The sequence below is a fragment of the Microcaecilia unicolor genome, chromosome 5, assembly GCF_901765095.1.
Source record: "Microcaecilia unicolor chromosome 5, aMicUni1.1, whole genome shotgun sequence".
Classification (NCBI taxonomy): Eukaryota; Metazoa; Chordata; class Amphibia; order Gymnophiona; family Siphonopidae; genus Microcaecilia; species Microcaecilia unicolor.
Genome location: NC_044035.1, coordinates 113,115,035 through 113,358,827, shown reverse-complemented (window position 1 = coordinate 113,358,827; position 243,793 = coordinate 113,115,035). Strand labels below are relative to the sequence as shown.

The 243,793-nt window shown below is 41.6% G+C and overlaps 1 protein-coding gene across 4 annotated transcripts; it reads right to left on the bottom strand.

Annotated features, from left to right (window-relative positions):
* Positions 1-304: 304 nt before the first annotated feature.
* Positions 305-233,695, bottom strand: VCL (vinculin). Of its 4 annotated transcripts, XM_030203202.1 has the most exons (23): positions 233,323-233,695; positions 143,129-143,199; positions 128,720-128,870; positions 113,273-113,381; positions 105,383-105,505; positions 101,849-102,009; positions 98,827-98,829; positions 81,644-81,734; positions 80,628-80,775; positions 72,309-72,462; positions 67,307-67,482; positions 65,996-66,186; positions 63,984-64,183; positions 56,072-56,200; positions 49,014-49,163; positions 48,409-48,517; positions 47,568-47,870; positions 42,625-42,749; positions 40,835-41,020; positions 25,450-25,659; positions 19,316-19,519; positions 15,481-15,585; positions 305-4,353 (listed from the first exon to the last, which is right to left on the bottom strand). In XM_030203202.1, the coding sequence occupies exons 1-23, from the start codon at positions 233,488-233,490 to the stop codon at positions 4,207-4,209; spliced, it is 3,414 nt and encodes a 1,137-aa protein (XP_030059062.1). In that variant the 5' UTR covers positions 233,491-233,695; the 3' UTR covers positions 305-4,206. The 4 variants fall into 4 exon arrangements, with proteins under 4 accessions (XP_030059062.1, XP_030059065.1, XP_030059064.1 ...); XM_030203205.1 differs by lacking the exon at positions 25,450-25,659; XM_030203204.1 differs by lacking the exon at positions 98,827-98,829.
* Positions 233,696-243,793: the final 10,098 nt, after the last annotated feature.

Sequence of the window (243,793 nt, the reverse complement as noted above, 5' to 3'; positions counted from 1 at the left end):
CATACATGCCAGATTAGAGAAATGAAACATGATAGAATTGTTATCTGGACTTTGGGAGGGTTAGTATTTGTATAGCTTTTTCATTTTTGTTTTGTGTTGTTGTTGTTGTTGTTGTTACTGCACTGGTGAACTTCAGCAGGGGATTCTGAAGAAGGAACTGTGTCTTTCCCATTAAAGTAACTTGCAAGATTTAACCCAATGTCTAATTTGTTGATTGATAATTAAATCAATTATATTTTGTAACATCTCAGAATATATATCATAACAAGACATTAACTGTACAAAATGATGAAAAATAAAGAAGCATTATATGAAGTTGTTTAATCCAAAGCATACAAACTCGTTACTTATATAAGTCAGTCACACAAAGGGAGAGAAATATTTGTACCAAAATGCTCTGGTATACAAGGCACATTTTATTGGCATGAAAACAAATATTTTTTAAAAAATGTATAAGTTACAGTCAACCTAGAAAGGAGGTTAGTATATAAAGGTGACAGCAGATCTACACCCTTTATTATACCATTTCAGTAAACTTTTGTGAACTGACAGCAAATCAGTTCTTTGAGGTTTGTGATTTTCATCTAAATAGCATAGCTTCTTATTTGAATTCCAGGGAACAAAGTGGTATCAAATTTTAACACATAAACACACTGGTTACATCCATTGGCTGTAAAGGAACACAGGGGCCATTCCAGGTGCCAGATCCTAATGACATACTAATGACACTATAGACCAAGGGGGGCGGGGGGAAAGGGGGGAGGGAATGTTCCTTTCTTATTTCTGCTCTGAAACAGTAATGATTTTTTTTTGTAGTTAAGTTGAAGCTCTTGTTTATGTAAGAGCCTTTGTACTAAAAAATAAAGGACCCTTTTACTAAAGTTTAGTACATGCTAATGGACATTAGCATGTACTAAGTACCGCGTGGCCTATAGGCATAAAACAGGTTGCATAAAGCATTCAGCTTAAATAAAATGGCCCCTATGTAAGAAAAGCACAAATATTTGCATCAACTCAAGATTAACAGGTACATTTCCTAATTCTTTGTGTTTGTACAAGCTTAAATATTAATTCTGCTTAGAAAATAGCTTAAATCCAATTTGCCTTTTCACACACAGGTGCCAAAATTTTGAAATGATTGGGCATGCCCAGCAGAATACAAATTTACCCCTTCCTGGGCACAATGAAGGAGCATGCTCAGTATTAAGGGTGCTCATCACCCACCACGCTGGCTCCTGTGTGCTCTCACATCTGTCTTCACAGTTCATAGCTTACAAGAAATAAAGGCTCTTGAAAACATGTTGGAAGGTAATATGAATATATAATGTAGTGTTTTGTTCACCTGAATTCTGTGAGCAGTTCTAAAGATAAGTGGATTGCCTTTACACAAAGGTGTTTTTAAAATTCTCTTAAGAAAAGAAAGGATGAAGACATTAGTGCACAGCAAATATTTAGAGGTACAAAGTTAATATTGTATAGTGGTAAAAATGTTTAAACAGGATTTGATTTTAATACTTCATGTCTACAAATTGAGGACCCTGTTTACTAAGCCATGCTAGAGGCACATTAGTGGTTTTAGCGCACGCTAATTGTGTAGATGCCCATAATTTTTCTACGGGCGGTTAGCGTGCGCTTTTTAGCACGTGCTAAAAATGCTACAGCATCTTAGTAAATAGGGCCCTAAGAGTGTTAAAAAAAAACTTCCCCTAAAAGAAACCTTAATGTACCATGTATCCAACAGCACCTTACCCAGAATTATATCCCTCCCATATAAGCTGAAATTTCTTTTCTTAGTTCCCTCCCCTCCTTCACCCTCTGAAATCCTTATTTTAAAGTGATTTTTTAAACACTCTTCGAAAGCAGAAATGGCAACACACATATTGGTAGCATCTGCTTACACAGCAAATTGAAAATAAGAAAAACTTGCCTTGACAGGAATTATTTTTCTGCCAGAAACAAAATTAGATGCAGTGCATGATATTGCTCGTGACCCTTTTGAGTAAGCCAATCCAAAGAATGTGTGATTAACTCAAACTACACCTCCCTTTGCTGCTGATTTCATAGCATTAGAAGTTATTCTTTGGATTGTGCAAGAACTGAGAAAAGCAAATAATTCTGAAGAGATATCAAAGGTAAATTATGTGATTCATAAAACATTTCCATAAACAATCCTTAATAACAATAATTAAAAAAAAAAAAAACGACGTGATCTTTGGCATAATGTGCTTCAAATTGCAAGTACTAAAGGCATTATTTATATAGCATCAGTAAAAGGAATAGGAGTTTCTCGTATTAACAATCAGAGTCCATTCCTTGGAAATGAAACGCAGAAATATTGCAGTTAAATCTTTTCCCAAGACTATCTTTCCATACATATTCAATGTTACTGTATTTATATTTCCAGACCAAAGCTGGTGGTGCTGGTCAATGTATTTAAAGTCTGGTCAATGGTTAAAAAGCTGCATGCAGCCAATACAGTATAAATAAAACCAATTTGTAGCAACTTGGGAAAATGTGAAAACCCAGCCTGTTTGCAACACTTGCAAATGAAATGAGTTACAATCTAGAACAATGCCTTCATTTAATTACTCTGCTATGTGATTTCATCTACGCTGCTGATAACATATAAAAAAAAAGATGCATGTTTATCATCATTTTGGAACAGCGTGGTAATTTTACTCAGTTACAGCACTGAAAAAGAAACGTACCTTTGTGTGCTGTGTATCATTTCAAAATGTACACATTACAAGTGCAAATTCTTTTTATCTCTGCACCTCTGAATTTCCCCCCAACTTCTTTAAGCAGCCATATTAGTATGAGCCACAAAACTAGCTCAGAGCTGCCAAAGGAGAAACAAATTTTCAAGTAAGCCCCTCCTCCACTACCATTCTACCTTCTGATTGGCCTCCAGCCTCTTCCTGCTTCAAGAGGGGAAGGAAAGCAGCAGGTTCAAACCTTGTTTGCTGGTGCTTTGTACTGCTGATTTTAAGCATCATGAGGATCAGCAGCAGAACACGCTAGCTCAGTGTCTGAACCCGCTTGTTATGCTTGCGCAGAGAGAAAGTGCAGCTTGCCAGCAGCAGGACAGGCTCTCAAGCATTGGATGGGAACTTCCTACTCTTGCACAGGAGATGGACTCCCACCAAACAAATTTGCACACGCTATTTGTGACTGGTTCATTTTAGATACATGCTGTTTGGACCACCGTGAGTAATGTCTGCTTTCATAAGTTTAGCGGTTACTGCAATTGCATACCAATTTAAAAAGCGATGGCAGTGAAGTGTTGCAGTGGGCAAAGATGAGCATTACTACCTGCACTTTTGAAATGCTGCACAGCCCACAATATGTAGCTCTTAATTAGTAGAAAAGATTGCAAAATACACGGTCAGAAATTCAACATGAAATTCTCTCTCTCTTTAATGACTGCACACCGTGCTTGCTTACGAGATTAGCAAGGACTGATTTTGCTATTCTTAGGCCTTTGACCCAAATTAGAATTCCAAATGAGACTTGGTCCTCAACTCATCCACCTCTCAAGCTTACATCTTGTGCTTATTTTCATTCTACAGAAAACAGTTTGGTTTCTAGAATGATTCTTCTTGATGAAGTGAGGTAAACAAAAGCTGCAGGTTTATAAGCTCGGGTGGAAGGAAGAGAAACTAACAGGTCAAAGTAGGAGCAAAAGAGATATTAGCAAAGTGCTTTTTCTATCACATGTACATTTCTGTTAGTAAGAACTTCAAAAATGTAGCTTGATGAAGGCAATTGGGAGGCTGGACTTTTACAGTGATGGCTCTTCCTCAAAAGCAGCAATACTGAAAGCAAAAAAACTTACAATCTCAAAAGTCATATCCTAGCTAACATAAAGGCCATGTGCTTTAGCCATAGACCTACAACTGGAGTATGCAGTGCATTACGAAGTGTTTTTGTATATAGATTTTATAAAAAGAAGTCTTCAGAAGCAAAAGAGAATATACATTTTTTCAAACATTTGGAAGCAGTGCTTAGATTTTTAAATAGAAAAGGCTTTCTGATTTCATTTAAATGCATATACTTTTCATACATAATAACTAATGCCCACAGAATGGGGCATATATAGAGTTTTTAATAGGCTAATTCCTAAATGCATCTAACTTCAGCATTCTCATTTAAATCCTCTTCTGCTTACAAGGCATATTGTGTGTACTTGGAGTAACACTCTTCATTTTATTGGTACCAAGGAGTTTTCCTAACCCAACGGAGAGTGAACCCAGCATCTGTTCGGATTTTAATGGAAGCTGCCTCCGCTTCTCGCACGGTCTCCTTTACTGACTGCATCAGGTTCTGTGCATTATGAACCAACATTTCTGTTGCCTACAAAAAAAAACAGAAAAACAATTATATTTCTAATTCCAATATATAAAATATCTAACAAAAAATGTTTTTAATTAAAATATAATGCTTTTCTTTCAAGAAGTGTAAGAGTCATGCACAAAATTACTCTTCTATACCTAGGAATTTAACAGATCTCAAACATTTCAGGCAATTAACCACAAATAAAATCTTAAGTACATTATTTAGGTACTTGGCCCATATAACTATAGACATAAAATGGGGCCCTGTTTACTAAGCCATGCTAATATTTCTATGGGTGTCTACATGGTTAGCATGCACTAATGCTAATGCTCCTGGTGACTTGTTGACTGGTAGTAATTGTAATAACTCATGAGCTGGTCCTGTGATAAGTGTTAGAAAACTTTGGCACCATTTTCCAGATTTACAGCAATTCTATACCACATTTGTATAAGACTGTAAGAATTTTAAATTAACATTTATTTTATTAAAAGTTTTTTTTACTCTATTATATGGGTCTAAACTTTTTGTTCAATTTCTCTCTTCTCTGGTATTATTTCTTTCCTCTTTTCTGTTTTTACTCCCCCATTAGCCTCTTTTTCTCTTAACTGGCATGGTTCCTCAACAGTTCCTCCCTTCAGGTCACTTCTCTTTCCCCTACAATACTTGAACTCCCATCACACATTTCTTCAGTCTTCTATTTCTCTCTATTCTTTTTTGTTCTCCTGGTGTTGCCTCACACCCTCCAATCTCATTTTCTCATCTTCTTCCTCTTCAACAGCGGCAGCATCTCAACAAAGTAAAGATCACATTGACAGTAGCTGACCTCACTAGTGAATGAAGCTGAAAACAAGTTGCATGTTATGATGACCAACAGAGGATTCCAAACATAGCAGTGGAGTCAGCAACATGTTTTGGGGCAGATATAAGAACTGTGAAAAAACCCACACATTTATTTTAATTAATTAAACAAAACACCTGCAAGTGAAGAGGTATACCATATAGTAAGTGTAATTCTGCTAATGGAGTCATTTTACGTTGGAGAAAATTTGAGAGACTGCCCATATACCACAATCAGAGCATAGAGGCCAATGCAATGTTTATTCTGAGTTTAGAGTTGAACCATAAAGAAATCTCTTGGGGGGGTGGATGTGAGTTTTAGGGCTAAGCAGAATGATCTAAGGGTTAAAGCTGTCACTTTAATGACTTTAATATGTTCTACGAAACAGTATTTATCCACAATTAGAAAAAGAGACAGAGGACGTGGATGGGTAAGTTGTTTCTCAAATGATACCCATCTAGGGGAATCAGGAGTGTTAAGAGTCCTGATACCAATAGATGGCCTCTGACATTTGGAAAGCTAAGTGGTATGTTCAGGGAGATTAATACCACCTTCTAATTTAGACATTTTTAATTTTTGGAGGGCTATGTGTGTTGGTTTATCGCACCATAGACATTTTGTAATTATACTATGTATTTTTTTATATAAGCTAGTGGGGAAGGCAAAAGGAATCATGCTAAAGATATAATTAAGCTTGGGGGCAAGTACCATCTTGATTGCTTCTGCTCTACCCCACCAAGACAAGTATAAGGAGGATCATTTGTCTAGTATAGACATGGTTATGTTGAGCAGACAGTTGGAGTTCAGATGAATACTTTTATCTAGTGAGTTACTATACCAGAAACTAAGATACTTTATTTTTGGGGTTCCCAAGAAAATGGAAACTGGGAAACATGATTTTTATAAACATGTGGGTTAAGAGGCATAATTGCACATTTGTTCCAATTAATTTTAGAACCGGAGATTCCCAAAAAAAGAAGGGAAGGAATAGAGTCTACTGTTGTGTAAAGTAAGATATCATCTGCATAGATGGAGAGTTTAAGTGTCCTTATGAAACTGTAGTCCTCGGATGGATGTATTAGAGCGGATAATCATAGCAAGAGGTTCGTGGGCTAAATTAAAAGAGTAAAGGGGATAGTAGACAACCCTGCTTTGTTCCTCTTTGCAAAAAAAAGGAGAGGAAGTGGATCCATTGATTGAAATAGTAGCTGAGGGGTTATCCTATATAATAATTCTCACCTCCAACGTTCTGTGCTTGGGACCGTGGCTCCTTGGCTGGAGGTGGTCTGTGAGGCAGACACGCACTGACGTCACTGACGTCAAAACAGCTGATTGCAAGGCAAGGGGATGAGTAGGGAAACACGCGCGTGTTTCCCTACTCCTCCTACTGCCTCGGAATCAGCTGTCACCCCCCCCCCCGCGCTATGGCCCCTCGAAACCCACCCCCTCCCGCGAACCTGTCGATCCCCCCCCCCCGCCGGAACGCCGAAAACTGCCGCCACCGTTGTTGTACTACCTTCCCTTCCCGTAGGTTGTTGAATCATCTTACAAAGTTTAACTCCGTGCGTCTCAGACGCACGGAGTTAAACTTTCTAAGATGATTCAACAACCTACGGGAAGGGAAGGTAGTACAACAACGGCGGCGGCAGTTTTCGGCGTTCCGGCGGGGGGGGGGGGATCGACAGGTTCGTGGGAGGGGGTGGAAGAAAAAAAAAAACGCATGTTGGGGGGAGAGAAGAGGGTGGCCAACCACAGCATGGATGCGAGCGGGGGGGGGGGGGGGAAGAGGCCGGCCCAGGCTGGCACATGGGAGAGAGAGGAGCATGGATGCGAGGGGGGGGGTCATGGAAGGGAGAGAGGGGACTTGCTGGAAAAGGATGAATGGAGGCGGCAGGGGACAGAGGAGCATGGATGGCCATGGATTGGGAGGGCAGGCCTCAGGGAGAGAGGGCAATTGCTGGATAGGGAAAATGGAGGGGCCAGGTGACAGATGAGCATGGATGGGCATGGATTGGAAGGGCAGGACTCAGGGAGAGGGGAATTGCTGGATAGGGATGAATGGAGGGGACAGATGGGCATGGATGGATATGGATTGCAGGGCAGGCCTCAGGCAGAGAGGGGAAATGCTGGATAGGGAAAAATGGAGGGGCCAGGTGACAGAGGAGCATGGATGGGCATGGATTGGAAGGGCAGGACTCAGGGAGAGGGGAATTGCTGGATAGGGATGAATGGAGGGGACAGATGGGCATGGATGGATATGGATTGCAGGGCAGGCCTCAGGCAGAGAGGGGAAATGCTGGATAGGGAAAAATGGAGGGGCCAGGTGACAGAGGAGCATGGATGGGCATGGATTGGAAGGGCAGGACTCAGGGAGAGGGGAATTGCTGGATAGGGATGAATGGAGGGGACAGATGGCCATGGATGGATATGGATTGCAGGGCAGGCCTCAGGCAGAGAGGGGAAATGCTGGATAGGGAAAAATGGAGGGGCCAGGTGACAGATGAGCATGGATGGGCATGGATTGGAAGGGCAGGACTCAGGGAGAGGGGAATTGCTGGATAGGGATGAATGGAGGGGACAGATGGGCATGGATGGATATGGATTGCAGGGCAGGCCTCAGGCAGAGAGGGGAATTGCTGGATAGGGATGAATGGAGGGGCCAGGTGACAGAGGAGCATGGATTGGACTCACACTTTCACTCTGACTCTCAAACAGTCACTCTCACATACACTCTCCCAAACATACACACTCCGAGGAAAACCTTGCTAGCGCCCGTTTCATTTGTGTCAGAAACGGGCCTTTTTTACTAGTTGTATAATAATTTCATCATATTTAAAAAAAAACATTCCCCAAATCAAACCATTTTACTCAAACCTTTTTAGTGTATGAAAAAAATAATCCCATTCTATCCTGTTGAATGTTTTCTCGGCAGCTAAAGAGATGGTGACATATTGTTCAGATACTAAGTTAGCATAAGACAGAATGTTCTAAAATAATCTGGAGTTATCATTGGGAAGGTGATTGGGAGTAAGTCCATTTTGGTCTCTGTAAATAAGTTGAGGTAGGGAGTTTCTGTAGTTGAGAAGTGAGAATTTTTGCGTAGATTTTGTTATCAATATTGATTAGGGAAATTGGCCTAAAACTTTCAACTTTATTATGATCCTTATCAGGTTTGGGAATTACCACACTGCTGGATTCTAAAAGAAGCATTTGTAAGGGGGATCTTTTAGAATTAGATTATAAAATTGTAGTAGTCTAGGGAATAAGAGTTCTGAAAAAGCCATACAGAATTTGGCATTAAAGCCGTCATTACCGAGGGCCTTACCAGTGGGGAGAGCTTTGATGGCTGAAAGGATTTCTTTTTCAGTAATTTCACTGTTCAAATGCTCAAAAAGAGAGGCAGAGATTTTGGGTGGGGATATTGGTGTGGTGAACTCTTGAAAAGCAGAGGGTAAAAATATAATCTCAGGACTGTAAAATTTTTAATAGAAATTTTTGAAATTGTTGTGCAATTGCGGTGTCGGTAGTGTGAGAAACACCAATAGATCTATTATTTGAGGGACTCTTGCTCTGTTATTTTTAGTTTTCAAATATTGGGCTAAGAGATGTTTTCTGAATAATATCTTGATTTCTGTGAGTGAATACAAGAAATAGCTTCTTGAGAGTTTAAAGAGTTAAATTCGTTTTTAGTTTTTTGTAATTCAGCATAAACAGATATGTCTTGGTTGAGAAGAAATTGGTTTTCAAGGGATTTGAGACTGCAAATTTTCCAGACTTTTCTTATGAGCTTTATACTTCCCAGCAGAGAAATGTATTATTTCTGCTCTTACTGTGGCATTGAAGGCGTCCCACCAGATGCTTAAGCTAACTTCTACTACTACTACTATTTAGCATTTCTATAGCGCTACAAGGCATACGCAGCGCTGCACAAACATAGAAGAAAGACAGTCCCTGCTCAAAGAGCTTACAATCTAATAGACAAAAAATAAATAAAGTAAGCAAATCAAATCAATTAATGTGAACGGGAAGGGTAGGTGGAGGCGAGTGGTTACAAGTGGTTACGAGTCAAAAGCAATGTTAAAGAGGTGGGTTTTCAGTCTAGATTTAAAGGTGGCCAAGGATGGGGCAAGACGTAGGGGCTCAGGAAGTTTATTCCAGGCGTAGGGTGCAGCGAGACAGAAGGCGCGAAGTCTGGAGTTGGCAGTAGTGGAGAAGGGAACAGATAAGAAGGATTTATCCATGGAGCGGAGTGCACGGGAAGGGGTGTAGGGAAGGACGAGTGTGGAGAGATACTGGGGAGCAGCAGAGTGAATACATTTATAGGTTAGTAGAAGAAGTTTGAACAGGATGCGAAAACGGATAGGGAGCCAGTGAAGGGTCTTGAGGAGAGGGGTAGTATGAGTAAAGCGACCCTGGCGGAAGATGAGACGGGCAGCAGAGTTTTGAACCGACTGGAGAGGGGAGAGGTGACTAAGTGGGAGGCCAGCAAGAAGCAGATTGCAGTAGTCTAAACGAGAGGTGACAAGGGTGTGGATGAGGGTTTTGGTAGAGTGCTCGGAAAGAAAGGGGCGGATTTTACGGATGTTGTAAGGGATTATTGTGACCAAATTAAATAAGTAATTACAGATTATTTTAGTCATGAAAATTAGGACCCTGTTTACTAAGTAGCACTAAGGGTGCGCTAGCATTTTTAGCACGCGCTAAATGCTAAAGACGGCCATAGGAATAAATGCTAAAGACAGCCATAGGACTATATGGGTGTCTCTAGTGTTTAGTGCATGGTAATTTTAGGCACATGCTAAAAACGCTAACCCATCTTAATAAACAGTGCCCTTAGTGTCTTGAAGCAGGGAGGATTGAAATCTCCATGGGGGTTTGAATGTGGTATGTGAATCAGTGATATATTTAATAGAACAGCTGAGTGATCAGATTAGAGAGGTAAGGTAAGAGATGAGAAGATTAAAAAATAAGTCAATGCGGAAGTAACTGACATGTGGAGGAGAGAAAAAAGTGTATTCTCTAGCAGTGGAGTGCAGAATTCTCCAGTGATCTAGTAAGCCAGTAGGCTTTTACAGATTTGTAATAATAACAGCAGATTTTAATTGTCTCATAGGGCATTTAGATTTTCTATCCAAAATGCAGTCTTGGATTAAATTAAAACCACCGCCTATAATGAGATTAGAAAACTTGACAATCAAAAGTAGTATTAAGAAAAACAAACAAACTGGATTGTCCAAATTAAGACCATGTACATTTAGAAATGTAAAAGTAGTATTAGAGATATTTAATTCTGTTTGTATCCACCTTCCTTCTGTATCGGAGATTTGTTTGTTAGTAATAGTAGAGAAACTCTTGTTTGTAAGTATCACATCTTTTTGTCAAGTAATGTGTAATGGCAACAAAAGGGCTTCTAAAATTTATAAGAAATTACAAGATCAACTTTCAAACCCTTGTTCACTTGTGATTCAAATGTGGGAACAAGAATTTGATTTGACTCTGGCTTCAATTGACTGGAAGCTTCTTTAGTCTAAAACTAACAGACCATCTGTATCTGCTGGAATTACACAATCTTCTTATTTTATATTACACAAAGCATATTGGACTCCAAACAAATTAATGAAACTCATATGTAGCAATCTCCCTTCCAAATGCTGGTCCTGCTCAACTCCAGATGGTTCTTTATCACATATGTTATTTTCCTGTCCATATGTTGAAACCTTCTGGTCCAACGTATAAAACAGAGTTTCCAAGGTACTAACTCTGGATACCAATACTAAAATCTCCTACAAGACTGTTATGCTAAGATACTCCAATCCAGATGTAACCCTCCCAGAATGCAGCAAAAAAAAAAAAAAACCTTCTAGACCTTATGCTAGCTCTGACTTCTCATTAGTACTGTCTTTCCAATGAAGAACAATAAACATACATGAATGGTGGGATCATTTATGTGCTATAAGAAAATATGAAGCAGCAGCTGCTGTCAAGAAATCATCAGATTTCTAACTTCAAAAACATATCGACACCCTTTGACTTCTTCTCCCGACCTGAGGGGCCCTTTTACAAAGCGGCGGTAAGCCCAACACAGGCTTACCACATACTAAAATTTAACTACCACAGGGACAAAGCAGCCACTGGCAGTAGTTCCAGGTTGAGCATGTGGTGCGGTTACCACCAAGTTACTGTGGAAGCCCTTACCACCACCTCAATGGGTGGTGGTAAGTGCTCCCAGCCACATGGCCATTTCTTTTTGGGGGCTTTTTACCTGCTGTGGTGAAGAGGCCCCTGATGTGTGGGAAAAATGGCCCCTGCCACTATCGCAGGGCCCTTTTTCCCCGCAGCTTAGTAAAAGGACCCCTGTACCTCTCTCTTTCTCTGGACCCTCCCTGAAGATCTCCTGGGCCTTGCTGGACTCCACACACACCCAAGATAAAACTTTCATCAGGTTCCACTATCATAGAAGACTTCTTTCCCAAGCAAAGGATCCACCATCAAAGCTTACAGAGACAAGATCTTTTTCACCACTCCAACCAGCAGAAGAAAGAATACATCTGAGCCTCAATCAAAGTTACAGCTCTCATCAAGGAATGGAGGAGTGGCCTAGTGGTTAGGGTGGTGGACTTTGGTCCTGAGGAACTGAGTTCGATTCCCACTTCAGGCACAGGTAGCTCCTTGTGACTCTGGGCAAGTCACTTAACCCTCTATTGCCCCAAGTAAGCCACATTGAGCCTGCCATGAGTGGGAAAGCGCGGGGTACAAATGTAACAAAAAAAGAACAGAATAGAAACAAAATCATACAAATCTAGCAAAACACAACCTCATCAAAATTTGCTGCTGCAACGACTCAACCAGCTATCTAATAATACCAATCACATATATAAATACTAGATCAGTGGTAAACAAAAATGAAACTATCAATATATTTAAATTATTATTATTATATTATTTAAGACCCACATACTAAAGGTTTCCTAGATTTTCTTAAAACTTGGCAATTCTCTACTCCCTTTGGAAATTCTTCCCATAACAGAGGCCATCAATTAGACCTATTAATATACTGATTTACTGATCCAACAAACTTCTTTATTTCTAATCCTGTATGGACTCCCGTCCCATGGTCCAATCATAGTAAATTATCTTTAATCCTCCACTGGAAAGAAGACACAAATAAATCAAGAATAAAAGCTCAGGTCTCTTACTTCACATCAAGCGGTAAAATTGATCCCTCTACCTTCTGGTCCAAAATCCTTTTGACCAATTAGGATCCATTTCTCAGTCATGACTGAACACTATATGCTTAGAACTTTTAAATGATAGACCTGCCAAAAAACTGTCTCCATGGTGCAATGATGAACTTATTAGAGGCAAAAAGATCATGCAGGCGCCTAGAAAGAATTTGGTCCAAAGCAAAAACAGACGACAACTTGGAACAACTGGTGAAAATTACTAAAAGAATACAAATATAAACTTTTAAAAAGTCAAAACTAATTATTATGCTAAATATGTAGGTGGGTTCACATTAAATACCAGAAAACTCTATGCTTGGTTAATCTACTTAACATGCAATCCCTGACCGTAACCAATGAATCTACTCCCTCCACAGACCAACTAGCAAATTACTTTGAGAAGAAAATTAACAAAATTAGACAAGAAATGAAAGGCAACACTTGCTAGTTGGCTTAGAAAATTAACTCTCTTGGGGAATTTAGATAGGCAAACGGATCGCAAACTTGGGTGATAAGACTCATCTGCTGAAGAATGAGTATACCTTGACTTATTATTGAATAATAATTAAGATACTGGAGGGGGGTAGTGAGTGAGGGGGAAGGAGTGGGTGCGTAGGGGGGGGGGGGAGGGGGTGGCTTCTATAGGGATGGGCTGAGCACTCTGAAAATATGTCTCAATCATCAGCTATCCAAATGGAAAAGAGCCATTGTGGAATGCCACAAAGGTCTGTGGATGATGCAAAATCAGTGCCGTACCTAGGTTGGCTGCCACCCGGGGTGGGTTGCCACTATGACACCCCCTCCCCCGCACATCCTCCTCCTCCCCCAGAAGCGCATCACCCACTTTCCCTCCCCCCCCCCCCCAGAACAGCATCATCCTCACCACCTGGGGTTGCACGGAGCAGTTATGCGTCTGTCAGCTCTGCCGGTGCCCTGTCCCAGAACAGGAAGTAACGTCAGAGGGGGCAGAGAACCGGCAGAGCTGACAGCTGTGCAACTGTTCTGTGTACCCAGGGTGGACCGCTCCCACTGCCCCGCCTTTGGTACACTACAGTGCAAAGTTGTTCAGATGGTTGAGGATTATGAGGACTTGTGGAAGGATCTTGTGAGATTAGGAGAGCGGGCATCTAAATAGATGATGAAACTTAATGTGAAAAAACGCAAAGTGCTGCACATCAGGAAAATTAAACTGAACTAAAATACAAATTGCTGAGTTAGGAGTCACCACCCAAGAAAAAGTCTTGGAGTCATTGTGAATAAAACCTGGGAATTTTCAGTCCAATGTGTCACAGCTACTTAAAAAAACAAACAAACACCCTGGGGGAGGAGACAAGCTAAATGGGCCACCGATGCCTTGCCCTGTGAACATCTGCTTTCAATTGCATGTAATGTTCTGACACTCCAATAGAGCAATTCTTTACCTACCCATGCTGTAACACTTTTTTGCATCTAATAAAAGTGATTTCTGGTTAAAAAAAACAAACAATCTAACAGAATATTAGGAATTATCTGAAAAAAGGATGGAGAACAAGATGGAGAATATTATGCCTCTATATACGTCCCTAGTTCATCTGCACCTTCAGTACTGTGTGCAGTTCTGGTCACCCCACCCAAAGAGTATTCAGTGCAACTAGAAAAGGTTCAGAGAAGGGCAACCAATGATAAAATGGAAGGAACACCTTCCCAATAAAGGCTAAGCAGATCTGGACTTTTTGGTTTGGAGAAAGAAAAATGACAACTGAGAGGTGATATGATAAGAAGTTTACAAAATTATGAGTGGGAAGGAATGATTAAACAGGTTAAACAACCATTCCCTTTCAAAAAACACGCAACCCTCTGACCTCCAAATCAGTAATGTATCCTACAGGGACTTCCAAAAACTCCCACCTTTTGTGGTATTGGGCAGGTCACTTCTTTATTTCGGATAGATGAAGATTTCAAATGATTTGGGCAGCTTTTGAAAATGTGACTTTTTTCATCAGATTTTAGGTATAGCGTTGGAGAGCTGTTTTACATCTGCAGGCAGGGTGATATAATAGTATAGCTTATATGCTAAAATGTTCAACATTTTTGGAGTTTTATATGCTCCATGTATGAATGCATAGTAATTATAAGATTTTATATGTTAAACAGCTAAGGCTTTCATGTTATCAGTGTAAATTATGTGAACCACCTTGAATAAGCAGAGATGCTAGTATTGGTGGTATATTTATTATCCTATATAATAAAATGCACCTCCAACATTCTGAAGCTGACTGCATGGCTGAGGCATTCCTGCTCTCTGTATCCATCTCCTAAATTGACATCACGTACTTCCGGGTTCGTCACAAGCAGAAGTGACCAACCCACACGAGGTTTCTCGGCTTCAGAATGTTGGAGGTGCATTCTATTAAATAGGACTGGTCAGTTCCTTGAAGCACAGCCAGAGCTCAGCGTCCTGCACAGTAATGCTCAGACACCAGAGAGAGAGGGGGGGGGGGCCTGACACCAGAGAGAGGGGGGAGGTATCTCTGTCACACACTCTCTCTCTCTCTCTCACACAGTCAATGTCTTTCTCTCTCTCACTCTCACACACTCTATGTCTCACACGGTATCACATTCACTCTCTGTGTCACACAGTCACTCACACACTCTCTTGGTCTCATACACTCAGTCTCACAGAGTGTCTGTGTCTCACACACACTCTCTCTCTCGCACACACTGTATCTGTGTGAAACACACTCTCACACTGTCTCTCACATACGCACTTGCACACACTCTCATGCTCACACACACTCGCACTCAGACTCACTCTCTCTCTCACACACAGTCACTCTCACATACACTCTCTCAAACATACATACTCCGAGGAAAACCTTGCTAGCGCCCGTTTCATTTGTGTCAGAAATGGGCCTTTTTTACTAGTATTTTAATAAAGTTAAAGAACAAAGAAGTCTATTAGGGTTCTCTGCCATTCCATGCTAAGCCTTACAGAGTGTTCAATTTACTCAGGTTCATCTATTTGAACACATATCAAGGCCCAAGCTACAGTTTTAACATGACCAAAGATTATTTGATGTGTACTTAGAAATACAAGTGGGTTACCTGCTCCGACTCTTCCTCACTGATGTTAGTCCTTCCCAACATGGTGGCTTTGACAGTGGACAGGATTTTCAGCTGTGTACTTATAGTCGGGATTCGCTCGCAAACCTGAAAAAGAGAAAAAAAAGGATTTAAAACTGATTGCATTACAATATATAACTTTCTGGATTCACTTCATTTGCAATCTTTTCTTACAGATAAAAGTTTGACTTGAAACGTTTCTTTAAATTGGTCTGCCAATATTGTGGACGGAGGTTAATTGTGATATATATGGTAAGCTATAGTTTGTAGATGTTTTTTACCTTTATTTTATATGTCTTGTTTAAATGGAGTCCTCTCTTTTATTAAACAGCTCTTTATTTCCAACATTTCAGGAACATTTCACAACAAAACAGTCACCGTCAACATGAGTGACACGAGTTTGTCACATGTCACTCCATTAACCTGGAAGTAGTGCTCCTTTTAACTTGTGCTCCTTTTAGGACAAACACCAGATTGCTGTAACAACTATTTTACTTCATTTTCAGGAACCCAAAATTGTCCCCTCCTCTCCCCTACCTTCTTCCCCTCTAGAGCAGAAAGCACTCTCACTTCGGGGGATTATCACACATTCTACAACACTGTTATCGCTTGGTAAAGTAGTGAGCTCACAAACAGTTCCTGTACTTCCTGAAAAGCCATCCAACTATGGGTACCTTGCTTGACTGCTGCCAATTTGACCATCATTACCATCTGGAACATCTGCAAGTACCACTTTACCAAGTTTGGAGTCACCTTCTTTTTCCACACATTTGTGGGCAGAGTTATCTTGTGAATAAACAGGATCATCTTTTTATTTTATCTATTTATCTTTTAAAATAAGTTTTATTAATGATACTCAAAAATACAAGCAACTGGTCAATAAACATCTACAATGAAGAATAACCCCCACCCCCACACTCTCCATTGGGGTCTCTCAATATAGTCCAAATTGTCCAGTGCAGCTTTAGGTAAACAAAGAAGGGGATCCAAAATAAGCAGCAGTTTAAAGAAGGTACACTAGATTTCCACGTACAATAACAATCTCAGATTTTATAAAATGTATCAATCTATCCATTTCTAATGGCTGTTAGCTCAGCCATTAAGCAAAAATAATCCATTTTACATAGATACACAGAGCGAGATGGGATCGTAGAGCTCTTCCATGTTGCTGCCACAGCTAGATGAGCAGCTTTGAATAGGTGAATAGCTAGTCTGTGATGATCAGGTGATATTCCCACAGGTCTATGATGCAGCAAGCAATGCTCCACTTTTAGGGAATAATTGATTCCTAATAGCTGTTGCACCAGAGTGGACAGATTGCCAGTACGGTGTGATGTAACAGGATGTAATGTGTTCTCTTTGCTCAATATTTAAACTATAAAAATAAGCTTGATCAGGGAACAGATATTGTGTATCTGGATTTTCAGAAGGCGTTTGACAAAGTACCTCATGAAAGACTCCAGAGGAAATTGGAGAGTCATGGGATAGGAGGTAGTGTTCTATTGGGGATTAAAAACTGGTTAAAAGATAGAAAACAGAGAGTAGGGTTAAATGGTCAGTATTCTCAATGGAGAAGGGTAGTTAGTGGGTTTCCCCAGGGGTCTATGCTGGGACCGCTGCTTTTTAACATATTTATAAATGACCTAGAGATGGGAGTACTAGTTAGGTACTTAAATTTGCTGATGACACAAAGTTATTCAAAGTCGTTAAATCGCAGGAGGATTGTGAAAAATTACAAGAGGACCTTACGAGACTGGGAGACTGGGTGTCAAAATGACAGATTACATTTAATGTGAGCAAGTGCAAAGTGATGCATGTGGGGAAGAGGAACCCAAGTTATAGCTACGTCATGCAAGGTTCCATGTTAGGAGTCACAGATCAAGAAAGGGATCTAGGTGTCGTCGTTGATGATACATTGAAACCTTCTGCTCAGTGTGCTGCTGTGGCTAAGAAAGCAAATAGAATGTTAGGTATTATTAGGAAAGGAATGGAAAACAAAAATGAGGATGTTATAATGCCTTTGTATCGCTCCATGGTGTGACCACACCTCAAATACTGTGTTCAATTCTGGTCGCCACATCTCAAAAAAGATATAGTGGAATTAGAAAAGGTGCAGAGAAGGGCGACGAAAATGATAAAGGGGATGGGACGACTTCTCTATGAGGAAAGGCTAAAGCAGCTAGGGCTCTTCAGCTTGGAGAAAAGGCGGCTGAGGGGAGATATGATAGAGGTCTATAAAATAATGAGTGGAGTTGAACGGGTAGATGAGAAGCATCTGTTTATGCTTTCCAAAAATACTAGGACTAGGGGGCATGCGATGAAGCTACAATGTAGTAAATTTAAAACAAATTGAAGAAAATGTTTCTTCACTCAACATGTAATTAAACTCTGGAATTCGTTGCCAGAGAATGTGGCAAAGGCGGTTAGCTTAGCGAAGTTTAAAAAAGGTTTGGACGGCTTCCTAAAGGAAAAGTCCATAGACCATTATTAAATGGACTTGGGGAAAATCCACTATTTCTGGGATAAGCAGTATAAAATGTTTTGTACTTTTCTGGGATCTTGTCAGGTATTTGTGACCTGGATTGGCCACTGTTGGAAACAGGATGCTGGGCTTCATGGACTTTTGGTCTTTCCCAGTATGGCAATACTTACGTACTTATGTACAGAGTTGCTGATTAAAGAAATATACTTACTATAAACACAGTAGAGTCCTATAGTAAACTCCACGATGAAATTTGGAAAGATCTATGCTTCCTTCGTATTTCACAATAAGTAAGCCTTCATGACTCTTACTATAATTTGTTTTCCAGATGACTGGTACCAAACTTACATTCTAATTCGCGCATCCGAGAGAATAACCAGAAAGAGGAAAATGTGGTCAGAGATTAACTACCTTAGCATAGTTCTATCTAGCCTGTTTTCATACTCACAAAATGAACACACTCTGAGAATGTTGCCTTTTGAGAAAAAGAACAATGAATAAATATAGCTCCCTCGGGAGCTGTTTTTGGCTATAAAAGCAGACATATATATTATCACCTTTTATAAAAAAAAATTCACCAGTCTTTCAAGTCGCATTTCATAACATACAACATAAATACATACTTAACCAACCCAATATTAAAGTTCTTGGCTGTTTATTTAAAGGAATCAGTTCAAATTAACTATTTCTGCCTCTCTCAAGACCTACTGTAAAGAGCATCCCACACTAGTCACAAGCACCCATTATGGTCCAGGTGGTAAGTTAGTATTCAACCCCTCTTGCTGTTGATTCAGTTACTATGTTCACTTTCACCACCCATGAATTTTTATGTTGACTGCATCACCAAAAGGTTGTTTTTTTTTAACAGCATAAAATACATCTCAGCATATCTCCATGCATGTATTCATCGTATGATGTGCTGTTTTGATGTTTGTTTTTTTGATTTATGTATTTTTATGTATGTTTTATTGTATTCCACTTAGTTTTTTTAGGCAGAATGTAAATCAAACAAAATTTCTTCATCTGGTCACTTTTTTCCATGAGAAATATGGTTAAGTAACTGGCACTACCCACATCTCCTTCTCTGTAACTAATCTGATACTTAAATAGGAACAAGAAATGAAGACAAACTAGATCTTTATGTGCACAAAGTTAATCCAGACTCAACAGGTTTACACTTTAATAACTTTTGCATTTTACTGATTTCTGATGGATAATGGAGAAGCTTTTCCATGACTAGCCTGCCAAATTTTCAGGGGCTAGCCTATAGCTTAAGAACAGTGCAGTTTAACATAGGAATTTTTTTTTCCATGCATCATGTTTTCAATGGCTTACCTGGAGAAGATTTGTTCGAATGCGTTTGTCTGTACATTGTTTCGCCACCTCCTTGGCCAGACGTGTCACTTCATCAGAGGCTTTTGCAATGTCCTTTGCACAATGGATTAGGGCACGCTTATTTCCACTCCCACCTCTCACCAGCCGTGACATTTCTGCCATCAACAGGGCCATGCGCTTGGCAGCAGCAATAATATCATTACCCTGAGGATAATTCCACAGCAAGCAGTAAGTATTAATGCCCAGACTTCATTTGACAACCAATTACATGGCACTCACACAAGATACCACTTCTTACAAATGTACACGGCATTAAAATATGTAACTATTCAGATAAAAAACACAAAACCGGACATGAGTTGGAAATATAGAAAATATATTAAGACTAAAGATGAACAAAAAAAATATTGCTCTACAATTGCTATTAATCACAAGAACAAATCACAAGTTTGGATGACTGCTGAATAGCCATCACAGCATGGCTTACTAAGATGAGAGAAAATAAGGGACAGGGGGAACTTAATAGTCCATGCTCAGAACAGGGATGTCTTCATTTAATAATCTGATTAAAGACTTTAATCCAATTACAGGTGGAAATTAAGACGATAGACCATAATATTTAGCCTTGCTATCATTATTATTCCTTTTCCTTTGAGATTAAAACCACTTTTATACTGTGATGATATTTAAGACTATCAGTAAATTGCTCAGCATGTTTCAGTTCTTTTTGCAATAATGAAAATTCACAGAGGGTCAAAATTTTGGAGACAGCAGTAAACTGCTAAGGAATTTTAAAAGCATGCTTAATGTTAAGAATATTTCATTTCCCCATTAATTGGACTTAATTTATGTCTAACTAGTTCTAGTTACACCGTCATGCTTAATATGCAACACGGACAATTCATCATACAGGTCCACCACCTCACAGCTGAATAATAATTTTAGGTCCAATTTAATCAGCTTTCCAACTTTGTTTAATAGCATCAAAACAAATATCAGAACATTTCCATGATCTCTTATCTGGCACTATGTAAAACACACTGACTTCTGCTGCTGGCAGAAAATGGATGCTTCCTTGTGATCTAAACCCTTTTACAACACAGCTCTTGATCTGCTTGGGTCAAGAGCACCAGTGTTCAATCAGAGCTGAACAATCACTCCTCTGGAGCATACAGACGTTACTTAATAGGACTTAAGGTCCACCAATAAAGCTCAAGCTAGAAGACTCCGAGTAGAACATAAGCCAAAAAAATTTGCCATCATTTTTCTTATAGACACTGTACGCAACTCAAATCTTTGATTCAATTTCATAGGCACTGAATAAAGCCAAATGCTTAAACCTTGAGACTAGGAATAGGAACTCTCCACTTGTATAATGATAACAGTAAGATAACATTACTGGGGTCTAGGAAAAACTTCAGATTCCTCATCTGTAAGGGAAAGTGCTTTGATAATTACTATAGGAAAGGGCACTGTTTAGATATCAGGTGTTATGTAACTCAAGCACAAAATTTTGGAAATAAAGGCTCGTTCAGTGTCTAACAAGGCAAAACTATTTTTCTTCCTGCAAGATGGAAAACAGAAAAAAAAATTAGACATAAACCAATAATCTACATTGTCAGAAGGGCTTGAGATCAATGTAATAAAACAGTATTTCCACAATTGTTACACTGCACTTGACTCTAAAAGGCTGTTCATCCACTTCAAGGAATGTGATAAAGTGAGGTGCTGGTATAATATTTATTCTCCTCAAACATGAAAATAGCATTTTAAATGGGGAGGGGTCATATTTTGCTGCAATTCATCAAGAAATTCAGAAAAATTTGCTTTTAAGTTAGGTATATAATTGGCTACCACTGGTACATTTCTGGGGAAAAAAAAAACCTTATATAAAGAAATTTTAATGAAATCTAGTTAGAGCAGCCTTATATTAAAACCTTTTAAAGAGTCCAGTGTTCTTCTGAATATATCCACAATGCTTGTGTTGTAAATGATATAAGCCGACCCAAACTGCATTTTAGCCAAAGACAATCCAAAACACTATGTTGTGTACAGGACAACCATGCAAATTGCTGTGAGAAAGCAAAACAAGATCAGCTTTGATTCTGGTTTGATCAACCAGATGTTAGTAGAAGAGCCAAAATTCAGCCTCACAACATATATTTCATTCCATGCAGCGTATCTACCTTGTGGTTAGTAAAGAAAAAACAAGGAAGAATGTCTGCAGATTAAAGAGACCACAGAAAACATACATAAATAGTTATAAAATTCACTCCAGCAAACATACCCTACCCCCCCCCCCCCTTGGCAAATTCTGGTTCTATGAAAGAATATTTAAAGAGTTTCTGAGAGTTAAACAGAAGATTCTGTCATGCTACACTGTTAGACAATGGAGAACTGCAGCTACAAGCTCCAGCAGATACCACCTCATGGTACAACCCATTACCATTCAAAGTAGACACTATAAGAAGCAACAGTTGCTACTTAGGAATGAAGGAATGCGGCTTTAAAAGGATGCCTTTCAAATTATAAAAGGAATAGTTTACACATAGTTTTCAATACCAATTAACAAATGTATTTCCTGGCATCTACTGCAGTGTTTCCCCAAGTCCAGTCCTGGAGTACTCCTTGCCAGTCAGGTTTTCAGGATATCCACCATGAATATGCATGAACTTGATTTGCACTACTGCCTCCAATTATATGCAAATCTTTCATGCATATTCATTGTGGAAGGGGTACTGTAGGACCAGACTTAGGAAACACTGATCTACTGCACTATACCCTCACTAGTGTACCCAGCTCCTAATTGGGGTGTCACGTCTGACTGCAGATGCAATAGGAGTACCATCCTCTAACTCTCAAGGAAACATGAATTTCATTTTTACCTTCACTCTCTGGTAAAGGTTTGCTCGGGGACCAATGCTGGGAATGCCATTGAGAGGGCATCATGGGTTTTATATTGCTTTTGGAGGAGAACAATTGGCCCTGTTATTGCTTTAATTAATATCCCTTCCCTTTGAGCATTCATAAACAAACATTTCAACACTATTTTTATTATCTGAACATGACCAGTAGCCTTTTCCTCTGCTTTGCATTCAATACCTAATTATCGTGGATAGTCTGCTAATTACCATATCAGTCACTTAAGAACTGATCCACGCAATCTAATGACTTATAGAATGTAATTTTTTTTCTGTCAGTGAAAATAATAAAGAAAATGAAATAAGCCAAAAATAATAGAAAAGTATCAAATATGAGTATTTTTTTTCCCAAAACATTTGTTCTCTCTGACAAGTTCAAGGATGTTGTTTGTTTTAGCTTCATTACTGTTTGCTGTCTTCTTGCATGATGGTGTTTTCTGGCATTTGTTTGGTCTGGAAATTATGTCCTTGCCATTTTGTTCCTGTTTATCTTTTCAATAAAATTTATTTGAAATAAAAGGATCATAAACTTGTTTTAACAAATAGGACTCTTGGAAAGTAAATGGGGGGGGGGGGGGTTATTCTTATTTTTTAAAAAAGAATGTGCTAGAAAAATGCCTACACTCTTCCTTATTTCGTATTATGCTTCTGTTACAAGACAGAACGTGAAACTGCGGGTGGTATAATAGCCCTCTTCATCCCTCTAACTCCAGCAGTCCAGCCAGTTTTGTTTTCAACCCATATTTCACCTGTTCCTTGGGCTTCAAGTTCAAATTGAACTAGCCTCTACTGGACTATTGCATAATGAATCTTTATCTGTACCTACCAGGGGCGTAGCCAGACACCCAATTTTCGGTGGGCCTGGGCCCAAGGTGGGTGGGCAGAAGAACTCTGCCGTGTTCCACAAGTGATTTGGTCTCTCCCTCTCCCACCTGCATGCCATATGGTCTCTCAAACATCCCCCCTCCCTCATATACCTTCTAAATAGCAGATTTTCATCGGCAGTGAGCAGCAGCTAATACACACTGCTCATGTTAGCCCCACAGCCTTCCCTCTGATGCAACTTCCTGTTTCTGCATAGGCGGGACTACATCAGAGGGAAGCAGTATGTATCAGTCGCTGCTCGCTTCAGGCGAAGATCTGCTATTTACAAGGTATGCAGGAGAGACAGTTGTTGGGAGTTTTCGGCTGGTGGGGCTTGGGGATCCCTGCCAGCCACATCATAGGTGTGCTGCTACTGGGTGGGCCTGAGCCTAAAGTGGGTGGCCCTGTGCCCACCCAGGCCCACTCTTGGCTTTTCCCTATTTTATTTTAATTAACTCCTCTTTCCCCCATCTAGATTAGCTAGTGCAGAAGCTGTCCTTGGCTAAAGACTACAGATCCTGCTGAAACACAGAACTTATATAGGGCCTTATTCTATAAAGTTTATGCTCCTAAATTATGAGCATAATCTATGTTCCTACATACATTTAGGAACATAAATTTAGGAGCATAAACTTTGTAGAATAAGGCCATAGTCTGTATCTGTGTGTCATGGTTAAGACTTCCTACCCGAATAGCTGTGAAAACTGCCTCCACAGCATCCTCAGTCATAGACGGGCAAGATGCAGAAGGCAGGTTGGGGTCAAACAAATACTCTGACGTATCTTGGAGGAAAAAAAACTGAACACAGGGTGAAAAGAGGGGATATTTTCTTCTGGAACAAGATGTAGACTCTTCTTATACCTTAAGCTTTATTTTATGCCATGGTACAAGTGGTAAAAATTGTTTGTGTGTTCCAATCACACCAAAAAATTAGAACTGCATCATTACATGGGTAAGTTCAGCTATACCAATGTTAAATCAGAAACAGGATCTTTTAAGTATTTCAAATCTTTTCGGATCACTTGATCAGGTGCTATAATATAAATTTGTTTTCAAGTGCAGTTCAGCTGTACTGTATCACCTGCTGTGAAAGATCTCTTGCCATTACTCAAGTCTTACAGTTTAGACACACTTAAAATGTTTGTTGACATACTGGTTCAGAAAGCACTGGATATTTTGGAGACCAGTATCTTTAATTAGACCAAACCAAATTATTAGACATAAATAAATGTTATTGAATGTTGTCTTTCAAGGCCTTCTGGTCCTTTCCTCTAAGGCACCTGACCCACTGGGGTGGGGATGCAGGAGTTCAGGCCTTGAGTACTGCACACAGGCCAGGATTTCTGCACATCCCTAAAGAATATGCATGAGACAGATTTGTTTAAAATGGATGCAGTATCCATGCAAATCTACAGTACCTCGTGTATATTCATTGGGGATATCTTGCAAACCTGGCTTGTTTGTGGCACCCAAGGCCTGAACGCCTGCATCTCTGCATGAAAGCAGGGTCAAATCCAAGATCTGTGTATTCTTTATGTGCCAAAATAAGATATTGTTTTCTCCAAAGTGATAAATGACATATTACCCGATAACTCAACACGTTAACCAGTCAAATGAATGGCGTGCCTAAATACATTTTATGACAGAACTGCAAATCAAATCTAGCTTATCTAACATATTTGTATCATACCAAGAAGTAATATATCTAGCAGAATGAGAAAAGATGATAGCTGTTTTATCACAGACTATCATAATAATTACTTGATAGTATCCAAATCCTGTTTAGGTTTGTCCCTTCTTTACCACATAACCGGAAAAAAAAAACCCTGCATATGGTCTTCACAATGACCAACATTTGCATCATTTCTAAAAGCAAGTCAGCAGACAGTCTTCCTTTGCAATGAAGTCATTCCAAGCCATTCCACATACATACACACTTTAAAGACATTAATGATGGTAACACAGAAAGCACAAGACAGGTTAAATGAATTCTTCATCCATCTGCATGATCCTAACAATCAGGAAGTCATTCACAAAACGTCATCCATGGCTTCACAGGTGGTCATAACAAAACAGCAAGAGAGACTGCCATTAATCAAAAAAATTAGGCAGATGCAGACAAACAGGAAACTTCTTTAAAGAGTGACCAAAATCAAGCTCAGTCTGGCATTGGCAGAGCTAACAAACTTGTGAAGCCACTCTCCGTTCTCAAAATGAAGTGCAGACAAACTTGGTTGTTTATTCACTCAAGACGGATAGGACCCAGCAAGATCAAGAGTGATGCACGTGTCAGCGTTCCAAATGGCTGGATGCAAACGGATCAGTCACCAGTGGGAAACTGAGGAGTACCTTACTAGACCACTTGGTTGCCTCTCGATGCAATGCCTGAGCCGCGGCCAGAATGGGTTGGTTAACAGGCTGATTTGTTGGCATTAAGAGCAGCTCAGGCTCATAATCATCTTCATTGTCTGAGGGGAGGGTAAATTCAACATCATCTGCATCCTCATTTATCTCTACATCAGCCTCAGAGGCCTCATGAACCACAGGAGTCACATCAGGCTTTGCAGGTAGCAGGCAGGGGGGATGGAGAAACAGGGACAGAGTTAGTATGAGGAGCAGGATTTGGTACAAGAGCAAAAACTGAATAGGCTTAGTAATCAAATATCCCATCTGGTCTGTAAGTCAACAGTTGACTTTTTCTTTTTAACATGTGCTTAGGCAGAGCTGAAGCAACAGAATCAGCAGAGGAAGGACCCCTCCAGAGACACTACCAAGAACTCAAAGGTTTACTCCTAATGTTATATTCAACAGCTCATGTGTGTTCCTGAGAAACTTTTTTTTTACCATGCTTTAATACACATTTCCAAGTTTCTAGCTTCTTTTGAAATACTGCTTTCATTTAGTTTTTAATAATGAATGTCAGTACAGATAAACAAGATGAGACTTCTATAAAGTACCAAGTCATTGACTAAGTGAGCTTCATGCTCATTTTTTCTGGATAGATCATTTTAGCAGGGTAAAACTTACCTGGTACTGCATAATATTAAAAAAAGAAGCCAGAGCAGCTGTTGTTGCACCTTAATTCTGGTATGTGTCACACTAGTAATTATGCGGATCTTTGGCCATGGCTCCTCCCCTTCCAGCTGTGGGGTTTTTATTTCCTCTTATGGAAAATGAAATGTATTATACCGCTCTTCTGCGTCTTTCTGCTTCAGCTTCTGCCGCCACCACTGCGATCCTGGCCAGAAACTGAAGGCTTTAAACCACGCTAGACTAGTACCCCTTCAACTGTGTGTCACCTGCTACATTAAGCCTTTTCTGTCCAGTACACCTAAAACAGGTTCTCCAGTTAGCGACTGAAACTATGCAGTGGAGTCTTTAGTTCTGGACCTTGAACAATTTGAGTCCTGTACACCATCACTATAAAAAAAATAAAACTGGCAAGTTCAGATTTTAAGGAAACTTAAAGAAGAACATGAGCTCTACATTACAGTCAATACGACAGGAAATTTTTTTGCCAGTACAATAAGTGGCTTTGCTATTTCTACAGCTGTGACACAAACATATAGAAGATGTATGAAGTTTAAATTATTGGTCAAACAATATTGAGAAAGAAGACTGTGCCTGACGAACAAAAGTAGCCAGAAGCGATGGTATATTTACGTTACAACAGGGAAAGTAAAAATAAAGGACAGGGTGATGTGACCAAATGGTAAAACATCTTTAAAAGGAAATAAAGCAGAGAGAAAAGGGGCAAAGAAAAGGCAGCTAAAACAAACGTGAGTATGGATATCTTAACTTGAAAATCGAAACACATGGCTATAGGGGAAAAAAGTGTAACTCGGTGAAACAATGAGGAAACATCAGTGAAAATACACAACTGGTAAAGAGAGTCTTTTAAAAATTAAAAAAAAAAAAAAGTTAATGAGAAGCTTAATTAGTGATAACCATTTTCCCATCCATATTATAGGGGATTTTTATTTAATATTTAAATGCCAGGAACAAGTGTGCTATTTCACTTTTTTCCATACCAGTGGCGTTCCTGGACTCGATTGCACCCGGGACGGAGCGCCGATGCGCCCCCCCCCCCCCGCTAGATGACAACCCCCCCCAGGGTGCACGCCACTGGGGGGGGGTGCCACGGCGCGCGCCTGCTCCGAATTCGCTACATTTCGTTTGTTTGCTGCACCTCCCTCTGCCCTGGAACAGGAAGTAACCTGTTCCAGGGCAGAGGGAGCTGCAGCGAATGAACGAAGTTTAGCAAACTCGGAGGAGCAGGCGTGCGCCGCGGCACCCCCCAGCGGCGTGCACCCGGGGCGGACCGCCCCCACCCCCCCCCTTGGTGCGCCACTGTTCCATACTTTGTAAAAGGCTATTAGAACATCTACGTCATAACATTCCTTTGTAATTCAACTTTATTTCCTCATCCTCTATATAGTTCTCTCTGACCTTTCAGCTCACAGGTAACAACCAAATAGTGATCCTCTTCTCACATCTCACCCCCCCCCCCACCACCACCACACATTTGGTGATAGTCCATCAATATTCTTACCTTAAATCAGGGATAGACTAACCATTCAGGCAACCGGCGGTCCTACCTTGAAAGGCCCTGGTGGTCTTGTGGCCTCTGCAGGGGCAGAAAAGAATCCCATTCCTTCTTGCCAGTGCCTGCTGCTACCACTCTGCCTGTGCTAGCACTGCTGTGTTTTAAAAATGGCTGCCGAGACTGCCAAGACTTGTGAGACTACCGCAGGAAGTCTCTGCAGCCATTTTGAAAACACAGCGACGCTGGCCCTGGGCACAGTACTGACAGCGGGCAGGAAAGAGTGGTATTCTTTCCTGCCCCTGAAGAAGCCACTAGACCACCAGGGCCCTTCAAAGGTAAGACCCACTTGCAGGGGTCTGTAGTGTGTGAGAGGGGTGCAGCAACTGCGGGAGTCTGTGATATGCAGGAGGAGGGTGGTAGGGCAGCGAGCAGTGGCAGGGGTGGCCCCAAAGACCCTTACTGCCCTGGGGCCCTCACCACTGTCAGTCCGCCCCTGATTTAAATCCACCCATAAACCACATAGTTTAAGTCTTCTCAATTAAGGCCTTGCTCTCTTAATTCATGGTAACATAGTAGATGATGGCAAAGAAAGACCTGCACGGTCCATCCAGTCTGCCCAACAAAGAAACTCATATGTGCTACTTTATGTGTATACCTGACCTTGATTTGTATCTGCCATTTTCAGGGCACAGACCGTAGAAGTCTGCCCAGCACTAGCCCCGCCTCCCACCACTGGTGATGCTGCCCAATCTCCGCTAAGCTTCTGCCAGTGGTGTACTTCAAGTAGAGAAGCATCATCTATATGAAAATAATGTATGGCTTTCATAGTATGATTATGGCTTTAAATTCCAGGCAGCAAAACCATAGAAACCAAATCAATTAGTCAATAACCCTTTCATTTCCTTTCTTGAACTGAGCCACAACTTCATATTTTTTTTGCTTGCTTCTGTTAAATTAAAAATGTATTCAGTCAAAAATATTCATGAGAGAAACACCTGCAAAAAAACATTTTGCATTTAAGCCATTCCAAAAATACTACTATATATAAATAGCTTATGGAAACCAGAGTTCATATAGATCAGGGCAACTGACTAAAAGTGCTACTCTGATGAACACATCTCCTACTGGGTTTTCATTTAAGCAAAAACTCCTCACAGACATGTGCTGGCATTTAATGCATGAAGTGCTGACTAGAAACATTCTTTCCAAGTGACTGCTGCTATTATAAATTAACACCTAGTTAGTTTTCTATTTTCATGTTCATGCTATCTCAAAATTAAGCCATTTATATGCCTAGAATGAACTTTTGAAGCAACAAAACACCATTTGTACAGGATTAATATTCCATGCTCCAATCAGACTGCATCAAATTTAACACTAAATTACTCTTACATAACATATTTGTATTTATAGATGTCTGTACATCTCAGAGGCTGCTTCCATCCGCTCACGCACACATTCTTAATGCCGCTTGTTCTTGGCATGATTTATCTAACAAGAAAATGTCTGAAAACAAAGTTTCAAAATCTATGAATACATTTATTAAGTATTAGCTAACATTCTAGGCCACATTAAAGAAAGACTTTTCCCTCTTTTATGGAAACAAATGTAGTAAGAAGCCATTTTCTAATGCAGACATCTAGAGGGCAATTCTTTTAACAGTTTGTCTAAATATAGGTGCCTAAAGGGTGCTTGTTACGAGTCTATTCTATAAAGGAAAGAAGGCCCCAATTTTTCTTTATAGAATACAAACATAATTCTTAAAATATAAGTGTATAACAAGCATTTACTCTAGTCATAGGGCTTGTATAAATGCTTACACCTAGATTATTGGAAAACACATGTAAAATATAAAATACTATAATTTACACCTGTACCCGTACATCAAGACATGCTCCACCCATATGCAAATGTACTGTTGAAATATGCACCATCGTATACAGGAACCATTTCATTGAATATTGCAAAACCAGAACATTGGCATTTGTGTGGCATTTCTGTGTGTACTTGGCATCTATATGTTGGCAACTACTTTATGGAAATACTCTACCATTGGCTCCGGGAGCTGAATAATCGTAGCTGCATTCAATGCCATTCAGGAGGCCATTTTCAGTAGCTCATTTAACTTGTATATGCTGTAGAGAGTTTTCCAAAATTATCTAGCACAGTGTACACATATTAAAAGTGCCTAAGTACAACCATTCTCAGTGTGTGTGGACAAGTGCTGATCCACCAACTTTTTGGAGTTGGCACAATAGACGTCACACTTAACTGCTGTGGGAACGAAATGGAGCCCCATTTTCTAATACACATAAAAAGCTTATTTACATAAGTACATAAGTACATAAGTAGTGCCATACTGGGAAAGACCAAAGGTCCATCTAGCCCAGCATCCTGTCACCGACAGTGGCCAATCCAGGTCAAGGGCACCTGGCACGCTCCCCAAACGTAAAAACATTCCAGACAAGTTATACCTAAAAATGCGGAATTTTTCCAAGTCCATTTAATAGCGGTCTATGGACTTGTCCTTTAGGAATCTATCTAACCCCTTTTTAAACTCCGTCAAGCTAACCGCCCGTACCACGTTCTCCGGCAACGAATTCCAGAGTCTAATTACACGTTGGGTGAAGAAAAATTTTCTCCGATTCGTTTTAAATTTACCACACTGTAGCTTCAACTCATGCCCTCTAGTCCTAGTATTTTTGGATAGCGTGAACAGTCGCTTCACATCCACCCGATCCATTCCACTCATTATTTTATACACTTCTATCATATCTCCCCTCAGCCGTCTCTTCTCCAAGCTAAAAAGCCCTAGCCTTCTCAGCCTCTCTTCATAGGAAAGTCGTCCCATCCCCACTATCATTTTCGTCGCCCTTCGCTGTACCTTTTCCAATTCTACTATATCTTTTTTGAGATACGGAGACCAGTACTGAACACAATACTCCAGGTGCGGTCGCACCATGGAGCGATACAACGGCATTATAACATCCGCACACCTGGACTCCATACCCTTCCTAATAACACCCAACATTCTATTCGCTTTCCTAGCCGCAGCAGCACACTGAGCAGAAGGTTTCAGCGTATCATCGACGACGACACCCAGATCCCTTTCTTGATCCGTAACTCCTAACGCGGAACCTTGCAAGACGTAGCTATAATTCGGGTTCCTCTTACCCACATGCATCACTTTGCACTTGTCAACATTGAACTTCATCTGCCACTTGCACGCCCAATCTCCCAGTCTCGCAAGGTCCTCCTGTAATCGTTCACATTCCTCCTGCGACTTGACGACCCTGAATAATTTTGTGTCATCGGCGAATTTAATTACCTCACTAGTTATTCCCATCTCTAGGTCATTTATAAATACATTAAAAAGCAACGGACCCAGCACAGACCCCTGCGGGACCCCACTAACTACCCTCCTCCACTGAGAATACTGTCCACGCAATCCTACTCTCTGCTTCCTATCTTTCAACCAGTTCTTAATCCATAATAATACCCTACCTCCGATTCCATGACTCTGCAATTTCTTCAGGAGTCTTTCGTGCGGCACTTTGTCAAACGCCTTCTGAAAATCCAGATATACAATATCAACCGGCTCCCCATTGTCCACATGTTTGCTTACCCCCTCAAAAAATGCATTAGATTGGTGAGGCAAGACTTCCCTTCACTAAATCCGTGCTGACTTTGTCTCATCAGTCCATGTTTTTGTATATGCTCTGCAATTTTATTCTTAATAATAGCCTCCACCATCTTGCCCGGCACCGACGTCAGACTCACCGGTCTATAATTTCCCGGATCTCCTCTGGAACCCTTCTTAAAAATCGGAGTAACATTGGCTACCCTCCAGTCTTCCGGTACTACACTCGATTTTAGGGACAGATTGCATATTTCTAACAGTAGCTCCGCAAGTTCATTTTTTAGTTCTATTAATACTCTGGGATGAATACCATCAGGTCCCGGTGATTTACTACTCTTCAGCTTGCTGAACTGACCCATTACATCCTCCAAGGTTACAGAGAATTCGTTTAGTTTCTCCGACTCCCCCGCTTCAAATATTCTTTCCGGCACCGGTGTCCCCCCCAAATCCTCCTCGGTGAAGACCGAAGCAAAGAATTCATTTAATTTCTCCGCTACGGCTTTGTCCTCCCTGATCGCCCCTTTAACACCATTTTCGTCCAGTGGCCCAACCGACTCTTTGGCTGGTTTCCTGCTTTTAATGTATCTAAAAAAATTTTTACTATGTATTTTTGCTTCCAACGCTAATTTCTTCTCAAAGTCCTTTTTTGCCCTCCTTATCTCCGCTTTGCATTTGGCTTGGCATTCCTTATGATCTATCCTGTTACTTTCAGTTGGTTCTCTTCTCCACTTTCTGAAGGATTGTTTTTTGGCTCTAATGACTTCCTTTATCTTACTGTTTAGCCACGCCGGCTGACGTTTAGTCTTTTTTCCCTTTTTTCTAATACGTGGAATATATTTGTCCTGAACCTCCAGGATGGTGTTTTTAAACAGCATCCACGCCTGACGCAAGTTTTTTACTCTGCGAGCTGCTCCTTTCAGTCTTTTTTTCACCATTTTTCTCATTTTGTCGTAATCACCTTTTCTATAGTTAAACGCTAGCGTACTTGATTTCCTAGTTTCACTTCCTTCAATGCCAATATCAAAACCGATCATATTATGATCACTGTTGTCAAGCGGCCCTCGTACCGTTACCCCCTGCACTAGATCATGAGCACCACTAAGGACTAAGTCTAGTATTTTTCCTTCTCTTGTCGGCTCCTGAACTAGCTGTTCCATGAAGCTGTCCTTGATTTCATCAAGAAATCTTATGTCCCTTGCGTGTACAGATGTTACATTAACCCAGTCTATATGCGGGTAATTGAAATCCCCCATTATTATTGTGTTGCCCAGTTTGTTTGCGTCCCTGATTTCCTTTAACATTTCCGCATCCGTCTGTTCGTCCTGGCCAGGCGGACGGTAGTACACTCCTATCACTATCCTTTTCCCCTTTGCACATGGAATTTCAATCCACAGTGATTCCAAGGAGTGTTTTGTTTCCTGCAGAATTTTCAATCTATTTGATTCAAGGCTCTCGTTAATATACAATGCTACCCCTCCACCAATCCGATTCACCCTATCACTACGATATAATTTGTACCCCGGTATGACAGTGTCCCACTGGTTATCCTCCTTCCACCAGGTCTCAGAGATGCCTATTATATCTAATTTTTCATTTAGTGCAATATATTCTAACTCCCCCATCTTATTTCTTAGGCTCCTGGCATTCGCATATAGACATTTCAAACTATGTTTGTTGTTCCTAAGTACATCATGCTTAGTACTTGACAGTATTAATTGGCAATCTTTTGTCTGATTTTTATTGTTATTTAAGGATACCCGATCTACTACAATCTCTTTTGCAACCTCACTATCAGGATACTCTATCTTCCCTGTTATGGTGATATCTTTGAAAGATACCTTATCCCGAACCATGCTCTTTTGAGCGACTGTCGGCCTTCCCCCCATTTCTAGTTTAAAAGCTGCTCTATCTCCTTCTTAAACGCCGATGCCAGCAGCCTGGTCCCACTCTGGTTAAGATGGAGCCCATCCTTTCGGAATAGGCTCCCCCTTCCCCAGAATGTTGCCCAGTTCCTAACAAATCTAAAGCCCTCCTCCCTGCACCATCGTCTCATCCACGCATTGAGACTCTGGAGCTCTGCCTGTCTCTTGGGCCCTGCGCGTGGCACAGGTAGCATTTCAGAAAATGCTACCCTGGAGGATCTGGATTTCAGCTTTCTACCTAAGAGCCTAAATTTTGCTTCCAGAACCTCTCTCCCACATTTTCCTATGTCATTAGTACCCACATGTACCAAGACAGCCGTCTCCTCCCCAGCACTATATAAAATCCTATCTAGGTGACGCGTGAGGTCCGCCACCTTCGCACCAGGCAGGCAAGTCACCAGGCGATCCTCACGTCCACCAGCCACCCAGCTATCTATATGCCTAATGATCGAATCACCAAGTACAACAGCTGTCCTAACCTTTCCCTCCCGGGCAATATTTGGAGATATATCCTCAGTGCGAAAGGATAGTACATCCCCTGGTGGGCAGGTCCTGGCTACAGGAGTACTTCCTACTTCACCAGGGTGATGCTCTCCTTCTAGGAGACCTCCCTCCTCCAAGGTAGCACAGGGGCTACCTGACTGGAGGTGGGACTTCTCTACAACATCCCTGTAGGTCTCCTCTATGTACCTCTCTGTCTCCCTCAGCTCCATCAAGTCTGCTACTCTAGCCTCAAGAGAACGGACACGTTCTCTGAGAGCTAGGAGCTCTTTGCATCGGGCACACACATATGACACCTCACCAATTGGGAGATAATCATACATGTGACACTCAATGCAAAAGACTGGATAGCACCCCTCTCGCTGCTGGACTGCTGACTCCATCTTAGTGTTTTTTGAGTTTTTCCGTAATTTAAAACTTGCTAAAGTATTAAGGATATCAGCCTATCACTAACTTACAGTTCCTCCTTTAAACCCCAATCTTCAAGTTCCGAAAGCACAAGCAAAATTTGTTCACTTACCAGAGAAATATCCTCTTCTCCCAGAGGCCCCGAGTGGATCGGAACGGACCTGGGAGTCACTCCGGTGAAGGCTCCGAGGATATGCAGATGAGCTGCAAGTCCTCCACGGCACCTGAAAAGGCAACCGGTGGGACAGCTGGGCACCTCTCAACCAAGAAAAGGCTTACCAGGGGTTAGGCCGAAGCCAGCATTCCTCCCCCTGAGGGTCACCTGATCTTGGCTAAGAAGTACCTGGTAGCTCTGGGTAGGTGGAGCGAAAGCCCTGGGTAACTGTGGCGAAGGCCCTGGGAAGGTCGGGGTGGATTTGGGAGTCACCCCGGATGCAGCTGTGAGGATATGCAGAACGCTGCAAGTCCTCCACAGCACCTGGTAGGAGCACTGTGCACCTTGAGCAGAGGCCCCGAGTGGATCGGAACGGACCTGGGAGTCACTCCGGTGAAGGCTCCGAGGATATGCAGATGAGCTGCAAGTCCTCCACGGCACCTGAAAAGGCAACCGGTGGGACAGCTGGGCACCTCTCAACCAAGAAAAGGCTTACCAGGGGTTAGGCCGAAGCCAGCATTCCTCCCCCTGAGGGTCACCTGATCTTGGCTAAGAAGTACTTGAGATACATAGCTAGGTTGGAAGTTTGGTACTTAATTCACTTTGACGATAAGGAAAGGGGTCCTTTAATTTCTAAATAGAATTCAGCAAGGTTTTTATTATTATTATTTTAGGGAACTGGGGGGGGGGGGGGGGGGTAGAAAAATTAACAGTTCAGGCCAAGAAGCTGTTGGAATTATCAGCCGTGATTTGCCTGTATGGGGAGTGTGACAAGGTAGTAGCTAGGGTTCGTCATAAGAGTGCGAGAAAAGCCTACTACACATCCCACAAGGCATTTTTTTTTGTTACATTTGTACCCTGCGCTTTCCCACTCATGGCAGACTCGAGGCGGCTTACATGGGGCAATGGAGGGTTAAGTGACTTGCCCAGAGTCACAAGGAGCTGCCTGTGCCTGAAGTGGGAATTGAACTCAGTTCTCCAGGACCAAAGTCCACCACCCTAACCACTAGGCCACTTCTCCACCAGCTCAAAACCCGTAGTGCTGCCTTAATGGAATAGGAGCCTGCACTTCAAAAGGCTTCCTCTAGAGGGTAGGGATCTAATAGAACAGCCCTTAGGAATAAGACTCCCCACCAAGGAGAAAGTAGTTGGGGGGGGGGAGAGCTACCCATTTTAGCAGCCAGGGGAGTTCTAGGGACATATGAAGAGGGTGGGGCGTGTCCATTTCCTGCCAAATGAAAGCATGCTGAGCTGAGTGAACAGCCCTAGTCCAGAGAAGGGGAGAGCACCCCAAAGAGAGAAGCCCTCACACAGAGAGAAAAGACCAGCCAGGAGTAGACAGGCTACCCAATCCGGGGCAAGAAGGGACCCCAAAGTAAGGAGCTGTGCCACGATCTTGTGTTTTGGGATATTGCCAGGAACTTGTAACCTGGATTGACCAGGTCTGTCCCAGTATGGCTATACTTATGAGACTCTGAAAAGGAAAGTGATTTGAGCACATGGAACCAGCAGAGGCCGGTGAGCCGGAGTGTAGAGGAAAGTCTCTTTTTTATACTAACCCTGAAAGGCACTGAGATAAGTCCCTAAATAATATTAGATTGTTTCGGGGTGGCAGCGCTTAAGGCTAGCCACAGTGTACTATTTTTCTCCTGTGGTAGCTATGGGTGGGCACTGTCCGTGGAACACTGCAAGGGAGGTGGCTGTCCCCAGCTCTGAAGGCAGAGATAGAAAAGGCCCAGAACCGGATATTTTTCTGTTGCTAATTTTTTTTGTTTGCAAAGAGTGGAAAGGTAAGGGGGGGGGGGACTTTAATAGCGCTAAGACATGTTTGTGCTAGATGCTGTTGGACTGTATAAACCCTTAAGAAGTCATGTAGGAGACATTTCAAGACTTGAGTACTGCCAGGTGAATCTGCTCCAGAATGATGTACCTGTGTTTTGTTGGAACATTAATGCACTGCCGGGGCAGTGAGAGGCTACAGGACTGTGTTGGTGGAAGGTATAGCTGGGAAAGGGGTCCATGTGGGTGACGTGTTGGAAGCCTCAGGTAGGATACTGCAGAACTAACCTAGTGGTTCATGAGAAGAATGTATTTTGTTATGGGAAACGGCAATAAAATGTATTTTAAGCACTGAGAAAAGTGACTTCTTCAAACTTGTGCTGGGGGAAATTAGGTGGAGTGGGACATTGGCCCAAGGGGCTCATCACAGGAGATAACAGTAGTCTCCTCAGATTAGGTAATCACATTAGCAGTGGATCGAAAAAGGCAGGCTATAATGTTGGTTGAGGGTAGAAATAGAGAGTGGCAATGTTATATGATGACTGGATAACTTGTTATCTTCACGTCCAGTGAGGAGATGGGTACTGACATGACTAAAGTGTACTGAGCAAGTCTTATTGTAAAACCTATTCTAATTTGCTTGTTCATGTTTGATGTATACTTTATATCTTTTATACATTTGTATATTAGAAATGTAAATAACATAAATGTCATAAAAGTAGGTATACAGCTTGCATTAATTTGTATAATCAACTGATGAGGGATAAAGTAGCACAGTGCTTTTGAATAGGGAATGCACCCATGTTGTTTTAGTTCTATTACCTAAATAACCCTCCTCAAAGAATGTCTTGTAACGGGACAGGATGATAGTTTTCAATCACACCAATTGACCTGGGTAAATCACTTTGGGGTCCTTTTATAAAGAGTGGCCTTAGGGTGTCCTCATGCAGGTCTTTCCTGTGCGCTAAGACCATTATCATCACAGCTGTAAAAATGGATTGTCTATTTTTCGTATTAATGGCCATATGCTAATGTTGCCATTAGCTCGTGGCCATTTTTAAAAATTAACATATGAGCACTTTCTGCCACCCAGTTTTTAGGCGGCAACGGCTCACATAGCTTTCTCACTAACTGGTTAGTATAGAATATCTACTCTCTGCTCCTGACACACCCCCACAAAGAAAAAAAATTTTTGAAATATTTTTTTGCACAGTTAGGGCTCCTTTTACTAAGCGGTGGTAAGCCCAATGCGAGCTTACCGCTTGCTATACAGGAAGTACCGCCGGGCTACCGCAGCAGCCTGGCAATACTTCTCACCCCTATAGTGCCATTATTTCAGGTGCTACAAAAATGTATTAATTTTTGTAGTGCCGGAGTGTACCAGGGGTAATCGGGCAGTAATGCACACTGCCTGGTTACCGCTGGGTTAACACGGGAGCCCTTACTGCCACCTCAATGGGTGATGGTGAGGGCTCCCCCCAGAAATGGCCGCGCTTGGTAAAAGGGGCCCTTAAGTGCATGCACATTTTAAAAGTTACTACAGGAAATTTGAGCACTTCCCACATTTTTAACTGAATTACATACCCATTATCACCTAACGCAGCTTAGAGAAGGACTCCCTTGAAAACCATCTTCATAAATCATAAGCATAAGGCTATACCACACTATAGCAGTGTGCCTAGCTGATAATGTTATCAGCTAAAAACTTTTCTAAAGCTACTCACTGAGAAATATAATACCAGGAAGAAGGGAGAGTATGTTTGTTTATTACAGAACTTGGTATACTGCCATAACGATTTACAAAATAAAAATGAACACCAATAGAAAGGAATGCCATATTAAAACAAGGGAGGAACCATTCACCTAAGAACAGGTCAAGGAGCCATGATTTTAGTTATCAGCTTCACCTTGTTATCTAGCTCTGTGAATAGGTCACAAAGTATATGGTTGATTTACAGGAAATATTTGTATAATTAAATATAAATGGTGGAGGATTTTTAAAAATTTTGTTTTAACTGAGTTTTGGGCAACTTGGCTAGCAGAGCTAAGACTACCAGCTTCAAATGTGCATTGAACACAACTCTCCAATTAGGTCCTCACTGGGGCATTATTGGAAATGCTTAAATAAATAAGATAATTTAACAGATAATAAAACAGTATATAAGGACCATTAGCCCATCTAAACTACCCAATGTCATTCCTGCACCAATGCCATAGACAATGGTCAATCTCGGGTTGCCCTCCCCCCAACTTCTTTACTGTCAACTGAAACAAGGTAAGAACACGTCTATGCTTATCAAAAATACTAAGAACAGATTTGTACTGCTTTTTATTATTTATACTTATGGCCCTATTTACTAAGGCGCACTAGCATTTTTAACGCACATACAATTAGCATGCGTGCTGACCATGTAGGTGCCTATAGGGATATTGCAGGTGTGTACATGGTTAACACACGTTAAAATGCTAGCATGCCTATAACGCAGCTTAGTAAACAGGCCTTTAGATTGTATTCTCTTTTGTATTTTTTACAATTACATATTTTACTTTTTGTTTGAACTTTTGTAAGCTGCCTCGGGCTGTTTGAAAAGGCAGAATGTCAAGTATGATAGATAAATACAAATTCAGCTTTCTGCTGTTCTTCATCCTTTCTGAAAAGTAGAAAGGCAAAGTGAATGCAATTTAACTACATCATTTAAGGTAGAAAAATTTCCATAAATGGCAACCTTTTCACAAGCCATAGCTGAAGATTAAATCATCTCCAGAATTAAACGTATATAACAAAAAGCCAAAAACAGCAGCTGGCAAAGCTGTGTTTTCTTAATGAAATGGAATGGATGAGGGCTGAAAAGGCAGGCACCCTTCCAAAGTAAGATAAAATATCGGGAACCTTCGTAAGAAGGACTCGCTAGAACCCTTGGGAGTGTGATAAGGCATGACCATATCAGTAATCTCTTCTGACTGATTGTAAACTGAAAGGAATACCATAGGGAGGTGTGGAGGTGGGATTGCATGGGTACTTGTTTCACTTACACTTGTATGAGGACTAGGGGGGGGAGGGAGTTCTAAAAACTTTTCTTTAAAAAAAATGGAAATCATATTGACACTGTATTACAAGCTCTTGTTGGTATAATGTACTGTTGAGACTCTTATGAGACAGTATTTGCCGTTATTCTTGTTCAGTGTTGCAATAAAAGAGTTCTAAAAATTTAAAAATAAAGCAAAAAAAAAAAAAAAATCACCATACACACACAACTTATGATACTCGGAACTAAAGAAAAACAAAACAATCACAATGAGCAACAAACCCTACCTATAACCTCAATTTCCTGCAGAAGATATTTCAAGAATCTGCAGCAACTGTATGGCATGTTTCAACAATTTGCATATGCTATTAAAAAGTATATATATAAAACATGTCATTTTCTGGTATTTATATTCCAAGTTTATTTGATTTTGTTTTTTTTAGGAGAAATAGATCTTAGTGATTGGTACTGGGGAAAGGGAGGATAATGAATAAGAGAAAAGATGTGGGGTATGACAAGGGATAGGAGGGATTTCAGAAAATAGAAATGGAGAAGCAGCTCAGGCAAAATGGGCAAAAGGATAGAGGATGGAATAATGGAGGGAGAGAGGAAAAGGAGATTCATGGAGTAGATGAAGAACAAAGGAAGGGAGGGTGATCAATCACAGAAGGGTAAAGGAGAGAGGGGGGATCCTATCAAAATGTACCATATAGAACCTCCCATCCTCTTGTTCAAACTCCAGAGCTCCTGTGATGGCTCCACCCTCCTCCCCCCAAGCAATTCACCGCCTCTACAATTTTCTTACTCACTCCTCACAGCTCCTCCAATCCCCTCACTCTTTTTTTTAGGCCTTTTCTCCCTTCATACTTTGTGTAATCTCCTCCCTCATCTCCCGTGGTCCTCTCATTCACCCTCTGCTTCCCAGGAACTAAGTCCTCTGTGTTAAGAAGCTCTTCCAGCCTCTTTGCTCAAGTCCTTTCTGCTTTTGGACCATAGCTGGGAGTGGAATCCATGTTCTCTGTGCTCAAAAGCCTCTCTAGCCTCTGAAAAGCAGAGGCCAGAGCTGGATAATGAGATCCAATCTCCTGTTTATATTCTGGAATGCCAATGATTGATTGTCAGTTTGCCAATCCTCCTGGCACCATCTCTAACCCCCCCCCCCCACACACACACTCAATTTATTTCCTCCCACTGCCACCTACCATCACAACTCCTTCCCAATTCCATCTTCATCTCAGCCCACACACTCTATCATGATGATTCCATGGGAAACAGCCAATTTTGTGGCAAGGGCCAAGATCTGAGGCCTCATTCATGACTATCACTATTACAATATGTTCTCAAAACTGGAGAACATTTTTCACCAAATTTATTAAATTTATATTATCCCATTTGAGGACTGCAATCCAATCATCAAATTGCCTATCAAATCCATGATTGTGATTGCCAGTCGTGACTATTTGCTACTATATCACAAAGCAATGACTGATGCAAGGACTTGGAATCATAACCAGAAAATCCTAAAAATCCAACACTATAAATCAAATTTCTCTCTTGTGTCCCATCTAAGTAAGGAAGGGAGGAAACAACGGTCTCAGTCTACCAGACATAATTCCTGATCCACTGCTTCAGAATTTAGTTATCAGCACACGTGAATCATGACTAACCCAAATAAATCTATCTATATTAGTAGGTTAAAGGGTTTCAAGCAGTAGACCAAGCTATGTATATGTATATTTGACAGTTTGTTCTTTTTACCTTGCTGGACCATTTTCGGGCTTCATCATGTAGCTGCCTTGCGGCTACCATCATAGGTTGGTTAACCATTTCTCCTGCCTTTTGTTCAGGGAACTCCTCATCTTTTTCCTCAGGGGGTGGGGGTCTGGGTGGAGGAACCTCACCCTCAGGCAGTGGCGGTTTAGGTGGTGCAGGTTCATCAGCTAGCTGAAAAACCACAAGGAACGAAACACACTTTATTCCAACTTGTTCTGAGAAATTTTACTTTGAGAATTACGACTTAGGAAAGGCTCTTTCTACTAATAGCTAAAGCATTACCAGTCAGGAATCACTAGCCTGGAGCATATTTGAAATTTGTCTACTGGAATTTTGTAGCTGCAGCATTAAAATTTATATTTACTAAAAGCATAAGAATGTTTTCAAAATCAAAGTAGAAAAAAGAAGGGGTTCACACCTTCCACAAATCCAACAAGGAAAACAAATGCAGAGTGGAAGAAAATCCAATCCAAGAAACCAGTCAGAACTCACAGAATGAGAACTCCAAATAAAGTTCTGACTGGTTTCTTGGATTGGATTTTCTTCCACTCTGCATTTGTTTTCAAAATCAAAGTGCCTAAAGCTAGCACTGCCCTCTGTATACATAAGTTGCCCTCAACTTTGGCTCAGGATGGCTATAATGTGTTCCATAAAAAAGTACAAAATTCTACCTGTATGTTCAGGTCATGGCCGGCAAGCAAGTATATTTTATGCCTGATTACTTCATTTGTCACATTCTCACATAGAAAAACAAGTTTATTGGTTCCATACACACTTTAAAAAAATGTAGGATAAAGGTCCGGCACTTTTTTCCCATCAGTACAAGTTCAACAGGAATTTTAAAATTAAAGGCATGAAGGGGGTGGATCCAGTGGTTCAACAATAGCATTATATACTGTTGAATAGGAGATATTAAACTAAGCCCCACATTAGGGTCTCAGTTGTCGGGGTTATAGTGAGCTGCGAGTACTGGTCCTCAAACTCTCAGGATATAAAAAGTTGGTTCTGTGGTAACCGGCATCTATGGGCCTGGATGGAGAGTGGGTTGGAGAGCCATCTCAGTGGAGGCTCCCTCTAAACTCCCTTAATCTCAGTAAATTAACATAGTAGCTGGTGTGCAGCGGGAAGCAAAAGTGAGCTCATGGATATCAATAATGATGGCTTACAATCCACCAGCTCATGGAATCAAAAAGATTAAATACTCAAAACAGGTCACAGATTTAGAGAGAATTACAAGTTCCAACCGGTTGCTGCTTGGCTCAAAAAAGTATCAGGTTTTTAATCACTTAAATTCTCTCCCCCCTAAACTTTTGTCCATTACTTTGTGCTCTCCCCCCCCCCCCCTCCGAAATCTCCCACTCATGTCCATTTTCTTCCTTCAGTAACTTAAGTGGAATTTCTTGGGGTTAGGATGCAGTCCTGGTCTCCAGCAGTATATCATTTTAGTGGACAGGGGAAATGGTAGCCATGACAGAATCTTGAGGATTAAGGCAACTGGATTTCCAGCAGTTGCCAATAAGTTCTCTTGGGAACCAGGATGGGCATTTGTTACCCAGCAGTCTGCTAAATTTGAAACGTTCATTAAACGTTTTCAACTTGAACTGTATTCAGGAAAAACTGCTTAGTCAGTACACACTTCAGATATAGCAACTTTAAAGGAGGATTGAGAGTTAACTGGTGTGAAAGAGTAGCACTGAATTAAAAATTCTGGAACCAAAACTACATAACATTTTTAGGCGACATCTATAAGGTAACACCAGCTACATCTCACTTACGTGAAGCTGATCAAGATCAGGTGGTGGTGGTGGGAAATCAGGCTCTTGAGGCTGGAAGGCTTCCCTGACTTTTGCCACAGCTCCCAGGATCCTGTATCCAGAATCCAAAAACCCTTTCTGAAGACCTAAATACAACACAACCATTCTTTATTTACAGAAAGGCAGAATAGACAAGTTTCTTTTTATGAGAAAGCTGACCCCTCTTCGTTACATATTTTGAACACGTTCATGCTTTTCTAATTGTTATGTAAGCCACATTGAACCTGAGTTTTACTCGGGCTAATACTGCTATTACACACACAGGATCATTTCTACTTGTCTCACATGACAGTTTATCAACATTTTTACAATGTTTTTAACAAAAATATCTTTTAACCAGGCTGAGATAATGAACAGTGCAATGATGAAGTCACAAACTAATAGAAAAATTTAGGCACTTACTAAGGTAGGCATAGAAAAGAGAAAAAACAAATGATCAGACTCGGAGGATCTTTAATTATTAATGCTATCTGCATCAGTCTATACGAGATAACATCAAATATACCAGGTCTGAACAATGCCCAAATTCATTTACCACCAAGATTGCTCAACTATAGCTGAATAGATTAAGGAATAGAAGATAACAGATTTATTCCTGCCCATACTGGAAAGACTAGTACAGTCTCATTTGCTATCACTAGAATTACATAACCTTCCGTAGTACTACTCACTATTTCTATAGCACTTCTAGATATGTGCAGTACTGTATTCACATACATAAAGAGTCCCTACTCTGTAGAGCTCATAAGCTATTCAAGACCAACAAACAGGACAAAGAAGAGAGTTAGGCAGTTCCATTTATAGTGAAAAAATAGTTCCATTTATCGTGAAAAAATAGTTATGGGTAGCAACAGGAGAAAAAGGGGGGGGGAGGTTAAGGTTCAAAAGCATCCTCAAGAAGATGGGCTTTTGGGTTGCAGTTGAAAAAGGTCATGAATCACCATCTCTGGAAGTCTATTCCAGGCATATGATGCAGCTAAGAAAGGACAGTCTGGCATTACACAGCAGAAGGGCACAAATAAGCTTGACTTAACCAATGAGTAAGGTTCCCAAGGAGAGTACAGAGTGATGAGAGGTAATATGGAACTGCTGGACGAATGCACTTGTAAGAAAAGTCTGAACCGTATGTGAAAACAAATAGGGAGCCAATAAAGTGAATTGATAAGATGGGTTATATGAGTGTAGCGACACTGGTAGAAAGTGTCTTGTGCAGCTGCATTCTGGACAGACTGACAGAGAAATACTTCAGCAGGAGATTTATGAGGAGCAGTTCACAATAGTCTTAAATAGGAGGTGGAGGGTTTTGGTAGAATATTCAGAAAGGAAAGGCTAGATTTTGGTGAAGTTCCTGAGAAAGAAACAGCAGGGTGAATATTCAAAGGAAGTTATATTTTTATCTAGGCCTGCACATTTAATACATTAATAATGCAATTAAGGAGGAAGTGATGTCATCCAGCAGATAGCAGCTTAGCCGACGAGCTCCTCCAAGCCCTGAGCAATAAGCTATCTTAGGTTAGTATGGAGCAGTGAGAATAGCTTTAGATGTCTGCAAGCAGTCAATGTCCGGGCACAAGGTGCGGATGGACTTGAAAGCCTTCGCTTATCAAGCACAGCGTGCATCGGAGCAGCGGCTGGTAAATATAGCTCCCCTATCTGTGTTATTTTAAGGGCAAAACACAGGTAAAGCAGAAATGGGCCCTTATAATAGTAGGTTATGCTTAAGAGTCTGTATGATGCAAAATGGCATATACTTTTATAGCAGGCATCCTCAGGGGAGGAGTCAGGGAGGAGTTTAGGCAGAGTTATGATTTAGGCGCTGTGGGCTAGATTCTATATATCACGTCTCAATTTCCACAAGGAAATCAAAGCATATTCTATAAAGTATGCTTTAATTTAGGTGTACTTTATAGAATACACTGAGTGCTGCTCCGCACGACTAAATTTAGTCGCAGTCAATTACACCAACTAAAACCTGGTGGAAATCCTGATGTGTAACTTAGGTGTGGAGCAGGTGTATGATATAACAATAGGCAGAGATTTTAGAAACGCCCATATCCCGCCCATTCCACTTGCATAACCACACCCGATTTTCAACTACATGACTTAGAATTTACGTGTACCACGTTACAGGATACACTTTGCGAGTTGTGCGCATAAATCTTAATGCCAGTTAGTGTTGATAATTGCTTGTTGATGTCGAATTAACAGCGCCAATTAGCTAGATAACCAATTAAGGGGCCCTTTTACTAAGCCACTGCAAAAAGTGGCCTGTGGCAGTGCGAGCGCCGGGCCAGTTTTTACCGTGTCCGGGAAAAAGGGGCCTTTTTTAAGGGGTTGTAAACAGACGTGCGACAAAATAAAAACCAGAGCGCATCCATTTTTGGCCTGAGATCTTACCCATAGATTTAGCAATAAGGTTTAGTGCTCTAACAAGGCTGTAGGCATGCAGCACACATCCACTGCCGTTTACAGTCAGGTAAGCGCCACACATTAGAAAATATTTTCTACCTCGTGTTTTCGGAACGTGCCAAATTCAGAATTACTGCCCGGGGCATGCGGTAGCCGGCCAGTAATGCCGATTTGATCATGCTGGATGCGCGTAGGTCCTTACATGCCTTTGTAAATGGGTCCCTAAGTTACACATATTGTTATAGAATACGCTTCAATTTCTGCGCAGAAATTAGGGTGCCATATAAGCATCCTCCTGCCCTATTACAAAAGTACTCTTGGCGTTGGTCTGAAAATCCCTTTAACCAACCCAACACTATCTGTATGATGGAGGGGTGGAGGGAGGGCAGAGCAGGGATATCAGGATGGCAGTGAGTTTCAGTAGCTATCTAGTTAATCTAGACAATTTAACCCTGCTGAGGAGCAGTAGCAGTTGACAACAGCCAATACATACTGTATATTGGTGCTGAACATACGTATTGAGCAATACTGTTGGTGTTTAAATTAAGCTTGTTTGCTGCTGCCACCACCATGGATAATGACCCCTCCTTACATGCCTTTGTAAATGGGTCCCTAAATTACACACATTGTTATAGAATACGCTTCAATTTCTGCGCAGAAATTAGGGTGCCATATAAGCATCCTCCTGCCCTATTACAAAAGTACTCTTGGCGTTGGTCTGAAAATCCCTTTAACCAACCCAACACTATCTGTATGATGGAGGGGTGGAGGGAGGGCAGAGCAGGGATATCAGGATGGCAGTGAGTTTCAGTAGCTATCTAGTTAATCTAGACAATTTAACCCTGCTGAGGAGCAGTAGCAGTTGACAACAGCCAATACATACTGTATATTGGTGCTGAACATACGTATTGAACAATACTGTTGGTGTTTAAATTAAGCTTGTTTGCTGCTGCCACCACCATGGATAATGAATGACCCCTCCAAACAGATTTTAACAGGGTGTTGGATTAAGTGTAGAGAAAGAGGTGATTACTAAAAATATCCTAAGCACGGAACAAGAGCAAAGCAAAATAGAGTGCTAGAGACAAGCAAAACTAAACCAAAACTTAAAAACAAGCACAAAAAAAAGGAAATCAATTTCAAACCCCAATTTACTTAACATTCTAGTATACAATCAGAACCAAACCTAAAACTTTTCAAATTCCAAAATAGGAAAGCCTAAACAGAGGCATCACCACTAATCTATGCAAGCCCAAATCATCCTGAACTTCCACAATAACCTGAGGGAACTTGTTTCAGATACTATTTATGAATACGTCCCTTGGGCTGAACCTGTATCTGAACTCAGACCACCAAAGTGAAATGCTAAACTGCTAATTTCACCTTCCTAAAGTGACTCTACCCTACAAGCCTCACCCTTTCTGTTTGAAAAAAAAAAAGGAATAGGGAACCCTAAGGAAGAGGTTCCCAGCATTGATGTCCTTCAACATTATTTCATCCTGAGCATACTGATTGCACCCACAGTGGACTCCATCAAGATTGTACAAGTGGAAAAGTGCAGGGCTCCAATGTAAAGCTGCCCTGTGATACTGTTAACAGCAGTTTACAAATACTTCAAAGTAAAGGAGAAATCGGCACACAGACAATACCTTTAAGGACAAAAAATTGGTCAGGACAAACCAGAATGATAGTACAATTGAAATAATACCTCACATTAACAAATATGGAGAATACAAGGAAGGTGGGAATTGAGACGGGAGGGAAGATTCATTATGTGCACTTACTCCAGCAAATATGCAAAGCTAGTGAACCAGATGGGAAAGGCTGTCAACAGGTTAACTTGTTGCTATCCGGTCATTTTCAGCAAAGATAACTGGTTAAGTGCCGCTGCAAATGACCAGTCAGCGTCGAAGTGCAAGCCAGTTATGTCGGGGGCGTTCTGGGGGTGGAGTTCAGTTAGCTCCCGATATTCAGAGCTAACCTGCTAGTGCTGGTGCATATAGAGGGTGGTCATGTCTTTATGAACTAACAAATGGCCGATTAGCTCCGAATATAGAGTTAACCAGGCATGTGCTAACCGTCTTTCAAAAAAAAAAAAAATAAAAAGATATATTAAATGTTGGCAACCGGATATGGCCTGACAATGAATGTCCGGGTTCAATGCTGGCAGCAGACATTAACAGTACTGCCCACAAAATATCGTTGGGGGGGGGGGGGACTGTACATTTGTCCTTTAGATTGTAAGCTCTCTGAGCAGGGACTGTCCTTCTATGTTAAATTGTACAGCGCTGCTTAACCCTAGTAGTGCTTTAGATATGTTAAATAGTAGTAAATAGTAATAGTAGTAGGGGGGACTGTGTCTCCAGCAGTTCAGTCTGCAAATTACTGTAAAGAGTAAACTATTTTGCAAGTAGCAGTTGGGAGGTGGTCACAGAGACTCTCCTTTCCGTCATCTTTTTCCTAGCTAAAGAGACTACACAGCTTATGATTCTCACCTGGGTCAGAGATGTTTCCTGCCACAGCTTTAGCATCCATCACCATGGGGGAGATAGTTTTGCTCAGTTCATCAGACGCAACCTTAACAGCCTCACGGAATTTAGGATCCTCAGAATTTTCTACCTCTTTTTTGGCTACTAACAGAATCCTGTTTGCACGTCGAGCAATACTTGTGGCACCAGCTACGAGCATCTGAGGCTGCATGTTGGCCATGGCGACTTTACACTTATCGATGTCTTTTTTAATGGCCTCCTCTGAAGCATCCAGCAGAGATTTGGTATCGATTGCTTCATCCACCAGTCCTAGGATAAGAAAACAGCGAGGAAGATACGTACCTAGGTTTAAGATGGCTCTGTGACGCACAGCAGACCTGATGTTATGTCTAGACTAGGTATTGACTTTCATACCTTTAAAAAGGGAAGATGTTTTCATCCACATTTGTTCATATCGTTACAGAAAATAAGTCATGAAAGATCATCCAAACTGATGAGATTATATCTAAATTTTCTATTCCTAGCTGTTTCTAAATTGTTAATTGAGGAGTTTATTTTCCAGCTAATTATGGAGTATTTTAATAATCAAGACAGCTCCACATTAGCACTTTCAGAGCTATGTTGATATTAGTAGTATTTTTTGAAAGCCCCATGTAGATGTATCCTAAATTTCAACATTACAGTCAATTGTCTGAATCACTAAAAATGTGAAAGTTTTCTTCAAATCCAAGATGATTGGGAATCTTGTGTAGCTGTCTGTAAGACCTCTTCTGTATTGAACCACATTCTCCCTGTTCATATGAGCTCTTCTTCAAAGCAAGGTATCTCAGTTTAAAAATTCTTATACCTGTCATTTTTTCTACATTATCGATCCATTGATTTTTCATTGTCTCAAAGTGCTCATAGGCAGCCTGGTTTCCTGGATTTCTCAGCAGAATTCGAGCAGCTGACACCACCTATCAATTTTAAAGGTACACATAAATATTACAAACTGATAACACTTGGGGACAAGTCATAGCTTCTGGTTTCCAGCAACAGACAGTGACTGGCTGAAGGACATGTTTGAACTGGACTCTAGTGGATCATAGTTCAGGTGCATCAGCCTCACACCTGCTACACAATGCTGCACACTGTAAAAGCAAAGGGGAAGGGTTTCAAGCTGTTAAATATTCATTAACCAGAAATACGTGGATCTTCTGGTTCAGTATTCATTAACATGGTAGAAAGCAACGACCAGGGCAGGGTCGGTCTGTTGGAAACCAGAAGGCTAAACATTGAACTAAGAAATTAGTAAAAAAATAAAGTGGCAGTCCTAGGCAGTGCTTTGCTATTACAAGTATGCTCTTTCAGAAAAAAAAAGCATAAGAAAAACAAAATAACCTTAGCAAGAGTTTGCTGGAGAAACATTCCTTTTGCCTTCATTATCCAAAGAGAAAGTGAAAGATTACGGACCTGTGGTGTAAGTTCTCTGGCAGTCTTCACAGTCGCTTGGATGCCCTCAACAGTGGTCTTGTTCGCTGTTCCAACAGCCGCTGCCTTCTCCGCAGTAGCACCCAGTCTAGCTGCATGATTTTCAAAGTTAGCAGCCCTTTCATCAAACACCTAAAGCAGGGTGTGAAAACAAACATTTAGCTCCTTCTGAAAGCAGGTATACAACAGCAGCCAGGTCGACCCTGTTCTAACATCTTCATGCCTCATAAATACAATCATTCTGTACTTCAAATTTGATATTTGTACTACACTTGGGGAGGGTTTTTGTAACATGAGCCAAACCTGAAATCATCATAGTAGATGACAGAGAAAGAGAATCTGATCCAACCAGTCTGCCCTGTTAGTCTATCCACACAGCGAAGGATATATTCCAGGTGCCAACTGAAGAGTTTGACTGTGTGTAAGATCTCTTTATTCAGGATAATCTTGTCTTGCTCATTTCACCATCTTGGTTAAAAGAGCACACACAATACCCACTTTGTTTCCTACAGCATCCACCTTTTCCATACCTGAACACAATAACGCTACAGATCTAAATTGTCAGAATACTAAGACGGCTGTTGTTTAAACATCCAGCCTCCTAAGTCCTTAGTGTAGCCTATCAGATAGGCACAACCATGAATACCTGCCTGCATTTATTTTAGAAATTCATATCCCGTACTACCCTAGAATATTAGGCAGGTTACAAACAAATATAAACAAATCAAAACAAAATATACAGCACACAAATTCAAGTAGCCAAACAAAAAGAGTTCTAGTTACTTGGAAAAGTGGAAATCTGGCAAAGAGGCCTAGATGCTAGGTTGGTTCTACCATCATGGTAATATCTAAATAGCTACTATTACTAGTGAGCTTAAGTTTTTGTTTTTTGTTTTTTGTTTTTTTTTTTTAAATTAGTCGAGTCTACGAGGCCTTCTAGTTATTACAGGACAAGCAGCCCACAAGTTTATCAATTTGATATACCACCTCTTTCGAAGCACGAATTGAGGCGGTTTACTTGCACTGTCCCTAATGGGCTCACAATCTAAGTATATTGTACCTGGGGCAATGCAGGGCTAAGTGACTTGCCTAGGGTCACACAGAGCTGCAGAGGGAACTGAACCTGGTTCTCCAGGATCTTAACCCTCTGCCGACCGTTAGGCAGTAGGGAATCAAACTTGGTTCTTCCGGTCTGCAACCCGCTGCACTAACCATTAGGCCACTCCTCCACACCATCCATGTCAGGCAAACTAACATTTTATATTAACCTCTTTGCTCTGTATCCTGGCAACCTCAGCATCTATCACTGAATTCCCAACATCACTTTTGGAGATGTGCAGCAGTGAGCTTTTTAATCATTTTTTTCCACTCAAATCTAGACCATTTCTATCATAAGCAGATTCTTCAGGCAAAGAGGAAATACTGTGTCACCCTGGTAAACAGTGTGGCCAACCACCCACAGAAACTGTTTTCTATTCTATCAGAACCTTCCACTACAAAGTTCCAAAATGCTCCCTTTTCCTGCCTTACTGCTAAAGATTTATCAACCTATTTTACCACGGTACAATCGCTACAGCAAACAACTGAGTCATTCACCTCCCTTTTATACCACTTGCAGTCATCCACTTCCTCTACAACCTCTATCTCCCCATCCTTATCCAGACTCCACCTTTGGTCTAATTTCACCGTCCCATCCCTCACCACCATTAACAAGATTCTTCCCACTATGAATGTTACCATTTGCTCTTTAGATGCAGTCCCTTCAAAATGATTTAATATTCCTCATCATGGTCTCACTGCCCTGTTTCTTATGATTCAAAACGGCTTGCAATCTGGCATTTTCCCTACCACCTGGAAATCTGCCACTGATCGACCGATTATTAAAGGACTTAAATCCGATCCATCTATTCCTTCCAACTACCGTCTCGTTTCAAACCTGTGTGTTTTTTCTCTAAAACTGTTGAAAATGTTGTTTTTTTAACAATTTTAACATATTGATCATTTTAACATACTTCACCCCTACCAGTCGGGTTTTCATCTAGGTTATAGCATAGAAACTGTTCTGACATTGTTGGTTAGTGATCTACATAATGTAATTGATCATTGCTCTTCTAATCTCAATGAACTTATCTGCAGCATTCAATCTTGTTGATCATTCCATTCTTATTACTCAACTTTCATAAAACGTTATCCACTGGTATCCCTCCATATCTATCCACTGCAATAGCCCCATTTGCTCCTCCTAGACTTCTCAGATCACTGAATGACCAGTGACTACATATTCCCTCACCATCCACTGCCAGATTAGAATTTACAAGGCAATCAGCCTTCTACTGTGTGGCCCCAACCTTATGGAGCTCTCTATCAGCAATGCTTCATCTGAAACTTTCATTTCCTGAATTCAGTTGCCTTTAAGGCCCATTAATTCAAACTAGCGTTTACAGAAACACAACAGATTACTGTTTGATGCTGAGCTGCTGCGTCCTGTTCTGTGTGTGTTTAATGTTAATTCTCTCCTGTCTTAGTTTTAATTTATGTTCTTTGGAATGATTGATACTGTTCAAATTTTTTCTCTATCCTGCTCACCATTGGAGTTCTTTTCTATTTCAATGATTTGTTTTATATTGTAAACCACTACGCTGTATATTATAAATAGTGGTATATCAAATAAACTTAATCCATAAACAAGTCTCTCCATTCGCAATAGATAATGCATCTGATTTCTCTATAATATCGGGGTGGGCGGATCTTCTTTTATCCAATACAGCATTTTGCCATTAAACAAGCTTTCCTAACAGACAATATTAATCCCATTCTAAGCATTTTTAATACTTTTTGAGCAACTTGATGAAATCAAGGACAGCTTTATGGAGCAGCTGGTATAGGAGCCGATGAGAGAAGGAAAAATTCTGGACCTAGTCCTTAGTGGAGCGCATGATCTGGTGCGAGAAGTAATGATGCTGGGGCTGCTTGATAACAGTGATCATAATATGATCGGATTTGATATTAGCTTTGAAGTAAGTATACATAGGAAATCAAATACGTTAGTGTTTAACTTTAAAAAAGGAGACTATGATAAAATGAGAAGAACCGTGAAAAAAAAACTTAGGAGCAGCTGCGAGGGTCAAAAATTTACATCAGGCGTTGATGCTGTTCAAAAACACCATCCTGGAAGCCCAGGCCAAATATATTCCGCGTATTAATAAAGGAGGACGGAAGACCAAATGACAGCCAGCATGGTTAAAAAGTGAGGTGAAGGACTCTATTAGAGCTAAAAGAAAATCCTTCAGAAAATGGAAGAAGGAACCGACTGAAAATAAGAAACAGCGTAAGGAATGTCAAGTCAAATGCAAAGCGCTGATAAGGAAGGGTAAGAGGAACTTCGAAAAAAAGATTGCGTTGTAGGCAAAACCACATAGTAAAATTTTTTGGGGGTATATTAAAAGAAGGAAGCTGGCAAAAGAATCGGTTGGACCGCTAGATGACCGAGGAGTAAAAGGGGTGATCAAGGAAGACAAAGCCATAGTGGAGAGATTAAATGAATTCTTTGCTTCGGTCTTCACCGAGGAAGATTTGGGTGGGATACCGGTGCCAGAAATGGTATTCGAAGCTGTCGGAGAAACTTAATGAATTCTCTGTAAACCTGGAGGATGTAATGGGGCTGTTCTACAAACTGAAGAGTAGCAAATCTCCTGGACCGGATGGAATTCATCCCATATCCCATAGTACTGATAGAATTGAAAAATGAACATGCAGAGCTATTGTTAGTAATATGTAATTTACCCTTAAAATCGAGCGTGGTACTGGAAGATTGGAGGGTGGCCAAAGTAACGCCGATGTTTAAAAAAGGTTCCAGAGGAGATCCGGGAAATTATAGACCGGTGAGTCTGACGTCGGTGCCGGGCAAAGTGGTAGAGACTATTATTAAGAGCATATTCAATATACAAAGCATATTCAAAAGCATGGATTAATGAGAGAAAGTCAACATGGATTTAGTGAAGGGAAATCTTGCCTCACCAATCTACTACATTTCTTTGAAGGGGGTGAACAAACATGTGGATAAAGGTGAGCTGGTTGATATTGTGTATCTGGAATTTCAGAAGGCGTTTGACAAAGTACCTCATGAAAGACTCCAGAGGAAATTGGAGAGTCATGGGATAGGAGGTAGTGTTCTATTGGGGATTAAAAACTGGTTAAAAGATAGAAAACAGAGAATAGGGATAAATGGTTAGTATTCTCAATGGAGAAGAGTGGGGTTCCCCAGGGGTCTGTGGTGGGACCGCTGCTTTTTAACATATTTATAAATGACCTAGAGATGGGAGTAACTAGTGAGGTAATTAAATTTGCTGATGACACAAAGTTATTCAAAGTCGTTAAATTGCGGGAGGATTGTGAAAATTTACAAGAGGACCTTACGAGACTGGGCGTCTAAATGGCAGATTACGTTTAATGTAAGTGCAAAGTGATGCATGTGGGAAAGAGGAACACGAATTATAGCTACGTCATGCAAGGTTCCACGTTAGGAGTCACAGACCAAGAAAGGGATCTGGTGTCGTTGTTGATGATACGTTGAAACCTTCTGCTCAGTGTGCTGCTGCGGCTAAGAAAGCAAATAGAAAGGTATTATTAGGAAAGGAATGGAAAACAAAAATGAGAATGCTATAATGCCTTTGTATTGCTCCATGGTGCGACCGCATCTTGAATATTGTGTTCAATTCTGGTCACCGCATCTTAAAAAAGATATAGTGGAATTAGAAAAGGTGCAGAGAAGGGCGACGAAAATGATAAAGGGGACTGGACGGCTAAAGCAGCTAGGGCTCTTCAGCTTGGAGAAAAGGCGGCTGAGGGGAGTTATGATAGAGCTCTATAAAATAATGAGTGGCATTGAACGGGTAGATGTGACGCGTCTGTTTACGCTTTCCAAAAATACTAGGACTAGGGGGCATGCGATGAAGCTACAATGTAGTAAATTTAATCAGTTCTTTTGGGTAATTTTATTTTTTATTAATACATTTTTTAAAGATTTTAATCATCAAACAGCAGCACTATTTTTGTCCCCATTGAGGTATGTGCCCTTTTCAATGTTTGGTCTGCTGTATTTCTGTGTATTTGACCCATGTCACATAATAATTATAAGCTGAGGAGAGGGTTTCACTTTATTCCAGTTCCATTATTGCTGCCTGTGACAGCAATTTTTTGCCTGAAAAAATATTTGTCTGAGATAAGTAGTTTAGACCACTTGTCGGAGTGTCACTATAGATGCTTCTTTGATTTTTGTACATGATGCATCACATATCTGCGTATGATATGTAAATCACACATCTTTAGTACACAAATATATACATATCTCCCCACCCCTTTTTTTTTTGCATGTTTGTCACACTGATTTCATATTGAACATGGTTATTTCACGTGCACTCGTGCCTATTCACACTGGTTTTGTATATACCTTTACCTTACTGCTACATCTTTTTTGTTTCCATATAGGTTCTCCATCACAGTTTGCAAGCTACATATTATCTTGTGCATTTGACATATACACTCTCAAGTATGTCTTGGTTTTTTTTCCTGCCTTTTTCCCTTTCTTTTCCTTTATTTATTTTGCATTGTCTATTTCAATCACATATTACTTAGCACGCATAAACTTATATTCTAGCTTGGTTCTTGCTTTTAATTATTTCTATAGCTTACATTATAATTAATTTAATTATATTAATTCATTTTAATAGCTCACATATTTGTAAGTGTCATCTATAAAGATATTTATATAGGTTTCCACTTTTATTCTTATTTTTATGATCCATGCTTATATTTATATTCATGTACATGTCAATTCACAATGTTTTCACTTTTGTCTTTGTTTAGACCCATGAATTGTGGAATCCTGATGCAGCACTTCAGCTCAAACACAGCCTGTGTTGGGTCCTTTTTATGGTTGTGTACTTCGTCGCGTGGTTTTATATTTGTTTATTCAACATTTTAGAGAAAAACTTTGGTTACACCCTGGTCCTTGGTCATCTCCACTGTCTGGTTGCTGATGTGTGAAATGACACACACATTAAACACTGGGACTGGATCGTCTTACATATCTGGATTTTGCTGATAGCCTTAATGGGGGGAGTTAACAGAAACTTTACAAACCTTAACAACTAGATTAGAAGAGACTACTGGAAAAGTAGGATTGGTAATAAATATAGAAAAACCAAGATTATGATGTTTGGAACTTGTTGTCACAGACAATTACTGGGCAGAAACAAGCAGGATGCAGAACAATTTTCCTATCCTGGCAGTATATTGTCAAACAATGCTGACATCAAGGCAGATGTGAATTCTAGAATTGGAAAGGCAGCTGCAGTTCGTCAATTGTAATCAACATGGTCAGCAAAGTGGACCCATGACAAAACAAAATTGCACCTATACCACTCCATTATCTTACCAACTACATTGTATGCCAGTGAAATCTGGAAGATATCAACCAAGATTAAAAAAAAAAAAAAAAGTGGATGCATTTCACTAGCTATGCCTGAGAACAATCTTAGGAGTGACTTACCTAGATTACACCACAAATGATGAGATATTTAGGAAAAGCAACTCTGGAAAATTACAGGATCTTGTTACCAAAACACAGAGTCCAGTTGACATGACACATTTTATAATTTGGCATCCCAAAGTGGCGCTAAAATGGAGACCAGCTGGTGGATCAAGAAGACTGAAACTGACCTTGAGAAGCACACGCAAGAGGGATCTATGCAATGGAGGTACTACCTTGGAGGACTGATTAAGAGAGATGGAGAAAACTTGCTTCCTGATGTGCAGAGATGCATGAAAAGAACTAAGCGAACACTGACCTGTATTTCAGGTTACCCTGCTCACCTGAGATATTCCCATTTTCTACCAGTGAACCAAAATTTTGTGACTTTATGCCTTCTTCTAAAGAGTGATTTTTCCCCCAGAGGGAATAACAAAGATAGAGACCCCTTTTGCATACATTTTTCAACAATTCATATGCTAGCAATTATAAAAAAAGGAGAAACGTGTACCTCTTCTCTATTGGGTACATCTGGAGGTGATGTAGCCGCCACTGCTAACAATTTGATTGGTGTAGTAGTATCACTAAAAACATCAGATACTTCTTGTGTCATCGCTTCTTGCATCTTTGCTTTTAAGTCCTTTAAAAAAATAAAAATTTTAGAAGTTGAATCTTTATGTTCAAACATTTGTTTATTGGAAAACAAAACGGTCAAACATACATACCATATCCAATATTCAAATAACACGTCAACAATGACCATTAAAGAAAAACAAGTAAATTACTCAGTTTTAACCCTCAGACTGAAATTACACCCCCCCCCCCCCAACACACACTTAAATAGCCTGGTTATTTAGCATGGGCACAATAGTCTATATCAAATTCTTATACAAGCCACCTCAGTTAATGTGTTCCTAAAAAGCTCCCAAATTTGGTGAAAGGTCTGTCCCTTCAAGGAAGTAAGATCCTTTATAGAATAGCTCTCCATAGTCAATAGATGGATCATATGTGCCTCTGGGCATATCCAGTTAAGCACTATTGATTTCTTAACCATCAAAAGTTTGTTTCAAGAACCCGTTGAAGCTGAATCTAACATCAGATAATGTCCCTGCAGAATTACATGATATGTTCTAATTCAGTCTGAATCTTAATCTCACTACATATTAATCTAATTTTTATACTATTGCTAGTGAGAAAATTATAGCTATTTTCCAAATGTGTCTTTAGCTTGCAGTCATTAATTTTTGGTGATTTTAACTCTTGTTTCTCAAATGCTTTAGCTTAAAACAAAACGCACAAAAAACAACACTGGCAATAAAGGGTAGAGATTTGTAGAATCCAATATACTAGAATATAGATATTTTATTTCTTATTATAACAAATGTTTCCGATAAAACCTGTAGCATTTCTCTATTATCTCAAAGGAAAATAATATTTTTAACTACATTCCTTTTCTTGTACGTAAAAGATACAAAACTCAGACAGATCAATTAAGCACTGTTGAGTGCCATTTGGTTCTCATCATAGGATATATAATATTTTTCATCTCAGTCTCTTCTAAGTATCTCTGCTTTAAGTTCAGGTCTGACATACTGCATTTTAAATAAATATATTTCTCTCTGTATCTATATGTTTTTTGGGGTTTTTTTTAATAAAAAAGGATGATTGTTTCAAATTTACAAGTATGATCTTTTTTTCTTCCCACCTTCTTTCTAGCAGTTCACTATTGGGCTCATTTTTGAAAGAGAAGGAAGTCCATCTTTTGACATAAATCGGAAGATGGATGTCCTCCTCTCAGAGACATCCAAATCGGTATAATCAAAACCCAATTTTGGACGTCTCCAACTGCACTTCGTCGCAAGGACGTCCAAATTTCAAGGGGGCGTATAGGAGGCGTAGCGAAGGTGGGACTTGGGCGTGCCTAACACTTGAACATCTTTGACCTATAATCAAAAAAAACAAGGACGTCGCTGATGAACACTTGGACGTTTTCACCCGGACGTGTTTTTTTATTATGAATAAGTCACAAAAAGGTGCCTGAAATGACCAGATTACCACCAGAGGGAATCGGGGTTGACCTCCCGTTACTCCCCCAGTGGTATTTCGTGCCAGCCTCAGATGTCATACTCAGGTCCATGACAGCGCATGCAGGTCCCAGGAGCAGTGTTAGTGGGTAATGCAGTGCACTTCAGACAGGCGGACCCAGGCCCATACCCCCCCCCCCCCACCTGTTACATTTATGGAGGAAACAGCGAGCCCTCCAAAACTGTACCCACATCTAGGTGCCCCCTTCACCCGTAAGGGCTATGGTAGTGGTGTACAGTTGGGGGTAGTGGGTTTTGGGGGGGGGGGTTGGGGGGCTCAGCACACAAAGTAAGGGAGCTAAGTTCCTGGGAGCATTTTATGAAGTCCACTGCAGTGCCCCCTAGGGTGCCCGGTTGGTGTCTTGGTATGTCAGGAGGACCAGTGAACTACAAATGACGACTCCTCCCACATCCAAATGGCTTGCATTAGGAGTATTTGACATGGACGTCTTTGGTTTCAAAAATTGCCGAAAGTCAGAAACGTCCATGTCTAGGGACGTCCAAATTTAAGGATTTGGACGTATCTGACGGTATTTTCGAAATGAAAGATGGACGTCCATCTTTTTTTGAAAATACGGGTTCCCCCTCCCCTTGATTTTGCTGTTTCGCAAGGACGTCCAAATCACAACTTGGACGTTTCTTTCAAAAATGCCCCTCCACATCTCTCTCCTCAGTTTATCACCAAATTTATTCCTATTGTATTTAATGTGAACATGGAAGAATTTTCAATAAACAGAATGGTTAAAACTGCCCAAAACTGAGAAGGAGCAACCTAGGAGGAGTATTGAACTGAGATTCAGGAAAAATTCTGGGACATGACTTCAACTCTTTCCCCCTGAATTTCACTGGAAAAGTCACCATCTCAAGGACCAAGCTGAAGAGAAGACTTTTGTTTCAAAGTGGTCCTCCAGCTCAACAAATTAAAAAAAAAACCAAAACAAAAAAAGCAGTTAATACTTGAAATGATGCAATGTGCAAAGAAAATCATACCGATGCTTAATTTTCATTATTCACTGCACTTCAGTATTAAAGACACACGGAGGCATATTTTCAAAGAAACTGAGACAAAGTTACATGCAAGGCATATTTTCAAAGCACTTAGACTACTAGCTTACTATGGAACTTTGTAAGTCTTTGAAAATAAGCCCCATAGAGGGGCATAATCGAATGTCGCCGGTGATCTATTTTGGCGGTGGTGCAACAGCTGGCCGGAACCGTATTTTCGAAAAAGATGGCTGGCCATATTTTTTTTCGATAATACGGTTTAGCCTGGCCAAATGCCAGAGTTCACCGGGTTTGAGATGGCCGGTTTTGTTTTTCAGTGATAATGGAAAAAAATGCTGGCCATCTCAAACCCGGCGAAATCCAAGGCATTTGGTCATGGGAGGCGCCAGCATTTGTAGTGCACTGGTCCCCCTGACATGCCAGGACACCAACCGGGCACCTTAGGGGGCACTTCTAAAAATGTTTAAAAATACACAAATAGCTCCCAGGTGCTGAGGTACCAGGTACCTTATGTGCTGAGCCCCCCAAATCCCCTCCCCACAACTCTACACCATTACCATAGCCCTTATGGGTGAAGGGGGGCACCTACATGTGGGTACAGTGGGTCACACCACTCCTTAAAAAAACCTTCATTGGACCCTAACTGTTCTTCCAACTATCGCCCCATCTCCCTCCTCCCTTTCCTATCCAAGATACTTGAATGTGCTATTCACCGCCGTTGCCTTGACTTTCTTTCATCTCAAGCTATTCTTGATCCACTTCAATCTGGCTTTCGCCCCCTTCATTCAACTGAAACAACGCTTGCTAAAGTCTCCAATGATCTGTTCCTAGCCAGATCCAAATGTCTCTATTCTATCCTCATCCTTCTCGATCTATCTGCTGCTTTTGACACTGTTGATCACAGCCTACTCCTTGATTCGCTGTCCTCATTTGGATTTCAGGGCTCTGTTCTTTCCTGGTTTTCTTCTTATCTCTACTACTACTACTTGACATTTCTAAAGCGCTACTATCTCTCCCAGCGTACCTTTAGTGTATACTCTAGTGGATCCTCTTCTACTTCTATACCACTGTCAGTTGGTGTACCTCAGGGATCTGTCATGGGACCTCTTCTCTTCTCCATCTATACTTCTTCCCTTGGTACCCTGATCTCATCCCATGGTTTTCAGTATCATCTTTACGCTGATGACTCCCAGATCTACCTCTCCACACCAGAAATCTCAGCCGAAACCCAGGCCAAAGTATCAGCCTGCCTGTCTGACATTGCTGCCTGGATGTCTCAACGCCATCTGAAACTAAACATGACCAAGACTGAGCTTCTTATCTTTCCCCCTAAACCAACCTCTCCTCCTCCCCCATTCTCTATTTCTGTGGATAACACTCTCATCCTTCCTGTCTCATCAGCTCGTAACCTTGGGGTCATCTTCGACTCCTCCCTCTCCTTCTCTGCACATATTCAACAGACTGCTAAAACCTGTCGTTTCTTTCTCTATAATATCAGCAAAATTCGCCCTTTCCTTTCTGAGCACACTACCAGAACCCTCATCCACGCTCTTATCACCTCTTGCTTAGACTATTGCAACTTGCTTCTCACAGGTCTCCCACTTAGCCATCTCTCTCCTCTTCAATCTGTTCAAAATTCGGCTGCATGACTAATATTCCGCCAGGGTCGTTATGCTCATATTAGCCCTCTCCTCAAGTCACTTCACTGGCTTCCTATCTGTTTCTGCATACAGTTCTAACTCCTCTTATTGACCTATAAATGCATTCACTCTGCAGCTCCTAGGTACCTCTCCTCTCTCATCTCTCCCTACATTCCTCCCCGGGAACTCCGTTCACTGGATAAATCTCTCTTATCTGCACCCTTCTCCTCCACTGCTAACTCCAGACTCCGTTCCTTTTATCTTGCTGCACCATATGCCTGGAATAGACTTCCTGAGCCGGTACGTCAAGCTCCATCTCTGGCCGTCTTCAAATCTAAGCTAAAAGCTCACCTTTTTGATGCTACTTTTAACTCCTAACCCTTATTCACTTGTTCAGAGCCCTTATATTATCATCTTCACCTTAATATTCCCTTATCTCGTTTGTCCTGTTTGTCTATCCTAATTAGATTGTAAGCTCTGTCGAGCAGGGACTGTGTCTTCATGTTCAAGTGTACAGCGCTGTGTACGTCTAGTAGCGTTATAGAAATGATAAGTAGTAGTAGTAGGTTTGGGGGGCTCAGCACTTACCACCACAAGTGTAACAGGTAGGGGGGGATGGACCTGGGTCTGCCTGCCTGAAGTGCACTGCACCCATTAAAAACTGCTCCAGGGACTTGCATACTGCTGTCAGGGAGCTGGGTATGACATTTGAGGCTGGCATACAGGCTGGTAAAAAAGGTTTTTATTTTTATTTTTTTTAGTGTGGGAGGGGGTTGGTGACCACTGGGGGAGTACGGGGAGGTCACCCCCCATTCCCTCCGGTGGTCATCTGGTGAGTTGGGGCACCTTTTTGAGGCTTGGTTGTGAAAATAAAAGGACCAAGTAAACCCGGCGTAATACTGCTTAACACCACTTTTTTTTCCATTATCCGCGAAAGCCACACCCATGCCCGCCCTCGCTACGCCATCAACACACCCCCTTGAACTTTCGCCGGCGCGGCAACAGGAAAGCAGCGATGGTGTCAAAAAAGCCGCTTTCGATTATACGGATTTCGCAGGCTTTTGAGAGATCGCCGGCCATCTCCCGATTTATGTCAGAAGATGGCTGGCGATCACTTTCGAAAATAAGCATGATAGTCATTTAAAGAATCATTCCTTATTTATAGTGATGCGACTAGTTTATATATCTTATCTGGGGACTATTTGGGTGGGGATGGGGTGGGGGGGATCTCATCAGGCACTAGTAAAGAGAAGGATTAGCACATCTTTACCAACAAGACTTATAATCAACTACTGTTCATGTACATCAGTAAAAGAAAACAAGCAGTTGTGTTATGACAATCAGCCTATTACTTATTCTTAAACAAAAAGATCTCTTCATCATAGCACAATTTCTCTAAAGAAGACCATAAAAGGCTTTATGATATAAGGTCAATACATTTGTAGAAAGTTTAGTCAATTGATCAAACTTCCACTGTTTAGTTTAGTCTCTGGCACTATAATGTGGACTTATTGGCAACATGTCTACTACTTGTACCAGTTATGTTTAGCGGTCATCCTCTTTCATGTAGATCAAGGAAGAAGGCCACATTTAGGAAAACATGGGACTAGATGAAACTCTATTATCTTTAAGTGTGATTTAGAAATTAAAGGCTTAATTTTAAAACAGGGTGCCTATGAGGCTCATTTTCAAAGCACTTAGCCTCCCAAAGTTCCATAGAAACCTATGGAACTTAGCCTCCCAAAGTGCTTTGAAAATATGCCTCTATGTGTGTTGATAAAATGGGCTTCCAGAACCAACCCCAACAACGTGCAAATGCCAATGCACACATTTACACCTGTTCCAAAAAAAAAAAAAGGTGTCAATTTGTGAATGTCCTCTACACTTTTTATAAGATACATGCATGCATCACAACTCTGCCTCCATTTCACTCCATCGCTGCCCTAGGAATGCTTATGAGTAGATCATAAAAGTTGGCGCACACTCTCTATTTCCACCACAATCTTTTGGTGCAGAAAAGTGTTATAACAGAAGCAAGGTGTCAAAATGGCCCAAAACCGGCAGATCAGAACAGAACTACACTTACGCACCCCCAGGGCCGTGCCGATGCGGTAAGCGGGGTAAGCGCCGCAGGGGGGCGCTATCCATGTGGGGCGCCGCCGCTGCGTGCTTACCCTGCCCTCCCGCTCCCATGTAGGAACTGCCCGCCCTCTTCTCCCCCCCCAAGATCCTGTTCCTTTTTTTTTTCTTTTAAATTTACCTTCCTCCGGCAGCGCAGCATCAGTGAAGGAGGCGGCGCTCCCAGTCCCGACGTCTCTAGCCTTCCCTTGTTCGCTGCTCACTGCCCCGCCTTCTTCTGACATCACGTCAGAAGAAGGCGGGGCAGTGAGCAGCGAACAAGGGAAGGCTAGAGACGTCGGGACTGGGAGCGCCGCCTCCTTCACTGACGCTGCGCTGCCGGAGGAAGGTAAATTTAAAAGAAAAAAGGAACGGGATCTTGGGGGGGAGAAGAGAGCGGGCAGTTCCTACATGGGAGCGGGAGGGCAGGGGAGAGAGGGGAATCGCTGCCTTGGAGCCAGGCAGGTGCGGGAGGGGGGGCGCCGCTAACTGGTAGTCTGCAGGGGGGCGCCAGAGACCCTTGGCACGGCCCTGCGCACCCCAGTTATAGAATAGCGTCTAATTGTTTCTGCATTGATCTGAAAAGGGGAATAACGATGGAAGGGACATGGCCAGGTCAGGGGTTTTCCCTTAAATGCTCGCTGTGTTGTAAAATTCGGGGGATCTGAGCCCACCTTGTAAGCAGGGATTTACACTTGGTTTCAGTTGGTGTAAATGCTCACTCCCAAAGTTAGGCGTAGATTCCGGCGCTACACACTATACTATAAAGGGCACCCATTCTGGAGCGCCCTTTTTAAAATAGCTTTCAGTGCTGATTTTTTTTCTGCACCATATACTGAATCCAGCCCTCTCTATGCATACTTTTTATGGTCACACAATTTTAAGAATAGGCATGATGTGTTCTATTAGAAGGGATGGTGAGAGCCATTACTAAAAAATATTGGGCATGCTGTAGAGGACATACAGCAATAGGAATAGGGGCAACAGGTCAGGGAAAAAAATATGGGCAAACCACCTGATGTTGGGTCGCATGTAAAAACTCATATGAACAACTCTGCAAGTGCACAAATCAGTGACAGACTGGATGGGTCATTTTGGTCTTTATATTCCATCATTCATAATAGTACTATGGATTTCCACAGCTAAGTTGGAATTTACCTGCTTGGTAGGGAGGGTAATATTCAAAAGGAGGGTTTCCACTGGTAAAACATTCACCTTGTGAACAGCACACAGTTTCACTCACATACAAAATAGGGCAGGGATGGGATGAATGGAGGTCAGGTGAGAAACAAGTAGACCTGGGGCTTTCATTCTGAAATCTTCATACATATTTTCAATGTATACAGCAGGCATAAATGCATTTCCAAAAAGGAAGTTCCATGTAGGCTTTTTCTCTGTAAAAATGGGTTTGCAGAACCCTGGGCACAATGTCCCCACAGGCACACAAACCCTGCAACAATTAGATAATTGCCATGTTTTGGAGATTTGCTCCCTTAATAGGAAGAGATTCCAAACAGCGGATCTAGGTTTACCTCAACAGGATCAAAAGAATGAACATTGAGTTATGAAATTATACCTTTAAAGATTCTTGCAATTGAGCAGCAACAACTCTAGCTTGAGGGGTGTCTCCTTCTCCTCTAGCTGCCATGTCTGCTAGCTGTGCAGCTAACTGATCCACCCGGTCACATTTAGCCAGCATATCTTGGCGATAAGGTCCCATCATGACATTTGCTAGTCGACGGCCTTCAGCCACAAGTCCTCGGATTGCAGCTTGACCTGAAATGACAGCACATACTTCAGTATTCCACAGATACAAAGATTAAAATATAATGTACTTATTTCCATGTTAGAAACCAAAGTTTTACAGTTTCAACTTGCTGCATTTTCAAACCACTGGAGTAGATGGTTGTCCTACAGCAAACAGTATTTTTATAACTGCTCAGTGCCATGGGCTGAATTAGACCTAGATAGTCAGTGCTGAGTCATATCTGGCCACCGGTACTGAATATCTGGGATTTCGATGGCCGTCAGAGATATCTGGGCCAGTCAATATTCACTGCTGGCACCTGGAAAATTATCCAGCCAAAGGTAGGACAGCTATTCACGCAGTTCTACATGTCTAGATAATTATCCGAGCACCAGCTCTGAATATCGGCAGTGCTTGGATAACTTCTGGGTCTGCCCCAACTCCACCCCAGCACAAACATATCTTTCTTTATTTCCCAGAACAGCCATTTCCCATATAGCTGCTTAGGCTGCTGTTATCAGACCTTCACTTAAAATTGGCCATCTAAATGTTAGATCTTTGTGCTCCAAAATACAGTTCAAACCAACTGAAATCTTCTTACTGATATTTTCTATAATGCAGAAACCTGGTTTTCTGACTCTGATTTGGTTTCTCTCAAACAGTCTTGTCCTTTGGGCTACCAATTTCTGTGGTCTGATCACTTCCTGATTTCCTTCACCTTCTTTCCACTCCCGCCTCTATGATGCCCCTGTTTTTCTCCAATGCTGAGTTTCCAGGAACCTAGGCACTATCAATCCTGCTGTTTTCCTGGACAATCTGGAAGCTTTTCCCCAAATTTTTCCTCCTTACCTCTCAAAGAACAGGTCCAGTCTTGGAACACCACCCTTCTCACTGCTGCAGATAGGATCATTCGAGTGCATCTTTATGTCACTAAACTCAAGTCATCTTATCCTTGGTATCATACCAGTCAAACTGCTCAAGAGGCTTTTATCGTGTAGTTGTATTTCTACAGTTCAAAACTTAATTTAGCTCATAAGTGGCATCTTACGAACCTTCTCCACCATGACATTTTATGACTTTTTGGCATAATCAAACATCTAAATACTGCAATTGGGACTCTACCAGCTCAACTCACAGTCAATAATATTGCCCATAATGTTTCTGATAAGGTAGCCAAATTTACAAATTTTTGGCTTATGGCCTCTGTCTCTAATACCTCCAGTCTCAAAAACTACTCCTAATCATTTGCTTACTGGCTTGCTTTCTTACTTTGAGATCCTTTCCATCCAACAGATCTCCAAAACTGCTGCAAACTTGAAGAACCTCATTCCTTTACACTGACCCCAATCCCCGCTGCTTTAATGAAACACATCCTTGACTCCCTTCTCCCTAGTCTGCATTCTATAATCTCTACCAGTCTGTTATCCAGTTTTGTTCCTGACAAATGGAAACTGGCCATAGTTTGTCCTCACCTCAAGGATCCTAAGACTGACCATCTTTCATCTCTAATTATCACCCTATTTCTAACCTTCCATTTGTGTTCAGGGTTGTATAAAAGCTTATCACTGCCCAACTGGTTGATGTCCTTGATTGGCTTATAAATCTTTATAAAATTATCCTCTTAAAATTTACATATAGGTTGCAAATGCAATTCTGAAATGCCCCTTAAAATATCTATTTTCCTATGCAATCGAAATATATGTATTTTGAACACATGAGTACTTTCAGGCACTTAAAAACCCATGTGCTCCAATACGGCTAACATAGGCAGGGTAACTATTTTTAAAAAAGGCAAGTATAAGTCTTTGCAAAATGTACCCTTAAACGTGCCCATAGCTCACCTACACCGCGATCATCAACAGTTGGGTTGTCTATCCACCGCTGGGCCTGCTCAATCTTGCCCTCTAAGTTAACTGCTGCCTTAACTGGTCTGCTGTTTGCTACAGCTCGATTGGTTTTGGTCTGCAAGTTCTGTAGTGATGTAGCCAACTGCTTGGCCAAAGCACGAGCCTCTGGGGAGTCTCCTTTACCCCTAAGAGAGAAGAAAGGTAAATCTAACAATCCGATTAGTGCAGTGTTGCAAAGAGCACCCTATATTTCTTCAGTAAACATCTTTCAAAATTTGCAGATACACCACTTCAATTCTGTGTTATATGAACTCTAAATTGTGAAAAGTTATTTAACAGCATCTTTACTCCCATAATTTCTCTTTGAATATGAAAAAAAGTCATGAGGTTAGAAGGTTAAGAGCTGTAAAAAGTGTTCAGGTCAATATTCATTGATGGCTTCTGGCTCAATGCATAGTGGTAATATTGAGCTTCCATCTGCATAAGCTAAGTGGTTTAAGTTAGGACAGCCTTTCACTGGCCTAAATTATTCTACACAAATATGCAGACTGTGGCTGAATATCGCTACATATAGTGCTAAGCAGAACACCCACACTATGCCTGGCACTATCTGGATAATGCAGGAACAGTCTAAGATGTTTCAGCAACACCATCCGCCAACTTTTAGTGGAATTTTAGCTAAAGTATTCATCCGTATAGCGATATAGATGTAAGTGCTTTTCAATACTGGGCAGGTTATGTTTATTAAAAAATTAGTATATAATTATCACCAATCTATAAAAATATCAAAGATAAAGGCAGTGTCTGTTAAAAATGTTTTTTTTTAATGCAAAACATATGTTTATGCAATTAATATATGCAGACACAGATACACTGATTGACATGTTTACAGCCAAGTGTAGAACAAAATATATACAAGTTTGCAGGCATTCTGCAGCCTAGCTATCCTGTTTTATTGATTTTAATAGTGGGAGCTGTGAATATACATCAAGAAGCAAAGCCATAGGTTGACCACTAGTGGTCGGTCAGCGTGAGACCTGGACTAGCCACTGCTGGAAGCAGGAAACTGGGCTAGATGGAGCACTGGTCTGACCCAGTATGGCTATTCTTATGTTTTTAACCAGATACTCTTGCCTTGAGTATAGTTCTAGGGAATATACTCTTTGCTGTGCTTAATAGACTGTCTGAAATGAGACTGGGAATTTTATTAAACCTTATTTCAGAGATTGCATGTTTTACTTTAAATTCTCTCTGTGTAGAATTAGAGCCATCTTATCCAATCCCTCACTGTTAATTGGTACATACTGCCGCCTTAAATCAGATAGCTTGGCTGTTAATGCAGCAATTTCTCCCAGAGAACGCAGAATATCATCTCTCTCTTTGGGGTCCTCACAGAGGTCAGCAATTTTCTTAGCTTCAGCCAAAATTCCTCGGATGTGCTCTTCTCCCTCAGGCCCGCCATTAGGATCTGCCAGCCAATTCTTTAGAGAGATACAAGGATAAAAATACAAACTAGTAACTAACCTGCAACTATTTACACGTTCATAAAAATATTAGAAGCCATATTCATGATTTAGACTTTCATATTGCATACATGTCCAAATTGTGAAAACATGCATACTATAAAGGCGAGACGAGTCAGGCTAAGTGCCTTCAACACCACTGGGAGAGAAAGATTCCTCTACCATACAACTACTACTGAGAGGCAGGGTGTGATTTTGGTTGCAGCAGCATGACAGAGTCTCAGACAGAGAAAGAACAAAGAAATTGGAGATTATAATAAAACTGGGTTGTTGTTTTTTTTCTATTTTCTTCCCACTGCATTTTTATGTTCACAGATAGAGTTCTCAACCAAATGTTGTAACCTTGATTTAGTTTGGGAAGAGTTGTTAAGTGGGTGGGATTACCTGAGAATGTAAAAGTCCAGCTTTAACAAACAGAAAAAGGGTTGTGGGCAAGGGAAAGACTGTATATTGATTACTTTTTTTTTGTGCTATACATTTTTTTTAACCGTATACTTATTTAATGTCAAAAGGCAATCTATCTGGCACATTAAACTAAAGTATTTGAAAATTACCCAAAGGTACTTCCTGCAATGGATCTCAGTTTCTCCTCAGTTTCTCATGACACAGTTTTAGAATTTAAAATAGTATCCTTTAAATGAGAAAGCAATCTCCTCCCCGACAAAAGCAATTTTAATTCTGAAATCTATGAGATAATAGAAAACAAATAGTACTATAGCAGGAGAGACACCTGAAAGCAAAGGAGCACAAACTGAACTACCTAACCTTTGTTCAGTTTAATATGTGCTCCTTTGCTTGCAGGGTAAGATATGCACCCTAATTAACCAGTCCCTCCTTACAAAGATAAAAAATGTAGTAACAGATCAGGATGGATCACAGCTTAATCTGTCAACAAGGAAGTGAAACAGTGGATTGGGGGGGGGGGGGAGGTGGAGGGGGGAGCTGGATTAGAGAGAAAAGTCTGGAAAGAATGGAGCTGGAGGCTGCTCTGGAGTCTGAAAAGCAGCACAACTATATTCCAGGATGTTCCCCTAAAAATAAAGTGCTGCAGACATGCATGATCCTTGACTAGCAAACATATAAACGGCGAGTGACCGACTCACTCGCAAATGCGCAGTAGAGACTTCCCTCTCTGTCCCGCCCCCGCGTCAATACGTGATGACGGGGGGGGGGGGGGGGGGGGTGTGACAGAGAGGGAAACTGCGCCGCCGAGGTTGCTACCGCTCCCACCACCCCCACTCGCAGTCGCCGCCGCCGCCACCCCTCCACCCAGCCCGGGCCCTCTCTTCCCTTCTGAACTTACACATCCATTCGCCGAACGCAGCAACGCACATCAGCTGAGCTGCCCCTTCCTTCTCTGCCTGTGTCCCGCCCTCGCTGACGTTACATCACAGGAGGGCGGGGCCATAGGCAGAGAAGGAAGGGCCCACGGCAGCTGAGCTGATGTGCGTTGCTGCGTTCGGCAAATGGATGTGTAGGTTCAGAAGCGAAGAGAGGGCCTTGGCCGGGTGGAGGTGGCGACTCCGAGGGGGGGGGGGGGGGAGCGGTGGCGACCTCGCGGGGGGGGGGGGGGAGGGGAAGGAAAACCCTGATACCAGCCCGTTTTTACGGGCTCAACGGCTAGTATATTATATCCTATATAGCCCAAATCAGTGGCACAGTTTTGTTTAGTTTTTTTTTTTTTTTTTGCTATTTTACTGCAATGTATTAGAATATTTGCAACTAGCCCAATACTACTAGTCTGGTTAAGTTCTCAGCTGCAAGTGTGCCTTTACCTGTTTTCTACCTTAACTTAGCCAACACTCATATAGCCAGACTAACCTGTTAGTGTATGTTATTTACACAAGTAGGCACATTGTCATTCTACTCCCCCTTATTTTAAAGCCTGAAAGACTACCATATACTTGTAGCTCTGTTAATATATGGGGTAATGATTAACAAGGTTCCTTGGCAGTAAGGAGTATGTCATCAGCAAACAAAGATATTTTAAAAATTTCTCACCTCCCACACGTACTCCCTTAATGTGCTGATGACATTTAATAGTCAATGCAAGGGGTTCAATCACTAAAGCACAATTAAAAGGAGAAAGGGGGCATCCCTGCCATGCTCCTCTATTAAGGCTAAAACTAGCAGAATAGCCACCATTAACTCTGACCAGGGCAGTTGTAGGTGAATAAAAGGTGGAAATCCACTTTTTAAAATGTGCTTCAAACCCAAAAGAAGTCAAAACTTGCTGCATAAATTGCCACTCAATTCTTATCAAACGCTTTTCGTGCATTGATAGTAAGAAGAGTTAGTGGTATGTCTTGACTTTTTAGCCCAGGATAAAGCCTGATTGATCCTCTCCCACCAAAGTGGCAATGACCTTATTTAATCTTATGGCCAGTATCTTAGCTATAATTTAACATCTAAGTTAAGGAGAGAGATAGGACAATAAGATTGTTATTGCTGCTTCCATCATGGATACAGGGAGTTTCAACTCATGTAGTACTGAATTAAAATTTTCTGTCAGGATTGGAACTAGGTACCCTGAAAACTTTTTATAAAATTTTGAAGTGAGGCCATCCAATCCCGATGATATCCATGGTTTGAGAACAGATATGGCATTAACTTCCTGAGACTATTTTATGGTCAAGCATTTGAACAAAGTCTACACCCAACCATGCTTATTAATTTTGGTATTTGTAGGTTGTACCTCAGAAGTGTACAGACACCTATAAAAACACCATCTCATCTGTTCTGGTTGTCTGACAAGCATGCCATGATCTTCCTTAATGTCTGTGACTATGGAAAGCAATTTTTTTAGCCTTAAACTGATGAGCTAATCTGCTAGCTCTATTACCTTCTTCAAAATATAAGCTAGTTATTTGCATCTCATGATTAATTTTGTCAGCCCACAAAGTTCTTAGTTGCTTTTGTAGATGTTAGAGCTGCTGCAGATTATCAGGAGTAGGCTGAGTAAAATTACCTCTGCTCACATTAATCAATATCCCTCTGTAACTGGTTTATCCTACTGATGATGCTTATGCTTTAGCCTAAATGCCCATTTAATGAAGTGACACCCAGATAAAAGCCTTAAACCTGTCCCAATAGCATCCCAAAGTGGAATCCTGTGGGGTGTTATTAGAAAAAGGTCAAATCAGTCACCACCTCATCATCCAAGAGACTTTCATTTAATCTCCAGAACTGTAGTTTCTGATCAACAGGGCACAGTGATTCATCTGCCCATTCAGGTGCACAATCAGATTACACAATTACATCTATATCAGTATTTGACATCCGAAAGAGTAAAATGTTATCTAAAAACAATCAATCCTGGAGTGCAATTTATGACTGTGGGAATAGAAAGAAAAGTTAGTAAAGTTTGGATATACCAACGTAGAATTATCTGCCATCCCCATGTGTTAGAGGTAAGAATGGAGGATTAATTTTCACAAAAACGGAATTTAGTGACATGGGGTTCCACAAGGTTCATCTCTCTCCCCCTGGTACTGTTTAATATTTATTTGATTCTGCTCTGTTGTTTGATGAGCTCCCTTAATATTCACTACAGAGTTTACGCGGATGATATCCAGTTTTTTATTCCTTTTTGATACATCAATTGAAGAGGCAGGGGTTAGATTACAATTCATCTTTAATACAAAGTGGCTAAAAGAGAACAAATTGGTTTTAAATGTTGATAAAACTGAAGTGATGTTTTTTTTTGTAATTGTGATGAAGAGCAGGTTCCTGAGTTGATTAAACTGTGTGAAAACAAGGTGCGCTTGATATCAGAGGTTTGTAATTTAGGAGTCATCATAGAAGTCTCCTTGAATTTTAAACCACATTTAAGAAAGTTGGTGCAGAGTTATTTTTTTAAGCTTAGGGTGCTATCCAGTGGAAGATTCTAGGTTGACTGTCCAGAGTTTGGTGATAAAGTGGTCTAGACTACTGCAATGCCCTATACTTGGGTCTAGCAAAGTCTAGTATTAGGGCATTGTAGGTGGTCCAGAATACAGAGGAAAGGTTGGTATCAGATCAGTCATGTTTTCAACATATTTCCCCAATTTTGAGAGACTTCCACAAGTTACTAGTGGAAAAGAGAATCCATTTTAAAGTTTTATTCTTAATTCATAAAGCATTGAAGTTGGAATCTGATTACTAAGAGAACAGTTCTCAAGATTTATCAACCAGCTAGATCTCTGAGATCAATGGATGCTGGTTTACTATCTATTCCAGGACTGCAAAAAATTCATTTTGAAGAAACAAGGCAAAAACAAATTTTCCATTGCTGGTCCATGGTTGTGAAACTCTTTGCTGGGGTAGATTTGGCTGACAACAGACACTAAACAATTTTAAAAACTACTTAAAACACATTCGCCAAAAAGATGTAAAGTGGTATGGGCTGCTCCTGACCTTCTCCGAATACTTTCCTGAATTTTTCAATTTGGAGATACCTAAGAAGAGGGGGAGAGAAAGGGAAACCTTACCTGATGCCCCCACTCCAGTGCAGACTTCAATCTGGCGCTATACTGTGATTCTTCAGCTGGAGATTGGAGGTGTCTTTGCTACTTTGCCGGCGCCTATCAATCACCCTCAGTTTCTATTGCGGACATTTAACTATCAGCGCAAGCAATCTTTTCTTGATAATGTCTGTGCCACAGGCATCCTTGCTGCATAAAGAGCAGCAATACGACAGATGTCCAACTAATTACTAACTGGGGTTAGCCTAATTTTTTTTAACTGGTAAAAGAATAAAATGGAAGTATTGCCTCTTTGGCAATCCATTAGTACACAGCCAGTACCTGGGCAGCATCAAGTTTTTTTGCCATCGCCTGCTTCGAGTTGGTCATTGCCTCCAGCTTGCGAGCAGCATTTTCCACCTTTGCGGTCAGCAAATCCAGTCCCTGGGCCACTTGCTGGGCTTTCTGCATGGCCATTGGTGTGGCACCTTGTCCCCTATACCCCCCCACCAAAAAAAAAAAAGAAAGTGTTAACAAAATGCTATCCTTAGCATTGACAATTGTAGACTGAACTCACCTGAAAACTTTTAAATTCACTCTTATAAGGGGAGGAAAGTGTGTGTCCGAGTACAAATGTACATAAGATGCAAATGCACTTCCCAAACCTACCACTGGTGACCCCCACAACCAGCTAGGTTTCCAAAATATGTACAATAAATATGGATGCGCTAGATATACAAACACTGGTTTCCAAAGTACACACATCTCTCTCATGCATATTTGTTTATGGAATCCTGCTTATAGGTCAATAATATTTTTGCCAGATAATAAAAAGAGCTGAAAACCTTTGGACTGTCATGCAATATAAACAGATAAGCTATGGTGTGTCAGATCACAGGTCCATCAAACTCATCATTTGATCTATCTGGATCACTGAGAAATACAGACAGAACTACATCTCAACAAGATCTCTAAATGTAACACAGGTGTAAATTTAACTGTCTTAATTATGAGGTATTCAGCTAATGGCATATTGCAGTGGTTCCCAAACCTGGTCCTGGAGGCACCCCAGCCAGTCAGGTTTCCAGGATACCCACAATGAATATTCATGAGAGAGATTTGCATGCACAACCTCCACTGCATGCAGATCTCTCTCATGAATATTCATTGTGGGCATCCTGAAAACCTGACTGGCTGGGGTGCCTCCAGGACCACGTTTGGGAACCACTGGCATATTCAATTAACCAGTAGCAGGCTTTATGGATCTGAGAATTTTTTCTACTCAGCAATGGTTTTAATCGGTCATATTAGGTCAAAACCTAATATGCAATGTCCATTTAATTTATTCTGCTCTTTCTGAAAACAAGGTGGCTTGCAAAGACCAGTTCTGCTTCTTTTATAAAGTCAGTGCAGTCATGTACAAATGATCTAGTCCTGAAAAGGTTTCTGCATTGGTTATTCAACATATTAATGCAGAACTGCTAACCTGCAGAATAGCCAGGGCATCAGGACCTGGTAGTAACCCTTTTCTCCCCCAATTATCACCAGAGCATTTCATAGAAAATGCACAATACATAATGAAGATAAATGTTGGCCAATATCTGGAAATCACCAAATTAGGAGAGGGGGGGCATGTAACTTAAGATTGAAAAAATGAGGTCCAGGAAAACCCCTAAGAGTTTTACAAAGGTTACACTGTTAGACTGCTTATAGCATTATTACCGATAAAAATTGGTTTTCAGTCCACCTGCAACACTGCCACTTATTGGCACTGACAAATGCGTTCTTTAGCAGTACTGTCTTTCTAATATACTGAAAATCTATCACATATCATCAGCAAGCTGAACCTCAGAAGATTATTTCATTTAAAGGTCAGCATTCAGAAAGAGAAGGCTTGACATCAAAACATTCAACATCTTGACAGAGTAGGCAGAGTCTCGGGAGGAGATCATCGCACATCTGCCTCATGAATTTTAGCATAAATAAGTGATTTAGATGGAGGGATAAATCACTGCTGAATCCATAGCACCATTTCCCAAAAATAGCTGATGAGACGGGATGGGTAAGGCAGCACATCTGTTAGTCTACAACACAGATTCCCAGTGCTGTTTTCTTCACAGTAGCAGCAGGACATCTGGCTCTATTTCCTACTTGGGAAAAAGTAAGCCAATGTTTTCTTACATCTGTGCAGCTCTGCGCCTGATTGCCTGATACTTTAATTATTATACTGACAGTAAACTAGGCCACCTCATCTGTCTTCCCTCCCTCTTGTCATGCCTATAATTTTATATTGGAAACCGCTTAGATATTTTTATTTGTGGTATATGAAATGTGAAGTGTGATGTTACAAATACTGGGCAAGAAACTTGCAAATTCATCTCACAAGCCAGCTAGTACAGAGATGAGAAAAAAGGCTACACACTGCAGACTGTGCTCATGAAATCTGAACCCATAAAATATGGGACCCCAGTATTAAAACAAGAAAAGCTGAGCACTAATTTTAAGTAAACAAGTCGTATTCCTTATTTACAGCTTAACATAGGAGCCTTGTTTACTAAGCCGCACTGTAGGCACGCAAACCTTTTAGCGTGTGATACAAAATTATCACATGCTAATGCTAGAGACACCCATAGGAATATAATGGGTGTCTCTATCGTTAGCGTAAGCTAAAATGTTAGAAAGCCTACAGCGCGGCTTAATAAACAAGGCCCCAAGTTTTCCAGTTGAAGCTTCAGCTAAAATTTAGGGTCCTAAACATTATCCCCCAGATTCTATATAGCGCACCTAGAGATATGTGCCGAAATCCAAGCATATTCTATAACAATGCGCATAACTTAATTGGCTTAACAAGCCAATCAGCGTTGATAACAGCTCTTAACAAGCAATAATGAGCACTAACTGGCAATAATTACAATTTATGATAAGTCCCAATCGTATTCTGTAACGCAGTGCGCCTAACCTCTAACACGTGCAGGCAAAAAGGGATGTGATTATGGGCAGGGAAATAGGCATTTCGATGGCCCAGTGTGCCTAAATCAATGCAATAGGATTTATGCCAGGTTTTCATTGGCATAAAAGGGTATTCTATATACAGGGCCTAAATCTAGGCTCCGCTTACAGAATCTGTTTAGTTTACCCTGGTTTCCGTGCTGATTTTTTAGGCGCCATATATAGAATCTCCCCCTATGAGCCCAATATTCAGAAAATGCTGAGCTCCTAAATTTGTGCCCTATTTTCAGCCAAACTTAGAAGCATAACTTCTCAGCTGAAAATCAGTGCTAAATGCCTAACTTTTTTTCCCTGCCTTATATCCATCCCGGTTGCCACTATTTATGCTCCTAAATTTAAGAGTTTAGTGAAATTTTTATGCAAATTTAGTGAAAATGTATGCACTTAGCCTTAGTAAACTTTAAGAGGCCAATTTACGAACATAACTTTCAAAGGGCTCCTTTTCTTAAGGTGCGCTAACAGATTTAGCGCGCATAATGATTAGTGCACACTAAATGCTAAGAAGCTCTTAGGAATAAAATGGGCTTCTTAGCATGCTAATCATTAGTGTGTGCTAAATCCATTAGCGTACCTTAGTAAAAATTGCCCAAAGATAGGAGAATGGATCTTACAATTATTAGACCCACTACTATTAAACTTAGGACTGCCATTCATTTGCCTTGATTTAAGTGTCCAATGCTGAAAACAATTGCTAAGCTCTTAAAATTTTTCCCCACCTTAAATCCACTCCCATTGCCACCCACTTTTTAGGATCCTAAATTTAAGAGTCTAATGGAACTTGGAGCATAAATTTAGGCACTCAATCCTTCTAATCTTCAAAGAGGCCAATTCAGGATACTAAATATCAAAATTAGGAGCTTAAACACTATAAATACCGGCATCTCTATATGTGAATCTTCAAATATTCTATTTAAGTGACTCGCATCTATATCAGAACGCATGCCATGCATTACTGAGACTACAAAAAGGGCATCAAACAGGTATTCTACTCTGTTAGAAAGAGAACCACCTCTCTCTCAGTAACTAAAACCTCACATGGGCCTTCACACCATGCATGCTTTCAGCTGGATTAAAGAAGAAAAAAGATTTGTGGGGGTACATTTAGCTCAAGGGAGTAAAACCACCACATGTCCATTTGAGTTTCAAATGTATGCATCAGATGGGGTCATGGGGCTCTAACCACCCATTTCACGTATTACTGGTTAGGAGTGACTGGACCCTCGGGCACTACCCTATTGATCCGCCCCTGATTTACCTTAGATTGATATCCTGTATGAAAGCCAGGTGAAAAATATGAAGGCATTTAATTTTCAACTAGAGTAGTTCTCCTTTCAAAATTAACCAAATTAATACTCAGCCCAAGGCAGTCCATGTTTTCTTTTTGTTTGTTTTTTTAACGCTGGTTGTCTATGTTGGGCCATGCCCAGCTACTGGTTCTGAATATCCAGATTATCAGTGGCTGCTGGAAGTTCTCTGGCCACTACCGATATTCAGGTCTAGTATCCAGACAGATATCTGGACAGATTAAGACTGCTCTTGATGTGGTCCAACCTTCCTGGAGAGTAATCCGGGAACCAGCAGCAGGGGCAGACTGTCCATTCGGGCAGCTGGGCAGTGCCCAAGGACCCAGGGCAGTGGGGGACCCAGTACATCCCTCCCACATGTCCTACATTCCTCTCTCCCCTCCACCTTCAGGTCCAGAACCGGGACACCCCCCTCTCCCTCTTCTCCTCCCACGCTCCATCTCCGAACACCCCCCCCCCAACCTGGAGTGAGAAAAGAGCTTCCAATCCAAGTGGCAAGAAGGAGAAGCCAAGTCCATACTTACTTACTATCCTGAGGCCTGGTCTGCTGACGCCAGAACTTCCTTCTGCCGCCACCGCACACCCTTGCGGAAGGAGGAAATTATGACAGAAGGGGAGTGGACTGCAGCAGAGGGAAGTTCCCGTGTCAGCAGACCAAGGCCTCAGGAAAGTAAGTGCAGAGTTGGCTTCTCCTTCTCCTTCTTATTACCACTTGGATTGGAAGCTCTTTTCTTGCTCCAGGTGGGGGTCACCTGTGCTGTCCTGTGTTAAATAATGATTTGTAGCTGGATGGCGTGAACAGAAAGGGGCTGAAAGAGCACCAGTGATCTGAGTGGGATGGGATGGGGGAAGGGGGCCCAATGATCCTTATCACCCACAGGCCCAGATCACTGTCAGTCCGCCCCTGACCAGAAGTGAATATTGGCAGTGCCCAGATAGCTCCCGCCTCTGTTTTTGCTGCACTCCCGGACCTCTTCAGCACTAACCATATAATGCAGTGATAGTCTGTGCAGATATTCAGTGGCACTCCCTGGTTAAGTGACACTGCTCCTACCCAGTTAACCCCTCCTGAATACTGACTGGTAAGTAATTAGCTATGTATGCACTAAGTGCCCCTTTTACTAACAGGCATTAATCTGTTAACAATGGAATTAGCAACGGTGGCTTGACAGCGAATACTAATTCCCAAGGTAACTGACAAACATGGAATGTGGCACGGAATGGGCTCACTCTAATATGTGATATTTGCAGCAGATAACATAGAGCAGTTAAATGAACTCCACCTACTGAAGTGGCACTCACATATCTGAGTGGTTATCAATCATGTAAGCATAACTTCAGAAATGAATACACAAGATTATAAACACATGAAGCCTTAAAACCTCCAATACAGTTAATGCAAGGTGTAAGTATCTCTGCGGTAACTGTATGAGAAGATGCTGGGCATCCCCCAACAGTTAGTGCAGAGGCTCTGCAGTAACCACACACTCGTTTTGGCCATTAGTATGTGGTAAATGAAAACTTTTAACATACTTTAGGAAAAGGGATCCTAAGTTTGCAGTAATGTGAGCTACTGAAAACTGCCCCCTTATGAGAACATTTCAAGATATTTCTTAGGAGTCAAAATATTTTCAGGGAATTACTTTTATTATAAGTCATATAGGGCATCTAAGGAGTTCTAAAATCTGTCACTTGATGTCCCTTCTGTAAAAAAAACATTGATTGAAATCTGTTTGGGAACATTCTTTTGCCTTCCAAGGTACAAAAATATGGAATAGTCTACCTACAACAGTTCACTTAACTACTCCTTACAGTTCTTTTTGAAAGGTCTTTAAAACTTGTTTGTTTCTTAATGTTATGTTTCATAAAAATGACTTAGATGGATAATTTTTTAAATTATGATTAGATTGATTTTAATGTAATTTTATTCCGTTGGGATATCTCTTTGCTCTGTGATCCACTTTGAATCGCAAGTTAACATCAGAATAGAAATCACATATAGAATCTTAGCTATCTGTTGCTTCTTTGCCCTGTCATTTCAAATGTCCAAATCCAAGTTTTTTTGCATGGCACATGGCACCCAGAGAACGTCCACATCTGAAATGACTGCCTCAATTCACTCATGCCTTTGAGGCATCTGAATATTGTCCAATTGTCTATCATATGCTGAAGAAAAGCCTAGAATTTAATGTGATGACCCAGATAAAAAGCTGGGACTCAACTGCTAGGAGAAGGTCCTGTGGAATCAATTCAAAATAAACTGAAGTTCTTTTCTACCCATTTAAGTGGACTTACAAACCACAATATCATCTTCAGTTCATTTGGAGTAAAAATCTGTTTTTATGAACATGAATTTTAATTTAAAAAATATGCTTGTAAGACTGAGCGAAGTCTACTTTCTCTATTCCCCACTCAGCTAGTATTCTAAAGCTCTAAGCAGGTATATATGGATATATTCACTATCAAGCTGCAGCAAAGCTTCTCCCTTTCCTAACCTTATGATGATTCCTTTAGCTAAGTCCCTATCCAAAGCTGGTCTAAACCCCTTCATATATGCTGATGACGTCACCATATTCATCCCTTTTCAATCCAACCTTGCAGAAATCTCTGAAAAAGTAATCACTGGCATGAACATCCTAGCCTCCTGGGCCAACGCCTTCAAAATGAAACTGAATAAAGAAAAAAACTCAATGCTTAATCCTCTCTTCAAGACACTCCACTCTACTCCCAACCACCCTAATTACCCCCAACATTACAATTCCAATATCTGACAACCTAAAAATCCTAGGAGTAACGTTAGACAACCATCTAACTCTAGAAACTCACGCAAAAGTCATGACGAAGAAGATGTTCAACATGATGTGGGTATTTAAAAGAGTAAAACCATTCCTCCCCCCAAAAACGTTCCGCAATCTGGTACAATCCACAGTAACTCACCCATGCCGACTACTGCAACAGTATCTTCATTGGTTGCAAAGCCCAAATCCTAAAAAAACTCCAAACCACCCAAAACACGGCAGCCAGACTCATTTTTGGTAAATCACGGTTTGAAAGTGCAACACCTCTCCGGAAAAAACTCCACTAGCTACCCATCAAGGAACGAATAAACTTCAAAGTCCACACACTGATCCACAAGATCCTCCACGGAGAATTTCCAAGCTACATGACCAATCTAATCGACCTTCCAGCCAGGAACAGGTCCAAATCTTCTCGAACATATCTCAACCTTCACCTGCCTAATTGCAAAGGTCTCAAATACAAAACCTACTATGCATCCAACTTCTTCGTTATGGGCAGCCAACTTTGGAATGCCATTCCAAGATTCATCCGAACAACAAACGAACATCTATGCTTCCGAAAGCTGCTGAAAACATATCTCTTCAAACAAGCGTATCCAAACGACCCAACTTAATTTGCGACCCTAATCCACACCACTAACATTAAACATGCCTGAACCCTCCCCCCAACATCTCTTCCTCTTGTCCTTCCTTATACAACTGCATTATCTTTGTGATACCTTTTACCCATACATTGTATTACCTTTATGATACTTTGTACCCATACATTGTGTTATCTATGTGATACTTGAACCCATACATTGTAAGCCGCACTGAACCTGCTATCGAGCGGGAAAGAGCAGGGTATAAATGCCATAAATAAATAAATAAATAAATAAATAAATAAATAAAATCCTTCCTCAATGAAAGTAAGAGAAATAAAGCAGGGGTGTAGCCACGGATGGGCCCATATGCTTTTGGTTCAGGTCCACCCAGCAGCGGTGCACCCTTGGTGTAACTAGTGGAGATTCCTTTGCCTTGCCAGCTGAACTCATCATCAAACCCACCATAACTCCTCTCAGCCAACCTTGGCAGTCAGTGGTACTCTGCACATGCTCAGTTCATGTGGGAGAGCTCAGCATGCAGAGTGTCACAAGGCTCAGGAACACTGCCAGTGACTGCGGAGGTTGGAATTATGGAAGGCTTCAGATTACTTCCAGCTGGGAAGGCCTGGGAAATCCCTCCTGCTAAGGTATTTAAATTTTAAGGTCGGGGGGGGGGGGGGGGGGGGGGGACAGAACAAGAAGAGAAAATGCATTGTGCCCACCCATTGAACCCATTGGCCCACCCAAAATTTGCCATCTGGCTATGCCACAGCCATAAAGATACTCCATCGAGCCCCTTCATCACCATCAGCCTGGACCAGAAGGAAGCTAGAAAGAGATGATGATAAAATCCAAGAATCCTTTCAAGTACATATTACCAAGATATTCAGTTTTTCACAAATGATTTACTGCTGCTCTAAGCAGCTCCATCAAGGCATGCTGGCACTCTTTTATCCATGACTTTACCTAGCTCGGAGGTCAGACAATTGATCAGTCAACTGCCCTAGCGTTCGGCAAGTACCCAAAATATCTCGGCGTTCTTTGCCTGCGCACAGTTCTCCAACTTTTCCAGCTTCATCCAAGATCTGCCTTATGGCTTGTTCACCAGCATCTCCTAATATGCAAGAAAAAAAATAACTGCTCTTTAAATATGCAGCCTGCACTCTTTTCACAAAATGGCTAACGCTGCTTTGCAGTGCTGCATTAACAGCTGAATGGTCATCTAAAGAGGAACTGAAAGGGGTGGCGTAGGGGGGGGGGGCTTGTGGACCTGGCCCTCAACCCCTCCCAACTTTGGGCTCAGGCCCACTACAAACCTGCACAATAGCTGGCGAGGATCCCAAAGCCCCACCAACCAAAGACATTCCCTGCCGAGCCACTCCTCTCCTCTTTGCGCTGCTGCAGTACCTGGAAGTCGGCAGGGTGCATCCAACCGCCAGGACTTCTTGTGCATGCTCAGTTCATCCCACCAACTTTCTGGTTACTGCAGCAGTACAAAGAGGAAGGGAGCAGCTCAGTAGGAAATTTCTTTGGATGGTGGGGGCTTCGGCATCCCTGCCAGCAAAGATGTTATTTTTAATGCAGTGGGGAGAAAAGGAGGGACTATGTTACCCTCTCAGTCCACCTCTAGGCCCCCATAAAATCAGAGGGCTGGCTGTACCTCTGGTTGAACAGATGTTTAAAATCTTAGTATAAAATACTTCTGCAAATGTATTGATGACACTTTCAATAAGACATCAGTTAACATGGACCATAAAGAAAGATCATTCTTCTGCAACTTCTAAAGAATAAAGTTTTGCTATTATTTCTGCATAGATCTGTGCTCAAATAAGATTTTATATACAAGCTCAGATTATGTCTTCCAAGCTTATAGGCGGGCTGCAAATGTATAAAGCATCCCAAGACACAATTTTATTTATTTTTTTTCTCCAGTTCATAGTCAATAGGGCTTCAAGTACACAATGTGATAGTCATTTACGTACCTGGGGGAGCATTGGGATCCCTCAGCCAGCCCTTAGCCTGGTTTAGCTTAGACTCAATCAATGCCAAAGCTCGTTTCATAGCTTCAGTGTCCTGTGCCAAGGAGAGAATTGATTTAAACCAAATTACCAAACCACACACTCATATGATAGACTGAAGAAGGAACTATTGTAATAAAAAGGACTTAAAACAGCTGAAACATTTCATAAAGTCTTTTTAAAAATGAACTGCTCAACTTTCCTTTAAAAATGTTTATAGCTTTATCAGGCCCCCACACAGCAGCTCTCTGTCCCCCCCCCCCCCAAAAAAAAAAAGGTTAGGATAAGGAAGCAGCTTTTATCACCCATAGAAAAACAGCAAGGAGAGAAAGCATTCCCAAAATTAGTTTTTGTAAGCATTTTCAAGTGCACATAAAACAACATAACCCAATGCTACAGACACTGAATTGTAATTACATAAAAATTAGTTTGAACTGTAAACAAATGGAAGACAGTTCACAAGATGTTATGATTTGCAAAACCTTTTTTGAAAGACATTAACCACCACACAATATTTCACTACAGCAAACAATTCTAACATGCAGGACTGTAGCTCATAAACACTCCACAACGCAAAACACATCAAGAACTGGAACCTGCATAAGCACTGTGCAGAAGTGTGCCTCCTTAGTGCTTTTGAAACAGCTGTACTTGTAACTATAATCACAGCAAACTACCATACCTCAGGACCTGGTTGCATTAGCATAGTAAATCAGACGGGGGAAGCAAGAAGCGGATTTGTGTTAATTTAGTACGTTCTCCTAAAATGCAGGGGGATCCTTCAATTGTCAGTTAAGGTTTTGGCTCTGGGTCAGAGGCAGCCCACAGGGGATGCAGAGGGACATGAGGCCTTGTGCAGAGACTCACTGAGGGGCCTCATTTGCATAAGTCAGTAGAGGTTGAAAGTGTGAAGCATAGGATAAGGCCAGACCTGGTCCCATATGGACTTTTTTTTTTACTGGAATATCCAAGATTAGATAAGAAACAAAAAAAAGAGGGAACACATTATGCTTACTGAATCTTCTGAACTAGATACATTTATTCAGGGACTTTATAGCCTGACGTACTGTAAACCGTTTGAGATGTTTTCTTCTTCCTTTAGTACTTTCCTCCTGTCCTGGCTATTGGTGTGCTTTGAATTTTTATTATTTTTTTTAATGACTCCTAATACTGAGAGCTTATGAACGTTGCTTAAATGTTTATTTATTTTTTTTAACATTTAGATGTTTTTTAAAATTGTATATATGAATAAATACTTCATTTTCCTTTTGTTAGATGCACACAATTATATTCTTCTTATTTGTCTCTACAATGAATGCACTGAAATAATATATAAAAATTAAAAAAGGAAAAAGGGGAACACATTTTTAGCAGAACAGCACTGGTCTTCAAGAAGCCATTCACAATGCCAATATACAACAGTTCTTTAAGAAAACCGCCCCCCTCCCCCTGCAGTTCTCCAAATGACCACCATTCTTCCGTAGCACTGTATGCTGCCAACAGACTGAGGTTTGTCTTGTGATTCTCCCAGAGCACCCACAGGGGGGTGATCAGAAGCAAACGCTGGCGCTAGAGGCTGTTAGCGCCATACTAGCGCTGGCGTTTGTTAACGTCCCATGATCAGAGCCCTCGAGCGTGTGAAACAGTGCGCTTGAGGGCTCTGAACACAACTAGCATGCAAATACATGCTAAACAGGGCTAAATATATTCATCCCCAATGATCAGCGGCCAGTGCGTCAAAGATTGGCTCTCTGGCTGCGGCAAATCCTACATCAGCTACGAGCTGGCGTTAGGGTTTGCAGATCATTGGGGAGGAATGGTGAGCCCTGTCCAGCATGCATTTGCATGCTGGCAGGCCCCCAATCCCCCCAACAGCAAACCTGCCAGCGACAGAGGGCTGGAGGTCCCCCCCCCCCAGGTTCATGGAGGGCTGGAGATCCGGTGGGGAGACCCCTGGTGGTCCAGTCCCCACTACCTTGTGTGTTGAGGAGGGAGGGTAGCCTGCCTCCCTCCTCTTCCTGCGATGCCACAAAATGGCGGCACCCAGCCCCGCCCAGTGTATCCTGGGATGCGTTGGGTGTGGGTGGGGCTATACTCCTGTCGCTGGGGGGGGGGGGGTTGGCTGGTCACCTCTCTGGGGGAGGGGGTCGTCGGGGGGACCAGAGGTCCGCCGGACCTCCAGCCCCCGTTGCTTGGGGACCTCCAGCCCAGACCTGTCAAACAAGTGCGGGAGGATTGTGCTGAGCGCATGCTCAGGCACAATTCTCCTGCACTTCTACCCCATGATCAGAGATAATTGCGTGCTTAAATTTGCATGCAATTATCTCTGATCATCGGTGCGGTAAAGCCCTGCGCTGTTCCAGCGCTATTTTAGAGTGCTTTTGATCATCTGCTTGCCTTTGCTTCAGTGCAGTCAAGCCTCCTGGCAATGGACCTACAAAGAGGTGAGACTATCTGAGTTGATTAAATTAGGAATTTGAGAGGGAGGGATTGCTGCCACAGCAGGGGTGACATAGCAGCATCTGAATTCCAAGGGTTTGTTCAGTCTGAGACAAAGCTTCCTTTCCACCTCTCCGCATGCAAATTCCCTTTATCCTGGGTAGGCAATGAAAAAATTAAAGCAGTAATTGAAACCTGAGCAGCACTTACAAATTTAAACCCCCCCCCCCCCACAAGGGACCAGAATAAAATGTCAGGGTTTTTAAAAAGAGCTTAGATCATAGCAATACTACCAGCTCACTTACATGCTTGAGTATGTATAAACAACTAAAAAAATAAAAAATAAAAAACAGACAAAGAAACAAAACTATGACTGGTTTCACAAGGACCCTTCACAACTGCCCACCACTTCGAAGAGATCCACATCAAACTGAAAATAACTCTGCAACTGAGGAACAGTCAGGAAAGCAAAAGGGGTGTTTGTCATCCCAGCACACTTATTTATTTATCGCATTTGTATCCCACCTCTTTGCAGGCTCAATGTGGCTTACAATTCATCATACCTATACACTTATTAGCCACAAGAGGGCACCAAGATAGAACTCCAATCCATCAAGCGCTTTTCCTCAAAGAATAGCTGAAGAGCAGCATCTAGAGAATATAGTCCTAGACATAGCTATACAATATAGAAGGGCCAAAATTTAGAGCTCAAAACTAGTGCACCTCATTCTGTTATATATACTCAAAACGCATTAACAAAACTGCAAAAAACACAAGAGGTGGTAAAAAAAGAAACTCATGCAAAACTAATTCTCTAAGGAGAGATTCAAAGAGGAAGCTGACAAAGTTTTTCTAGTTAAGCCTGAGGGAGGATGTGGAGTGATACAGAGACATGTGCAGAGCCTCTCTGCATAATCCAGCAGGGACTTTTTAAAAAGCAAAACCATTTGAGAAAAACAGTCACTCCATGGTACAACCAGCCCTGCTTATGAACTCGCGCTTACAGACACAGAATAACTCACAATTTAGAACATTTTTACCCTAGTGCCTTAAACAGTTTCTCCCACCATACAGGTGAGGGGCCTGCTTATTAGGTCACATGCTTCCTCCATTATTCAAGGGCCAGGAATTCAAGAAGACATTCCTTGTTGCCTTTTGGGCCTTAAACAAAATAAAACCTTTCTAGTCAAAGCGCCAGGGAATGAAACCAAAACTCTACCCAACAGCTGACCAATCAGTCATGGATGACAGGGGAAGTTTTTTTTTTTGTCTTATGAGTTTCTTACATTGGGGTCAAGGTCAGGGTCAGGCAGCGAGTTAGACTTCCAGCCACTATATAATGCAGGAAAACCTTTGAAGAAAAACATGGAACAGAAACAGGAATTCACTGGAGCTCTGTATCAGTGTTCTTGCTTTCTGCACACACGGTCCTGACTCCAGCGGCATGAATGCCAGCTCTATTCTTTAAATCTGTCCCTCTCCCCCCAAAAAACTAAGGGCTACATCATAAGGAAAGTGACTCATATCGGTTATCTCTGCACCCCGTTTTACAAATAGTGAACAAAGCAGTAACATTCTTATTAAAAGAAGAACAGTTATCCTGAGCTCTAGTTCCAAAAACGTTATTAGGGAGGAAAAGCAGCAACAACTTCTACTTTGGCCTACAAGGAATCTAGAAAACAGTAAAGATTAAATTTAAAGAAAATTTAGATTGAGTTATGCTAATATCCAGAAAACTCTACTGCATCCACATACGTTCAACAGGCTGAAGTTCCACATACTGTAATCTACTATAATAAAACTCACCCTCAACGTTCTGAAGACACGGACGTCAGTGAAGCCAAGCCCTGACTTCCTTCAAAAAGGTTCGAAGGTTCGTGGTGGTGAAGCCACCAAGATCGCTCCGGGCCCCGCCCTCGAGGGCGGAGCAATGGCAGAACAACGAACGGGTTGGCAGGGAGAGAGGCAGGGAGGCGGGGTGGGAAATCGCTCCGGGCCCCGCCCTCGCGTCAAACGTCATGACGTTGGGGGCGGAGCAATGGCAGAACAACAAAGGGGTTGGCCAGGGAGGGAGGGAGGGGGGGTGTTGGCGACGAAAACCTTGCTAGCGCCCGTTTCATTTGCTCTGAAATGGGCCTCTTTTACTAGTATCTACATAAAGGGCTTCTCACCTTGCACTAAGGAAATGGGAGTTATTATCAAACTAAATGAAAAGATGGTCAAAAATTTGATGGTATATATAAAATTTTAATTTTAAAATCAAAATCATCAAGATTTTTTTAATGTTTCATCTTCTTACAGTAGGATGGGTTGTTCAACAGCAAAGGTCACACCACAACTACGAAGTAGGGCGACTGCTGCCCCCTCTCATGTCCTTCTCTGGGACAAATACCCGGCCGAGGCTAGTCAGATGTAGCTATGAGCTCTATGGGAGAGCATAAGTGATCTTAGGAGAACATGGGGAGGGAGGAGCAGCGAGGGATTTCAAAAAGGTGGCTTCTGAGTGATCCAACCATGAACTCACAAAAAGGAAGAGCAACTAGTTAGAAACTTCTACAAATCCTGATGATATTTAAGAAATGGGGAGAAATAGCTCAGGGGAAAAAAAAAACTTTGAGGGGAACCTGCATAGTGCCAGCTTCAAGTAGGAGGGGGCAGCATAGGCACATGGAAAGGCTTGGCAAGTGTGATGACTAATTATTGTTCAGGGACATCCCTGGATAAAGATAAACCAGGCTATGAAGAATCGAAGCATATAAGAAGAACTGCCAATTTTAATGCACTCAAATGTTCAGCGAGGACGAATATTAAAATGCTGGTACATTTAAAATAGAGTCTCTCAATACAATGGAAAAAAAAACGCCAGTTCTCTGGGATGGCGCAGTGGCAAATTGTTGAATATTGCAGGAACAATTACTGCAGGAGAGCACCATACCCTCCAGAAGCAGCCAATATTTTCCCAAAAGAAAGCTACTCTATTCTTATCTAATTAAACCATTATGGGGTGGGAGGTGGGGGTGGAGGAGTAACAACATTAAGAGGGAAAACCAAGCATGAATTACTCCTCTGCCACACTACAGAGGACAATTTCACTCTGTTTTTATATATTTTTACTTCACCTACATGAAAGCAATTAAATATTACAAAACTATACAAATGTTTATTTCAGCACCTTTAAAACCAAAATCTTTAGTTATTCTGTATCTTCATGCACAACTTCCAAATAAATGGATTGCTTATTTTGAAGCTGTTAATGTTGAGTCACGTCCCCTCTCCTTGCTACTCCCAACTGAACTGTTTCATGGAATCTGCAGTCCTTTCCTGCTTGCCCTTCTTTGGTAAAGCAAGTTCAAGCTTCTGGCAAGATAGCCAGCTTAGTCACTGCACTTACTGCAGGCTTCATTTCTCACCAAGTAAAGTGGGAAGGCAGGGCATTCTCACTGAGGACTGAGCATCAAGCTTCAAATGCTTAGAGATTACTGTAAAGCATGAACACTTTTTTCAAACAGCCCAAGGCCCATTCTTTTACTAAGGTACGCCTAAAAGTCGCCTTCGTTGGTATAGGCGCATGTTTTGGTCCATTTCCACAGCGTGCCTGGAAAACGGGCATTTTTTTGTGCCAGAAAATGGACTTGCAGCAAAATTAAAACCAGCGCGGGTCCATTTTCATCCTGAGACCTTACCGCCGCCCACTGACTTAGCAGTAAGGTCTCACCTGCTAACCGCACGGTAAGCATTCAATTTGCGTCAACTGACAATTACTGTTGGGTAAGCGCCACAAGGTAAAAAACAGAAATAATATTTTCTACCGCGTGTTTTGGTCATGAGCCAAAAATGGAATTACCGCCTAGGGCACACGGTAGCTGGGTGGTAGTGCCAATTTGACACGTGTTGGATACACATAGGCACCTATGAGCCTCAGTAAAAGGGCCCCTAAGTAATTCAGCGAATTCCTTCATCTGTATGTTTCTCAGAATTAGCTGAAATGCTTATAGTTTTGCGTATCCAATTACAATGTGCATTGGCTCAGTACGCTTTTCAGTTACTTCCAAAGTAACCATGCCTTATCTTCTACACTGAGGAATATGAGCGCCTACTGGGTATACAGTAAGAATATCAGACTAGCTGACCCCTGGTGAAATTAACAGGAGGATACGTTTCACCCCCCCCCCAATTCGAGAGACTTTTCAGTCGCCAGAAGCCAGAACACTGCCTCCTTTGCTCTTTCATCCCTTCTTGAAGCCATGTGGGCTGATGGAGCTATCACAATGGCATCAGCTGGCCCACATAGACTGTTCTATTATAGGGATGATAGCTATAGACACGGAGACCCGGAGTCTTCCGGCAGGCTGGCGACAGACAGACGCCACTGAGCCCAAGGATATTATATATAGATATAGAAGCATGGAGCAGAAACAGGGTAAGAAGAGCAGTCACAGATATCAGTGACACCAACCATGAAGAGAAAAGGCTTGAAATCAGATTAAAAAACAACAACCCTTGAAGACAAAAACAGAAAATAAGTTCTGCATCTGAACAGATCCCATACAATTGCTTGTGCTATTACTATGCTGTCATTTCCATAAGAATCATTTGTCCTGATGGGTTTTCTCCCTTCCTTCCTAAATGGCTGTCAGTAATTTGGATATCCTGCTGGCCCAGCACTGGCAGTGAAGAGCTCATGTGTCACTGGGACCTTATTCCCTCTCTCCAGGCCAAATTCGTCTCTTCTGATAATCTGCCTGCAGAATTACCGATTTATCCATGCATAATTACACAAATATGCTGAAACGAAAAGGAAGCACAGTCCTAGAACTGGCAGAATTATGGTTTTCAAATCATGCTCTCAAAATCAAACTTTTTCTAACTGAACCCTGAAAATGATATTCAATACAAAGTTTTTTTCTTTTTGTTTCTTTGAAGAAATGTATAATTTTGTTGGCCCAACCTCTGATTCTAGAGATAAGCTACTGCCATATCTGGACCCAAGATTTCTGTGAGAACAAGGCCCAGGATGGGAGTCCTAACCAGCAGACCAGCCAGAACAGAAAACCAGATTGTGCCACATAGTTCTCTTGGCCATGCCTCTTGAGTATTCAGGATTAGAAAAGGCTCAGTCAAAAGGCAACAGCTAAGGGGACGGGGAAGCAACCCGTTTGCCACTGAACCTCCTGCATTCAGAGTCCTCACTTCCAAACTTTCCCTTACTTGATGCTGTAAAGTTCCAGTTTCAGGTCTCCTATTGACTGGTTAGTGCTGAATTCCTGCTCCAAGTTTTCTGTTTGCTGCCTGCCTATACCTGTTCACTGCAAGCTTCAGATCCAGAATTTACTGTTCCCCATTACCCTCGAACGCCAGAAGGCCCCACTGCCTGCTAGCCACAGGCTTGTGCAGAGGCCCAATTGCCTGATCCAGCTCTAGCATCCAAACCCTTAGGGAGGTTATTCCCATTCTCTTAAGTACCTCAGAGGACAGCGACATGACATCTATGCACATAAAGTCACTTTTCAAAGCTGATCTTATTGTATGCAGTATGTGGGTATTTAAATATCTTTTAATGTACTTGTTTGACAAAAATAAAAATAACCTTTAACATCTAGCTTTCATAATTCATTTCCTAAAATCCAGTGTTCAGTAAACCCAACTTGGGAAGCCGTAGCAACCAGGATAGAATGATCTACACACAGAGACCTCAGATTTTGACATACAGTGTTGCACGACTGGCATCACACAAAATGAGCACACACAGCACCAGAAAAACTCAGCACCATGCTTTAGTAGAAGCCAGAGAAGAAAGGCTTACCTTCTAAAATGTGAGAAAAGAACAAGAAGGGAATAGAACAAAAACAAAGATGCACAAAGTAGTCATAATGAGGAAATAAAAAAAAAATGGCAGCAAAGTATCTTAAAGCAAAGTAACAGGCTGGGGTGGAATTATTTTGTAGACGGAAACCACTTTTAAATCAGACATTTGTGTGACAGTAAAACCTACACACCTACAACAGTTTGTATCCCATAAATGGCAATAGCACACACTCCATTCTCTCAAAAAAGCTTCAGTATCTTCACTTACAAAAACTGTAGAAAGTTACTTGGAATCATCATATCATCACCTGAAAGCAAGGATCTTGAGCAATTTTTGCATGAAATGAGAGTTTTCATTACATTACTGTCAGATCTTTGTGTATGACAAACTGTTTTGATTTCAGAAAGGCCATATCTCAAGAAAAAAATATTGGTGATTTATAACAAATCACAATAAACGTTTCACTTCTCATTTTCTCTTTTGCATCTCCCATACGTGCAACATTTTTTGCTTTCAGGCAATGATTTACAGTGAAGTTCTGTTCTGTGGCAAAATATGGTCAGTTCAATATTCAAAAACCTATACATGTTTAGCAGAGGCTGCTGAATATATAAACCCTCTATCTGGATAGTGGTGCTAAAAATGCTTATAGACCACTCCAGCACTATCCAGATAGAGGGTTTATACATTCAGATAGTGCTGAGGTGGAATGACTGTGGAGCACAGGCATTCAAACTCTATGGATAGCTCAATATTCACTCACTATCCATACAGTCATGCTGATTAATTTATGACAGCAAAGTGGCTGACATAACAAACTACGGAGCTATACAGATGATAGTGTGATGGTCACCCTGTCCACGTATATTCAGTGCTGCTACCTCTCCAGATAATGGTGATGAATAAATGTAACATGCTGTTCAAACATAAAATATTGACCAGTCTATAAATAGGGCTTCTGTTCTCAAGTGCTTGATCAGCAGTACTTCTAAGCTCACAGAGAATCACACGCACATTAAAAGATATTCAACCAACTTGAAGTACTGATTTGAGGGTGGGGAGGGGATGACAAGGTTTTGGTCTGCTATTAATTGCAGATCAGACTGCTGTTTAGAAACAGCATGTGCAATCTGGACTATTGTAGCACCTGTTCTTTGGGTGGTGGGTAGAGGGTGGTGGGAGGGATGAAACTTGAAAAATCACTACGATGTACTGTTATATTTCTTCTTTTGGTGTCTTTCTTGGTATTGTGTGGTTTTAATAAAGATATTTTTTAAACGCTTTTACAAACCTCTCTCATCATGTTTCGAAGCTTTGGAATGTTAACTGGTGCCCATCACCCACCCAGCTATTTAACATTTTTCACATCTTGGGCCCTACACCACGAGGTCTGAAGGCTTTTCTTAAAAGATCTGATGGCAAAAAAAAAAATGATTCCTCAATTGTGGCTCAACTCCAATGGACCTACAATATCTCACTGGCGTTCTTCTCTGATACATCTTCGCTGTTTAGAACGGTCAGGAACTTCTGAATTAGCCTCCAAGAAAGGAGACCTATTTTGTTCAACCTGGGCTCCTTTTTGGGACTCACTCACTCCAACGGCACGCAGCAAGATTTTGAACTCTTAGCTGGGCAGAGAATCACAGAGGATAAGGGTAGAATAGGGGAGGGGTGGGAAGTTTGGATGTAAAGGGGGAGGGGGTAAGGTTTTTTTTCTCCGGGGTGGGGGGAATACAAAACTTTTATGTCTATAAATAATGTTTGATTTTGTAAGTTTGGATAATATCTATTTGAGATGTACTGTCTACTATATTTACTATGTATCCTGCTGTTTTGCTCAATAGACAAGATTCATAAAAAAAAAAAGCTTTTACAAATGCCTTTAACATGTATGAGTTTCTCTGCAAGCTACTTTAAATGCTGTTGAAATACAACACAAGTTACACTCCCCCGGATTCTATACATGATGCGCAAAGTTGCCCACCCAACTTTGGGGGCACTTCCAACATATATGCACACAAACTCTGAACCATCAATAATTAGGTGCTAACAACCAATTACTGATGTTAATTGGCACTCATTAAAATTTGCGCTCACATCTGGATGCACACTATTCTATAAGGCACAGTGTCTAACCCCCATGGTGTGTATTTCAAAAGGGGGCGTGGCCACGGGCATTCCAAAATATAGCATGCAGAATTACATAATACTGCCTAACTGTGCCTAAAGTGGGCGCCAGCATTTAGTTTTAGAATGCCTAAGTCTGGCACCCAGAAGTTGCCAGTCAACTAAGCTGGAGATGCTATTGTGAATCTGTTCCCCACGCGGACGCTGAAGCAGCTAGAGCTTGTAAGGAGCACAGCGAAATGCTGGCCATTGTTGGTCGGGGGTAACAAAGCTGTGGCAACCATGGACATTAACAGATTGTCTAATATAAGCTAAGTACTTTGCCATTCATCTTGAGCTTCATTCATGTAGATGAAGAGTTGGTTGATACATAGCAGCAACTTATATTAGGAGCAATAGGATCAATGAGGATGTTTCCGAATGACCATTTCTCTTTTGCTGTTCATTTGTGACTCTGGGGTGGTTTTTTGCCCATGATGAGAAGTGGATCCTCCTAAGACCAAGTGATTGGTCAACGGGATCAACAGGTTGCTTGTGGTAGCGTTTTTCACCCAGACACTTTGAGGCTTTTCCCCCCCCCCCATCAGTCACGAGTGACACAGAATTTGCTAACAATGCATCATTCCCTTTTTACAGTGCAGTGGGAGTTGTGATTTACAGTATAAGTGACCCAGAAGTTAGGCACAGGATGCGCACTAAACAGTATTCTATATAAGGTGCACATCCTTTAAAGAATAGCACTGAATTTTTTTGGCGCAGTTTACTGAATTCCCTCCATTGTGTACAATTACCATAAACTGCAGTCTGCCTTTGTATCCTCTGGGTCTTAGAGCTGGTCACGGTGTCTCTACAACAGCCTGGCAAGTTCCAATAATCTATCAGTACTGTATACTTCCATACAAGTTGGCTGTTTTATTTCTGAATTAACCTCCTATCAACAGCAAGTAATGCAGAATATACACAAGTATGAGACCATGAAAGAAAACAAAATTGAGAACCTCTTCCATCAGAGAAGGAGGAGTGGCCTAGTGGCTAGAGCACTAATCTTGCAATCCAGAGGTGGCCGGTTCAAATCCCACTGCTGCTCCTTGTGATCTTGGGCAAGTCACTTAACCCTCCATTGCCTCAGGCACAAACTTAGATTGTGAGCCTTCCTGGGACAGAGAAATATCCAGGGTACTTGAATGTAACTCACCTTGAGCTGCTACTGAAAAAGGTGTGAGTAAAATGGAAATTAAAAAAAAAAGGCAGTGGTTCCCAAACCTGGAGGCACCCCAGTCAATCAGGTTTTCAGGATACCCACAATGAATATTCATGAGAGAGATTTGCAAGCAGTGGAGGCAATGCATGCAAATCTCTCTCATGAATATTCATTGTGGGTATCCTGAAAACCTGACTGGCTGGGGTGCCTCCAGGACCAAGTTTGGGAACCACTGATTTGTTTCTTTTTCTCTAATACAAATATTAGTGTCAATCAGATTACAAAGAATACAAGATGTGAACGGTTGATAGATCAGCTCACATTGCTTGTAATCAGTAATATTCCTCCCCACTTACTCAGGTGGAGAAAGACAAGTAAAATATGATGGGGGTGGGGGGGGGGGCAGAACTCCCTCAATTACTTGCACATCCCTGTGTCTGTAAGAGAGAGGAAGAGGCAGGGACCTAAAAGTGGGGGGGGGGGGGGGGGGGGAAATGAACCCTGGCCAGCCTAGTGGAATCTTTCCTCTGCCTGGATACACTTTTCCATCCCAGAATGAGAAGTGGCCTAGTGGTTAGGGTGGTGGACTTTGGTCCTGGGGAACTGAGGAACTGAGTTCCATTCCCACTTCAGGCACAGGCAGCTCCTTGTGACTCTGGGCAAGTCACTTAACCCTCCATTGCCCCATGTAAGCTGCATTGAGCCTGCCATGAGTGGGAAAGCGCAGGGTACAAATGTAACAAAAAATAAAAAAAAGTGAAGAACATAGGGGTCAGTACAGTGTTCTCCCCACAAAAGGAAAACACCAGGTTATCCAAAAGGTATCTTCCTTATCTGAGGCCTGAAAATGGGTCAATCTCACAATCTGGCAGGGCACATGCCTCTTTCCTGAAGGAAAGGGGGGAGAAATTCCATAAATCTACAGTCTTATGCCCTAGACAAATGAATAAGAACATAAGATAAGCCATGCCAAGTCAGATTAAGGTCCATCAAGCCCAGCATCCCATCTCCAGCCGTGGCCGTCTGGGTCACAAGTATCAGCAGACCCCAAAAAGGTGATCTCTTTTCTCATGGCTTGTTTCTAGAGATAGATTTGAGAAAACATTTGTTTATCTGGCTCAATTATAGACTTTTCCTCCAGTAACTTGCCCAAATCTCTCCCACTACGTTAGTCACTTTAACCATATATACTGGCAACAGTTTCTACAGCTTAATAATGTGCTGCATGAAAAGATGCTTTCTACAATTTGTTTTCACTTTGCTAGTCATTAGGTTCATGGAGTGTCATCTCGTTTTAATGCTGTTTAAACTTTCGAAGAACCATTCCACCCATTCATGATTTTATAAACTGGTATCACATCCCCCCACCCCTCAGTTTTCCTTTCTTTCAGCTGAAGAGACTTAGCCTACTTAGGGTCCCTTTTACTAAGCTGCATAGGCGCCTATGCGCACCCAATGCGCGTGAATTCGAAGTTACTGCCCAGCTACCGTGTGGCCCATGTAGTAATTTCATTTTTGACATACGTTTGCTCCATGCGCCGGAAAATAATTTTTATTTTCTGGCAAACAGCAGAAACCAGGCGGTAATCATCATTCTACGTGCGTAGACGATTACTGCACGGTTAACACGTGAGACCTTACCGCTAAGTCAATGGGTGGCGGTAACGTCTCAGACCCAAAATGGACACGTGGCAATTTTTATTTTGCCACACATCCATTTTCGGCAAAAATTTTAAAAAGGCCTTTTTTACAGGCATGCTGAAAAATGGATCTGCGCGCGCCCAAAACACAAGCCTACACTAGCAATCCCATTTTTCAGCGCACCTTACTAAAAGGGCCCCTTAGTCTCTCTTCATAAAGTTGAGGTTCTATCCCTTTTATCATTTGTCACCCTTCTCCGAACATTTCCTAATTCTGTTATATCCTTTTTGAGATGTGTGTGCGGTTCTGGTTGTAGCAAGGTGTTATCACACCAGAACCTATACGAGACATAATAATAATCTCTGTTTTGTTCTCCATCCCTTTTCAGATATTCTATTTGCTTTTTTTGGCAGCCATGGCACATTGTGCTGAAATTCTCAATGTACTGTCCTCACTAACTAAGATCTTTTTCTTGGGTGGCAATTCCTAGCTCAAAAACCAGCATTTGTACCGCTAGCTGGAATTATTTTTCCCTAGGTACACTGCTTTGTCCCTTGACAAGATTAAATGTCTGCCATTCTGATTCCCAGTTTCCTGGTCTCACAAGATCCTTCTGTGTGATGATAATCAAATTGTTCTAGTAATTATCTAGAGTAGACCAAGAAATGATGCATTCATGATCTGTGGCCTGCAGAAGCTGGATTAAGTCCATCTCCAAATGTAAAACCAAGTTTTGCAAAGTGGCTTTTGCTTTTCACTAAATGTGACTTGATTTTTCTAGTAAGATTTAGTGCTTCTCAAAAGATGCTGAAGTTATAGCACTACAAAAGAAAAGCCCTCTAAAAAAAATAACATAGCAAGTAAAACTCAGGCAGTGTGGAAGTAAATGCTCCCTTCACTGCCCTGCCAATGTACATCAACTTTGCCCTGGTAGGGAAGAGAAGTCAATTTAGTCTTCTTGTCTGTACAATCTCTCTCTGTAAGCATACAATCTGTATAAATTGTATGCTTACTTATAAAACTTACAATTAAAGCCAGGGTTCAGATCCCACTGATATACCTGAGCAAGTCACTTACCTCCAAATTCTCTAAATGGCGCTCAGTTATAGTGCCAGTTTAGCACTAAGTACCAATAATTTGGCCTTAACAAGTGCTAATTGGCAAAAATTTGTAGTTAAGCATGTAACTGACTTACATTTTATAAATGAAACACCTAATTTTTATGGGCTGAGCAGGTCAGGGGTGTGCCAAACAGCTGGGCACGATGTTACAGAATACTGATCATTAACATGCATAGCTGCCAGTACTTAGGCCAGCTCAAAGGCAGGTGCAAATGCTAGTGCTTAAATGATCGTGCCTACAATTAGGCGCAAAAATGAGTACTTACGCTAGTATTCTATTAAGGCAGTTCTGCGCGGAATTGCCATTATAGAACTGCTGCTTAGTGCCAAGACATTTGGTGCCTAACTGTAGCCAACCTTTCTTGAATTTACCCCTTAACTCTTCATTGCCTCAAGTATAAACTTAAGATTGCAAACCTTCTAGGGACAGGAAAATACCTATTGCATCAGAATGCAATTAACCTTGAACTACTTCTACAAACTAAAATAAAAAATAAAATACTGATTTTAATGATATAGACATCAGGCTTTGGTGAGCTGAATTCAGAGTAGCAGTTTACTTTACACAGGCCACCAGATGCTGTGGAGGTCTTGCAGTCCATCTGCATATTCCTCCCAGCGTTCTTCGGGGTGATTCCCAAGTCCACCCTGATCCACTCAGAGCCTCTGCTCCAAGTGCCCAGCACTCCCTCTGGCCGCCTACCAGGTGCTGTGGAAGTCTTGCAGCCCATTTGCACATTCCACTCAGCATTCTTCGGGGTGACTCCCAGGTCCACCCCGATCCACTCAGGGTCTCCACTCCAGGTGCTATGCGCCAAAATATTTTATTAACAGGTTTTTATTTTATTTTCTCCTATTCTCAATGGCTCCAGTACAATTTCTTTTCTTGATACTATCCCTTCTTTCTCCATCTGAAACCAATGCCCACCTTCTGTTTTGTTTTCCCCCTTCTCAGCTTTCAAGCTTCAACATTTTCTTCCTTTCATTCAATAGAGAATCCACAAAACGTGGAGAACTCAAAGAAGACCCACGGATACTTTGTAAAACAAACAGAAAAGTGGGCACAAAACCAGGAGTCCCAGAGACTGGATCACAGTAAAGCTAAAACCAAATTTTATTAATTAGTATATTTGACTTTCATTCAACCATCTCCATTCTGTCTGACTGCATCTCATCTTCATCACTGTTGTCATGCCTCTCCTACCCTTCTGCTTACTCTCTTGCTCTCTTTTGGGAATATCAATCCCAATCCTGGCCCTCCAAATCAGCTCTCACCCTACTTGTGCAGGACACACCACAATGGCTCCAATCTTATTTCTGTTCCTCTCCTTTCCCCATCTTCTCTGACTTTTTCATGTGTCCTGTGGAATGACCGCTCTGTCTCCAACAAGCTTTCCTACATCCATGACCTCTTTACCTCTCATACTCTCCATTTGCTTGCAGTAACCGAGACTTGGCTTTGCCCTGAAGACTCTGCTTCAGTTGCTGCCCTGTGTCATGGAGGTTACCTCTTCTCCCATACAACTCGCCCGGTTGGACACAGAGGTGGTGTCTGGCTACTCTCTCACCCTCTTGTACATTTCAACCTCTTCTTCCACCTCAGTCTCACTGTTTTTCTTCACTCAGTCTATTCACTCCTCTACCTCTCCAAGTAGCAGTCATTTATCGACCCCCTGATAAGTCCCTTTCTTCCTTTCTCACTGACTGACTGACTCCTGGCTTTCTTTCTCGAACCTTCATCTCTTTCCCTCATTCTTGGGGATTTTAATACTCATGCTGATGATCTCTCCAATTCTTATGCCTCTCAGTTTCTCACTTTAACATCCTCTTTCAATCTTCAGCTGTGCTCCACTACCCCTGCTCACCAGAATGGCCACTGTCTTGATCCAGACTTCTTCTCCAACTACTCTCTCCAAATCTGCACCTCAGTTTTCCCCTATCATCTGATAACTTTCACACTTAAACACCACCCCCAGTCCTGTCCAATCTCCACCAATACATTTAGGAATCTTTAGGCTATTAACTATTGCACTCTCTCCACCCTCTTATCAACCCTATGCTATCCAAGTCTGTCAATGAAGCTGTCTCTTCCCATAATACTATTCTTTCCTCTGCTATGGATACTGTCATTCCTCCCATTCCCCATTCTGTAAGACGTACCAAAACATTTGCTACCTACATTCCTGTTCCCGATCTGCTGAACATCTTTGGCTAAAATCATGTGCCCATGCGTACTGCATACATTTCAAATTCTTGCTGACCTCCTTCCAGTCTGCTCTTTCACTTGCCAAACTCCTGGCTCAAAACCTCAACATCTCTTTCCCACACTGAACTCTCTCCTCAAAGTGCCTTCACCTCCAAGGTTCACAAGATTAACACCTCCTCCTCTCTTTCCCCCAGTCCATCTCGTCAACTTTCCTTCAATCCCTGACACTTTTTCTTCCTTTTCTGAAATAACTGAGGAGGAAGCTGCACATTTTCTTTCCTCCTCCAAGCTGACTACCTGTTCCTCTGATCCTATTTCCCACCCATTTAATCAGCACTGTCTCTCCTACTGCCATCCCTTCTGTCATATCCTCAATCATTCACACTTTCCACTGCCACTGTTCCTGATGCTTTCAAACAAGCCGTCGTTAAGCCACTCCTCCAAAAACTTTCATTGGGCCCTACCTGCCCTTCCAACCCTTCCAACTATCACCCCATCTCCCTCCTCCCTTTCTTATCCAAGCTACTTGAACGTGCTGTTCACCACTGTTGTCTTGACTTTCTTTCATCTCAAGCTATTCTCGATCCACTTCAATTTGGCTTTCACCTTCTACATTCAACTGAAACAGCCCTTGCTTACGTCTCCAATGACCTGTTCCTGGCCAGATCCAAAGGTCTCTATTCTATCCTCATCCTTCTCGATCCCATCTGCTGCTTTTGACACTGTTGATCAACACCTACTCCTTGATATGCTGTCCTCACTTGGATTTCAGGGTTCTGTTCTTTCCTGGTTTTCCTCTTATCTTTCCCATCACACTTTTAATATATGCTCTGGTGGATCCTACTCCACTTCTATCCCACTATTAGTTGGGGCACCTCAGGGCTCTGTCTTGGAAACTCTTCTTTTCTCCATCTATACTTATTCCCTTGGTGCTCTGAACTCCTCCCATTGTTTTCAGTATCACCTTTATGCTGATGATTCCCAGATCTACTTCTCCACTCCAGAAATTTCAGCAAGAATCCAGGCCGCAGTTGTGGCCTGCCTGTCTGACATTGCTGCATGGATGTCTCACCACCATCTGAAGCTAAGCATGGCCAAAACTGAGCTTATTATCTTCCCCCTTGCCGCTACCCACATTCTCTCTTTCTGTGGATAATGCTCTCATCTTATCTCATCAGCTCATAACCTTGGAGTCATCCTTGACTCCTCTCTTTGTCTGCACATATCCAACAGACTGCTAAAACCAGTCATTTCTTAATCTATAATATCACCAAAATTCGTCCCTTCCTTACTGAGCACACTACCAAAACCCTTATCACCTCACACTTAGACTACAGTAACTTGCTTCTCACAGGTCTCCCACTAAGCCATCTCTCTCTCCTTCAATCCATTCAAAAATCTGCTGCATGACTTATTTATGCTCACTTCATTAGCTCCCTATCTTTTTTTGCATACAATTCAAACTCCTGTTATCGACTTACAAGTGCATTCACTCTGCAGCTCCTCACTACCTCTCCACTCTTACATCTCCCGACACTCCTCCCCGGGAACTCCACTCATTGGGTAAATATCTCATCTGTACCCTTGTCCTCCACTGTCAACTCCAGACTCCACTCCTATCATGCTGCACCGTACACTTGGAATAGACTTCCTGACTCAGTAGGTCAAGCTCCATCTCTGGCTGTATTCAAATCTAGGCTAAAAGCCTCTAGGCTAAAAGCCCACCTTTTTGAGGCTGTATTTAACTCCTAATCCCTATTCACTTGTTCAGTACCCATGTCTGTAATTCCCTTATCCCTTATTAGTCTTGTTTGTCTGTCTTGATTAAATTGTAAGCTCTGTCAAGCAGGGACCGTCTCTTACATATGTAGTATACAGCGTTGCATACTTCTAGTAGCACTACAGAAAATAAGTAGTAGAAGTAGTAGTTACCTATTCAAATCTAGCTCTGCTCAGTTCCCCTTCTGAATACCTCAATTTTCACAGGAAGGGAGAAGGGCTAGGCCTTTTAAGAAAACAATCTAACAGTGCTTATTTATTTATTTTTATTTATTTATTTATTTATTTGTTGTATTTATATCCCACATTTTCCCACCTCTTTGCAGGCTCAATGTGGCTTACAATACATCATGGATAATGGAAATATGAGGAGAGTAGACATTTGGTAATACAGAAGGAATTGGTTTGTATGGTGACGTAGTACATAGTAGTGGGACTTTAAAAAAAAAAAGCAAAAAAACAGAAGGTAATAGTTTACATTCAGGGTAAATGTGGGAAATTCAGTTGACTTGGTCTTTGTGATATGTCTTGTCAAAGAGATGGGTCTTTAGCAGTTTCCGGAAGTTGGTCAATTCATAGACCACTTTCAGGTTACGTGGCAGTAGGAAAAGGTTGATGCATGCATTAGTTTGTACTTTAGACCTTTACAACTGGAGAAATGGAGATTGAGGAATGTGCGAGAAGATTTTTTAGCATTCCTGGATGGTAGGTCTATCAGGTCTGACATATAGGCTGGAGCATCGCCATGGATGATTTTATGTACTAGGGTGCATATTTTGAACGTGATGCGTTCTTTGAGTGGGAGCCAGTGTAGCTTCTCTCGTAGGGGTGTTGCACTCTCGTATTTTGGTTTTCCAAATATGAGTCTGGCTGCCGTGTTTTGGGCTGTTTGGAGTTTTTTGAGTATTTGCTCTTTGCAGCTGGCATAGAGTGAGTTGCAATAATCTAGATGGCTGAGTACTAATGATTGTACCAGATTACGGAAGACTGTCCTCGGGAAGAATGGTCGTACTCTTTTTAATTTCCACATTGATTGGAACATCTTTTTGGTTGTGTTTTTCGCATGCGTTAGGTGCCGGCCTATGGTAACTCCAAGAATTTTCAAGGTTTCTGAAATGGGTAGGTTTAATTTTGGTGTGTTGATGGTGGTGAATTTGCTTGTATTGTGTTAAGAGGTAAGTACTAGGCATTGGGTTTTTTCTGCGTTGAGTTTTAACTGAAAGGCATCTGCCCAGGAGTGCATGATTTGGAGGCTTTACAATATTTACAATAAATATTACAAATAAAGCCAGTATATAAAGATTAATTTTATTTAAAGCAAACCTCCTCTTATAAAAGGATAAGCAAGATGTCTTGTTGTTAAATGTCTTACTGAATGCTAGAGAGATCCATTTTTAGAACCATTTAAAAAAATCAAGGCTAGAAGTAGGATTAATTTGTGTGGTTTACCTATTTCCTTTGTGTAGGCTGAAATGTAAACCAGGTAAAAGACATAATAAATCAACTACATAAGAAGTACAGAAAGAACTACTAAGGGCCTTGTTTACTAAGGTGCACTAGTGTTTTTAGTGCATGCTAATCATGTAAATGCCCATAGGAATATTATGGCTATCTTTATACGGTTAGCACACGCTAGAAAGGCTAAAGTGCCTGTAGCGTGACTTAGTAAACAGGGCCCTAAATCTAAAAGATGGAGGTGTCCTTAGAATGAAGGACAGAAACCACCCAAAAAATTCTTGGCTACAATGAGCTATTCAATAGCTCTTTATATATATTTCAGTTCATGTTAGGCAGCTTTTCAACCCACAGAAGAGAACTCGTATACCTAGCACAAAAGCAGTTAAGTTACCTTGCTGGCCCATGCATCCTCATCCCAAGATGTGAGCTGGAGGACACGAATTATTTCATTGATCTCTGTGTTCATCTTCCCCACTGTAAAGTTACGGTTCTTCAAGGCTTCCTCCACTCCTTGACTTTTAGAACTCTTAGTAGTTACAAAGATCTTCATAGCTGTAAACAAGACAATATGAGCATAATTTTATAACTGCCTAGGGTGGTGAAAAATAGACGCCAACTTTTCACTCACATGGATTTGGCAGAATTTTCTAAATAAGTACACACTTTCATTTTTGAAAATGACTCCAGGAAAGGTACTCACATACAATTATATTATAGACTGGTCTAGAATTTGGCAGCTAAGATTTAATGCTTAAAAAATGCAGGGCCATGCATGTGGGCTGCAAAAATGCAAGGGAGTAGAACAGTATGTGAGATGAAATTATATTTTATATATAGATAGATATATTTTTTTTAATTTTTATTAAGAACCAACTGGGCACAAGGTCACAAGATTCATGATCTTAAGTTGGCCCAGAAGGTACAAAAAGTGACAGCTTGGGTGCATAGGGAGAGGTCACCAAGAAAAAGGAGGCGACAACCCCTCTGCTTAAGCCTGTGGTGAGATCTCATTTAGAGTAGCATGTATAATTCTGGAGACCACACCTTCAGAAATATATAAACAAGATAGAGTCTGGAGGAAAGGGCAGCTATTAAAATGGTCTATGGTTTTCATCATAAAGCATATGGGGAGAGACTTGCAGATCTCAATCTGTATACTCTGGAAGAAAGGCTGGAGAGAGATGATAGATACATTTAAAAAAACTCTGTGGCATAAATGCACAGGAAGCAAATCTCTTTCAATTGAAATGAAGCTCTGGAATGAGGGGGCATAGGATAAAGATAAAAGGGTATAAATTCAGGAGTAAAAATACTTCTTCACAGAAAGGATAGTGGATGCATAGGACGGCCTGCTCAAGCAGATGGTGGAGACGATGACTTGAATCTGAATTCAAGAAAGCTTGGGGCAAGCACAGAGGATCACTAAGGGAAAGAAGGGATAGTAGATTATATGGACGGGCAGACTGACAGACCACGTGGTCCTTATCTGCCATCATTTTCTATGTTTCCATGTTTAATTCACCTAACAAAATTGTGTAGATACATTTCAGAAGGAAGAATATATTCATACATTTGGAAATGAAGTATATACACAACAGCAAACCCTTTCCTAACCCCACCCCTAGGAAAGCAAAGTTGTTTACCTATAAAGAAGTGTTCTGAGGACAGTAACATAACAGTCCTCGAGTGGAAGCCCAGGGCCAGAGGTTTGTTTATAAAATTTAATGATTTCAATAATGTTCTATAGAAATAAAACAAAATAAAACTTGGAAAAGAAAATAAGATGATACCTTTTTTATTGGACATAACTTAATACATTTCTTGATTAGCTTTCGAAGGTTGCCTTTCTTTGTCAGATTTTTCCGATCTGATGAAGAACGGCAACCTTCGAAAGCTAATCAAGAAATGTATTAAGTTATGCCCAATAAAAAAGGTATCATCTTATTTTCTTTTCCAAGTTTTATTTTATTTCTATTGATTACCTTTAAAAGTGGACTGACACGGCTACCGCACCTCTCTACTCAATAATGTTCTAATAAACATGACTAACGTTCCTGCATCAGCATCATTACATAGGACCACTTCTTTTGAATGCAAAGCTACTACCAGAAGTGGCCAACTCAGAGGTGGATGAGTTTTCTGATATGGGTCTACCTTTAACATGATGGTGATAAGTGCCAGATTCCGGCACAGAAGGTATTCAAGCAGTTTTTGTATGGGACAGAAGGAAGGGTCTAGGACAGTGGTTCCCAGACGGGTCCTGGAGGAACTCCAGCCAGTCAGGTTTTCAGAATGACCACAATGAATAATCATGAGAGAGATTTGCATGCCGTGGAGGCAGAGAACACATCTCTCTCACGAATATTCATTGTGGATATCCTGAAAACCTGACTGGCTGAGGTACCTCTAGGACCATGTTTGGGAACCACTGGTCTAGGGCCTTTTCCCTCACACCAAAAGGCAAAATTCTTTATTTCAAGTTAAGAGACCTTTTGGTGGAGTCTTTCCTAGAAACCAAATTACAAGACATCAGGCAACTGATGGGAGGGTGATAGCCTCTGTGGCCTTCACCATTTCAGACCCACCCTCCTCTTCATGTACAAGGTATTTAAGTGGGATGCCAAGGAAAAAATTTCTATCCCTTTGAAGAGATGTTATCCTCCATCCCTTTGCTCTTTCAACAAAAAACAAATAAAAATATAGCAACTAGTCCAATACAGAGGTCCCCTATAGCACAAGCTTTGATGCCATGTGTCCAGGAATTGTCAAGATTTCCAGGATGGAATTAACCTCCCTTTCAATTGGTGTCAATGCAGCTATCTTTGCAACACAGCCATCTTTGCTTGATGGCAGTTCAGTATCTCCTAGGTCTGCTTATCCAGTTCTTCCTTGAACACTGCCAGTGTTGGGTTGGACTTAGTATTTGAAGAGTCTTTTAAATTGCTCTTGCTCTTGTCATATTTTGGCAAGATGCACAGTTAGGGATATCATGGTTAGGCCCAATATTAAGTGTCATTATCAGACATTGCCTTGCTGTACTGGGTGCAGCTCATTGGGTTTCTTCTGTTTTTTGGGACATCTGAGTGGAATCGGTGAACAGGGAAAAGTTTTTACCCCTTCAAAGAGTACTAAGGTCAAGGGGTATGGCAGGAAGCTAAATGATAGGACTTTGAAAACAAAGCAAAAGGAAGTATTTTTCCCATTTCATGAACAAAAGAAGCTGTCAAATTTGTTATCAGAAGATGTCTATACCCGTTTTAAGCCAGTGATGTTAACTGCTTTTGCCACAAGTTCCTGGAGGAAAGGGCCATAAACTGTCAGGTAGACTTGAGAAAGCTTCTGATTTGAGAAAGCTAGACTTGAGAAAGCTTCTGCTTATCCTTAAGTATACGCAACAAGGAATGTTCTAGTCTTCGGGATCCTGCTGGTTACTTGTGACCTGGATTACTGGAAACAATGATAGGCTTGGACATTTGGTCTGACCCCTTAATACCAAATATGTTCTGATGCTCCTGCAGTTCAAATTACATCCTTAAATCTTGGGCTTGGGTGGGGTTTTAGGAAGGGTTGATATGGTATAATGAGCAGATTAGCAGTAGGTCATAACACAAGCCTTCTGCACGCATGCTGTCTTTGGATGGTCTTAGTTCTAAGGGAAAAAAGGGGGGAATTGGAGGAGAAGGAGAGGAAGGTTCAGGGTGAGGATATAGTTTTAAAAGGTGGGGAGGATTTAGGGTTCCCATCTGATATATACAAAAATTGGAATTAGTTGTTCTACACTGTTCAGTAGTTACCTTTTATGACTGTTTTAGTTTTTTTATGTACTTGTTTGCTTTCATACAGACAAAGGGATTTCACAAATTAACCAATTAGATCCTCAAAATTTTTTCTTTACTTTGATTTAACCTGATAAAGCAACACCTACCTGAGATAAGAACCGGTAGCAGTTCCTTCACAGTGTTCATGGAGTTTACCAGCATGACTCTGTGCTCCTGGTGGGTCAATTCCTGCTGTCGCTCGTCAATCATTTTGGCCATCTTAGTCATTCCTGGTTCATTAAAACAAAAAAAAAAAATAATTTAAAAATCTGTTATAAAACTAATAATAATACAACACAGCAGATGATGGTATCAGAAAATAGAAATGGTCCACGTCCACCTGGTCTGCACTGAAAGATTACTTTCACATCTTCTCAGAAATACACTGTAGTTGTTTCACTGCTGTTTTGGACTAAGCCACCATTTCATGCTGGTTATCCCACTGCTTCGTTTCCATCCTCTTGCCACTAGGGATCCTCTATGCTCATTCTAGGTCTCTTTCAATTCTGTTACCATTTTTTGTCCTCGCCTCCTCCTCTAGGAGGATTTTCCACGTATCTTCCACCTTTTTTCACAAATTGGAATTTGCTCCCAGGGGTACTGGGGGAGACAAAACTGACAGAATTCACAAATCTAAATGATAAACACAGAGGGTCTGTTAATGGCAATAGGAAGGAAAAGAATCACTACAGCAACCTACATGGAGAAGCAGTTATGAGCCTGCGGAATTGTCCTTGCTTATGGACAGAAAATTTGGTTTCAGCAAATAAGTATCAACAGGACATGAAATTTCATGTTCAATAGCACTAGCTCAGTTTTTTTTTTTTTGCATGTTTACACTGAGGGACAGATGCACTAAACTTAACAAGCCATTAACGAGCAAGTAGTAAACCCTGGCATGCACTAAAGGCTTCTCCGAGCCATTTTCCGACGACGGTAATAGCTAACGAAAACGGAATGCAGATGAGCAAATTGTGTAAAAACCCTATTGTAATGAGATGCACTAATGTTTTCCGATTGCCTTAACGCTGGAAAATCTAACGAAAGGTCTGTACCTCACGTTGGGACTGCGCGGGATTGAAAACTTCTATAAATATTACAAAAAAAAAAAAATCGGGGAAAAAAAGTGCTCGTCAGGGACATCCTTTATGGACGTCCTTCACTCTAAACAACGCCCAAGTGCAAGTGCTCAGCAGGGACGTCCTTATGGACGTCCTTCACTCACAAAAAAGAAAAAAAATAGCGCTGTGCTTCAAAAAAGAGACATCCTTTTTGACCGTTATTCACCCCCCCCCCCCCCAATAATAAAAACATCCTTTTTGGACGTGCTTCACTCAGCTGAGAGACCTGGAAGTCTCTGAGCCAATCACAACGCATTTAGCTCAACTAAACGCGTTGTGATTGGCTCAGAGACTTCCAGGTCTCTCAGCTGAGTGAAGCAGGTCCAAAACGGACGTTTTTATAATTGGCTGGCGGGTATCGAAGAAGTGGACGTCTTCAACTGCTCTCCTGCATTTTTCTTGCCTGGGGTGGGCTCTCAGGGGTGGAGGCTGAGCCGGGATCATGGATGGGAGGAACCCGAGCAGGCCGTGGAGGGGGTGAGCGGCGGCATAGCGAAGGAGTTTAACCTTTATTATGAGCGCATGTAAATGAATGATGCACTTATCTGATGGAATTATTGGAGGTTTGTTGCAAGTGTGTGTGGGTGCATTTACCAGCGGTCTCAAAAGATGACTTTTATTATGCTTTCCGTCTCATTCTGAGACCTTTCCTGCCACAGGGGCAAACTTCAGAATCGTTATAAACTTTGCTCTCCTCCGAAACTCCGACTGTATAACGACGGAATACGCTAAGGAATCGGTAAGCAACGGGCATTACCAATTGTTTTAGTGCATCTTGGCCTAACTTGCTTCCCAGATCAATGGATTTCTTGTGAGGGTGGATGGTAAGGTGAGAATGAATTCATTTGCCAATACACAGAATACAGCAGTGGCTCCCAAACCTGTCCTGGGGGAACCCCAGCCAGTCAGGTTTTCAGGATATCTGCAATGAATATTCATGACTCTATGCAAATCTAACTCGTGAATATTCATTGTGGGTATCCTGAAAATCAAATTGGCTGGGGTTCCCCCAGGACAGGTTTGGGAACCACTAGAGTACAGGCTCAGATGTGTCTTTCATGCAGTTAAGTATCTCCAACTAGGGTAAGATGAAAAAAACAAAAGAAAGCCTCCCCCATGATGGGAGGCACCCACCAATCTGTAAGTTAACTCTGGCCCTAAAGCTCTGATTCTCAACCCAGTCCTTGGGACACACCCAGCCAGTCAGGTCTTCATGACACCCACATGAATATGCATGAGTAAATTTTCATGCACTGCCTTCATTGTATGCAAATATCTCTTATACATATTCATTGTGGCTATCCTGAAAACCTAACTGGCTGGGTATGTCCTGAGGGTTGTGGTGAGACCTGTTCTAAAGTAATAACTTCCTGTTCCTTGCTTCCTTAGAATTTTTCACTTTTGTTCGTAACACCATCTCCTTTTGCTCTGTAGCTTTTCTTCCCTACCTTAAACTGTCATGATTTTCCTTTACTTCCTCTAACAGTACTTCAACCCAGTCCTCAGGGCATACCAAGCCAGTCAGGTTTTCAGGATATCCATAATGTAGACACATGAGATAGATCTGTATACTAAAAGGGTAGTTCATACAAAACCCATCTCATGCATATGCATTGTGGATATCCTGAAAACCTGCTTGGCTCAGTGTGCTCTGATGACTGGGTTGAGAAGCGTTGCTCTGTACAGCATTAGTTTTAATGACCCTCCTTCCCAGACCCATCCCTTTTGCTTTCCCTTTCTGACCCTTCACACCAGTGAGAGATATTCAAAACCAAGGGCTCCCAAGAAAATAGCAAAAAAGGGCCCACAGGGCAGGGTGAGCCACCTGAGAAGGTATAGAACAGTTTTAAGAAAGCCTCATCTTTTTCTGCCCCCCCCCCCCCACTACATTGGCATTTGGGTGGAACTTATGCCACTGCTTCATTCTTTTGCTCTTGTTAAATTTTTCCCTTAATTCATTCCCTGCTTCCCTTTCTTCACCTCACTTTTTAACCATGCTGCTGTGGTTTGGTCTTCCATCCTCCTTTATTAATATGTGGAATATATTTGGCCTGGGCTTCCAGGATGGTGTTTTTGAACAGCATCCACCCATGGGTAAATTTTTGACCCTCGCAGCTGCTCCTCTAAGTTTTTTTTTTTCACTGTTCTTCTCATTTTATCATAGTCTCTTTTTAAAGTTAAATGCTAATGTATTGGATTTCCTGTGTATACTTACTTCAAAACTAATACCAAATTTGATCATATTATGATCTCTGTTATTAAGCCCCACCACCATTAACTCCCGCACCAAATCATGCGCTCCACTAAGGACTAGGTCTAGAATTTTTCCTTCTCTCGTCGGCTCCTGTACCAGCTGCTCCATAAAGTACAGTTAGAGCAAGTAGCTCTCTGTTTAAACACACACACAAAAAAAGGAGACTAGATAGGGCAGATGGACTTTTTTTTTTAATCTGCTCTCTCATTATTTGTTCATTCACTATATTCTCCTGTGCTCTCTTCTCCTGCTGAACTTTGTCTTTCACTCTCATCCTTCCCACTTTGTCATTTTGTATTTTCCTTTCCCTTTGTTTTAATTTTCTCCACTCCCTCATTCAACCCCAAACCACTGCTTCTGTGTCCCCTTCCCTTCTGCACTATTTATAGATGCCACCTTGTTAGCATTTGAACACTAAACTGTGGGAGGGAGGGAACTCAGCCCTTTTTTTCTGGCACCAAGGCTCCAGAAACCTCCCTCTGGTGATGGATGTCAGTGCTCCAAATTCAGTAGGCTATGAAAGAAGACGGAAGCAGCTGTACTGAGCAGCAGTTTCCCATCTCCTGCTGAAAAGCCAGTGCAGTACCAGGACCGCTGCCAACTCTGAATTTCTGTTCAACACAGACCAACTGGACATCAAAGCTTGCACCTGCAAATCAATATTTACAGACTACAAAATGAAGTTACTTTGCTTCTTACCAAGTCAAAACGGGCAAAACAATAAATACTGATGAAACGTGCAAGCTGGCTTGTCAAGGAATACCTTAGCTGAAAGATTTTGAACTGATTTAGTTTCTCCGAGTATCTTTAGACTTATATCAGGGTAACCTATGTAAACTTTGTAAGTCTATGTGCTTTGAAAATGAGCCTCACTTTCCTTCCCCAAGTCCTAAGATATACACACCAGTCTAAGCATTCTTATATTTTGGATAGTTAACACATAGCAAAATTAGTTTCCAAGTCTGACATCAACTCTCAAAGGCTCTGTGTTAGGATTTTTCTGTTCATGCTACACAACCCTAACCTTTAATTCCTCATTCCCCCTCCCTCCAAAAAAAAAAAAATCTTTCTGGCCCCAAACAAAAAGAAATACTGGCCCCGCCCAAAATAAAATACACCTTTCTGGCCCTCTCAAAAAACATTAAAACCCAATTTTGCTTAGGTAGTTAGGTTCAAATACAAGAGACAAGATTAGCAGGAGTAGCTTGCCTATCAGGATTGAATTCCAATTCCTTAAAGTGCCAATTGAGACAGAACGCAGAAATTTGAATTGATACTTTCAGGTTGGAATGAGCATAATTCTGGCACTATTTCAGAAAAGGATCTAACTTTCCTAAAATACATGTAAAGTGCATGTCTATGTGCTGGTATGTGCGGTGGGAGCACTCATTTTACAATTATAAATGTGGAAACATCAACGGAGGAAATAAAATGACATGTATAGCACGGTATACTGGCACTTACACATATGTCTATCATTTTCAAAACTTACACAACTGCTCCTAATTAGTAATTAGCTACACAAACCACATCTTTTGTTTTGATTTGGCTGCCAACTGGATCCAGATTTGAAGGACAGGGTCGATCCAGTCCTGGGTTTTACCCCAGTGCATGCTGGGAATTGTAGTCTTGCTTTTCTTAGTGAATGTATTGCAGAAATCAGAACTACAAATCCCTGAATGCAACAGGGTGAACCCGGGACCAGATCAATGTTGTCCTGCGAGTCTGAATCCAATTGGCAGCTTTAGATTTGGTGTGTGGGAGGGGAGCAGATAAACAACAGCAGATTAAGGAAGAACATTTCCCTTAATCCCTCTTAAACAGCCAGCCAAAACTAGTACTTTTCAAAAACCTATACGTGCCAGGGAGCAGCTGTAAATCCCGATGATGATATCCCAAGATGTATATATGCATTCCCTTTATACGGGTGTACATTTTGGTTTTGTCCAAGCCCCAACCAAACCACACCCCCTGGCAACTGTATGTAGTGTAGATTTACATGTGTACATACTGGGTTTCTAAAATTGTGTTTTACAAGCAATTTGCAAACAGAGCTTCTATAAAATAAAGACCCATATACTGAAAGGAATTTTACTAAATCCCAAAGAACATTCTATTTTCAAACTTGCATAAATAGGGAAAGGGAAATGGGACTTGATATACCGCCTTTCTGTGGTATTTTGCAACTACAATCAAAGCGGTTTACATATATACAGTCATAATTCATGGTAGGGAAGTAGACATATGGAGAACCTCCGTTAAACATACTAATAGGCAAAATGTTAACCAACCTTGGGAAAATTAATAAGTTTCATTGTCCAGTTTGTAACAGTTCTCCAGATTTTCAAAATTTAAAGCATTATCCATTACTAGTGCTTTTCAAAGTGACCTGGACAAGTCACTTTCCAGCATTTCAACTTTTTGGGAGACTCCCCCAACCTATACCAACCATTTATTTCCAAATTAAGCAGCGCTTTCTGTACATTCACCATGTGGTTAATTAGTGCAGTTTTCAGCCTCTCCATAACCTTCCGCAGGGACCTCAGAATTATGGGTTGTTATGGCAGCTGGGTCTGCTCCACCAGGGTACCTGAAACCTGCATGGTGGTGAGAATTACAGCCACTTTATGACCTCTGCTGAAACCATCAACAATTCAGGAATTGCTAAAACCTTCTGAGCTACCCTAAGAGATGTTCAAAGCCCCAGAGTCACCACTTCAAGAATAATGCAAGCTTGACTGGTTACTGCACACGGCAGGCTACACCTGTGCTAAGGGCCTAGGTCTATCTTTATTTCCTGGCTCCAGACGGCAGCCTCCATATAACCCCCAGCACAACAAAATTTACTGACCTCTTAATCCTCAGAGGGGTAACATTTAATTTTCTCCATCTACAGCATAATTAGGCTATAAAATTCAAATCTAAACAAGGTACCACTTTTAAAACATGCACATGGCATAACATACCATGACCTTCCTAGTACAGCATAACTGAATTGTCCAAAGGATAGAATTACAAGCATTCACTGTATCAGAAAACTAAGGATTAAGCAGAACTACTTTTATTAATTTAAGACACAATAACACATGTCCACAAAAAGTAGCCTGCTTGGATATCAATGGAATAAAGATTAAGTGCTTGGATTTAAGTTTCTAGCAAAAAGGACAATAAAACTGTTTTCCCCAAAATACTGTAAGGCAATTTGCTTCCACAATCCAGTAGAAAATACATCACTTGACAAAGAAATTTTGTTTTCTGCATCTTCCATAAGGGCAAAAAAAATCCACTGGAAAAAAAATTATACAATTAAATTCTTGTCCAAAGTTCAATAACAAAGCGCTGTATTTTGATAACATGGATTACAGAGGAGCCTGCAGAGGGGGTTTTATAGAGAAACCAAATGCATGAGCTAATGTGTATGGAATGTATGATCCCAAATAATGTAGAGGAGAGGAGAGAAGAACAATGTGTGGAGGTATGGGAACCCTTTTTGAATTCATAATAAAACTAATACAATTTCATGGAAAAAAAGAGAAACACACACACACAAAAAGCTTTAGTAAGCTAAACCCACAGAACAAAGAAAGAATAAAATGAATGGTGAAATAAAAAACGAGTAGTTATGCTTAGGGTCCTGTTTACTAAGGCGCGTTAGTGTTTTTAACATGCCTACAGTTAACACGCGCGCTATCCATGTAGGCACCTATAGGGATATTGTAGGCATGTACACGGTTAACGCGCCTTAAAAACGTCAATGTGCCTATAACATGGCATAGTAAACAGGGCCCTTAATATGTTACATTTATAAAAGGGGGAGGGAACAAAATACCTTCTAGAATCTCCTCATAAAAGGGGGGGGGGGGTTATTGTGTAAAATTTATATAGTTGCTTAGGGTGCTTCATTTGTTAAATGCTGTCAGTGATGAGGGGGCAATGGCTTACAGTAATTGGTTTTTTATAACTTCAATAAAGAAAAACTTTAAAATAAAACCCTTGTGCAAAAATAAAAATGAAATTACAAAAAGCACAATCCACTGTAGAACATTTATCCAATTCTTACATTTAGCCAGGTCAGGCAAAAACCCCACAGCAAATTTTACTAAAAAGTTTATGATTGCATTATTTTTTTCTTTAACTCTTTTCCCCTTCCCAAAGTTGCCGAAACAGGGTACTCTAACCCAGTAGAGCAACTCTTTATGGTTCTATGTTCTTCAGGAGTTCTGCCTTGCAATGGCTAAAAGAAACAAGTGTATCTTTATTCTGAAGGCACAGTTGAATTATTTCATTATGCAAACTGACTTGCAGATTTTTTGTACTCTGCACCCTGCTTTCACCTTAAACTTCATTCTGGTCCACCAGATGTTGTTATCAGGAACTTGGGGTGTTTTTTTTAATATGGAGAGAGGTTTATGATTTTGAACCACAATTTTTCAAGCTAAATATTTATGGTACACAATCAGAACTATATATCCTTATTTCATATATTAATAAATATTTAGTAGTATTTAAAAGAAAGTAAAAAAAAAAATATATATATATATATATATATATATATATATATATATATATATATATATATATATATATATATATATATATATATTGCATAAGGAATCTCTAACCTGGCCCTAGATTCTTAGTGTATGTCACCAAATCCTCCATGGTCTCAACCACTTCTGCAACAGTGAGATACTCCAGGATTCCTTTGCAGACACGGATAATTTTACGAACCTAAAAAAAAAATCCAAAAGGAAGACTTTCAGCAACATGTAGATGATAGAAAATGTTATTATGGCACAACAAAGCTGTAAGTTGGAACTTTGAAGCACCTGGTATGGGTGCTCAATTTCAGAGTGTAGGATGCATTATACAATACTAATTGATACAATCACACTTGTAGACAGAAACCTAATATTTCTGCATATATACTGTTATAGTAACTAGAAATGAAATAATGTACAAACCTAGGCCATTTTAATGCATCAAACAGGAATACCTAACAACATGATTCGCCCAATTTAAAGAAAACAAATGCTCAAAATTCAAGACAAGGGTTGCTAGCTTCGAACTCCCAGGTCTTTCTACTGTTGGAAGAACTTTCCATTTTATGCCATCTGCAGTATCAGATATGCCAGAATTCCCACATCCCAGCATTGGGAGACTCCCAAAATGACCACTCAACTGCTGCTCACACCAGGGGTGTAGCCAGACAACAGATTTTGGGTGGGCCTAGGCAAGAAGTGGGTGGGCACCAAGTGTTCTCCACCCTCCCCCACCACCAAAAAAAATATCTCAGCTGGTGGGCTAACACTTCTTTCCACCTTGGCAGTCTGTAGCAAGCATGCACTAAAAACTGAGAGTGTGCAGGTGCCGGTATCATGGAGAGTAGCGTTTTTGTTACCATCAGGGGGAAGTCTTCAGTAGGTGGAACTTGGGATCCCCACCAGCTACCACTAAACATGTGCTACTGTTGGGTGGGCCTGAGCCCTAAGTGGGTGGCCCAGGCCCACCTGTGGCTACGCCACTGGCTCACACAAAATAGATGCTTCTAGTAACAGTAGAAGGATCAGTTCAGGTTTCAACTAGTTCAAAACCACTTTGGATCTCCAACACACAATACAAGCAGGCGCTGCATTCATGAGGCTGGCCAATAAACTGCTTTGAGACCCCTTTAAATTGGTCCCAGTCTAGAAAATAATTCTTTGACGTTTATAAATCAGATTATATTTTGAAAGAAGAAGTCTCCAAGGTGCTCTAAAGTACTGAGCCGTGCAGCCTATTATTAAGGGGCTGATGTAAAAAGCTGTGCATTACAACTGTGCACTGAGCTTCCGTGTATAGTTTTAATACACACACTGACATTTTTTTATTCCTGATGCAGGAAACTACAAATGGTATGTAAATTAAGAACATAAGAGTTGCCTTACTGACTCAGACCAAAGGCCCAAGTAGCCCAATATCCTGTTTCCAACAGTGGCCAATCTAGGTCACAAGTACCTACAAGAGTCAAGAAAGGTATAAAGATTCTAAGCTACCGATCCCAGGGATAAGCAGTTGCTTTCCCCAGGTCAACCTTAATGATGGTTTATAGACTTTGCCACCAGCAAAGGGAGAAGCAAAGAATGCAAAAGCAGAGAAACAAAGTACTGAAGACAATAGAATCCTAGTATGGAAAAATATGTTTATTGGACAGCAGAAGATCCAATGTTGCCTGCATTAGGGGTATACTTTCTCAAGCAGATGTGCATGTCAGCTTTGCATATAGAGAAACCAATGTCGTAGACTGATGACGAACCAGGCCTCGGTCTTGAAAATGAAATCACTGCACGAGCAGTCTATGTGACTGCTGATTGAGTTGCTTGCTGATTCGCTTTCAAGACTCAGGTCTGGTTGGTCATCAGTCAACGGCCATATGGTCTCCAAACTCAAGAGTCATAACCACCATAGCCCATAAGTGCCAATATATCACACTTTTTTTTTGGGGGGGGGGGGGGGGGCGCCAAACAGAATATAAAATTGCCCTCTCCCTGGACACAATAAAAGAGCTTGCTCAATATTGGGGAAACTCACCACCCGGCTGGCTCCTATGCCATACCCTTGCTCATATGAGAATAATTTTATGTAATGTAATACACTATTTATATTCAACTAACTCCCTTATATGGATCAAATTACATTAAATACTTTAACAGAAATGTCTTTAAACATTTCCAAAAAGAGAAATAAGAGCTCAGAGTTCTCAACTCCTTGGGTAAAGAGCACCAAACTTGAATACTCCTATAAGACCGTTTTCCACAGGTTTCTTTGTAGCAGATTCCCAAGACTGAAGGAAAATAAAGCAGACATGACTCATTTGCTCTCTATGATTTTAGGTTATTTGGAAAAGAAAATAAATCTATTAAATATTCCAGACTAATGCTGGCAAAGATCTTATAAATCATGCATGCTAACTTAAAGTCAATGCAAACCTGTATAGGTAACCAATGCAAGTGCAGGAGTCACTCTGTCAAACTCCTACATATGAAAAATCAATTTGGCCACAGCATTTTGGATTATCAGGAAGCTTAGTGCATGATTCCTAATCACCTTAATCACTGTGGTTGCCCTTCTCTATACCACAACATTAGTTATGCATGGACAGAAATAGGAACACACACTGATACAATATCCAGGCCCTCAACCAGAGAACCTCCAAAGCTGCACTACCTCCTATGGATCAATAATAGTTAACTGTTCTTAGGGAAGCACCAAGTGTCATCCCCCTCATAATGCTGCTATGTAAAAAAAAGAGGTGCCTCATCCCTTGTGATATGTCAGAAAGCACCATGGTGGGGTGGGGTGGGGATCAAGCACTACTGTTTCTCAAGATCCTACAAACAGGAGCAGCAAGTGGACAATGCTCTTTCCTTCTGACCGAAGGCAAGTGAGAAGGGATGAATGGGGCCCATTTGGGCTACTTGGGTCCTCTAAGGTGAACTGTTGTACTTTGCCTCACATGACCCTTTGCTTCTATGTAGAGAACTGCACGGGAATGGAGAATGTGGGATTCCCGCAGGGATGGAAAAAGTTGCCATGGGATTCCTCCAGGAGTGTAGTTAAAACCTCTGGTGGTGCCAGAATGAGGCTTGGAATGCACTGAGAGAGGCAACTGGTATGCCAAGAGGATTGAAACACTCATTGGTTGAATAGCAAATGCCACCCAAAACACTGCAGGAGGTTGTTGAGGTCAGGAGGAAACAGAGGCTGCAAGAGACTAATAAAGTTGCTGGTATGGGTGGAGATGGAGAAGATCAAATTGTGGAGATGGAAAGTATCTTAGCGGGTATGGGTCAGAATGGGTGAAATTTCTATTCCCGCACAACTCTCTACTTCCATGCTATAGTCCCCAGATATGAGCTGGAAGAAAGACTGAGCATTATAAGGAAAGGAAAATCATGCCAAAAATTTTGAATTAACCCCCCCCCCCCAAAAAAAAAAGAAAAAAAACCAAACCCAGTGATCAATACCAGATTCAGCCTCTTTAAATGCCCATCATAGTACCCTTTATTGAAGTAGGTTTTTAAAAATTATTATTATAATTTTATTTATGAACATTTTAAAATACTTCCAAGCAAAGAAAATAATGTCTAATTTAACAAAAGCATCCTAACACAGAAATGCATATTAGGTAAAAATATACAATTAGAACAAAAAAAGTCCTCATTAAAGAGGAAAGCAAGAGATAAATCGAGAAAAGGAAAATTATACTTAACAGTATCTAACAACTAAGAAGAAAAAAAATCCCCTAGAAGTAAGACTTATTACTTAGCGAGAAAGAAAAACTGATACAATCAAGGTTAGACCTTCTGATCAGACAAATGGGAGCTCTGACCAGCAGCGATGACCTTATTACTCAGGAAGACAGTTGAGACGGGTCGAAGAAAATATACGCGCAAGACTGATACCTTCACGACACATTTACAAGGAAACTTCAAGAAAAACAAACCACCCAGAGCCAAAACTCTGGGGTGCACCAACAGAAATTGTTTCCTACATTTTTGAGTTACTTTTGCAACATCAGTAAATACCTGTATTTTCAAATAACAAAAAGTAGAAAAACAATGTTTAAAGTATAAATTCAGGAGCCAGTCTCTATCATATTCCAGAGTCAATTTAACCAAAAGTGTAGAAGGAATAGCTACTCCCTCCTTTGATGATTCCAAAAAGGCAGTTAAATCCAAACTGTCCATAGATATAGGGGATAGCTGGTCAATTCCAAACCACATTCCTTTTTGTTTTTTAAAGGAGGAAAGGTAGAAAATTCTAGAAATTGGTGGTAACGATTGTGAAGACACTTTTAAAATGTCCAACATATATCGCCTAAACATTTCTTCAGGGGAGATACCAGATATTCTTGCAAAATTAATGAGACAGAGATTCCTCCTACGACTAGAATTTTCTAAAAATCCCCAATTTTATATTCCACTAGTAAAAAAGGCCCGTTTCCGAAACCAATGAAACGGGCGCTAGCATGTGGGGTTTTTTTTGTGTATGTGTCACAGAGTTATTTTGTGTGTGTGTGTGTGTGTGTTGCTGGGCCGCAGCTTGTCCTTGTCCCAGATGGTGACGGGCACGTTGTTTTCCAGCTCCTCTGACTCCATGTCAAGCGATCCCAAATATAGTCTGTGCTATAGGCCCTCTGGCACTCTTCAGTACTGGCATTAGGCATTTAAAAATTTCCCTCCCCCCCTCTCCCCTGGTTTATTTTTGCACATACCCACAGCAGGAATATTCTTCTCTCGTTCCAGCGGTGGTTCTGTGCTTTCCGTGCTGCACAGATAATGAGCCATTCTGCTGGGGAATGCTCCTCCCTTATTGTCACGTAGTTTCCTCTGATTGGTCCGTCTTACGTTGCGCCTAGTGTTGCCTGGGAACGGTGTTGTGATGGTCCTTTGTGTTTCAGAATGTTGAGGGTGTTTTTTCTGATTGGTCCGTCATGCGAGGGCGGGGCAGAGAGACATGGTCAGTGTTCTGGCTTCACCACCATGAATCCATGAACCCTTCAGTGAGTGACTGAGTGACTTCAGAATGTTGTCTTCAGAATGTTGAGGGTGAGTTTTATTATAGTAGATATTGATTGCTCCCTTCACCAAAGAGGCTACTGATGAGCTCACAGATTTTAATTCAGTATCCATTACTTTAATAGAATTTTGCACTACTGCTAGTTGTGACTCTTGGGAATCCACATGCTTTTCCAAAGCACCAAGTCTTCCAGCATCTACATTCATCTGGGAAGACAGAGAATGTCCCAACAATACAATAGCTTTCCAAATTTCTTCCAGCGTGAATACTTCAGGTCTAACCAGAGCAAAGGTAGTCCTGCCATGTATAGCAGCCCTCCCTGCATTCACAGAACCTCTCTTCTCCCTTGTTAAAGCAGTTGTTGTAACACATACAGCACCTTTGGTATTGCTTCCTGCTTCACCCGAGCTGCGAGGATGACAAGTCACAGCTACAGCAGGAGCCTTAGCAGCTGGTGAGGAAACTGCCAAGATCAATGCCTCCAAAATCGGAACAGCTCCCCCTATGCAGTTCTCTCTCTCTCTGCTCAGCTGGATCCTTCGGTGGTTCCTGCATCTCAGGGGACAGCAAAACGCTATTATCCAGAGGCAGTGAAACAGACGCTTCTGCACGATGTGCCTGCAGTGGATCCCCAGACGATGACAAGGTGTCGAGGAAACTGCCACTGAAGCCGCTGAAGCAACCTTCCCGCGGTGTTTTTTAGGCATGTTTGCGGTAAATGGAGAAGCGACTTCTGTGTCTTGCCTCTAGGGCACCATCTTGCCCTTCTGACCTGCAACTTCAGGTGTGTTGAAGTAGTTTTAACTTTTACATCTTTACTAGCATAAGAAAATCAGAAGGAAACTGTTGTGCTAATGGATAGCTTATTACATTGGCCCCTAAGTAATAAATAAATAAAAGCTGTACAGATGAAACAATAATGTTATTCTAAGTCTACTAAGAAAAAGCTGTAAACACAAAGAAATTAGCACTGTGGGTGACTTATTTTAAACAGGCCTGATGAAACTGCAAGCATCAGTAACGATTAAAATGGATACATGCCACTAAGTGCATTCAGGCCACTGCACTATACAGTTTCTCTAACCCATAATCTCCAAGAATATTGCCTCCTCCCTCAAAACACCCAGGGAGAATCTGCTACAGTACAAGGAGAAAAAATCCACAGACAGAATCCCCCTTGTAGTGACATACAATCCAGAGCTGGAAAAACTGAGGAAAATCATAAGAGATCTACAACCTATACTCCAGGAGGATGAATTACTGAAAGAGATATTCCCATCCCCACCAGTACTGGCCTTCCGACAGCCACCCAATTTAAAACACAAGCTAATCAGAAGTAAACTTCCATCACAGACTGAAAAGGAACAGAAGGGCACACTTCCTTGTAATTTATCCAGTTGCAAACTATGCCAAAATATTTCACAGGACCCCACAGTCATCCACAAAGGAAAGATATTCAATATAAAGGAATCTTTCACTTGCTCATCTTCCAATGTGGTATATATCGTTCAGTGTAAAAAATGTAACGAAGGATGCTATATTGGAGAAACAGGCCAGATGCTTAAGACAAGATTCAATTTACATAGACATCACATGAACAATACTGGTGCCAGTAGGGCTCCCACCCCTGTTGGTCAGCATTTTACAGGACCAGGACACTGTACCAGTGACTTCACAGTGAGAATCCTGAAAGGTAACTTTAAAACCATACAAGAACGTAAGACCTTTGAAGTCAGAATGATTGAATATTTTAACACCCAACAGAAAGGACTTAACAAGGACCTGGGGTTCCTAGCCCATTATAAACCATAAAAGCTGTATTTCTCTGTTGATCACCCCACCCCTCACCTATCCACACCCATCCTGTTAGAATATCAATGATATGCTTTGATGTCCCCATGCATACCTCCTAACCACCCCCATCCTCCCACCCTGTCAGACTGTCATAGTAATGCTTGAATGTTTTCACTTATATACACTGTCAGCTAGCACATTTGCTTATTTCCGATCTGACGAAGAAGGGCAACCTTCGAAAGCTAATCAAGAAATGTATTAAGTTATGTCCAATAAAAAAAGGTATCATCTTATTTTCTTTTCCATGTTTTAGTTTGTTTGATTTCTATTTCTAACCCATGAAAAACAGCATTTCTCCTGAAGAATTTGGGAAACCTGTGTAGGGGCCGGCAGATGAGTGCTGCATAGAATAAAAGGGAGCCACTTGGTTCTCCCACACTCTATCCCTCTCCCAGATCTGTCCCCACCCCTTCCCCTCCAACCTCAATCCTTTGATTAATGCATGCTACTTGCTCTGATGCACAGAGTTTTTCCAGCACCAGTGCTGTGGCCTTCTGGTTACAGCTTCCGATTCTCAAGGATTTGGGTCTGGTAATCCATGGAGTCTGAGGTGAATTGTTAAACACAAATCGTCTTGCAGTTGCTAGTGGTTAGCACAATTGAAAAAAAAAAAAAAAAGAAGAATACTTAAAAAGGCTTTTAACCCTCTCCTATTTTTAAGGCTACCACTGTGAAAATGTATGTGTTGCAAATATTAGAGAACCACCATATGCAAATCTGTCTCATGCATATTCATTGTAGTAATCCTGAAAACCTGACTTGCTAGGTGTGCCTCCAGCAGAGCATTGAGCAGCTCTGATCTTGTGGCTGTATTCAGGACCCATGGCTGCAAGACTCTGGAAGGAGCCCTGGTGTATGTGTCACTGGCTCACCAAAGCAAGCTAGAAGGGGTATAAAACAGGGAAAAGATTCCTAGGAAGTTGCTAATTAAGGCTTCCGCATCAGATTCTGGCTGAGCACGAAGCCCAGAAGAAAAATATTTCAGCTGCTGTTAGTGTGTATATTTATAACAGTCAGAAGCATCATTCTGAAGGGACCAATCAACAGCCATTCCCAGATGAAAGCCAGTGTTCACGGTGTCACTTCCCTCAGAGGGATGACCCACGATGCTTCCACTTTTGTGTGTTGTCATTTGAGCCACTGCACAGCCTAGGAAATGACAGAGCAGGTGCAGATTCACAGGGTGTCCTAGGACAAGGGGCACACTTCTCTGGACCCCTACCAGAACAGGTCAAATGTTGTTCTAAAAAGGAGCACGTCTTCTATAGTTTCTAGACAGAGAATAAAAATATCTCTGATTTACAGCAGTAGACATTGCTTTGCAAAGACACCACATAGGTTGGAGAGGCTCCTCAAAAGGTAGCCTAGCTTTGTTGCAGTTACAGGCACCAGCAGAGAAAATGTTCTGTCTAACTGGGTTACTGTAGACTTTTAATACAGACTTAACTATTTCCTGTCTCATTCATTTTTATTTTGGAAAGGTCATTCAACTGTCAGATGTCTCAAAACTCTACAAAAACTGTTAAGCTTGAGAAACAAGTTTAAAAATTTGTTTTGTAAATTTGCCTTGTTAAATATGTAAAACAGAGGCAAACAACCTGAGCTAAGCTGGTTACCCATGATAAACAAATACAATATTAGAATTATGTTAATGAAATCAGCTAAACAAATGATCAACAGCCAATAAAAACCTCCATTTCCTTGATAAAGGTCCAATGGATGGAAAAGCATTCAAGTAGTTTAAAAAGCAAGTACACTGAGGAATTGCAGGAGAACCTTGCAAACTTGGAGAACTGGGCACCTAAAAACAAGATGCAATTTACATGTGTGCAAAGTGATGGTCATAGGAAGCACAACATAAAACTCAGCAGGAAAGCCAAGTATCTCCGAGGGGGAGAAAATACATTTTCTCCCAAGTCTTGCTGAGTAACAAATCTCAGCAAGGTGACACTACAGTAAAAATATGGTTGGGGGGGGGAGATATAGACTGGCTGAATATCACCCAGGATTAATAAAAAAAGAAAAAAGTGTGGTAGGGATATCAAAAATTTGCAGGATAAGATAATCTCTTTAGTAGAGCAATAAGCCCTGGTGAACTTGTTCATGGACCCACTGCGGAAGAGGATAACTTCTTTACTAATTTCCGTGGTTTAAGAGGGATAAAACGTGTTAGGTGAACTCCTGAAGATAAAAGGAAATACAGTGCACTCCATTTAAGTGTACGTCGGATAAGCGCATGCTCTGTTTAACTGCATCAGAACCAGAGACTAATTGCCTATAATTGATGTAATTATTTGTGATCCTCTTATTTAAAGAGCACCCTCAGATATTCCTACTAGATTTAACACACAGAATATTCTGTGGCTTAGTGGTGTAGCACTTCATTCATCGGGTTGCTCTAATGCTTTTATTTTATTTAATTGAAAACATTCACTAAAAGTGCTATCAGACTAGTATCATTATTTTTTATGAAAATGTTTTTTCAATAAACAATTTTTTTATATATATACCCAACCAGTCATACATGCATAATCACTGCCTTTTAATTATAACTTATATCTCAATCTGCCTCAATCTGCGCCTAAAGCTTCTTGTCGACTGCATAATTACTCCGTAAGTTGCTCTATGTGATTGCGTGTGCGTGTTCAGGGGAAGGCGAAGGAGTGCAAGCGATTTTCAATCACATGGAGCAACTTACGGAGTAATTATGCAGTCAAGACAAGAAGCTTTAGGCGCACGCTTCAGATAAGTGATTCTTAATGCTTTAATGGTAGCTGCCTAATATCATTATATACTGATTGAGATATAAGTTATAATTAAAAGGCAGTGATTATGCATGTATGACTGGTTGGGTATATATATAAAAAAATTTGTTTATTGAAAAAACATTTTCATAAAAAATAATTATACCAGTCTGATAGCACTTTTAGTGAACGTTTTCAATTAAATAAAATAAAAGCATTAGAGCAACCCAATGAATGAAGTGCTACACCACTAAGCCACAGAATATTCTGTGTGTTAAATCTAGTGGGAATATCTGAGGGTGCTCTTTAAATAAGAGGATCACAAATAATTACATCAATTATAGGCGATTAGTCTCTGGTTCTGATGAGTTATTTTGGATAATTTTACCAGAAGCATATGGATATATTGTGATTATAAGATTCTGTTTAACTGCATGCCATACTTCGGTCCCATTTTTGGCGCCATCAATTTCTAGGGGGACAAACTTCGGTTTAGCGCACCACTGATAAGTGCAAGATTTGATTATATGCATGGTTTAAGACTGCTCCTCTGCAGGAAAGACTCCGCATAAGTGCATGCACGGAATATGGAAGCCGATTGGCACATGACAAAGGGGCGGTAAATTTGAAATCTCGTTGGTTAACTGCCACAGGCAGAATAAGCAAAAGAAAGTTGTTAAGAGTGTACACTGGAGTCGTCGTCGTCGCGCAACTTGAAAACTTTAACACTGGTTGAACGAATAGAAGTTCTTAAAAAATTAGAAAACAAACAAAGTCAAGCATCTATTGCTAAAGAATATGGTGTCAATCCCAGTCAAATTTCATGTATCTTGAAGCAAAAAGATCAGCTTCTGGAAGACTGGCAAAACAATACAAATCCACACAGGAAACGAAAACGGGCGGGAAAAGCTGAGGAAGTAGAAGATGCTCTTCTTTGGTGGTTTTCTCAAGTCAGGAGCAGACAGTTTCCTGTCAGTGGTCCACTACTTATGAAGAAAGCTAATCAGCTAGCTGAAAGTCTAGGACTAACTGAATTCAAAGCCACTGTTGGATGGTTGGAAAGATGGAAGGAGAGGAACAAGAAACAGCATGGTGAAAAACAAGACGCTGATGACTTTCAGGCTGAAAATTGAGTTGTTTCAGTTCTTCCTACCATCTTGAACAAGTTTGCACCTCGTGACATTTTCAATGCTGACGAAAACAGTCTCTACTGGCGAGCGATTCCTGATGGAACACTTGCCTTCAGACAAGCTGAAACTACAGAAAGTAAAACACTGAAGGACCGACTGACAATTCTCCTTTGCTGAATATGGATGGGAGTGAGAAGTTGGAACCTCTCATCACTGGAAAGAGCAAACAGCCCAGTTGCTTCAAGAATGTTAAGCGACTTCCCGTGTCATATGACGCTAACGCAAATTCATGGATGACTGGGGAATTTGGAAGCAGTGGCTAAAAAAGTTAGACACTAGAATGCGGGCACAAAAGCGTCAGATTTTGTTGCTTTGTGATAATTGTGCTGCACACAGGGATGATGTCAGGCTGCATAACATCAAGATGGTCTTCCTGCCACCAAACACTACCTCTCTGATCCAACCTATGGATCAGGGCATAATAGCCAATTTCAAACATTATCGGGCTCTTGTGCTACGTTGTCTGATGAGCATTATGGATGACCAGACTGGCAAAGATAAACATGCTGTTGAATTGGCTTGTAACCTATCACTGTTGGATTCCCTACATATGCAGAAAGAAGCCTGGAATCATGTTACACAGGCAACCATTGTGAACTGCTACAAGCGGGCAAGCTTTGTTAAGGATGTGGAGAGGGACGAAACAGGTGCAACTGTTGCAAACGTGTCAGATGAACAGGCTATTGACATCCCAGCCTTTGTTACTGAAAAGGAGTTTCATCACTATGTAGCTGTTGATTACGATCTACAAACAGCTGATGACAGCACTGATGTCCAGATATGTGCCTACACACAGGCAACAACGGCTGATGATGAAACAGATGATGAAATGAGTAGTGAGGCACATGCTGACTAAATTCAACAACCTCCCGTCACTTTTGCAAGAGCGCTGGACAGTCTCAACACCATGCGGGCCTATCTGGAGGCCACTGGATGTCGCGGGCCTATCTGGAGGCCACTGGATATCAGGGATATGACAGTTTTTACCATCTGGCAGACGTAGTCTATGGAATTCACAGACACAATAGTGTACAGAGGACTATCACTGATTACTTCAAGTAAGCCTAACGTCAATTAACGGAGACTGTATAATGTAAGTTAACGGAGACTGTATACTGTACATATAATAAACAGTACTGTACATATGTTTATCAGATGTCAAGCTTCTTTGGGTCACAACAGTTAAATGCACGCTCCGGTTAACTGCATGTATTTCTTTGGTCAAAGGCCCTTGCACTTAAGCGGATTGCACTGTATATTGCTACTGTTATGCTACAAACCCTTTATTTGATTACAAGAGAGTATGCACAGAGCACATCAAAAATGGAAGAAATAGGAAAAACATCAAGTGAAAAGCTGCAAAAAGGCAAAAAGTGAGTACATTTTTAAAGCGGCTGAACAATACTGCAGAAAGAGAAGAGAGATTATGAGAGTGGGGGGGGGGGGGGGGGGCAGGAAATGCCACAAAAACTACAGCAATTAGATGTGGTAACAAGGATATGCCTTTGGTAGATGAAAATATAGAGCAGGAAGGCGAAAGGTGTGGGATAGAGCAGTACAGGACTGACCCTAACACTAGGGGTCTGCATCCTCATTTTCCCTTCCCTCACTTTGGTCCTTTAGCCAGCATCTCTTCCCCTCTCAATATTGTTACCGAACATCTTCCCAGACCACTCTAAATGGTGCTCAGTGATGGCACAGGCCTTCCAATAGAGGTCTTCAGTTAAGTACTGCCACATCCCTCCGACGGACAATACATTGAGGGGCGGGTGGAACGTAGCAATGCATGAGCCTGAACCTCTAAAGACTCCACACCAGTGCTAAGTACTTGTGGGACAGCCAGGGAGAAGTTGAAGCAACAGCAGGAGGGGGAAGAGAAGAGGGAGAGATACTGGGGCACAGGACTACGGGAGAGAAGGGGAGATGAGATGCTGGACCTGGGGGCGAGGGAAGTAGGAGTAGGAGGAAAAAGGGAAGGAAGGATACTGACCACCTTGGTTGGGGGGGGGGGGGGGAGAGCTACATACCTATGGTGGGAAGTGGAGAGGGAGAAGAGGAGATGGACTATAAGGGCAACTTTGCCTAGCATTTCAGATACCCTTAAGCTGGCCTTCAGAAGACAAGAAGAAATGCAAGTTGAGCTAGTAAGTGGAGGGGGAACTGTTTAGACCATGAGGGAGAGAGAAGAGGAAGAGGACAGGTAGGAGAGATCGAGCAGCTGGCAGTGGATCTCCTGGCCTACATAGAGTGACAGGCGTGCTGGGGTCCAGGAAAGGGAAAGAATGCCCAAGTAAAACCTCACAGCTAAAGTAAAAAGCATTGGTAAAACCAACAAGGCCATGTTCTGCATAAAGAAACAATCTATTGATATTACTGGGATGAATTCAATATAATACTGTGAAGCCAAAATTAATACTGAGAGGATCCTGCTCACAATGGCACAGGGCCAGATGGAAAAGGAGAAAGATAATAGCTTTTGCATGGAAAAACCATATTGAAGGAAACTTCTAGCCATTGCTTGCAGAGATGTCCTTGATAGATGAATATATAAAAAGGAGCAAGATCACCACAGATTAGAAAGATCTAAAACATCAAGCTGAAATGCTGCATCAACAGAAGACGACCTTAAAATTCATATGCTCCAATGGTAAACTGAAAAGCAGCAGAATCACAAAACTTTCACAGGTAAAAAAGAAAAACAGAAAAGATATTAAAATGAATATTTAGAGCACCCAAAACAGTTCTACAGTCGAAACAGAAACCTTCTGGATAACTTTATATGAAGATCTTGTAAAATACAACCAAGAAGCAAAATGGCTTAGCCAGTATATGGAAGAATTTGGAAAAGGCAAACTTCAATGCCAGGGCTGGTTCAAGAAGATCTGATGCCACAAGTGAACCTTCAGCCATGTGCCCCCTCTCCCCAGGAGCAGCTCTACTCCCTTCCACTCACCCAGATGTCCAATATATCCCCTTCTCTTCCATAGCACCATGTCTAGCATCTCACACTGATCACATGGTGTTGGGGCCTTCAGCACATGCCAGCATCCTGCCCCCTCTGATGACAAGGCCCTGCAATGCACGCTGTCACCCCCCTCCATTACAATTGTGCTACCCTAGGCAGATTCCTAGTCTGGCTGGTGGTTGGGCTCTGGGTCCATACTGGACTCCAATTTCCTGTAATCTTGCTTTTTGATCTTTCTTCAAGTGCTAATACTTCTTTTCTGTCTTTTCTTTGCTCCTTTAGGAGTTTCCTTTCTGTGTCCTCTGCATCTCTGGCTAATTCTTCCACACTGATGGATGTTTCTAGCTGAACAGAGCTCACACTTTGTCACATTTATAAATCGCTGCTTGGCCCCATCTATAAGCCAGTACAGTACAGTCTCAATTATCTGACCTTTTCTAATTCAACCATCCGACAAATTCAACAGACCCCCCCTGGTGACGTCATCTTATTGCTGTTAAGAAGCGCATGACTTCTCTTTCCATTTTCCAGAATAGCACTGAGGGAAGTTTCACACCTGAGACATTCAGTTTCAACCCTGGGACCCTGCTTGAACCACAAAACAGCACCACTGTGAGCCAGGATCCTGCTTTTAATGCGCAGTGTGTTTTAACTCTTTTTCTGCAAAATTTCTAATAAAGTAGGTAGATAATACTACTTACTGTACTACAGTACTGTATTTTTATTCTTCCCCTTTAGATCTGTAGATTACCACTTCTGAAATGGCCAGTCAAAAAAGGAAAAACTTGATGAATGAAAGAGAATTGACAAGGGTGACTCCATCCAAAAAAACTGCAACAGAACTAGGAGTAGGGAGAGCAACAGTTCTTAACTGGAAAAAGCAACGTAGTAAGCTGGAGAAATGGGCTTCAAATCATGCCTCTCTTTTGATTGGATACTAGAAAAACTATGAAAAAATGTGAATACAAGAAGGTGAGCAAAGCCTTATTCCTATGGTTCACACTGCAAACAGACAAGGGCATATTTACATCAGGGAATATATTGCAAGAGAATGCCCTGTTTTCTTTCAAAAGTAATTCAATGAAGGTGACCCTAATTTCATGGCTATTATTGGATGGCTTGATCGTTGGAAGAAAAGATACGGAATAATGCAGTTCTACATTGTGCAGAAAACCTGTCAGCGAATTCTGAGGAATTTGTCACATTCACAACAAAACTTCAGCATCTCCTTAAAAAGGAAGGCACATCAAGGGACCAGATATACAACTGTGATAAAACCGGGTTACATTTTAAAATGCTGCTGTCAAGACCTTGGCTCCATGTTATATCCTACATCAGATAATCGAGACTACCATATTTATGAAGAGTATGCAAAAAGAATTTTTATTTAAATTCTAAACTGTTCATTTTGATTACTAAATCTAAATTTAGCCCTCCTCCTGCCCATAAAACTCCTCTTAAAATCTTACCTGAAAAATCTTTGGTAATAACGTATTACAAGTTTTTTTTAAACCTGTGGGATCCAACTCAGATTACAGTTCCCTTATTGCAGGGGTCCTCAAATCTAGCCTGGTTTCCAGGATTTCCACAACAAATACATACGAGATCTATCTGAAATGGAAGCAGTAAATGCAAAAAGATCTCATACATATTTATTGTGGAAATCCTGAAAATAGGCTGGGTTGTGGACTTCGAGGACCCCCTGCCTTAATGAATGATTTACGAGTTCACAAACCAATGTATTTGATCACCTACCTCAGCCTCATCAAATGTCAGAAGCAAGTCGGATGTTCCTGAGAGAATTCCTCTTGATCCATCAATAAGGTAATCGCGAGCAGGTACAGAATATGGATCTGCTTGCAACATCTGGGCAGCCTGGACAAGTTTGGTGCAAGCATTCTCCACCCTGTAAATCAAAGGTGATATAACATTTAGTCCTGGTATCTAGAAACCTAGAAATGGATTGCTTATGTGCATTAATATAAAATGTCCATCGCCCTCCATTTTGCAAGTTCCAGACTGTATTTGACAATTACACTGCAAATGTGACAACTTCAGACACCCCAGGAAAGCCAAACAAAACTCAGATTGAATTTAAATCACTGCTTGGAAAAAAAAAGTTTGTAGGAAAATATTTATATTATATTCTGTTTTAATTCTAATATACGGTAATCATTTATGATTGGTAGTTTATTAAACATTGCACAGGTTTGGAAGCAAAACTTCAAATTTACTGATAGTTAGCCTGATGAATATCTGAAACTCAGTTCAATACTCAGATAATGAGGCACCTTCATCCTTGCTCTCCCCTTGAGCGGTAGAATTTGAGAGCTACTTTTTGATCATCTCCACCAGGATAATGAGTTGTTTGTTTGTTTTTTTGAGAGAATAAAAGTCTCCACACCCCTAATATACTGTAGAATGGGACAAATCATTTATTATGTAATCAACTTTATTAAAAATGTAAATTTGAGACAGCAAATGTGAAAATGGTTAACTCTTATCCTATGATCTGCTTTACTGGGCACCCCGTTATAATAGACTGTACCAAAAAAAAAACCCCGACAAAACTGACTACAAACAAAACAGACCATGACAAAGAAAAAAAACCCACAACAAAAGGAACCCAAGACAAAATAGACTGGATTATGTTTTCAAGCAGATTTATGATTCTCACTAGATACCAAGTGTGGATAGTGAAGTCAAGCCGTAGGCAGGTGCCAGGACTTTCAAGTGACAAGCCGTGGACTTTCTCAGTAATTTACCCTTGAAATTCATACCATTGAAAAATAAATCTATTTCAACAAGTCCTTTTATCAGGAGTCTATTTTGTCTGGGACTTTTATGTCGGGAACTTTTTTGGTTTGAAACTTTTGTCTGGTTTCTTTTGACCAGTTCCTTTTGACCGGGTACCGCTTTACTGCTACTGTGCGTTCTTGTATCTCAGTTACTGAGAGCTATGGCTGCTTCCTAATGCCCTAGGAAGCATATCAAGGACTTCCAGAGGAAACAAACAGCATTTCCACAGCTCAGAACATTCACGAAAAGAGAGCGACAGCAATCCAAATCAGGAGACTCTGCAATAGACCTATTTCTCCTTAAGAAGAGTCAAATATACTAACATATTTTCCTGCTGCTTTATTTCTATAGGGAGGGAAGGGGAGTTATCTGGTCATAATTTTATACTTTTATACTTCTTGGTAGCATTTCAGACTCAAGGAACCTGCGAGACTGAAGTCTGTTTATGGAAAATACCTAGTAACCTATGAATATTTACAATTACACAAGTGCAACAAATTCTAGAAACACAAAAAAATTCACAATATCATTTGTGAATGATGCTTCCTAAATTGCAATCATATACCTCAGACCTCAGTGGTACACTTCATCGATCATTGGTGAGTCTTACGCCCTCAGCTTCTCATAGGTTACCGTATTTTTCGGACTATAAGACGCACTTTTTTCCCCCCAAATTTGGGAGGAAAATGGGGGGGGGTGCGTCTTATAGTCCGAAGGTAGAGATTTCCCTCCCTCCCTCCGAGTTCGGGATCGCGCTCCCTCCCCCCCTCCGAGTTCGGGATCGCCCTCCCCCCCGGCCCTGTCACCACTTCTCCCTACTCACGCGATCTTCCCTGGTGATCTAGTGACGTCGGGGCAGGAAGAGCCCCCTCTTTCCTGCCCAGCGCGCTGCTCTCCATCCTCCTGTATGCAGCCTGACGGTCTTGGCGAGATTCAAAATGGCCGCCGAGACTTCAATTCTTGGCGGCCATTTTGAATCTCGCCGAGACCATCAGGCAGCAATGCATACAGGAAGATGGAGAGCAGTGCGCTGGGCAGGAAAGAGGGGGCTCTTTCCTGCCCCGACGTCACTAGACCACCAGAGAAGATCGCGTGAGTAGGGATAAGTGGTGACAGGGCCGGGGGGAGGGCGATCCCGAACTCGGAGGGAGGGATTCAGACAAGACGCACCGGAGCACCTAGGTTTTAGAGGAGGGAAAAAGCACATTTTTTTTTCTTATTTCCCTCCTCTAAAACCTAGGTGCGTCTTATGGTCCGGTGCGTCTTATAGTCCGAAAAATACGGTACATAGGTGTAAAATATCTAATCGCTGAATTGGTAATATCTTAAATGATCACTCAAATGTGTGTTTATCTCATTAACATTTCTATCATCTTAAAGCAAACATTTCTATGGAAAAAGAAGTTTGTACTCTTCTATTAGATGTGGGTTCAATGCTTGGCCAGGCTATAGGCAGAGGACTCAACTTCAAGCAACTGTTTGGGGCCCACTGAAAAATTTTCCATCCATTCATCAACCAAACTCCAAGGTGAACCAGGTAAACTCCACACTTACAAGTGGCAAAGCTGATTTGTTCCAGCTGCAAGATGCTCAGCCACTGAACACTATAGTAAACAAGCTACAGTTATGCAATACCTCATCTGTATACTTGTCTGTGGAGATTTATTAAATATATATTTGTATTACACTACCAGGTGTGCACAGCAATTTACAGACACACACATATCATATATCCTGATTACACAATGATCACAGCAATCCAAGTTGTCTTTCTTCCAAATTTGTCAAAATTTCACATATAGGAACTAATAAATTATAGAAGCTTATTAAATATAGCAGCTGTTCCTAGCACAAAACCTTTGTAAATATCTGAGATGTCGGTAACCTAGTAGATGATGGCAGATAAAGACCTGTACAGTCCATCCAAACTGCCCAACAAGATGAACTCATAGTATAAGGTATAATGTGATACTACACATACACACATATATATAAATATATATACATAAACACTTTAACTTGATTTGCTCTTGCCATTTTCAGGGCACAGACCGTAGAAATCTGTGCGACACTGGCCTTCTTTGCAAACTACTAAACATGTCATCAAAGCCCCACTGCAGCCCATCCAAGTCTGTCCAGCCATGATCAGGGCACAGACCACAGAAGTCTGCCTGCACTAGTTTTGCTTCCCAATTACTGAAGTTGCCATCTAAGAACTGCTAAGTTTGTTCAGTTCCATTCTTTCCTTTGTGTTTGTCCCATGCATTTTTGAATTGCGCTGTTTTCATCTCCCCCACCTCACGCAGGAGGGCACATGTGTGGATGATGACAACAAACAAAATTTAGTCCGAAAAACATGCAGCTCATAGGGGCCTTCTCATAAAGGAGATCACTGAATAAAACTCAGCTATCACAAAGGTATGCTTCTTCAAAGACTAACTGGGCATATGTGCTTCTTGAAATGTACAGCAATTGCCTGATTAGTCATGAACAGAAACAAGGCCATGACAGTCATTCAACTATTTGTTCTGTACTCAGTATGTGACATATCAAGCCAGCACAAAGAATTTTGGTTCTGATTTTACAGGTCGCCATTGCATCCCTACTTACTTAAAACAGTTTTCATAAATGTAAACATATACCACCCCATAAGAATGACACACACATTAATAAGGTAAATCTATATAGTTCAACTACCAGACTACTTATATTTTGCTAGCAACATCCTCAATACAGTAATGAATGCTGCCATGGCCTAGATTTTCAATTAAATTAATTTGAGAAAAAAAACAGATAAAAGTGATGAACTATAATAAGAATATGGTACCCTTAACTTTGTAAGGAAATGTGAGATCAATGACTGCATATAAATATTGTATATATAATCAGATAAAACCATGTAATCAAGAAAAAAAATTATTAGGATTAATCGCCTTTATGAAGTGATTCACCCAAGGCACAGTTTAACATAAAACTTACAATTTTGTTAACAGCAGAACAAAAGTAAAATGACCAAATATAAACAAATACAATAAATGAGAACTTGGAAATGGCAAATTGAAACCTAATAATTGGACTAACATGAAACAGAATCAGAAATATACACATTTAAAAGCACTGCAGAACAATCATATAACAGAAATATGATAAATGTCGGTACAATACAAACAGTAACACAATAGACAGCATGGAAACATATTTAAATAACAGATATAATACTGAAAAAGGAAATAAAGGAATGTATTTGATTTGGGGTAACTGCATTAACCTGCACCATATAAGATTTAAGGACATGTGCTCAGAACATAAGGACCAGATTTTTACCAATAATGTTTATTGACAATACAGTCAAACCAACAAAAAGAAGAAGGTCCAAGTCTCCCACAGAAAGCACATAGAAAACAAAAAGAGCGGAAGAGAACCAAAACATCCCCGAGCTAGCATATATGATGTTTGTTAGCTTATGCATATTTATGTATTTTCATTTTGATCTTTTGGCCAATGGTTAACATATGTCAATGTCACTTCTGAGTTAGCATATTTTTAGAATACTTCTGTTTATATGATGTCAGTCACATTTTCACATTTGATTTATTATGCAATTTTATGCACTTTTGTTTCATAGTTAACACTCTTTTTGTTTTTGTTTTTATATAGCTTTCATTTTTATTTTTGAATATTTTTGAGCATTTTTTCTGCCCCCACGTTGTCTTTCTTTTTAATTTTTAATTCCTGTTTTTTGTGTAGTTTATGTCTTTCACTCCAAGAGAATTTTGGAGGCACATCTGTATACGTTAATTTGAAAGTAGGTCGCACTGTATAATGCCTTTGTCCTTATGGTGGTCAAGCTATTAATCTTCAGCCTGTAATTTTCATTTCTTCATTTTTTCCATTATTCATTAACCATATAATTTAAATATGTAACTATAAAATTTTATATTACATTATTATATCAGTATATATGCTTCCATTTTTTTATACTGTTTGCACAAGTGTCTGTATGTTTGCTATAGTATTATGGCATTTATAGGGTTGTTTTTATAAGCCTCTGTTATATAATTTTTCTTCCATTTTATTCTTCACTGCCATTTTGTTGTTAGAATATCTTGAATGTTACATTTTCATTTACCTTTCAAAATATTTTGTGATTACTTTTCAATATATCTGATTTGTTTTTAGATGTCTGTTTTTAACCATGTTTTTTGTGTTACTAATATATTTGATTTGTATGGTTTTATTTTTATATTTGGTTTTATTTGTATTTATATATGCATAAGTCTGTATATATTTTGATCTGTTATTTTGTTTGATTTTAGACCCCTGAAGAAGGCCGGTTGGCCGAAACACGGACCGTGTAGGGTCCTAATAAACCTTTTGGTGCTCTTACTCTTTTGTGGTGTGGACCTGGTCTATTTTGGTTCTCTTCCGCTCTTTTTGTTTTCTATTGACAATACAGGCAATGCAATAATGTTAGAAGGCGTTTTTTTTAGGGATTTTACACAAGGGAAATGTGCCACAAGAAAATATTGTTAGTCTAAATTATTAATTAGACTGGATTAATAGTAACTCACTTTGATTGAGGGTCAGATGGATTCTTTCTGCTGCTGGCTGGAGTGGTGAAGGAGCTCTTTTGGCTGAATTGGTGAAGGAGCTTTTTTCTCTGTATTTGGATGGTCTTTGATTGAGGTACAGATGAAATTCTTTCTGCTGCTGGTTGGAGTAGTGAAGGAGGTCCTTGCTGGAAAAGAAGTCTTTTTGACAGATTTGTTGAGAATGGAACCTGGCTTGTCCCAGACAGATTCAGTGAAGGTCCAGAACGTTCAGCACGTAGGGTCCAGGAAGAAAAGAAGAGAAGAGACGGGGCGGATTGTGTTCCAGGTTTTATAATTTCTTGTTGGGCCAATAGGCTGAAGTCAGGTGGGGTGTATTGATCCAATGAAAACTCAGGGATAGCTGAAAACTAGTTCTATCTAGTTTCTGAGATGGAGCATGCTAGCTGGTCACATGTTTAAATTACATCACCCAGAGATACTTGACAAGATTAGGTGGGTCATTGTCTGTGAGTTTCAGGCAGATGGGCTTGTCTTTTGTTATCCAATCTTTTTGATTGTTGTCAATATACAGACTCTTGTTCTTTGGAGATGTGATGATTGACTTTTAGTATCCACTTGGCTAGTTCTACTGTTACAAGCTATCAGTGGCCTTCAGGGGGATAGGGCCAGTTTCTGATTTCTGCTCAAGTTGCCATATATATTAACTCATAATCATGGTACAATGTGATACCAATGAAACACCTAATAAGCATCCATTAGAGCATTCTATTAATGTAGATATGATGCTAATGCCTTTCCAACAATACAGCTTACTATGCAGCTGAGGGGTCAAGTGCAAATATATAGATGGGGACAAGATGGGTAGTAAAGAGTTAATTGGGAAAATTAGATGGATGCCTAAACTCAAGTCAAGTTCTATGTACAGTTAAAACAAGATATGAGGAACTGGTCTGAGTTACAGGGTGTGCAGTAAGCTGGTCCAGGTGCAGAGTGAGTATACAGTCAGTCACATGTGTATTAAAGCCTGGGGAGAAGAGCCAGGCTTTCACCTGCTTTCTGAAGTAGAGATAGTCTTGAGTTAGATGTAGCCGCTGTGGGAGTAAATTCCAGAGTGTGGGAGCTACTCCTGAGAAGGCTTGCTGGTAGGTACCGCATCAATTTATTTTGATGAGCATACAGACAGCGATGCTCCTTGAGAGGACCTTAGAGGTCTCAAAGGTGTGTAGAGGGCTTACATGATTGAAGACTAGTAAAACCTCCAAACACTGACCATAAAATATTAAAAGAACATCTTTTTGCATACTATTCACTACAAAAAAAGAAGACAATTCTCACAGGGACACTATGATATTAGCTGTACTTTTAAGACAGTGTTCCCACAAAGGCCTCCCTATTCTGATCTTTGCTTGCAAAATGAGAAAGCCCAAGTGACTTAATTGAAGGAAAGATGAAAACACAGAAATAACTCTTCAGAAAAGATGCGTAATATCATTTCATTCTTTTCCTACTGTTATCATATCCTGAAGGAATAGTCTTGGCCTCTATAACAGTTTCCATGATCCCATCACAGTTCAACTTACAGTGGAACCATTCAAGTAGCAAACATTTTGGAAGAAGAATGTGCTGGCTCAACTAGTAAAGGATATCATTAAATGCTTTCCATCTGTTTCTCCTTTCTGTGACAACAAAGAATCCAAGAAAATATTAAATATTGTAGTAAACTAGCCTCAGAAGGCAGAATACATCTGAAAGATACAGTGCTGAGAAACAGCTTTTAAACCAGCTAGAATACTCTCCACTTGATACTCAGCTGGACAGTGTTTTTACAAATGCTGACCGTCACCAGTTTTATTAGCCCCAGATATTCAGAGCAGGGCCATGTGCAAACATGGGCATTGAATATACAGGGCTAATGTGGAGTAGAGGAGTGGCATAATGGTTAAAGCACCAATCTTGACATCCAGAGGTGGCCGGTTCAAATCCCACTGCTGTGCCCTGTGATTTTGGGCAAGTCCCTTAACCCTCTATTGTCTCAGGTACAAAATTAGATTGTGAGCCCTCCAGGGACAAAGAAATACCCAGTATACCTGAATGTAACTCACCTTGACCTACTACTGAAAAAGGTGTGAACAAAATTCCAGACTAAAAAAAAAAATCTACCCGCTGCTAACTGCTAAGTTTATGCAGGTCTCAACCTATATTCAGCCAGGGTGAACATATTTTTCTTTCTATTTTCCCCCTCCCCCTCCGGTGACAATGACAACCCCCTCCTCCCCCCAGAATGTCCCTCTAACTCCCCCTCCCCTCTGGGCTTAAATCCTACCCACGGTGGCCCAATGGGGCCAGGGGCAGGAGCAAACGCCACTCACAGCATCTTCAAAATGAGCCTCACGGTACTATGGCAGTACTGTAAGGCTAAAATATAGAACAGGAAAAGTTCTCTACGATGACGAATCACAGAAGGCAAAAGTAGAGACTAATAGACGATTCACCACTGGAGACGTGAGTCCAACAGTCTTTATTATATCAGAGATAACGACCCGACACAGGCTGTGTTTCGACGCTAAAAAGCGTCTGCATCAGGGGTCAATAAATACACTACAAATCAAAACATATAACATATAAATAATGCCAATAAAAACATATATGCACATCCATATAGAGATATGAAAATTCAATAGACACTAATTTTCTGATCAGAGGTCAATATGCTCAAATATGCTTAATAACCATTAAAACAGCATACATATATTCAAATTTTCATATCTCTATATAGTACTGTAAGGCTGCCACAAGAGGTCACAGCAGCCATTTTGAAGATGATGACACTAGGGGCAGGAGCGAGTGGGTTCGGGAGTCTTTGACTACCCGCTTTCTACACGGGAAGTCAAACGACATTCAGCGGCACTACCTGGGGTTTAGTGTTGTTGAATATTGGAGGATGGGCAGCTCCAAGCGATTCAAGCGGGCAGGAACTCCTCCTCATACTAAAAAACAATTAGTTCCTAATCTAATACATGACAAGAAACAAAAGGTCAATGAATAAACAACGCTCTATTTGTAGTCCCTGATACCACCACTGAAATCAGCACTTCAGGACCTATAATGTACCAGGATAGGGTTGCAGAAACCCAGGACTGGCTCAAAATTTCCCTCCTGGAACTGGGTAACGGCAGCTCTTCAGCTCTAACCATTAAGAATGTGCTTGCATAGTCCCCATGCTCACTCTCAAACTATAATGCTATCATACCCACAGCTAGGCTGTGTACTTTTTTGCTGCTGCTTCTGTACAGGGCCGCCAAGGGCAGGGAAAAGATCCCCCCAGGCCCGACCTCCGAGTGGGGAGGGGTCCGGCACCTGGGTCTGACTCTCTCTTGCTCCTGATGGGACCCAGGTGATCATGTTAAGACAATCACCCAGGTCCCGACAGGAGCAGGAGAGAGATAAGACTCCGGCGCTGGGCCCCCCCCCCCCCATTAGAGGCTGGGGAGGAGCAGACAAAGGATTCCAAATTGATTTTGGCTTCAGAGCCTCTGGTTTGGCTGGGGGGGGGGGGGGCCCAAGCCTCGCCAGCAGAAGCCTTCCTCCAGTGCTGTTCTCCGCCACATTGCCTGCCCTGCGGCAGCTTCCCCTCAAATCGCACATGCTCGGTTTTGATGAAATTGTGCAAGCGAAATGTGAGGGGAAGCAGCCGCAAGGCAGGAAATGCGGCAGAGAACAGTGCTGGAGGAAGGCTTCTGCTAGCAGGGCTTGGGGACCCCCGCCAGTAGTGGAGCTGCAGCGGGAGGAAGGCAGAATGTGCCCTCCCACTTTGGGTTCTGGCCCCCCCTCCAATTTTTGAAGTCTGGCTACACAGCATCCTGGGGGGGGGGGGGGCAGTGGCGGTGGTCTTGCCTCCGGCCTGACTCAGTGTCGCGGCGGCCCTGCTTCTGGAGAGGTGAAATGATGGTGGGGGATAGGGTCCCTAGTAAGGGGGCCCACAAATATATGTTTGCCTAGGGAGCCGAACCGAGAAAACACACAGTTTGTGAGACTATCAGGCTTATTTTCGAAAGAGAAGGGCGCTCATCTTCCGAAACAAATCGGGAGATGGGCATCCTTCTCTCAGAGGTGCCCAAATCGGCATAATCGAAAGCCGATTTTAGGCGCCCTCAACTGCTTTCCGTCGCGGGGATGACCAAAGTTCACGGGGGCGTGTTGGCAGCGTAGTGAAGGCGGGACTGGGACATGCCTAACACATGGGCGTCCTTGGCCGATAATGGAAAAAAGAAGGGCGTCCCTGACGAGCACTTGGCTGACTTTACTTGGTCCATTTTTTCTTGCGACCAAGCCTCAAAAAAGTGCCCGAACTGACCAGATGACCACCGGAGGGAATCGGGGATGACCTCCCCTTACTCCCCCAGTGGTCACCAACACCCTCCCACCCTTAAAAAAAAAAAACCCCAATTTTTTTTTTTTTTTTTTGCTAGCCTCAAATGTTATACCCAGCTCCATGACAGCAGTATGCAGGTCCCTGGAGCAGTTTTAGTGGGTGCAATGCACTTCACGCAGGTGGGCCTAGGCCTTCAAAACCCACCAGAAACCCACTGTACCCACATGTAGGTGGACCCCCTTCACTCATAAGGGCTACGGTAGTGGTGTACAGTTTGGGGAGTGGGTTTTGGAGGGGGGGGGGGGTTGGGGGGCTCAGCACACAAGGAAAGGGAGCCATGCACTTGGGAGCAATTTGTGAAGTCCACTGCAGTGCCCCCTAGGGTGCCCAGTTGGTGTCCTGGCATATGAGGGGGAATAGTGCATTTCGAATGCTGGCTCCTCCCACGACCAAATGGCTTGGATTTGGTCGTTTCTGAGATGGGCATCCTCGGTTTCCATTATCGCCGAAAATCGTGGACGACCATCTCTAAGGTCTCCCTAAATGTGGAGATTTGTCGTCCCCGACCGTATTATCGAAACAAAAGATGGCTGCCCATCTTGTTTCGATAATACAAGTTTTCCCGCCCCTTCGCAGGGACGTCCTGCGACGATGGCCCCAGGAAAACTTGGGCACCCCATTCGATTATGCCCCTCTATATGTCCCTTCTCCCCACTCCCTCCAAGGTTGTCAATGTTCTCCTGCCATCTCTTCCTCCTGCTGCTGTGCTACTTCTTTAGGCTCATATAGCCCAGTGCCCCCCACCATTTCTACCTCTTGTGGGATATAATGGGTTAATAATATTTTTAATTTTTGAGAGGAATGGGAACAGTGCTACTCATCAGTCTGTGTATAACTCTGAAAGGTAGTAACATAGTAGATGATGGCAGATAAAGACCTGTACGGTGCATCCAGTCTGCCCATCAAGATAAACTCGTATGTGCTACTTTATATGTATACCTGACCTTGATTTATCCTTGCTATTTTCAGGGCGCAGACCATAGAAGTCTGTCCAGCAATTGCCCTGCCTCCCAACCACGGATGCTGCCACCCAATCTCCGCTAAGCTTCTGAGGATCCATTCCTTCTGAACAGGATTCCTTTATGTTTATCCCACACATTTTTGAATTCTGTTAAAGTTTTCATCTCCACCACCTCACGCAGGAGGGCATTCCAAGTATCCACCACTCTCGCCGTGAAAAAATACTTCCTGGCATTTTTCTTGAGTCTACCCCCCTTCAACCTCATTTCACGTCCTCTAGTTCTACCGCCTTCCCGTCTCTGGAAAAGATTTGTTTACAGATTAGTATCTTTCAAATATTTGAACGTCTGTATCACATCACCCCTGTTTCTCCTTTCTTCTAGGGTATACATGTTCAGGTCAGCAAGTCTCTCCTTATATGTCTTGTAATGCAAATCCCATACCATTTTTGTAGCTTTTCTTTGCACCACCTCAATTCTTTTTACATCCTTAGCAAGGTAAAGCCTCCAAAACTGAACACAATACATCAAGTGCAGCCTCACCAACGACTTGTACAGGGGCATCAATACCTCCTTTCTTCTGCTGCTTACACCTCTCTCTATACAGCCTAGCATCCTTCTGGCTATGGCCACCGCCTTGTCACACTGTTGATGGAGATACAGAACTTACGTTTCTTCAAATCAACACAGAAGTCAAAGTGAGAAGAGGCAAATGTTATTGACTCTCAGAAAGAGACCAAGATGTGACATTGTTCAGCACAAACAGCGAGTACATTAACCTTAGTTAAGGTTAGGAATTGCACAAATGTTTAGCACATCTACTGAATCCCCTGCTACAAATGTCACTGCACGCCACTGGGCTTTTGGAACGTCCTCATTAGTCTGCTTGACAGAGCATAAAAACTGCTTAAGATAGACAGATAACAGGAAAATAAGGGATTAGGGAATGGGCCTAGTCAATATCCTGACTCGAACCCAATAGAGATGTTGACAGGACCTGAAACGAGCAGTTTATACATGAAAACCTAAGAATGTGTGTGAATTAAAGCAGTTCTGCAAATATGTGAAAAATCGGTATCAAATTATAGGAAGCACTTGGTTGCAATTATTGCTGCTAAAGTTGGTGCAGATATTACATTTAGAGGGACAGCTACTTTTTCACATGCCCCCCCTCCCCCCCACCATAATCTATTCAGTGTATCACAGTCTTTAGATTATTTCCATCTTCAATGCTGACTTTGTGTTGTCAGACTGCACTGTACATGAAAGACTTCTGCTTGCTTTGCAACTGTGAAGGACTGTTGGCCATGACCCCGACAATGATTATCCAGTGACATGCAGTAATCTTGGACAAAGGAATTTTGCTTATTCAGCCCAGATTGCTTGGAGCCTCAGTAATTGGGGGGGGGGGGGGGGGATATCCAGATGATGCCAAAAGATATAGTTGTGTTTCCCATATCTCTAACAATGGGGAACAAACCACTCACATATCAAGATGCTATCATGATTTGTAGTAGAGAATGACGGTTACCGTTACTGAGGAAAACCGAAGTAATGGTTAACACTGCAATCAGAATTTCTAGAGATGTAGAAACAAAATTTTTTACCACCCTGGTAAAAAGTCTTGTTCCCGCGGTAAAAAAAAAAAATGTTGCTCCTGTCCCATCTTACATACAGTGTGGCAGCTGGGGAAGAGTCCAGTATGACAATTGCCTGGCAAGGGAGCAGACAAGCTGCAGAGATAGCTTGTCCTGCCGGGCTAGAGAGTGTTGATGTCTGAGAACACCAGTGTGATATGCAGTGCGACCTGTACAAGGAAGGAGGGGATAGATATTGCGAGTCAAGTGTGGCAAACTGCATGGAATTCCAGCGGAGAGAGCGCGAGCGGCTGGTGCTACCCAGAGCTAACACTGGGGAAGCAAGCATTAACTCGCACAGCGGAACTGGCCCTGAGCTGACAGTACAGGATGGGTGCTTTGTACCAGATTATAGATTGGAGTTACTGTGGGATTGCTGTTTGAGGTGATGAATATGTTATGGGAAACTAAGTTATTCTGTTAAAATGTTATGATTGATGTTGCTGAACAATGTGTTCCTGGTAGAAAGTGGACCCCTTGAAAACGAGGAGAAAAATAATTTCTCAGGATGGTACAAGAGAAATAATTTTTTCTTCTTGATTTGGGGTGGGGGGTGGGAAGAGTGTAACCCCTGGGGAGAACCGGTAATGGAGTGAGGTCTGGGTAAGTTCGCCCAGGGGATTACTGAATCATATCTGGTTATGGGCTGAAGTGTACACCCAGCCAATTGAAATGTAGTGATGTGCCAAGGTACAGTTCTTGTACTGTAATGGGCGAGGGGAAAAATTGATACTGTAATGACTGACAGTGAGATGTAATCCACAGAGAGGGGGGTGGGGAAAGTGTGAAAAGAAATAAAAGTGTCTTCCATTTTGTGCATGAGGTCTTTGGTTGCCTGAACTCCCACCAAAACCTGTACAGTGAGGGGGTATCCCGCTCAGCGGAAGAAGCAGGGGCTGCAAGTGGCAATCGGCTTTTGCTGAAAAGCAGAGGTCACAGTGAAGAGGCTCCAGGAAAGGGAGAGAGAGATACCTCCCCAAGAGTAGTACAGGGAAGAGGCCTGTTCAGGCCAGAGGTGGGCGAGAGAAACCACATCCCTGGGGAAAGCCCAGTGGGATGCTTGCTGGCAAGGGAGCAGACAAGCTGCAGCCCTGGGTTGTCCTGCCCAGTGGGATGGGCTGGAGAGCTAAGAGCCAAGTGGACACTGAATGAGACTGAATGGGAGGGATTACCATCTGTTTATTTCCATGGGGTTGCTCCTGAGGGAATGAGAGTTAATGACGTTTAAATGATACCTGTTGCTGAAAATTTGTTGGGTTTGCTATTAGTAAAGTTCACAGTTTATTAAAAGCAACCTGAAGGGAAAGAGTGGATACTTTTTTTCCTGGGACAATGTGTCACCCCCACCCCCACCCCTACCCCACCTACCAGGATTTAGCCTGGCCCCAGCTTGCACCCCGCTCACAAAAACTGTTTTTTGTACATCCTGGTACAGGTGTCTGACCCAAAGAGCTTAGCCGGCATCCAGTAACATCTAGAGAGGACCTGGGTTACACAAGCATTTGCAGATGAGCTTTGCATTATATAACCTTGTTTTGTCTGAATTCTATCAACCGAAAACTGAAGGTTGGTATCCACAGTTACATCCAAATGGGCCTAGAAAGTAACAGCTGAATCCTTATGTAACAGTCATTTCCACAAAGTTGCTTTGTCTACCTCCTCCCACAGATCACTTTTACCTAGCGAGAAAAAAACTACGGCAGAAAAGTTATATTTATAGGAGATTCACAATCTGGAAACTAAAAACATGTCAATAAAAGTTATTTTCTTATAAGTTAACTTACTTAATAAATGCTGGCGGCATATCCCTCTTCAGAATCTGATCTTCTGTGGTTTGGACAGTCTCTTTTCCAACCTAAATAAAGAGATAAACCAGTAATGATTAAACCCACTTTATGATTTAAGGCATAAGGTTTAAAGAAAAAGAGATCACTATAGAAGTGATAAGTAGTAGTAGTAGATCCATTCCTAACAAAAGTAGGCCACAATATGCGTTAATGTGTATTTTTTTTTAAATAGTGGATCCGTGTACTAATTCTAACCAAATCTTACTGTCAAATGTAATCATGTACAGAAATGGCAATGCACCACAATTTTCACTGCTACAAACAAGCCAAAAGGTGACTGGTTTCAAATGTTACCTTTGTCTATAATCATTTCCAAAAAAAGGACTGTCACCTATTCTTTTTTTTTTTTGCTTTCCCTTCAGTTAAGGTCGCGGCAGCCATTTTGAGAGTAGAGCTGGCATGGGCAAGAGCGACTGGGGATCACTCCTGCCCTGCAACACCACTAGGACATGTGTAATTTGATTGCAAGTAATACAGTTATGATCTTGCATTGTAGTACTAGACTGGATGACTGCTAAGATAAGTCAAACTATTTGAATATCACACTTAACTCTGGATTTAACACATGATAGAATTAAGAAAAATAAACATACTGGAGGTTTTTATGCCAATGATGCTAGTGAGTACTCCATAAGTGTATGACAGTATAACTGCAAATCCCGGAGTCACATCACGATATGTGAGGTTTTTCCTCCAAGTAAAAAGACAATACGCTGTAGAACATACTTAGGATTAGATTTGATTGACATGGTTTAATGAGTGTCATGAACAGGATATCGCCATACCCGACTATGATCTAATTCAAGAGGGATAGAGATGGCAAAAGAGGAGGAGAAGTAAATCTGTGTAAAAGACAATATTAAAGCAGCTGAAATGCAGGGAGTGTGGGAGAAAAGGAAGCCTTGTGAACTGTGCTGGAAAGAGGAGATGGCACTGTCACCCACACTGGTGTAGTCTACAGACCTCCGACTCTAATGGAAGAACTGGACAGAGACTTGACTGATGATATTGTAAACATGGGAATGAAAGGGAGGCATTTATTCTACCAGATGCAGACTGGAGTATCCCTCTGTAAATTTGGAAAAGAGGAGAAAGAATGGATGCCTTACAAGGGGCTTTTCATAGACAAATGATAAGGGAACCAACTAGGCAAGGGTTGTTGATGGATTTAATATTATAAGACATACTCTCTCCATTTGTGAGTAATGTTTGGGTGGGTGCCCACCAGGGCAGCAATGATCACAATATGGTATGTTTTGATTTAACAGCTAAAGTAGTGTCCAGTCATACCAAACTCAAAGTCCTGGATTTCAAAACATCAGATTTCAGCAAAATGGAGGAGTGGCAAGGTGGAAGAGGAGACTAAACTGAAAGGGGCTTAAAATGGGCAACAGATAGGAACATAAGCGTTGCCATACTAGGACAGACCGAAGGCCCAACAAGCCCAGCATCCTGTTTCCACAGTGGCCAATCCAGGTCACAAGTACCTGGCAAGATCCCAAAGAGTAAAATAGATTTTATACTACTTATCTTAGAAATAAGCAGTGAATTTTCTTAAGTCCATCATAATGGCTTAAGGACTCTTCTTTTGGGAAATTAGTCAAACCTTTTTTTTAAACCCTGCTACACTAACTGCTTTTACCACATTCTCTGGCAAGAGTTTAATTACACGTTGTGTGAAGAAATGTTCTCTCTGGTTTGTTTAAATTTATTACTTAGTAGCTTCACTGAGTGCCCCCTAGTCCTAGTATTTTTGGCAAGAGTGAATAAGCAATTTACCTCTACCCATTCCACTCCATTCAGTATGTTGTAGACCTCTATCATATCTCCCCTCACCTGTATATTTTTGTAGGGAATGTAAATTAAAGCAATATGAAAATTAAACACATGGTTCTCCAAAGAGATGGCTGAAAAAAGGAAAGGAGAGTCAACGGGGCTCATTTTCAAAGCACTTAGACTTACAAAGTTCCATAGGTAACTATGAAACTTTGTAAGTCTAAGTGCTTTGAATATACACCTACACGTGTATATAGAGATGAAAGAAGTAGAACTGCTCAACAATTTTCTTCCATGAATACCAAACAGAAGTAAACCCAGCAAAATTCCATGGAGGACTGACCATAATATATATAAGGGTGGATTAGATGCAGCACTATTCACAGAAGTTTAGCAAAAACATGCAAAACTAATCATGAGCAAAGTCGTGCGACCAATTGAGATACAGCCCAGGATACTGAGAGAGGTTTTGGCAGGCCCTCAAAAGGATATGTTTAATAGATTCTTGAAGATGTAGAAGTGCTTTAGGACTGAAGAAAGGCTGATGTGATCCCTCTTCACAAAGTTGGTAAAAAGAGAACAGGAGGGAAACCACAGACTAGTGAGCCTTACTTCGATGGTGGGAAAGATAACAGATGCTGCTAAAGGAAAGAATTAGTCAACTTTCTACAATCAAATGAAATACAAGATCAGAGCAACACGGCTTTACCAAAGGCAAATCAATCAAAATGAGTGATTTCTTTTACAGGACGACAAAAAAACTGGTTTTAAGAACAAGACATGGAGGGGCATAATGGAACAGAAACGCCTATCTCCATGGGCGTTAATCTCCGAGAACGGGTCCGTGAAGGGGCGGACCGAACCGTATTATCGATAAAAAATAGACGCCCATGTTTTATTCGCCAATGTGTGAGCTGGGCGTTTTTGCTTTTCAGCGATAATGGAAAAGGAAAGTGCCCAGCTCAAAAACGAATAAATCCAAGGCATTTGTTCGTGGGAGGGGCCAGGATTCGTAGTGCACTGGTCCCCCTCACATGCCAGGACACCAACCGGGCACCCTAGGGGGCACTTTTACAAAAACAAAAAAACAGGTAAAAGAGCTCCCAGGTGCATAGCACCCTTCCATTGTGTGTTGAGCCCCCCAAATCCCCCTCAAAACCCACAAGTCTACACCATTACTATAGCCCTAAGGGGTGAAGAGGGGCACCTACATGTGGGTACAGTGGGTTTGGGGGGGTTGGACGACTAATAAGCATTAAGCAGCACAATTGTAACAGGTAGGGGGGATGGGCCTGGGTCCACCTGCCTGACGTCCACTGCACCCCCTAACAACTGCTCCAGGGACCTGCATACTGCTGCCTGGGAGGAGGGTATGACATTTGAGGGTGAAAATAAAAAGTTGTGAAACATCATTTTTTTGTGGTGGGAGGGGGTTAGTGACCACTGGGGGAGTCAGGGGAGGTCATCCCCGATTCCCTCTGGGGGTAATCTGGTCATTTAGGGCACTTTTTGGGGCCTTATTCGTGAAACAACAGGGTCCAGGAAAAGTGCCCTAAATTCTAGCTACAAACGCATCCATTATCGGCGAAGGGCGCCCATCTCTGTTCGGGTGATAACCACGCCCCAGTTCCGCCTTTGACACGCCTTCGACATGCCCCCGTCCACTTTGTCCGCATCCGCGACGGAGTGCAGTTGAAAGCGTCCCAAATTCGGCTTTTGATTATACCGCGTTATTCGTTTTTGTGAGATAAACGCCCATCTCCCGATTTAGGTCGGAACTTGGGCGTTTTTCTCGTTCGATTATAAGCTGGATAGTCTACTTAGAGTTCAGCAAAGCCTTCAATACTGTTCCTCACAGGAGGCTCATAAATTGTGTGGCTTGAGGATAAGACTCAAATTGCTGACTGAAGTGGCAGAGGGTAGTGTTAAAAGGAATTCACTCAAGAAAAATGTGTGTAGTGGAGTGCCTTAGGGATCTGTTTTGGGGATGATCTTGTTCAATGTATTTGTAAGCGATATTACTGAAAAGTTAGAAGGAAAAGTATGCCTTTCTGCAGATGACATGAAGACTGGCAACAGGGAGGGAGGGAGAAGAATGCATGAGAAATTATCTACAAATATTAGCAACATGGGCTAATACTTGGTAGTAAGCTTTAAATGTGAAGAAATATAGGGAGATACATTTAAGGTGCAGAAAGCTAAGGAGCCATATGTAACAGGAGATAAGAGGTTGATATACATCGACCAGAAAAGAGAACTCAGGGAGATAAGAGTCTGAGGATCTCAAAGTGGTGAAATAATGTACCAAGGCGGTAGCTAAGGCCAGAAGGATGCTTGGCTGTATTGAGAGAGGCTTAGCCAGCAGAAAAATAAAGGATTTAATGCCCCTGTGTGCCAAATACATGACTCCACATGTACTGTGTTCAGTTTTGGAAACTATCTTGCCAAGGACATAAAAAGATGAAGGTGTTCGGAGGAAAGCGACCAAAATGGTATGGGGTCTATGCCAGAAGACATATGAGGAGAGACTTGAATATCCTGCAGGAGAGGATAAACAGTAGTAAATTTAAGTAGTAAATTCACAACAAAATAAGAGAAAAATATATCTTCACTCAATGTGTAATTAAACTCTGGACTTCATTGCCAGAGAATATGGTAAAAGCAGTTAGCTTAGCAGAGTTTTAAAAAAGGTTTGGACGAGTTTGGACTAGATGGACCGTTCAGGTCTTTATCTGCCATCATTTACTATGTTACTAAGGACCCTGTTTACTAAGCAGCGTTACAGGCATGTTAACATTTTTAACGAGCATTAGCCATATACGTGCCTATAATATCCTTATAGGTGCCTACGTGGTTAGCACATGCGCTAAGTGTAGGCACCCTGAAAACACTAACGCACCTTAGTAAACAGGACCCTAAGTTTCTAAAAGAAAAGTCCATAAGCCAATATTAAGCTGAACGTGGGAAAATCCACTGCTCGTTCCTGGGATAAGTAGCATAAAATCTGTTTTACTCTTTTGGGATTTTGCCAAGTACTTGTGACCTGGATTGGCCACTGTAGGAAACAGGATACTGGGCATTGGCGCTGAATGGTATTCTAATAAAGGGCATCGGGAAGGGCACCCTTTATAGAATAGCGCTGGAATCCGCACCCAAGAGCATTTACATCAACTGAAACCAGGTATTGATCCTGGCGTGCAAGTTAGGCACAGATCCCCCCAAATTCTTTAACAATGCATGCATGTAATGGAACACCTCTGACCCCGCCCATGTCCTTCCTATCATTACGCCCCCTTTTTCAGATCTGCGCAAAAACACTTATTCTATAACAGGGTGCGCGAGTGTAGTTCCACGCAGGGATCTGCCATTTTTGGGCTGTTTCAGTGCCTTGCTTCTGTTATAACGCCTTTCTGTGCTGAAAAATCAGCATAGAAATAGCACATAATACTAGGCGCTCTAGTCAAAGTCTTGAACGATATTAAGGAACAAAACAACCTTTTCTAAAAATAGAGGTAATGGAACTCAAGGACATGAAATTAAGTTGCAAGAAGGAAAAATTAAAAGCATGAAATACTTTTTCACAGAGAGGGTAGTGGATGCCTGGAATGTTCTTCACAGGATGTGGTGAGGTCAAAAACAGTGACAAAATTCTAAAAGGCATGGGATAGACACAGAGGTTCCCTATATAGAATAACAATGGAAATTAAAAAAAAAAAAAGAAAGAAAAATGAAAGAGAGAGAGAGAGAGGCAAAGAGGGGGGTAGACTGAACCACATGTCAGTTACAACCCTAAAGACAAGGAGGGGGCAGAGACAACTCTGACAGTCTTTCTGAGCAGACTGGATGGATCATGCTGGTCTCTCTCTGCTGACACCTATGTTACTATGTTTTAAAAGAACATAGTGCTACCGAAGCAGCATGTATATTTGACTCCACTTGATAGAAAAAGCCATTTTATAAATGAAGCCATTACAAAAAGTGAAATATCAAGCAGTTTCTATGTGTAAGCTAGGGATGTATCTCCTTTGCTCTTAATGGCCTCAGTCCCATTAGGTCTATTCATTATAAACCTAAGACGATTTATATGCACTGTCACCAATTGCATGAATTAGGTCTCATGCCTATTCATTGTGGAAATCTTGAAAATCTAAACGGGTTGTGGCCCTCAAAAATCAAGGTTGTGCACCCCTAGTTTAATCAGTACTAAATAAGACTTAACTTTGCTACTCAGACTTGTTAAATTGTGGATTTCGTAAACCTGCACATTCACAAGATGCTGATTAAGGAGCTATCTTCTAAAACTAACATTTTACACAGGAAGGAGATTTTGACTACCACTGACGTAAGCACAATTCCCCTCTCAAGCACTCCTCTGAACCCCAGAGGTCCAAAGAAGATGATAGCTAAGGATTATATGATTCAAATCAATAACCTCCTAAGAAACACATGAATTGCCATTCCAAAATACACAGATACAGGTACATTTTCAAGGACTGCCCACACCAAACCTCCAAATCTCTACATACCACAAAACTCTAAGCAGCTTAGAGTGAAATAAGTGAAATAAAACATTACAATAAATCAAAAAATACAGACAAAACACTTTCACAGCAGCATCAAATTCAACAAGATACAAATGCATGCTCAAAAAACAATGCTTCAATCTATTTCCTAAACTTGAAATTAGACTCAAGATGAAGAGAGAGGCAAGAAATTCCATAATATAGGGGTCACATAAGAAAAAGACCTGGCTTGCATTGCCTGGACCTGTATTGCCTTCAACCTGTTCTGATCCTCAGATCAAAAGATCATTAAAGATTTTTGCACAACATCACTGAAATAGCCAAGTACAAGATCAGGCAATGCCTTAAAAACGAGTCAAAATTACACACACACACACTTTTGTGCATTGAAAGACAGCTAATGAAACTAAAACACAAGGCAGTTAGGTAGAAGTTGAGGTCTACGTTAAATCAAATTTTTTTGTACTGTCAGTTTACTAGTCTAGCATGACACACAAAACACCACAACGATTTTTTTCTTTACTTTATTTTTATTAAACTTTGAAAAAAAGATACAAAAGGAAACAAAATACATTGCAACTGAAATATACCATCATTAACAACAATAAAAGGAAAACAACAAACTAAAAACTACAAAAAAAGTTTTAGATATTCACAAAGGGGTCCTTTTACCAAGCCACACTAAAAAGTGACTAGCACCGATGTCAACATGGGGGTTTTCCACATCCTGTGGCCACTTTTAGCGCTGTGGTAAAATGTCCGCCCTGCCATATTTTTTTTGTAATAGCCACGTGCTAATTTCCCTATTAGTGCATGGCATTTACCGTGGAAGCTTATACCGCTACCTACTTAGGAGGTGGTAAGGACTCCTGTGCTAATTAGGTAGTGCACAGTAATGTGCTTTTGCTACCCAATTAGCGCAAGCATGCCCTACTCTCCACCCAAAGGCACGCCTCCCTTGCTGAAAAATAAAAAAAAATTCTCCAGTCAGGATTACTGCGCATCAAGTGGAAAACTACAGTGGGATGCCTCTGTTTGTCCCACAGTAGTGCTCTTTTAGCACATGCTAGGTCTGCATTAGGCCTACCACGCCTAAGTAAAAGGGCCCTAAAGTGAAGTATAATAATCTCTTAAAATTTATTCAGATGATATGACAGATCTTGGCAAATAATTAAATTCCAAACTGAGTTGTAATCTCTTAGCTCTTTTTTTCATTTTTAACCAACCCTTTGGTGTCCAATGTTCCCATACGTTGGAACAAATATGGGAACATTGGACACTAAAGGGTTAAATTTAAAAACAAAGGAATGCATGCAATTTAACTATAGTCACTGAGCCTTCTGTAGGGCAGACATAGCTCATCCTCATATTTATTCAAATCCAAGATCATTCTTGCCCCTTCTCCAATTAATAGGGGGGAAAAAAAGGAAAAGTAGAGGAAGCGTCACCACTTTCACACACAAAAGGACTTTTGTAATACAAGGCCTTTCATGTCAACAGCCGGTCCTTGAGAGCCTCTTGTATCCCAGAACAAAACAGAATATTTCCAGCTGTAATTACATTTTCCAGATGAATCAAGCATTCAGATATGGGCAATGACATTTGGCTAAAATGCAATAGCTAACTGCTGTTCATTAGTCCAAAGGATTTCTGTTCATAAAATTTAGTAGTGAGATACTTAAGACACACGGAGCCCAAATTGAGTGGTGGCATAATATACATTTATATTGCTTTGGTAACATACAAGATTTAGGTACTTTATGTAACCTCTTTCAAATGTCCAGCAATGCATCATGCTTAAAACACACAAACATACTAGATAACGTGACCAGAAAATGAGTTGGTTACATGTGGCTCTGTCCATTCAGAGAGTATTAAACAAGCTTTATAATAAAAAAAATTTTCAGAAAATTGCACAACCATTCTGGTATATATAATGTTTGATCTTATCTAGCATTTTCCAGCCCTGTCCTGAAGGCCACACATAACTTATCTGGTTTTCTGGCTAAGCATAATGAATGAGATTTGCATCTATGCATATTTAATATGATCATCCTGACAAGACCAGTTTAATATAATTCCAGAACAGAACTGGAAATTACTGATCCATTCTATTGAATACTTTCACGCACACACAAGATTTCATTGCATCATGGAACTTGGCAGCACAGGAAAAATTAAAAGTGCCCCCCATCCCATATTCTTAATTTATCCAGCCTGATAATGACCACTGCACCTTTTTAGCTACAAACAGACCTGGGAAAATCAGATCTAGACCTAATTGCCGCCTTCAAAATTCAGGCATAAGGCTGGACTATTTCAGCCACCTGCTCCAGGATCTTCCAAAAAAAAAAAAAAATAAAGATTGCACACTACCCCAAACACCCCATTGGTTAGTTAGAAAAAAATACTGCAACCTGGATAATTAAATATGGGTGTCTCTAGCATTAGCATGCACTAAAAATGTTAGTGCAACTTAGTAAACAGGGCCCTGTGTTCATGTTTCTTCTATGTGGTGGAACTTCATTGGTCAGGGTCACCCACTAATTTTCATTTATAATTTTTTTCTGGTTTTTAAGACAGTTCAAGGTCTGGGTAATCTAGAGTTGCTTTCTGCATATTTGCCAGAAAAAAGGATAAAACTTTTTTTCTCAATTTTTTTTTTTTAACTACCCAAGTAAATTAGATTTTCTACAACCAGGCAGGAGGAATTTGTTTACTTCTGCCCAAATATTTAGAGGAGTGACAGGAAGACCGTTTCAGAATGAAGTCAAAGTATGGCTGTTCAGGCAACAATTTTCTAAAAATTTCTAATGCAAGCTAATTTGCTGCTTTTCTTTTTTATTATTTTAGTTTATATATCTGAATTTTCCTTAGATTTTAGAGCATTTTTACAGTCATCATAGAATGGTTGTTATTGCTTTTTTTTATGGTTATTTGTAACAGGGGATTGGGGGACATTTTTTGTGAAACTAATTTTAGATATATTATCCATTATTCTAATGTTTATACTAGATCTAATTGCTATACTACATGCAATAGATATTTGATAGATTGTGCTAACATTGTAATTTATACTATTGAGGTCCAATTAGGTTGATGTCCTCTAAATCGCAATAGATGGCATTCTTCTTTTAATTTCAAAATTTCCTCTAATTTAAGATATTTACCTAGACAGATGCAATTATCTTCTTACTTTCCAGTTCCCTGCTCCCATGTTAATATAAGGTCTGTGTGAAATAAATCTCGCGTCATTAAGGACTAGATAGTGCAGAGTCAGTTAGGTTGTTTCATGCTGACTGAAACTTGTTGAACATCCATAGGACATCCTTTAATCAAAAAAATTTGTCCACCTGGATATAAAATTAAGCTAACTTGTAGAGAGAAAAAAGAAGTGGGGGGTAGCTCTTTTATATGCAAAACTTTTCTAGAGATTGGCAAATTAGATCTAGAAATTGCAGCATATCAGATTAAGGATACTTCCCTTGTGAATTCTCTTACCTGTATGCTGTTTTATATAGTACCAGAGAAATGGACTACCGTCCAAGAGTTCTTCTATGATTTTGCATTTCATAATTCTTTAAATTCTAAATATAACATACTGTTGGGAGATGTTAATCTTCAATTAGAAATGGCCAATTCTCAAGTGAAAGTATCAGAACTTCTCTCATATTTAAACGCTCTTAGTTATCAATTCTATCTCCAAGAATTACTCACATTAAAGATCATCATCTGGATTTAATAGACTCTACTAAATCAGAGGTGGGTTCAGACATATTTTTTCCAGAGTGTGATTGGCTGGAGGTTCCATGCTCTGATCACTTTTTATACCAATTTAATATAGATTGGAGACAGGGAAGATAATAAAAAAACACCTCAGAAATCAACTTATTTATCTAGAGGTGCAATAGATGTATTCTGGTCCCAATTTGATAAGAAGAGTGATTCCTTAGAGCCTTTAAACTCTGCTGAGGACTGGTTCCATTTGAATAAAAAGATTTTAGATGATTTGGCCCCATATAAATTTAAAACTAAAATCACTAGACCAGACGTCAAATGGTTTGACTCAGAGTTAATTGAATTAAAACGGAAATGTGCAGCCCTAGAAAGATTATAGCGTGAACAACCATCTTCTGAGAATAAAATGAACTGGAGGTCTGTGAATAAGGGGAATATAAAATATTGTTGAAAACAAAAAGGAAGGCTTACTTTTCTAAATTAGTCAATAGTAATCCACTGGATTCAAAGTGGCTTTTTAAAATACTCACCAACCTTACTAATACAGAATCATGTATTAATTCAGAAAACATTAAAAGAACTTCTGTTTCTCAACTGGCTGAATATTTCAGCTCTAAACTTGTCACCATTAGGGAATCACTTAAGAACAATGATCAAGAGTGGGACCTCTCCACTGCGACTTTTGACTTTATCCCAGTTGAGGAGAAATTCAGACAGTATATTTCTGGACATTTAAACTAGAGGGTGGGGGTGACAAAAGGAAACAAGGGAATTCAGAAAGTCACCCCCAGAAAAAACATGATGGCAGAGAGAAAGGTCATATAAATAACGAAAACCATCCTAATTCTATTCGCACATGGAAAGCAATTAGCACAAATGTTCATAGTTTAAGTAGAAAGGTTCAAGATCAAGCCAATATTTGAGGAAAACTTGGATACTGTTGCCATTACAGAGACATGGTTAAATGATTCCCATGAATAAGATATGGCCATACCTGGCTATAATCTTTTTAGAAAGGAAAGGGATGGCTGAAGAGGTGGAGGAGCAGCGTTGTATGTGAAAAACAATATCAGACTGGCTGAAATGCAAGGTACCTGGGGAAAGGAAGAAGCTATATGGATCGTCCTGGAAAGAGAAAATGGAACTTGTATCCACACAGGTGTTATCTACAAACCTCCAGCACAAATGGAGAAGCTGAATAGGGCCTGACAGAAGATATTCATATGTTTGGTATGAAAGGGAAAGGTACTATTGGCAGAAGAGATCATGGATGCCTGCAAAGTGCCTTACTCAGACAACTGGTGATGGAACCCATGAGGGAAGAGTCAACGTTGGATCTAGTGCTCACAAATAGATCAAGTGTTTCCGTTGTCCTTGTGGGTGCCCACCTGGGTAATAGTGATCACCACACGATATGGTTTGATGTAAGAGCAAAAGTACTGGATTTCAAATGCACTGATTTTGGTAAAACTGGGGAATACTTGAAGGAGCTGATGGCAGGGGTAGAAACTGGAGAAGTGGAAGTGCAGTGGTCCAAGCTGAAAACTGTTATAAATATGGCAACTGATCTTTACGCAAGGAAAGTAAACAAAAACAAGAGAAACAGGAAGCCTATATGGTTCTCCAAACAAGTGGCTGAAAAATATAAGGGCAAAAGAGGCTTCGTTCAAGAAATACAGAAGAATGCAACAAGAGGATAACGAAAAAGATTACTGGATTAAACTCAAAGAAGCAAACAGGGAAATATGGCTAGCGAAAGTGCGGGCAGAAGAAAAAATGGCTAAAGATGTAAAGAGAAGTGGCAAAACCTTTTTTTAGATATATTGGGGAAAGGAGAAAAAATAGGAATAGAATTGCAAGACTGAAAGATACTGAGAATAGATATGTGGAGAGCGAACAGGATAAAGTGAATGTGCTCGATAAATACTTCAGCATTCACGGAAGACAATCCTGGAGAAGGACCCCCGGTTGGCTGCCGAAGATGTATCTGTGAATGAAGTGGATATAGTGCCGTTTGTGAATGGAGTGGATATAGTGCCGTTCACAGAAGAAAGCGTTTATAAACGGCTTGAAAATCTGAAAGTGGATAAAGCTATGGGGCCAGATGGGATACATCCCAGGATACTGAGGAAGCTCAGAGAAGTCCTGGCAGGACCTCTTAAGGATTTAATAGATCTTTAGAGATGGGAGAGGTTCCGCAGGATTGGAAACAGGCTGATGTGGTCCTTCTTCACAAAAGCAGAGACAGGGGAGAAGTGGGAAACTACAGGACAGTAAACCTCACATCGGTGGTAGGAAAAATAATGGATTTGCTGCTGAAGGAAAGGATAGTTGACTTTTTAGAAGCCAACAGGTTACAGGATCCGAGGCAATGTGGATTTACCAAAGGAAAATCCTGCCAAACGAATCTGATTGACTTCTTCAACTGGGTGACCAAAGAACTGGATGAAGGACGTGCGATAGATGTGATCTACTTGGATTTCAGCAAAGCCTTTTATAAGGTCCCTCACAGATGACTCATGAATAAGCTGAGAGGGCTGAACTTAGGACCCAAACTGGTGAACTGGATTAGAAACTGGTTGACCGAGAGGTGGCAGAGGGTGGTGGTAAATGGAATCAGCTCAGAGGAAAGGAAGGTGAGTAGTGGAGTGCCTCAGGGATCGGTGCTGGGGTCGATTCTGTTTAATATATTTGTGAGAGACATCACTGAAGTGTTAGAAGGAAACGTTTGCCTTTTTGTAGATGACACGAAGATAGCCAATAGAGTGGATACCCTGGAAGGAGTAGAAACCATGAAAAGGGATCTCCAAATGTTAGAAGAATCGTCAAGGGTCTGGCAGTTAACATTTTAATATCTCTCTTGTATTTTATACCAGTTTATCCAATCATATTTTGTTATTATTTTTTTTTTTAATTGCAGTGCTCAGTGTGTTGAAGTGCCAAACTATTATGTTCCACAGAACCAGCATATAGCACTACATGTTCATTCCCATCATTACACTGGACCCTGCCTGCCTTCCTTTGTTCTGACACTTGTGTCAGTTTCTAAGATGGTAAAGTCCAGTACTTAAAGTTGCTAATCTATAATTTAAACCACATTTCACTTCTTGGTAAAGGCATTAAGGTACTTACCTTGTTGCTGGTCCTTGTGTGTTTGAATTCTTTACCTGTGCTGCTTTGCTGCTGGTGTTTTTTGTGCGTTAGTGCTGTCGGTGCATTAAAATGTCTTCTGATGAGTTCTCAATATCAGCTGTTCTCTACGTGGTGCCATGTTTCGCGGTACAAAGAAGTGCAGAGTGATGCACTTGGGGGTGCAGAAATACAAAAGAGATGTACCATATAGGAGGGGATGATTGGTAAGCTCGGCTCAGGAGAGGGACCTTGGAGTGATGGTTTCTGAAGATCTCAAGGTGACTAAACAGTGCGACAAGGCGGTGGCCGCAGCCAGAAGGATACTAAGCTGCATAGAGAGGGGATAACCAGCAGAAGAAAGGAGGTGTTGATGCCCCTGTACAAGTTGTTTTGTGAAGCCCCACTTACTGTGTTCAGTCTTGGAGGCCTTATCTTGCTAAGGATGTACAAAGTCTTGAAACGGTTCAGAGAAAAGCGACTAAAATGGTAGGAGGTTTAAGTAGCAAGACACAGGTGGAGAGACTTATTGATCTAAACATGTATACCCTGGAGAAAAAGGAGAAAAAGGGGTGATATGATACAGATGTTGAAATATCTGAAAGGTATTAATCTGCAAACAAACCTTTTCCAGAGACAGGAAGGTAGTAGAACCAAAGGGAATGAATTGAGGTTGAAAGGGGCCCAACTCAGGAATAATGTCAGGAAGTATTTTTCACCAAGAGGGTGGTAGATACCTGGACTGCCCTCCCGCAAGAGATGGTAGAGATGAAAACGGTAACAATTCAAAAATGCGTGGGATAAACACAAAGGAATCCTGTATAGGTCGGATCCAAAGAAGCTCAGCAGAGATTAGGTAGGAAAGCCGATGCTGGGCAGACTTCTACGGTCTGTGCCCTGATCAAGGCTGAATAGATTTGGGATGGGCTGGAGTGCTCAGGGGCTTTTTGACAACAACTTCAGAAATTTTGGAATGGGACCAGGGCCGGGAAGACTTCTACGGTCTGTGCCCTAAAAATGGCAAGGATAAATCAAGATCAGGTATAAATATGATGTATCACTTCATACCATATGTAATGAGTTTATCTTATTGGGCAGACTGGATGGACCATATAGGTCTTTATCTGCCGTCGTCTACTATGTTACTATGATAAAATATGGAGAGAATTCAGGTCCATTTCGGGGTCTATGGCATAAGTTTTATACACCTATCAAAAGGAGTTTACTTATTAAATCATATATAGAGATGGTGTGAAGGTGTCCCTTTGGATTGATAAATAATATTAACAAAATGAACCTCAAACCTCCTAACAGGGAATCATACAAAATTATTGCTAAACCCCTGCTTCAATAGGAGTAGAGTACTATCATGGGTTCTATTTAAGAGAGTCAAGAGAGAAAAAAACCCCAACGTAAAAACTCATAAAACATGAGAAAACTGATGGGATAAAAAACTCAATTCCTCTCTCAAAAATTCAATATCAATCTTACAAATGGACACCAATCATCTAGCCACCCTAAAAGACTGACAATAGCCAGTAAAGGACTGTCTAAAGAGAACCCTCAAAACAAGGATACACCCTGAGATATGCTAAGGTACTATTTGCTGTGTAGTAAAGCAAAACAACGGTAAGTATAAAAAACTTTTTAACATTTTAAACCATCTTGAAACTTTACTTATACATTTTGCAACAATTAGAAACCCACTCAGGCTTAACCCCAGATATAACAAGTGTGGAATACTTAGCTTCAACCAGGTGTAACACCCTCAGGAAGAAGACTATGACCAAATATCCCACCCTAAGGGACTCCGGAGTCCTATAAAGTTGCTGCAGCGGCGAAAAAACGCCAGCCCCTCGACAAAAGCGCCTTGTTTCGCCAACCTCGTGGCTGCCTCAGGAAGAGCGCTACAAAACCATCTAAATAAACCAAATTAACACTGAAAACTAAATCGTCAGCTATATGGAACCTCAAAGATGGTGCAGGAACGAGAACTCTGAGGAGAATGAAGCTTTTAATACACCCCACGAATAAAAACGGGGTGACGTCACAGTGTGACGTATCAAAACGTAATGACGTCCCAGCGTACATACAGTGGGGGAAATAAGTATTTGATCCCTTGCTGATTTTGTAAGTTTGCCCACTGACAAAGACATGAGCAGCCCATAATTGAAGGGTAGGTTATTGGTAACAGTGAGAGATAGCACATCACAAATTAAATCCGGAAAATCACATTGTGGAAAGTATATGAATTTATTTGCATTCTGCAGAGGGAAATAAGTATTTAATCCCTCTGGCAAACAAGACCTAATACTTGGTGGCAAAACCCTTGTTGGCGAGCACAGCGGTCAGACGTCTTCTGTAGTTGATGATGAGGTTTGCACACATGTCAGGAGGAATTTTGGTCCACTCCTCTTTGCAGATCATCTCTAAATCATTAAGAGTTCTGGGCTGTCGCTTGGCAACTCGCAGCTTCAGCTCCCTCCATAAGTTTTCAATGGGATTAAGGTCTGGTGACTGGCTAGGCCACTCCATGACCCTAATGTGCTTCTTCCTGAGCCACTCCTTTGTTGCCTTGGCTGTATGTTTTGGGTCATTGTCGTGCTGGAAGACCCAGCCACGACCCATTTTTAAGGCCCTGGCGGAGGGAAGGAGGTTGTCACTCAGAATTGTACGGTACATGGCCCCATCCATTCTCCCATTGATGCGGTGAAGTAGTCCTGTGCCCTTAGCAGAGAAACACCCCCAAAACATAACATTTCCACCTCCATGCTTGACAGTGGGGACGGTGTTCTTTGGGTCATAGGCAGCATTTCTCTTCCTCCAAACACGGCGAGTTGAGTTCATGCCAAAGAGCTCAATTTTTGTCTCATCTGACCACAGCACCTTCTCCCAATCACTCTCGGCATCATCCAGGTGTTCACTGGCAAACTTCAGACGGGCCGTCACATGTGCCTTGCGGAGCAGGGGGACCTTGCGGGCACTGCAGGATTGCAATCCGTTATGTCGTAATGTGTTACCAATGGTTTTCGTGGTGACAGTGGTCCCAGCTGCCTTGAGATCATTGACAAGTTCCCCCCTTGTAGTTGTAGGCTGATTTCTAACCTTCCTCATGATCAAGGATACCCCACGAGGTGAGATTTTGCGTGGAGCCCCAGATCTTTGTCGATTGACAGTCATTTTGTACTTCTTCCATTTTCTTACTATGGCACCAACAGTTGTCTCCTTCTCGCCCAGCGTCTTACTGATGGTTTTGTAGCCCATTCCAGCCTTGTGCAGGTGTATGATCTTGTCCCTGACATCCTTAGACAGCTCCTTGCTCTTGGCCATTTTGTAGAGGTTAGAGTCTGACTGATTCACTGAGTCTGTGGACAGGTGTCTTTCATACAGGTGACCATTGCCGACAGCTGTCTGTCATGCAGGTAACGAGTTGATTTGGAGCATCTACCTGGTCTGTAGGGGCCAGATCTCTTACTGGTTGGTGGGGGATCAAATACTTATTTCCCTCTGCAGAATGCAAATAAATTCATATACTTTCCACAATGTGATTTTCCGGATTTAATTTGTGATGTGCTATCTCTCACTGTTACCAATAACCTACCCTTCAATTATGGGCTGCTCATGTCTTTGTCAGTGGGCAAACTTACAAAATCAGCAAGGGATCAAATACTTATTTCCCCCACTGTACATAGAAAACGTCATGACGTCACGACGTATCCAGTCATAATACTCAAATAACGAAGAGAATCACACCCCCCCTAAAGATACACTCGATATCAATAAAAGGCATTCCATTCAATATTTCTATTTAACCCACGAGGGGCTACTGTATCAAGTGTATAGATCCAGTGTTGTTCTCTACGCCATAGAATTGTTTTTAAATCCCCCCCCCTCTCTTACCCATATATATTTGATCAATGATCATGCATTGAAGCTGATTAAACTGATGTTGAGCTTGCTCACAGTGTCTAGTCATAGGAGCTTCCATTTTGAAGTTGGTAATACAATGTCTATGCTCAATAACCCTGGTTTTAAATTGACGAGTAGTATGTCCCACATAAAGCAGGTTACATGGGCATCTAAAAAGATACACCACATTTTTAGATTCACACGAAGTTGTATGTCTTAACTTGAAAGACTTTCCATTTGTAGATTTAAATTCTGAACATTCACATGTAATGGAACAGATAGAACAGTGCCCACATTTTTTGTGTTGACCCTCCATTGGTCTGGTATCAGACCATACATCTGCAAAACTCAGTTAATCTTGTAGATTTTGATTGCGAACATAAGTGAGTCTAAGATGATGATCCTGCAACGCTTCCTGGGTAAGCATAACATTCCAATGTTTCCTAAGTATGGCTGAAATTTGAGAAGATCTGTTTGTGAATTTCAAAACACACGACATGATCTTATCATTGTTCTTAGATCCACCTGGCTGGTCATCTTGAATTAAGAGATCCCTATGCTGACATAGTGCTCTTTTATATGATTGTTTAACAAGTTTATTTGGGTATCCTCTATCTTGAAACCTGCCACGAAGTTTCTCTGCTGATTCTCTAAATGTTTGTGTAGTGTCACAAATTCTGCGATACCGCAAAAACTGCGAATAAGGTAAACTGCGTTTTAAATGGTAGGGGTGCATACTATCAAATCTTAATAGAGAGTTCCTGTCTGTTGGTTTTACAAAGACATCTGTCTTCAACATGCCACCATCTTTCCTGACTAGAACATCCAAGAAATTAATGCTTTTAACATGAAAATTACTTTCAAACTTGATGGTAGCGTGGCATGTGTTGAGATTAGTAACAAAATATTGCAATTGTTGTTCAGAGCCCTGCCATATTAAAAACACATCATCTATGTATCGCCCCCAGTATTGTACCAAAGCAAATCCTGGGTTAGAATATATATATTGGTCTTCAAACTGCCCCATAAAGATGTTAGCAACAGAGGGGGCAAACGACGCTCCCATGGCTATCCCAGATGTTTGTAGATACATCTCATTTTCAAAAATAAAATGGTTATTATAAAGAGCCAGTTGAGTGAGATGGATAAGAAAATCCGTGGGAACCACATGCGGATGAGAGCGTTCTTCAAGTGCTTTCCTTACTGCCTCAAGGGCTTCCCTTTGTGGTATAGAAGTATACAAAGAGCATACGTCAAGAGTCACCAACAGACTATCATGGTTGATGTTCAATCCACTCACCACTTGTAGAAAATGAGAGGTATCTCTGATATATGCCGGTATGTTTTGCACAAGGGGCCGCAAAAAATAGTCCACATACTTGCAGGCACGTTCAAGTAAAGAATTTCTAGAGGATACAATGGGTCTTCCAGGAGGAGCCTGCAACCTTTTATGGATCTTTGGAACTGTGTAGAAAATAGGAATAACCGGATGAACAGGACACAAAAATAGACTTTCCCTCTTAGTAAGGAACCCTTGTTGTACAGCTTCCTTAGTTATTGTCTGTATGTTCTTTATTAAACAATAAGTAGGGTCCTCCATAAGCTTACTATAGATATTGCCATCCGATAGTTGTTGCCGAATTTCTACCAAATAGTCCATTTTATCTTGAACTACTATCGCACCCCCTTTGTCTGCTTTACGTATCACAATTGATTGTTCACTCTTCAGTTTGTGCAGAGCACAAAATTCTTGGCGTGACATATTACCTCTACCATAAAACTGAGTGTCTTCAAGTTTTTGTATATCCTGCAAAACCAATTGTTTAAATATCACCAAAGCAGAATTCAGTGGACCAGGAGGAATCCAAGTGCTTCTTGCTAAACAATCTGAATATGATCCCTTAGAATCTTGACTATTATGGAAAAATAATTTCAACTGTAATGCTCTTAAAAATTTTTCAAAATCCACTCTAAATTGAAATGGAACATGTCGATTAGTAGGGACAAAAGATAACCCACGAGCTAAGACATTCTCTTCTATTGGAGTCAAAGAATAACTTGAAAGATTGATTATAGCGAGTCGTCTCTCCGTCGGGATCTCGTTCCTCTGTAACTCAATTCTCCTCGATTGCGGGCTCTCCAACTGTTCCGTCCTCGTTGGTTTCCACGTCTGGTGGAGATTCCCCGATGTGGTTCCCCATCCGTTTTTTCTTCTCTATCTTCCTCACCGCTAGAGGTATTTGATGACAATTGGAATCCTACATGTTTACCTTTCTCAAGAGTCTTATTAATATTTGTTGGTTTCTGCCAGCTGTAAACATATCCCTCGCTATAATCTTTCTGGTCCCTTTGTATTTTTTTGATTTTAACAGATTTAATTTCTTTTTTGAATTTGTCAAGTTTAATATCAAAGTCCTCTTTAAATCTATCATAGTCCGCAAGGGATTTGAGATGTTCCATCTTTTCCTCCAAATTAGGTTTATTTTGTGATACTTTAACCTGAATAGTCTGAATAAGCAATAACATCAGATCTAGTGAGCACTGGTTCAAAATACTGTTCCACTGTGTGACAAAGTCCAGATCGTCTGGAAACAATTTCGGGGCTTTTGTCATTCTCAAGCCCCTAGGATTAATCTCTTTTTTACAATAATCGACCAGGGTAGCACTATGAAGTTCCAATCTAACTAGATCCTTAAACTCTGATAATATCTGTGACCACTCTGTTTCAAACCCCACATCAGACCCCATCTGGGAGAGGGTGGGAGCTTGTAAAATAGCTGATCTTTCGTCCTCAGAAAATCTTTTCCCACTTTGCCAACTTTGTGCCATTTCCCCACTTATTAATAGATAAATCTCTAAATTATATAGGAGAAAATAAACTCAAAAATAAAATATCAACCTATCAAAAGGAGTTTACTTATTAAATCATATATAGAGATGGTGTGAAGGTGTCCCTTTGGATTGATAAATAATATTAACAAAATGAACCTCAAACCTCCTAACAGGGAATCATACAAAATTATTGCTAAACCCCTGCTTCAATAGGAGTAGAGTACTATCATGGGTTCTATTTAAGAGAGTCAAGAGAGAAAAAATCCCAACGTAAAAACTCATAAAACATGAGAAAACCGATGGGATAAAAAACTCAATTCCTCTCTCAAAAATTCAATATCAATCTTACAAATGGACACCAATCATCTAGCCACCCTAAAAGACTGACAATAGCCAGTAAAGGACTGTCTAAAGAGAACCCTCAAAACAAGGATACACCCTGAGATATGCTAAGGTACTATTTGCTGTGTAGTAAAGCAAAACAACGGTAAGTATAAAAAACTTTTTAACATTTTAAACCATCTTGAAACTTTACTTATACATTTTGCAACAATTAGAAACCCACTCAGGCTTAACCCCAGATATAACAAGTGTGGAATACTTAGTTTTATACAGAAAGTATTCAATTTCTTATTGTATTCTAGAAACTTGACCTCCATATGTTATGAAAAATGTCTCATGTCATTTCAAGATCATATTGTTAAACTGGTTACAATCCATTTTGGATCTAGGGGACTTTCCTTTGAATCTGGGAGAAACTGTCACCCTCATCTTGAAGGAACTTTACCATCTTACTTCAAATTATAGACTGGTGGCCTCTAAACCTATCTTTTGTAAGCTCATGGAAGGAGTTGAAGTCCTTCAATTGACATAATACCTTGATATGTATAATGTTTTGCATCCCTCACAATCATGATTTTGGTCAAATTTTAGCACTGAGACAGCAATTGGGTCACTTACTGATAACATCCACAAACTTTTTTGTAAAGGGAACCCCTGAGTTCACCACCCTAGAAGCTGGAGAAGAAAAGACCTTTATCTCCTAACCTCTCAACAAGATTTCCCAGGTACAGAAGGGAACAATCCCCCCTTTTTTTTTCAAGTAAAGAAAGAGAGAGAGACTAATGGGCTCACCTCCTGCTTGCTGGAGACTGAGAAAATACTGAGGCTAGGGTCACATGGCCAGGGCTCTTATTGGCTCTCTAGAGTCAGAAGTTTCTCAGTCTCCACCTGCTGGAAGGTGTGCACAACCCATCAGTCCAATCCTGGGCTGGTCCAGAGGGAGACTAAGGAATGAGATTCTATCTTCTCTACTTTCCACTACAAGTTACTTATCTTTTTGAAAACAAGTTAAAACCTGTTTATTCAGGAAGCATGTCTTGAATTCTTTTGATTAAGATAAAAAAATGTATAGGTTTATGCCACTATATGATGTATTTCCTGGAAATATCCAGTTTCATTACATTGTGATTCACATTGAACCGCAAGATATAATGGCGGAATACAAGTAGTGTTGTTAATGTTAATTACCTTGGAGATCTGGATAGGCTTTTTGACTACTGGAATGAGACAGAAGGGTCATTTTTTTTTAATTTCTGCATTTGTACCCCACATTTTCCAATCAAGTTCTTGAGTTTCATGGTGTGTTGGCTAGTTTGCCTGTACGGGATCACTGAAGAAAAACTGTGAAGAAGTGGGCTTTCGGGTGTTTTCGAAAAGTTAAGTAGTCATTTGTATATTTTAGGACTTCTGGTAATGTGTTCCATAACTTGGGACAAATGTATGAGAATCTAGTTGAGTATGAAGATTTGTATTTCAGGCCTTGACATCTGGGAAAGTGTAGGGTGAGGTAGGTTCTTGTGCCTTCTGACTGCATTGCACATAGGTTGAGCTAGTTGCTGAGTTTAAAATGCAAAATTATATAAATGATCTGGGGGGTGGGGGGGGGGGGGGTGTTGACTATATGCTATGAGAGGGATTAATATTAGCTTTTCATTCACAGACTTCACATACAAGCAAATTACCCTATACCCAACGCCTCTACTCCCAATGTACTCACCCCTATTACAACCAAACAAATTCATGCTCACCACCTCCACTCTGTGTGCTCACTCACCTAACCTTTCTCCCCAGACCTCAACCCACCCCAGTGTACTCACCTTTCATGATTCTCTTTTCATCAATTTCAAACCCAGCCCTCACCTTCCATATACTTAGCCACTGTCCCATCCAAATCCCAAAGCATTCCAGGAGAAAAGCCAACAACCTACCTCCTGTTAGCAATCATCTACCACTATGGTCAGCTTTCAGAAGCTATGGCCTATCCAGTCCACCCAATTTCTCCCTTACCTAACTCAAAAATTAATCTTTAAAAAGTAATCCACATACACTTGACCGGCTACATTATTCTAGTTATGGCTACCACCTTTTAATATCCTTATCCTACCTACTACACTAAAGTTATCTCCAAGTCAGTCAAAGACTCAACTGCCTAATGGTGACTGTTGCTTCTCTTTTTAGCCAGCCATTCTTCCCAATTACTCAATGAACGGATGTACCAAAGCTGTACTGATGCTTAGTAGTTGATCTTGCCAACTCTTCTTGTGAGTTTAATACAGTCATTCTATTATTCTGCTTGTCTGCTTTGTCTTCTCTTTTTAACTCTCTACTACACGTGATCAAGCATATAAATCTTTAACTAGACCAATACCCAGGATTATTAGCCCCTTTCCCACCATGTTTTTTGGTTACTCTCCCCCAACTCCCACCTTTCCTTGCCTATTTCCCTCTGTATGTGTCCCAAAATGTACTTTACATGCTGACACAATTTTAGTTAATACTGCTTCAACTTGTAAGGTATTCCAGGCATCTATCACTCTCTCAATACATTGAATTAGACTCTACTTAATGCTTCCTGGGCCCATTATAGTTAATGGCCTAGAAAATTCTGGTCCAAATCTAGATATTTCCTTTTAAAATTAGGTACCAGGATGGACTATTTCAGCCACCTGCTCGAAGGTCTTCCCTAAAAGAAAACACACAACCCCAAACTCCTCCATAGATTAATATTAGCAAGAAACACTGAAAACATGGAATGTTCTCATGTTGTGCTGGCTGGCACATGCACTCAATGTCCCTCTGAACAAGGTTGCATGTTAAGATGGGCTGGAAAAGGCTTTCATTACCTCCATTTTGAAAAAAGAGAGAGCCTGATTAGTTGTTAGGCAGTGGTAACTGTCTTCTTTAACCTCCCCTTCTTTGCAAGAATCATTGAGAAGGCGGAAGGGTCTCCAGTTGGAGAGTATATTTAACCTTTTCATGTCCATAAGTGCTTAACTTATTTCAGTTGCCATATTAACAAGGGACATGAAAGGGTTAGACATAATAATGTTTTTTTTTAACATTGATCAAGCTAGGTTTCATTAGATTTGAGCATAGAAACAGTTCTAATTGCTGTGATGGAACGAGTTTATTACTGCCTTGAAAAGAGTCCTTCAGATTTAATAATAAAGTTAGACCTGCCCTGCATGTTCAATTTAGCTAATCTGATCTTTTGCTGGGATTAAGAGATGGGTGACTAATGGCTTACAACATTTTTTCCCAGAAGAAAGGTGAGGTATGAATGTGAACAATAAGATATTCTTTATTTATGAGATAGCTGGTTGTATTCCATAAGGCTCTTCACTCTCTGCTCACCTGTTCAACATCTTTCTACAGCCAAAAGATATCTTCTCATTTGCTTTCATTGTACAACCTATCTGCATGCTTATGGCATTCAGGTGATTTTCCCCATGGATGTGAACAGAACCCAGGCTTTGGGTTCAGTTCTTAGCTATGATGTTGGGTGGTGATAAAAAAACAAAAATTGTGGATGAGGACGTGGATAAGCAATCCATTCTGTAAAGACACATGAATGAGGGTATGAATCTTTTTCCTAGCACTGTTCCCTCTAAGCTGAGTGGGACTCCTCCACCTATAGCCCTGCCTGTGGAGGGTGCTATTTCACTATCACATTTTAACTAGTGAGAGACAGGCAAGCTCTGTAGGATTCCATGGAACCTGCCTGCCCCTAGTTATGTTAGGCACACCATTGAAGCAGCATCTCCCACTGGCAGCAATGTAGTTGAGAGGACTCCCACTCGGCTTAGGCGGAACAGTGTTCACCAGTGAGGTTAAACAATTTGCAGCAGGAACTGAATGGAGGCATTGCTCTGGATGCTTGGATCATGTCTGTTTTTCATGGCACCTACTATCATTTGAGGCTAGTTAATCAGCTGTGAGCTTTTTTGAACCAGTCAATTATTTTGCTCTGTGATATATTCGATGGTACTCTGTTCCCTTGACTACCGTAATGCCCTTCAAAGTCATCTTCTAGGGAGGATGCTCAAGGGGTTAAAGAAATAATGCAGAATAATTGCTGAATACATGGGAGTGGAAAAATGGTGGCCCACTGTTAATACCATATTGGCTGCCTGTGATAGAATATACAAAATTTAATCTTCTGCAGTTAATTTTTGGGGTCTTGTGCTTCAACTTATTGACTAAACAGAGTGGCTGTTTTAATGGTACTCCAGATGCCCACAGCAACGGTTATGCAGCTGGCATTTCAGAGCGAAGCTTTTTGATAATTGAACTAGACTTTTGAAATACTCTTCACCTGAATGCTCATCAGGAAATTAGCATCTTGCTATGTAGAAAAGTGGTCAAGATCTTTTCCGTACCGAGTTCTGAATTTTTGTAAGGATCGAGGCATTTACACCTCTAAGATTTCTGATTAGTCAATTTTGCTTGGTTTCTAAGTTGAGCCTTTAAATTGGTTTTTATTGATGGTATACACTGCCTTGGATGTTCACAAGTTTGGTGCAACGGATTATCAGCAGACTATAAAACAAATCATTTCATCCAAGTCTTCCTGTTTCTACTCATATCATGACCCCTTTGTTTGTGAATCACTGCAGAAGAATGAACTGTACTACAACATACAGTAAACCTGACCATGTCACTCAGCATACTTGCAAAATCATTTAGAGATATTTTTGTATGCTCTATTTTCATAAGGCTTCAGTATCACATGGCATTCTCAAAGCGCAAACTGATACATTTTAACAGACTAAGAGCTTATTGTACTGAGCTGAACAAAAAAAAAAGTTTGCACACAATTTCACACATTGAAAAAGGAAATAGAAAGTAAAGCCTTCTTTACAAAGACATACTCATTTACAAATAGTGAGATATCTGGCTAGTTGTTCCTGCCCAAACTATTTTAATCGATGGTTACTTGCATGACTCTGTGTTACAGCTGCTCATTAACTATTACCGTACAAAACAATGTACAAAATTAACTTTGTAGCCACAAATATGCCAAAAAACGACCACCACCTTACTAAGGTGTAGTTTTTGTTTGCAAAATATCTCATAGCTGAGTTTCACATGTTATTTTATTAACCAACACATTTGTAGGTGTAGAAAAATAGGGCACGACCATCTGTGTATGAATCCTGATTTTGCACTGGGTTTAAGAAAAAGAAAAAAAGACATCTGACTTGGACAATCACATTTTCCTGTGATAACAGGGACAAAAGCGGTAATGGAATTCATGAAGGTAGAAAAGATTTCTGTTTAGCAAGAGGCTGAAATCCAAAGTACATAACATTTCCACTCAAAGCAAAACAAATGAGACTTCAAAAAAAGCACAGAGGGGAGTAACCCGCATAAAGTAGCAATTATAACCTTCACTGGGCAGACTAGATGGGCAATGCTGGTCTTTATCTTTTTTGTAAAACATAGGCATGCACAGGAATACACAACTGAAGTGCCAACACATCCAGCAGAACAGTGCTCCAAGTTTCCAAGTTTAATCCATACTTTTTACCTCGCTCTACGACAGTTCCATCTAGGTGGTTTACATTCTAAAATAGATAACAAAAAGGAAGTGCATAGTTAAGACATCACTGTGGGGAGAAAAGGGTAGAACTACAATAACTGATAGGTAGCGGGGGAGGGGAAGGATACACATAAGGGAATACACTTGCTTCTGCAGGACCCGCATAGGTCAACGCCCTATTTATAACCATCTAGAAAAAGATGGGTTTTCAAGTCTATTTTGAATTGAGTTATAGATGTCTGGAGATGCAAATGAGACTGGAGTGAGTTCCTCAAAAGTGGGCCTTGTACTGAAAAGATACATTCTCTGATATGGTCATGGAGTATTTCTTTATGACTAGGCAAGTACAGATGATTTTGATTGATCGATGAGCATAGCAAATTAAATGGCAATTAAGGGGGTTCTTCTGTTTGTAAAGTTTTAAAAAAACAAAAGAAGAAGTTTGTAAATGATTGGTTTCTGTGCAGGCAGCCAATGAGCTGTTTTTATATAAAGTGTAATATGATCAAATATACCTATCCTGTATATCAGTTGTAAAGTAGTATTTTGAAGTAATTGAAAACGTTTGAGGTCCTTTACTCTAATCCCTTTACAAAGAGGATTACAATAGTCTAACTTGGAGATCACAAAGAGTGGACCAGTATATTGAGAGCTGAAGCTTCAAGCAATGATCATATGGATCTAATTAGCTGTAATGTAAAAAAAAATGTTTGATGAACCACCTAGCTAATTTGATATCTAAAGGAAAGTGTCATCTATAATCATCCCAAGAATGCATATGAAAGATAGAATAACAGGTGAACATAGAGTTTTAATTGAGTGATTACTGAAAAGTAGGTTTAGTATCAATTTATTAGTTTGGAACCAGAGATAGATTATTATGATTAAGAGCAACAATTTTTATAGGATCATGATGGTTAAGGGTACAAAGCAACTTAATGTAGTCGGCATAAACAAAAGTAGAAAAATCAAGAGATTGCAAAAGGGAACAGAAAGGGGCCAGGTGAACACAGAGTTTTAATTGAGTGATTAGTGAAAAGTAGCTCTAGAATTAGTGGGTTTAGTATCAATTTATTAGTTTGGAACCAATAGTTTATTATTAAGAACAGCAATTTTTATATTTTATCCACAATGCAGTCACAAAATATTCTATTTCAACTACAATAAAAGACTTTGTGGCTGCCACCTCTCTTGCATAGTTAAAAAAAAAGAGGTTAGATCTTGACATATGGTCATGGTCTTCCATCAAATCTTGATCAACCTGCCTTCAACCACAAGATTGGACTGGCCAAAGGCACATGGATTCCCTAGAATATTCGCTAACTATATGAGGACAAAGGAACAGGCACGTAGCATTGTATACTGCCAAGCAGAGTCCTTCGTTCAATTCCCTGGGGCTGAGGAATCTATGACAGCAGAATTCATAGCCCCTTGGTGTGGGGGGGGGGGGGGGGGGAGTCGTCATGGCCCTCAATAATCACAACTAGGATTTAAAGACAAAGGTTCTCAAAGGCACCCTGCTACATGGCTAAGAATGAAAATCATTGTTGAAGAGGACAGCTTAGGAATGGAGGATGAGTTCATTAAAAATAGGGAAGGGGAGATCCCTGGGTACTTGTGAAAGAAGGCTAATAGTACCACAAAACCATAACCAGTTCTGACTGAGCTGGAAAAAGAACACACAAAAAAAAAACGAAAATTCAGGCTAAATTAAATGTCTAATCCAGACGAATGAGTTGGCTGAAGCCAATAACTGTGGAAACTTTTTCCCCCATAATCTGTTTTTCAGCACTTTGTATAATGATGCAGATAAATAAATGAAATTTGTAACACAAATTAATATGCAGATTGGGTTCTGCAAAGCACAAAATGCAAGCAGCAGCACATATAGCTATACCTTCAAAACGATCATTTCTTTCCATGAAGAACAAAAACTAGTAGATTTTCTCATGCATTCAATGTTGGCATTTCTGGTCTAATAGATATGCTGCAGGTCCTGGGTTGTCAAGAAAAAAGGAGGAGGAAACTCAGACAAGAGAAGGTAATTTCAAATTTTTAACTTTCCTCTTGTAGTTATAATCAGGTTGGTCTATTTTACTGTTTTAGTTTGCTCTCTTTATACTGGTCTGGCCTCTGCAAACCAGCATCCTTTCTGCTTTCTGGGATCACCTCTACCAGGCACCTCAGCCTAGAAATACTATGTTAGTATGCAGAATAAAGGATACGGTGTATATAGTCGCAGAGTGCTTATAGGCATGAGATGTACGAAACCAAACCCCACCTCCATTATGGAATGATTTCTGTTGAGAAAATCTAAGGAGTAGGGTAAATTGACTCTTCCAAAAGACCAAGGGAGACGCTCATTCAAAAAGGTGATCTTTATTGATATAGTTCAAATGACTCGACACAGCTGATGTTTCAGCATAAGAACGCCTGCTTTAGAAGTCTATAAAAGCATAACGCTAGTATAAACATATAAATCATAAATACATAAGTGCAAATTAAAATAAGGAAAACAAAAATGATAAACAAATCAATAAATCAATATGTAAAAATAATTAAACATTTTTATGCAAAGAAGGTGGTTGCATAATATAAAAAGCATACAGATTAAGAAGAAGGAGAAACTAAAGAATGTAATAAATCAACAATAATAACAATAGATTGTGGCTGATCTCACAATGTTTGTTGAGCAGAAGTAGGTACTATATGTAAACTTAGGTGAATAAGGTCTTTCCTATTTATACAAGAGAGCAAAAACATGTATGAAAGTGACTATAATGCGAATACAGGCTTCATTCAAACAAAAACGGCATTCAAAAAAATGAAGGACACAGAATGAAATAATATGTTCCATTTACACAATGTGGTAAACAGAAAACATACAGGAAGAGGAGTCCTAACCAAAACACTAAACCTATGAATGAATAGATGGAATGTGGAAAAAAGATAAGATAATTGTTTTATGTGTATGGATGCTTGTGCATGGTGCATAATCCGCTAGACTATTCAGAAGTATATCATTGATAAGAAGGTTTATTTTCGAAAGAGAAGGATGCCCATCTTTGAAAACAAATCGGAAGATGGGCGTCCTTCTCACAGGGTCGCTCAAATCGGCATAATCAAAAGATGATTTTGGGCGTCCCCAACTGCTTTCCGTCGTGGGGACAACCAAAGTTCCCGGGGGCGTGTCGGAGGCATAGCCAAGGCGGGACTTGGGCGTGCCTAACACAAGGGCGTCCTCGACCCATAATTGAAAAAAGAAGGGTGTCCCTGACAAGCACTTGGACGACTTTACTTGGTCCTTTTTTTGTTACGACCAAGCCATGAAAAAGTGCCCGAACTGACCAGATGACCACCAGAGAGAAACGGGGATGACCTCCCCCAATGGTCACCAACCCCCTCCCACCCTTAAAAAAATTCTTTCAAAATATTTTTTGCCAGCCTCAAATGTCATACTCAGGTCCATCGCAGCAGTATGCAAGTCCCTGGAGCAGTTTTAGTGGGTGCAGTGCACTTCAGGCAGGCGGACCCAGGCCTACCCCCTCCCCCCATTACACTTGTGGTGGTAAATGTGAGCCCTCCAAAACCCAACACAAACCCACTGTACCCACATCTAGGTGCCCCCCTTCACCCATAAGGGCTATGGTAGTGGTGTACAGTTGAGGGGAGTGGGTTTGGGGGGGGGGGTTCAGCACACACAGTAAGGGAGTTACGCACATGGGAGCAATTTGTGAAGTCCACTGCAGTGCCCGGTTGGTGTCCTGGCATGTGAGGGGGACCAGTGCACTACGATTGTTGGCTCCTCCCACGACCAAAGGGCTTGGATTTGGTCGTTTTTGAGATGGGCGTCCTAAGTTTCCATTATCTCTGAAAATCAGAAACGACCAAGTCTAAGGACAACCATCTCTAAAGTCGACCTAAGTTTCCATATTTGGGCGACCCCGACCGTATTATCGAAACAAAAGATGGATGTCCATCTTGTTTCGATAATACGGGTTTCCCTGCCCCTTCACAGGGACGTCCTGCGAGGACGTCCTCAGAAAAACTTGGGCGTCCCATTCGATTAAGCCCCTCAAGATGTAGCAGGAAAGTTAGTTGTATGTGGGTATTTCGAGGCATGTAAACGAAAAGGCTGAAAAATGAATATGGTTTGTGTGTGTGTGTGTGTGTGTGTGTATACATACATATACATACATATATATACTAGTAAAAAAAAAAGCCCGCTTCTCGTTGAAATGAAACAGGCGCTAGCAAGGTTTTCCTCGGAGTGTGTATGATTGAGAGAGTGTGTGTGAGAGTGACTGTGCGAGAGAGAGTGAATGTACGAGTGTGTGTGTGTGTGACAGAGAGAGAGTGAGATTGGGTGCGAGTGTGTCTGTGAGAGAGAAAGTGTGTGTGTGAGAATGAGACTGTATGCCAGGGGCCCCCCTCCCTCCCTCCCAGTTCCAGGGTCGTCCCCCCTCCCTCACTCCCTCCGAGTTCCAGGGTCGTCCTCCCTCCCTTCCTTCCAGTTCCAGACCCCCTCCCTCCGAATTTTAAAAGTCATCTTAACTTACCCAGTCAGGGTTACGGCGGCTGGCAGCAGCGGTAAAAGGCGTGCAGGCTCGGCCCTTCTCTCTCTCTGAGCTCTGGTCCCACCCTTGCGGAAACAAGAAATGAGGGCGGGACCAGAGACCAGGGAGAGAGAAGGTCCGAGCCTGCACGCCTTTTATCGCTGCTGCTGGCCGCCGTAACCCCGACTGGGTAAGTCAAGGTCAGCACTGTTGGGCTGTTGAACTCGAAGGGGACTGCCGAACTGAGAGGGGGTGGCGGGGGGCTAGGAGGGGGGGGTCACCGTTGCAACTGGGAGTGGGTGGCGGAGGGCTTAGAGGGGGGTCAACATTGCTGGGCTGCTGAACTCGGAGGGGATGGCGGAGGGCTTGGAGGGGGGTCAGCATTGCTGGGGGTGGTGTGGCAGGCGCTGTGTGAGAGAGAGAGAGTGAGTGAGTATGTGTGAAAGAGTGAGTGAGTATGCAGCCTTCCCTTCCTTCCAAGGGTGGGGCAGTGAGAGCGAGTGCGATTACGAACCCAGGAACACTACACAGCTTCACTGCCACGCTGCCACGGAGTCAGCTTCAGAACGCTGGAGGTGCGAATTATATATATAGGGGGGGCTGTGGCAACGGCTCATAGAGGAGACAATTGAGAGAAAAAATAAGGGAATGTTAAGGAAGGTAAAAAAGTATTCTACTGGTTGTGTTGTGTAAACGGAATCTATCTGGATCAAAAGGAAACAAATTCAAATAGGTGGAAGGAAAAACAAAAACAAACACAAAAACAAAATAGCCAATACCGTTATGTGACTGTCTTAACCAGAATAAAGGATTTTAAAAAATCTTATATAAAAACGATATGCATGGGTACATGTCAATGCAAGGTCTCCAGGGAATACTGAGGAGGTCCCTAATTTGTTAAGATTTAAAATGGGTGTGATAAGGTGGATTGCTTTAACAACTCCCTAGTAGTTGAGAATACCAGAGGACCTTGATTTGGCCAATTAACTGCCAGCTAAATTGTTTTGCTTGGTAATGGGAACCTATCCATCTTACACATGAAAACAAATACAGTGCTGAAGTGCCACAATGTAATACCGTTTATAAAACTAATTTTACATCAAAGATTAAATACCTAATGCAAATTTTAACAAGAAATAACCATTGGAAACCACAGAAAAATGCATAATGCTTTCAAAGAGCATTAGCTGTAAGAATACAGGAAGAACCCCACTATCACTGAAACTCGCAGAGCTGCAATGCACTAATAGCATTTTTCTGTAGACAAAGTAATTAACGTCAGCCTGCAGTCTCTTTCAAGTAGCAGGGATAAAAGGCTATTCAGTGCCATATTTTTTATACTCTTCTTTATTACAACCACACAGCGGCAAGAACAGTAACATGGTACAAAGAAATCATCAACAATACAGTGTAGTCAATTCTCAAGTTTGATTCCCCCCACCACCACCACCACCTTATTCACTGCTATTTAAGTGTGCACTGTTGACAGTTCATTTGGCTCCTCTCCAGTCCTTATTTGTCATCTTGACAAAAGGATATATACGCATCTTAGTTTCTTCCCCCCCCCCCCCCCCCCACCTCCCCAGTCACCTGCATTTGATAAGGGATTCCAAAGGGAGTCTGCAGTTTGTATATTTATTTGGATTTTGCTCATACCTTTTTTAGTAGTAGCTTAAGGTGAGTTGTATTCAGGTACATTAGGTATTTCCCTGTTCCTGGAGGGCCTACAATCTAATTTTAGATGTTGAGGCAATGTACACCGCCTTGAGTGAATTCCTTCAAAAAGGCGGTAAATAAATCCAAATAAATAAATAAAATGGAGGGTTAAGTGGCTTGCCCAACATCAAAGAGCAGCAGCAGTGGATTTTAAACCAGGCACCCCTGGGTATCAAGCCCGGTGTTCTAACCACTAAGCTACTCCTCTAATGTATGTCTGAAACTACCTCATAACTACTACTCCTTAACATTTCTAGAGCGCTACTAGGGTTACGCAGCGATGTACAATTTAACAAAGAGAGACAATCCCTGCTCAAAGCGCTTCATAAAGGAAGGATTTTCTGGAAAACTTACGGGTGGCTACACTGAATTTTTCTTCTCTTATAAATCATCTCTCTCTCACATGCCCAACACTCCTTTCCTTAACCCCACCCCCAAATCTCTTCCCCACTCCTTGTTCGCTCTTACTGAGTTCCTCTCCCACCCCTCCCCTATCTGGAACAGGTTTTACTTTGAGCACCCGCCCTCTGCAGCCATGCATCTCCTTTTCCCCACTCTTTTCTGCTGTCTCTCCTCTTCAGCTGACTTGCACATGAATCAGCCCTTAATGATTTTATTAGCTAGAGGTTTGTGGCAGTGATTAAAAAACAATGTGTTGTGGCCATATCTGAGAAATTCAAAGGAACACCAAGGGCTTTATTCTGTGTGCAATGGTTACCAAGAAGTCTGGTTTTCTGGATAATTAAGCTCTGCAAATTAACTAGGCTTTCAGAACCAATGTATTCAAACATGTCTTAAGCACATTCACGATAGATAACCTGAAAACCAGACCACTTTGTAGCTTCAGGAACCTGCACCTGCTAATTGGGGAACGAATGATTATTTAACACTTTAGCAGGCTTCAGGCAGAGTGCTGCATGTGTATATGAGAGAATTTCACATTTAAAATTGGAAATTAACTAGTATCTAGACAAACCAGATCAAGTATAAAATTATGCATCTGTTTCCTGCTACAGTTGGAAACCAATTCTATGCTAATACCACACACACACTGCCTTTAGTACTTTAGTGGTTAAGAAAATTGACATCTGGCAGGCTTGGCCTTTCTGCTACTCCAAGGATCAGGCTAAGCTAAATAGCAAATGACCTTTTCACTAGCACTCTGCAGCTTTACTTCACATTGATGACATCCATCTGTATGTCAAAACTCACTGCACACTAATGCTAAGATGGCATCACCTAGAATTTTATTCAGGCCCAGGCTACTATCCTATCCTAATTCAAACATAGTAACATAGTAAATGACGGCAGAAAAAGACCTGCATGGTCCATCCAGTCTGCCCAACAAGACAAACTCATATGTGCTACTTTTTGTGTATACCCTACTTTGATTTGTACCTGTCCTCTTCAGGGCACAGACCGTATAAGTCTGCCCAGCACTATCCCCGCCTCCCAACCACCAGCCCCGCCTCCCAACCACCAGCTCTGGCACAAACCGTGTACCCAGCACTATCCTCACCTCCCACCACCGGCTGGCTCTGCCACCCAATCTTGGCTAAGCTCCTTAGGATCCATTCCTTCTGAATAGGATTCCTTTATGTTTATCCCACGCGTGTTTGAATTTAAGGCAAAGTCAATTCTTTCCAGAATATTTAGAACTGGTCTGAAACTGGTATAAGTGACGGGGGGAAAGGGTTCCACCAACCCACCCATAAATATAATAAAAGGCCCACTCAAAGATTCTGTGGAAAGAGGATATATCATGTGATCACTTCCTAAGATTACAGGTGTTGGTCTACCCCTCCATTAGATAGCGCAGTGGCCTAAATAGCGCGTATAGGAAACAGCAAATTTTTCTCTCAAACTACTCTAATCTCTTGTGCCCACAGAAAAAAAATTAACACACTGACATCATAACCAGTTTCACTACAGTCATTTATTCCCCCCCCCTTTTTTTTTTTTTTACAAAGCCACACTATTACCTGACGTTGCAGTAATGCCGACACAGCCCATTCAAAGTGAATGGGCTGTGTCAGCATTGCTGCACAGCTTGGTAAAAGGGGGTTAATAACTAATTTACTTTTTGAGTCTAAAGATGCTACTTGATAATCCACCAAACTAATGTCAGACTCTAGGGAGTGCTGTAACTTAAAACCAACAAAAGGAATTTCCGTAGAGTAACAATGTTCAAACATACAAAAAGCAGTTGCTTCCAGGACAAAAAAAAAAAAGAAAAGAAAAAGACAGCCATGAGAACTTCAATTGTATATGTTCACTGAATTGAATATTAAACAGTAAAATTTGGAGATATTCCTCTCTCCATGGAAACCAGCATACTACTCTGCAAAAGATACAACCATTTCTATCAAAATGGTATTCCATCTCACATACAGTGGGGGAAATAAGTATTTGATCCCTTGCTGATTTTGTAAGTTTGCCCACTGACAAAGACATGAGCAGCCCATAATTGAAGGGTAGGTTATTGGTAACAGTGAGAGATAGCACATCACAAATTAAATCCGGAAAATCACATTGTGGAAAGTATATGAATTTATTTGCATTCTGCAGAGGGAAATAAGTATTTGATCCCCCACCAACCAGTAAGAGATCTGGCCCCTACAGACCAGGTAGATGCTCCAAATCAACTCGTTACCTGCATGACAGACAGCTGTCGGCAATGGTCACCTGTATGAAAGACACCTGTCCACAGACTCAGTGAATCAGTCAGACTCTAACCTCTACAAAATGGCCAAGAGCAAGGAGCTGTCTAAGGATGTCAGGGACAAGATCATACACCTGCACAAGGCTGGAATGGGCTACAAAACCATCAGTAAGACGCTGGGCGAGAAGGAGACAACTGTTGGTGCCATAGTAAGAAAATGGAAGAAGTACAAAATGACTGTCAATCGACAAAGATCTGGGGCTCCATGCAAAATCTCACCTCGTGGGGTATCCTTGATCATGAGGAAGGTTAGAAATCAGCCTACAACTACAAGGGGGGAACTTGTCAATGATCTCAAGGCAGCTGGGACCACTGTCACCACGAAAACCATTGGTAACACATTACGACATAACGGATTGCAATCCTGCAGTGCCCGCAAGGTCCCCTTGCTCCGGAAGGCACATGTGACGGCCCGTCTGAAGTTTGCCAGTGAACACCTGGATGATGCCGAGAGTGATTGGGAGAAGGTGCTGTGGTCAGATGAGACAAAAATTGAGCTCTTTGGCATGAACTCAACTCGCCGTGTTTGGAGGAAGAGAAATGCTGCCTATGACCCAAAGAACACCGTCCCCACTGTCAAGCATGGAGGTGGAAATGTTATGTTTTGGGGGTGTTTCTCTGCTAAGGGCACAGGACTACTTCACCGCATCAATGGGAGAATGGATGGGGCCATGTACCGTACAATTCTGAGTGACAACCTCCTTCCCTCCGCCAGGGCCTTAAAAATGGGTCGTGGCTGGGTCTTCCAGCACGACAATGACCCAAAACATACAGCCAAGGCAACAAAGGAGTGGCTCAGGAAGAAGCACATTAGGGTCATGGAGTGGCCTAGCCAGTCACCAGACCTTAATCCCATTGAAAACTTATGGAGGGAGCTGAAGCTGCGAGTTGCCAAGCGACAGCCCAGAACTCTTAATGATTTAGAGATGATCTGCAAAGAGGAGTGGACCAAAATTCCTCCTGACATGTGTGCAAACCTCATCATCAACTACAGAAGACGTCTGACCGCTGTGCTTGCCAACAAGGGTTTTGCCACCAAGTATTAGGTCTTGTTTGCCAGAGGGATCAAATACTTATTTCCCTCTGCAGAATGCAAATAAATTCATATACTTTCCACAATGTGATTTTCCGGATTTAATTTGTGATGTGCTATCTCTCACTGTTACCAATAACCTACCCTTCAATTATGGGCTGCTCATGTCTTTGTCAGTGGGCAAACTTACAAAATCAGCAAGGGATCAAATACTTATTTCCCCCACTGTAATAGCAGAACTGGAGTAAAGATCCATGATTTTTTTTTAAGTGAGAACTTTTCATTATATTACAATAAGAACACAACCAGACATAAACTTATCAATAAGCCAAGAAAAAAAAACCCAAAAAGTAGCATACAAGTCCACTTTATGGAGAACCAACAGCTAGTATCAAGCAAATCCAAAATACCCAACCCTGATAAAAAGATGACTGCAAAAATAATACTCAAATGCCCTCATTAACCTGCAGAAAAAGTAAAAGTATAACACACAACCTTACATTTTCTCTTTCTCCAACAAGAAATTTTCCAAGAGCATGGGATCAAAGAAAATATAGGAATTATTCTCCAACGTGACCAGACATTTACAGAGAAATTTCAAAAAGAAGCTCCTACAGCCAAGCTTTCCGATGCAATTGCATTGGTCTGGACACACTGGGGGAAATCAATCTTCTGTCCAAAGAATAAAACATTTTTCTTAGGAAAATACACCTTCAAAATAAGGTAATTATTTCAACTCCCAGTCCAATCCTCTGGGATTTGTAGGTTGTTTTTCATGTTGCACACAAAGTGGGTAATTTCATGACAGCGTAGCAAACATTTTGTTTAAAAAAAAAAAACAAACATCAATTTTATGCCCATTTTATACAAGGCTGAAGTTATAATTGTGCATGTGTATTCTATAAGTATAAACATACTGTATATATTATAAAATGCATAAATAAATCACAACTTAACCCCTGCTCGACACAAACTACTGTACATTCCTGGAAATGCCTTTACACCGTGTTCTCATCGGCATGTATTATCCCCGGGATTCTATATATGGCGCCTCAATTCCCATGTAGAAATCAAAGCGTATTCTATAACAATGCATACAACTTAATTGGTTAACTAGATAATCAGCGCTGTTAGTTGGATGTTAAGCAATTATCAGCACTAATTGGCATTAAGAGTCAAGCATACAATTTGCTAAGGGGGTCTTTTACTAAAATGCGCTCATGTTTTTAGTGCGCGCTAAAATTGGGCACGTGCTAAACATTAGAGACGCCCATAGGAATGTATTGGCATCTCTAACGATTAGCACGCACCTTAGTAAAAGACCATTCTGTACTCTTAAATTCTAAGTTGCATAGTTGGAAGGGGGCATGACTATGGGCAGGGCATGGGAGTTTCTGAAATCTATGTGCATTATAGAATACACCCGCGCTGTACCTAATTTAGGCATCAGGATTCAAACTAAGTAAAATATGGCGTAAATGGCCACAACTACATCTGTTCACATGGAGTGGCACTTGGTGTTATTCTACATACCACACAGAAATTTAAGCCTATTCTATAAAATTTAGGTGCACTTTACAGAATATGCCTAGGCGCATTTTTTGTCTACGTGGAATTTTCAGGCAGAGACGAAATTCATTCATCCAAATAATGTAGCAATGTCCGCTAGACATCCAGCTTAGGCAATCACTGAGCCAAAGCATCAGAGCCCTCCTCAACAAGGAAAACCAACAGACCTCTCAGTTCAAATGGAACGAAGAAACTACTTTGGGAAGAAAGAAAGATGGAACCGGACGAAAACACAGAATCTTCTGAAGGGGATAAGTATGGCCCCCTGCAAAAAGCTTGCAATTACTAGACTCTGAGCCAAAGAAAATGCAACTAGACAAAGTGCCTTGAGAGAAAATCCTTAATAGTAGCAAATTCCTGTAGCTCAAATGGAGCCCGAGAGCATCAATAGAACTAAAGGCAGGTCTCACAATGGCAAGGAAAGGTCAAACTGGAGGACGCAAATGTGCGACCCATTTCAAAAACTGGACCACCTCCCTATATGCAGCCAGGGAGGCTCACAGGATCTTACCCAGAAAACTGAAGAAGGCAGCCACCTACACTTTCAAAGAATTTGGTGCAAGGCCTTGCTCCAAGCCCTGCTGCAGGAAAGCATGGATCTGTGCTTTTCAACAGACAGCACTCACCCAGCACACCAAGGTTTAAACATCTTCCAAACCCTCACATAAACCAAAGATGTGAATGTCTATCAATACTTGAGTGAACACGATCACATCTCTACCTACACTACCCAAGCTGCAAAGGTCTTAAATACAAATCTACTTATGCATCCAGCTTTTCCTACATAAGCACACAACTATGGAACGGGCTACCAAAGGCAGTGAAAACGATATACAAAACCACCTAAACTTTCGGAACATGCTAAAAACCACCCTGTTCAAAAAGGCATACCATCCCGAACCAACCTAAAAGACGACCTTGGCTACACATGAAAACCAAAGCACGTATGTTCAGAACAATACTCTTCCCATCAAGATTATTCTATGGCTTTGCCATATAAACTTCTTCCTACCACTACAGCACAATGTATTTGTCCACACTGGAAACAGCAATTGCCATTCCGGTACTATGTAAGCCACATTGAGCCTGCAAATAGGTGGGAAAATGTAGGATACAAATGCAACAAATAAATAAAATAAATAACCATGGGCTACAACCCACGCCTCTCTAATGGGCCAATGATCAGAAGCAAACGCAGGCGCTAGAGGCTATTAGCGCCATACTAGAGCCTACGTTTTCTACCGCCCCATGATCATGCAAAAGGATTGAAAACAGGGCTCTTAGCGCAAGTAGCATGCAAATGCATGCTAAACCTATTCATCCCCAATGATCAGCGCCAAAGATTAGCCCACTAGCCACAGCAAACCCTACGCCAGCTCGGAGCTGGCATTAGGGTTTGCAGACCATTGGGGAGGAATGGTGAGCCCTGACAGCGCATCCCGTTTTCGAGGCAGCGCCGATGGAAGAGGAGGGAGGCCACGTCCTTCCTCCAATTCAAGGTAGGGGGGTGGGGAGGATTGACCCGCGCGCCCCCCCCCCACCTCATAAAAGTGAATGGGTCCCACAAATATCCGTTTCCCTATTGCCCAATATATAGTGATAATCCAGCCCTGTCCGAGATTTAAAAAAAAAATAAAAACTAAAGTACATAGAGCATCTTTAACCTTCATTCCAGGTCAGAAAGGGTTCTCTCTTTTTTTTACACTACCAATGCCTGTGGCCACTTTTCAGTTCCATTATACATAATTTACTGCCTCCCATTCACTGCAACAGCAAGCAGACCAAAAAAAAAAAAAAAACAATCCTTGGCTCACAGTGAAACCTGAGAAAACAGACAAACAGCAGTGTCTCCAGCTAGTCTAGCCTGACATCCATGAGGAGAAGACACTTTAAGCTGGTCAAGGCTATTTTCAGTAATATAAGCTCATTTTAAACAACTAAGTGCTTCAATAATCAAACAAAAATAATAAACATATTGACAGTAGATTAGAATTTGTTTCTGCAGATCCTATAATACTGTTTATACCCAATTTGGTTTGCAATACACAATGCTTTTAGAGTTATAAAGCTGGTGTCGTTGGTGAGGCCCCACCTGGAGTATTGTGTTCAGTTTTGGAGGCTGTACCTTGCGAAGGATGTTAAAAAAATGGAAGCGGTGCAAAGAAAAGCTACGAGAATGGTATGGGATTTGCGTTCCAAGACGTATGAAGAGAGACTTGCTGACCTGAACATGTATACTCTGGAGGAAAGGAGGAACAGGGGTGATATGATACAGACGTTCAAATATTTGAAAGGTATTAATCCGCAAACGAATCTTTTCCGGAGATGGGAAGGCGGTAGAACGAGAGGACATGAAATGAGATTGAAGGGGGGCAGACTCAGGAAAGATGTCAGGAAGTATTTCTTCACGGAGAGGGTGGTGAACGCTTGGAATGCCCTCCCGCGGGAGGTGGTGGAGATGAAAACGGTAATGGAATTCAAACATGCGTGGGATAGGCATAAAGGAATCCTGTGCAGAAGGAATGGATCCACAGAAGCTTAGCTGAAATTGGGTGGCGGGGGGAAGAGGGGTTGGTGGTTGAGAGGCTAGGATAGGGGAGGGCAGACTTATACGGGGTCTGTGCCGGAGCCGGTGATGGGAGGCGGGACTGGTGGTTGGGAGGCGGGAAATACTGCTGGACAGACTTATACGGTCTGTGCCCTGAAAAAGACAGGTACAAATCAAGGTAAGGTATACACATATGAGTTTATCGTGGGCAGACTAGATGGACAGTGCAGGTCTTTTTCTGCCGTCATCTACTATGTTAATATGGTGTCCAATTTTTTTCTTGATCATTAAAGGGATCCCTTAATATTCTTATCTGCAAGCTCACAAGATGCAGGCAGTTATTTACATTGTGACTACTGTTGTGGCTGCACACACCTCCAATTCTGCCTAGCAGAGAAGTATATGTGTGCTGCTCTGGCAATCAGAGATGGCTAGAAGGCTCTTGTTAAATGCACTAACTCAATCTTGCATCATCAGTTTCAGAGGCTGCCATATTGCCTCCTCTTGTTGATTTTATCTTGCTTAAAAGTAAACTCAAAGGAGAACAAGGCAGTCTTTCAGTCACTATATCAGTCTTTTGTAATCGCCTAGAACCATTACATTGACAAACTTCCCCAATTACTCTAAACTATCTATAGAAAAATAAAGTGGTTACTTTTGAAATTTGCATCTCAACACATGCTATGTCCCATGCTTTCCAATATGATTTATTACAACATGTAGAAATGGAGAAAGGTATGCTATATGCGATACCATCTTAGAGATAAAGTAAAACCCTAACACAATCTAACAAACATTTTAATACTTCTGAAATGCTACTAATCACAGGGGTGGAATAACATTCTGAACTTTCCGCCATCAACCTGTCTTTTTCTCCCAGCACATCACCAATGATGATTCTGAAAAATGAGGCATTCAAGGGAGCCTTTTAAAATTGCATCCTTTGCCTAACTGGTTATGCACTGCAATTTTAATATTTTGCAGGGGGCGGTCTTGCTAGAATATACAGACTTAACCATGAACTAGACCCGAGGCTGACAATGCCAGGTATTCACATCTGAAAGAATCACTCAAAGTCAAAAGGAGTTTTACTTTACAATTACTGTAAGAGCTAACAAGTAACTTAATCAGAAAACTTTGCACAATATTACTGAACCACAAAGTAACCCACCATAGGAACCTGAAAATCTCATTTTTGCTAAGAATCTCTTCTCCGAGCTTCAAGGCATGCTTTACGCATTATCTGATGATTGATCGCGAAGCTGCCTCAGAGAAGCAACGCAGCTTGCAAGCAAAATATTCAAATGAAAGCAATTTGTTCACTAAACATGCTCAGTTCTCTGAAGTTTTTTTTTCCTCCACGAAACTGAAAATTGAATGAGTCTGTGGTTTACCAAGGACAGGCATATATCCCAGTATACAAGGATCATCATCGTAAATTGCTCTGCATGAATTTAAGACATTAGCTTTAACGAGTCTTTCAAAACCGGAACAGAGCAGAGTTTCTCTCCTTTTATTTTATCTAAATCAAAATCTAAGAACTGAATCATTTCCTGCCTGTGGTTTTTCACATTAAGACAAGTGGGTGGCTGGGAGGGAGTGGCTGGTTTAAAGGACTTCTATGATGTTTTATTGATATTTGTAACATGTTTGAATTTTTTGATGAGGCGTGTCATCATGTTTTGCAAAATATCAGAAAAACTTATATCTACCAAACTGCTGCTTCTGTACTTAAGGCAAGTTAAGATTTTTTTCAGTCAATGAAAAATCTGGATCTTCAACCATCCCATTAGATAATACACACAAGCACTGACATCTATGGAGATAAGTAATACAGGGACTGGAAGGGATGACTGTGGAAATGATGTCTGAAAAAAAAATGAAAGGAAAAATATGGTTAAAGGTTCTCCCACCGTATATCAACCAGGACAAGAAAATTCTTCTTTGTGGTAGATCTAAAACTGAACACAAAATGAGAGATTTCCATTAACCTAATATTAATTGGGCGAATTATGAGACCTATGAATAAAAGTTTAATGAGGGAACAACTAGCAGTTCGAGCTACAGGGTTCAAATTCTGCATCTTGCTGATATTTTCTGTTAATTTTTGGTAAGGAACTTATTTTCCGTTGCCTCAGGTACCATTTAAATTGTGAGCTCTTGAGGAAGAAGCTTGCTATACATGACTAAAGTATCACCATTGTACAGTGGTGATTAAATCCAATAGAACTATAAAATAAGAATGTACTAGAATTCTTTGAATATGTAAGCAAACATGTGGGACAAGAGTGAGACAGGGCATCTGGTTTTTCAGAAGACATAAGACCCCTTATGAAGAGGCTCCCATGGAAGTAAAAAAAAAAAAAGGGTCACGGGACAGGAAGCTGTGTCCTATTGTGGATGGTTAATAAATTAAAGATAGAAAACATTAGAATAAAATGGTCAGCTTTCCAAATGGAAAGGGGTGAATGCACCAGGAATCTGTATTGGGACTTGTGTAATATACATTAATGACCTGGAAAAGAGATTAAAGGTTAAATTGACCAAATTTGCAGTGGATACAAAATTATTCAAAAACAGTTAAAATCAATGCAGACTGAAAAATCAATGTGGACATTGATCTGGGGAACCACTATGCTCAAGTTTTGCCAGTTTGTTGCTTGTATCTTGCTCATTTTGATGAGCAAAACAACAAAAAAAAACCAGTCTCTTCAGACTTCAGCTTACCCCAGCGACTAAACAGCTTATTTTGGATGCCTATCGATTTCAGTCAGGGGACACAATGGTGACCGTTACCTCAACTGGATCTGCAGCATCTATCACAGATCACAGCGTAGTTGGGGCATCGCTGAGCCCCGTGGATAGAGCAGCTCCCCAGCAACCTGGAAGTGTTAGCAGAGGGGCTGGAACACAGAGTTTTGCTGGAGAGTTGGAAAAGGTGCTAAACCTTTTGCTGGAGGCTGAGTTTGCCTCTGCTTCTCCTGCTGCCCTGCAGAAGATGGCAGTGAGAGAAGTGTGAACATCTTGCACATCAGCTTAACAGGAATGAAGAATCCAGCTGTAGGGACAATGGAGTCACGCTGGGAGGCTATCCAAGAAGCAAATACTTACCTTTCTACCATGGCCATGTACTTATTTAATTAGGATATTTTAAAATGCATCTAACTCTGGGCCAGATGCACTAAACCTAACGAGCCATTAACGAGCAAGTAGTAAACCCTGGCATGCACTAAAAGCCATTTTACGACGACGGTAGCAGCTAACGAAAATGGAATGCAGATGAGCAAATTGTGTAGAAACCCTATTGTAATGAGATGCACTAAGCTTTTCCGATTGCTTTAACGCTGGAAACTCTGTCATTCCGCCCCCCCCGCCGCAATAATAAAAACAAAAGTGCAGTTGAGGCCAGCCATCGAAAAAAGCCGGCCATTCCGTCCCCCCCCCCCCCGCAATAATAAAGCAGTTGGCTGGCCATCGAAAAAAGCCGTCCGCATAATTCCGCCCCCTCCCCGCCCCCGCAATAATAAAAACAAAAGTGCAGTTGAGGCCAGCCATCGAAAAAAGCCGGCCATTCCGCCCCCCTCCGCAATAATAAAGCAGTTGGCCGGCAATCGAAAAAAGCCGTCCGTTTTCCGTGTCATTCCCCCCCCCCCCCCCCCGCCAAAATAATAAAAACAAAAGTGCAGTTGAGGCCGGCCATCGAAAAAAGCCATCCATTTTCGGCGTCATTCACCTCCGCAATAATAAAAAACGTCTTTTTTGGCCGTGCTTCACTCAGCTGAGAGACCTGAAAGTCTCTGAGCCAATAAACGCGCTGTGATCGGCTCAGAGACTTCCAGGTCTCTCAGCTGAGTGAAGCATGGCCAAAAAAGACGTTATTATTGCGGAGGTGAATGACGCCGAAAACGGACGGCTTTTTTCGATGGCTGGCCTCAACTGCACTTTTGTTTTTATTATTGCGGTGGGAGGGGGGTGAGCGGCGCGGCGTCTTCATGTGCAGAGGAGCCAGTATAACGCTTTGCTGCTCTGTGCATGCTCGACTGGCCGATTGGCTGTTTTACGATGGAATCGAGAATGCAAGTGAGCTACAACGAGTAGCTCATTTGCATTCCCTTTCCTTGATGCATAGCCATTCCCTACCGATTCGCTATGGAATTCAGTAGGGAACGGCTCTAACGATGACTTTAGTGCATCTGGCTCTCTGTCCTGGTTGTGCTGTTCCACAGGGTTCCCCTATTCCCCCATTCTTTTATTTATTCTTTTTTTTAGTTGCCATCATTTACTACGTTACTATGTTTGGGTGCTGTCCTTTCTAATTTAGGGGGTCTTCTACTAAAGATTAGCACAAGTTCTCTGCAGCAGAGCCCACAGGAATAAAATGGGCCCTGCTGCAGATAACTTGAGCTAATCTTTAGTAAAAGATCCCCCACCCTATGTTTGTGCTATTTTATTTATTCAAATGACATGCAAATTTTGTTCCCAGTGTCTCATTCTGTATCTGATACCTTAATTTACATGAATGTGTGTTTTTCGAGGATAACATGTTGGATGACTTCTCATTTGCTTCAGAGAATTGTGAATGATAATGTTTTATCACGCACAGCTGTGCTGTGGGCAGGAATGTGTCTTATGTTGAGTGACACTTTGATTCCTCATCAGTCTAAAATACACAGATTGGGTGTATGGATTGACTGATTTGGAGGGTAGTTCACAGGTTCATCAGGTGGTGCCCTCTGTATTTCATAAATTGCAGAAGCTGGTGCATGCTTTTGTGCTCTCAAAATTGGATTATAAATCCCTTTACTTGGGATGGGGTAATAAGGTGCTTATAACTCAGTTACAGAATACAGACACCAGATTAATTCTGAATAAAAAAGAAACTGGATAATGCAATCCCACTTTTAATAAAGTTGCACTGGCTTCCAGTATGGCTTTCAGTAAAGGGCACATATAGATTTTAAGATTTTGTGCCTCATGTTTAAGCTGCTTTATGGGGAAACCCCATCTTATGTGACGTGTTTGAACTTGGTCAAGTGTCAAAGAGGCTGCTTCATAAAAATAACTGCGTCACGTTGCTTCTGTCACCCACTTTTCTTCTACTCAGAAAAACTGTTTAGAACTGCATTTCCAACTATGGGAATTCACTGCCATTATATCTGAGGTGCAAATGTAACTATTTAGATTTTGGAAATTGTTGAAAACCTGGCTATTTTAGCAGTATTTTACTTGATTATTTTATGAGGATGTTATATTACTACTGTATGAGTGGGGTTTTTTGTTATTTATTTTTTGTGATTTATTAACTGCCTTTATGAAGAGATTCACCCAAGATAGAGTACAGTAGGTACATTATTGTAAACTGTACAGAGCTCGGCCATGAAAGTATATAAGAATCTAGTTTAAATTAAATTGTTGAGTGAATCAATTGGTACTCAGGTTCAAAGAAAAATCGGCTCAAATTTTGAGAAAGCACTCCTCCATAATTGAAACAACGGTGACTAAGCTAGTAACTCTGCAGAAGGATAGTGCTACTTCGATAAAAGATAAATTTTAAAAAAAAAAGTTAACCAGGTGGTCAGTATAATCAGCCAGGTGGTGTGCTCATTTAAAAGGTCTTGGGAAGACCACTGGGAATTATTTGGAAACAAAGAAAAGTAGAATATCCTAAAGCCTCTACCAATCCATGATTTCATTTATTGGGATTTAACAACTGGTTTTATGAAGAGATTCACTCAAAGTGGTGTACATCAGATATATAACTATACTTCAAGTATTGTGAGCAATAACCGTTGCTCAAATCTAAAGATCTAGAAGACCAGGGGGGGGAGGGGGAGGAACTACAGAGAAGGGCAAGGAATATTATCAGAAGGATGAAGTTGTTGAAGCCAGAGAATGACAGACTCAGGATACGTGAAGGGGCATTTTTGATATGACATCTAAATCTTATTTTAGATGTTTTGCTGAAGACATCCAAAAACAAAAGTGGGAAACATAGCAATTTTCAAACCAGAAAAATGTCTTATCTTTTTGTTTCAAAAATGGCCATTTGCTAGATGTTTTACTGCATCTCTCTTTTTAGACCATGGACCCTGTTTACTAAGGAGCGTTAGCATGTTTAAACACGCCTACAATTAGCGCATGTGCTAACCATGTAGGCGCCTATAGGGATATTGTAGGCATGTACATGGTTAACACACATTAAAGACTCTAACACACCTATAACATGGCTTAGTAAACAGGGCTCCATGGTTGAAAAAAAAAAGGCCAAGGGAAAAAACGCACAACAAGGCATTGGGATGTATTGGGGGGAGGGGCAGCATTGTTAGTAGACTGGCCACACAGACATCCCAAAACAGCAGTGGGGCACCTTAGGAAGCACTGCAGTGGCCTTAAGTCCCAGGTACACGTTTCACCATTACCCCCTTATATTGTATAGTGAGCCCTCCAAAACCCAACAAAAACCTACTGTACACCACTACAATAGCCCTTAAAGCTGCAGGTGCCACCTATATGTGTTTACAATAGGTGTTTGGTGAGTTTTTGGACAGCTCACACTTTCCACCACAAGTGTAAGAGTGGGATATGGGCTTGGGTTCCCTTCTCTACAGTGCACTGCATTGACCAATAGGCTACTCCAGAGAACTGCTTGCTGCTCTAATAGGACTGGCCATAACATCTGAAGCTGTCATAGAGGCTGGTATGTGCTGTTTCTGTCACAGCTTTGGGGAGTAGGAGGGGGTCAGTGACCACTTGGGGAGTAAGACAAGGTCATACCTTAATCCCTTCCAGTGATCATTTAGGGCACTTTGTTGTGACTTACGGCCCTGATTACTAAGCAGCGTTTTAGGCAAGTTAACATTTTTAGTGCACGTTAACCATGTACGTGGCTACAATATCCCTTTAGGCGCCTACATGGTTAGTGCGCATGTTACGTGTAGGCGTGCTAAAAACACTAACGCACCTTAGTAAACGGGGCCCTTAGTTGTAATTGAAATAGGTCTAGACCAAAATGTTTAACTTTTAGCCCTGGAAGTTTTTGCTTTGTTCTATTATGGCAGAAAAACATCCAAGATTTATTGGGAATGCTCAAATCCTGCCCCGAGAACCCTCCCCCCCCCCCCCCCCCCCTTGTGATTTGGTTGCACTGCATAAGAACTGCACAGAAAAACATCTTAAAGATGAGTTTCAAAAATAGTAATTTAGATGTTTGAGGGAAAAAAGTCCATCTGCAGTTTTTTGAACATTTTTCTGTTTTGAAAATGAGCTCCATAATGACCTACAGGATTCCCAATAGCCCAGGTGCTATAACCTTTTATGTTTTATCATTAAAATGCTGGACAATATAATAGCAGCATTTTCCCAGACGTCCAGTAAATACACGCAAGTGTCTAATTTATTAGTGATTACCTTTCCTAGGAAAAGTAATCTACTGATTTTAAAATTACATCAGTGCGGAAAATTAAATCTTCCCAAAGTATGGTGAGAAATGCATTGCAAAAAGGGGGTCCTTTACAAAGAAACGCTAGCATTTTTAGTGAGCGTTAATGATTAGCACGTGCTAAAAGCTAGAGACACCCATAAGAATATATGGGCGTCTCTAGCGTTTAGCACACTTATATTTAACGCACACACTAAAAACGCTAGCACACCTTTGGAAAATGACCCCTAAAGTTACTAAAGTCCCACTAGATCTTATTTTGAAAACACTTAGGGGCATAGAGCTGGGAAACACTTTAAAATAAATAGCTAGGCCTAATTAACAGAGTTTTGCAAATAAACTTGTTGGCAAAGTATGACAAAAGTAACTTTCTATTTTACTTAGGGAAACTAATCCAATTTTTTTTAATCCCCTCCCCTATCAATAGTATTTCAAATTCAATTATCTATTGCCCCAAACTGTGCAGGACATTGCTGAGGATCAAAGTTCAAAAAGCTATGTTCCTCTTACAATTTTTTCTGCTACCATGTTCCATTAAGGGCCCTGTTTACTAAGCCATGCTAGCGTTTTTAGCGCATGCTAAAATTAGCATGCATTAAACGCTAGAGTTGCCCATATCTTCCTATGGGCAACTTAGCGTTTAGCGCGTGCTAAAAACACTAATGCACCCTTAGCACTGGGCGCTTAGTAAACAGGGCCCATAAATTGTCGTTGGCGATATCCTGTCTTGTCTATTATCGTTATCCACAAAGAACTATTGTCTTAGTCTTATCATTTAATATAAAAAGAGTTCAGATAACAGAGTTTTAAAAAACGTTATCCAGTAAATCAGTTAATACAATGCCAGAAATTCATTTTAATCAACATTATTCAGTTTAAAGTGATTCTTAATATAAATCAGACTAAAAGAAAATTGGGTTAGACTTAAAGCTTATACAGTTTGCATTAACATTTACAAACTTGACTGTAAATCTGTTTCCAAACCTTCCCTCTCTAAACATTAGTTAACATTCTCCTACATGCAAGCTCTTTAGCTGAAATTTTTGGCATCTTTACTTACAGTCCACAGTTTTAGTACAACTCCCTCTCTGTCTACTTACTAGTTTCCTATGAAAACACTTGACTTTAGAAGCCCTCCCAGCAAGAGGTTAATAAGCAAGAAAATAAGAGGTTCACTCTGGGTCAATGTCTCCAAATGGGCAAGTTTTGCAGTCCAGGGGTATAAAATCACCAAACTGCCTTGGACCACATTCATAAAATACAGAAAAGCACAAATGCTTAAGTGCAGTATTGACAGATTTGCAAGACTTCCCTTGGGAGATGAAATTTTTGATGTTGTTCCAGCACTGTTACAGCTATTTCTGCAGAAACAGAACAGGAAGTAGCATGTTTGCTTTATTTTATTTTCACATTGAGGCAAAGGTATCTGAAAAAAATGTAGCTTCTGGAATTGTAACTCTGAAAACTGCCAGAGTTATCCTCTCCAAAATTAAGGGGCCCTTTTACTAAGCTGCACTTGGGGCCAACGTGCACCTAATGCAACAAAAAATGGAGTGTCAAGAGATGGTGCTCGGGTATCCTGCAGTAACTGAAATCTGTGCATGCTAAAAAGTGGGGGGGGGGGGGGGGGGGGCTTGATGGGGGGCATGTTGGGGGCGGAGAGAGGGTATTCTGTGCTACTAGTTAGTGCATCTACATTACTGCATGGATAACATAGGAGTCCTAACCAAATGGGTGGCAGTAAGTACACATGAATTATTTTTTGAAAATGGCAACATTCATGCATGGCTGTTAATACAAAACAGAAAAAAAAGACATTTTTACAGCTGTGGCAAAAATGATCTTAGCACAAAAAAAAAAGAACCATCTAAGAGCATGCTAAGGCCACCTTTTACCTCAGCTACATAAAAAAGGCCCCTTAAGTTAGCAATGTGGCTTGTTACGCATCAGATGCTTCAGATGGTCTAAAGGTTTATTGTGGAACAAACGAGACTCGACACAGCTGTGTTTTGGCCGACAAGGCCTGCATTAGGAGTCTCTTGGATTGAACTGGATCTTCCACTTGAAATAATATCTGTAGTCAATATGAGAAAGCAACTGACACAGGAAGTTCTAAACTGACCCAGCTGTGTTTTAGCCAACAAGGCCTGTATCAGGAGTCTGTTACAAAAATATATATAAATATGACAAAGAGGGAATAGGCTTAGGAGTAACCTAAGGAAGTATTATTTCACAGAAAGGGTGGTGGTGGTGGAGGCGTGGAATGGCCTCCCGGTGGAGGTGGTGGAGTCGAGGACTGTTCCAGAATTTAAAAAGGCATGGGATAAGCATGTGGGATCGCTTAGGAACAGGAAGAATTAGGGGTTCCAGAGGATGGGCAGAGTGGATGGGTCATATGGCCTTTATCTACCGTCATGTTTCTTTGTTTCTAAAATAATAATGATAAATACACATGAACATAAGATAAAAAATGGTTTAAAAAATGGTAAATCATGATGAACTTTGACAGTAATCCAGATCAATAAACATAATATCTTTCAAAGTATTCCTTACAAATACAAAGAATGTGAACAACATACATGTACCTCTTGGATTGTACTGAATCGTCCACTTGAAATAACTAGCAAAAAGATATATCAAAACAAACTGTGGTCAAAAAACAGTGCAATCCAAGAGACTCCTGATGCAGGACTTGTCGGCCAAAACATAGCTGTGTCGAGTTTCGTTTGTTCCACAATAAACCTTTAGACCATCTGAAGCATCGTCTGCTTATTCTTGAGTCATCTTCACTGTTGTATTGCATATTTTCTATTCTGCGAGGATTTGTTTCTTCTGTGTATATATATCAATTTACTAAGCTTCAGAAACATTTCTATAGCCCCCAGGTTTTATCAACTGGAATAATGGTACAATTTTCCACGGGATGAGGAAATTTCCTTTCACTGGCTGAATCAAATTCCTGCTAAAAGCTCTGAAACTGTTCTTTTTTTTCTCCTCAGTAACTGGATGGTGTTGCATTCCACATTCCTCAATATTTCAACATCAAGGCAGGAAATGGAGAGCATATAAACGTCTAAAAATAAGCAAAACAGCCAATACAATGCTAAATCTTCTGTACTTTGAGTACATCCAAAGCTAATAAACTTCATTGTGAAGGCCTATGGAACAATATTCTCAAATCAAAATGAAAAATCTACATTAAGGGAACCTTTATATAAAAAGTGAAGGGCTATGGGACTCTGATTTGCAGTGTAAGTAGTTTGCTCTTTATAAGCTTCATCCAGCTAGACCCTTCTAAATGTGAAACTGAGAATAAGTGGTCATTCCTTTATACTGGTGCATTTCAAGAAGAAATAGCATCACTCGAACTTGTGATACTCATCCTGATGCAAAAAAAAAATGATCAGAAAGCCAATCAAGTACATTGGATTATATCACATACATATTTAAACATACACAATGAATATGCATATAGTAGTCATAAAACAAAGACAAAAAAAAGTTGATCAAGCACATAAAATTAGCGACACTGTTGCATACCACCAGGACAAACTGCTGTACACAGGAAGAGCTGTGCAAGCCTGGGAAAACATTCTCCTGAGTACCTAAGTTGTTTTTTTTTCCTGCTCCGCTGAATGGATGCCAAAACAAAGCTCTCCCAATTCTTAAGAGGATTAACCTCTTTGCATCTTCTGTTTTTCATCATTCCTGACTAAAAACCAAAGAGTAATTTGAGTTTGTTTTCTTTTTGGTTCTTGTGACAGGCTCTAGCCCAGTGGTTCTCAACCTGTATGTCGGGACACATTGGTACACCACTAAAAAGTTGACACCAGATTTGTGCTTTCCTTAACAACCATGTGCATAACAGGTTGGAGAGAACAGATAACCAATAAATCGGATGCTTGACATCTCCATAATTAGTCCTTTTACCACCAGCCCGAAACAGAATTGTTGCAGGCCTCTGGGTCCATCACTCCTCCTTTTCCTCATAGCCATCATTATTGTGTCAGTATTTCTCTTGTATTATCAATTAGCAGCAATGAAATGATATGGGGAGGGGGGGAGTGGCCTAGTGGTTAGGGTGGTGGACTTTGGTCCTGGGGAACTGAGGAACTGAGTTCAATTCCCACCTCAGGCACAGGCAGCTCCTTGTGACTCTGGGCAAGTCACTTAACCCTTCATTGCCCCATGTAAGCCACATTGAGCCTGCCATGAGTGGGAAAGCACAGGGTACAAATGTAACAAAAAAAATCAGCTGTTTTGAAGCGTTTGTTTAGCTTTCAGTGTGTCACACAAGTGAACAATGTCTGTCAGGTGTGTCACAACTGAAGAAAGGTTGAGAACCACTGCTCTAGCAGAAGCCAGGATTTCACCTCTGCTTGTAGTGCAGAAGTAAGATCAAGAACTTCAATGTCCACTCCAGATGGGTATCCACATTAGCTCAGACCAGAACCAGTCTCACTGTAAGTATTGTCATCAGGCACCTCCATGAGCCTGAAAAGATTGAAAGTGAAGACGGCCAGGCTGATTAATACCTGTATTCTGTGAGGTCATTCTCAGGCCCCAGAAGGCATGCCACTGGGAGTATCTCCGGAGAAGGGAGAACAGGAGTCTCCCCGGGTCCAGGATACTACCCTTAATATCGAGGATATCGTGACCTCCTTGCCCTGCAAAACGTTCTGCAGCGACACTGTTGAAGAAGTTGGAGAGTTCATATAAGAATAGCCATACTGGGTCAGATGACCAGTGGTCCATACAGCCCGTATCCTGTTCCAACAGTGGACAATACTCACAAGTACCTGGCCGAAACCCAAATAGTAGTGACATTTCATGCTACCAATCCCAGGGCAAGCAGTGGCTTCCCCATGTCTGTCTTAATAGAAGACTATAGACTTTTCCTCCAGGAACTTGTCCAAACCTTTTTTAAACCCAGATACGCTAACCACTGTTACTACATCCTTCAGCAAAGAGATGTGAGTGGAGGAGTAGTCTAGTGGTTAGTGCAGTGGACTTTGATCCTGGGGAACTGGGCTCAATTCCCACTGCAGCTCCTTGTGACTCTGGGCAAGTCTCTGAACCCTCCATTGCCCAAGGTACAAACAAGTAACTGTATTTACTATGTAAACCACTTTGAATGTAGTTGCAGAAACCACAGAAAGGCGGTATATCAAGTCCCTTCCCCCTTTCCAGAGCTTAACTATTCATTGAGTGCAAAAATATTTCCTCCTATTTGTTTTAAAAGTATTTCCATGTAACTTCATTGAGTGTCCCCTAGTCTTTGTATATTTTGAAAGAGTAAAATCAATTCACTTCTACTCATTCTATATCACTCAGGATTTTGTAGATCTCAATCATATCTCCCCTCAGCCATCTCTTTTCCAAGTTGAAAAGCCCTAACCTCTTTAGCTTTTCCTCATATGAGAGGAGTTCCATCCCCTTTATCATTTTGGTTGCTCTTCTTTGAGCCTTCAAGGTGAGGTCACACCATGGAACAATACAGAGGCAATCTTATTTACTATCCATTTTCCTAATAATTCCTAGCATCCTGTTTGCTTTTTTGGCCACCACCACACACTGGACAGAAGATTTCAGCGTATTGTCTATGATACCTTAATCTTTCTTAGGTGCAGACCCCCAAGATGGACCCTAGCATCAGGTAACTGATTTGAGTTATTCTTCCCAATGTGCATCACTTTGCATTTGTCCACATTAAATTTTGGATGTCCACTCTTCCACTTTCCTAATGGCCTAGTGGTTAGGGTGGTGGATTTTGGTCCTGGGGAACTGAGGAACTGAGTTTGATTCCCACTTCAGGCACAGGCAGCTCCTTGTGACTCTGAGCAAGTCACTTAATCCTCCATTGCCCCATGTAAGCCGCATTGATCCTGCCACGAGTGGGAAAACGCGGGGTACATATGTAACAACAAAAAAAATTAGTCACAGTCCGCACATGTTTTAACAACTTTGAATAGTGTTGTGTCATCTGCAAATTTAATCGCCTCACTCGTCATTTCAATTTCCAGATCATTTATAAATATGTTAAATAGCACTGGTCCCAGATCCCTGTGGTACTCCACTATTCACCCACCTTCATTGAAAGAAATGGCCATTTAACCCTACCCTCAGTTTTCTGCCCACCTCTTCAATGTCGCCTTCGGCACCTAATCACTACATCTCTTCTCAGGAAATCTCATCTACCCCAACTTGACATTTCATCCTTTAGATTGTAAGCTCTTCTGAGCAGGGACCGTCCTTATTCGTTAATTTGTACAGTGCTGCGTAACCCCAGTAGCGCTCTAGAAATGTTAAGTAGTAGTAGTAGTATAATGAATTACTACTCCACAACAGTACATTGCCTCCCATCCTATGACTAATTTTCTCAGGAGACTCTCATGAGGAACTTTGTCAAAAGCTTTCTGAAAATCTAGATACACTACATCAACTGGCTCATCTTTACCCACGTTTCTTCATGCATTCAAAGAAATGAAGCAAATTGGTAAGACAAGACTTCCCTTGGCTGAAACCAAGCCGACTCTGTCCCATTAAACCATGTTTATTTATGTGTATCGTAACTTTATTTTTTTTTATAATAGTTTCTGCTATTTTACACGGCACTGACATCAGGCTTACCGGTCTGTAAAGTTCCCAGATCACCCTTGGAACTATTTTTAAAAACAGGCATCACATTGGCCACCCTCCAATCTTATGGTACCACGGATGATTTAAACGACACGTTACCGATTACTAACAGTAGATCATCCATTTCATTTTTTAGTTCTTTCAGTACCTTTGGATGCATGCCATCCAGTCCAGGTGATTTACTACTCTTTAATTTGTTGATTTGGCTCAGTACATCTTCCAGGTTCACCAAGGTTTCTTTCAGTTCCTCTGCATCACCCCCCTTGAAAACCATTTCTGGTACAGGCAGATCTCTTACATGCTCTTCCATAAAGACTGAAGCAAAGAATTCATTCAGTTTCTTTGCTATGGCCTTGTCCTCCCTGAGTGCCCCTTTTGCTCCTTCGTTATCTAACGGTCCCATGGATTCCCTCGCAGGCATTTTGCTTCTGACGTACCTGGAAAAAGTTGTTGCTGTGAGTTTTTGCCTCTGCAGAAAGTTTCTCTTCATATTCTCTTTTAGCCTTCTTTATCAATGCTTTGTATCTAACTTGCCAGTGCATATGTCACTTATTTTCTTCATTTGGTCCTTTTTCCATTCTTTGAAGTACATTATTTTGCCTCCAATAGCCTCTTTCACTTCACCTTTTACCCATGCTGGCTATCATTTTTGCTTCTTTCCAACTTTGTAAATACATGGAATGCATCTCTTCTGGGCTTCCAAGATGGTATTTTTGAACAACATCCATGCCTGAATTAATGTCCTAACCTTTGCAACTGATCCTTTTAGCTTCTTTTTAACCATTTTCCTCATTTTATCATGTCACCCTTTCAAAAATTAAATGCCTCTACACTAGATTTCATTTGTGGTTTCATTCCAGATAGTAGCTCAAACTTGATCATGTTATGATCATTGTTTCTCAGCATACCCAACACTTGTTACCTCTTATACTATGCCCTGCACTCCACCAAAAACTACTTCTAAAATGACTCCCTCTCATCAGTTGCTGGACCAGTTGCCCCAAGAAGCAGTCATTTATTACATCTAGGAATTTTATCTCCCTGGCGCTCCCTGATGTAACATTTATCCAGTCAATACTGGGGTAACTGAAATCATCCATTATTATACAGTTGCACTATTTGCCAGCTTTCCTAATTTATGTAAACATTTTTTTCATTTGTCTGTTTGTTCTCTACTGGTGGACGGTAGTACAACCCTACAAGAATACTCCTTCCCTTCACACATGGAATTTCTACCCATAATAATTCCATGCTGCTATCTTTTTCATGTGGAATGTTTATTTTATTTGACTCAATTCCCATATAGCGGAACCCCCTCCAATTTGATCCACTCAATCACTGCAATATAATTTGTACCCTGATAACAAAGTGTCCCATTGACTGTCCTCCTTCCACCAAGTCTCTGAGTTGCCCCCATCATTTAGTGTAATATACTCAACTAGCCCATCTTATTTTTTAGGCTTCTAGCATCTACAAGTTGTTTATTAGTTGACGGTGATAATGTGCATCCCTTTAGTTGATGGTGATAATGTGCATCCCTTTACACTGCTCTCTACTTAAACACACCTGGCTTTCTTTCACCACTCTTGAAACCTCTCTATTGGGATTCCCTGAATGTTTCAATAGTATCCTTCAAGGAAACTCCACATCGAACCATGTGCTCCTGGGAGACTGCTGGCTTCACTCCCCACTCCCCTCATTTTAGTTTAAAAGTTGCTCTTTTTTAAAAGTTAGCGCCAGCAGCCTGGTTCCATCCTGGTTAAGGTGTAGTCCATCCTTTCGGAACAGGCTCACCCTTTTCTGAAATGTTGTCCAGTTCCTAACAAGTCTTCTAAATCCTTCATCCCTGCACCATCGTCTCAACCGGGTCCTGTGCATGGAACAGGCAGCATTTCTGCAAATGTTATCCTGGAGGAAATGGACTTCAGTTTTCTACCTAAGAGCCTAAATTTGTCTTCCAGAACCTCTCTCCCACATTGTCCTATGTCATTGGTACTCACATGTACTAAGACAGCCGGCTCCTCCCTAGCACTATTTAGAATCCTATCTAGGTAACGCATGAGGGTCCACCACCTTTGCACCAGGCAGGCAAGTGACCAGGCAATCCTCACATCCACGAGCCACCCAGTTATCTACATGCCTACCAACTACAAAAGCTGTCCTAACCCCTCCTGCCTTGCAGAAGTTCTTGGAGACATATCCTCAGTTTAATCCTATTAGATTGTAAGCTCTTTGAGCAGGGACTGTCTTTCTTCTATGTTTGTGCAGCGCTGCGTACACCTTGTAGCGCTATAGAAATGCTAAATAGTAGTAGTAGTTTAAGATAGTTCATCCCTTGGTGGGCAGGTCCCGGCTACAGCAATACTTCCTTCTTCTCCAGAGTGATGCTATCCTTTTAGGATACCTCCCTTCTCCAAGGCAGCACAGGGGCTGCCAGACTAGAGGTGGGACTTCTCTACAATGTCCCTGTAGGCCTCCTCTATGTACCTCTCTGTATCCTTCAGCTCCTCCAAGTCTGCCACTGGCCTCAAGAGAACAGACCCATTCTCCGAGAGCTAGGAACTCTTTGCTTCGAGCACACATATATAACCTCTCACTAACTGGGAGACAATCATACATGTGACCCTCAATGCAAAAGACTGGATAGCACACTTCTCACTGCTGGACTGCTGTCTGCATCTTACCGAGTTGTATTATTCAGTTTAATAATTTAACACTTGCTAAGGATGTTAGACTAATATAAAAGAGCCTTCAGATGATATGGTATATTGTGTGATTTAAGTGTTTGCTTCTTAGAAAGTAAAAAAATGTAATTAAAACTCTGTAAGAGGCCTCCTCTCTTGTTATCCTAATTAGAATAATTGACTAGGAATAGAGACTATAAACGAAGAGTTCTGCTAGGGGTGGTCGGGAAGGATGACTGAATTAGGCCCTGCTATGTCTTCTAGAGGCTATCTGTTAATGTTGTAGGCTGTGGCAGAAAGTTCAAGTTTTAAAACTATAGGGAAAAGGGTTTTATCCTATGGGAAAAAAAGCTGTGCTGCAAACTAAAGTTAAAACTCTGAAATGGAGTTTCCTGTGACTATCAGCTCTGCTCTTGACTCTCCCAAAGCAGAGACAGAACACTCCCACGGGCATCTCCTGTTACAGTGCTGAAACAGACTAGCTAAGGGGTGGGGGCTTGGCCAGGCTTAGCAGGACAATGCTGAAGGGGAGCTTTTTGCTATCAGGAAAATTTTAAGTAATAACTATGGAGAATCTGTGGTTAGCTATTAATGACTTAAAAATATATATATATTTGTCTGAGCAGTATTAATTACAAGTGTCTGAAGTAACTAATCTCACAAAACCCTCTGCGCTCATACTTCAGACAGCAAGAAAAGAAAGTACAGGATTTAGACTTCAGACAATTGAAGTTGGAATCTGTTGAAATAGTTATAATGAAAATATTTACTAACAGGAAATTGGAAGCATTAGAAAATATAATAAGATCAAGAAATTTAAAATTAGTTCACTTTCCGAAGTTAAAGAATATAACACCCAAGGATATATCATAGAGATATTCAGGAGAGGTTTTGACAGCATTCTACCTAAAAACTGTTGAATGTTTACTAAGTTCCATCTGTTCAGATTTTGGCTTTAGAAGATAATAAAAAATATTGTTCACTGGAATTTGAAGATATCTGAATGGTACAGGAGACGACAGACTCCATACAAATTTGCTCCGTTGGTATCTACATTTGTTGAAAAGGTTGATTAAGTACAAACGTTTTTGTACCACCAAGTCATAGATTTTCCCAGATGTGGCTAGGGCCACACAAACAGTTCTTTGCTCCTTTGGCCAAAGGTCTAACAGATAGGGGCACATTATTACTTGAAATTTCCTTTTAAATGTGTGATAGCATACAATAATGTTAAATATGTATTTTTTTGAACCATCACAACTATATTGCCCCATATAGAGACTGATGTTCAGGTTATTTCTCCTGATGCTCCTACTTAATTCTACTAAGTTGAAATGATGGGGATACGATTCTGTATATTTAACTGGTCGCCTTTTTCTTTTCAAATTTTACTTCTTTCTCCTAGTAATTTAAGGTTCTACTTTTAAGGTTCTACCCTCTGCTGTGGGCTTTAATCCAAGTTTTGTTTTGATATGCAATCTATTTCATTTCTTCTTTTATGTTACTTATTGTAATTCTACCCAAAATACTCCTGTTTCCTGACAAGTGTTATGCTTGGGTGTTATGCTTACAAAATAAAGTTTACAAAAATTGACAGTTTCATAACCATTTATGAGGTGGAGAAAAAGCTGCTGCTAGCTGGAAAGAATATGCAGAGTGGAAAGAATATGCAGAGGACACTCTGAGATCAGCTGACTTGGCGTTTTTCAATAGATTCTTTTGAGCTGAAGTTCCACTTGCAAAAGTCTAGCCACAAAGGAACAGCATCAGAGTGGTAAAAGTATCAAAAAGGGCCTTGAAGATTGCCAAATCTAAAGGAGAATTTTCAGAACATTCGCACAACTCTGAAAAGGTGGTGTTCTCTGTGACCCTATCAAAAATGCAGAGAAAGGTGTGTCCCCTAAGCAAAAACCTGTACATTCATTTCCTGTGCAATCTAATTCATCTGAAAAGACAGTGCAAGGACTGCACCAACACCATACAGCCTCAATCAGTGCAGTTGTTTTTTGTTTTTAACACATCCAGAGTACAGATTATCCCATACAATGGCTGGCTGACCAGCCTTTGATGTCAACTGCAGTCCTAGTGACAGCAAGATCAATCTCCACCTGTTTTGCATCCCCTTCAGAGGCAGCCTCTTTAATTCCTGCATATTCATTAAAGGCAGTGGTGTGCTGGAGCCGGCTCGCACCGGCTTGCAAGAGCCGGTTGTTAAATTTTCTTCCGACTTGTGAGCCGGTTGTTAAAAAGCACGAGCCGGCTCTTGTCCCTCCCTCCTCCCTCCGGATCCCTCACCGACCTGACTCTGAGGAGTCACCCTTGTCCTTTGAATTCTTCAGGGCAAGCAGTCTTACCTGCCGCTGCCAGCGCTGACTCTCCCCCGCTGCCGGTTCGCGCTTTAAAAATGGCCACCGAGACTTCCAGAGACTTCTGCTGAAGTCTTGGAGGCCGCCCTTGTGGGATAATGTGGGATACAAATGCAATAAATAAAATTAGATTTGTAAGCTCTTTGAGCAGGGACTGTCTTTCTTCTATGTTTGTGCTGCGCTGCGTACGCCTTGTAGCGCTATAGAAATGCTAAATAGTAGTAGTAGTAACCTGGGATCATTTAAATTTTTTTTCATGGAGTAATGCATTGCCCCCCCCAGGCTCTCTCCCCGGCTACAGCCAGCTCTGCAATTTGGGGGGGGGGGGGGGCGCCTGTTGTTAAACATTTACCAGCACACCACTGATTAAAGGTATTTTAAATATGTCAAATACAGTAACATAATTAATGATGGTAGATAAACATGAGCATGGTCCATCCAATCTACCCAGAAAGGTGGCCACGGTTGCACCTGCTGCTCTATGCAGGTTACCCCCTTTGTTGTTAGGTTGTACCTGGTATCTATGCCATCCCTATAAATATATATTTTTGTCAGTTATCCATGGACTTTCTCCATGTTTTTCTTCCATGAATGCTACATAGAATTATTTGCTGCATTTCTGCTTTTCTCTCATCAGCCCTCAGTACTTTTAAGTTTTGTAATTCCACCTATAGCTTTCCTCCTGTCCCCAATATTCCTAACTCAAATTCATTTGTAGCAGCAGGAAAAGACTTCAGAAGCTCAGAGAACCAACATAGAATTGTTGTTTCTTAAGCACAATTCATTGTAGATTGCTTCAATTCCTGAGCAGCCTCGTCAGCAGTCTAAAAAACTTCCGCTTTTTATTTTTAAATTAGATGTCCATTTACTATCTAAATATTGTACTTTCAATCTTCAAATTTCAAAGTTGAACTATAATCATTAAATGACAATCCAATTGTTTCAAATAATTCACAAATTAGGCAACTTAACTTTAAGAAGACGCCAGCTCTACTGAGCGCTTTTTCGCTATTACTTCATCAAGAACTTTGCAATGTTGGCTCTCCGATTGTCTGGGTCCTCAGTATCAGTTCAAACCACTGCATTTCACTGAATTATTTGAAAGAACTGGACTATCATTTAGTAGTAGAATATATAGGTGAAATTGAATATCTTAGGCCCAATATACCTAAGAAATGTCTAGTCACCTCACTTTCTCTTTAGCCATTTTTACTTCTGTACATGCTTTTGTCATCCTGATTTATTTTTCTTTCTTTCTTTGACTCTTTCAGCTTTATGTGGTAATCTTGTTTGGTATTCCTTTTTTTTTTTATATAATCTTTTTGCCCTCATTTTTACAGCCACTCCTTTCAAGAACCATATCACATTTTTCCCCTCTTACTTTGACTTTCCTTTCATAAAGGTCAGTAGCCCTTTTTTTTTAATAGCCCCTCTCAGTTGAGTTCAAGCAGACATATGTACTTGGGCCCAGATACACAAAACCTAAAGAGCCAGAAACGTAGTTTTTTTTATACCAGTTCTAACCGGTTTAGCAAGCAAGGAGTAAAACAAGACATGCACAAAGGGGTTCTCCAAGCTGTATTCCTATCACGGTAGCAGCTAACAAAAACAGAATGCAAAGCTATTATAATGAGCTAATTACTATACAAACGTGCATGCAAGGTGATGCCGTTTTCTGACCTGATGCACAGAAGCAGACCCTAGCTTTACAGTGGAAACGTTTACAGGAGCTCTGGAGCTATTGGTCCTGACAGCTCCAGACCGCCCATTAAATTAGATAAAGACAACACCATCAGAATGATTAGAATTACTGCATCTGTTGCCTTCAATTTGAATTCCAACATCATAACCATCGGGAGTCATGCACATTATCATTTCAGTATAAAGAAGGAACAGATGCAGTGACATTAATACGACCATGTCAAATTCCCTCCCTGATGTTAAGAAGCTCCGTTCAGCTTCTCGTTTCATCCAGTGCTTTCTGCTTACGACCAAAGCAATATGCACAAACTGTCTAAATATTCCATTTCTGGAATGGCGGTCCAGAACTTTGTGTAATAATTGATCATATATTCATTTGCTGGGGTTCACTTTAGAGAAAGTTGCTCTCAGCGGAGTTTGAACATGGTCATAAAAATGAAGAATTCACAGAACAAGCCGATAACACAGTTCCTTCTCATTAAAGGCAAACACAGTTCCTTCTCATTAAAGGCAAGGATCTAGGAAGTAGAATGGTGTTGTTGTTAGGCACAGACTAACTCCAGGTTCCCGGCATCAGCAGCCCCCCCACCCCTGACAAGAGAGTGCAGGCTTCCAGCTTCTTTTTGAAGAAAAAACTAAAAGCTACGCCGGCTCTCATACAACAGTTTGTCACGCAGACGTGTGCTTGGCGTATTCTACAAACACTTAGGCGTATTTCATTTCATTACCAAATTTTTAGGCATGATATATAGAATCTAGTCCTATATGTTTTGTGTTTAAAGCTCAAAAATAAGTAAGCTCTCCCTATAGGCCTGGTAACTAACTCATTACCTTGAGAGCATGCTCCCTGAAAACTAAAGAGGTCAGATGCAGAGGACAAGAAGCATTTAAGCGGCAATTCTTCGACCAGGTGCCCTAAGGAAGCTGCAGAAGCCTACTCTACAATGACATCTGGGTGGTCCAGATTCCATTATAGAATATTAGGTGCCCCAATGCCAAGTTGCACTAACATTTATGAGCCTGCAGTTACACCAGCCATAACTGTGGGTGCTTAAATAGAGCACGGATGTGTGTAGTTCACAGTATTTTGGAAATCACGTGTGAAAGTCAAAGCCCTGCCCATGTAAACACCACCCACTCCCCTGCATTTACATAATGTGTGTACCACGGGGGGGGGGGGGGGGAAGAGGATTACTGCAGGCACTCCATGGTCATTTTTGCATGTGTGCACGCAGGGGGCGGGTCTGAGGACAGAGAGTAGGTGTGTAAGTTATATTGCCATGCGCTAACTGATTAGTGCATGAATTAGCGCATAAACCCTACATAATGGGGGGCAGTAGGGGCTCATGTACTAACAGGACAATTAGTGTGTGATCACTAATTGGAAAAATTGAAAAAAAAAAATCGGCCATTTAATCCCAGTGGTAAAAATGGCCTTAGTGTGTGGGAATGACTCAGGTACAAGACCACTTTTTACCCTCGGTTTTGTAGTTAAGAGCACTTACGCACCTTACTGGCAACATATATAGGTGTGCAAACTTACACGATTTGGTGCTAATGTTCTATACAAGCTGTGTGTGAATGAAGGTACCTAGGTATCCTTCATGTGTATCTGAAAACACTTCCTGGGTACAACCCACAAAATGTGCATTACCACACAGGAAAATTGTCAAACTTGAGCTTACTAATGATCACCTTCAATGTGAAGTGATCTTCTTGATAAACCTTCAAACAACTGAACAGAATCCTCCAGGACAGTGCTTCCCACACCTGTTCCGATAACAACTCAACCACGTTTTGGAGGATATCTACACTGAAGACAAAGGAGATAAATTTGTACTCCTTATAGAAAAACAATTTATCTCATGCATATTCACTGTAAATAGCCTGAAATTTCAATTTGCTGTTGGAAGCCCTGTTCTAAGCCTTTAGCAGTGGGGAAATAGGAAAACCCACTTAATTTCACAGGGAGAATATCAAATGCTACTCATAACCAAAAATTAACTAAATTAGACCCTACTTCATCCCACTGGGTTCATTAGTATTGTAGACCCTATCATATGAAAGAATTAAGAAAAAAAAAGTTCCATATTCCCTGATAAATGGAACTCAGCCACCAGTGTTTAGAAATGGTAAAAAAAATCTGACCAAAAGATAACTTGTCAATCTCTTTGTATCAAGATCACAAAACAAAGTTTAGCATTTTCCATTCTGCCAATGGACCACCGTTGTGAAATCTATCTGCAAGATAAAGATGCTTAAAGACTACCAAATAAGGTCATTCTTTAAACAGCAATTGTTAAAGCAGTCTAATACTTTTATCTTGCTGGAATACTGTTTTGTTATCTGATGTGAGATTTGCTAATTTTATGTTATATACAATATATTAATCCACATCCTAGAATTACTTATTACTAAAATTAGCCAGCTCCCTAAAAATTGAAGTATAAGCCATGATGCGTTTTCCTTTGTGCTGTAAATCTTGCCAAAAGGTATGCAGGGACAGTATGCAGGAAAAGACTGCTCCTGCAAACATTCTCCTCTGCTTCTAATCAATCTTTCTTCAGCTGAGACTAAAAGAGGAAGAAACAATGGGCCTTATTCCAAGGTGAGGTCTTTTCCCCATTCTGTGCCAAATGAGAAACACAATCTTTATTGAATTAGGCCCAAAGTGCTAAAAGACAAAGATCCAAAAATCTGGAAAGTAAGAGCTGTTTAAAGACCTAACATTTCTGAAATTTACGTAACTTCAATGAGATAAAGTACTGGCTTTTTGAATAGATGCTCAAAAATGCACAATACTGAACAACTGTTTTGAAGATCTCGGATTGGATTATATGGAAGTGTCTTACACCTGTGTTTACAAAGTCACGCTATAGGCACGTTAGCATTTTTAGCGCACGTTAAACGCTAACATGCGTCAAACACTAATGTTTCTATAGGAATGTATTGGCGCATTAGCATTTAACGTGCCTTAACTTTATAGGTGTGTTAAAAACGCAAATGTACCTTAGTAAACATACCCCTTAGATTGTCAATTATGTTTTGGATTTTTATAATTGTGGAAACTGATTTTATTTGTTCAGAAACTGATGCCTAATACATTAAAAATGTACCACCACCACCAAGTGCTGCTACATTGAGTTGTAAGCAAAATTTTAGACTATTATCCGTCTCAAATCTTAATTGGTAAGAAGCAGGCTATAAATGCCTTTTAAAAAGGTAACATTTTAATCTGTCCTTTTCCTAAACTTTTTTAAAGTTTTTAAAATGATGAATGTACACTATAAAATGGTTAGGAGTGCACTCATTTTCTCAATCCTGTAGCTATTTCCTTTATTATACAGTGTGAGATCCTATTGATCAACTTAGGTGATGCAAGAGGGTCTACAAATGTAACGTGCACATATAGCAGGATTTCTCACATGGATTAATGTAGACACATTCATTTAGAAGATACTGCGGTTTAAAATATGCTCACATTACATAGCATATAAGAGATTGAGCTGTATGCATTGTTAAATTTTCCAGTTTACTTTATTTATTTATTTATTTATTGTATTTGTATCCCACATTTTCCCCTATTTGCCGTCTCAATGTGGCTTACAATATTACAACATGGCAGGCATCAATCAAGCGTAAGTAAACAAATGAATTACATTATAGTTTCTGTCAACCTTTTAACTCATTAGAGAATCTTATAATGGTCTGAATAATGCTTATTTAGCTTCGGGAAATTAGATATCTAACTACCATATGCTTTTTTTAAATGGTTTATATAAAATACCTCCCTGGATTAATACTCTACTTGTAGCAATATACAACATACTACAGAAAAAATATATCAATTTTTTTCAAATAAATTATATCTTCTTTTCATCCTGCTAGGCCAGGCCAGCCCGGCCCAGATCAATGCATTGTGTCCCCCTGCCAGCAAATGGAGGTAGATAAACTGAAGTCTACCAGCGACATCACCGGTTTAAGGGCTGGAGCAGCCTGAACTCCCCAGTACTTCTCAATCTTCAGCAGACGGTACAACTTGGTCTACTGAAGGATTCTTTTGGCTTGAACTGATTCCCCATAATGAAGTCCACAGCCTGTATCCTTTGTAGTAGAGTTCCTTGGCTGATATTTCTCTTGGGGTTCAGGAAAAGTTTTACATCAGAGGAAGCGAGCCTGGCACAGGAAGAACTAGAGACGCTGGAGAGAGCCAGGTCCTGCTCTTATCCCATGGTAGTTTATTAGCGTGAGCCCAGAAGAGGTGAAACGGGAGGGAGGGAAACTGTGCTGCAAGGCCATGGTGGATGGGAGGGTAGATGGAGCTGTTCTGGGCAGGTATAAAGGGCTTGGACTAGGGTTTCCAAGTGATGTCAGATGCTGGCTTGCATTTGATTGGGCCCAAACTTCCAGTCCCAAAAATCAGCTGTGCTGGGGCTGGAAGCTTGGGTCCAATCAGCTGAAAGTCGCATCTGACATCGCTTGGAAAGCCTGTAGAAGGGGGAGAAGCAGAAGTATAGAAAATACCTTTAACAAAAAAAACAAACAAAAAAAAAACAACTTTCTAAAGTTGTACTTTGTTAATAAGTACAATGCTACAGCTTACTTGTAAACAAACGTAGCAAGTTACAAATAACAGTACTGCCAATTGTACTGAATTATTGCAACAAAGAACAAGTACTTCGTTACTAGCCATCTCTACCTTCAACTTTGCTCTAATGCCTCCACTCACCAGCATGGCTATTGCTTTGACCCATTGTTTTTTTTCTCAATTCCTCTCCCTCAGCTTTCATTAACTCTGCTTTACGCCTTCCCCCCAATATCATTTCAGTTGAGAACTACAGGATCAATAATTTAAAAATAACATTCTTATCAAAGAGGCAGCAATGTCTTAAAATTAGGCCAGCACAAGGAACAGTTTATCTATGAATAGCAGACATTGGTTCCAAAGGGATTAAATTCAGAGACTGAGTGGAAAATCTTCTAGATTGTAAGAAAATGTGGTGAACTGGATAGGACACTTTCCTCTGCTCTGAAGTCAGCCCCATTCCTGCCATGCTTTCTATCAGCATTCCACCATAGGATTTTCTTATCAGTCAATGGACAGATTTGTGCTAGAAAAAGAAGCTATTATGACTGCTAAGGTACTTAAAGATAAGGAAAAGGAGGAGATCTACAAGGCTGAACCCATGATGGCAGATGCTTGCAATTAAGCCACAAGCTTAAGTCTTAATGCATGGTACCATGCCATGCAGAAAGCTAATGACATGCAAAGTTTATGAGTGGAAAACTTGTGGCTTAATGGGAGAGGGGGGAGCATGCTGGACACATTTATGGGAGGGGGCAGAGCATGTTGGGCACACATGCACAAAGGTTTTGCGGTAAGCGTGGCTACTTGTGTGCATGTCCAAACGAAAACGAAGCGTCAGTACACATTCTGCTTGTACATAAAATTTTTGTGAAGTTCATATTTAGGTGCAGTAGAACACAGGCCAATTTCGGTTTTCATCAAACACACGCACATGTTTGATACCGCCTAACCACCTTTGCAGGGGCTTCCTTCTACTTGCAAAAACAAGAGAAAAGAAATTGGCAGTTAAATCTCAAAAACCAGACATGAAATCCTCTCCACAAACCCTTCTATGCTGCCCAGGAGCTGGCAAAAGCTTTCTTGCATTGTGAAAGCGTCAAAATCTCTCTGCTTTGCACAGAATACTTAAAATCAGCTCACTATCGTATATTTTAACATCGCGTACAGCCATGGCTTCTGCACGAGTTAACTCGCATGCTCAAGCCCTCTCTATGTTCCGTGCACAGCAATGTGAATGCACACCCCACAGTAACCACACAATTAGGCTTCTTGGTACTTTCTGCATGGGCCCCAGAGAACCTTAGAAATTATCTAATTTCAAATACAACATATGGCAAGTGATAAAATTGAAGACCTTGAAAATACTGACCCCAATGCAATATTCTCTGATTTGTGGACCTAACAGGGTTGTTTTGCTTGTTGGTTTTAAAGTATTGATATTATGTGAGCTGGGTCTCCCAGAGCATATGGGCCACTTGCTGATAGAGCAGGTCAAATAATAAAAAGGAGCCATAAGAAAGTGAGCAGGCCATAAGCTGTTACAGCAAGTTCATGAACTTTGTCCACAAAACTACAATCACACCCAAAGAAGAAGTGGATCATGCAGCAAGACCATCCTAAATATTCATCCAGATGTACCAATAATGGCTGTATTTTGTATTCCAGGCAACGTAGAAATAAAAACAGACCTCCAAGAGCGGGTCTGCATTCAATCTTTAATAAAAGGACTAGACACAGGCTGTGTTTTGGCAAAACGCCTGTATTAGGGGTTGTCAATATCAGCAATACAACCAGGATTATATCCTCAGATCTTTTCAATATCAGCAAGCAATGCCATTATACCAGGATATATAGTGGTAAAAGCAAAGTTGCCAAATCGCTCTGATAATGCAAAAAACACTGCCAATTCTCTAGACCATCAGATAAGCGTCTTCGACGGCAGTGAAAAACATTGTACATGCCAAAAACTCATGTTGGGTTCTTTATGAAAGTTTGAGTGCAAACCTGCTCTCGAAGGTCCATCGTGCATTTTCTACTGCTTTCCAGAGCTTTGGATTCCCCCTCCTTCTGCTGCTGCATTTTGTATTCACCAGGTCAAAGTCCTAACCTAAACCCTATTGAAACATTATTGCAAGACCAGAAACCAGCTGTACATGCAAGAAAATCCTCAAAGTGTCAGAGATAAAATAATTTTGTACGGAAGAACAAGCTAAAATTCCTCGAGGGCAATGTGAGAAACTGCCTCTCAAGAAGAGACTGACTTGAGTGGTTCACATAATTTTCCACACAAGGATTCTTATTTTGAATTACTTATTGAATTTTTGTTGAAAAATTTATTTTCCATTTGCGTAAATTTTTGTTTCTCTCAGAGCTTAGACTAAGATCTAATCATGTCCCAAGTATAAACTGAGCAGATCAATCAGTGATATGGTTCAAAACTTTATTTTCAGAGATTCGCCCGACACAGACTGTGTTTCGCCCACAAGGGCGTCAGGGGCTCTACAAAAGCAAATAAAATCAAATACAATTAAAAACATATATATTTGTATCTGCTTTGTTTGTCTCCACGTTGGATTTTGCGGATCGCTTGCCATCTTGTTTCTTAGGACCAAGTATAAACTGTACTAAAATATAGACTATCCTTGGGTTGTTGCCAAATTTCTCAGCAAAAAAATGTAAAAATACCAAAACTGGAGAAAACCCACTACAATGTGCAACTGCAAGAGAGAAAGACTGTAGACACAATGGGGGTTCTTTTACAAGGGCACACTGAAAAATGGCCTGCGGTAGTGTAGGCGCGGGTTTTGGGCGCATGTAGAATCATTTTCAGCGCACCTGCAAAAAAAAGGCCTTTTTTTGCCGAGAACGGACGTGCGGCAAAATCAAAATTACCGTGCGTTCATTTTGGGTTTGAGACCTTAACGCCAGCCATAGACCTAGTAGTAAAGAATTTGGGCAGTAATGACTTATGTGTGTCAGATGTCACTTGGCGCGCTTCCGCTACAGGCGCCAGAAAATAAAAAATATTTTCCAGAAGTGCATCACAATTGAAATTACCGCAAGGGAGCTGTGGTAACCGGGCGGTAACTCCAATTTGGCGCGCATTGGGCCCGCGTGGGCACCTACGCAGCTTAGCAAAAGGGGCCCTATGTAAGGAGTCCCTCAGCGCCAGAATTTAATAACTATCTTTCTTTTCCAGACTGTGAAGAATGTTTTGCTTGCAGTTTGGAAGCACTGGCAGGGTGTCAGGTTCCCCTGAAGAAGCCTAGGAGGTGAAACAGGTCCTCGTTGGGATCACTCCTGCTGCTGAAGCTAAGTTTTTCCTGCTTTATGTTTAAGATAAGATACGAGGATATTAAACAAGCATGATAATATATGATATATAATTAAAAAATAAACATTGGGACTGAAATTGATTTGCTACGTATGAATGAGCACTTATGTTGAAGCTTTAAAATATTTCAAAGGAGGTTTTTGACCAATGATTGAGACTGTGAGCTGTGTATGAAGAAACAGCTGTATCCTAATGTAGGATCAGCAATTACATCATCAAGGGACAAAAACAGTCAGCTAAGGTCTTTTTTCCTCCATTTTTTTTTCTCCTCATACATATATATTTATTTATTCAAGGTTTTCTGATCTTAGGTGAGGTATTTTGTTGTTTTGGCACTTTTTCTCAGCACCATACATCTTAGAATACAGCAACTCCCCACAAACTAATAAAAACTTACTGAATTTTTTTAAACTGTGTATTATCAAAGTAGTGCATGTCTGAATCCCTTTTCTGATATCAGCAGGAACCAGCAAAACAAGTAAAACCTCAAGCCAGCAAACTAATTTTAACCAACATGATAAAGAAAGTACCAACGCATTTTCATTTCAGAACAGCAGATTAATTATAATTTACATGTCATAGGGAACCACATCAATATTCTTTGTTTTTCAGTTAATCAGCTTTGGGGAATGCATTAACTTATCTAGTTATTTATATTTCATTTTGCTTTTACAATAGTAGATTCTATACTTATATTTTTGTAATTTGCTCTAAATCATATTAAGCAACATTTGCTCTTTTTAAACACAATTTTTCTGTAATACATTTTTAGTATATGCTTGGATTTTCTTTCCTTTAGTCACAGCAGATGAATCTAAGAACTGATGGGTTGTATCCGCCTACCAGCAGGTGGAAATAGAGAACACTGAAAGAAGGCAGTGACCCTGGTTGTCCAGCCCCTTCTATCCTCAGTATACGAAAATTCCAAAGCATAACGAAGAAGAAACACAACACAACATGAACTTTCCTCAAAGTGAACAAACGCTCCCTGAACCGGAGCAAGAACAAAAGCGAAGGAGGGACCTTCTCAACCTCCTGCTTCATAACGGCATTTATAAAATCTCTGTATGAATCAAAACATCTGTATAAAACAAAGGCAGACAGGGAGGGATCCTGGATTCATCTGCTGTGACTAAAGGAAAGAAAATTATCAGGCAAGTCCTAATTTTCCCTTCCTTATCATCAACAGCAGATGAATCCAAGAACTGATGGGATGTATCAAAGCACTCCCTAAATTGGGTGGGTACATACAGCTCCACGAGAGAGAACCTCAGCCCCAAACAGCGCATCCTGTTGCGCAGCGACATCAAGCCGATAATGCCGAACAAAGGAAAGCTGAGAAACCCAGGTAGCCATACGATAGATCTCTTGAAGAGAAAAGACACCTGTTTATGCCCACAAAGTGGACATCGCCTGCGTGAAATGCACCTTAAATGCCTCCGGCGGAGACCTACCCAACAACAGGTAAGCTGAAAAGATGACTTCCTTAAGCCAGCGAGCTATGGTGGCTTTAGACGCAGGACAACCACACCTCGGTCCCGCCAACAGAATGAAAAGATGGTCAGAAGACCTGAAATCATTTGAGATCTGCAAGTACTGCAACAGAATCCTGCGGGCATCCAAAAGATGCAACTGTCCAAAAGACTCCGGAAAGTCCTCCAGAAAATTGGCTGATTGATATGAAAAGCCGAAACAACCTTAGGCAGGAAAGAAGGCACAGTACGGACTGTAACGCCGGACTCAGAGAACTGCAGAAATGGATCCTGGCAGGAAAGAGCCTAAAGCTCTGAAACTCTCCGTGCTGAAGCCACCAAAATAAACATTTTAAGAGTCAAATCCTTCTCCGAAGCGCACTTGAGAGGCTCAAAAGGAGGTTTCTGGAGCACTTTCAACACAACCCCCAGGTTCCAAGACGGACACGGCGACCGCAAAGGAGGGCGAAGATGTAAAGCCCCCCTCAGAAACCGGACAATATCCGGATGAGCAGCCAGGGAAAAACCGGCCACTCTGCCTCAGAAACAAGCCAATGCCGCTACCTGAACCTGAAGGGAATTGTGAGTGAGTCCCTTTTGTAAACCTTCCTGTAAAAATTCCAATAACCGCGAGACCGAAGCCAGCATCAGCGAAGAAGAACTCACAGCACACCACGCCTCAAAGATGCGCCGCCACGGAAGTGGACTGCTTGCAAGCCTGCAGAAGAGTAGCAATAACATTGTTAGAATAGCCCTTTTTCTTCAACTTGGCCCTCTCAATAGCCAGGCTGTAAGACCAAAGTGGGAGGGATCTTCCATAGCCACTGGACCCTGATGTAACAGGTCCGGTAGGAGAGGCAAACGAAACGGAGCTGCCAACAACATTCACCTGAGATCCGCATACCACAGATGACGCGGCCAATCTGAAGCAACCAGAATCACCAACCCGCAGTGCAGACGAATCCGCAGCAGAACTCGAGGGCCACGGAGGGAACACGTAAAGAAGATCCGAGGGCCAAGGATGAGAAAGGGCATCCATCCCTGCAGAACGAGGATCTCTCCTTCTGCTGAAAAAGTGATTGACCTTGGCGTTTGATCCCGACGCCATGAGATCTAATCGTGGAGTCCCCCATTTGACACAAATCTGATGAAAAACTTCCTCCGCCAGCTCCCATTCTGCCGGGTCGACCCGATGCCTGCTGAGGAAATCGGCCTGCACGTTGCTCTGGCCGACAATATGGGCCACTGACAACAGCACCAGATGGCGCTCAGCCCAGTCGAGAATGTTGACCGATTCCACCGCCAGAGCTCTGCTCTGAGTGCCTCCTTGATGGTTGATGTAGGCCACCGCCGTCGTGTTGTCAGAAAGAACCTGGACCAACTGAACCTCCAGGGTCCTGCTGAAGGCAAGAAGGACTTGGAAAATCCCTCTCAGTTCCAAGCGATTGATGGACCACCCCGCTTCCGTGGTCGTCCACTGACCCTGAGCATAGTGGTCAACGCAATGAGCCCCCCAACCTGTTAAGCTGGCATCTGTAATCACCAGCCACCAAAGAGGGTGTGCCAGCAGCATCCCCCGGCGCATCTTGTCGTTGGAAAGCCACCAAGCCATGCTGTGCATTGCCGCAGGGAGCCACGATAGCCTGCATTGGTACTCCAGAGAGATCGGGGACCATCGACTCAGCAGGGAAAATTGTAGAGGCCGCATATGAACTCTTGCCCAGGGAACCACCTCCAGGGTGGCAGTCATCAACCCTAAAAGCTGGACATAATCCCAAGTCCGCGGTCGAGACACCTGCAAGAGAAGACGAATCTGACTCTGGATCTTGAGTCGCCTGCTGTCGGGAAGAAAGACCAAACCCAATGCCGTGTCGAAACGAACCACCAAATACTCGAGTGATTGCGAGGGGGTCAGATGACTTTTGGAGAAATTGACCACCCACCCCTGAGCCTGAAGAAGAGCTAGGAATACTGGCTTGGCCCTGACTGTACTCGAGATAGCCGGCCATCCGGCGAACCGTCGGGTAAGTCCTCTCTGGCTGCAGAACTCTCCTCCGGGCCCTTGCTTCCCGCAGAGGAGCAGCCTGAGGGAGCAAAGGATGTGACAGAACCATAAGAGATGTGAGGATCTTCAGGTAGCCAAAAAGGTAGAAAAGGAACCAGCAAAAGATAAAAGGCTGCTTGGGTGCATAGGGAGAGGAATAGCCACCAGAAAAAAAAAAGGGAGGTTTATAAGTCTCTGGTGAGACCTCATTTAGAATACTGTATACAATTCTGGAGACCGCACCTTCAAAAAGATAAACCGGATAGAGCCAATCCAGAGGGCAGCTACTAAATGGTCTTCACCATAAAGCATATGGGGACAGACTTAGGGCCCTGTTTACAAAGGCGCACTAGCATTTTTTAGCATGCACTAAAAAGTAGCGTGCACTGTGTAGACGCCCATAGGAATATTATGAGCATCTACACAGATAAGAGCGCGCTAATTTTTATCGCACACTAAAAATGCTAGCACGCCTTTATAATCAGGGACCTTAATGATCTCAATGTGTATACTTCAGAAGAAAGGTGGAAGAGGGCAGATATAACAGATACGTTTAAATACCTTGGTGGCATAAATGCACAGGAAGTGAGTTTCTTTCAAATGAAAGAATGCTCCGAAATGAGGAATCTTAAGTCGAAGGTGAAAGGGGATAGGATTCAGGAGTAATCTAAGGAAATACTTCTTCATAGAAAGGGTGGTGAATTCGTGGAATGGCTGTGGAGACTAAAACTACCAAGAAAGCTTGGGACAAGCACATAGGATCTCTAAGGGAGAAGAAGGGATAGTAGATAGCATGCATGGGCAGAACAGATAGGCCATATGGTCTTTATCTACCTTCATTTTTCCATGTTTCTATGCTTCTGTGTTTATGTGTAAAGCAATCACCAAGTCAGCCAATAGTGTAGCTTTAAGTTACTGAAAGAGCAACAGTCCCCTCATTACCAAGTTATTCAACATCTACTTTAAAAAAAAAAAAAAATAAGGCATGGCAGTAAAAGTGTAATCATATATATTAATGGGGAAAATTTTATCAACATGGGCTACTGCCAAGATGGGTTATTTTACTGTTATTCTAGGTTATTAGTAGTTAGGTCTCGCTGCATAAAATGCAACCTATACTAAGGCCCCCTTTTACCAAGCTGCGGCAAAAGGGAGCCTGTGTTGGCGTCGGTGCATGTTTTACACGCGTGCCGAAACCCCCTTTTACCGCAGCTGGTAAAAGGGCCGGTGTCACTTTCCTTCAGGACATGGCTGGGCGGCAAGTAAAGCACTTGCCGCGTGGCCATTTCGGTGGGGGGGGGGCCCTTACCGCCACCCATTGAGGTGGCAGTAAAGGCTCCTGCGCTAACCTGGCGGTAACCAGGCAGCTCGCGACACTGTCCGATTACCGCCGGGTAGTATCCAGCGCTACAAATTTACAATGCACCGGACATGATGGTGTGGGGGAGGGGGGCAAGTACTGCTGAGCTGCTGTGTTAGCCTGGTGGTACTTCCTAAATAGCGAGTGGTAAGCCCACACTGGGCTTACCGCCGCTTAGTGAAAGGACCCCTAAATTAGCACAAGTTAGTGGTAAACAAAAAACCCTGTCTTAAACTTTCCCCTCAGTTTTATCATGAAGCATTTTTTAACAATAAATTCTGTACATGTGCATACCATTTTTTGGCTATTTGGAAAAAAAATCAGCTTTCTATATTAAATGTAAACACGTGGTGGGTTGCAAAACTTTCAAAGGCAGAAAGTGATCTCTGTTCTCCAGGTCAGGGCCCACAGCATTCCATCTTGGGATATTTTTAATGCTGTTATAGCAAACGGTATGACAATCTACAAAGATTCCAGATTTTTCACTCAACTACTATATCGAGGATAACAAGTTGAGCCAAAAATAAGAACTTCAAAATCAACCCATAAGATAACGTCTGTGCTCTGCTAACCTCAAGTGGTTTCCTAACAGGAGAGCACCAAGCTAGCAATGCAAAGTGGCACTGGTGAAGAAAGCCCTTGGGAAGGCAGCAGCAGTTACAGGAAGGGAAAATAATGTTGACAAGTAAGGTAATTACTAGTGCTCACTTATCACTTGGCTGCAATATGTTGCATAATAGCAGGATTTTGAAAGAGAAAAATACATGTTGCGCAGTGATTCTGGATATAACAGAAAGAGCTAAAAAAAAAACAAACAGCAGGACTATTTAATGATCCCATCACGACCTAATGGAGAACGCATCCCTCACATAACCCTGTGTAAACAGCAGTGACAGACCATAATCATGGCTTCAATTCTGTTCATCTGCAGACTAGGGAAAAGGAGCCATGCAAAAACAACATTATAATTGAGCATAAGCTTAGCAAACAGCACCAAAAGTGCTGTAGAATACATAGCCAACAAGATATACTGCAATGCTGATTCAGATACAATACACGTACCAGGCAGATTTCCTTTCTGGCCGGTCTGTGAGCTGGCAGAATCATTAATGCACATTTTAAAGCTTTACTCTTTATTGAGCAATGCTGACAATATTTTAGCCGCATACCTTCTTACATGTCTGGATAAAAAAATACTAAGCTCACAGTGAGTTGCAATTCAAAGCAAGGGGGAAAAGTGATGTTTACATTCAATATCGATTAGCATGTGTTTTAAGTTATTTATATCACTAGTTCATAAAACAGACAAATTAGTCAGTCAAAGTAATTCTAGCTTTGGAGATTCATCACCAGTGTTCTAAATTAAGCAAAAGTAAGGCAACCTTGAGGTTTATGAGTCATCATCAGCCTCTACTGCTCTGAAACTAAAGACAGCAGAAGAACCAGCTAACTAGATGCCTCAACATATCAGTGTGCCTCTGTTGATGCTTTTTCAAACCAAATACTAAATTTTTCTTTAATTTTATCTATATACTTCTCTCTTATGTCTTAAAGTTTTGATTATATCATTATCAACAATGCACTTGTATATAGCTTTATCCCCTATCGGGTTCAACACAGAATAAAATAATGAGCGGAGTTGAACGGGTAGATGTGAAGCATCTGTTCATGCTTTCCAAAAATACTAGGACTAGGGGCATGCGATGAAGCTACAATGTAGTAAATTTAAAACGAAATCGGAGAAAATATTTCTTCACTCAACGTGTAATTAAACTCTGGAATTCGTTGCCACAGAATGTGGTAAAGGCGGTTAGCTTAGCGGAGTTTAAAAAAGGTTTAGACGGCTTCCTAAAGGAAAAGTCCATAGACCGTTATTAAATGAACTGAAAATCCACTATTTCTGGGATAAGCAGTATAAAATGTTTTGTACATTTTTGGGATCTTGCCAGGTATTTGTGACCTAGATTGGCCACTGTTGGAAACAGGATGTTGGGCTCAATGGACCTTTAGTCTTTCCCAGTATGGCAATACTTATGTAAAAGAGAAAAAAAACACGCAGCAGCAATAGCTTATACAATTAAAATCTCTTAAAAATCGATGATTGTCGAACATGTTTATCCTTTGTTGAATTTTTTTTTTAAGTTTTCAATTTCTTACAAAAATAACAGATAAGTAGTCTCTAAGCGTAGTCAAACATGCAGCAAGTTCCACAAGGAGATTATAGAAAAAGAATATCAAGTGCTAAAAATACGTAAAAATTGAACCCCTTTAGAACAAGGGGCCTGAAAAATTAAGGAAAGGGGCAAATGAGATGAGTTTCCCAACACGGTGCTATTCAATAAACCACATAACCACATAATAGTTCTGAGGTAAATCTATAAAACTACCTGAAAAACAGCAGACAAAAGATTTAAATAAAATTCTCTGAAGTATGGGAAACCAGTGTAATACTTTCAAATTAGGTAATACTATCAAATTTTGTGAGCCTGTAAACACAATAAATTTTTTTCAGTCTGTAAATCAGCAGAGCTGTAGTGTTATGGATAAGTTGCAACTTATTCAACAATTTAGAAGATAGACCTAAATACAACACGTTGCAGTAATCAATATAAGATACTACCAGCATCTGTACCAGTATAGCAAAAGAGGTTCGATCAAAAAAATGGCCTTATCAACCATAGCTGTCTCAATTAAAAAAAAAAGGCTTTTGCCAAAGATGATTAATTTAAAATTCTAATGAATCAAGGATCACCCCCAAAACGCGAGACTTATCCTCAACAGGAAAAGCACTGCCTGATGGAAGGACCACTGTACTAGGAACAACAGTTCTGGGATTCTTAAACTATAAAATTTTTGTTTTTTTGGTATTCCACTTCAGTCTGTTACCCAAAGCCTACTGGATTTTTTCCATACAGGATGCCAATTCATTGATAGTATCAGTTAGCTTGTCATCTGCATAAGTAGCAGCTCATCTGCTTTCAGTTTAATAGAGCCTAATGATGACATAAATTGAACAGCAAGGAGGAAAGTGGTAACCCTTGTGGGACACCACATCCCAGGAACCGGTACAGAGAAAATACATTATTTTTCCTTAGAACACAGTAACACCAGTTGAGAAACCAAACAAAATAAAACATGGAAAAGAAAATAAGATGATACCTTTTTTATTGGACATAACTTAACACATTTCTTGATTAGCTTTCAAAGGTTGCCCTTCTTTGTCAGATCGGAAATAAGCAAATGTGGTAGCAGATAGTATATATAAGAGAAACATCAAAGCATTAATTTGACAGTCTGACAGAGTGGGAGGGTGGGGGTATGCATGGGGACATCAAAGCATTTCATTGATATTCTAACAGGATGGATGTTGGTAGGTGAGAGGAGGGTAATAAACAGAGAAATAAACAGAGAAGTACAACTTTATGGTTTATAATGGGTTAGAAAACCCAGATCCTTTTTAAGTCCTGTCTGTTGGGTGTTAAAATATTCAATCATTCTTATTTCAAAGGTCTTACGTTCCTGTATTGTTTTAAAATTACCTTTCAGTATTCTTACTGTGAAATCACTGGTGCAGTGTTCTGGTCTTGTAAAGTGTTGGCCCACAGGGGTGGGGGCTTGACTGGCACCGGCTATTTTCATGTGATGTCTGTGCAGATTGAATCTTGTCTTAAGCATCTGGCCTGTTTCTCCAATATAGCATCCTTCGTTACATTTTTTACACTGAATGATATATACCACATTGGAAGATGAGCATGTAAAATAGTCCTTTATGTTGAATATTTTTCCCTTGTGAATGACTGTGGGATCTTGTGAAATGTTTTGGCATAGCTTGCAGCTGTATGTGTTACAGGGAAACGTGCCCTTTTCTTTTCCAGTCTGTGTTGGGAGTTTACTTCTGATCAGCTTGTGTTTTAAGTTTGGTGGCTGTCGAAAGGCCAGCACTGGTGGGGATGGGAATATCTCTTTCAGTAATTCATCCTCCTGGAGTAAAGGCTGATTTTCCTCAGTTTCTCCAGCTCTGGGTTGTATGTCACTACAAGGGGAATTCTGTCATTGGCTTTTTTTTCTTTGTACTGTAGCAGGTTTTCCCTGGGTGTTTTGAGGGAGGAGGCAATATTCTTGGAGATTATTTTGGGGTTGTAGTCTTTCTGTTTGAAGGATGCAGTCAGGGTTTCAAGGTGTCTGTCTCTATCCGCTAGGTCCGAGCAGATACGGTGGTATCTTGTGGCTTGGCTGTAAATAATGATTCTTTTTGTATGTGAAGGGTGGAAGCTGGAGTTGTGGAGGTAGCTGCATCTGTCTGTGGGTTTCTTGTATATAGATGTTTGTATACAGCCATCACTGATTGAGACTGTGGTGTCTAAAAAATTGACTTTTTCTGGGAGTAGTCAATTTTGAATCTGATTGTAGGATGGTATGTATTGAAGGAATAGTAAAATTGTTTCAGAGTTTCTTCCCCCTTCGTCCAAATCATAAAAATGTCATCGATGTACCAGTAGTATTTTAGAGGTTTGGTCTGGTATGTATTCAGAAAGGTCTCTTCCAGCTCAGCCATAAAAAGGTTGGCATATTGGGGTGCTGTCCTGGTGCCCATTGCAGTGCCCATTATTTGTAGATAGATATCATTGTGAAGAAGGGCAACCTTCGAAAGCTAATCAAGAAATGTATTAAGTTATGTCCAATAAAAAAGGTATCATCTTATTTTCTTTTCCATATTTTGTTTGATAAGTAATAGTAATAATATAAATCTTTCCCCAACCAATAATGTATCTACCTAAGTAAACCTGATTATAATAACTAATATAGCTGTAAAAGTTAGGTTTACAAGGCCAGATGTAGCTACTGAGATAGGTTTTTGGCCAATGCTGGTTCATAAAAGTCCTATAACCTTTAGCTTGCTTTCAAAAACTTGCATTTAATGAAGTGCTCTCTCCCACAGCTTGAAACAAAGTTTTAGAAACAGAGGCCTTATGGGAAACACATAAGCCAGAGCATGACGAACAATGGCATGAAATGCCCATAAGAATCATAATAAACTATGGGAGACAACAAACAGAAGTAGAAGGATGGCTAGTTAATACAATAATGAATGGAAAAATAAAAACAGAATGGATCATCATCTTGGAGTAATGTTTGAAGTCACCTTAACAAAATCAGAGACCAGAGGCAGACTTGGAAAGCAGAGTAATGAAATTCAGATTTGGATATTAACGTCCGAAAATGCAATCTCTTCAGAATACAGTAGAAAACAGTCAACAGAGGTGGAATTATTTTTTATTTGGGGGAAAAGAAAATAAGTTAAAGAAAGATTAACATTTTCAAAAAAACAATAAAAACAAACATCAGGAACAATGATTTTCTGAGCAATGAACATTGCTAGGCTTATGGTGAAATGTATTCATATCTGTGTATTTCCTTCCCTTGAGTCCGGCTACACCAGTCCACACTAATGGAGTGTGACCTCTTCCCACCAGCAGGTTGAGATAGCGATACTAAACTATTCCTGCAACACTAGTGTATCTTGAAATTCTCCAGTTTGATATTGCGTGAGCAGATTTATGTCTGCCACACCACACCAGAGATCCCCAACTAACCACTGCAGCATTGAACAACCAGATTTTATACAATAAACTATATACACTACAGAGAAAGCAAACACCCAAAGAAGCCCTACCCCCCTCCCCCCCCCCTCCAAGCAGTAGTCTTCAAGAGCAGGTCCTGGACTGGTCTAGAAGGACTCAAGGAATGGAAATTAATAGGTATGAATTTCATCTTCTTTATTGTCCCTGCTAGATCAGTCCATACCAATGGGATGAACCCAAGCATTATCCTACTTGAATAGGAAGACATGGGCCCCTGAATCACCACTCTTACAAAGGTTGATTCTCTTCTAGCGAACACATCAAGTCTGCTGCCACCTTGCTAAAGTCCTCCAGCATAACTACCCAGGCCTTCACCCAGGAATTTGCTTGTGCCCAATTGGAATGGGCCTTCATGCCCCCCTACCCCCATCTCAGAATGTGCTTTCCACAAATAACGTAAGCTGCTGCAATGGCTGCCATGATCCAGTTTTCTATCGATAACTTAGAAGTTGCTTGCCTCTTATGTGGAAGAGAACAAATAACCTATCAATGAGATGGGAGGAATTGGTCTCTAAGTAGTGAGCCAAAACTCTTTGAACATCCAAGGAGTGGAACCTCAGAGTGCTCTGAATGATCCTGCACCAAGAAAGAGGGTAGACCTACTACTCAATTCACACAGAAGGGAGACACTGTACTGGTACACACCGTTTCCTGTACACGGACAGATGGGAGACCCATGGAGGACAAGGCCTGCACCTGTGAGACACAGTGAGGTATCTTGAAGTATGCTAAAACTACCACCTTCAGGACAAGGTCCTTCAAGGAGACTGCCTTTAATGGCTAGAAAGGTGGTTCTGATATAACTTTGAGAACCAAGATGAGGTCCCATGGGGTCAAACGGTTTTGAGAGGGTGGCACAGCAGCTTGACACTGTGCAGGAAGATGCCAGAGATATGATAAGGAACTTGCCTCTATAGTACCTAAGGGCTTCCCCCTGGATCTTCAAGGACTTTAAGGGTCAAACCTAACTCAAAGCCCCACTAGAGAAACTCAAGAACATCTGGAAACTGCACTCACTATGAGGAGGGGGAGTGTTGCTTACACCAGTACTCAAGCTGCACTCACCCTAAAGATAAGCCAAGGACATAAATTCCTTCTAAGCCTTAAGGAGGGTGAAAAATAATAGGTGGAGAAGCCCTGCCTTAAAAGGTGCCTCCTCTCAAGGACCAGTCTATAAGACAGAAGGTATCAGGGTCCTCCATTTCTACTGGACTCTGCTTCAAGAGCTCCAAGCTTCTTCACTTAAAGTCTGGAAGCCAGTGGCAGCTTCTAAGTGCAGCTCCCTCACTCTCTTCCCTCACGTTCTCAGAAGGCTTGCAATCAGTGTTTCATCTGGAACAGAAGTTTCAGTTTCTTCTCATCTCATTGTTTGAGCCACGTAGTACACTATTCTTGCACTGTGAAAATGGTGCACATGTTCAAACACCACATGGTGCTGAAAGAAAACGGATGGCAGGTGTTAAAGGCAGCAAGCCTCTGAAGGTGAAATTAAACAGGAAGAACTGCTGGCTTGGAGGGGATGGGGAAAATGAAAGGTGAGTAGAATTTGTGACTACCTGGGATTGGGGAGAAGAACATGTGGGAGGAGGATCTGCAAACATGAACTAGAGGATGGATGTGGACAAACAGCCTAAAGTGGAACAAGTGTAGGAGCAGACAAGTGTGTGTGGGGGGGGGGGGGGGGGGGGGGGGGGAGAAACTTTGCTCAGGATACCAGTTGCTTTGCTAAGCAGTAATCCTGGCTAACACTGGGGGGGGGGGGGATTTTTTATTTTTTTATTATTATTTTTTTAAATGTGGCCCTTGCTTGGGCTAGGAAAAAAAAGCAAAGATCTCTAGCTGACAAGCCCAATTAAGTGGAGGTGACACTTGATCACATAGTGACAAATGGAGGCAGTATCAATGACCTCATGGTAAGGACATATGTATAGTCTAGTGATCCTCATGCCATGTAGTTCAATAATAGACTCAGACCTGAAATAACGCTACACCGAGGCTAAGGTCACAGATTTCAGAAAAACTGGCTTCAATATGCCGAGTAATAGCACCAGGAAGACCTTCCTGGACCCCAATGCCTGAAAATATCAAGAACTGAAGCAGCAACAAAAGAGAACAGAGAAAAACAACTAATGTGTCATACAGGGCAGCAAGAGAAGAAACTTAGGCCAATATTGTTCTCTAAGAAGCAGAAATTGTAACAGCAAAGAGGTTAACATTCAGAAAATACTACATAAACATAGATAATTATGTCTGTCCTATTCTATCAGTAAAAAGAAGGGAAGGCAAACAGGGCAGTTAGATGAACAAAGGTCTTAAAGGAGAAAACTGGCCAATTAGTAAAGGAGACAAAAATCTTCTTTAGATATAGAAGGGTGAGAAAAAAAATTCTACAGGGAGGTGGGCAAGACTGTTTAGATCAAAAGAAACAGCTAGTGAGGAGGAGATTGTGAAAATCTTAAAACAAGTTGTTTTGCTCAGCATTTACAGAATAAGGTAAAGGTGACCCACTTAAGGTGAGAAATGGGGAATAAATTATCATAAAATCATTAGAGATAAAAGTACTTAAAGCACTTAAGAGCCCTTTGTCTAAGCTGCGTTAGGCACTATCACATGCCTAACATAGCAAAAATGGCCTAATGTGCGACACATTAAGGTGTTCTGTATTAGTTTTGCCATGTGTGTGTGTGCTAACCATGCACTAAATATCTTATGGGGGGGGGGGTTTTGAGGGGGGGTGTCAGAAGTGGAGAGTGAGCACCGGTTAGCACATCGACATTACCATATGTTAACTGGTTAGAGCACAGATAACACAGGAGCCCTAACCACCTACAAAATAGGTGGTGGTAAGTACTCCCATGGTAATTTTTAAAAAATGGACAAGCTAATGGAAACATTAGCACATAGCCATTAACGGAAAAAAAAAATAGAAAATTGGGTTTTTTTATGACTGTGGTAAAAATGGCCTTATCACATGGAAATGACCCAAGTAAAGGCACACCATGGCTAATTTCTACTGCATCTTAGTAAACGGACTCCTTAAAGAAATGAATACAGGGGCACTGAAAGCTTATACCCCCATGCACATTTTTCGTTTTAGATTTTAGCAAAGCCTTTGACATGGTTCTGCACAGACAACTAATGAATAAACTGAGTGCCCTGGTATGGGCCCTAAAGTGACTGACTGGGTTAGGAACTGGTTGAGTGGAAGGAGACAGAGGGTAGTAGTAAATGGAGCTCATTGGAAAAGGATGTCAACAATAGTGTGCTGCAAGTTTCAGTTCTTGGGCCAGTTCTTTTTAACATTTTTGTAAGCAATATTGCTAAAGGGCTGTCTGGTAAGGTTTGCCTTTTTACAGATGTTACCAAAATCTGCAACAAGGTAGACACCCCTGATGGTGGATAACATGAGAAAGGACCTAGCAAAGCCTGAAGAATAGCCTGGAATTTGGCAGCTAAGATTTAATGCTAAAAAACATGCAGGGTCATGCATTTGGGCTGCAAAAACCTGAGAGAATGGTACAGTTTAGGGGGAGAAGAACATTTGTGCATGAAGAGGGACAGGACTTGAATGTGACTGTATGTGATGATGATCTTAAGGTGGGCAAACAGGTAGAAGAGGTGACGGCAAAAGCTAAAAGGATGCTTGGGTGCATAGGGAGAGGAATGGCCAGTATGAAAAAAGAGGTGATGATGCACTGAGACCACACCTTTAAAAAGTTATCAACAGGATGGAGTCGGTCCAGTCAGAGGACAGCTACTAAAATGGTCAGGGTTTTCCTGACTCCTCCTCCCTCCCCCCCTCCCTAAGTTCCCCCCAATTGTACCTACCAGACATGTACCTTATCTACCACAATATCACCTTGTATTCATTCATACCATGTATTTGTTCAGACCGGAATCGGCTAACGCCACCAACGGTAATATGTAAGCCACATTGAGCCTGCAAAAAGGTGGGAAAATGTGGGATACAAATGCAACAAATAATAAAGAATATGGAGACAGACAAAGAATATGTATAATTTGGAAGAAAAAACAACAAGGCATACCTTGTAAAAAAAATAGTTTTTATTAATAGGTTAAAAACTCCCAGAAATTTAACATAAAATGCCCGATATGGTCATGTTTCACCAGGATAAAATGGCTGCATCAAGGGCAGTGGGTCACTGTAAATTAATATAAAACTAGTAAAAAAGGCCCGTTTCCGAAACAAATGAAACAGGTGCTAGCCAGGTTTTCCTCATAGTGTGTATGTTTGAGTGAGTGTGTGAGAGAGAGAGAGTGACTGTGCGGTTGTGTGTCAGAGAGAGATTGTGTCTGTGTGGTTGTGTGTCAGAGAGAGATTGTGTCTGTGTGGTTGTGTATCTGTGAGTGAGTGTGTGTTTCCGAATGACTGTGTGCAAATGCGTATATGAGACACAGTGAGTGTGTTTCCCCCCTCCTACTCCTCTCTTCCCCTTTGCCCCCCTCTCTCCCCCCCCTCTTATGATAGCTAAAGTAGCATCCCTTCCCTTACAGGGGAGGGCAGGGCAAACACTCATGGACAAACTTTGATCTACACTACCACAGATTTAGAATGTTGGGACTTATGGAGGCTTCATTAGAATGTTGGATGTGCGTTTTATATATAGAGAAGATAATTCAGTATCTAATAACATAATCCTGTAAAAGCATAATTATAAATAAATAAAATTATAAAAACACAAGAGGAACTCTTAACTCTTACTCTTAATAACAGCACCATACTAAAAAAAAAAACCCTAATGACTAGGTGCTAAAACAATGTACAAAGGTAAAACCAGGGGTGTATCTGCGTGGGGCCACGGAGATTTCGCCCTGGACCCCCCTACCACCGTCAACCCTCCCCCGCCGTCACCGTGGGCTATCTTTGCTGGCGGGGGACCCCAACCCCCGCCAGCCGAGGTCCACTTCCTCCTGCCGCTGCCTTTAAAAATATTCCTTCAGCTGGCGAGGGACCCCAACCTCCGCCAGCCGAGCCGAGGTCTTTTAAGTTCTTCTTCGATCGTCCTCCGTGCTGTTCAAAGCTGCTGAATCCAGTTTCGGAGTCTGACATCGCTGCACGTTGAATGTGTAATATGATTTGTGGGCAGGTATTGTTATGTTAGAATTAAGATACTAATCTGTTACTCGTTGGTTGTTGGAGAGGAGTTGGGAGGGAGGGGAAGATGTTGTTAAGATAACTAAAGGAGGATCAACAAGGCAGTTATGCCAAGGATGAGCAGGTACATATATTAAGGTGGGGAGTTGGTACTGAACCTGAGATGTTGAAGTTAATTTCCTGGAGTGGGGAGGAATAAAGTTGGGGGAGTATGGAGAAAAAAATTGTTCTACAAATTTTTGATAACTGTTTCTTTAACTGGAAGTCACTGAATTGGATTTGTTCTGAAATGATGTCTGTTAACTAGTCTAATTGTGACAGGATTGAATCGCCTCCAATAAAAATGTTGAAACATAAAAAAAAAAAAAGTCCATCAAGTCTCACAGACACACAGTAAAATCAAGTTCTTGGTTCAGACCATGTGGGGTTACTGTATTAAACATATATAAATCTTTGTTCCATCTGTAATAAAAAGCTTGTCCAAATCATACCCTCTCCACGAAGAGCATGGCATGCAGAGCAAAAAAAAAGTGAAATGCTGCACTAGTGGCTTCTCTAGTACTTTTCTTTTACGTTCAGCAATCCACTTATTCAAGGATCTTATGGTTTTTCCTATATAAAGTAGTCCACATGGGCATTGTGTAATGTACATAACACCTGAGCTTTTACAGTCGGTAAAATTTCTTAGCTCAAATCTCTCACCAGTCTTTGGATGGACAAATATCTTAATATTCATGTTTACATTGCACACTGAGCATGATCCACACTTGTGGTGTCCCACAGGTCTCTGGCTTCCTAAGATTGTGTATTGTGGGAGTGCTGAATGAACTAAGATGTCTTTCAAATTCTTTCCTTTCTTGTGATATCTCTATTTTTAAAATGATCTATCCCTTGAATGATGTGCCAGTGTTTCCGTAGAATGTTAGTAAAGCCTCTTGAGAGATATGTGAATGGTAGGGCACAAAACACTTTGTTTGGTTCTCTTTTTCTAGGATGCAGTAGTGAGTCTCTGTCAGCAGGTGCAGCTCTATTATATCCTTTTGCAATGGCTTCAATGGGATATCCTTTCGACCAAAATCTCCTTGTCATCTCATCAGCCTGTTCTTTAAAAAAAAAAAAAAATGATGTCCTTGGAGCATAGCCGTTTACATCTCAGGAACTGTACAATTGTGACAACTATTAAAATCCAAGTACTTGTTTACATTTATTGGCTTTCTGTATAGGTCACTATGAAATGTTCCATCTTCATATATAACATTAATATCTAGAAACTGAATGCATTTTTTTGTAAAAAAAAAAAAAAATCTGAAATTTAAGATTACCATTAAAATCATTCAGTATTGCATAAAAAGCTTGGAGTCCTCTTCTATTCTTTTCCAGATCATGATGATGTCATCAATGTAGCATCACCATAATAACATTTGCTCACTCCATTGTTTTAAAAATTCTTCTTCATATGCTGCCACATAGAGTTTTGCCACTGATGGGGCCATGGTTGATCCCATCGCGGTGCCTTTGGTTTATTGGTAAAAGGTACTGTCAAAACAAAAGAAATTCTTTTTCAAAGCAATGGTTGTCAGTTCAACTATAAATGAAACTGGAATGCGTTGATAGAAATGTTCTTTGGTCGGTGCATCTTTAATTATTGTCATAGCTTCATCTTGTGGTATGTTTGTGTATAGTGATTCTATGTCAAATGTTACCAATAATATATCACTAGTCACCTGTATTTCTTTAAGTGTGTTAATAATACCTGCGGAGTCTCTAATATAGGAAGTGATCTGTGGAACCTTTGGTCTTAAAAATTTGTCAACAAAGATGGACAAGGGTTCCAGAACTGACCCAATCACTGCCATGATGGTTCTGCAGGAAGGATTGGTCAGGGACTTATGTATTTTAGGAGGATATAAATATTGTAGGTGTCACAGGATTCTTCACTTGCAAAAATTCAATCTCACGGTTGGTCAGGAATCCACCTTCTTCAGCTATCTTGATGAGGGAATCAATCTGTGCCTTCATCTCCTTAGTGGGAGAGCAAGTCTCTTCCAGTTAAAAGGAAGCTTTGAAACACAGGGGCATAGGATAAAGATGAAAGGGGACAGCCTCCTGGTGGAAGTGGTGGAGACAAAAACAGTATCTGAATTCAATAGAGCTTGGGACAAGTACATAGGATCTCTAAGGGAGTGATAGGGAGAGTAGATGGCATGGGAGGGCAGATTGGATAGGCCATATGGTCTTGCTCTGGCAGTAAAACACAGAAACATGTAGGCAGATAAACAAACTTGCACATGTTTAAATGAGGAGTTCCCCTCCCCCCCCCCCCCCCCCCCCATTCAACACAGCACCACACTTTTCAGAAGGAGAAATATTTTACTTGGCGGCAAACCATATATCCAAAGTACAAAACTGAAACACTGACAGATAAGTCTCCATCTTCCCACTGTAAGGTCATGACATCCAATGCATTATATCTTGGGATACTGAAAAGGAGGGCTGCTACCATGAAATTTTAACTGCACAGTGGCGCTGCAGAGTGGCATATCCAATCAAAATGTATGTGTGCGTACGAACCCCCTATCAGTCCCTCCCTCCTCCCTCCCGAAGCATCTCTCTTTTTCCTTCTCGGCCCAGCAAAAATCTGCAATTTCCTCCTTCCCCTGAGCCTTAAAAACATTTTTAGTCCTCGCCCAGCCAGCACCAGAAGCGCTCATAGGCTGCCTGCATCTGCAGAGGGCTTTCTTTCTGAACTATCCCACCCCCCTCTGACACAACTTCCTGTTTTCTTAGGGCGGGGTGGTTCAAAGAGAAAGCCCCAGTGCAGGCCATGGGCAGCCTATAAGTGCCACTGACTAGAAGTGATTTTAAGGTACAGTGGGGGGGGGGGGGGGGAGGGGAGGGAACTGCAGATCTTTGCGGGGCCGGGCTGGAAAGGGAGAGATGAAGTGAAGGGAGAAGGGAGGGAAATGCAGACACATCCCCTGTTGAAAAATCCCTGGCTACTCTACTGTAACGAAAAGAGCAAACCATCGAAGTGGAGGGACTAAGATTCCCTGTTTCTACGTACTCCGTAATGTTAACAATAAGGTCCAACTCAATCACAATAATGAGAGAAGATTTTGCAAGAGCAAGCATCGTCATGGAAGTGTGTTCCTGGTATCTTTCAACAGACAACTCTGTGGTTTTGAACCTTTGAACTTTGGAATAAACAATAGCTTGATTTGGTTTTCTGCAAGTGACCCTTGAGGCAGGCTTTTCAACCCGAAACATGGTCCCGTGTCAGATCTTTTTGATGACCAATAAATCCACACTGTTAAGAATATTCTCTCAGTTTGCTACTGTAACTCTCTCTCTATTTAATTCGCCTTTAGAGACAAAGACTATTCTCAAGTAAGACGATATGATCCTACTCCACAAAAGCAGAAATGAGGCAGGCGGATGTATTAAGTTCAGAAATTAAATTGCAAACTGAGTAAAGTCTTGGGAACAGATGCACTGAACAAATCATGATGTTTCATAGTAGTTCTCATTTTAAGATTACTATTAAAAAATGCACACTTCCATGCTATTTTATTACATTTGAAGTAAATACTTATATTCACAGCAACAAATGTTAAAATTGTGCACTAAAACAGAACAAGCACAGTGTCAAAACGAGAAGTAAAGTTAAAACAGAAGTAATTTAAGGTTGAATTGGTTGGTAGGAGGAGTAGGATTGTTTGGGACCCTCCGACCCAACTAGGGGATCTCATCTCTTTGGTAGATGATTTTTTTTAACTTCTCAATAACTTCCACCGAATTGTGTATTTTAAGGTACTGCCACCTCTATCACTCAAGCCCCCAGAACTCATAAAATAGAGCTCTTAACCTCTAGAGCAGTCAGCAGAGGACCATTTTAGCCAACCAGTGATGACAGAATAATTAGACCAATAATAAATCAAGTACCTGTATCATTTTTATTACATAAACTGGGATAAGAGATGCCATGCACATTATCCTTTTTTTATGCAAACCTAGGCCCCTGTTTACTAAGCTGTGCTGTAGGCGCGCTAACTTTATAGCGTGCGCTAATGATTCTCTTTATTGATAGCGCATGCTAATTTTTAGCACATGCTTACAGCGTGGTTAGATATTGGTTTTCTAGCCCATAATAAACTTTGTCACCCTCTTATCACCATGCATATCTCCCTGTCCCTCATCCAACCCATCCTCATCCTGTTAAGACTGTCACTGAAATGCTTTGATGTTTCACTTATATATGTAACCTATCAACATTTGCTTATTTCTGATCTGACGAAGGGCTACCTTCGAAAGCTAATCAAAAACTGTATTAAGTTAGTCGAATAAAAAAAGTATCATCTTATTTTCTTTTCTATGTTTTATTTTATTCTTTTTCTATTGATTACCTTTAAAAGTGGACTAAGACGGCTACCACATCTCTGTACTCAAGCGTGGCTTAGTAAACAGGGCCTCTATTTTGCTAGCTGGTGAGGATGACTTGGAATAGCATTTCTTCCATTTTTTTTTCTAGTGGAAGGATCTGAACCTAGCCCACAGTAATTTTATGTCAGACCAATACTGTACTGGTAAACGAACAAGACACTCAGCTATCCCTGCATAGTTTTCCTGGCATACATTATGTGCCCTATAAACTTAACTGTGATGGATAAAGAGAACAAGAAAGAGAACCAGGTAGGAAGACATCAGGGTAAGAAGACAAAACACTGCACCGCCCTATTCACAGCTTGATTGTTAGCAGCTGTGAAGTACAAACCAGATGTTTTATTCATTCACCTTTAAGTTTCCTCTGTAAATTTACAAAAAAAAAAACCCCCGATTTCTCCATTGTTCTGCGATATAATGGCTCTATTTACTTCCTGTATTCAAGCTAGAATGGGTTTTGGAACAGGAATCATACTGCTTTACAAATCCTTAGCCCTAATGTCTGTACAGTATTACAAAACTAGAACTAAGTAACAATTTACAACGTGAAACAGTTATATAGTCTCTCTTCACTGGTATTCTAAAAATCAACAACAGTGGTTTTAACAAGCAAAATAATTCTGTTATCGCTTTAAATAATGTTGAAAACAACTAATTCACTTTCAAAGTATGACTGGAACTAGTCTATTTCCTCCAGTCTTAGAAAAATTAGAAATTACACAAGCCAAATATGAAGTAATAAGGTCTTGCACTAGTAAACCAAGCGATAAAAAGCAAGTAGCGTGATCTTAGACACTCTTAAAAGTCAGGTTTCCACGAAGTCACATACCTAGTTTAAGACAAGATTTTTTTTCTAGTTTTTATCACTACAGCAGGAGAACAAGTACACGGGTGATCAAATATGCAATATAAACGTTGCGGCTGGGTTTGAGTCATAAACCTCAAGACCATATTCCGCATCTTTACTGTTCTGCTTAATATCCCAGAAAGCTTCAGTGAGCGATAGTGACCCGTCAGTGACTTCCTCAATCCCCCGTCGTCGCTTTCTAGCAATTTTTATTTCTGCGAAAGTATTGCAAACTCACTTTACTACCCAAGATTTCTCACCCAAGATTTCTCAGAGACAGAGTTTGCAGAACCCAAAACGAAGCGGCGCTAACACCTAAAAGTTGCAGCTCTCATCCATCACCTTCCTGCTTATCACTGCCAGACTGAGCCCCAGGTGGCACTTTTGAAGTACCTATTTGGGACTTCTGTTCGGTTTTTTCTTAATGTTGGGGAGGGACGGGGAGAAATCACTCTTTTTTTTATGGATTTCATTTCTCTTCGCTCACAGAGCGCAGCCCCGCGTGGGCTCAGCCTGCACACTCACCCTGACCAGGTTGCTGACTGCAGACTGCACGGCGGCCACTGGAGCGGTGAGGTCCGGGATGGCTTTGCCGTCCACCTCGCCCTCTTCGTGCATGATCACCAGATGCGAGATCTGCTGGGCCACCGGCTCCAGGATACTCTCGATGGTTTTGGTGTGGAAAACCGGCATCTTGGCGGCGGGTGAAGTTTTCTTCTTAAGATTTTGCAAGAATCAAAACAAGCCCCCTCACCAAAAAAAAAAAAAAATCAGGACAAACGCTGGAGGCGACTGATTGTCCGGAGCAGGAGGTAGGGAAGGGGATATCCTGGCTCACTCGGAGCAGCGTCTCCCTAATACAAATCCAATCAAGCCGCGTCCCAGTGCCTGCAAACCACCAAGTAGCACTGCAAGAGAGCAGAAGCCGGGGCGGGCCAAATCGTAACCCGCTGCCCAGACCCAATAGAGACTCATTCCAGTCACCGCCTCGCCCTGCCATTGGCTAAAATAGTGCATCTGTCAGAAACGCCAAAGGGGAAATTTTTTCAACTTTTCCCGAGCAAGTTGAGTTTGGTTGAAGGGGAGGGTGACCGAGCTCTTGGCTGATGGCGTTTTTTTTCTCTTTTCTCCTGCTTGGCGTGACGTCAGACACTCTATTCTCCATATTAGGAGATTCTCGGAGCTGAAGGGAACGTTGAGAGCTGCAGGATTCCTGAGAGTTGGAATGAGTGACATCACCGGGACCTCGAAGCGAGGCGCGGTGGCAGCAGCTCGGGACTTGTTAACCGATGCCCTTGGATGCAGAAGCCTTCGCCTCTCATTAAAGCCAGGAAGAGGGCAGGGAGTGCCCCGGGTTGCCTGGTAGAGAGTTGTGCTAGTAGTTGTGGGGCGGGAGTATCTTTAGCCCGTCTCTCTTCCTGTCATTGCAGCACGAGGATAACCCCGGGACATACATTTACAAGTTCTGTACTGTTGTAGCCACTGCTGAGCTAGTTTACGTTGATTCGTCTGGTGGATCTTGAACCTGCCTTTTCGAGTATTTCACTATTAAAATATATTTTTGCAATGTTTAATCCTCTTGCCTTTGCAGTGGTCTTACGGTAATCATATCAGCGGAGTCGTGTGGCAGGGGCCGGGGGTTATCCCAACCCCCATACTGTACAATCAGTTTGAGCCTACACTTGGATCATATCCAAAAACAGGCGGAGATACGATGGCATACGCATAGATGCCATGAGGTGTGGCAGAGTAACCACTTCCCTTTCTCGCCTGCTGTCCCCAGTGGGAGGAATGAACTTTTCAGAAATTATATTGCAAGCAGAGTAAAGTCTTGGGGACAGATGCGCTGAACACAGCACGAAGTTAATAGTATTTCTCATTTTAAGCTTACTATTAACTAATATGTAATAAATATCAATAAGAACTAAGAGTTTGCATCGGGAAGGTGATAGTCAAGGGCTAAGGCATGGCAGTGTGAGAGACAAGTGAAAAAAAACAACAAAAGTGGATAAACTAGATCCGCTACAAGGGGAAAAATAAAAAAGTAGCGTGATCAACACGACACTTCTAAAACGGGCGAGTAAGAGATAATCAACCTTTATTTAAAAAATGTAAAACAAACTTAAAAGACTGGACACATAGCCGTGTTTTGGTGAAAAACCAGGAGTCTGTTTATTCTGTAAACCAATGGATGGGGCAGCTTAGGCAAGCAAGCCAAATCAAGCCTTTAAAAAGACTAGTGATAGGTGAATGCATCAAGCATAAGCTTTAAAGTACCAATACCCTGTGTCTTGGGATGTTTTCCCTCACTTCCTCAGTGTATTCATTTTCTGTATTGTACCTGAGAAGCCTGCTAGGCCTGTCTTTTTATGTATGATGTACAGCGCTGCGTATACCTAGAAATTGATAAGTAGAAAAAAATCCAAACCGCCCAAAACACAGCAGCTAGACTCATTTTTGGCAAATCACGATTCGAAAGCGCAACACCACTTCGTGAAAAACTTCATTGGCTCCCAATCAAGGAACGTATAAACTTCAAAACCCACACAATGATCCACAAGATCCTCAGTGGCGAATCTCCAAGCTACATGTCCAACCTGATCGATCTTCCAGCCAGGAACTGGACCAGAACATCTAGAACATATCTCAATCTTCATCTTTCTAACTGCAAAGGTCTCAAATACAAAACCTACTACGCATCCAACTTTTCTGTCATAGGCAGCCAACTCTGGAACGCCATACCTCGACACATTCGAAAAACCACTGAACACCTACCCTTCCGAAAACTGCTGAAGACTTACCTCTTCAAACAAGCTTACCCAAAAGACCCGTCCTAATTCTCAAACATAATTCCACACCATTAGTATTACCCACAATCCCTTCCCCACATCTCTTTTTATTGTCCTACTCTATGTAATTATGTCATCTCTTTGACACTTTGTTCCATACTTTGTATCATCTCTGTGATACTTTGTACCATACTTCGTAAGCGCACTGAACCCACTCTATGTAATTATGTCATCTCTGTGATACATTGTTTCCATACCTGTATTATCTCCGTGATACTTTGTACCACACTTTGTAAGCCGCACTGAACCTGCTATCGAGCGGGAAAGAGAGGGGTATAAATGCTACAAATAAATAAATAGTAGTGTTCCAGCGCTCTGGTTCTCTGCACATGCTCGTTGAATTCCTGTGCTGTCTAATCTTTCGTGAGCCTTTTCCACTCTATCATACAATTTCTGAAGTTCTATGTCGAATGCAGCTTCCACCACTGCTGTGGTTTCTGCTGTAAGCTCTGCCATCCATGCTGAACTAACAGTTGGACTCGGCGAGGACTGATATATTGGAATCTCGATCTTTCCTAAGTGCTTTAGAAACCATCTGGAACTGAAGAGGAAACCAAAGAGAAACCGGGGATACCGGAGAGAGTTCTCAGGACGGTACGATACATTGCTAGGAGCGTTTCAAGATTAGGTGTTGAGATTTTAGCAGATTACTGAGAGGCACAGAGGAGCTCTGCAAAAGTAGCTGCTGCTCCTTCCCATCGCGTTTCCTTTACAGAGTTTTATTTAGAAACTGTTTGGCACTCTTTGTGGGAAACACATCTTTGTAGATTACAAAATAGACTTCAAAAAGATCTACACACACACAGTGCTTTCTTTCTTTGTTATTTTTCACAAACCGTAACACCATTTCATCATTTTTCACAGGGTCCTCATAATATAATTGTAAAACATCTTCAAAAGAAAAGTCTTTACAATGGTAGTGTAAGAAAAACACAGTGGTGACCACAGGTAATTGATAGAGGGTGTTGTAACTATCTGTTGTGGTACACAATAGTTTCACAGTGCTTCTGTAAAGAGTCCATAATACTGCTAGAGGGTGCCCGTAAGAATAAAAAAAAATTCACTGATGCCATTCTGTTGTGGACGGCTGCGTGGTGTCCGTGTTACCTTACTGCGGGGAGCCTGCTGCCTTTGATCCAGGCAAACTACTGTTCTGTTTCATCAGCGTTGTTATCCCGGGCCCTGCCTACATTGGCAGCCCCTCAGCTGTGCGGCTCTTCCCCTTCTTCCTGTCTGGTGGAGCAGTGACGGTTGTCCTGGTTTGGAGGTCCTCACCGGTTGTGATTGAGGAGGAGGAGCGTTTGGATCAGCACCACTATGGATCCCACTCCGTTGCGCTGGTTCGTTTGTTACTGTCAAGCAACTCCAGGCCAGCCCATAAGTTTTTTCTTTCAAGTTTAAACAAGCAGCAGCCACTTCGCTGACACAATCTAATTGATCTTAGTTTCACCTTCCCTACGTTGCCGTCATCCGTAATCTCTCAACACTAAGTAAACTAGCAAGCCTTTGCTCTGCATAATCTGGATTGCCAGAACAACTTGTATGTTCCACCTTTGTAGGGCAGCCCGTTACCTGCGGATAACTTCTGCCACAAAAACAATTGCCTTTCACCAAGTTAGACCTAGATGGTTATCTGGTTGCTGCTCAGTCACCCCATTGCTTTTTGGATTGACAATATCTCTAGCAGCTTGCTCAACATTGGATACTGATTTGTTAAATGCTCTTCCTACCATGCTTGCCTCACTCTCTTCAGTCTTGTCTGACTGCAGTTCCATTCCCGTGCTCATCACCTCTCGGAAATTTTCCAGACACAACAGTCATGACCATGCGGATCCAGTTCCAGGCCACTGTTCAAATGCTTCTCATTGACACCCTTCTCATCACAGTAGTACAACCTTCCATAATCACCTCAAATTCATCTTCTGCTCTACAAACCAGCCAGTTCAATATCATAGCGTTAAAGTTGGCTACACCAATGCTAGATCTGTGGTTAACAAGACCGTAACTATCTGTGACTGGCTCACGAGTGACAAACTTGATCTTCTCTTCATCACTGAATACGTGACTCTAAAGACCCTATTCTCCTTGACCTCTGCCCCCCTGGTTTCAAAATTGCGCACTGGCCTAGACAGGTGAAAAGAGGTGGTGGTCTAGCTTTGATTTATCACTTGGATCTCAGTGTTGACTCTATAGCTGAATCCATATCACCTTACCTTGAAATTGCTTCAATCAAGGTCTACAGCAGATCTCTTCATGACTGTCTGTGTTGTATTCTGTTCTATAGACCCCCTAAAAATTGGGCTGCAAGTCAAACCTATTTCATGGACTTTAACTCCTGCACCAATTACTCCAACATTCTTGACCTTGGAGACCTGAAACTTTATTTAGAAAATCATCTCGATGCTTGTCAATGCCTGAGTTTCCTCCAACTACTGGACCTCACCTATCCTGAGATGCATCCGACACATGTAAAAGGCCACACCACTACTACTACTACTACTTAACATTTATAAAGCACTACCAGGGTTATGCAGTGCTGTACACCCTCAATCTCTTTACTTATGAGAGGCCCGAGAGCTGGTCTCGAAGGGCCCAGTTAAACGCGGGCTGGGCCCGTTCGAGCCAGCGATGGGCATGCTGGGAGGGAGAGGGGTCATGCCGGAGAGCAGCAGCTCAGATTGGCTAGAATCAAAGAATGCATTCTGGTTCTGGGGCAGGGCAGGCTGCTGATTGGCTGGGAAGGTGGAAGGGGGCGGGGCTGGGCGAGGACATAAAGGGAGGAGGGAGACGTCGGATACCAGGGTGCTGGTGATCCGCGGAGGCTGTTTGTTGGCGGTTTTTTTGAGGCATTTTTGTGCAGGGCCCTGATTCTCCAGCATGGCGGATGGCAGAGAGTCAGGAGAAGAAACTGGAGGAGCGGAGGTGTCCTTCTGTGCTAGTGACTCTATCGGGAGGAGTCCGGAGGAAGTGAGTGTGGGAGGGGGGGGGGAGGGAGGGAGGAGAGCCTGCAGGCCCCCGCAGATCTAAGGAGATTGCTAGAACAGCCATAGCTGCTGATGCAGCTGTGGCAGGGAAGAAGAGGCAGAAGAAAACTCGACATCTTAGTGCAGGCAGGTTGGGGGGTGATCTGGGGCAGGGGTTTGGGCCTGAGGAGGAAGCACAGGGCGGCTCGGAGGGAAGAGAGAGGGGAGTAGGGTCTGGCACTGGTAAGAGGGGGGGCACTAGTGGGAGAAGGGGACGGGAGGGGTTGGAGGACTTGGAGGATGGGGGGAGCCAGCAAGCACCGGAGCGGGAGAGCGGCCCAGATTGGTCATGGAGGGCAGCCCCGGGTGGCCCAGCCTCAGCAACCGGTCTTGCTGCTGGCAGCTTTGGTGAATGCCCCCCTCGGGGCGTAAGTGGGGATAGGATGGGGTGGGGCCAGTACCCCTGGGGTGCTTGGCCCGCGTTTGGGATGCCTTTGTGGTCGGAACAAGTAGCAGGCCAGTGGGCAGTCCCTTGGGGCGGAGCTCCGGGCTGGATGGAGGGATGGCCGAGCTCAGGACGTCCTGGGGTGGGGGTCCAGGACCCCGGATGGGGTACACAGTGGGCTGTCCCTGCTGCTCCTCCCAATTTGTCTTTACAGGTGCAAGGAGAGGTCCACGCGGTTGGGAGTGCCAGCACCGAGGCGCCCAGGACAGGAGACGGACCAGTTTGGGACCACACGAGCGGAACAGCTGGAGACCGAGACGGGAGGACGAGCGAGGCCAGCGGAGCGTACTGTGACCACGGACCAGGCGGCATGCTCGGCGGGCAGTGGCCCAGCAGCAGGAGATGGGCCAGCGCTCCCCACGGCGGGGCCATCTGGATGTGGTAACAGTGAGTGCGCACGGGGAGAGCGGGGGAGGCGAGGGCGGCGCAGGCGTAAGGGGAAGGGGAAAAGGGATAGGTCCTCGTCCTCGTCGTCTGACACATCTACGACTTCTTCGTCCTCTTCCTCCACTTCTAGGCCTGAGAGACAAGAGGCGGGGAGAGTTGCAGCAGGGATGCCAGGGGTAGGAGAGAGAGGGCCGCCGGCGCTAGTGGCGTTGTCGGAACTATGGGAACAGGTCCCGCGGGAGTTACGGCGAAAAATTCAGCACCGGAAGTGTATAGACATATTCCGGTTGTTGGAAGGTAGGAAGCCTAGGCGCGGAAAAAAGCGAGGTAAGAAAGCAGAGGCCGATAAGGAGCGTAAGGTGGCGAAAACAATAGTTAATTGGATGCGGGCATTTTTACATTTGGCTAGTGTATGGGGGCGGCGGGACCAGGGCCAGTATGGCTTATTACTGGCGTATGCAGATTCAGTTTTAGATGCGTTCCAGCGTTTCGGGGGTTGGGCTTGGTTAAATTATGACGAAGCCTTTAGAGATAAGATGGAAGAAAACCTCCACATGACGTGGGGGACACAGGACATAAACCTGTGGCTAATGCACATGGCCCCTCGTGGCGCGGTGGCCGGGGGAGTGGGAAGGGGGGGTATTCAGCAGGCCTCGAGTAGTCGGCCCTTTCGGGTCGCGAGGAGAGGGGGGTGCTGGCGGGATGGGGACGGCTTCAACAACAGATGTATGCTGGCGGTTTAATAGAGCAGCATGTCTATTCCCCGATTGCAAATTCAGGCACGCCTGTTCCACGTGTGGGCTGGGGCACCCGTCCATTAAATGTACCAAGAAGGGAGCAGGGGGCACAACCCTTGCCAAGTAAGTGGGCGGGTCGGGCCCCCACGCCGGTGCAAGTCGATGCGATGCTGCCATGGCTCCATCGATATCCGGTGCGGTCAGTGGCTCAATTGCTGGAGGGTGGTTTTCGGGAGGGGTTTCGGATTCCTTATCAGGGGAGAGTAGAGTCCAATTGGGTGCAGAATTCGGCGTCCGTAACGAAATTGAAGGAGGTGGTACGGCAAAAGCTGGATGAGGAGCTGGGTTTAGGGAGAATTGCGGGGCCGTTTCAGAACCCCCTCTTTTCCCCATTCATGATTTCCCCGCTAGCAGTGATCCCTAAGAAAGCGCCAGGGAAGTTTCGCCTCATACATAACCTCTCGTATCCGGAGGGCAAGTCGGTGAATGCGGGTATCCCAAAAGATTGCTGTTCGGTCCAATACACTTCATTTGATTGCGCGGTGCGATTGGTTCGACAGTGCGGAGAGGGCGCCCAGCTGGCGAAGGTTGATATTGAGGCGGCCTTTCGTTTACTGCCGGTGCACCCGACGGCATTCCCTTTGCTCGGCTTCCATTTCGAGGGGGCCTTCTACTACGACTGCTGTATGCCAATGGGGTGTTCAGTGTCTTGTGCATATTTCGAGCGCTTTAGTTCCTTCGTCCATTGGGTGACAGCTCAGAAGGCAGGGTTGGACACACTGGTCCATTATTTAGACGATTTCCTGTTTATAGGAGCAGCGGACGGGAGGGCGTGTGGCCAGTTGCTGGCTGCCTTTATGGCAGTGGCTGCGGAGTTCGGAATTCCCTTGGCCGCGGACAAGACAGAGGGCCCAACTTCAGTCCTCACATTTCTGGGGATTGAGATTGACACGGAACAAATGGTGACGCGGCTACCGCAAGGGAAAGTCGAGCAGCTAGAGGAGCAGATCATAGGAGTGTTGCATGCAAAAAAGGCCACGCTCGAGGCCATTCAGTCGTTGGTGGGAAGCCTGAATTTTGCCTGTCGGGTGCTTCCGAGGGGACACGCCTTTTGAGGCGCCTGGGGGCGGCAACGGCCCAAGTGTCACAGCTGCATCACCACATCCGTTTGTCCGCGGGGGTGCGCAGAGACTTGCGTATGTGGTTGGAATTCCTTGCTGAGTTCAATGGCACGTTGGTTTTACAGAGTCCAGTCGTGGCGCATGTGGATTTGGAACTGTTTACAGATGCAGCGGGGGGTCATGGTTTCGGAGTGTACTGTGCGGGTGCGTGGTGCGCGGCCCCATGGCCGGGTTGGTGGGTCGCGTCTGGAATTACAAAAAATATCACATTTCTGGAGTTGTTTCCATTTGTAGTAGTCTGCGAGTTGTGGCCAGAGCGACTACGGAACAAAAGCGTTGTAGTCTGGTGTGACAATCTAGGGGTAGTGGAGGTGGTGAATAAGCAGTCGGCGCGTTGTTTATTAGTTAACTCGTTAATGAGGGAATTAGTGCTGCGCTGTTTGCAACTAAATGTTCATTTGCGGGCGAGGCATGTTCCAGGAGTGGATAACCGGATAGCTGATGCGCTGTCCCGTTTTCAATTGCAGACGTTCAGAACATTAGCGCCGGGGGCGGATCAGGAAGGGCAGCGAATGCCGGAACAACTTTGGCGACTCGGAGACCCGAGGTGTGGCAGTTGTTGAAGTCTTCAGTTGCCCCAGCTACATGGACAGCATACGTATGTGGCTTCGACAAAGTGACTGGTTTCCTACACAGCCAGGGTTGGGAGGATGGGCGGGCATCTGATGAATTGTTAGCAGCTTATGTTGCGAGTGCCCGAGGGTCGGGTACTTCGCGCAGTGCGGTCCGAAGGCATTTAGCGGGTTTTTATTTTTTCAGTAAGGCATATGGGTGGGGGGGTTCCTGAATCGCAGTTTCTGGTGGGGAGCGCATTGAAGGGATGGGGGAGGGTCGTGCCACCGGTGGGGGACACAAGGCGGCCAATTACACATGGGTTATTAGTGCGCGTGTTACACGTGGTGTTCCAGGTGGTGCGGTCGGATTTCGAAGCGAGGCTTTTTCGCGCGGCTTATGCGCTGGCATTCTATGGGGCGTTCCGAGTGGGGGAGTTAGTTGAAAGACGCCGGTCGGTGACGGAGTGTTCAGGTCTATTACGGGAGAATGCATCCATTCAAGACGGGCAGTTACGTATCAGATTGCTGCGGTCAAAAACGGATCAGAGAGGAGTGGACAGTACAATCGTGTTGAGCGGGGTGCCGGGCGTTGACTATTGTCCGGTAGCATTGGTGGCAGCGTACCTCGAGGTACGGCCAGCGGGGCCGTCATCCTTGTTGGTGCACGCGGACGGGCAGGTCTTGACAAGGTACCAATTTGCGGCAGTATTGCGCCAGAGTCTTACGGCGGTGGGGGAAGATCCTAGGCAGTTTGGTACCCATTCGTTCCGGATAGGAGCGGCGACCAGTGCACATCAGGCTGGGCTTGGAGCGGCCGATATTCGTCGCATAGGACGTTGGGCGTCGGGGGCATATCGGGGGTATATTAGGCCCACATAAAAGGGGTAAGGGGGTGCGTAGGGGCGCGGGGCGACGGGGGGGTGAGGTTCTCTGACCTGCTGTCAGTTGACACGGAGTGGGGACTCTTTGTGTTGGTTGCTTCCCCTTGTAGATGGAGGAGTCGCGGAAGCTGTATGGATTGTGGGACATTCCTTTGTGCATTGGGCCGGTGCTCGGGCAGCCAGGCGCCCGGGTGGACTCCATCTGGGATTGGCGACGCGGGGCCTCCGAATATCGTGGTGGGGCGAGCGCGGAATGAGGTGGAGGCAGCTGGTGTCCTTGCTGTATCAGGTGCGAGGAAGACAGCGATCTCCGCGGATATTGCTGATTCATTTGGGAGGCAACGATGTGGATAGTTTGACAGGCAAGCGACTGATCGACATGGTGAAGGATGACTTGCGACTGGTCATGATGGGTATCCGGATACCAAACTGGTTTGGTCAGATATAATACCCAGGCCTGCTTGCCTGCCAGCCCGCAAATGGCGGCGCGGGCTAAGCAAGATAAATCGGCAGGTGGGTCTTTGGGTAACAGCCAGGGGGGGTATCAAATAAAGCACGATTGGGTGAATACATCGTGTGCGGGGCTATTTGCCAGGGATCGAGTCCATTTGTCTGATGTGGGACTTGATTTGTTTTTGTTGGACATACAAGAGTGTTTAGAGTTCATTTGGGGTCAACAATGAGGTAGGCCGCAGCTTCTTTGGGGGGAGAGGAGAGTCTTGCAGGTGTAAGACCCTCCTCTTGTGGCAAAAATAAAGAACGAAAAACCCGAGCTACAAAAGACATGGCTCATGGGGGGGCTGAGCCGGAGCATGGAAGGCGGGTCGGGTGACCCGGGAGACAAGTGTGGAGGTCCACACAGAGTCAGCCCCTGCTGCGAGGGCGGGGCTTAGACGAGAGTGCCGATTTGCTGACAGGGCGATCGGCGGATGGGGGGGG

What these genes read in the sequence shown, in the direction of transcription:
- VCL (XM_030203202.1), bottom strand. Translation starts at nt 233,490, where the DNA reads ATGCCGGTTTTCCACACCAAAACCATCGAGAGTATCCTGGAGCCGGTG. An exon ending in TTGTCTGACCTCCGAGCTAG is followed by an intron (nt 72,463 to 80,627) that starts GTAAAGTCATGG and finishes GGGGGGGTATAG; the next exon opens with GGGACAAGGTGCCACACCAA. An exon ending in TTCGAACAAATCTTCTCCAG is followed by an intron (nt 15,586 to 19,315) that starts GTAAGCCATTGA and finishes TCTCTTTTTCAG; the next exon opens with GTTTGCGAGCGAATCCCGAC.